General features: G+C 42.6%; 7 protein-coding genes and 2 long non-coding RNA genes across 14 annotated transcripts; 4 read left to right on the forward strand and 5 right to left on the reverse strand.

The window, feature by feature from the left end:
• The first annotated feature begins 15678 nt into the window (after positions 1–15678).
• LOC117462203 (cortexin domain-containing 1 protein) lies at positions 15679–15861 on the forward strand. Its single transcript, XM_034104320.1, has one exon. It carries the CDS (start codon positions 15679–15681, stop codon positions 15859–15861), a length of 183 nt encoding a protein of 60 aa, XP_033960211.1.
• An 11116-nt stretch (positions 15862–26977) lies between these two features.
• LOC139433002 (uncharacterized) lies at positions 26978–29099 on the reverse strand. Its single transcript, XR_011642575.1, has 3 exons — positions 29001–29099; positions 27907–27995; positions 26978–27524 (listed from the first exon to the last, which is right to left on the reverse strand). It is a non-coding gene; the product is annotated as an uncharacterized lncRNA (long non-coding RNA).
• A 51881-nt stretch (positions 29100–80980) lies between these two features.
• On the reverse strand, positions 80981–97373 carry fah (fumarylacetoacetate hydrolase (fumarylacetoacetase)). Its single transcript, XM_034102525.2, has 14 exons — positions 97238–97373; positions 96790–96900; positions 95890–96011; positions 95093–95142; positions 94322–94412; positions 91127–91224; positions 90589–90641; positions 89346–89445; positions 88242–88372; positions 84168–84243; positions 83627–83673; positions 83299–83400; positions 82834–82951; positions 80981–81797 (listed from the first exon to the last, which is right to left on the reverse strand). Exons 1-14 carry the CDS (start codon positions 97316–97318, stop codon positions 81721–81723), a joined length of 1257 nt encoding a protein of 418 aa, XP_033958416.1. The 5' UTR covers positions 97319–97373; the 3' UTR covers positions 80981–81720.
• A 1802-nt stretch (positions 97374–99175) lies between these two features.
• rwdd3 (RWD domain containing 3) lies at positions 99176–113424 on the reverse strand. Of its 3 annotated transcripts, none has more exons than XM_034079664.2 (6): positions 113153–113424; positions 112577–112960; positions 110679–110906; positions 108238–108450; positions 102384–102502; positions 99176–100451 (listed from the first exon to the last, which is right to left on the reverse strand). In XM_034079664.2, exons 2-6 carry the CDS (start codon positions 112592–112594, stop codon positions 100337–100339), a joined length of 693 nt encoding a protein of 230 aa, XP_033935555.1. In that variant the 5' UTR covers positions 112595–112960; positions 113153–113424; the 3' UTR covers positions 99176–100336. The 3 variants fall into 3 exon arrangements, with proteins under 3 accessions (XP_033935555.1, XP_071062154.1, XP_033935546.1); XM_071206053.1 differs by having other exon boundaries at positions 110679–110911; XM_034079655.2 differs by having other exon boundaries at positions 110679–110911; positions 112356–112960.
• A 17736-nt stretch (positions 113425–131160) lies between these two features.
• Positions 131161–133380, reverse strand: LOC139433004 (uncharacterized). The gene is made up of 6 exons (XR_011642576.1): positions 133273–133380; positions 132811–132998; positions 132452–132565; positions 131887–132095; positions 131646–131772; positions 131161–131563 (listed from the first exon to the last, which is right to left on the reverse strand). It is a non-coding gene; the product is annotated as an uncharacterized lncRNA (long non-coding RNA).
• A 2976-nt stretch (positions 133381–136356) lies between these two features.
• Positions 136357–174529, forward strand: plekho2 (pleckstrin homology domain containing, family O member 2). The gene is made up of 7 exons (XM_034106426.2): positions 136357–136590; positions 155005–155154; positions 155923–156045; positions 165020–165124; positions 165471–165569; positions 166752–167060; positions 169801–174529. The coding sequence occupies exons 1-7, from the start codon at positions 136582–136584 to the stop codon at positions 171130–171132; spliced, it is 2127 nt and encodes a 708-aa protein (XP_033962317.1). The 5' UTR covers positions 136357–136581; the 3' UTR covers positions 171133–174529.
• A 610-nt stretch (positions 174530–175139) lies between these two features.
• On the forward strand, positions 175140–212810 carry ankdd1a (ankyrin repeat and death domain containing 1A). Of its 2 annotated transcripts, XM_034104392.2 has the most exons (15): positions 175140–175300; positions 182233–182336; positions 182851–182949; positions 184613–184711; positions 185062–185166; positions 186111–186209; positions 190246–190344; positions 197796–197894; positions 198004–198102; positions 205213–205311; positions 206126–206224; positions 206445–206540; positions 208870–209071; positions 209665–209796; positions 210533–212810. In XM_034104392.2, the coding sequence occupies exons 1-15, from the start codon at positions 175267–175269 to the stop codon at positions 210592–210594; spliced, it is 1527 nt and encodes a 508-aa protein (XP_033960283.1). In that variant the 5' UTR covers positions 175140–175266; the 3' UTR covers positions 210595–212810. The 2 variants fall into 2 exon arrangements, with proteins under 2 accessions (XP_033960283.1, XP_033960301.1); XM_034104410.2 differs by lacking the exons at positions 175140–175300; positions 182233–182336 and having other exon boundaries at positions 182910–182986.
• An 830-nt stretch (positions 212811–213640) lies between these two features.
• znf414 (zinc finger protein 414) lies at positions 213641–222913 on the forward strand. 3 transcript variants are annotated; one of them, XM_034105127.2, is made up of 6 exons: positions 213641–213783; positions 214802–214873; positions 215064–215174; positions 218053–218158; positions 220082–220566; positions 222272–222913. In XM_034105127.2, exons 2-6 carry the CDS (start codon positions 214822–214824, stop codon positions 222427–222429), a joined length of 912 nt encoding a protein of 303 aa, XP_033961018.1. In that variant the 5' UTR covers positions 213641–213783; positions 214802–214821; the 3' UTR covers positions 222430–222913. The 3 variants fall into 3 exon arrangements, with proteins under 3 accessions (XP_033961018.1, XP_033961011.1, XP_071062172.1); XM_034105120.2 differs by lacking the exon at positions 213641–213783 and adding an exon at positions 213790–214716; XM_071206071.1 differs by lacking the exon at positions 213641–213783 and adding an exon at positions 214703–214720.
• Positions 222914–223031: 118 nt separating this feature from the next.
• mtch2 (mitochondrial carrier homolog 2) lies at positions 223032–241690 on the reverse strand. The gene is made up of 13 exons (XM_034105138.2): positions 241562–241690; positions 232860–232944; positions 229843–229949; positions 229511–229537; positions 229359–229415; positions 226142–226199; positions 225989–226040; positions 225839–225898; positions 224988–225081; positions 224637–224684; positions 224493–224560; positions 224337–224412; positions 223032–223756 (listed from the first exon to the last, which is right to left on the reverse strand). The coding sequence occupies exons 1-13, from the start codon at positions 241646–241648 to the stop codon at positions 223670–223672; spliced, it is 906 nt and encodes a 301-aa protein (XP_033961029.1). The 5' UTR covers positions 241649–241690; the 3' UTR covers positions 223032–223669.
• Between the last annotated feature and the right edge of the window lie 8213 nt (positions 241691–249903).

Below are 249903 nucleotides of genomic sequence, written 5' to 3' on the forward strand. Positions count from 1 at the left end.
TTTAGTTTTGTTCCGACTCTTTTGCAGGGTGGGTGTATGTTTAAAACAAATGCAAATAAAATTTGTTTTAAAAATCAAAATCAAAATCAAAATCTTCTTCTTCTTCTTCTTCTTCTTCTTCTTCTTCTTCTTCTTCTTCTTCTTCTTCTTCTTCTTCTTCTTCTTCTTCTTCTTCTTCTTCTTCTTCTTCTTCTTCTTCTTCTGGTGCATGCTGGGAGTTGTTGGAGTGTGACAGAAAGAGAAGAGCGAGACTTTTTTCGTTATATTTTCCGTTTATTTTTGTGTAATGGGTGTTTATTTAATATAGTTTATCGGTGGTGGTTTTGATTTTCTGTACTTTTCGTGCTTTTGGGTGTGGGGTGTGGCTTCTCCTGCCGGTGTCTCGCCGGCCGGCGTCTGACGCCATGGTAAATGGAGAGTTTGCCAAACTCACGAGGAAGCACGGCATTAAAATCGCAGCCGGCTTCCCATGCACTGTGGAGGAGATCGGGCTGGCTGTGGAAGAGAAGGTCGGATGAACAGCGCGGTGGTGATCTTTCTGGATCAGGTGGAGAAGGCGAACCGCGTCATCGAGACGGGCATCGTGGTGAGAGAAATGTTTGTCCAAGTACAGCCGCTGATGCTTCCCGCAACCAAAGTTGTACTGTCTAATGTTCCTCCCTTCATAACTGATGAGTTCCTCAATAGAGAACTGTCCAGACACGGGAAACTTGTTTCTCCCGTAAAAAAGATGCTGTCTGGATGCAAGTCTCAGTTACTGAAACACGTAGTGTCTCACCGCAGACAAGTGTATATGATACTGAACAATCGGAATGCGGAGCTTAACCTCAGTTTTTACGTTAAAGTAGATGATTATGACTATGTGATTTTTGCAACATCATCAGTTCTATTTCGTCCCTACTGACCGCCAGAGGCGGTGCTTTAGCACTGGATATGTCCATCGCGCGCATGCGCAGCTCGAGTACCAATAACAACAAAGTCACCTGTGACCCACGTGACACCGGCTATATCAGCCGGTATTGTCAGAGGATCTGTTCCTTTTCATCTTCTCGCTGCGCGAGGGTACCGTGGCTACGTTTTCGTAGCCTACAGCGTTCAGGTTTGAACGTTTGATCGGAGGGATTTCTCTGCAAACAGCTGGCCGCGTGAAGCTTCGCGACTGACAGTCGGAGCTACGGGTCGTTAGACGCGTCCTCCAGGAGCTGCGCCGGCTGTGCAGAGCCGCGACAGACAGGTTTGTGTCAGCTTGTTGCTAGTGTTATCGGTGTCGGTTATTCTCGTGTCCCGGGTGAGAAGCTTAAAAGGAGACTAAATGGAGTCTCTGAAATTGTTTCAAATTGGTACTTTAATTAAAAATAATGGCACGGTTATGTTCACAAACAGGATGTTGTCCGACAGAAAAAACAGCTGTGTCTCTGGCTCTGGCAGTGAAGAAGAGAGCCCGTCCCCTCAGGTCGTGCTGTTTTATATATATATTCTGCTGACTCCTCCCTGCAGGCCGACTCGTCACATTTCAATATCCGTTGCTACGCATATCAGAGTATAAAAACATTGTACATTCAATATATATCTAAACACGCATTTTCTCTTTCTTAACTCTTTCATGACTTTTCATTTAAACACATTCTAAACGCTGTAATCAATACTCCTAAAAATACAGGAAATACTTCACAGCAGTTTGGTTTCCGGTTGGTCTGAATGTTGTCACATGCTAACCACATCTGTAAACAATAACGTAATCAAATAAACTGTACCTTATCCAACAATAATAATATCTCGACGTCTATAGTTGTAGTGTTGAAATTAGTAGGTTTCGCTGTGCAACATCATATCATATCGCTGCTAAATTCACCTCTATAGTAAATGGTATATTAGCCTCCTGCTAACCGGAGATGAAGGATTTTCAGAATAAAAGCTTAACAAGTTCTTTCAGTATAAAACAGCAATTAAACTGACTGTGTTTAAGGTGCACTATGCTCTCAAAACATTGATTTTAATTTCTAACACTAGTGATGGCTGTGTTTCCACACCCGCTCCCAGCCAAGTTGTCCTGATTACCGTCTTATTGTTTGTGGCTTAGACTTTCTGGTGACGACAGTGTTCCCGCTTCCTCTCCCATAAAGTTGCCCTTATGCTCTTTTGAAAGTTCTGCTTGTGGCGTTGTGCCCGAGCTATCATTAGCATTTGAGTCCCAGCTTTGGCTGCGTCCCTCATTCGATTTAGTATGGAAAGCCAAGAGTGTCATACTTTAAACCCGTTTTTCGTTTAGATGCAGAAAGTAAGGTAAGTACTTTCTATTTTTCTAGAAGCTATTATCTGGTCTTAAAGGGAAATGGAAACACTTTTCAAACTGCTTTCCATGCGACAATATTACCATTAGGAAATGTATTTATCTAGTCTATTTCCAATGTAAACGATCGAGATACGCGAATTTACTTTTTGAAATACGTGCCTAATGACCATGGGCGCTTCCATTGCTCCGGGACTTTTCCAGTGACGTCACTGACTGGCTTCCTGGGCCAAAGCTCAATAACAAACAACATGGCGTGCAATGCACCAGTAGTTTACATTACAAGAAAACGGTCGTCGTCAGGAGTTTATTGTATTGCCCCAGGCTGCACAAATGGATTTTATACAAAGAAGGAAGAAGTACATTTCCATAGGCTGCCACTAAAGGATGAGAAGCTGCTCAAAGTCCAGTCTGGATGCCTGGTTCAATACAAAACATTGGATTTGAAGCCAGGATCTGTTCCCACAATATTCGATTTCTCAACGTATGCAGTCGGGAACACCGACCGTCCCAGCACGTCGGCCGCGCAAGACAATGACAGTGTCAACAAACGTGAAGTTTGAGCCACCAAACGAGTTGCTTCAGCTGCCGAGAGAGAGGTAAATATTGCAGCACTGCCAGATTACTAGCTCACACATGTATTTACTGACACAGTGTGACCTTATTAATTAACGCAATCGCGTCCAAACTAAATGGTAGCTATTATTATGACGCACAATAGAGAATTGGGGGTGTTCTATAGCTCAACTAATTAAACTGGCATACACACGCTCATCTATCGAAAACAGCCCTAAAAAGGCTAGTATTGCTATCAATGGATGGTATTGCAGGACCCAGAGCGGACAGCAGATAACGGAATTGCAGTTGTATTGCTTATAGATTATCAGAACATTTCAAAGGGGACACAGCCCCATTGGATATTAATCTATGGATTAACTACATCATCGTTTTTATCGTTGTAATGCCATTGAAGACCAGTTTAGACCAGACAATGAGGAAGGTAAGCCGTTAGCCTGGCGTATGTTAGTACCTAGCGCCACTTGTTTTGATGTACGTTTTTGTGGATAACCTCGCGAGTTTGTATCTTTCAGTGTTGAGGTGGGCACCGTTAGATTCGGTGTCTCCTTGCGATCATAAACGATGTGTTGGATGTGCGGCTAGGATAAGTAATAAGGGAGCTAGGAGTGATTTTCGGTGCAGTAATAGGTTAGCATTTTCGCTCGGGGCTAATTCAGAGGCTCACTGTTAGCATTGTGTTTTTTTAATTTTTTTATTCCGGATCGTATGCCACTCTATTCGACCGAATCGGTTCATAAGCATAGGCCATGGGATGCCTGGTAACTGTAGATGCTTCCACATCAATGTCATCTCCCGACGAATAGTCAAATTCATCGTTCAAAACGTCGATCTCATTGCAAAATTCCTCCATCGCCGCCATATCTGCTACGTTGTGTTGACTTCTGGTGGAGCGAAAACACAGCCAGTGACGTCACCATTTGGGACTCCCCTAATGGCGGCGGCCTGGTCCCGGAATTCCCCACCCGGCCGGCGGATAATTAATTTTCTTTTGGCGAGTAATATCATATACAATAAATATTACGATCAATATCCATTGTAAAATGAATAAACTACCGGAATATTATAACTGTAATTGGTGTTTCCTTTCCCCTTTAACATTTGTGTTCTGACTTGGTCGCTTGATTGTTAGCAGCAGCCGCTTGGCTAACACCTTGCTGTTGAGCTTAACTATTAACTCAGGGCAGTGCTCCCGCTCCCTGTAGCATAGGGTTTGATTGCAGTAGCGCTAGTTCGTTGTATTACTGCTCCTAGTACTAGACTCCTAGCACTAGGATGATATGCAGAGAACATCTTCACGGCGGGTGCTGTGTGCTCGGCATGTGCGGTTACTACTGTAACCAGACACGGTTCTATGCGGGCTGTTCTCTTTCTTAGAAGCTAATTATCTGGTCTTAACATTGTGTTCTGACTTGGTTGCTTGATTGTTAGCAGCAGCCGCTTGGCTAACACCTTGCATGTACGGTTAAGCTTCATTATTTAACTCAGCCGGTGAGGGCAGTGCTCTCGCTGCTGCTCCCGGTAAACGCATGGTATGGTTGCAGTAGCGCTATATCGTGGTATTTACTGCTCCTAGTACTAGACTCCTAGCACTAGGACGATATGCAGAGAACAATCTTCACTGTGTGTGCCGTGTGCTCTGCATGTATGGCCATTAAGGAGGATTTCATCCTCCCAATATTATATTGTCTAGTGGGCAGCCGTTGGCTGACACTTTTAGGCACCGGCCACAGTTACTATTGTAACTAAGGTTCTAAGCCGTAAGTACTGGCCATAATTACTACTGTAACTACGGTTCCAAGCTGTGTAAGTACTGGCCATAGTTAATACTGTAACTACGGGGTTAAGCCGTAAGTACTGGCCATAGTTACTACTGTAACTACGGTTCCAAGCCGTGCACGTACTGCCATAGGCAATACCGTAACTACGGCTCTATGCCGTGTAAGTACTGGCCATAGTTACTACTGTAACTACGGTTCTAAACCATGTAAGTACTGGCCATAGTTACTACTGTAACTACGGTTCCAAGCCGTGCAAGTACTGGCCAGAGTTACTACTGTAACTACGGCTCTATGCTGTGTAAGTATCCAAGCCGTGCAAGTACTGGCCAGAGTTACGACTGTAACTACGGTTCTAAGCCGTGTAAGTACTGGCCATAGTTACTACTGTAACTACGGTTAGATGCCGTGTGAGCCCTGGCCATGGTTACTGCTGTAACTACGGCTCTGTGCTATTCTATTCTTTAGAAGCTAGTTATCTGGTCTTAAACATGTGTGTTATTTGACTTGATCTCGCTTGATCGTTAGCAGCAGCCGCTCGGCTAACGTCTTGCGTATACTGTTAGCTTCTTTATTTTACCCAGCTAGGTGAAGGCAGTGCTCTCGCTCCCGCTCCCTCTACCGGTAATGCGGATGTAGCTACATCCCTTTTTCTGTTCGGCGAGTAGTAGCACCGCTCTACTCTTCCCGTTCAGCAGGTAGCCGGTGAAGGCTGTGTTCCCGCTCCCGGTTACACTGCATCTGGCGTTCGACTCTAACTTAACCAGTGAAGGCAGTTCTCGCCCCCACTCCTGGTAGACGCCAAACGGCCTCTTTTTTCCGTTAAGCAGGTAGCCGGTGAAGGCTGTGTTCCCGCACCCGCTCCCGGTTACACTGCATCTGGCATTCGTCTCTAACTCAACCAGTGAAGGCAGTTCTCGCCCCCGCTCCTGGTAGACGCCAAACCGCCTTGTTTTTTCTGTTAAGCAGGTAGCTGGTGAAGGCTGTGTTCCCGCACCCGCTCCCGGTTACGCTGCATCTGGCATTCGTCTCTAACTCGACCAGTGAAGGCAGTGTTCTCGCCCCCGCTCCTGGTAGACGCGGAACTGCCTTGTTTCTCCGTTAAGCAGGTAGCCGGTGAAGGCTGTGTTCCCGCACCCGCTCCCGGTTACACTGCATCTGGCATTCGTCTCTAACTCAACCAGTGAAGGCAGTTCTCGCCCCCGCTCCTGGTAGACGCCAAACTGCCTTGTTTTTCTGTTAAGCAGGTAGCTGGTGAAGGCTGTGTTCCCGCACCCGCTTCCGGTTACGCTGCATCTGGCATTCGTCTCTAACTCAACCAGTGAAGGCAGTTCTTGCCCCCGCTCCTGGTAGACGCCAAACTGCCTTGTTTTTCTGTTAAGCAGGTAGCTGGTGAAGGCTGTGTTCCCGCACCCGCTCCCGGTTACGCTGCATCTGGCATTCGTCTCTAACTCAACCAGTGAAGGCAGTTCTTGCCCCCGCTCCTGGTAGACGCCAAACTGCCTTGTTTTTCTGTTAAGCAGGTAGCTGGTGAAGGCTGTGTTCCCGCACCCGCTCCCGGTTACACTGCATCTGGCATTCGTCTCTAACTCAACCAGTGAAGGCAGTTCTTGCCCCCGCTCCTGGTAGACGCCAAACTGCCTTGTTTTTCTGTTAAGCAGGTAGCTGGTGAAGGCTGTGTTCCCGCACCCGCTCCCGGTTACGCTGCATCTGGCATTCGTCTCTAACTCAACCAGTGAAGGCAGTGTTCTCGCCCCCGCTCCTGGTAGACGCTAAACTGCCTTGTTTATTCTGTTAAGCAGGTAGCTGGTGAAGGCTGCGTTCCCGCACCCGCTCCCGGTTACGCTGCATCTGGCATTCGTCTTAATTTAACCAGTGAAGGCAGTGTTCTCGCCCCCGCTCCTGGTAGACGCTAAACTGCCTGGTTCCGTTAAGCAGATAGCTGGTGAAGGCTGTGTTCCCGCACCCGCTCCCGGTTACGCTGCATCTGGCACTCGCCTCTAGCTCAGCTAGTGAAGGCAGTGTTTTCGCCCCCGCTCTTGGTAAACTGCCTTATTTACTAATCCAGCTAGGTGAAGGCAGTGATCTCGCTCCCGCTCCCTCTGCCGTAACGTGGGTGTAATTACATCCCTCTTTCTGTTCGGCGAGTAGCAGCAACGCTCTACTCTTTCCATTAAGCAGGTAGCTGGTGAAGGCGTGTTCCCGCACCCGCTCCCGGCTACGCTGCATCTGGCTACCTACAGAATGGTTCATTCATGTAGCGCCTGTAGGGTTTCTCTTGAGCCCGAGGACGGCCACGACCGCTGCCCCTCCTGCCTCGGCCGCTTCTGGCGGTCAGTGGGGACGAAATTCGAGCATCTGAGGGAGGTTCTCACGGTAAACGCCTGCATGAGCTGTAGCTGCATGCCTCGGGTGCTCAGAGTGGCTCGAATCACTGAGGTGGAACGTCTGGCAGCAGCCAACAGACACCTCTCCTTGTCACGTACTCCTCCAGATCAATTCGGCCGTTCCCGGCGACTTGAGGGAGCGATGGCTTTGTGTGCTCCCCCCAATAGAAGGACTAGAAATAGGCTGTCCTCTAAAGTGGATCGGCTAGCTGCCGATAGGGGCATGATGAAGTCGCCTCTTGGCCCTTCAGCCTGGGCCCGGTGTAGGGGCTGCTAACCCCCCCCCCCCCCCCCTCCTTCGGTTGGCGCCCCTCCTTCGGTTGGCGCCCCTCCTTCGGCTGACGCACCTCCTCCGGTTGACGGAGAGTCCTCCGTCGCGTACCAGTCGAGCCAGGGGAGCTGTTTAGATCAGCTGCCCTCGGAGGCACTGGAGTGTGCCGCCCAAGCTAGGCAGACCAGGCAGCAGCACTCGGGTCCTCGCAGACCTGTGCCCACTCCCAGCAGGCCCAGGGGCCGCTCTAGCAGCCGCACTCAGCCGCTGGATTACAGGGGTGGTCTGCAGAGGTCTTAGCGGCCCACTCAACCGCCTCCCAATGACTTTCGTGCCCCATGTCGCCCGCCTTCCAGGCGGCCTCGTGCCCCAGAGCCTGACCGGAACCCCCCAAGAGGCTCCAGGGTCCGGGGGGCTGGGCTCTGAAATCCCGGGGGTGGTCGGCGGCTGCTTTCCCAGCAGCAGCTCAGTTTCTGGGCAGTCTGTACTTCCGTCCCTTGGGTGGGAAGGGGGGTACGGACCGCAGCTCCGGCGGTGGCCGCTGCTGCTGACAGCAACGCTGCTCCTGAGCAGTCGGCGGTGGCGTGCGATGTGCCGTCTCGGACGCGGGGCGGGCGGGGGTGCGCTGTACAGCGCGGTTCTGCTGCTGTGCCCGGCTTGCGGTGCGGTGGTGTTGCACAGAGTGTGGGTGTGGGTGATTATGTCCAGGAAAATGAGGTGGTGGTTTTGTGTGAAGCAGAAGAAAAGTGGGATGGGAGAAAAAAAGATAAAAAAACAAATACAAATGGTGAAAAAAAACCTGGAATAATCAATGAACCACAAGGTGATTTGGCAAAAGAAAATGTAGGGACAGGTGAAGTCAGTAAAACACAGGAGGAAGATATAGATAGGGAAACACATTTGGACAAAACAAGAGAGGAGAGGAAAACATGGGGTGAGCAGGTGGAGGTTTCTGAAATGGAGGAAGAGGAGGTCGCAACAGAAATGATAAATAAGAAAAAGACTGCTACAAAACGCAGGAGAAGTAAAAAGGATGTATCAACCGTTGCAAAAAGCAGTAAAGTAAAGTGAGGGAAAGAAAGAAAGAGAGCAAGAACAGGCGGATGAGAGTTGGGATGATTGTGTGTCTGACAGCAGTGATGTGCCAGGTTTTTTGAGCAGTAGCCAACAAAAAAAAATGTACTCTGCTGAAATGATAAAAAATTACCTGGTGCAGACCAACCAACATAATGTAATCATAGAAGAATATTTCCCAGATTTGTCAGTTTTTTGTGCCTCAGCAAGACTCCACATGAGCCGGAAAGAGCAGTCTGTCCGGATGAGCTGGAAATATACAGACTAAAAAGAATTGTTACAAAAGTGAGGAAGCAAATGGGCAGCGTTGATTTTAAAAACCTCGATGTCTGTGTTTAATTTATTTGTTTTTATTTTTGCTTTTAACATCTCGCTCGAAATGGATACTTTTAGAGTGGGAAGTTTAAATGTAAATGGAGCCAGAGAGGAAAGAAAGAGGGCTTTAATATTTCAGACTGCAAAAATAAAACATATCGATGTCCTCTTTTTACAAGAGACGCACAGCGACGTTTTTAATGAGACGGACTGGAGAAAGGAGTGGGAGGGGGAAGTCATTTTAAGCCACAACACCTCTCTCAGTGGGGGGGGTGGGCTTCCTCCTCTCCAAGTCTTTTAGTCCTGTCTCTCTGGAGGTCGAGCATTTTATCAATGGGAGGTTGCTTTTAATAAAAGCACGGTTTGACCTTTTTACAGCTGTTTTTGTAAATGTGTATGCTCCAACAAACGGTGCAGAGAGGAAGCTGTTTTTACTCAAAGTTAACGATGTTTTAAACGGTTGTGCCACGGAGGATTTTTTATTCTTGGGTGGGGATTTTAATTGTACAGAAAATGCATCTTTGGATCGCAACCATGCAGAGCCGCATCCAGCTTCTCAGCATGCTCTGAGGCAGCTGGTCCACTCCCACGGCCTGGTGGATGTATGGAGAAGGATGCACGCAGACACCAGGCAGTACACCTGGTCCCACATCAGAGAGAATAGAATCTCATCAGCTAGACTAGATCGTTTTTATTGTTTTAAGCATCATTTTAATATTTTTAAAATGTGCAGCATATCACCTGCTGGTTTTACGGATCACTCTTTGCTTTTATGTAATGTTTTTATTAGAAATGTTTTACCCAGAAGTGCATATTGGCATTTTAACTCGGTTTTAACATTTGATAAACATTTTAAAGAGGGCCTTATTTATTTCTGGAGTGTTTTTAGGCAGAGAAAGGGAGATTTTAGCAGTCTTAGGCAGTGGTGGGACCATGGTAAGACTGAGATAAGATTGCTCTGCCAACAGCACACCCTCAATGTCACACAAGACATCATTAGATCTATGAAAGACCTGGAGAGTGATATCGTGGAACTAGAAACAATAAGTGAAACCACAGGAGATCGAGGATATATTGAAATCCTCAAAGAGAAAAAAATGGCTTTAGCCAACCTGCTGGACGTTAAAGTTCAGGGTGCACTAGTCAGGTCCCGGTTCCTCAACACCAACGAGATGGATGCTCCCACTAGCTTCTTCTTCGGCCTGGAGAAGAAGAATGGGCAGAGGCGAGTGATCCACTCACTGCTGTCAGACACAGGGCAGGAAATAACAGAGCCAAGCCAGATCAGGAGGCGAGCTGTGAGCTTTTATTCCACCCTATACACAAGCGAGTATGAGGAGGGGGAAACTCTGTCCGAGGGGTTCTGCAAAGAACTACCTCAGGTCTCTGAGGAGACCAACTCACAGCTCGAAGGGCCGTTAACGATCCAGGAGCTGCAGACCGCCCTGCAAGGCATGCAGGGACGGCGGGCTCCTGGTATCGATGGCCTCTCCGTAGAGTTTTATAAAGCCTACTGGGACGTCTTGTCACATGACATTTTAGACGTTTTTAATGAAAGTCTGGCCTCTGGCTCGATGCCGATGTCCTGCAGGAGAGCGGTGATCACGCTGCTACCAAAAAAAGGAAACCTGCAGGACATCAAAAACTGGCGCCCTGTGTCTCTGCTGTGTGTGGATTACAAACTTCTGTCCAAGGCTTTGGCCACCAGGCTGGGGAGGGCTGTGGAGCAGGTCATCCACCGGGACCAGACCTACTGTGTGCCCGGCAGGTCCATGGTGGACAATCTCCACCTAATTCGAGATGTTTTGGAGGTCTCCAGCTCATTGGGCATTGATACTGGTCTGATTTCTCTAGATCAGGAAAAGGCTTTCGACCGCGTTGAGCACAGCTTCCTCTGGAAAGTAATGGAGAAGTTTGGGTTCAGCGCTGGTTTCATAGCCAAGATCAAGGTGTTGTACAATAAGATTGAGAGTGTGCTGAAGTTCAACGGTGGGCTGTGTGCTCCGTTTAGAGTGTGTAGAGGGGTCCGACAGTGCTGTGCTCTGTCTGGCATGCTCTATGCACTCTCCCTAGAACCCCTTCTCAACAAAATACGCTCCAAACTGCAAGGGCTGTTTTTACCTGGTTTTATCAGCATATGCGGATGACATCATTGTTTTTATTAGAGACCAAAAAGAGACAGACATTTTAGTTAACATCGTGAGGGATTTTAGTTCAGCATCGGCAGCGAGGGTGAATTGGAAGAAAAGTGAGGCCCTCGCTGTCGGTGAGTGGAGTGGCGGTCTCCCAGAACATGCTATGGAAGAAAGATGGGCTAAAGTACCTGGGTGTGTTCCTGGGTAATAACAGCATAGTCCTGAAGAACTGGGAGGACGTCATAGGAAAGATAGAGGGAAAGCTGTCCAAGTGGAGGTGGCTGCTCCCTCAGATGTCTTTTAAAGGTAGAGTGTTGGTTTTAAACAACCTTGTGGCATCCCAACTGTGGCACCGTCTCACCTGTGTGGACCCTCCCTCAGGCTTACTAGCCCAAATACAAAAGAAGTTGGTGGATTTCTTTTGGGAGGGTCTACACTGGGTGCCACAGGGGGTGCTGTTTTTATCTAGAGAGGAGGGGGGACAGGGCCTTATCCACCTGGCCAGCCGAACAGCCACTTTTAGGATACAGTTTTTACAGAGGTATCTGACTGGCCCGGCTGATTTGGTGTGGAGAGATGTGAGCAGCTGCATTCTCCGACGCGTGAGTAACCTGGGGCTGGATGCTGCTCTGTTTTTAACTGATTTAAACATTTTAAGTGGGCTACCTCCTTTTTATCAGGGTGTTTTTAAATCTTGTGCCCTTTTTAACCATAAGAGGTGTCCAAAGACTGACTCTCTGTACTGGTTGTTGAGGGAGCCTCTCATTCACAGAGCCAGGTTGGACGTCAGCAGCAGCGAAACACCCGGCCTGACGGTGGCGCTGTGCCGATCCAAGACCCTGTGCCTTCAGCAGCTGGTGGATGCAGTGGGGCCGGAGCTGAGCGATGCCCGGGCCTTGGGCTCTCTGCTGGGTCTGCACTCTGTCCGGGTAGCCGAGAGGATCCTGCAACTATGGAGCCAGATCCTCTCCCCTGATGACAAAAGACTTTTAAGGAGCTATGGACAGGGAAGAGCCAAGCCGGACCCAGCAGACCCTTTCCCGGAGATCTACTTGAGCCCAGGGCTCGGAGAACTGACCGGCCCCCCTGCTCAAGGTCGCAAACCAAGGACAAATGACCGGAGGCCCTGTCCTTCAGTGCATTTTTGTTGGTCGTCTTTACAATGTTCATGTATATTGTTTTTTTGTCAGCTTTGTGGATACAAAGCTGACAAAAAAACAATATACATGAACATTGTAAAGACGACCAACAAAAATGCACTGAAGGACAGGGCCTCCACTGTGTGGAGCACCAGACTGGGTGCAGGAAGCGGACCAGGCCCACAGTGGAGGATTTTATACAAACCTCCCATAAAAAAACGTACTGCCGACCTCCAGTGGAGAATTTTACACGGTGCCATCGCCTGTAATTCTTTTATCTCCATTATTAATCCTGCTGTTTTTAACAAGTGTCCATTTTGTGGTTTTAGAGAGACTGTTTTCCATGTTTTTACAGAGTGCAAGAGACTCACGGGTTTCTTCTCTCTTTTAACATTGGTTGTTAGTCTTTTTAGTATAGCTTTTACCGAGAGTGTTTTTATCATGGGGGCTCCATATAAAAAGACGAACAAGGAAAAGTGGCAGCTCCTGAATTACCTCTCTGGCGAAGCAAAAACGGCAATTTATTTAAGTAGGAAAAACAGGGTTGAAAATAGGAAAGGGGAAGAGGCAAAAGCGATCTGGCTGTGCAACATCAGAGCCAGACTCTGGCTGGAGCATCGTTTTTATAAACATATTGGAGACTTGGATGCTTTTAAACAATGTTGGTGTTATAATGATATTGTGTGTTCTGTGGTGAATGAGGATTTGCACTTTGCACAAGTTTTTAAGACATAGGTTTTAATGTACTATTTTAAGTGATTCGTTCATTTTTTTGCTCAATGAAGCACTTTATTGATCGAATGTATAACTGATCATATGTAAATAAAGTGTTTTTGCAAAAGTCAAAAAAGTCTTTTTCTTTCAACATTTATTTGAACAGCAAGTGGAGGCAAAAGTGACTGCACCCAAAACAATAAACCTGCTAGCTAACTAGCCTAAACTCAGTAACAGAATGTGGGCAACACGTTCTTCTCCACAGCCGCGCCACCTCTGAGTCAGACATCACTTCCCCCTTTTCTATCCTACGGGTGCAGCCGTACAGCCCCTCCCCCTGAACCCTGTTGTAACAACATAATACACTTTTTGGGGATGCAGCTTGGGATGTGAGGACATGGCTTAGAAAAGGCGTGTCACCTTCTGTCCTGCCAGTGTTGGCAGGACATGAATTAAAATGTCGAACTCGGACTTCATTTTAAGGACATGTCGGCCAGGGGTGTAGAGCTATATTTGTTTAAGCACCGGATTGGCAAAACAGGAGAGTGTGCACCAGTCTGCCTTGATCTATGTATTCATGTCTGTGACTCTCACAGTATCTGCTGCCCGCAGCTGTTTTATAGAAGGAACACCTCCTTCACTCCATGACCTCTCTGCAGCACCAGGAGGCAGCGGGATGGTTAACTCAGCCTCTGAGAAGAGGAGCGCGCAGCGCCTTTCACGCACCTCCTTTCACGCACCGCCTTTCACGCACCGCTTTCACGCACCGCTTTCACGCACCGCCTTTACGCACCGCTTTCACGCACCGCCTTTCACGCACCGCCTTTCACGCACCGCTTTCACGCACCGCCTTCGCTGTGTTTACCTTCAGAATCATTAGAAAGGCTAAAGAGCGGTCTGGCTGATGTGTTTTAACCACACACACACACCTACACACACCTACACACACACACACACACACACACACACACACACACACACACACACACACACACACACACACACACACACACACACACACACACACACACACACACACACATGATTTAAACGCAGGCTTCTGTTCCTCCATGTTACGTTGTTATTGTTTCACTGAGCGGACCCGCACATTTTTTTCAAACGCTCCCCTTTTTGGTCCATCTGCACGGTTTTGTGGGCTGTGATGATTCGGCTGTACCTTTACTAATGAATATTAAATGTTGTGAGAAAATCTTTCCACCAATAATTCCAATAAGTAATCCAAAATGTATTCACTTCAGGTTTACGAAAGTAACTGTAATCAGATTACTCGTTTTTCAAATGTAACGCGAGCTGAATACAGTTACTTGATTTTTGTATTCTGATTACGTAACACCGTTACATGTATTCCGTTACAACCCAACCCTGGCCACACCCCACTGGGCTGGGCTGGGCCGGAACACTTACAAATGTGGGCCGGTAGGATTTCGGTAAGCAAAAAAAAAAGGGAGTGGCCGGTACACTTACAAATGTGGGCCAGTAGGATTTAGGGGGGGGAAAAAGATTTTTTTTTTATAAACATTTTTTTTTTTTTTTTGGCCCTCCGACCCACACACAGCACCGGCCCACCGGGGAAACTCTGCCTACAGCTCCTAAAGCATAATCAGGCTACAGCCGTTGTGTATTTTATTATGTGAAGTACTAAATGGTCTTAGAAACATCTGGACTCTTTGTTTGTAGATATCTACTAAACTAAAGCAAATAAAGAGAGTAGGCCTGTTATACTGAGTGATATATATTATACACACGGCTCTGCTTTCTGCACGGACCTGTTCTCACTGCTGTTCTCACTGTAAACATCGCGTCGCGATGAAAGCAGTTTCTCAAATAATATCAAGGGGATGCATGCAGAGCTGTCATTGCTGAGATAAGTCTGGCCGTGCGTAACACCTCCACCGTTTCCGGAAATGCATCCGTGGAGGAGCCGTGGAGGAACCATCAGTGTCTCCTCGGTTAGAGCTCCTCCAGAGAGCCTCCTCGATGCTCGGTCCTCGATGTGCATTTCGAGAAATGAGATGTCCTTCAACATGGCGCGCTGAAATCCATTTCCGGGTCACTACCGGAGAGTCGAGGAGTCGAGGAGGGGAAATTAGAGTATTGAGAAGCCTTCCTTGACTTCCATGTGTTCAACCCAAACTGTAGCAGATGTGCCCTCTTTCAACCGGTGCACTCACATCTTGTACGTTTATACTGGTGCACCGATGTGAATCGGGAAATTTTAACATCCCTAGTCTCCATGCTTTAATGTTCAAAAAGCTCTTTATTTTTCTCATACTATCTGTGCTGCAGAAAAATAAAGAGCCCTCTGTCTGAAACCATAGTGATGTCACTATGTTACAGAAGTAAGTGGAGTCCAATGGAGGCATTTCAGGCAGAGGGGGGAACACAGGGATTTTAGCCTTTGCAGACCATTTACATGCACACAAACCTATAGAACACACTGCAGGGAAGGGAAACCCCGAAAATCAGAATAGGGGTCCTTCCAAACTGAACCCACATATCTGCATAACTAGAGCTTTTCCAAAGTCCCCTTCAGACTGTATGTATCATTAAACAACAGCTTGATGTTTTGATATGTTTGTGATTACAAAATAATGATCTTAACACTAAAGTGTAACAGCTGGAAAATGTCCACTCAAGGGTATTATTTATGAGATAAAAACCCTATTTCAACCATGTTCCCTTATCTAAACAGAAGAAGAATATATGTAAAGGGAAATTAAATTGTGAATCTTATTTTTATAAAACATAGTTTAGGTGATTGCAATGAAAAGCCTGAACAGTGATTAAACAAACTTTCACATGAGACACAGTCTGAAAATTGGACATAAATATGTCTAATTTTGGGAGACAGAGATTAACTCAGTTTGTGGTGTTCAAAGTTTTAAATTAACTTTTTTTTTTACAGAAAGCGTGTGCGGGGTCCTCAGGATGGTAGCTGGGTGTGTATGCGGGTGTGAGGACAGCAGCAGCACACACTCATGGAGTTGGAGGGCTCTGAACAGCCAGCCTCAGTGGACGTGGACCAGGGCCTGACTCTGGCCTGCGTGGCCTTCCTCTGCCTGCTGCTGGTGGCCATGATCATCCGCTGTGCCAAGGTCATCATGGACCCCTACAGCGCCATCCCCACCTCCACCTGGGTGGAGCAGCACCTGGAGGACTGACACACTCACACATACCTGCTCCTGTGATCCTCCAGGAAAGGAAGGTTCATAAAGAGTTCTTTTATGAGCCAGTGCTTGTTTACGAAACCCAATAACTCCACACAAATTTGATTCAAGAAACACAAAAACAAACAGGCAACAAGGGAAATAAAAAAAGACGAAGGAAGCCAATAAGAACATGTTTTTCCTGGTACTGATCTTATTTTATACAAATGCACAATCTAAAATGTTTCTTCATAACAAACCTAGAAGAGCCATGTTCAACAGAGTCTACATACTTAAGGAAGGGGTAATTCATAGCACCACAAAGATTTCTGGTGCAGTAATGCTATAAAATAACCTATTTGGTAAAATACATATTTTGACTCGAGTAGAGAAATAGCTAGAATCCAGGCATGAACAATGCACTTTAACATCCTGAAAGTGTTGGAGGGCCAGAAAGGAGAAAGAGAGGGAAGCTGTCACTGATGGAGAAACATGACTATAACTACAGAGTAAAGCACATCAACTTGACTTTGTGTATCTACCTAGAAGATACTCAGGTGGCCCAGAGCCTGCCTAACATGCCTGTCTGAATAACAAACGCAATCATTACTGGCAAGCTTTAATCAGCACATCATTTGGCCTAACTTAGCGTGGTTAAAACCTGACATTTAATATAGAACACATAAAAAAGTTCAGGTAAACTAAAATCACCATACAGAGGAATACAAAAGCGCTTTGAAGAGATGGCCTGTGTGATCAAGCGCCCAATATGCTGTAAAAAATGTACAATAGAGTGGTGCAGGAATGAGTCCCAGAACCCAGAATGACCTCTTCCAGTTCCCTTGTCTCGAAGTCAATGTTTTATTGAACGTGTTTATGGTTATAAGCCTGAAATAAGGTTTGTGGTTAACACAAGCAAGAGATTTTCAAGTTTTGTTCAACCACATAAAATACGTCAGAAATACTCCACTCTTAAATGTCGAAAATGTATATTTGTCATTAAAACGGCGGTTGCTAACAAGTGACTAAATGAGACAAGTAAACGTCATCTCACTGATTTGAGCTGCCTTTAGCTTAGCGGTGGTGATGCCCAGCCTTGTGACCTTGATGTTTGTTTATAGCCTAGCTAGCATTAACTATTTACTTCTGCTGATTGTATTTCCTCTTCAATAATCTCAAAGGGGTTTTAATATGTGGAGATTATCCTGATGAACAGAACCTGCAAGTATCATAAATGTGTGTTGGCCACAGCTTATTTTCTGCAATACACTGAATCCAATGGGGAAATCCGATAGCTTTTTGTTGAGGAAACCCTTGGGATGATAAAAATATATCATCACTGCACCACTCCATTAAGAAAAAAGCATTTGCTATGTTATATCGGAAACTGCTTTTTGCTGTTGGCATGGAGCGATAAGTGTCTTCTACAATTTACAAGGAAAAGACGAAAGAACAATACATCTCTCTCAGCTTTCAAAACCAGGTATTGGTGATCCCCATTAGACATGACGCGTTTAATGAGGTACTTCATTGACTTTATTTGTCAAAATCAATTTGCTAATTATAGGGATTAGTCAGCCTTACTCAAAGTTAGATGTTAAATCTGAAATAGCCACTGTTCCACTAGCCCGTGTAACCTAATACCATCTCTGAATGCTTATCTGTTTTTTCTGACAAAGGGAAATGTTCCCGGTGTTTACGATCTATATTTTGTAATCTTTGCTCATCTGCTAGTAATATTTAATCAATATTCTAGGGCTAATGGGAAATTGTATTTTTACTCCTCTGTTACAGCACCTTAAAGTTCTGTTCTAAATTAGGTCTACAATGTTTACCGTGACTCTGAAACAGTGTTGGCACGTCTGGAGTAAGCCTCTATCTCTGGAGATGTCCTCAGGAGACGGTGGTGGCGAAGTCGATAGGGACTTGGCTTAGCAATTGGAAAGTCACCAGTTCAAGTCCTGGCAAGTCCAAGTGCTACCGAGGTGTCCCTGAGCAAGGCACCGTTCCCTACACAGCTCCCCGGGCGCCGTTCAAAAATGGCAGCCCACTGTTCCTAACACAGGATGGGTTAAATGCAGAGAAACAATTTCCCCACGGGGATTAATAAAGTATATCAAATATCAAATGGTTACTGTATGTTCGCACTGGTGAAGTTGGGCTTGTGCTTGTTTAACATTGTTTACCAAGGAGGGTGTTTTTTGGAATCCTGTTCTCGTGTTTAAAAGTCATTGAGCCACGCTGCTGTTTATTCAAGTGTAATTGCAAAATCACTGCAGTGTCCCTTTAAATCATATAAAGTATAAATACATTGTAGGGGGCCTTTGGCTATTGGTTTTACGAGGAACAGGCAGATGTTTTATGTTTTATAGATCAAATGTTATATTAAATTAGATTTAATTAGAATAGATTAGATAAGACTTTATTGGCATCACACATAGTACTGTGAAATGCAGTTTGATGTTATGACTTCTGCTTAGGATGCATAGGCTGAGTATAGCTAATGAGCATTGACTCTCAATGTACAGCCATTTAAAACATGTTTTTATTTTTGTTAAGATACAACTTAATATGGATAAGGCTCTGTAGCTCCTGACCAGAAGGAGAGAGACTTCAGAACGGTGTCAGAAGCAGCACAATTCTTCTGCTGGACCAGACCCTTTTTTTACAATATGTGTCATGATGTGTTCAATAATGTTGTTTTTACCGCCTCCTTTGTGTGGTTACACGTGTTACACAAAGACTCACCACACAGTCTGCGAGTAAACACACAGTTCCTTGCCCCTGGAAGCATTTGCTGATTTTCTTTCGAATGGACGTGTTGATCAGACAGAGGCAGAGGGACTAACAGAAAATGTAAATAGTAATCTGTCAGGAGAATCACCTGGCTTTTACCAGGAGCGGGAGATGGCGCTCTTATTGGTTCATTCATGTTACGCCCAAAACATGTCTTGATTAATTAGGGGAGGAAATACAACCCTTTTGACCCCTGCTCCTTATTTTGCACGCAAATTATGCACCGCTCTGAATGCACTTGCTACATGCACTTTAGCACGTTTGAATACAGCCCTCTGTTCAGAGTTGTATCTGCTTCGGGTAGTCAAGGTATAAAAGAGCCTGTGATCAGTTTTGCAGCTACAGACGCTGCTAGGCCAATAGGGTGGTGCAGTAATGTGACCTAAAAAGAAAAGATGTAGCATTTTACCACTTCCTGTTCCCTCGTCTCAAAGTCTTATTTATTTATTCTCTCTCACACACAACCTGCCACTAACGTTAAACCTCTTTACTATTCAATTAAACACACACACACACACACACACACACACACACACACACACACACACACACACACACACACACACACACACACACACACACACTTCTCCGCCTCATTCTGTTTTCATTTACTCGTTCGTTATCTGACCAGCTTCAATCTTGTAGGCTTCTCACCTCGTTTCTTGTAGCCCTCGAAAGGGTTTTGGAGGTCGATGCCTCGGTGAACGTGAGTTGTTTGGCTTTCTTGTCCGCAGCAGCAGAAAGCATTTTCGAATGTTTGAATGAATCAAAGTGGGTCGTCACCGTCGATGTTCTCTTATGCTCCAACACACAGTTGCACGGGGTGCAGAATAGTTTCCCCTCACTTTCGTGCAAGACATCGGGGTACTGCTTTGCCCGGTCTTTAGCAGAAATGTTCGTCGGTAAATGAGATGGATTAGATTTTTTCATCTTGGTGTTTTCTCTCTCGTGTGAGCTCCACACGTTCACTCTACGGTGTTGTTTACCTTCTGTGATGCGCGAGCTGATGACGTCGCGTCAACATCATCATCACTTCACGTCAAGAGGAGTTCACTTTTTTTTTTCTCAATTTTGTGTGGAAAAATGCGGGGATTATGCGGCCTTTTGATAAATATGCGGCCTTTTAAAAATCTGCGCCATTTTGCTGATTATGCGGTAAATTCTGCGATCGCAGAATCGCGTTTTTCTGGAGGGTCTAATTAATAGACGAAGGTCTGGTTTGTTCAAACCCTCAAAATAGTAGGACATGCTGTCATAATTACCCAGAGTCTGAAGTGACACCTTTACAATGTTAAAGCTGTAAGATCAATGTAGTGATGTAAAAACTAAAATATTCAAGATAGTGTAGTGGAAAAGAGATAATGTTTTAAAAACATGTTACTAAAACAAAATCTCTTGTTTTGGACTGACAGTAATGATTCAAGAAATAGTAGATAAATACACACATATCAATCTGGGTGCATGTGTTGTGGATGGAACACAACAAATGGTGCTCTTACCTGTGATACCTCCTCCACACATTATAACCAGACTGTATCATTCAAACTATAAGTAACAGTTCTAGCTACTTGACTTTAGACAAAGAATTCAAAAGACAAAATCAACACCATTTATTGAAAGACCAATCTTTATTTTATGGTGCCTCTCCTTTTGTTTGTATTATTAAACCCTGTCAATCTAAAAAAAACTGAGCAACTCAACAGTTCACTTTATATTTCTTATTGTCCAAAGCATCTGTTACACTATTTTTTCCCCTCTCATATTCACAGGATGGATGATTAGAGACTTTGGGGGAGACCTCAGCGTTATGAACGTCCTGTCTGTTGCTTTGGCCAGAGAGGGCTGAGGGTCTTTCCCTGCGAGGAGGACCAGGCCTGAGGGAGGAGGACCAGGCCTGAGGGAGGAGGACCTGCACCAGCTACACCTACAGAACTTAGCCCATGCTGGGCATAGCTGTTACCCCCTGGGGGGTATACTGCGAAGCAGGATTTTCGCTTAGCCGGCTAAATTCAGGGAAAACTCCGGCTTTCCGGTCATCCGAAGCTGGTTCTCTTTTTAGCAGGCTAGATCTCCATGGTAATATATGCTAAGCAGCTAACCTGGTCGGGACCAGGTTAGGTTGCAGGCTAAGAGCTCAACTCAGTGAAAGCACTGCCTGCTGACCAATCAGAGCTCAGTGTGCGGAGTTTAAAGCGATCAAGTCATATTACAGGAGAAAGGAAATACGGAAAAGCTGCCGTTGCAGGAAAGACGGCCGGCAAAAATCACCGACTGTGTGAACGTGAACATTAATAGAATATCACCTCCATCTTCAGAGCAATCTGACTATTATAACATTAGCCTTAAGAAAGCTTACTTAAATATCGGCCACAACATAAGTAACCGGATCAGAGTACATTAAGTACAGTCCGCAGCATATCACTTCATAATGTATCATATATCTCCTTATCTGAGTCAGCTGAGCCGTATCTGGCCGTGCAACACTCACAGTGTCACGTACTGGATGCAGAAGTATTATTTTAAGCAACACATTAAGTTGAGGAAACACTCGAGACAAATGTAATTAAAGTCAGATCGTGTTTTAGACGGGGCAGTGATCATAAACCTGTTAATGTACGCATTCAAACACTTTTTCTTTTGCCAGCTGTATTCACCTTGCAGGTGCAGCTATGTGGCTTTCATCCTGGATAAAGTGTTTAAGTCATGGATGTTTAAAGTTTAACTTCTTCATTTTTGACTAGTATTAAAGTTCACTTTTCATTCAGGAAGTATGACGCTGCGCTGTCAGTGCGCTTCTCCATGTTTGTGATTGGTCGATTGCTCCAAATACCACCCCTTTCATGTGAACGCGCACCTAACTAGATAGGACACGGCTGGCTTGAGCGATCCACTTGATAACCCGCGTCGTAGTACAGTTTAGCGAGAGCGCGTATGTTTTGGATTAGGCCAACCGGCTAACTCAAAACATATCCAGGTTAGGTTGAACCAGCTTCGTAGTACAGGCCCCTGCACAGGCCTAGCCTGTCAATTAACAGATTAACATTTAGTGTAACTTATTTATATGATTTCATTTTTATTTAAAAAAATGGTTCATGCTTGATAACTTTTAGTTCACATTTAAATACATTGTATATGCACTCCTTTTGTCCGTTATTCTTACTGAAAATGTTAAATTACACATTCACATCTGACTGAAGATTGGCCCCATTTATTTGTGACGTTGCAAACTCTGCGGTACAAGGCACAAGTATTGTGAAGCTCATAAAGTGAGGCAAATGCATTTCAAACCGGAGAGATGCGATGTAAGGAATACATATTTATTGTTACACGTCATATGAATGAAATGATTGCCATGATAATACAAAAGAAGAATGGAATGGTGTTTGGCGATTAGGCCCCGGTTTGCAGGATAATCATTCAGGAGGGAAAGAACCGCTCCGATGAAACCCCCAAAACCAGTGAAGTATGAAATACTGAGATGAACTGAGTTTCTTACCTTGTAGGGTGACTGTGGTGATCTGGGGATGAAATAATAGATTAACATATGTATGCGGCAGGAGGCCGGAATCACTGCCGGAGCTTACGGGTCATGCTGAGACTCTGACGGCCGAAATCAGTGCCGGTCTTATCTGAAAACGACCTGAGGGTCGCCTGCCTGGCTAGCAGGGCTTGACTACGCCGCCCGAAGGTCGAGCGTCCTGCCGAAGCAGGGATCTTGTTTTTTTAACAGACACCGAAGTGTATGGTGGCCCAACGTCCACGAGACCGAAGTCTACGGTGGCCCACAGTCCACGAGACCGAAGTCTACGGGGACCCACAGTCCACGAGACCGAAGTCTACGGGGACCCACAGTCCACGAGACCGAAGTCTACGGGGACACGCGGTCCACAACCTGACGTCGCAGGGTATACATTTTACACAGACACATTTGAGCACGGGCCTGGGAATAGATACCTGCGTGCAGGAGAATGTAGCCCGTGACATGTAGATGCAGCATGAGACGAGACATTATTCCCCGTGGGCGGGGGCCCGCGGACTAGGGCATGAATGCAGTTTGAAATCCGATACCATAATGAGACATGTATACGTGTAAACGTGTTATGAACCACCACCAGTTATATGCATAGATACCATAGTTAGGGTCTGAGAGATCTTTGGGAAGCCAGTACGACGCTGATGTCCGTAGAAATTGACGGGGGCCATGACCCTGCACTCTCCCTGGAAGAAACCCCCAAAACCCACGGATGGGGCGGCATCCGTGAAGAACCTCATTGAGTCAGAGGAACGCACGAGGTCATCGTAAAATAAAGTAACTCCATTCCAGTGGGCGAGCAGGAGGGACCAGAAACGTAGGTCTGAGCGGCAGCCTTCGTCTAAGAAAACGCAGTCATGGAGGTTGTCGACCGCTGATGCTGCGTCCAGGAGGCGGGAGATGAACGAGCGCCCCTGGGGTATGACGTGCATGGCGAAGTTGAGGTGTCCGAGAAGGGAGAGCAACTGTTGTTTTGTGATAACTTGTTGCTCGCAGTATGACTTGGTGATGTCCCGGATGTGCTGCAATTTGTCGGAGGGGAGAGACGCCTTCATGTCTATGGAGTCAAGGATGATGCCTAAGCGTGTGCCGGGACCTAACGTTTTCTCTTTGGAGAGAGGGACACCTAACTCCTGAAGCAGTGTTTAAGCTTGGCCAATGAGATCCCTGAGCTGTCCTGTGGCGGATCTATGAGGAGGAAGTCGTCCAGTAGGTGAAGGATGGAGGGGATTCTGACGATGTTCAGCAGGATCCAGCAGAGCGCTTCCGAGAAGGAATTGAAGATGCAGGGGCTGCTTCTGCACCCGAAGGTCTGGCAAACGGCGAAATAGAGTTTGGACTCCCACTTAATACCGAACAAATTCCACTGAGACGGATGAATGGGGATGATTTTTGAAGGCATCGGTAATGTCCGCTTTGGAGAGCCAAGCTCTGTGCCCTGTGAACTTGATCATCTTTATTGCATTATCCACTGAGGCATAGTGAAGGGAGAACTGATCTGGAGGGATGATGCTATTGACGCTGCAGAATGGGCCGGAGCGGGGAGCGGACAGATCGAAAATCAGCCTTTTTTATTTGCGTGTGGCTATTCCGATTTCAACGGAACACTGAGAAGGGGGAGGAGCTAAAAGGACCGATTATATATCCTTTGAGAAGTTCTTTGTCGATTAGCTGGGAAACTATGTTGGGTTCTTTAGCGGCTGACTGTAAGTTTCTTGCTACGAAAGTCACTGTGGGAGATGAGAGGACCCCTACCCTGAAGCCTTGGGAGAGCCCTGACAGGAGATAGTCAACAAACACGGAATCTGGGTGAGTAGATAGCGCAGCTGCTAGCTGAGGGATGTTAATGGGAGTGGAGGGGTGATATTCCAAAATGTTGTTGTTTTTTTTTCTCCACGAGGTTTCTAGCGCAGAGCTACTGTGACGGCCCGTCCACACGGTGGCGGGCGTTAAAGCTTCCAACGCTTCTGCCCATTCACTTTGAATGGGGTGACGTCACTTTTAGCAGAACTGCATTTTGGGAAGCGACGTGGAGCGTTGCTGGCGTTGCTCGCTTCAAAAGTTGAGCAATGTTCAACTTTTGGCGCCTCGGCAGAAGCGTCAGCCAATGAAATCCCGTTTATGCAAATCTGCCAGTCAAACCGCGTGTATGCTGGGAGAGTCAGTCTGACTGATCAAACTTTATAGGCCTGAAAATAATCACACTGTCTCTGAGGTGCAACGTAAAACACAAAACAACACAAAAATTAAGTTCCTGTTAGACTACAAAACTAGTCAGTGTGCAGGTCTTTGTGTTACAATATAAGTGTCTCTTAGTGAATGTCCTGTACTGCTCTTAAATCTCATCATCAGCTTTTCCTTTCCCTCTTGGATGTTCTTCTGGACCCTCAGAGAAAGAGAACATGGTCAGGCCTGTCCTTTCCTAACAGAATATCAAAAAACATATTATTTCAGAACAAGTGTGTTATTTAAGAAAGAGGTGTGTTTGTTTGTTCAGGAGCTATACATAAAATGATTTTTGTATTTGAATGTTTTTTTAAATCCAACAGTGTACTACAAAGATAATCAGATTATGAATAAACCGTTCTAAATTCATCAACATTGAAATAAATGTATTATTAAAATAATATTGAACTGTTATCAAAACTTAGTGCAACTGTAGAAGCTTGCTCTGTGCGGTTGTCTCACTGAAAGAATCACTTTCAACATGTTATTTACAGTCAGTATGCAGCAGAGACAAAGGGTCGCAGTTCTCACTATGTTCAATCATATTTGCCTTAAATACATTGAAATGTGAAAGTTGAACAAAAAAGTTATGTTGCTTGGTAAAATGTAAATGTAACCTTTTGCTAAGAAAGTACACTCAACATCACTGATATGTAGGTGATCTAGTATTCAGTTATGTTTAATGGCATGTGTATCAGTGTATTTGAATCATTACTTTATGCATTCTTCGTAAAGTATGAAAAAGGTGTACCTTGGAATCCGTGCTGAAGTTCTCTGCTGTTAGGAGTCCCCAGGCCTCATTTATAACGCCGTGCGTAGGATTCACGTGGGAAGGTTGCTTACGTAGTAGAAATCCAAAAAATAGGTACAGAAATGTTCCAACATTTTCCGATACACAAAACATTGCGCACCGGCGAGGAAAGTGCGTACGGCACTTCCTACGCCGGTTTCCCTTTATAAATCACAACCGACTCGAAATGCGGTGCAGCTTTTGCGGGCTTCACGTAACGCCCATATTTGCCTATAAATAGTAAAAGAAACGCCCATTCATTCATTCATTCTGACTGACCGCATGAAGAAGAGCAGGAAATGACGACAGAACAGCTAAAAAATATGAAGGGCCGTGTAGGCCAAAATTCAAACTCACCTCACACACACACTACTGAAAACATCTGGCCTTGCACACACACTACTGAAATCCTCTCACATTCACTACTGAACACCTCACACACACACTACTGAAAACATCTGGCCTTGCACACACACTACTGAAATCCTCTCACATTCACTACTGAACACCTCACACACACACTACTGAAAACATCTGGCCTTGCACACACACTACTGAAATCCTCTCACATTCACTACTGAACACCTCACACACACACTACTGAAAATTAAGCCTCACACACACACACTACTGAAATCCTCTCACATTCACTACTGAACACCTCACACACACAATACTGAAAATTAACCTCCCACACACACTCCTGAAAAACATTTTACTGAAAGGTTCTCAGTAGGGAATGTGCATGTGTGTGTGAGGGGATTCTTGCTGTAACGGAAGTCATTCTAATGTAACGGATGTCATTCTAATGTAACGGAAGTCAGTGGTCTCTTTGCTAGCCCCGTTAGCTTCATTAGCTCCAGGCTGCTACTCCGAAGTGTTTGTTGTGTTGATGCCTGGTGGAGTATTCTTCATTGAAATATCGCACTTATCGTATGGCTCTGCGGTTCAAACAGACCGTCCATGAATGCAGTTTATTCGGTAAGTGAAATTCAAGCACTTTATTCCTTACTTGTCTTTTTATTCAGCTAACAAGCGAGACGAAGCTACATCTGTGTTAGCACAGATGTAGCTTCGTCTCGTGATGCTATCCGTAGCATACAAGTTAAAACATAATGGAGAAGTGTAAAACATTAAGAAGGATTATACTGTAAAACGTAAGGCTTCTCGGTGAGGTTGGTAAAATAAGGTCATGCTTGTACATTAGTTAGTTTGCTAGTTAGGTAACTGTATGCATTGTTATTGTTAATTTAAAATAGCTATGCTCGACGATGCAGACAGCTAGCGTCACATTAGTGTTGAAGAGCAGAGTACTGTATGAGATTAACCTCACTATAAGATCTGTGTATTTGAAAAATATGAATCTCACATTTCCAGTTGGTTCCAGAAATAACGTTGACGTAGATATTGCAATATGGTTTGAAACTAGCTATAATAATAATCTACGGTATTTATTGAGTTTTGGGATATTACTTGCATACAAATCTATAAATGCCTTAAGGTTTCTAAAACATACAATATGTGGTAAATTCAACAGTGGACCCAGCAAAGATTCACATTTGTGCACGATTTGTTATTGATTTGTTGCTGTTACTTAATTATACTTTTAATAAATTCAAGTCAAGCTTAGTTACATGTGATGGTAGCTATATGCTCTTACCTGTGTGCCTCCTCCGCAACCAGACTGTATTCAAACTCTTAAGTACCAGTTCTATCTACTTTAAACAATTAAAAAGACAAAATCAACTACATTTATTGATATACCAATCTTTATTTTTGGGGCCTCTTCTTCTTTTTAAATTAAACTTTCAGACATGAGATATTGAAATACAGTAATAGTTTTGTCTATTTAAAAAAGAATGAGCCATTCCTTACAGTTAACTTCATATTTCTTATTGTCTAAAGCATTTATGACACACATTTCCCCCTCATATTCACAGTGTGGATCAATTGAGACAGCGTGCAGAGACTTTGGGAGAAACCTCAGCGTGACGGATGTCCTGTCTGTGGGTTTGGCTGGAGAAGGTGGAGAGGTCTTTCTCTGGGAGGAGGACGTGGCCTGATGGAGGAGGACCAGACCTGATGGAGGAGGACGTGGCCTGATGGAGGAGGACCAGGTCTGATGAAGAAACCACCTAACTGCATCTGTGAGCCCATACTGGGCTCAGCTGTCACAAACAAATGATGGTCCTGTTTGACTTTGTGTTCACAATAAAAGTGTAGTTTCTTAGTGAATGTCCTGTATTGGTCTTTAATCTGAAATCAGCTTTTCATTTTCTTCTTGCCCCTCTGAGAAAACGGTGAGGCAGTTGTGTCCTTCAGGTATGTCCTTTCCTAACAGAAATGACAAGAAACATATGACATTATTGCAGAGCAAGTGTGTTATTTATGAAACGTTTGTTTATTTAGCGGCTGTAGAAATAATGTATTTTTTAAATGTTAATGTGTTTTTTTAATTCATCACTTTGTACTACAAAGATAATCAGATTATGAATGAACAGTCTGCAGTTAATCAACATTAAAATATCTTATTAAATAATATTCAACTGCTCGGTTGTCTCACTGCAAGAACCACTTTTACCACGTCTTTTACAGACAATATGTAGAGACAAATGGTAGCAAAAATAATAATTGCCTTAAATACATTGAAATGTGAAAGCTGATTATAGTTGTTACTTTATCTATTTAAACCAGAACGTTTCTCGATTCTTTGTACCTTTGAGTCGATGCTGAAGTTCACTGATGTTAGGAATAGGTCTGTCTCTCGTGGTCAGCATCCTCTGGTCTGTCTGCATCACCTGGAAACTTTAAACAAAAATATATATATGTAAAGTAACAATGTGTTGGTCACAGTCTTTTTTACATGCAAATGTCATGTGATAATCTTTTTGTTATCCTTAAAGAAAGTGCTGGATATCAAAGCCCTTACTGTATCTTATCAGTTGGATTGTGTATTATTGTATAGTTGTGGTCCTTTTTATTTTAGAAACGTTTTTCATGAGACAGTCAATTTAAATATTTGTCCTATGCCATATTCGCATTCATTTGTAACACACACGTAAGGGTAAAAGACAAACATCTTCAACAAATGTAATGCAATGAATAAGCTTCATTGTCACAGAAGCACACATAACGTCATATCTAATATTTAAACAAATCATTTCCTTGTCCCTAAAGCATTGACTTAGCTATTTTTCGTCCTCAAATGCAGGCATTAAGTTACATGTTCATGTTCTGCTGCCACAATAAGTCGGTTTCTCCAGTGTAATGATAATAAAATGCTAAGTAAGTATTGGTAATAATATTAATAAAAACAACAACGTTTGGGTTCGTTCGTTTAATATGATGAACGTTAACCAGTAAGCTTCAATAATCAACTCCAGCTAGTTTCAAACCATATTGCAATATCTATGTTAACGTTATTTCTGGAACCAACTGGAAATGTGAGATTCATATTTTTCAGATACACAGATCTTATAGTGAGGTTAATCTCATACAGTACTCTGCTCTTCAACACTAATGTGACGCTAGCTGTCTGCATCGTCGAGCATAGCTATTTTAAATTAACAATAACAATGCATACAGTTACCTAACTAGCAAACTAACTAATGTACAAGCATGACCTTATTTTACCAACCTCACCGAGAAGCCTTACGTTTTACAGTATAATCCTTCTTAATGTTTTACACTTCTCCATTATGTTTTAACTTGTATGCTACGGATAGCATCGTTAGCACAGATGTAGCTTCGTCTCGCTTGTTAGCTGAATAAAAAGACAAGTAAGGAATAAAGTGCTTGAATTTCACTTACCGAATAAACTGCATTCATGGACGGTCTGTTTGAACCGCAGAGCCATACGATAAGTGCGATATTTCAATGAAGAATACTCCACCAGGCATCAACACAACAAACACTTCGAAGTAGCAGCCTGGAGCTAATGAAGCTAACGGGGCTAGCAAAGAGACCACTGACTTCCGTTACATTAGAATGACATCCGTTACATTAGAATGACTTCCGTTACAGCAAGAATCCCCTCACACACACATAGGTGAAACACATGCACATTCCCTACTGAGAACCTTTCAGTAAAATGTTTTTCAGGAGTGTGTGTGGGAGGTTAATTTTCAGTATTGTGTGTGTGAGGTGTTCAGTAGTGAATGTGAGAGGATTTCAGTAGTGTGTGTGTGAGGCTTAATTTTCAGGAGTGTGTGTGTGAGGTGTTCAGTAGTGAATGTGAGAGGATTTCAGTAGTGTGTGTGTGAGGCTTAATTTTCAGTAGTGTGTGTGTGAGGTGTTCAGTAGTGAATGTGAGAGTATTTCAGTAGTGTGTGTGCAAGGCCAGATGTGTTCAGTAGTGTGTGTGCAAGGCCAGATGTTTTCAGTAGTGTGTGTGTGAGGTGTTCAGTAGTGAATGTGAGAGGATTTCAGTAGTGTGTGTGTGAGGCTTAATTTTCAGTAGTGTGTGTGTGAGGTGTTCAGTAGTGAATGTGAGAGTATTTCAGTAGTGTGTGTGCAAGGCCAGATGTGTTCAGTAGTGTGTGTGTGAGGCTTAATTTTCAGTAGTGTGTGTGTGAGGTGTTCAGTAGTGAATGTGAGAGGATTTCAATAGTGTGTGTGTGAGGCTTAATTTTCAGTAGTGTGTGTGTGAGGTGTTCAGTAGTGAATGTGAGAGTATTTCAGTAGTGTGTGTGCAAGGCCAGATGTGTTCAGTAGTGTGTGTGAGAGGTGTTCAGTAGTGAACGTGAGAGTATTTCAGTAGTGTGTGTGTGAGGTGTTCAGTAGTGAACGTGAGAGTATTTCAGTAGTGTGTGTGCAAGGCCAGATGTTTTCAGTAGTGTGTGTGTGTGAGGTGAGTTTGAATTTTGGCCTACACGGCCCCTCATAAAAAAAGACATCTCACACCGTGTCAGATTCTGGTTCTTTTGGGGACGTGGAGATAAATCATATTGTTTGGTGGATGCAGTTTGAACAGAGTAGCAGCATGGAGGTCGGATCGTTACCACAATAAATAAATAAATGGGCCGAAAAAGGTTAATGACAAAAAAAATACACATAAGCCTCATCCCAATACCCCTCCTCGACTCCTCTCTTCCCCTCCTCCGAGACTCGACCCGGAAATCGATCAAGACACGCCATTTTGAAGGACGTCCCAATAGCTGAAATGCACACGGAGGAGTCGAGGAGGGGTGAGGGAGGAGGGGTGCGGGAGGAGACGAAAGGGAGGAGACGAAAGGGAGGATACACGCGAGCAGACTACGCGGATGTGTTTTCACCACTCGCGCCCCGCCCCCACCTTCACAGCTGGTCGATTTCAACAGAGGAAAACCGACAACTGGAAGAGGAGTGGAAAAGCGTCACATAAATGTATAAGTGCTCACAGCTCCGTGGGAATTATTATGTGCAATTCATTTCTAAAAGGATTTCACATTACAATAATTATATTTTTATTTAAATGTAGGCTACATTTTACACCAAAACGGAACACAAAAGCAGGACCAACCATCATACATTGAATTCCTTGACTAACAAGAGAAAGATTCATTCATTTAAATAAATATTTAACAACAAATGGGCCGGTTCTAAGTTATTCAGTTAAGCCCGATGAGAGGGGATACAGCTGTGCACATGTCATCATTAACAGACGTCGTTTAAAGTGACGTTTGAGCAGTGGCGAGCCGTGACTTTTATACCTAGGCCCTCTGACCCCCCCTTCCCTCGAAAAAAAAGAAGAGATATTACGTCTCAACGTATACTTCAGCGGAATATCAAAACAGCGGGCCGGGGTGCAAAACGCATCAATGACAGCGACCCTCTACCACACAGAACAACACCATTTATATAAACACCTATCATGACAGGGCACCCACAGCCAAGTAGCAATTACAAATGAATTAAGTCGGCACGGCGGCCCGCATTGAAAATGACTTAGGCTACCTTTGATGATCAAATCACTTAAACACAAAGTCCATCCTCCTGTCCTTCTGGATGAAGCACGTCATTCAGCTGATCCTTTGTCACTCCAGTTTATCATTGTAACTCAATCTTGAAAATGACTCGGTTAATAATTTCGCAACGATGTCATCACTATCACTGAAGTGAGCCATCATGAACGAATTTATGCTAATCATAAATCTATCGATCATAAATCTATCGATTAGATGTATGAATCAAAAAAAGTAGGATAGACATGTGGATATTATCCGGCTGAACACAACGTGCATTTATCTAACAGGTTCGTTTTCCACAGACCTTATTTCGAGCTATTTTCCAAGATCCTATGGAGAAATCCCACTGCTTTCTGTCGAGGGAATCCGAGCGCAGCTTACTTCCGGGTTTTAGGACGCGTCACTGCACCCCTTGCATAGACCTCACAGCGGGCGGAACCTGTCATAAAGTCCGCGAAAATAAAGCCCGCCCATTTAGAGGGAAGATATGATTGGTCAATTGTACTGTCATTTGACATTACTCTCTCGTTGAGTTACTATAGCTGGCCCTCTGTGAATGTAGAGAGGGACCAACAAGCTCTCCCGTCTTCACAGAACTCGCAGAGACCGCATTTAACCCTTCACATTCCAACAGAAACTGAACAGGCAGATTCGAAGGATTTATTTCTTTGGAAATATTATTTTAAATACAATTAAATGAAGTTATTTTGGTAAAATTAATGAAAAATGTAACAACAACAACATATAAAAAATAATAATAATAAATAATTTTTTTTTTTAATGTTTTCAAATATTATTTTTTAGAATATCTTAGGCCCTCACAGAGGGCCTAGAGGGCCTGACGGCTCGCCACTGCGTTTGAGTGAACGAGGACATCCCAATTAATACCTGAGGACTCCTCTGTCCTCGCGTCACCTCCTCCTGTCTCTCGCTCGCATCTTACGGAGGCGGAGCTAAGATGCAAGGAAGGGACGCGAGTGAGGGAAAGGAGGAGTCGAGGAGGGGTATTGGGATGAGGCTATAGCCTTCCTCAGGCTTGTGTTTGTTCCCGGGGACAGGAGACACCCCCTCGATGAGAAACTGTAAAGCCTCATCTCAGGCAGGTAATTCTGTCCTCCTGCTCACCGCATCATTTATGAGAAAACATTTCATAACATTAACACAACATATTCGAGGTGGTTTTAAATAACATCCATCCATCCATCCATCTTCTCCCGCTTATCCGTGGTCGGGTCGCGGGGGCAGCAGTTCCAGCAGAGAGCCCCAAACTTTCTTTTCCCTGGCGACATCAACCAGCTCTGACTGGGGGATCCCAAGGCGCTCCCAGGCCAGCGAAGAGATATAATCCCTCCACCTGGTCCTAGGTCTACCCCTTGGTCTCTTCCCAGCTGGACGTGCCTGGAACACCTCCCTAGGGAGGCGCCCAGGTGGCATCCTAACTAGGTGCCCGAACCACCTCAACTGGCTTCTTTCGACGCGAAGGAGGAGCGGCTCAACTCCGAGTCCCTCCCTGATGACCGAACTTCTCACCTTATCTCTAAGGGAGACACCAGCCACCCGGCGGAGGAAACCCATCTCGGCCGCTTGTATCCGCGATCTCGTTCTTTCGGTCATGACCCATCCTTCATGACCATAGGTGAGGGTAGGAACGAAAATGGCCCGGTAGACAGAGAGCTTTGCCTTCCGGCTCAGCTCCCTTTTCGTCACAACGGTGCGGTAAAGCGACTGCAATACCGCTCCCGCTGCTCCGATTCTCCGGCCCATCTCACGCTCCATTGATCCCTCACTCGAGAACAAGACCCCGAGATACTTGAACTCCTTCACTTGGGGTAAGGACTCATTCCCTACTTGGAGTGGACAGTCCATCGGTTTCCTGCTGAGAACCATGGCCTCAGATTTGGAGGTGCTGATCCTCATCCCAGCCGCTTCACACTCGGTTGCGAACCGATCCAGTGAGTGCTGAAGGTCGCAGACCGATGAAGCCATCAGAACCACATCATCTGCAAAAAGCAGTGGTGCAATCCTTAGTCCACCGAACTGCAGACCCCCCCCCCCACGACTACGCCTCGAAATCCGATCCATGTATATTACAAACAGGATTGGTGACAAAGCGCAGCCCTGGCGGAGGCCAACCCTCACCGGAAATGGGTCCGACTTACTGCCGAGGACCCGGACACAGCTCCCGCTTTGGGAGTACAGAGATTGGATGGCCCTGAGTAGAGACCCCCTCACCCCATACTCCCGCAGCACCTCCCACAGTAACTCCCTGGGAACCCGGTCATACGCCTTCTCCAAGTCTACAAAACACATGTAGACCGGATAAGCGTACTCCCAGGCCCCCTCCAGGATCCTTGCGAGAGTAAAAAGCTGATCCGTCGTTCCACGACCAGGACGGAATCCGCATTGTTCCTCCTCAATCTGAGGTTCGACAATCGGCCTGACCCTCCTTTCGAGTACCTTGGAGTAAACTTTACCGGGGAGGCTGAGTAGTGTGATGCCTCTGTAATTGGCACACACCCTCTGATCCCCCTTTTTGAAAAGGGGGACCACCACCCCGGTCTGCCACTCCTTCGGTACCGTTTCCGACTTCCACGCAACGTTGATGAGACGTGTCAACCATGACAGTCCCTCAACACCCAGAGCCTTCAGCATTTCCGGGCGGATCTCATCCACCCCCGGGGCTTTGCCACTGTGGAGTTGTTTGACGACCTCAGTGACCTCCCCCCGGGAGATTGGCGTTGATCCCCCGTCATACTCCAGCTCTGCCTCTAACATAGAGGGCGGAGTTGTCGGGTTCAGGAGTTCCTCAAAGTGTTCCTTCCAACGTCCCAACACTCCATCAGTTGAGGTCAACAACGTCCCATCCTTACTGTACACAGCTTGGATGGTTCCCTGCTTCCCCCTCCTGAGGTGTCGGACAGTTTTCCAGAACAACTTTGGTGCCGCCCGAAAGTCCTTCTCCATGTCTTCTCCGAACTTCTCCCACACCCGCTGCTTTGCCTCGGCCACGGATGAGGCTGCTGCCCTTCGGGCCTGTCGGTACCTTGCAACTGCTTCGGGAGTCCCCCGGGATAACAAATCCCTGAAGGCCTCCTTCTTCAGTCGGACGGCTTCCCTGACCACCGGTGTCCACCAGGAGGTTCGAGGGTTACCGCCCCTTGAGGCACCTAAGACCTTGAGACCACAGCTCCCCACCGCGGCTTCGGCAATAGAGGCTTTGAACACCGACCACTCTGGTTCAATGTCCCCAACCTCCACAGGAATGCCCGAAAAGCTCCGCCGGAGGTGTGAGTTGAAGGCCTCCTGAACTTGGGCCTCCTCCAGACGTTCCCAGTTCACCCGAACTACACGTTTGGGCTTACCAGGTCTATCCAGAGGCTTCCCCCGCCACTCGACCCAACTCACCACCAGATGGTGATCAGTTGACAACTCCGCCCCTCTCTTTACCCGAGTGTCCAAAACATACGGCCTCAGGTCCGATGATACGATAACGAAATCGATCATGGACCTTCTGCCTAGGGTGCTCTGGTACCACGTACACTTATGAGCATCCTTATGTTCGAACATGGTGTTTGTTATGGCCAATCCATGACTAGCACAGAAGTCCAGTAACAAACCACCACTCCGGTTCAGATCAGGGGGGCCGTTCCTCCCAATCACGCCCCTCCAAGTGTCTCCATCATTGCCCACATGTGCGTTGAAGTCTCCCAGCAAGACTAAGGAGTCCCCTTCAGGAGCCCCATACAGGACTCTTTCCAGGGTCTCCAAGAAGGCCGAATACTCTGAACTGCTGTTGGGTGCATAAGCACACACAACAGTCAGAGTTTTCCCCCCCATAACCCGCAGGCGTAGGGAGGCGACCCTCTCGTCCACTGGGGTAAACTCCAACAACGAAGCACCTAACCGGGGACTTGTGAGTATCCCCACACCCGCCCGGCGCCTCACACCTTGAGCAACTCCGGAGAAGAATAGAGTCCAACCCCTATCCAGAAGTAAGGTTCCAGAGCCGACGCTGTGCGTAAAGGTGAGCCCAACCAGATCCAACTGGTACCGCTCCACCTCCCGCACAAGCTCCGGCTCCTTCCCCCCCAGAGAGGTGACGTTCCACGTCCCCAAAGCCAGCTTCTGCCGCCCGGGTCTGGTCCGTCGAGACCCTCCGCTTTCACTGCCACCCGTCTGGCAGCGCACCCGACCCCATCGATGTTTCCCGTAGGTGGTGGGCCCGCGGGACAGAGAAGCGGAGGTGTTGCCCACGTTGCCTTTTCGGGCTGGGCCCGGCCGGGCTCCGTGGCAAGCCCGGCCACCAGACGCTCGCCGACGAGTCCTCCTTCTGGGCCTGGCTCCAGAAGGGGACCCCGGGCTTCCTCCGGGCCGGGTATCCTCACTTCTTGTTTTTCCTTTCATGAGGTCTTTTGAACCAATCTTAGTCTGGCCCCTTGCCTGAGACCAATTTGCCATGGGAGACCCTACCAGGAACACAAGGTTCCAGACAACACAGCCCCCAGGTTCATCAGGGCACACAAACCTCTCTACCACGGTAAGGTGCTGGTTCTTCAGAATAACATAACATATCCGTATTTATTTATTTCTCCAAGTTATGTATTTGTGAGCACTGAGGAGTCTCAAACAGGTGTTTGTTTAATCATTTTAAGATTGGCTTCAATCAATGTTTAAAATGAATTCTTCATATATGATAAATGAGAGGTAACATTTTATTTATGGTATTATTTCCACATATTTCTCTCCATTCTTCCTTCTGCCAACGGGGTCGCAGTTTCTCGTCTCTCCCGTTGTTGTGCTTAGTGCGTACGCATGGGTTAGAGTTTGCGTGGAGGACCGCACGTTTTCCCGTCATGTTAGTATTTTATAAATCGCAATCATTGCGTAGAAACTGGCGTACGCTATTTTTTGAGCGTATATCCCTTTATAAATGAGGCCCCTGATCTGTCTCTCCTCCTCTGGTCCAGCCTGTCTGGATCACCTTAAGGACACTTTGAACAAACAGATGTAAAGTTACATGCGTGTGTTACAGACACAAACCTGAACATTGAACAAATGCAATGTAATGGATACGCTTAATGTTCACTGAAGTCACAGATAACGTTATATCTAACATTTAAACAAATCATTTCCTTGTCACTAAAGCATTGACTACGCTATTCATCGTCCTTAAATGCAGGCATTAAGTTACATGTTCCGTTCTACAGCCACGATAAGGCTGTTTCTCAAGTGTGATGATAATACAATTAAAAGAGGCATTGGTAATTGTCACATATGCAGACAATGCATACAGAGTTAAGGCTGTTACGATAGTGTTGCGACATGCTTTACGGCATGCGAAGGGCTGCTTTACTTCAGAGTAAGCCCGCGCGTTGTGTTGTTGCTGCCTACTGTAATGTCTTGACTTACTGTACAATAAACCTGAGTTGTGAAAGATACTCGACCCTCGATCATTCTACATGGTGTCAGAAGTGACCGGTGAGTCACAGGAAATAAACAAGACAAAGGAATATAGACGGCGGAATGGCCACGTTTAATCCCCCAGCGAACTTTTCGTTTGATAAGCCGACTGAATGGCCAGAATGGAGGCAACGCTTTGAGCGGTACAAACTCGCTACAAAACTCAACAAAGATGACGGGAGAGTGCAGGTGAGCTGCCTGATTTATGCCATGGGCAACGAGGCAGAATTCAATTCACATATTCAAGTCGTTCACTTTTGCCGAAGAAGATGCCGGCACTAGCACTGACGATACGGACCGTCAGGCAGTCAGAGGAGGTCGCAGCACAAGTGAGTTTGCAGGAAGACACAGTGGAATCAGTACAGGAGGTGAGATTCAAAGAACAGAATAACAAATGGAAACCTCAACAACATCAAGGCAAGTCAAAAGACAGAAAATGGGGGGGAAGTGAAAGGAAATGTGGGAAATCACAGCATAGCAAGGAAGAAGGGTGTCCTGCAGCTAAAGCTACATGCCACAAGTGCAATAAAATACGACATTGGGCCAGAGTGTGCCGAAACAGCACTAGATCAGTGAATGAGGTCACAGGCACTGTACAGGCTGAGCAGACCCATTATTTCTTAGGCTCAGTGTGCAGTGCAGAGGAAAAAGAGCAGTGGACAGTACAGCTCCAGGTGGATTCTACTCCAATGGAATTTAAAATTGACACAGGAGTCTTATGTGAGGATGCATTTCACACACTCACTCCACCCAAAACACTGAAACCAGCTGACATCCCATTCGACAGCCCAGGAGGTGAACTGTTGTGTCTGGGACGCTTTAATGCTACAGTTAGTTACAAGGGAAAGAAGTACCTATTTGAAGCACATGTAGTCCGTGGCCAGAGTGTCAGTAACCTACTCAGCCGGGATCTGTCAGTGGAGATGAACCTGGTGAGGCGTGTTGATGAAGTGAAATGCACTACCAGTGAACACCTTCAAGCCTCTGGTGAGCACGGCACACTACAAACTGAACCTGTTAAAATCCAATGAAAGGATGGGGCTCAACCATATGCAGTGCAGACAGCACGTCGCGTGCCCTTCCCAATGTTACGGATGGTAAAGAGGAACTGCAGAGGATGGAGAAGAACGGTGTCATCGAGAAGGTAACACCGCCAACTGAATGGTGTGCTCCTATGGTGCCCGTTCTAAAGGAAACCACAGGCAAAGCCAGGATCTGTGTGGACCTGGAAAGACTAAATGAGTCAGTAAAAAGAGAGCGCTACATCTTACCCACCTCTGATGAAATAACTGCAAAGCTAAGTGGTGCAACTGTGTTTTCCTCTCTCGACGCTGCAAGTGGGTTCTGGCAAATCCCACTGCACCCAGTCAGCTGTAAATTAACAACCTTTATAACACCGTTTGGCAGGTACTGTTTCAAAAGGTTACCTTTCGGGATTTCCAGTGCGCCTGAGATCTTCCAGCGGAAAGGGCTAGAGACTCTGCAGGGGCTGGAAAGCGTTGAAGTCTTCATGGACGATATCCTGGTCTATGGGACATCGACAGAACAGCACGACGCCAGACTCGAGAAGATACTACAGCGTGTTGAGTCAGCAGGCTTAAAACTTAATAAAGAGAAATGCTCCCTCCGACAAAGCCAGCTACGCTCTCTGGGTCATCTCATCGACCAATCAGGAGTCAGGCCCGACCCTGATAAAGTTGAAGCCATACATCAGCTGGCTCCACCAGGAAACGTCCATGAGCTGAAAAGAGTCCTGGGCATGGTGAACTACCTGGGTAGGTACGTTCCAAACCTTTCCACAAAAGGTCAACCACTGTACGAGCTTCTGAAGAGCAGGAACATCTGGACCTGGGGTCACTCACAGCAGTCAGCTTTTGAGAACATTAAGACAATGCTGACCACAGCACCTGTTCTTGTCTTCTATGATGTGGCTAAAGCCACAGCGGTGTCTGCTGATGCCAGTAGCTATGGCCTGGGGGGGTCCTCCTCCAGCTCCATGAAGAGGAGTGGAAGCCAGTAGCTATGGCCTGGGGGGGGTCCTCCTCCAGCTCCATGAAGCGGAGTGGAAGCCAGGAGCCTACTGTTCGAGGCGTCTCACAGAAGCGGAGACACGCTACGCCCAGATAGAAAAGGAGTGCTTGGCTAGCGTATGGGTCTGTGAGAGGTTTGACAAGTATCGATGTGGCTTGGATCAGTTCAGGCTGGAGACCGACCACAAGCCATTAGTGCCACTGATCAACAAACAAAGCCTAGATAACGTCCCCTTGAGATGTCAGCGTATACTAATGAGGCTAATGAGGTACAAACCTTTAGCAGAGCATGTGCCTGGGAAGTAGGGCTGTGCATCTTCACTGGTCTCACGATTCGATTCGATTACGATTATCCTGTCAACGATTCGATTCAAGTCGATATCCCGATGCATCACGATTCATACCAATGCGTTGCATCCTCAATTTTCTATATTACTGCACATGGCTTATTTTTCATCAATGCATACATGCAGTAAATACATATGAACTCTCTTTTTATTATTTAGAAAGTGCTTCAGAAATCAATAACATAAATGTCTTGACATTAATTTATAAACCAAAATAAATGAATTGTATAGGTCTAGCCTCCCTATATCTGTGTGTGAAGTTGTTCCATCCTCAAAAACAAAAAGCTAATGCTTCTGCAGTCGAGCTGCAGCTTCTAGTCACGGTCTTCTGTTAAGAAAGGACACTGAAGGTCCTGAATGTGGCATCACACACAGGACTTGAGTCTGAACACAGCAGACAACAGGAGTATTTACAACAGCATATACAAACAAAAATACTGCATGTGGGTGCACACTCACATTCTCTGTTTTACTGTTGCATAAATCCCATGAATGCATGAGACTAAGTTAGCTTCATTATATCTCAGTGATTAAGTGAATAATAAAGTTTCTATCGGGTCACTATCAGCCTGTCACTCATTATTTTCAGGGAGGGGGCGGGGCTTGGAGGAACGGAGAGGAGACGGTGATCGCGGAAGCTTTTTTCCTCCTGCCTTCACAAACTGTACACTACATACGTATATATCATCTGAAAATTGCTAGAGGGCATTCATACTTTGCAATCCAAGACTTAATTAAATCCACCAAACACCTGACATGATTGTAACGCGATTATTTTTGAAAAACATAAATCCCTGTGTCTCTGAGCCGCAGCGACACGGAGTGATTCAGAGCGGGTCCTTCTGCTGTTGGTTCTGGACTGGTGGTGTTGTGTTGGTGGATAAAGCAGACTGCTCCGTGTTTGGTGCCGCTGTGCCGCTGTCACGTCTGTTCCCTGATCTCTGCGTCACCGACCGATTTGATATTAAAGTGATAGAAAAAAAAAACGTTATAGTAAAGCCGCGGCCGGAAAATCAGGAAGCAACGTTACTACGCTATAACCGATTATCTTCCGTCACTGCATCGATACCGAATAGTCCACGTCTGCATCGCAATGCATCGTAGAAACAATTATTTTCAACACCCCTACTGGGAAGACCCTTGTTGTCGCCGACACACTGTCCCGAAGCCCATAGACACACACAAAGGAAGAGACTGGCATTCAAGAAGATGTGGCATGCTATGTAGCCACAGTGATACAGGGCATCCCAGCATCTCCAACGAGAATGGAGAATATCAGAAAAGAGACAACAGTGAGCTTCAGGCTGTCATCAAGCTGGTTAGGGCAGGATGGATACAGTAGTAATGTTCAGGGACCACACCAAAGTGAAAAATGAGCTGTCTGAAGCATATGGCTTAGTCATACGAGGAAACAGGTTTGTGGTTCCGGGGTCACTGAGAGCAGACATTTTGCAGAAATACATGAGGGACACCAGGGGCTCTCAAAATGCAGAGAAAGGGTGAATGCATCAGTTTGGTGGCCGGGGCTCTCTGTAGACATTAAGAACTGCCAGGAGCAGAACGGGCTCAACAAAAGGAGCCGCTTATTTCCACACCGCTGCCTGATCGTCCGTGGAAAATAATCGCTCTCGACTACCTTGTGATTTCAGACTACTATTCACGGTATCTGGAAATACTACAACTACCATCTACGACCAGTGCCCTCATCATCCAGAGACTTAAAACGACCTTTGGACCGTTCGGAATTCCTGAAGAGGTTGTGAGTGACAATGGTCCCCAATTCTCCAGTGCAGAATTCCGGGAGCTGGCACAGCGGTTGGACTTCAGACACTGGAAGATCCACTGATAGCCCTTATGTGCTGTAGATCCACTCCCTGTACTACCACAGGAGTCAGTCCAGCAGAACTGCTAATGGGGAGAAAGATCAGAATGACGCTCCCGTCACTCGAGAAAAATCTACGGCCTAAATGGCCTAACAGACAGAAGGAGAAAGCAAAACAAGCCTTTTATTACAACCGACGACATGGTGCCAGACATCTACCAGCTCGACAGCCAGGAGACACAGTCTACACCAGGGGTGCCCAACCTTTTTTGAACCGAGAGCTACTTTTAAAGTTGCCAGTCTGCCGAGATCTACCAGTCCAAATAGAGAGGCGTAGCCATTACTGACAGCCTACTGCCAGGTAAATACACACTACTTGTATAAAACTGACCTTTAATACTCCATAAAATACTGCAGATCCTTTATAATTACCTCTTTCTAATCTACACACATACAAGTATTTAACTGAAGTTACACAGCAGTGTTGTTGATACAGAGTTTATTCACACGTCACATACTACAGTGGGTAATGTTTAAGAAACATTGAACAGTGCTGCCACATATGACACAGGAAAAAAAGAAAAGACTCTGAACCCTTTCTTTGCCATTATATAAAAAAGTGTTGCTACAAAAGTATAAATGAGGCTTACTAATAAGACAACTCAGATCTGAAGCTACACAGGAATCTGCTGCCAAAGTGCAATAAAAAAGACAAAATTAATAGAATCAAACCCTTTTTTTGTTGCATTTTAGTCGAGTATAAAAATAAATGCCTTTTAAAATAGGATGCAAGCAACACTAGTTTCTTAAACTGAATTGATAATAGACTATAATCAATTTAAGTTTGCATTCTTATACCATTTTGTACAATAATTATAATGAATAAGTTCAAACAAATTAAAACTTACAGCTGATTAATAATGGTATCTAACTTGAGTTTTTATTATATAAAAAACCTGTTGAAATGCTTCTGTTATTTTTACTGTCCCCAAAAGCACGTCGGCAGCCTCCAAGAAAGCTTCTTTCACAACTTTGCCGTCTTTTGCTTCTGCCATAATTGCGGTCTTATTTGTGTGCAGACTGTCACTCCTGTTGACACGGAGAACGTCAGCGAAATAGTGCCCACTGTCCACCAGCCACGCCCCCACACATGGGGTCACGCCGGCCAATCACAAAGCTTTGGTGCGTTCAAGTGCATTATTCTGGCACGGGAAGATTATGTTATAGGACATTAACGATAAAACAGAATATTGTTGTTCTATTTTTAGACACATCTCGCGATCGACTGGGAATCTCGCTGCGATCGACCGGTCGATCGCGATCGACTGGTTGGGCACTCCTGGTCTACACCAAGCTCCACAACGAGAATTCCTGGAAGACACTTGCGATCGTCTCAAAAGAGTGTGTTACTCCGAGGTCTTACCTCATTAACACACAAGGAGGTGCAGTGCTGCGGCGGAACCGACTTCATCTCCGGGCAGAACCAACTTCCTGACCTGCACAGCACATCCCACTAACACCAGCAGAGAGTGCTGTGGTGATTTCCCAGCCTGTAAGCGCCAACACACCAGAGACTACTACCCTGAAACCAAGTGAGGTGAAAACACCAGGACGTGTTCAGACCACGTCTGGCCGTGTCAGTAAGCCGGCCACTAGGTCGGACTTGTAGACAGGAGTGTTTTGGGTGTTTCACAATGACCTCTGTGACCTGTTCCCACTCACATAATCAACCTGCTCTTTAAGAGCCTGGCCCTCACCTCACTTCTCTGCCAGAGAATTAAATGCTGTCCGTCGACCCAGAGTGCCTCTCTGCAGCCCAAGCCGAGTTCTTGTTTCTCTTTGCAGCTTTTGTGCAACTTTTTGAGTTTTTGGCCAGGAACGTTTTCCTTCTGTTTGTTTTTGGACCTTTCTGCTACCAGCCAGCTCCCTGTCGACAGTACCTGCCTTGGCCTAGTATTATTTATTAAACACCTTGAACTTTACTTGTGTCTGTCTCTGCTTTGGGGTCCAAGAATCCATAGAAAACAAAATCACCTATGGCCTTTGGGGGGGAGAAAATGAATCGGGAAACACAGGTGGACTCTGAGTCTGCTACATTTTGAGTTCTGTTTATTGTGAATGTTATGTACAAATGTGATATTACTGCTGTAATGTTTAGAAAAGAAAACTTGCATCTTGAATTTTATTTTATAACAGCACTACTGAAGGTATTGGTTACCCATCTTTATTAACATCATCTGTGAAGTTAACCTGTATTCATAGGACACTTTTGGTTAGTCAGTACGACGGAATGAACATTTGCTATCAAAGTTTGACTGTTGTTTACTATTACAGGATGATGCTGTGACTAATCTGTCAAAACTTTTTACAGTTATTTAAAATTAAATAACTTGGAAAAAAGGGGAGATGTCACATATGCATACAATGCATACAGAGTTAAGGCTGTTACGACAGTGTTGTGACATGCTTTACGGCATGCAAAGGACTGCTTTACTTCAGAGTAAGCCCGCAAGTTGTGTTGTTGCTGCCTACTGTAATGTCTTGACTTACTGTATAATAAACCTGAGTCGTGAAAGATACTCGACCCTCGATCATTCTACAGTAATAATATTAAAAACAACAATCTTTGGGTCGTTCGTCGGATAGGCGGTTAGCTGCAATAAATAACTCCAGTTCAACAAACCATATTACAATATCTAAGGGAGCGTTATTTCTGGACCATCTTTAAATGTGACGTTGATATTTGAAAGATAGACACATTTCATTGTGAGGTTGATTTAATATACACTAAGCCTCTCTTCAACAATATGTTGACGTTAGCTAGTCTATTTTATGCTATAGTAGAGCATAACGAATTGAAATGAACCTTAACAATGCATACAGTAACCTAACTAGCAAACTAACTATCTAACGTGCAAGGATGACCTTATTTTACCAACCTCGCACAGAAGCCTTTTGGTATACAGTAGCATCCCACTTAATGTTTTACACTTCGTAACGTTTAACTTGGATGCTACGCATAGCATCGTTAGCACAGATGGAGCTACCGATTGCTCAAATGCTAACCCAACTCTAAACATTCATTAACGTTAGCTTAATAGAGTATATAAAGTACGCAGGGTTGACTTACAGAAGAAACTGCATTCATGGACGGTCTGTTTTAACCGCAGATAAATCCTATATTTGCATCACGAATAGTCCATCGGGAACCAAGATAACAAACACGGCCGAGATCAAGTAGTATTCTCCTCATGAGCTGAGCCCCTGTAGCATCACGGAGCCAATGGAGCTAACGGAGCTAGCAGTGAGACAGAGGAGCTAGGAGCAGCAGTCCCGTTGTCATGAAGGGGGAATCTAACTATATACGGAATATGTTTTTGTGGATCCAGGCTAGAAACATGTTCATTTTCTGATGTTAAGTTGGACATGTTAACATAGCAGGGTTGCCAACTCTCACGCATCTGGCGTGTGACACACGCTTTCACCCTCAATCTCACGCTCTCACGCTGCCCAAACTATTCTCACGCCAAAAACAAGAATATTGATAGAAATCAACACGTAATGAAATAAGACCCCACGGTTTGATGATTGATAGCTGTGTGGGCTGTCTTTCATGTTGACACACAGAACAATGGGGGCTATCAACCCTTATCCACCATGTAAAGTCATTCACAGCTTCTTCCCTCTTCTCTCTGTGAGGAGCAGCAGGTTCAGCTTTCAGAACAAAGTAACAAAAAACTAAGAATACCCAAGACTAGAAACGGTTTTGAAAACTTTTGTCAGGTAGTGATCGTCTTCCCAATAGGACATCTTTGATACTGTCTTCTGGCCAATCAGAATCAAGATAACGGCGTGGTGTTGTTGCAGGAAGTCCCGACGGAGAATACTTTTGCTGTAGTACATCTATACATCGATACAACAATTAAGTGTTGATAGAAATCAACACGTAATGAAATAAGACCCCACGGTTTGATGATTGATAGCTGTGTGGGCTGTCTTTCATGTTGACACACAGAACAATGGGGGCTATCAACCCTTATCCACCATGTAAAGTCATTCACAGCTTCTTCCCTCTTCTCTCTGTGAGGAGCAGCAGGTTCAGCTTTCAGAACAAAGTAACAAAAAACTAAAATGGCATTCATTTGTTTAAATATGTCGTGTAGTAATAGATTTATTTATTTTTCTTCTCAAGAGAGTAGCAGAATGTGTATTTTATGTTAGTATTTCAAAAAATCTCCTGGGGGATAATCCCCCCAGACCCCCCTGCAGGGGTTGGGTTTTCAGCATGTCAACTCTTTCACCTGTGGGGAAATTGCAGGATTGGCTCCAGGTCGCCTTTTTTATTTACTACAAGACAAATGTGCCTTTTTATTTCATACAGTTCAATTTGGATTGAGACAGGGAAATAATCTAAACCTCACAGGTGGCGTTTCACTGTCAAGGGGGAGCGTGTATGTAATTACATTGCAAATACGCTTTTTTAACGCTGATTTGGGTGACTTGTGTAATTCGTGGAGAACCGAAGAGTTTTCGTTTTGGGGTGGGGGGGGGGGGGGAGTCCATCCGTCAGTCCGACTGACGGATAACTTCTCACTTCAAAAAATAAGAAGAAATCTCGACCGCAAAAATAATTAAACAAGTGAGTACCTTTTTTTCCTGGCCAAGGACAGGTTCCTTGAACACAACACGAGCGTAACGTGTCTTCACGTGGTATGTCTCGTCTGAAAGGAGTGCTGACAGAGAGCACCGGAACGCCGCTCCAGCTCTTCAAATATTGCAGTACCCATAAGGAGCCGTACACATGCCGCAGTGTTTGCGTGGCTGTGTCTTTAGTTGTAAGCACAGTGGCGATCTGTTGTTATTAGCATCTGGTTAGCTAGCTATGCTAACGAATTTAAAGAGCTTTTCTACAACCAGGTGGAAGAGAGCTCTCTCCTGAGAGGCTCAAATAACCTCAGCTCAGTGAGGTTAAGGCACACCTTGATATGATCATTATAGTTATTAATGAGACTAAATGAAAAACAGGTATAAAATACTATATGACAGTAACAAAAAAGGTGTTAAAAATAACAAGAATAGAGTTTAAAAGGGGAGTGATTTGTAAAAATATCCAAAAAGAAAAATATGCTTACAGTTCTGTTTCATCTGGGTGTTGAGAGATGTATCCATAGATCTCTTAATGTTGCTCTCAAAGTGTACCAGATTGATGCTTTTAACTTCAATATTTAAAAATAAATCTTCCCGGGGAGCATGCCCACGGACCCCCCTAGAGGAGGTTAGGTCCCCCCCTCACTTAAATCATGTTCACATGGATAGGATACTAAATACATTTGCACACATCTTGTGTCCATATCTTTCTGTTTTTTGGTGGTCACGCCACACCGTGCACATGTATGCATACGTGAGTCATGGTGAGATATCTGGATTAAGAGGTTGCTTTTTCTTTGCACAGCATGAAAGAAAGGCCAAATGAATGGGCTGTGATTTTAGTTTTTTTAAGCAGAGGTTGAGTTCAATCAGTTGTACGACCCTCGGAGGATGTTGTAAAAATTGAAAGGAAAAAGGTTCCCCGCCCCTGCTGTAAATAATAATGAAAACCCTTGATTTTTAACTTAACATCTCTGTCTCCTATTGATCTGAATATATTATAAAGAATAGCCGGTTAATTTAAGCATTATAGCACAGGCCTTTGTAGATGGTATATTACGCTGTTTTTTTCCTGCTTTGAATAGTTCTCTCTTTTTTCACCATACCTGTGTTTGCATCACTGTAACCAAATGAGCACCTGCATGTGTGTATGAGAATGGCCCTGACTCCATGTCAGCCCAGATTTACAAACTCCTGGCAGGACAAGCTCCAGCTCAATTCTCGCACTGAATTTAAAAAAAGTGAGTGAGGGACTGCAATATAAGAGGGAAAGAAAGAGAAACTTTAAAACTGTTCAATTGTTATGATGTGTAAAGACTGATATGTTCTATAATCGTCTGAAACTGTTAAGTCATGATGTGAAACAGAGAACGGTTAACAAAGAAAAAGGGACACTCAAGCTGCTGCTACACTTTATTTTATTTATCTAAAATTAAGCACTTTTAAGATGCACATATTTTCAAAAGCTATTTTATTTATTTTCTCTATTTTATTTGTAAATGCAGCCCGAGAGGAACATTACACATATCCACAGTATTTAATGTTAATTGACAATAAATATTGTTGTTTTTGAATTGTACTTTCTTTATTTGATTGGCAGTCAGTTGTTGATTACATGCAGACGTTGATAAAGCTACAGGTCACTTCAATATATTTCACACTAATTCATGAAGCAAGTTAGACATTTTGATGTTCCGGACCTTTGCATGGGGAGATTTTCTCTAACTGGACCTCGTTGAATTTTAGTTGAAGACCCCTGGTCTATGGGAATTGCTCCCATCTGCATCCATCGCCTACAGTTTGCAGCATTGGGCTTCACCGCACTGACTGTCCCGGAGTTCGCCGTTTGGCTCTGATAGGCCAGAAGTTGGTTTGATTGCATTCGGGCTCGATTGCTTATCCTGTCTGAGTAGCCCGGATGATGTTGCATCGCAATTTTGGACATCGAATTTTAAACACCGACATTTTTGACGTCGAATTTTATACACCGAAATTGTGCATTTGAATTTGTTTCACTTGAATTTTTTTAACTTGAATTTTTACATTTTTATTTCACATATCAAAAATTCAGATACATGATTTTCAAAGTAATTATTTTCAATGCTATAAAATTGAAAATGTGCTAATAAAATTCAAATACTTCTGTCTCTTGTTTGCTTCCATATTACACCAATTGTAAATGTCCGAAGCTTTTATGTGTTATAAAAACAGCGGTTGCTAACTAGAGAATAAACAAAAAACTACTGAACGTCATCATGCCAAACATTAGCAGCCTTTAGCTTAGCGGTGGTGATGCCCAACCATGCCAAGGCTATGTTGTTTGTTTATAGCCTAGCGTTAGCTTTTTCTTTCTGCCGATTGCTTTTGTGTGGTGGTGGTGGCGAAGTCGATAGGGACTTGACTTGGCAACTGGAAGGTCACCTGTTCAAGTCCCGGCAAGACAAAGTGCTACAGAGGTGTCTCTGAGCAAGGCACCGTTCCCCACACTGCTCCCCGGGCGCCGTTCAAAATGGCAGCACACTGCTCCTAACACTAGGATGGGTCAAATGCAGAGAAACAATTTCCCCACGAGGGATTAATAAAAGTCTATCTTAATCATCTTAATCTTACAAATCACAAAGTGGTGTTTATATATGGAGTATCAAGAATGTGTGTTTGCCACAGAGGTTTTTTACTGCAATATATTTTTGTCGAGGGAGCCCTTGGGATGCTAACTTCCGGGTCGACCTACAAAAATGTGTCACTACTGCACCACTCTATAGGAAACTAGCTAGTACATGAATGATGAATGTGAATATGTCAGATGTTTGGATCCTTGAAGTACTTCACATTGAAAAAGACTGGACTGCAGTACAGTGAAGAGGATTGTGAAAACTAAAAGTGCCTGTCTTTTGTGTGCTTTATTAAACATGAATGAAACTGGAAGCCAATCTTATGTTATTTTTGACGAGTAATTGGGTCACACAGAACTTGTATTAAGCACTTACCCCTGGGGAACTTCCTGCCAACCCTCATCAACTTCTGTCTCACTTAATAGGGTAAATGGCACGGAGATGAAATCTTGCTGAGAGTCAAGGGCATATTCTGCACATTCAACCATCCGCAGGGCTTTGAAGGCGGAGTTCAAGGTACAAAGCAGTATATTATGATAATGAGGTTGGTGAGAATATAAAACAGTGATTTAATTTGCCCTGGCTGTTAAATTGTGTCCTGTTTCTCTCTTGCCTTTAACCTTGGCTATGTTGCAGCCTCCTGTCTGCTGCAGCTCTGTTTCTATGAAAAGGTCAGATGCCTCATGTAGAGCATGTTTGTGGGGCACAGGGCACACTTTACAGCATTCAGTATGCATCTGGGGGTGTGAGGGCCTCCTGTTAACATCCGTGGCATTTACATCAACATTCTGCATGAGTGAATACTGATTTATATATATGGTGTGTGTGTGTGTGTGTGTGTGTGTGTGTGTGTGTGTGTGTGTGTGTGTGTGTGTGTGTGTGTGTGTGTGTGTGTGTGTGTGTGTGTGTGTGTGTGTGTGTGTGTGTGTGTGTGTAACAATATTAGAAATAAGAGATTCATTATTCACATTTATGGAAAAAAGAATACTGTTGATACTAACACTCTGAAGAGATTGTGTTACAGTGCAGCATAGGACAGAGTTCACTGAGTGCTTTAATCTTGGCAGCAAGTCTTTTTGTTTTCACCCAAACAGTCACCCCGAGAACCAACCAACACTTGTGACACAAATTGCTGCAGCAGTGTTTGTCAACCTCTTCCCTTCAGGCAGTGCTTACAAATATTTGGGTCAGGACCCTGATGGGGGTTGCCAAAGCTTTTGACAAAGACAGAAAATTGGCAGAAAACGATTTGCATGAACTGAAGGATCAGGATTTAATTAAAGCTCACCTATTATGCTATATTTGAAAAATATATTATAAGATCATATCTATACGAAACCTGTCTCTGAAGTGTTTTGCTCAAAATACGAAACAGATCACCCATTAGGCGCTTTCACACCGGAGTACTTTTCCCCGTACTTTTCCCGTTTAGTTCCGATAGTTCCTGGGATTTTGCGTTTACACCAAAAAGAGAACTTAGTTCATGAGAACTTAGTTCAAGAGAACCTTTATCCCCTTTTTAGCGCCTGCTAGGAAGTGATACTGTCCTGGGGAGAAAAAAGTTCCAATTTCTGATTGGCTGGGCGAATTGCAAACCACGCCCCATAAAACTCAGAAAAGTTTTGTTTAGCCGCCATTGTATTTGCTGGCATTAGCATTATTAGCATTAGCATTAGCCCAGCGCACTAACGGAGAGAGACTAACTTATGGCAACACAAAAAAAAACATGGGAGCGGTGGAGATGAGGAGGTGTCGGCGTTCTGGCGATTTACTCGGAAGGCTTCAGTAGAAGCCAGTCCCCAACTCCGGGGACTTCCGGCCGGGGACCTGGGTGGCAGTATACGCCGTGAAGTGGTTTGCGGCCTGCCAGTAAACCCAAAGCAGAAGAAGAAGAAGTGACGTCAGCGGCTTAATTTGCGTAATCTTCCCTCAGGGAATTTATCCCGGTGTGAACATGATCTGTACTTAGTTCCATGGGGGTACTAATTTCCACTGCAGCGGGTAGCCCCGTTTAAGCGTCCTTAACCGCCCTCAAGCGGCCAGGCCAGTTTTTGGTGGCACTTTTTCCCTCTTTTTCCGGCCCCATAAAATCGTGGTTCTATCAGGCCAGGCCAGGGCTGAACTAGTGACGTCAACACTCTCGACTGCTGATTGGTCAGAGAGAATCGTCACAAGATCGCGCGCGAGATCATCCCTAACATCGCATATATATCTAGAAGCAAGCGTGCAGCATTTTTATAAACAGCATTTTGTAAACGGAGGAGCTACAAAAATGGCAACGTAGAAGAAAAGCACACCGTGGTCGACCAAGGAGGTGACGAAGTTCCTTAATCTCATTGGGGATGATAAAATCCAGCGGGAGCTCGACGGATCAACGCGAAATGATGTCTCTGCACAGATGTCCAAACGCGGATTTTCGAGGACTTTTCTGCAGTGTAGGGAAAAACTCAAAAAGATGAAGAGTGAATATCGCCAAGTAAAGGACAACAATAACACGAGTGGTGCGGGTCGGAAACAATGGAAGTGGTTCGACTTGTTGGACCAGATTTACGGCCATAGACCGGCCAACGTTGGGAGGGAGGGAGGCCTGGACTCTGCAACGGCTTTACTGGAGTCCCTGCAAGGTACGCTCACTTCTAACAAAGAAGTTTATTTTATCCTTACATTAATGTTCGACAACCCATGCTTTTATGGAGCCCCGAAGAGCTACATAGCTAGCTAAGGCAGATAGCCTTAGCTAGAGCTATTGTTTGCACCATATGTGCCATTGTTTACGTTCAGTTTTTCTTTTCTATAGTTGTTGTTGCTATTTAGTATTGTGCTGCAGTAGTTTGTGGAATTAACAAGTCATTTTGCTGTTCTAGATGATTACATTGGGACTCGTGAGGAGGAACATTCCCGAACAGCGGTTGATGGCAGTGTTCCGTCCACATCGTCATTGAATCCAGAACGGACCCCAGCCGAAGAATCGACACCAACTCAACCACCAACACCGAGTGCCATCACGACACCGCAGCGTGTGGTTCTAGGTAAGAAATAGAAATGGCAAAACGACTGGAATTGTGTTTTGTTTTTTTAAACCTTGGATCATCCACCGTCAGTAATTAAAATAAGCTATACCAATTGTGGAAATGCTCTGTTACAAGTAAAGTCTTAGCTAGTAAGCAGCTAGTACAGTTGTGTGTGACATCCTATCATATACATATATTTATATTCATTATCAACAGGCTGGACATAATGTAATTCACTTTCACAATCATTGTAAACATCTAGGGCCAGAACTTTCTTTAGTTAACCTTACTGTTGTTCTGTTTATACATGTTATTCTTATATCCTTGTGTGACCTGTACCTGTCCTGTGTTTTTTCCTTATTGCTAATTATTATCTTATTGTCACCCAGGCAAGAGGAAACGAGGAGGAGAGGATTGGGCCCAGCAGGAACGGCACTTGGACTGGGCCAAAGTGTCTGCTGAGCGGAGATGGGAGTTGGATGCGACCTTGAGAAGGGAGGAGGCCGTCTTGAGAAGAGAAGGGAGGAGGCCGCTCAAGCAGAGACCTTCAACCTAGCCTTCCTGCGCACTCTTGGCGAGGTGCTAGGGGGACGTGGCCGCCGACGTGGCCGCCGACGTGGCCGCCGACGTGGCAGCCGACGTGGCCCGTCTCCTCCGTGATACTTCAAAAAACCTTAATAGTTATTGTACATATTATATCTTTTTTATCTAGTTAATTTTTAAATGCATTTGTACTTCCTTGTTTATTTATTTTCTTTAAAATGTTCATTTTATATTTATTTTTACAATGTATATATATTTATGCTGGCTGCAATACAGTTTTACATTTTTTATTTGTATTGTTTAATGGCATGCCTTTTTGATACAACATTTTTTTTGTATTTTTATACTGCCATCAATAAAGTACTTCTTTGACTTATCTTATCTCTTGTTGATAATGAATGGCACCCAACAGGAAAAAATCACATAATCTTGATTTAGAGAAAATATAAACATACATGAATTTATAAAGCAATAACAAACACCATCAGTTAGGAAAAAGCCCCTTAGTTTTAAGAGATTTAAAGCAAGAAATTGAGTTTTCTAGCTTGAGGTCCTCCTCTAAAACATTATTACATGTTTATTTTGTAATAGTATTAAGAATACATGATAAATACATAATACATGTAGAAATTGCTCAATTGTAATACCCTCGTTCTACTAGACTCAAACAACACATTCCTTATATATTTCAAAGACGAGAGAACAAAAGAAACCTATAACCCATTCAAGCAAGCTTTTAACATGTCTAGAAGAAAGATTGAGGTTATATTTTAATACATTATTTTATGTTGTGGATACTTTAGTTTCCATCCATGTTTACAATTGTCCACACTATTTTACACTTGCATTTATGAATATAGTTTTGCTGTGTTTTACACTTTAGTATTTATAGTTAGCTTTGATATTCGCTTAATTTATTAGAAAGATTTTCTTTTCATGATCTGATATCTCCTCAAATGTTCTTATTATGGGGCAGTACTTACTGGTGCTTGAAATTCAAATATTTACTAAATATTCAATTCAGATAACATTTGTTTAAAACATTTGACAAACACATGTATATGAAAAAAAAAAGATTTATTTATGTTCAATACAATGAATGCAATACAATGCATATTTAGGTATTCAGGTAGCGCATCAAACCCTCTCTGATGTCAGTGCCCTCCTCCTCTGCACCTTGTGCCACTGCTACCCCTGGCTCTGCTGCTGCTGGTGCATTCCACCCATCATCATAGGCCTCTCCATGACTCTCGCAGAGGTTATGCAGAGCACAGCATGTCAGCACCATGGATTTCACAAGTTTCACATCACAGTCATTTCTTTTCATGAGGCAACGCCACCTTCCCTTCAGTCTACCAAATGCGTTTTCAACCACTACCCGTGCGCTGCAAATCTTCTTGTTGTATACCACATGTTCTGCTGTCAGCCGTCCAGTGTCTTGGGAAGGGTTTTAAAAGCCAGCTTTGCAAGGGATAGGCATTGTGTCCCAGGATGTAATAGCCAGCATTCACCCCACCAATGTCCCTGGTGCAAGGTGGAAAGTAGTTGCCACGACTGGCCAACTCCCACAATGAGGACAGCCTCAAAACCCGAGCGTCATGCACTCTCCCAGGCATTCCTGCAAACACATTCCAGAAATGTCCCTTTCCATCTACAGCTCCTTGAAGGATGATGGAGTGCCAGCCTTTCCGGTTGAAATAGTCACAGTGGTATTCCTGTGGTGCCAAGATGGGTATGTGTGATCCATCAATAGCACCTACACACTGAGGGAGCCCCCACCGGTTCTCAGTGTAGGCAGCCATTTCTGCAAACTTCTGCCGGTCTGGTGAACAAATTAGTTCCAGTACTAACAACATCTCTGCATCGGCACAGAAGTCTCGCACACACCGGCACACAGTGGTGTTGCTCACTCCGAAAAGATGTCCAATGCTTCTGTACTCGGTACAAGCTTCCACAGTAGCAAGCTTCCACAGTGCGATGGCCACTCTCTTCTTTAGAGGTATACACTCGCGGAATGGTGTGTCCTGTCTCTCTATCGCTGGCCGCAGTTTGTTGCACAGGTAGGTGTATGTTTCCTCAGACATCCTGAAGTTATCCACCCACTGAGTGTGTGTGAAAGATGGAACAATCACAGACCACCACTCGGTAGCTCGGTCGAGCATCCAAACACATGGTCTGCGGCGACGTAACTTCTGAAATACACAAACAAAAGCATACATATTTTAATACGTAAAAGTGGTAGCTACAATTAATTAAATATTTGAAACACTTTGGTCGTATTGTGAGCCTAAACACATGGCTAGTTAGCAAACGTTAGCTTACCGAGTAGTAAGTCCTGTTGTAGTCTCTGCAGCGTTGTAGGACTTCCAAAACTCTCTCGTCAGCTTCTTCTGCATCTCGTCTTGCTATACGCAGCCTACTTTGAAACATCACTTTCCTGCTTGCTGTGATCACTTTCCTGCTTGCTGTGATCACTTTCCTTCTTGCTGTGATAACAAGCCACACACTAAGAAACAAGTAAACGATCGCTTCCACATCCTCCATTGTTGTGTGTGTTTTGTGAGTTGTGTCGCATTGAAGATGACGCCACTGCAGTTTTACCCAGCGTCGCTCCGCCCAAAAAGCCCGCCAAAAAGCTACACTGCGTTGCTACCCCAGGTCCTAAACTGTAATGGAAATGCGCCACGGCCTCGGACGGCCAGCGAGGCAGCCCGAGGCCTGAGCGAGGACGCTTTGGGACGCTTAAACAGGGCTACCCCGCTGCAGTGGAAATGCGCCATAAGTGCTGGGAACTAAGTGCTGGGAACTAAGTACGGCAAAGTACTTGGTGTGAAAGCGGCTATTGTAGCATGCCTCATACCCCTCTATTTCAGCCCTGTTACTAAAGTGCTGTTTCTGGGTCTGGCCCTTTAAATGTAACCGAGTTGCTGCTAGCCACGCCCCCTTGGAGCTGCTGCTGGTCACGCCCCTTTGGAGCTGTTGCTGGCCACGCCCCTTTGGAGCATCCACATGCAAGCAGTGAGCTCTGTGAAGAGAAGGCTGTCTACCAGCAGAAACTCAGCTGAACGCTGCCGTGATTAAACGCTATATTGTTCCAAACCACATCAAGCATTATTTCTGTAACAGTATGGAGCTCAAACGCTTTCTCTCTCGTGGGTTTACCACAAAGACAGTACAAAAACTTATCTGGCTTGTTTACACATATTCTCTCCAGTACAGCGTTAGCTCTGAGTGTTAGCAATGCTTGCTAATGTAAACACAGACATATTACTTCCAAAAGACGTCACGCATTGTTTGTGATACAGCACATAGTTCTTTACACATGTTCTTTATTCAGTGCTTACCACTAGAACTGTGCCATTATACGTATTATATATATATATAACAACTTTACTCTAAGTGCCTCCTGTAGACATCCTGCTGAATACACAGACACACAGCTGAGGGAGGGGATTCAGCTAGCCAACTGTATATTGGGACGATAGGTTGGGCGGGACGTTGCCAGGAGGTCAATGTAAAGCCAGCCTACATTTTAGTAATGTCGTCAAGTTCTCAGCAAATCTGGATCAGCTCCGTTGTACCCCAGTTTTTAGAGATGTGGGTAAGGAGGAAAAGGTGTACCTCAAGGCTCTGTGCTTGGACCCCTCCTCTTCACCATTTACATGCTCCCACTTGGTCAAATGCGACCATGGTCTCAGCTTTCATTCATATGCTGATGACGCACAGCTCTATCTCTGCACCAAACCGTGCACTCAGCTCCCCCCTCAATCCCTTGTCAACTGCCTACACTACAGGACATACAAAACTGGATGTCATCAAACCTGCTCAAACTAAACAGCAATAAAACAGAGCTCATGATTGTGGCTCCCAAGGCGCAGCTCCGGAAGGTTGGAGACCTGCTCCTCTCCATTGACGGCTGCCCCATCTCTCCGTCCACTGAAGTCACAGCACACCAAGATGGTCGCAGCGTGAGTAAGCGCATCTCGAGCTTGTCTGTTTGTCGCTGTTAAATTAGCTCTTTAAAGCTTATATGTCATTGATCCACATGATCTGAACTCATGAACATTTGAATAAGTACATAGTAAAGCGGCTCATTACGGTCTCTGGATTAGTGTATTTTTTGCATTTGCAACTATGGAGGGAAACATGTCTCTGCAAACTTTGTGGGACGCGGATCAAGACCGATATGCTCACTCACATTGACTAAAAAATGGATCCCATTTAAAGTAGCTTGAGCAGGATACACAATACCCTGTCTAGTTTGGGAGACCAGGTCAATTTATTAGAACAGCGTGTCGGGGCTAATGAGGACAATGTACAGGAGTGTGTCGCTCGAGTCAAGCAGCTTGAGAAAGACAACTCCTTCCTAATGTCTAAAGTTGATGATTTGGAGAACCGGAGCCACCGTTCTAACCTTCGCTTCGTAGGAATCCAGCAGTCCGCTGAAGGCAGTGACATCATCGGCTTCATGTCTCGGCTCATCCCGCAGCTCCTGGGGCCAGATGCCTTCCCTACCTTGCCGATCATTGAGAGGGCACACCGCTCACCGACTGCCAGGCAAAACTCCCGTGCCAGCCCAAATCAGCTGAGTGCACGGTTTGGTGCCATCATGATCGAGCTGCTAAACTTCCAGGACAAAGTGAACATCCTTCGTCTTGCCAGGGAGAAAAAGTTTCTGGAGTACAACGGGAAACACATCAGCATATATTCCGATTTCAGTCCCGAGCCTACCAGAAGACGCCGGAGCTTCGATCCAGTCAACATGAAGTACTTTCTCCTCTACCCGTGCAACCTCTGCGTTGTTGTTGGCACACAACAACGCTTCTCTACCCACAAAGACGCAGAGGCAATCTTCATGTCCACCTCAAACTTTCCTGGGTGACGAACATCCCCAGAGATGAGGCTGCTGCTAATGGTAGCATGTTGATCCACTTCGATGGTGCAGCTAAGTGACTTTCTCCTCGGTTTCCTCTCTTCTCTTGTTTTTTATTTTTCTCATCTTGTCTAAAAACAGAGACCTGTTTATGTGATGTGTCATGACTGCTGAGATGTTGTTGACACTCTCTTTTGTGTTTATTATAACTTAATATAACAGGTGGGCACCCGCCTGGCTCTTTCAGTTGTGTTGTTTGTTTACATTTTGCAGTGACGTTGATGTCACTACTTCTTCTTCTGTGGCACGTTAGAGCCCACTACTATAGCAATACTGCCCTGAGTGGCTGTTATTGTTAAATAATGTTTGTGTTCGTTCGGATGAATTTCTTTGAGCTACGACTTCTTTATCCTCTTCGTAATGCAGACTGAGCTCTGTGTAATTAGTTATTATGTTTAAGTTTACTCATGGTAATGCTCTGGGATTTGGTGTCCAGGGCTGCTGGTCCTTCGTAATGGTTGTTTTGTGTTTTTCTGTCTTTTTCTCTTTGTGTTTGAATGTTGTGTATGTCTGTTTTACATTAATGGTTGAATCTAGCAATCTTTACAATCATGAATCACATGTATGCGTAACAAGTGACAGGAACATTATTTGTTATTATTTCAAGGCTAGATGATAATCTGATAGATGCAGCAGGGGTGGAGGTGTGGCTATTTATGTTTCCTCTGACCTTGTGACTGAGCTAATTGCTACTTCTAGCCTCTACATTTTGAATGCATTTTTCTTAAAATCATTTTTCATGAAAATAAATGCTTAACTATTGGTAGCATCGATAGGCCACCTTCTTCACCTGCAGAGTCTTTTAACCACATAATTGACTAGGGATGTAACGATACCAAAAACTCACGGTACGATGATATCGCGATAACAAGTCCACGGTACGATATTTATCGCGATATTGAATAATAAGGGGAAGAAAAAAAAAATTCAATTTTTTGTACAGCATTTTTAGTAGGATAGCAGTATTTTAAAGTGTCAAAAACAAAGTGACAGACTGGAACAAGAAAACATCCCTATCAACTACATTTCCTGCGGAAATGAAATAATCTTGCTTGGTGATTTCAACAAAAATTGGTTGGATAAATCATCTGATAGAGAGAAAAAACTTTTCAGTAGTCTAAATGTCAAACAGCTCATTAATGAGCAATCTCTGCTTGATTGGATACTGGTGTCACACCCTGACAGAATCTTAAAACTGGTGTCATGTATGATTGCTTCAGCGATCATTCAATTGTTTATTGCATATGGAACAGTAGTGGCCGGCCCATAGGGGCGCTGGGGCGCCGCCCCCCCTCTTCCCACATTAAAAAAATAAAAATAAATGATATAATTGGTATCAGTAAAATGTATAATCTACAATAGAATCTCGTTTACAATTGTGTTACGATGTCTAAAGTTACTGATAAGTCACATGTTTCCTGCCTGGCCTTGCCCGTGTATCATTACCCTCTCTCGTCTGGGCGCTATGCACAGCGCCCAGACGAGAGTGCAGCAAGTGCAGCAGAAGCCAACTGTTGCTATCTTTAAACTATGCCACCGAAAAGTCAAATCTGATGGTCACAGGGCGCCTATGTCAGCGCCCGGTGCAGTCTGTGAGTTGTTTGGACTCGTATCCAAGGAGACAAAACAGGAAGCTGTCATACACTCTGGAAGCTATCATTAGCAGCTAATATGAAAACTCAGTTTTTGACATAAAAATGTAATTATGGATTATCAATGGAGGTGTAACGGTTCACAGAATTCACGGTTTGGTACGTGCCTCGGTTTGGGGGTCACGGTTCGGTACGGGTTCGGTACAACAAGAAAAAGCAAAAAAAAAGTCGCAAATGCATAATTCCAGGTTTGTTGTTATTTATTTTTGAACAGTAGTGCAAGTTTCAGTTTAAAAATAAGGAACTCTAACATTTTGAATAATTAACTGTATTACACTGTTAAAAACAAACCACAAACAGTAGGCTTACCACACACACTCAGATGTTATCTCCGGTTCAATCTGGCTTCAGGCCTAATCACTCCACAATAATACAGTGTTATGGTTTAACTCGTACCTTCACAATAGAAAGCAATGTGTGGTTGTTAATGGAAAACAGTCTGACCTGTTGATCCAACAAAAGGGTGTACCCCAAGGATCAACTCTGGGCCCACTTCTGTTTTCTATTTACATAAATGATTTATCTTCTTGTCTCATTAATTGTCGTACTCACCTTTATGCTGATGACACTATCATATATACATCAAAATCTGACTTTTCACAAATTCAGATCTCTCTTCAATCGGATTTTAATATCCTGCAGGACTTGCTATCAAACTACTGCTCAACAAAACAAAATCTTATAATATGGTCCAAAGACCATAGTATTAAGATTTTTTTTTACCAAAGTACCAGGCAGAAGCTCAAATTTAAACCTAATGTAGTAATAAAATGTAAGGATGGCACTTCTCTGCATAAAGTTGATAGCTTTAAATATCTTGGTGTATGGCTAGACTCTGAACTTTCATTTAAACTACGTATAAAGCATTTAATACAAAAAGTCAATTACGGAATCGGTGTCTTACACCGCTCTCGCAATTATTTTACGCTCAGTATCCGAAAGAGAATTGCTTCTCAACTTATTCTTCCGATTATGGACTATTGTGATGTTGTCTACCAAAATGCACATACATCAGATATTGCTCCACTCAATATAGCCTACAATAGACTATGTAGATTTGTTCTTGGTTGTCCTTTTCGTACACATCACTGCACAATGTATAACCAACTTAAATGGCCTTCATTAAATGTAAGAAGACCAGTGTTGGGCAAGTTACTTCCAAAATGTAATATATTACATATTACTTATTACTCTCTTTTGAAAGTAATAAATTACATTACAAAATTACTGTCTCTGAAATGTAATGAGTTACACTACTTTAGTTACTTTTCTAGTTACTTTCACCAAAATAACCGCAAAAGAATGGCTAGGTATTTTAAATGCTAAAATGTAGTTTAGTGCAGCTCATTATACATCCAATGAAGGGCAATGTGGTATAGCATAACAACTGTGGAGGCCCTTAAGGCTACTAACAACTTGTATTACACGGGTTAGTTGAATACTCGATTCTGATTGTAAATTCTTAACATGTGACACGTTGTTAATATAGCAGTACAGACCACTATCAAGGACTATAATGAAGGTTGCTAAGGAGGATCAAGAAAGAGAAAGGAAAAGAGGTTAAAAGACGGAGCGCTGGACGTCAGATAAATCACCAGAAGAAGGCAGAGAGGAAGTGAATAATAACAGGACACTGAATGGTCTCTGTATTTTGTTTAGTACAGGCCCGGTTCCAGAACAAAATGACTCAGGGTGTAGTAGGTTTACATGAGCAATAGTGGCCGGCAACAGCAATGAAAAATAGCATTGATGGTCCCCAATGAACAGATTATGGCATTTGTTATGTTTTGAAACCAAGCAAGTGAGAACATTTCAAGTGAGTTAAAAGTGCAATCCTGAAATATTTCATATAGTCCAAAGTGGACTATGGCAAAGAAAAGCACGAAAGCTTCAAAACTGTACTGATAAAACAAATGAGAACATATTGTAAATCAAGGCAAATATTATTTGAACCAGCTCATGGTTTGAAATGGCAAACATTGAAAAGCAAAAGTATTATTAAAACCATGTAGCCTACTAAATCATCACTTTGGTCCCATCATATACTCTGGGAAGAGAATGTTTACTGTCCTTGAAAACTGGTATCACATCATCATGTGAGGTTGACTTTGTGACCTGGAGATCATTTCAGCTGCAACATTAGCTTGTTGATAAGCTTGGGATATGGGATCTTTTTGTAGCCATTCGTGGTGAAGGCATTTGTGCTATTGTATGCATTATTTTTGACCCAACATTTCTACAGGCATGGCAGAATATGGCACTATTTTTCACATATTCTAGCACTCTATTTGTATACCACGAGCTGCAAAATGACCACCTAACCCCACTGTACAGGCGGGTACTTGTTTAGATATACCTGGGCAGGCTCTGTTTTGCCGTGGTATCCTGGCTGGCACCTGCGGGCCGCAGAGGGGCGGCGTAGTTTCGGGCAACGAAGAGTGCTGCTCTGGGGTTGAGGGCGGCGAGTCAGGCGGGAGTAAACTAGTGTCCACAACGGAGGGTAACGTGATGTCCCCATCCGACCTGTTGCTACGGTCTGCAGTAGATGCAGTGTTGCTGGCGTTTAGTGATGGTTGCTTTAACCATTTTCGTATAAATGATTATCCACAGATGTGTGTCACTGCTGTGGAAGCACTTTGGAAATGATGTACGCGCAGCGGAGCAGGTCACGCGCACCTGACACAATTTGTTGTTAGTATTTTTCGCTCCGTTCTCTTTTTTGAATAGAGGGTGCATACATTTCAACTGCCCCGAAGATCCCGGCGCGAAGCCTGAAGAGTAAACACCAGGTTTACTAATCTACCCGCACAATTTGTCTGGTGTCGGAATGTCTCGCTATGTTAGTACATTGTTAAAAAACAAAACACCATTTAATTTCGGGTTAAAATGTGTTGTAACTGCGTTACTGAGCATTGTAACGGGTAATATATTACCCACATTTCATTAGTAATGCGTTACATTACTTCGTTACAGCAAAAAGTAATATATTACTGTAACTCCGTTACTTTTGTAACGCGTTACACCCAACACTGAAGAAGACACAAGCATTGGCTTCAGCTGATATTTAAATGCATTTATCTTAACTATCCCCCTTATTTAAAGCAGTATTTTGTGACCTACTCGCCAAATCATCAAGTTAGACATTCTGTTCAGATTTATTTATCTGTCCCCTCTGCAAAACAATCTATTGGCAGAAGAGCGTTCATGTTCAAAGCCCCAACAGACTGGAATACTTGACCTGCTGCTATTAGATCTCTTGCATCATTGGGTATGTTTAAACATGCATTATCATCTCACTTTCAACTGGTCTGCACTTGTTATTGATGAAACTGATATTGATGAAACTGATCTGCTCGACTGTCTCTCAAATTGTAATGATTGTATGTATTACTTGAATTTTACTTAGACTGTACGTGGTTTGTCTTGTTTGTCATGTTTTTCTTTTTCTTTTTTTGCTTATGTATGTCTGTAAGTTGTTACTATTGTCGGGACCCCTTGAAAACGAGATGGTGCATCTCAAGGGGTTTATCCCAATAAATACAATTTCTATAAAAGTCTGCAACCTGGGAGTTATCCTGGACACTACACTTCTTCCAGGAGTATGGGATTAGTTTTGTATCATAAAGAGAAAGCAACACTTTCTCAGAATAAAGCAAAACTATGAGTTTAAAAGAGAAAAAAAACTGAGTCAAGCAAAATAAAATACATTTAAAAAATAAAACTATAAGTTGCAAACAAATCATTTGTGTAATCATGTAAACTATAAGTCTTTGTTCTTTGTTTTAACATAGGTTTTTGTTTGCAGTTCTTGTTTCTTCTTTCTCAATGATCAGACTTTTGCTCTCGCTGCAGCTCTCTCTTTTGCGCTCCTTCACTTTTTGTTTGAGATTCTGACACAAACCTCCCAGGTGGGCGGAACTTTCAGCGGTGCGTCCCCATTGGCTACTCAGTTTTCCAGTGACAGCCCAGTCCTCCAGCGATTGTACAGTGCAGCCAGCTGTGGTGCGGTAGGTGAGCGTGGATAGAACACCACCAGAAGAACCAGCATTTCAATTATTATAATACTACAAGTGAAAATATATGTAAGTATTGATCATTTGTGTTGTTTGTGCTGTACTGTACGGTCTGTTTCTTTATTGTGTTAAAGGAATGGTATGCTCATGACACTCATTTTTAAATAATTATCATCCGATAAAACAGACCAGTCTCTGCCAGTCTTTCTTTTTTTTTTTTCAATCCGATGACATTATCAGTGATTTTAAACTGATTATATACCGAAATAACATCAACACTGTGGGCGCCGCCATTTTCCGGACGTGACGTAAACCATGCGTTTGGTTTTCGAGGACACGTTGATCTCCATGTTATTTACTGTAGTTTCTCTCTTCAAATATGCCTCACTGTATCGCGAAATATTGCCACAATTCTGATAGGAACAATCCACGGAATGCTTAGTTCCATCTGTTGCCAAAAGGTAAGCGTAAGAAGTACATTCAGAGGCAGTGGCTAGCGAAATGTGGCCGGCCCGAACCGAAAGATTCACAGGCTCATGTATGCAGCGAACATTTCAAATTTCCGGACGACTACTCTGAGAGTATGATAAAACATAACATGGGATTTATGGAACAACCATTACTTAATGGAGATGCAGTACCATCGGTCTTTCTGGTGTAATCACCGACCAGGACACCAGTTCAGCCAGTTGAGAAATCGCCCTCTGCAAGTGTGAAGCGACGGAGGAGCAGAAGTAGTGCTCGGAGTAAGAATAAGGTATGTTATAGCGCATTTCCATTGCAGCGGCTAGTCCCGTTTTAACGTCCTTTAGCGTCCAGGCCAGGACAGTTTTTGGTGGCCTTTCCATATAGCGTAGTACCGACTAGTGTGTATTTTCCCCCAGTTTTTTCCGGCCCCATAAAATCGTGATTCTATGGCCAGGGACAACGAAGCTGAGTATGCTAAACTAGAGAGGGAATCGCTAGCAAGGGTGGTACTACATGCATACATATAGTATCTTATATCATCTTCCTATTATACACACATGCATTTCCAAACATCTGGACTACCTATGTTGCAAATGTATTATCTCTTCAATTTACACACGGCATCTATTGCACGTCTGTCCGTCCTGGGAGAGGGATCCCTCCTCTGTTGCTCTCCCTGAGGTTTCTCCCATGTTCCCTTTAAACTGGGGGTTTTCTTCGGAAGTTTTTCCTTGTACGATGTGAGGGTCTACGGACAGAGGGTGTCGTATTGTCATACTGATAAAACATCAAAACTTCTTCCTCTGCTGACGAGTCCGAACTCAAATATTCAGCCATGTTTCCGTGTGTTGACAAAGTGAACGCATGGATGACGTCACGACCATCACGTGACTACTGAAAATGGCAAAAATGGCGGCGGCCAGACGGAATATAAAGGTTTTGATAAAAAAGAGCTATAAAATCATTATTTACCGGGGAATATCGCTGATTTCTTCAGGGTATGGTTTAAACATGTTTCACTAAATACTGAAGTTTTGATTAATTATCTAATGAGTGGACCATTCCTTTAAGTGAGAAGTAATGAAAAGCTGTGCTATGAAAGTTAGCTTTTGCTAACTTTAGATCCATAACAATGCAAGCTAGTAGCCCAATAGCAGGGACAGTTAGCTACAAAGCTAGCAGTGAGTGAGCGTTCAGACACCGGCACACACACTCAAACGGACTTGTGTGCCTGACTCAACCAACAGGCTTTCATGATTCTGTTTAGATATGCAGGTCTCCCTTGAAAAAGAGATCTATGATCTCAATGGGACCAATCTGGTTAAATAAAGGTTTGAAATGAAATGAAATGAAATAAGCCATGATAGCTTATTTTATTAACATGCTCATTTGATGTGAAAATCAATGGAGGCTGAGTTAACTACTTCTCTTTGTAGGAAAACCTACCATCCATGACCGCCCCTGAGCTGTATTTTATTTGTTAACTTCATATTTTTTATTTCCTAAAACATTTATGTTCCTCTCATATTAACAGTGTGGATCATTGAGACAGCGTGGCATCCAGAGTCTTATCCCGTTTCCCACTTCCTCTGTATGGAAAGCCCAATGTGCCACTATTCGCCCGTTTATTTCGCCCGTTTTTTTAATATGATAATGAGCCCCACCTTCTGTTTTGCATAGCCAGTAAGTTTAAAGTGTATGCAACCAATCAGGGAAGAGTTAAACCAGTCTAAAGCAATCTGTTGATGAAAAGTTCCTGTAACCTACCCCATTGTGAGATTTATATAGGTAGGTAGGTAGGTAGGTAGGTAGATAGATAGATAGATAGATAGATAGATAGATAGATAGATAAAGAATAAAGAATAATCATAATAATTAAATCTAAATTAAACATTTACAGTAAATAATATACAGTATAAACATATCTACAGTCACAACTTCATTATTGTTAATCATACTTTCTGTTATGTAGTTTATTAATGTTCCTGTGCTTTCAGTTTCCATCCAGTAATATAATCACAATGCTATTTTGAAGGTGTGTTAAAAAATATATATGTAATGCAACTTGCTGCACGTACTGCTACACCTACTATTGGGGAATCTGATGTATGTTGTAATGTTTGTGCAGGAGCCGCTTCATCCAAAACAGTACTCCGGTTAGAGAGATGACACCTGACGGGAAATACAGTCTCAATTGGTACACACTGTGAATATGAGAGGGGGAAAATGTGTAATAAATGCTTTTTAGACAATAAGAAATATAAAGTTAACTCAACTAAAGTTGCTCAGTATTTTTTTATTGTAAATACTATTACTGCATAACTAATATCTCACATCTGAAGGTTTAAAGAAAAGGCACCTTAACATAAAGATTGGTCTTTCAATACATTTAGTTAATTTTGTTTTTTGAATTGTTTATCTAAAATCAAGTAGCTATAACTGGTACTTATCGTTTTAAGATACAGTCCGGTTATAATGCTGCTTGAAGGAGGCACACACGTAAGAGCACTAATTAGCTTGAATTAAATGTATTTAACGTATAATTAAGTGACTGCAAAAGACAAATAACTAATGTCATGCAAGAATATTAATCTTTGCTTGATTCCAGTATTGAATTATTACATTACATATACTGATTTATATATACAGTCCATGGTAAAAACCATACATATATCTAGGAGCCAAGTGCAGTACAGAGACAGGGAGGCAGATATCCAGGTCCAAACAAAAAGCGAGCAGACGAGGTAGTAGGACAAAAGTAAAATTAACGAACACTGACAAGGGGACACAAGGAACAGGAGCAGAGGCACCTGCAGCCTTGGCTGCTGTGCTCTCAGTGTTTTGTCTCCCTGTTCCTGCCTGTTGGCGTCAGCTGATAGAGGTGTTATTGTGCTTTATCTTGTTATGCACAATGTTGATTATTCTCTCAGAACTAGCTAAATACATGGGTCTGGGGTAGAGATCTTCAGCACATTTCTTGTGAATTCTCCGGCCGACGCACCAAATAAACCATCAGTGTTGCCATCAAAGTTCCTCTCCTCGTGTCTCTCTGAGTCTCCATTGATCCAGAAGTTTCCATCACACTTTTCAAATACCTATTTTTAATTTGAATTAATCATTGTACTTTTCAAAGTGCAGTATCAAAACCTCAGACCCAGAGTTAGCTCCATATGTGTTCTGTTTATGGACATTTGATTAGCTCAAATTGATCTGTCATTAGCATGATATAGTCTACCTTTGCACAAGGCACATAGTGGACCATAGTGGCACATTGGGCTTTCCATACATCTGAGGGGACAGCACGGAGGGGGGGGGGGGCCGAAAGACCTGCACCATCTTCATCCACGCTGGGCGTTCCTGTTATCACTGGCTCAGTGTCATTTCATTTGACCTAATGTCTTTACATGTACATTTAATAGATGTTATTATTATCCACCTTTTAGTTTTATGTGCTTTTATTTAAAACATTCTTTGAGACTTCATCTTCTGGTTCAAATTTCAATAAATGTAATTTGTATAATCACTCTTTTGTCTTTATTCTACATGAAAATGTTAGAGATTCCATTCAAATCTGTTGATTATTCAGATCTTCCTCAGGAATAGTATGTTGAATCTTTAATGCTAAATGTATATCATTTTCTCACAGGATATAGAATAAGACAACACAGTTTGTATCCATTGTGCATGAATGCTTCAGCTCTTCAGACCAACATAGTAAGATGTGAGCATGTTCCTAATTGTGTTGGTATGCAGCCTCGGTCTGCTCTGTTTAATAAAGCAAATCTGCCACTTTCATATTGTAGAATTTGTTAAATTAAAGCAGTCTTTAATTGTTTATCCTAAACATAGCAATATATGCTTTTGAAATGTAACATGTGTCACACTCCTAGGTTTATCTCACAGTTTTAGTGTTGTCTGTCTGGTTATGTGTTTTGTAAGTCTGTTCATTCTGTGTTTTGTCTTCCTCCTTGTGTTTTGTCTGGTGCTCCTCCCTGTCGTTAGTTTCCCTGGTGTGTCTGATTGTCTCATTGTGTTCAACTGTTGCCCTTGTGTTTCTCCCTCCCCTGCCCAGCTGTGTCTTATCCTGTGATTACCCTTCTGTGTATTTAGTCTTCCCCTGTGTTCCATGTCGGTTCATTGTTTCCCCTCCATGTTATTCCACGGTCTGTGTTCTATTTCGTATGAGGCTTCGCCCTCTAAGGCTATCGCTATTGGGTAATCCCACTGCACGTGTGCAGCACTGACAGACTTAATCCACGCCCACCTATGACGTGGGCCCCACCTCCGGCCTCATTTCCGTATAAACAGGAAGAAGGCCCGTCCAACTGCTCCCATTCTTCTTCAGCACTCCGTTGCAGAAGCACTGTACAGGCACAAGCTCTTTTCAGAGCTGTTTACTAGAAAGCAAACATTTCCCCCTGGCCCCATTCTCCCTCTCCTCCGGACGGGGGAGACAGGGCGGGGCTCGGGGTTAGCCGACATATGAATTACGACCGGCTGTGGCTGGCTCGCTCCAGGGAGGAAGCGGCTTTACACAGACGATACAGGTGAGTCCTGCCGGGGATTGGAGCACGGAAACGCGGCTCTCAATCCCCAGGGGTCGTGCACTCATTGTGTCCGTCTCCCTCTGGCCCACAGACAGCGGAGAGCGAACGCTCTCGCGGCTGCGGCCGGGGATGATTGGCCAAGCCCTTGATTATTGGATCCGAGTGGCGGGCAGCAGTTAGGCGACTCCTTCCCCTCCATTCACGGATCACTATGTGGTTCCCCCGGCCCCATCCTCCCTCTCCTCCGGACGGGGGAGACAGGGCGGGGCCCGGTGTCAGCCCGGCAGCCGAGCCTATAGGTTCGGCTGCCGGGCTGACACTAACCGCCATCTCGGCTCTGCCGTATAGGCGGTATTCTCCAGGAACTCCCGGAGATCATCGGAAAGGCAGCCGCCTAAGGAGATCTCCCCGTTCACCCGGTTCAGGAGAGCTCTCCTCCGGATGACATAAGCGGCTGCCTCATAGCCTGTCGGTTATTAGGCAACAGGGCTCGTGGCACAAACCGGCTGTCTTTAAAACCTGGCGGTTGATTAGACAGCACGGGCTTGTTTCCTATGTCACAGATATGCCTCCACACACCTTTCATTCCTCAAGCGGGTTTGAGCGTGAACACGCCTCAATGTCCGGTTTACGAGCCTTCTCCTAAACGGCGACATGATGAGAGCCGCTGTGCAATACAGCGTGTGGAGGTGCAAGAGCCAGCTGTAACCTGTCAGTCAGCAGGCAGCAGGGCTCGTGGCGCAAGCCAGCTGTATTTAACCTGGTGGTTATTAGACAGCAGGGCTTGACGTTTAAACCTGATGCTCCTAACCTATCGGTTGGCGGCAGCAGGGCTCGTGGCGCAGGCCAGCTGTATTTAACCAGGCGGTTATTAGACAGCAGGGCTTGACGTTTAAACCTGATGCTCCTAACCTGTCGGTTAGCAGGCAGCACGTTTTTTTTCCTCTGTCCCAGATGGGCCTACTACACATGGTCGTAATAGAGAAACGCAGTGACGCGTCCTAAAACCCGGAAGTAAGTTAGCATTTTTAGCACTTCCGGTTCCTTCGTCAAAAAAGCAATGTATTTTCTCCATAGGGTTTTGGAAAATAGCTCGAAATAAGGTCTGTGGTTGACACAAATTTAAGAGATAAATCACGTTTTGTTCTACGACAGTAGATACATCAGCAGTGACCCCACTGGTGATTTGTGAAGAGTTTACGTGTCTGAAAAACGATGGTTGTTACCGAGTGGCTGAATAGGACTACAGAAATGGTCGAGTCCGTTGTACGTCATTACGCCTACACACGTAAACACTCCCGCTAAGTTTGTTTTCCCCTGTGTTCTGCTTGAAAGCAAGTACCTGCCTATCTTTAGTAGCCTATCTGTAGTCTCTTTAGTATCTGTATATCTATATCTTACCATTAGAATCTCTATTTTTGAAATGGTCATTTTTAACACCGTAGTTTTATAAATTATAGAACAATTAATTGCCAGTGTTTTCCAATTTTACTCGGCAGTTCGTTTCATTGGCTAACGTTAGCTAAAGCTAGCGCTACTAGTTAGCTACGCAATGGTTTGTTGCTTTGCTCCGGGTTGCAGCCACAGGTCTTCGCATGAAACGTGCTCGTTCTATCGTTTCCCGGCCAATGTTTTCCAAAGGAGAGTCTGGATTCGTGCCATGAGGTAAGCTGACGTTACATTGTTGTCCATGTCACGGTGAAATGTAAATGATGGGTAGTGTATCGCCGTTTTAGAGATGGCACTGCTGAAAAGACCGCAAAATAAGTAAAGATAATGAATACATCCTATTAAAACCTGTGTGGCTTATATGATAAGTCTAATTAGTACAAGCAGCATAACGTTTCACCATGTAACTAAAGATTGTAGTCAGGGAAATCAGTTTGACATATTGAACTAATAACAAATCACCTCTGGCTGGCAGAGAACTCTCTGCTCCATAGCTTCTCTTGGACGTAACATCACATGTACATTTTACATTTATATTCAATTTAATATTCCATCCCTAACATACTTTTGTATATATAATAACTTATATTTTGTTTTTCTTGTTATGCTGCTGCAACACAAACATTTCCCCAATTGGGATCAATACAGTAATATCTTAATTAATTAAGAAATATAACTATTATAATTAGTGTAGCAGCTGACACCTATTTTCAATATGGATTAATCTACCTTTATTTCTTTAGTTCAATTTTGATCTATAAAAATGTCAAAATAGTGAAAATGTTCACGAGACAAAGTGCAAGGTTATATCTTTAGATGTTATGTTTTAGCCTATGTACTGTATGTCTTAATGCTCTTATTTGTGACGATGTGACTTCCATGAAACTAATATTTTATATCTTCCCAACAGACGAGCTGACAGGAAGCCTAACCCCCTAAACGCACCAGGAGCGTCTGCGCTGCGCCGTGTTACGGCTGCGCCGCGTTACGGCTGCGCCGCGGCGGTCGTAAGGATCGCGGCCACTCTAGTCAATGGGTGCTATTCCACCACACGCGCCGCGTTACGTCTCAGACGCGTCCCAGAAGCGGCTCGGCGCAGCGCTTCTCTAAAATTAGGATGAATCCTATTTTTGCCGCGGCGCAGCCGTAAGGTCGGACAGGCAGCCCCCCCCTCGCAGGAAGTGGAAAGGTGAGCATCCGGGCCAGGCCCATCCCGCGTATATACTAATTTAGCAGACCCCCCTCCTTCATCACAACACCTCCACTACGATACGCACAATGGACGACGAGGAGTTCATAATGGAAGTGGAGAAACACACCATTGTATACGATGTAACCAATGCTTTTTACAAGGACAACATCAGAAAGGACAAGGCCTGGTTTTTAGTCGCTGCAGTTTGTGGAGTGGAAGGTAACAACTACATATTAATGTTTTAAAGTTAATTAAGAACTGCGAGGCTGCACACACGACGCTCCGCTTCCGCAACGTTTTGAAACGCGCCTGGTGTGTTAGGTCGCAGGAGGAGGTCGCAGCGTGGCGCAGCCGCAACGTAACGCAGCGCAGACGCTCCTGGTGCGTTTAGGGGGTAACACTCTAACAACCACAACATTGCAAAGGCGAGTAAATGTAAATTAAAAACGATTCACAATTTCTTCTTCTTTCTTGCAGTGAGGTGAAGCTGACCTTGCACTTGGTGCCAGTAAGGATGCTCCTCACGCAGGCTGAATGTTTCTCTTCCTTACTGACACAGAAGCCCTTGACTTGCAATGCTTCACTAATTGTCATTTCCCTGGCTCCGTAGGGACACTTTACCTCCAGCACAGCGGGAGACCCTTCCAGACCATCTGGAGATGCCCCCAACACTCCTGATTGGGAGAGCCACAAACCTGACTCATGGACCTGCATCTGGGTTGCAGTGGTGAATGCCCTGACGCCCTCACATTCATTCATAGTCCCCCACTGTACAGACAAAACACCACCAAGGGCCTGTTGTTGCCCTAGCACCCTGGCAATAAGGGAAGCAGTCACACGCTTTGACCTCAGGACAGCTCCAACGTTGCTGGCAGTCAACCTTCCTTTCCTGAACAAATGCCAGTTTGGGTTGGTTCGCTGACCAGTGTAGCCACCTGAATTGCCCTCTGTTGCTCCTCAGACAATGCCATGCTTGCCACAATTGCCTCAGGTCCCTGATGCCCAACAGATTTGAGAATTTTAGGAACAGTAAGTGTTTCCAAGCTGTAGTGTTCCTCTTCTGGCTCGGGGGAGAGAAGCCAAGACATTCCTGAGAACCTGCCCCCGAGTCTGTCCCTCAGCCAGTCACGATCTTCGGAGGTGGGCTCTCTTGTCAGCGGGTTGAATGAGTTATTGGTTGGAGGAAATAGCTCCTCCACTGAATGCGTACGTTTAGCTGCCTTTGGCTTCTTCCACTGACAGGGGGTGTCAGTGCAGCTGAAAGTGTGGATGGCAAAGATGGCTAATGCAGCCGCATGACTGCATTTCCATTCTCCACATGGGCATTCACATTTTGTGGAGAGAATTCCCTCTTCTCCTGTAGATACCTGTGGTGGTGGGATTGTTTTATTATTTAAAATATATTTACATTTATAATGCCTTCCCAATTATAGCCTACTGTATGTTTATTTCATGGATATTTCTGTGTTTTCTGGTGTGTAAAATGTGTAATCTTGGGGCCTCTTCTCTTTAACGTCTACATGCTACCATTGGCTCAGATAATGAAGAACAACAAAATAAGTTAGCATAGCTATGCAGATGACACACACATTTACCTAACCATTTCACCAGGAGACTATGCTCCATTTCAAACACTGAGTAAGTGCATTGAACAAATCAATGACTGGATGTGTCAGAACTTTCTCCAATTAAACAAAGATAAAACTGAGGTAATGGTTTTTGGAGCCAAGGTGGAACGTATAAAAGTTAGCGCTGAGCCTCAGTCTGCAATGTTCAAACCAACAGATAAAGCCAGAAATCTAGGTGTTGTCATGGACTCTGACCTGAGTTTCAACAGTCACATTAAAACAGTTACTAAATCAGCCTATCACCTAAAGAACATATCTAGGATTAAAAGACTAATGTCACAGCAGGATTTGGAAAAACTTGTCCCGTTATCTTCAGTAGACTGGACTACTGCAATGGTGTCTTCACAGGTCTCACTAAAACATCTATTAGGAAGCTGCAGTCCTCACTAACACTAAGAAAGTGGATCACATCACTCCTGTTCTGAAGTCTTTACACTGGCTTCCTGTGTGTCAAAGAATAGATTTCAAAATACTGCTGCTGGTTTATAAAGCACTGAATGGTTTAGGCCCAAAATACATTTCTGACCTCCTGCTAAATGATTAACCATCCCGATCTCTCCGGTCTTCAGGGACTGGTCAGCTTTCTGTCCCCAGAGTCAGAACTAAACATGGTAAAGCAGCATTCAGTTATTATGCTCCAAACATCTGGAACAAACTCCCAGAAACCTGCAGGTCCGCTGCAACGCTGACTACTTTTAAATCCAGCAAGAAGACTTTTCTTTTTGCCGCTGCTTTTAATTGAACTATTCACATCTTAAACTGCACTGTAACTTTTATCCATGTATTTTTTCTTTTAATGTTTATTTTATTAGCTTTGCTTTTTAATGACTGATTTTAAATGCCATTTCTTAATGTCTTTCATTTTTTGTAAAGCACTTTGAATTGCCATGTGTTGAAAAGTGCTATATAAATAAACTTGCCTTGCCTAATAAAGATTTCATGTGACACATAAAATGGATTTGTTGATGGGAATTAATGTGAATAAATTAACTCTAGGTTAACGGTACTCTTGCTATAACTACCCACCGACACTCTATAAACCTTGTCCCTCATGCTAGCCCTGACAACACCGGTAAGCACACCTTCATCTAGGCTGCCCGTGTCCTGACTTGTAGTGGTTCTCTCCTCTATCTCCATTCTTCTTGTCATCTTTGTAAAACGATATCAGACTGGTAATTGACACAGCCATGACATCTAGTTAAATTCAAATTAAAAGCTTTGTTAAAATATGCAAGCACGCGGAAGTCAAAGTCAGCTTTATTGTAAACAAATTCTACATGTGTTATACATCCAGAAATATCGTTTCCCACAGTGTGACATGTAGCCTATACATAAAACAAAAAGGGCCTAGATAAACGGGGTATACAGTTTAAAATGTTAATATATTTAAAGTGTTCAAAGTGCAGTTTCAGTGCAAGTCAGTTGAAACGATCTTAAGTTGGCGTGACGTTGAAGTCGTGCGACGCTGCTGTACTGGCTTGTAGTTCGTTTATAGCATAACGTTAGCATTTCGCTTTTGGCGACTAGATTTGTGATTCAAAAATTATAAAAGTAGGAGAGACATGTGGAGATTATCCGGCTGAACAAAACGTGATCCTTCTCTTAAATGTGTGTCAACCACAGACCTTATTTCGAAATTGCATTGCGTTTTTGACGAAGGAACCGGAAGAAGTTTACATCCGGGTTTTAGGACGCGTCACTGCGGTTCTCTATGAGCCCAGGGCTGTTATTACGCACTGTGTGAATAGCACTGCACACACCTCCGCTCATTCCTCAGCAGGGTTGAGCGTGAACGCGCCTCAATGTCCAGTTTACGAGCCTTCTCCTAAACAGAGACAGGATGAGAGCTGCTGGGAGATGCAGCGTGTGGAGGCCCCCTCGCAGCTTTTCGGTCCGGGCCCCTCTTGGGTTGCTTCACGGGCAACGGCGGCGAGGGCTCTGACGTGGCTCGTCACCATGACAACCACAGCACATCCAGAGCATGTTGCGCGCTCTCAGAATATTACTCAGAAGGGCGACGCGTGTGTTCGATGGACAGATGGATAATAATAATAAGCAGCAAGGCCCCCCGGGTAAGCCGGCTGCCCCTAACCTGTCGGTTATAGGCAGCATGGCTCGCTGCATAGGCTGTCTTTAAAACCTATTGGTTTTTAGGCAGCTCGGTTTTTCTCCTCTGTCTCAAACCTACCTCCTACACACGGTAATGAGCCCACGAGTGCCATTATTACAGTGAGGACAGCACTGCACACAGCTCCGCTCATCCCTTAGGGGTGTTGAGCGTGAACGCACCTCGGTGTCCAGTTTAACACTGTAAGCAATTACTGTTATTTTTCAGCCGGTTTTCTGCACTAATCTACTGGCAGCCCCCTAACCAGAATGTTCTGTGAATTATTTAATTTTTTACAGTAATAAACTGAAATTGTTCAACAGTATGAATACTGTATAATTTCAGTGTATTGCTGTATTGCTCTGCTGCCGGTATTTTACTGTTAATGAGAAAGGCTGTAAAATCATTTCACAGTATGACTGTGGTATGGCAGTGAAGTGCAGGTGTCTGTGAAGAGACTGCCGGCGCTTTACTGTTGTTTGACAGGAAAATGTGTTACAGTGGACATAATGAGAGGCTGTGTGAAGTGCAGCGTCTGGAGGGCTCTGGCGTGGCTCGTCACCATGACAACCACAGCATATCCAGAGCAGGTTGGCGCGCTGAGTGGCGGCGCGTGTGTTCAATGGACAGATGGAATATAATATGCAGCAAGGCTCCCCGGTTAAGCCGGCTGCCAATAGCCTATTGGTTACTTGGCAGCATGGCTCGCTGCCTAAGCCGGCTGGGTTTTTTTAACTTAAATAAAACAGCAGGGCGTACTATTCAATCCGTCTACCTTTAAACTTTTTGGGTTTAGGCAGCACGGATTTTTCCTCTGTCTCAGACGTACCTCCTACCCACGGTCGTAATAAGCCCACGGAGGGCCATTATTACGCCTCGTGTGGACAGCACTGCACACACCTCCGCTCATCCCTTAGTGATGTTGAGCATGAATGCGCAGTTTACGAGTCTTCTCCTAAACGGCGACATAATGAGAGCCTGTGTGAAATGCAGCGTGTGGAGGGCTCTGGCGTGGTTTGCCACCAACCACGGGCACATCCAGACAATGTACACCTGGCGCTATCAGAGTACTTCGGGATACAGGGAACCCTGTCATCCCGGGAACAGTGTTTCGCGCTCCGTGCAGAGCGGCAGGAACTCTGGTTAAAAGGAAGCTTTTTTCCAGGGTTCCTCATGGGGAAGAAAATCAGGGTTTTTTACTCCCGGTATTTTCTGGTCCCCACTTCTGGGGTCATTTGGGTGGATTTGACCTATCTCTGGCCCCCGTTGCTCGATTTTGCTGATTGACATCTCTTTCTAACCGTCAGAGCCAATGGAATCGAGGGGAACTCCCACATACTCCTTATTTGGTAATGTGTGTGTGTGAAACTGACGCATAGCCAAAACCGGAAGCTGCGATAACTCTGGTGGCAGCTAACTTTTACTCTCCGATTTTTACATAAAAATTGAATTATGGATTATCCATCCATCCATCCATCTTCTCCCGCTTATCCGTGGTCGGGTCGCGGGGGTAGCAGTTCCAGCAGAGAGCCCCAAACTTTCTTTTCCCTGGCGACATCAACCAGCTCTGACTGGGGGATCCCAAGGCGCTCCCAGGCCAGCGAAGAGATATAATCCCTCCACCTGGTCCTAGGTCTACCCCTTGGTCTCTTCCCAGCTGGACGTGCCTGGAACACCTCCCTAGGGAGGCGCCCAGGTGGCATCCTAACTAGGTGCCCGAACCACCTCAACTGGCTTCTTTCGACGCGAAGGAGGAGCGGCTCAACTCCGAGTCCCTCCTTGATGACCGAACTTCTCACCTTATCCCTAAGGGAGACACCAGCCACCCGGCGGAGGAAACCCATCTCGGCCGCTTGTATCCGCGATCTCGTTCTTTCGGTCATGACCCATCCTTCATGACCATAGGTGAGGGTAGGAACGAAAATGGCCCGGTAGACAGAGAGCTTTGCCTTCTGGCTCAGCTCCCTTTTCGTCACAACGGTGCGGTAAAGCGACTGCAGTACCGCTCCCGCTGCTCCGATTCTCCGGCCCATCTCACGCTCCATTGTTCCCTCACTCGAGAACAAGACCCCGAGATACTTGAACTCCTTCACTTGGGGTAAGGACTCATTCCCTACTTGGAGTGGACAGTCCATCGGTTTCCTGCTGAGAACCATGGCCTCAGATTTGGAGGTGCTGATCCTCATCCCAGCCGCTTCACACTCGGTTGCGAACCGATCCAGTGAGTGCTGAAGGTCGCAGACCGATGAAGCCATTAGAACCACATCATCTGCAAAAAGCAGTGGTGCAATCCTTAGTCCACCGAACTGCAGACCCCCTCCCCCACGACTACGCCTCGAAATCCGATCCATGTATATTACAAACAGGATTGGTGACAAAGCGCAGCCCTGGCGGAGGCCAACCCTCACCGGAAATGGGTCCGACTTACTGCCGAGGACCCGGACACAGCTCTCGCTTTGGGAGTACAGAGATTGGATGGCCCTGAGTAGAGACCCCCTCACCCCATACTCCCGCAGCACCTCCCACAGTAACTCCCTGGGAACTCGGTCATACGCCTTCTCCAAGTCTACAAAACACATGTAGACCGGATAAGCGTACTCCCAGGCCCCCTCCAGGATCCTTGCGAGAGTAAAAAGCTGATCCGTCGTTCCACGACCAGGACGGAATCCGCATTGTTCCTCCTCAATCTGAGGTTCGACAATCGGCCTGACCCTCCTTTCGAGTACCTTGGAGTAAACTTTCCCGGGGAGGCTGAGTAGTGTGATGCCTCTGTAATTGGCACACACCCTCTGATCCCCCTTTTTAAAAAGGGGAACCACCACCCCGGTCTGCCACTCCTTCGGTACTGTTTCCGACTTCCACGCAACGTTGATGAGACGTGTCAACCATGACAGTCCCTCAACACCCAGAGCCTTCAGCATTTCCGGGCGGATCTCATCCACCCACGGGGCTTTGCCACTGTGGAGTTGTTTGACGACCTCAGTGACCTCCCCCCGGGAGATTGGTGTTGATCCCCCGTCATACTCCAGCTCTGCCTCTAACATAGAGGGCGGAGTTGTCGGGTTCAGGAGTTCCTCAAAGTGTTCCTTCCAACGCCCTAACACTCCATCAGTTGAGGTCAACAACGTCCCATCCTTACTGTACACAGCTTCCCCCTCCTGAGGTGTCGGACAGTTTTCCAGAACAACTTTGGTGCCGCCCGAAAGTCCTTCTCCATGTCTTCTCCAAACTTCTCCCACACCCGCTGCTTTGCCTCGGCCACGGATGAGGCTGCTGCCCTTCGGGCCTGTCGGTACCTTGCAACTGCCTCGGGAGTCCCCCGGGATAACAAATCACTGAAGGCCTCCTTCTTCAGTTGGACGGCTTCCCTGACCACCGGTGTCCACCAGGAGGTTCGAGGGTTACCGCCCCTTGAGGCACCTAGGACCTTGAGACCACAGCTCCCCGCCGCGGCTTCGGCAATAGAGGCTTTGAACACCGACCACTCTGGTTCAATGTCCCCAACCTCCACAGGAATGCCCGAAAAGCTCCGCCGGAGGTGTGAGTTGAAGGCCTCCTGAACTTGGGCCTCCTCCAGACGTTCCCAGTTCAGCCGAACTACACGTTTGGGCTTACCAGGTCTGTCCAGAGGCTTCCCCCGCCACTCGACCCAACTCACCACCAGATGGTGATCAGTTGACAACTCTGCCCCTCTCTTTACCCGAGTGTCCAAAACATACGGCCTCAGGTCCGATGATACGATAACGAAATCGATCATGGACCTTCTGCCTAGGGTGCTCTGGTACCACGTACACTTATGAGCATCCTTATGTTCGAACATGGTGTTTGTTATGGCCAATCCATGACTAGCACAGAAGTCCAGTAACAAACCACCACTCCGGTTCAGATCAGGGGGGCCGTTCCTCCCAATCACGCCCCTCCAAGTGTCTCCATCATTGCCCACATGTGCGTTGAAGTCTCCCAGCAAGATTAAAGAGTCCCCTTCAGGAGCCCCATACAGGACTCTTTCCAGGGTCTCCAAGAAGGCCGTATACTCTGAACTGCTGTTGGTGCATAAGCACACACAACAGTCAGAGTTTTCCCCCCCATAACCCGCAGGCGTAGGGAGGTGACCCTCTCGTCCACTGGGGTAAACTCCAACAACGAAGCACCTAACCGGGGACTTGTGAGTATCCCCACACCCGCCCGGCGCCTCACACCTTGAGCAACTCCGGAGAAGAATAGAGTCCAACCCCTATCCAGAAGTAAGGTTCCAAAGCCGACGCTATGCGTAGAGGTGAGCCCAACCAGATCCAACTGGTACCGCTCCACCTCCCGCACAAGCTCCGGCTCCTTCCCCCCCAGAGAGGTGACGTTCCACGTCCCCAAAGCCAGCTTCTGTCGCCCGGGTCTGGTCCGTCGAGACCCTCCGCTTTCACTGCCACCCTTCTGGCAGCGCACCCGACCCCATCGTTGTTTCCCGTAGGTGGTGGGCCCGCGGGACGGAGAAGCGGAGGTGTTGCCCACGTTGCCTTTTCGGGCTGGGCCCGGCCGGCCTCCGTGGCAAGCCCGGCCACCAGACGCTCGCCGACGAGTCCTCCTTCTGGGCCTGGCTCCAGAAAGGGACCCCGGGCTTCCTCTGGGCCGGGTATCCTCACTTCTTGGTTTTTCTTTCATGAGGTCTTTTGAACCAATCTTAGTCTGGCCCCTTGCCTGAGACCAATTTGCCATGGGAGACCCTACCAGGAACACAAGGTTCCAGACAACACAGCCCCCAGGTTCATCAGGGCACACAAACCTCTCTACCACGGTAAGGTGCTGGTAAGGTGCTGGTTCTTCTTATGGATTATAAATAAAAAAAACTTATTCCACAGAAACATTATCAACCTATGGATTAACCCATTCAGCCGCGTTTTTTCTTGTTTTAATGCCATTGAACCAGTCTTTTGATCAGATTGACAGCTACGGTGAGACGATCTCCCGTAAAAGCTACGTAAAGTGTTGTAATGTCTGTGTTTGCTTCCCCTGTCGCGAGTTCGGATCACTCAGTGATGCTATATATACCTAAATAATCTGTGGAATCTCAGCTTTAATCGGATATCTTGTATGTGCAGCTGCGATAAGTAATAAGGGTATATTTTATCTTGAGTTCTGTGCCAAAGTGCATGAGCATTTTTCGCTCAGGGGTCATTTAGATGCTTCTTATGAGACTTGTGTTTTGTTTTGGTAAAAAATGTTTGTATCGTCAGTTAGCTGAGATTCTTCCCGTTAATCTGGTATAACACATTAATAGGTTCTTAAATATTAAGATCCCCTGAGACAGTGTTGTGAAAATAAAAAGCCCCCGCCGAGGGGGGCTTTGGGGCTTAACAGGTTGCCCTGGGGCCTCATTTATAAACGGTGCGTATGCTCAAAAGATGGCGTACGCCAGTTTCGAAGCAATATTTGCGATTTATAAAAAACAAACTTGATGGGAAAATGTGCAGTCCTCCACGCAAACTCTGACCCATGCAAAAACGGGAGAGACGAGAAACTGCGACACCAATGTGACTTTGGAAAATTGCACAATATAAATGTATTTTAGTATACCTAAACAATGGAATTATGATCAGTAGAAATGGCCATGACTTGGGACCTTTAATTGACTCCACTCCGCAGGGATCACCCGAAACTTTCTTACAGTTTCTCATCTCCTGTCCCCGGCACAAACTTTGTTCAGACCACTTATTTATTTATGCTGACGATCCGACCTTCATGCTGCTACTCTGGTTCAAACTGCATCCACCAAACAATGTGATTTGTCTCCACCTTCCCAAAAGAACCAAAATCTGACACGATGTGAAATGTATTTTTTAGCTGTTCTGTCGTCATTTCCTGCGATCTTCTTCATGCAGTCAAAATGAATATTAATACGGGGCGTTTCTTTGACTATTTATAGGCAAATATGGGCGTTACGTGAAACCGGCAAAAAGCTGCGCCGCATTTTGAGTTGATTGTGATTTATAAAGGGAAACCGGCGTAGGACGTACGTTTTATATATCGTAAAATGTCTGTGCATATTTATTTGTTTTGTCCTACGTAAGCAACCTTCCCATGTGAATCTTACGCAAGGCTTTATTAATGAGGCCCCTGAGCCTACATTACTTATAGTGAAAACCACCCCTTGAATGATGGGATGGTAGACTAAAAGCTTTAGGAATCCAAACTATAACATATAATTAGTACCCTGTATCAAGTTTGATGCAAAACAAGTGACATTTGACTTTTTTAGAGAGATTTAGAAGAAAAAAACCACTTCTAGGGTCATTTGGGTGGATTTGCCATATCTCTGGCCCCCCTTGGTCGATTTTGATGATTGACACCTCTTTTGAACCGTTAGAGCCAATGGAATCGAGGGGAAGTTCCTAAAATCCATCAAAACATTACCATTGGTGAATGCATGCCAGCACGCCCAAAACCGGAAGCTGGGTTGTAGCTCTCACAAGCATGCATATGAAATCTCCGTTTTTTAGGGTTTAGGGTTAAAATATCCAAAAATAAAAATCTGTTTACAGTTCTGTTTCATATGGGTGTTCAGTTCTGTTTCATATGGGTGTTCAGTTCTGTTTCATATGGGTGTTGAGAGATGTATCCATAGATCTCTTAATGTTGCCCTCAAAGTGCACCAGATTGATGCTTTTAACTTCAATATTTAAAAAAAAAATCTTCCCGGGGGAGCAGGCCCCGGACCCCCTTAGAGGAGGTTAGGGCCCCCCCCCCCCAACTTAAATCATGGATAGGATACTAAATACATTTGCACACATCTTGTGTCCATATATTTCTGTTTTGGTGGTCATGCCACACCAGCACGTGCATGCATACGTGAGTCATGGTGAGATATCTGGATTAAGAGGTTGCTTTTTCTTTGCACAGCATGAAAGAAAGGCCAAATGAATGGGCTGTGATTTTAGTTTTTTAAGCAGAGGTCAATAATTTGTACGGCCCTCTCTGAGGATGTTGTAAAAATGTAAAGGAAAAAGGTTCCACACCCCTGCTGTAAATAATAATAAAAACCCTTGATTTATAACTTAACATCTCTGTCTCCTATTGATCTGAGTATATTATAAAGAATAGCCAGGTAATTGAAGCATTATAGCACCGGCCTTTGTCAGATGGTATATTACGCTGGTTTTTTTCTGCTTTGAATAGTTCTCTCTTTTTTCACCATACGTGTGATTGCATCACTGGTTATGAGCAGAAATAGCATTAGCCCGTTTTCGCTAAGGGCTCATTTCTTGTGAGACTTGTGTTTTGTTTCCGTAAAAATGGTTCGTATCGTCAGTTAGCTGAGTTTCTTCCCGTTAGGTGGGTATGACACATTCATAGTTTGTTAAATGTTAAGAAGCACTGAGACACTGTTCCGTGGTTGAAAGAGAGAGGGTTTTATTTTTGGACACTTTGTGAGTCTCCTGACACACACATATAGAAAAGACACACAAAAAGTGCATTTTGCATAATAGGTGACCTTTAAAGTCAGTTTAGAAAACTAAATGAAATGAACATGATTTATTTCTACAGACACCTTTTTCTCTTTAAAAGGGGCTGAAGAAATTATAAATACAGTTTACATTCTGGGACTATTTTAAAGAGGACATATTCTGCTAATATTAGGGTTCCTATCAGCATGTAGTGTCTCTACATGTCTCCATGCTCTAATGTTCAAAAAGCTCTTTATTGTTCTCATAATGCCTGTGCTGCAGCACCTCTTTTCACCCTCTGTCTGAAACCAGAGCCCAGTCTGCTCTGATTAGTTAGCTGACCTGCTCTGTTGTGATTGGTCAACCGCTTAGAGAGCCCCTTAGCCTATCACGTGCAATGTGTTGAAACGCTAGCCAATAGAGGCTCAAGTGTTACATAATGATGTCACTATGTTGCTGAAGTAAACAAATGAGTGGAGGGAACACAGGGAATAATCCAAAGATGTTGCCCCATTGACTGTTTACCAGTGTGTGTGTGTGTGTGTGTGTGTGTGTGTGTGTGTGTGTGTGTGTGTGTGTGTGTGTGTGTGTGTGTGTGTGTGTGTGTGTGTGTGTGTGTGTGTGTGTGTGTGTGTGTGTGTGTGTGGAAATGCTAAAGGATCCTCTCTTAAGTAACAGGAAGTGTGTTTCAGTGCTGCAGGGCGGGGAGGATGGTCCCCGCGCAGGGTCCGAAGCCCACCCTGTATCCATCTCCCTGACAGTAACCTAGACAGAGGAAAACATGGGACATTAGTATAATTGTAAACAAATTATTATGGACACGTCGAGACAGTTAAATCCCATCATTAGGGCTGGTCTGAAACCTGTTTACATGTCATTTTGTTTACAGTCAAACACAACTTTACATCCAATTCATTGTTAATATTTTCATTTTTAAAAGAAAGAAAAAAGGCCCTTCAGCAGTTTTACATCACTTTGCAAGCATCTTAGCGGGGGGGGGTGTTTGATTGATGACTGGGGCACGGAGATGGAATACACTCGCAACACCAGGAACTGTGCTTTGCGTTAAAAAGGACAGAACATGTTTTGTTTGTGAGCTTTAGAAAAAAAAACACAATTTACCAGAAAGTTAGTATTTTGGGGAATAAAATATCTTATTTGAAGATTAGAAAAGTAACAAGAAGGAGACGACAGGGATGGTAAATTACATGCTCAACAAAAAAAATGCACTTCTTGCAGAATACAAGTAAATGCTGACTTGTAAAAAAGGTGATTGCAGAGGACTGCTGTAAATGCAGAAACCTTAAAGGCTGTGGAAGCTTGACATTATCAGCTGAGAGCTGAATATATTTTCATTACAGCTGGAGGTGATGAAATGATTTATAATAATAACATAAGAAAGATAACCTGCATTACAAAAAAAGATTGGAGAAAAACACAGAAAAAAATGATCCGTGATCATGTCATAGAATTTGAAAAATTAAGACATTTATAAGTCAGAGATGATGAATTTGAGTTTAATTCAGCATTAAGCTGGACCACATGGGACTACAAGTCAGGCTGACTCTTCCTCTTCCTCAATGCAAATATATGAAAAGCATTGGGCTAGACAGGTTTTACTATTACTACAATTGTTTTATTTTTTACTACAAAATGTTATTCATATATTGTATTCAACACCAAAATGACCAATGTCTTATCAATAATGAAATAAATTATGGTATTTTTGTTGTTTTCCTTATTGATAATAACGTTTTTAAATGATAACCACCACTTATCTGTGCTGAAGGCTGAGTCTGACCTTTGATGGTGACTTGATCTCCATCCCTCAGGAAAGTTCTGGTTTCTCCTCCCCCCAGATCAATGTTCTTAGTGCCCCTCCAGGACAGCTCCAGCATGGAGCCAAAGCTCTCTGGATCCTGATGGAACACAGAACACACAGAATGAGCTCTGTATGCTAAAGGCACATGTACAACACAAGGCTGAGAGGCATCTGGGGCAATAACACATCATCCAACACAAGTCGGGTTTGAAAAACAGCTCATTTATTCTTTGTGCCACCTGATCAAAACTATATGTTGGCATATTCAATACAAGAGGTCAGTAAGAGGTTAAAAGACTGAAACGACAATACATTAAATCAATTGGATAACTTGTGCAAACTTCAGAATAAGACAAAGTATGCGTTTGAGGGTAAACTAGAGATCCCTAAAAAGATACACCGTTTAAAGAGAATCCATCCTATCTAGTGTTAAGGTGCACTCACAGGTCCACTGATGGTCCCCGAGGCCAGCAGGTCCCCTGGTCTCACGTTGCACCCGTTCACTGTGTGATGGGTGAGCTGCTGCTTCATGGTCCAGTACATGTACTAGAGACAGAGAGGAAATGTGAGCAAAGAGAGGCAGAGCGTGAGAACAAACGTTTAGCTAAAACTGCAGCAGGTATTTGAAAGCTGTTGAAAGGTGTTGTAACTTATTAACCAGGGGTTATTGCAGTGATACAGAATTGGCAAGCTAGGCATGGCCCCATTTTACCCAGTCCTGAAAATATTAGTTTGGGACTTTAGCAGAGATTGTTGTTATGGATCCTCTTACCTTAAAGTTTGTCTTGCAGATGGTTGCTGCATCTGCCATGTCCTGTCCTACAAGAGCAAACTTATTTTAAAGGAGACATCCACTTTATCACATATAACAGAAGTTTTGACACCCCATTCTGGGTTATATTTTCTGGGACACCTCTCCATTAATGCGTGTTTGTGCATCTCCAGCCTAATGAGTATAGGTCCTTTGCATGTGTGTATTTCAGGTGTTCTGTAAGTACAGTAATAATCGAGTGAAAGCTGAATTTCCCCTCGTGGGATTAATAAAGTATGTCTTAGATTTAGAGCAAAAGTGACATTAGGACTTGACACGGTATAGTTTTATTTAGCCATGGCAGAAAGTACCTTGGTACATTTACATCTTGAGGTACTTTTCTTCTACCTCATATTGTACTTTATCTCCAGCCAAAAAGTGACATTTCCTTACAATGAAAGTACATGTCTACCGACCAGTGACAGGTCCGAGGAAAGAAGTCACGAAGACCAAAATGCAAAGCTCCAGACATTAGAAGACTGAAACGCTCCGTGTACTGTACCTTTAAGTGACACAGACAGGTTAATGTTGAAGGTGAAGGGGTCCGGGTGCTGCAGGTAAGGGAGGGGCTCTGGATCCTGCAGAGAGAGGAGCAACAGGGAGAAAGTAGAAAAAGTGAGGAGGGGGAGGCTTCATTATGGTATGGTCAGTTCCTTTAAAATCAGGTTTTTATGACAGTATGTAAAGCAGTGATCTGTCTACCTGTCTGTGAAGATGACTGAGGAAACCATGGTTTTAATATACGCCAAAAACAAAATTATGTTATTCTCTTTTTTTTTTTTTTTAAACTTAAATTTATTATTGAAACTATTTTGCTCCAAATTCTCCACCTTTCTCCTCGACGTGTTAAGGCCCTGACACCAGTGGTGACTAGTCATTAGGGGCAGGTACCCACCTAGTGTGGGGGGGGGGGGTACACTGTGTGTGTGGACCTCTGTGTCACCTGTCAGCACAACTTACATGATGCTGTTTAGACAATATAATAATTAAAAAATCGCGGTGCCGGCCGTCAGCGAACCGATCCAGCCTTTCTGCGCGACTGTCACTCAAATGCGGGACATAGTCTCAATTTGTGGGATAAATAATAAAATGCTGTGTGCACACCTGGTCGTCACCACACACACCAAATCAAGTTGCATAAATGCTTGAGCTACATTTTTATTATAATTACTGTAAAATCTGCCCATTATGTTTTTATGTTCTCAGAAATAATATATGATCTTTATAGGTATAAAAAAAAACAAGAGCATAAATTAAAAACAGGTATGAAATACTATATGACAGTAAAACAAGAATACAGTTTAAAAGGAGTGATTTGTAAAATATCCATAAAGAAATAGAACATCTGTTTACAGTTCTGTTGAGAGGTATCCATAGATCTCTTGATTTTGCTCTCAAAGTGCACCAGATTGATGCATTTAATTTCAATATTAAAAAAAAAATCTTCCCGGGGAAGCATGCCCCCGGACCCGACCCCCCTAGACTAGAGGATGTTAGGTCCACCCCCCACTTGTAAAAAACACAATTAAAGATGTTTGGAGTTTTAATGTAGTTGCTGATTTGAAACCGTTGTTACATACAGTTACGGCATTTCCCGTTTCTGCCGGAGAGAGGGGAGGCCGTCCCAAAGCTTGCCGCTGTATTTACTTCCTCCATCTGACAGGAGGGAGCCTCGTTGAGCTGCGAGTGTCACTCCACGGAGTTCACTCAGTCATGGAGGGGGAGTGTGTAGGGGTAGGGCGTAGGGCGTGGTTTGGGATTGGGCCGTGCAGTGACGCGTCCTAAAACCCGGAAGTAAGCTATTCACGGGTTCCCTCGACAAAAAAGCAATGAGATTTCTCCATGGGATTTTAGAAAATAGCTCGAAATGAGGTCTGTGGAAAACGTTTTTGTTCTGCCGGATAATATCCACATGTCTACCCTACTTTTATAATTTTCGAATCATAAATCTATCAATTAAATGCATGAATCGACTTTTGAAACTAGAGGAAGATAAGGAGGACTTCTACAAAAAAGTAATAGAGATTTTTGTCCAGAATGATAGGCAAATGGATTTAATCTTCAAGTCAAGGTAAGACCACAATTTTATTGAAAATAAAGAGAGAACAATCCAATATTTAAATGATAAAATTACATTTGTTGGGTATCCTTTTGTTGAACTGTCTGTTTAAAATTAATCGAAGCATCAGACTAAAAAAGCTTTTGAAAATAATAGATTTATTTTGCCGACAGTCTCCCGATGTGGAATCGGGAGCGGAAGGTGTCGGCACGGCCGAAAAGACACGACGGTGCTGGACACACCAATCTGAGTAGGGCGACAGGACGCTCTTCGACGGCCGAAATCGGCCCGGTGTATCCGGGCCTTTAGAGATCACAGAAATGTAAACTTTGAATGAGCAGCAATATTTTCTGAAACCGTATAAGCTTATAAAGTCCAGGGGTTTATAATAAATAAATCATGCCTACTAGTGTGCTGACTCAGCAGAAATAACATTATATTAAAAAAAGAAGTTGATGTACAGTACAGGGGCATAGGCCTACATATTTGAAAGCATTACAGAATTCCTGAAAGCCGTTGCACATTATTTTTATATTTTGAATTGAAACCTAGAGCCTGAATTTTTTGTTTTTCCTTGAAATAAATAAAGTCTTTGACACCATAAATTGTCCAAAGGCATATATAAGGAGAGTCAACCCCAGTGTTGAAACACACCGACTCCCTTGCCTTGATGTCACCTTTCTACACCATGGCTGACACAATGCCCCAGCTTTAATAAAAGAAAGCCCCAATATCTGATGTTGGTCCAGAGAGGTGCCGGTACTCAGTAAAATGCCGGTACTCAGCCGCCGGCAGCATCTCATGACGCATGTCGGGGCCTCACGATCCTTCTGACTTTTTGGGTTTTAAGCAGGAGGTGTCAGAAAAGTTATCTGCAGCGATAGACTAGAGCAGAAAAGACTTCACATAATGTTAGCATTTTCAAAAATGTTAGCGTGGCTTAATAATAGTGCGAAAAGACAGAGGTTGTCGCCGGACAAGGATTCCCTCTCTCCTTTCCTGCTGAAAGATAGTGAGTGTACTCAGGGACGAGGAGTCATTTAACCAGCCGCCAGTATAGTCAGGTTTTACTTTCTTTTATATCCATAAAGAAAAAGTAAATCTGTTTGTTTCATATGGATGTTGAGAGGTATCCATATATCTCTTCATTTTGCTCTCAAAGTGCATGATGCATTTAACTTCATTTTAACTTCAATATTTAAAAGAAAATCTTCCCGGGGGAGCATGCCCCCAGACCCCCCTAGAGGGTGTCAGGTCCACTCCCCACTTGTAAAAATAGCACTTTACCACTGCACCCCCTCTAATCTCAGATGCACCCGGAGTCATTTTGTACAGCGAGCCTTTCTAAAATATACAGTAAAGAGACAAACCCACCAGCATTAGGATATATTATGACTTTGAGCCAAATACTTGTTTTTGGGCTGTATAAATAAATGTACTTGAAACAGTTGCTGATTTAGAGTACTGGCACCTTTTTTATTCCAATTCAATCACTGGTTTAGACCCCCCCACGTTTACCATGTGGAGAGTCTGTGAATCGGTCTATCCACTCGCCGCACTTTGTAGAGCGCTGTGTCAGTGCTTCATTATCAAATCCATTCCACTTGCTTATTGTGAGAATGCCCAAATCAATGAAACTCCGTACCATGTTTTCACTGTTACTTTGTACCAAGGCAGATTCTCAGAGCCGTACACATGAGCTGTATACACATGCGCTGTATACACATGCGCTGTATACACATGCGCTGTATACACATGCGCTGTATACACATGCTGCGTTTTTTGCGTAGCTGTGTTTTTAGTTGTAAGCCCGGTGGCGATCTGTTCACCTGTCATATCATACAATAAACTAAGCCACCGAAAATAATAGGATACAGCATTAAAAGTTATTCTGGGTCTTTGTGTGTCATTCAAGCTCGGCTGTGTGTGTGGCACGACGAGCGCATTTTGTGTGAGCGAGTGAGAGAGAGAGTGAACGAGAGAGCGCAAACATACATAAGGAGTTGTTTCTACAACAAGGAGGAAGAGAGCTCTCTCCTGTCAGACACATCTTATAACGTCAGCTCAGGGCGGTAAAGGACTGTGAGTGTTTACTTAGATCGTTGACTTTAGTCCAAGTTATCTTATGGAAACAAGTATTTCCAAGGCACACATTTCATTATGTAAAACAAGAGAATAACAGGTATGAAATTATTCCAACTCATACTTAGGACAGTAAAACAAAAATACAGTTTAAAAAGAGTGATTTGTAAAATATGCATAAAGAAAAAGTAAGTCTGTTTTAAACAGTACTGTTTCACATGGGTGTTGTTGAGAGATGTATCCATAGATGTAGTCCCTAATGTTGCTCTCGAAGTGCACCAGATAGATGCATTTAACTTCCTGGAGCATTCCCCCGGACCCCCCTAGAGGAGGTGAGGTCCACCACCTGCCCACACCCCCGTCAAAATGTCCCACCCACATTGAGGATGCTTCCTACGCCCATTATCAGAGCAGTTACAGGACCGCGGTGCTGACCTGGATGGCATTGGGCTCTGCGAAGGGTAACAGCGCCTCCATGGGGATGATCCAGGGGGAAATGGTTGTTCCAAAGTTCTTCCCCAGGAAAGGACCGAGAGGAACATACTCCCACGCCTGGATGTCCCTGGCTGAGAATAAACATGAATATAACTGCAGGATAGAACACACATTCATGTGTGGATCTGCAGCCTCAGGAGAACTGATACATCTAACGGGATTACATAATCAGGATACAGTCAAAGGTAACTGTATTCCCTGTGTAATCCTGTATTGGAAATGATGGATTACTAGCAGGATAACAGTGTTATTAAAACCTAAAAAGATTGTCTAGTGTTTGTTGTAAAAGGATCAGATGTTATCTCTTCTCTGTAAACTGTACTGTTCTGTAGGACAATACTTTAAGTGTGAATCTATACGCCTACTGCCTGAATCTGCTTTATGGTTTTCACTTTCTTTGTTCTGTTTTTAATTCAGTAGGTGAACCTGTATGTTCATAAAAAAATGTATATATTTTGATAGCTAAATAAGTAAGAATACATTTTTGTATGTGAAATTAGTCATTGTAACTCTCCTAACCATGCATATTGGAGAAGCAATTTCAAGTAAGGATTTATCTGATTATATTAATATTTTCTTGCAATGCCAGTTTAAATACTGATGGCTACATTATGCTGGGAGTGAAGGGGTGGGGGGGTATTAGAGACAATGACAGTCAGAGAGTGCCAGCCTCTCTCCAGATCTGAATCAATAATACATACACCTACTAATATTTTGATGAGGACTGCCATTATATCTAAAATCATTTCCATCAGACTATATCTGCAGTGGCAGCCCCATGTATAATGAAGATCTGCATTAAGGAACAAGTGTGCTTCTAAGTGAAACGTCACTGCTGATTACAGTGTTGGTTTGGATGCGTATAAGCAGCTCCATCACTGATTTAGAACTATCTGACAAACTTTCTCACGAATCTCAGCTTTACATCATCATGTTCAATGACTGTAAAGCCTATCATTATCACAAAGGGCGGCCTTGATGTGTCAGGGAACCATAGCAACAAGCACACACGGAGGATGTTTGATTTGTTGTGCAGAGGCTCACCGCTCCAGTCGTTCATGAGCACCATGCCGAAGATGTGTTCATGGGCTTTCTCGATGGGGATTGGCTCCCCCAGCTGATTCCCTCCTCCAACAAAGAAGGCCTATCAGAGTAAGGAAGAAATATAATGGCAATGAAATACTGACTTTGTGTTAAAGGTCCCATGTCATGCTTTTCTGGTTATTACCCGTCCCTTGTGTGTTATGAAGGTTTTTCTGCATGTAAACGGTCTGCAGAGTCACAAACCCTCAAAGTACACCCTGTAGCGAGTAAAACTCTAACACAGAAAAGACCTGTCTGTGCTGCCCCTGAACGCCTCGTTGGACATTTCTCTTTTTCCATTGTTTTCTTTCTGGGTACAGTGACGTGCCCATACCCAAATGGACCCATCGACCAAATAGACCAATCCCTGGAGCCGATTTCTCCTCCCTGAGACGGCGGGACGCGGCGAGGCTGTGAGTCGGTGTGTGAGCACACACAAACTCCCAGCCAGGCTGTGTGTGTGTGTGTGTGTGTGTGTGTGTGTGTGTGTGTGTGTGTGTGTGTGTGTGTGTGTGTGTGTGTGTGTGTGTGTGTGTGTGTGTGTGTGTGTGTGTGTGTGTGTGTGTGTGTGTGTGTGTGTGTGTGTGTGTGTGTGTGTGTGTGTGTTCGGGCTGGGTTTCGCTGTGTCTCGCAGACGGCCACTGGGCTCATAGGGAGGGGGGGCAGGAGCTCCAACAAGCCGTGTAGGACAGAGAGTGAATACACATACTATACAGAGATGCTGTTTGAGAAACCAATGTGATTTTGGAAAATGTCACAGTATGAATCTATTCTAGTAGACCTCAACAATGGAATTATGATCAGTAGAAATGGCCATGACATGGGACCTTTAAAATCACAAAAGCTGACAAAAGGCTAGAGAGAAGGGAAACCTTGGTTTATCCTAGGGCTGCTCGATTATGGCAAAAATCATAATCACGATTATTTTGGTCGATAATTGATATCACAATTATTAAAAGCGATTATCCATTTACTGACTTAAAAAAAATGTGAACACTATGTTTTTAACAGTTGATTACCCTGAACTTTAAGTATAATTAAATTGAAAACCAATACAAAAAATTAAATTAAAAAGAATAATCGTTTTATTTCGATGACATTGTTTTCGTAATCGTTGCAAGCAAAAATCGTAATCGAGATTAAAATACGATTAATTGCACAGCCCTAGCTTATCCCCAGGGAATTTGGATTTTGAAGTACTCACCATCTCCAGCTCGATGTCCAGCTGCTTAGAAGGGCCAAACACTGGAGGCTTTGCTGAGAGGAAAAGGAAACATGCAGTAAGATGTGCAGCTCTGTGTGTATGTCGCTCAGGGCAAACCATTCCATCTATGGGCCAAGGCTGCATTCATTGAAAAAGCAATACAAAGTATGTTCTGTTTGAGACACATTTGTATAGTTTAAATCCATAATAATGTAAACAAAGATGAAATATAGAAGGTGAAATACATGAAATAACAACATAATTTTCACAGGAAAGGAGCGACCAGTGGAGTCACAGGCAGCGAATAAAGAGGGACCACAAAGAGTGGAGGACAGAGAAATAAAACCCTGCGTATGAACATGGTTGGCAGTCGAATTTTAAAAGGATAAAAAAAGTGTGAAGAAAAATAAACCGTGCAGTACTCTTCTAGGGTTTGCAAAGATGTAATAACAAGTCTTAAACTTGTATCTGTAACATGCTCATCTCTGGTGATTTGTTGAGTGGACTCTGTGTTTTCTGTCAGCTGTGAGGATCTTACTCTGGTCCGGCCTCATCTGGCCTGAGGGCCGGCGGATGGGGGTCCGAGAAACGACCACTGAGGAGGCCCTGCCGTGGTACCCCACCGGGAGCCTCAGCCTGCAGACCCAGGATCAGTATTAGCATGACAGGAGCACAGGGAAATACAGCACAGGCAGCGAATGGGCCACTGGGCCTAGATCAGATAACGTAAAATACATATATATATATATATATATATTACCAATGTCTGCTTTTCTTTTTTTATCATTGCATGCCTTTTCTACCTGCTTTTTCTGTTACACTGTACATTTCCCTGCTGTGGGACTAATAAAGGAATTCTGATTCTGTTTAGATATATATTAAGATATATTTGTATTGATCCAAATTTGAAATATTATTTTGTCACAGCAGCATGTAGCCAAAGAATGGCACATTAATTAAAAATGTAATTAAACTAATAAAAACAGTAAATATCTATATATCAACAGTGAAAAATGTATACTAATAAAGTATCTCAATTAAATGCACAATATTAATACACAGGTGGAAGCCAGTGTAACTGTGATAGGCCAGCCTAAAACTAACTAAATGTATTCAGAATATACTATTAACATTATAAGCGAGCTAAGTCAGTACAGTATTACATTCACATTTATTCACTCGGCGTGAGAGGACGCTGGCGCTGACTGTTCGCCGCTTCTGTCCGAAAATCTCGTCTTTTTTTGTGTTAATCTAAGAGTTTCTAACCCTTTTCTTACACCCGATTGCCACTTTTGACGGACGCTCTGGTTTCTACCCTGCTACACCTGCCATTGTAGCCCACCTGCTAACGCTGCTCCATCCATCAAATAACCAGCCCCATTCTTCGTCCTGCCCGCTCCTGCTGGCCTGGTCCCCCCATCTGCTGTAAAGGACAGCCCGTGACCAGTGTTGGGGCCCCTCAATGCAGTGCGCAATGCCTCAATGAGCTCAATGTGGGCGGAACTTCACAGATGACGCGTTGCATCCCGTTTCCCGGGTAGCAGTTATCTTCCCTCCCTTCAATCTAACCCTTCCCTTCCCGCCATCCTAACCACTCCCTACCTTTTTACCTAATCCTAATCTTCCTTCCTCCCATACCCCAAAACCTCTCCTACTGTAAGAAATTAAGATCAATGTTGATATGACATCATTTAAATACATACAAGCATCTCCCCCAACCTCCACCGCTTCTCCCCCCCCCCCCCCCCCCATCTCCCTTGACCTCCTGACTCCTCCTCCCCAGCGCCGCCTCTCCCAGTTCAACCTGGTTACCCCACTCCATCTGATCGGTTCCTCAAATCCCACAACCTGCTCCCTTGACCCTCTACCCCCTCCTCTCCTGAAGTCCTGCCTCCCCGTCCTCTGCCCCTAACCCTTTTTTCAACTCCTCGCTGTCCCATGGAACCGTCCCCTCTGCCTTCAAAACTGCTGCCGTTACTCCAATCCTCAAACCCGGTCTTGATCCCTCCTCCCTCACTGATTACCGCCCCATCTCCAACCTACCATTCCTCTCAAAAACTTGCATTGTAGCCAAACAAATTCACTGCCATCTCCAAACCAACCAGCTTTACAAACCCCTTCAGTCTGGATTTCGTCCTCACCACAGTACAGAAACTGCACTCGTCAAAGTCCTCAACGACCTCCTCACCTCTGCTGACACTGGTTCCCTCAATATGCTCATCCTCCTCGACCTGAGTGCAGCCTTCGATGGCTCCAGTCCTACCTCACTGAAAGATCCCACTTCATCTCCCTCCCCAACCACTCCTCTGCCACAGCCTCAGTCACCCAAGGCGTTCCTCAAGGATCAGTACTTGCCCCCTCCTCTTCATCATTTACATCGTCCCCCTCGGTCAGATACTCCGCCACTTCAACCTGGACTTCCACTGGTCTGCTGAGAACTCCTCCTAATCGGCTCCAAATCCTCCCTCAGCAAGGTCACCAACATAACACTCACCATCGATGGCACCATTGTTTCCCCCTCCAATCAGGCACGCCACCTTGGCGTGATCTTTGACCCCACCCTCTCCCTCGAACCTCAAATCGGCCAAACAGTCAAAACCTCATTTTTCCACCTCCGCAATATTGCAAAAAATCCTACCCTCTCTCACCCGCCCCGCAGCCGAACGACTAATCCATGCCTTCATTTCCTCCCGCCTCGACTACTGCAACTCACTTCTTTACGGCATCAGCACATACATCCCTCAACAGACTCCAACGGGTTCAACATGCAGCTGCACGTCTCCTCACGCATACCAAATCATGGCATCACATCACCCCAGTCCTCAAAGACTTCCACTGGCTTCCTGTCTCCCATCGCATCCACTACAAAGTTCTGGTCCTCACCTACAAAGCACTCCACCATCTGGCCCCCCCTTATCTCACACACCTTCTCACTCCTTTTCAACCCCCACGGCCCCTCAGATCCACCGCAGCCGGACTCCTATCCATTCCCACATCCACACTCTGCAGCTTTGGGGACAGAGCCTTCTGAGTGGCAGCTCCTAGGCTCTGGAACTCCCTCCCCCAAGATCTCCGTGACTCTGAGTCCCTCACAGTCTTTCAGTGCCGCCTCAAAACACATCTTTTCAACTCTGTCTACCCATAAGCCCCCCCCCCCTCTCAATCAACTTCCTCTTGACTGCCTTTTTTTTGTTTATTTTACTATATTTACTTGTTTGCCTGTCCTTGTTTGTCTACCCTCCCTCATACTGTAAAGCGTCTTTGAGTTGTGAAAAGCGCTATATAAATAACATGCATTATTATTACTACATTTGAATGCACAAGGTACAGTGTGAGAACTATACACATATGAGGGAATTAGGGTTTTTGAAAGGGGAAATTAAATATTGAACATGAAGGGGATTTCACTGAGCAGCTTTGTCTTTTTGAAAGAAGTATTTATGTTACAATTAGAGCATGTATAGAGGATGTTGGGTCCGTTGTAAAACAGTTCTCTTAAACTATATTCAAAATGAGCATGTTTAGATGTCCCAATACTACCCAGGTGATCTCTGGGAAATGAAGTGCAGAAGTGCTGGCGGGTTTAAACTTAAAGTTCTGGGGTGCTTTTTAATTAAAGTAACCTTGAAACCTCCCTCCATATCAAACCGTCTGCAGAGATTGATGAACAGTTTGCGGTCACTTCCTGCCCCTAGTGGAAGCATCAAGGCCTGGTTTGATGAGTGTGTAGTACCAGTTTGGCATCAGAGCATTCTCCTTCCCCCGGAACATGGTGCCCACGTTGGTGGCGTGGTCCCTGGAGGAGTAGAAGTCGGTGTAATCTCCTGTAAAAACAGACCAGATGAGGAACAGGCTGGAAGAGTCTCATCTGCTGGATGTACTTCAGCACCAACTGGACCGAATGAACCAAGGCACCAGTGGTAGAGATGTAATACGATGCTAAACAGCGCCCCCTGGTGCTGATGGGCCCCGACTACATTCCACTATGGGAATGCTATTGCCAGTATTTATTTCTTCTTAGCAAATAAAGCAAATTACCTTTATTGTGCCTTTCTTTATGACCCAAAGAATAGAAAATGTTGGTGTTAGTTATCAAACATACATTTACAGTTAGTAATTACTGACATTTCTGTGTTTTTAACCAACACAATTAGTGTCATTTTTGCTCGGGACTATTTTTGCACATGAATCTTTAAAGTTTAAGCACATGAGAACATTTTAAGGCTCGTTATGTGTACATATAAATGTGGGTATTCTGTTTCTATTCACGAAAGAATTAAAAAAATGTGAGTAAAACCTACTGATGAAATCTTAATAACTAGGTGCCGTACACACCCCCATTCAGCGAGAAACAGCTGACACTTTTATGAAGTAAAGTTCATCAGATAGGTCAGATTTCTGCACAGGGTACAGAATCAGAGCTGACTGCTATGGCTAACAGTCACAAAGCCACTTGTTCTTTAGTGGCATTCTGAGAGGATGTTCCCTGGAAGGAGAGACTCACCGATGTCTGCAGGAAGGTGCATGGTCGCTGCACTCTGATGGACCAACGCTCTGCAGAGATAAACACAGAAACACATTTGTATAGAAATGTATGATGGAATAAGCCGTCTCGAGAAAGGCCAAATAACCAGCCAGCACGTGAAAGAGGAGAAGCTTTGTGTAGAAGATTAGGGTCCAACTGTACAAGATATTATTTTCGCAAATAGGTTTTGAAGGGCTTTTCCTCAGATGTTATATTTATATTTTCTAATGGTTTGTTTAACATGTACGGAAGAAGATTAGGGCCAGAAGTGAAATCTTTTGAGTTCTGAGAATAAAAAGCTGGAACTGTTCTTAGGATTCGGACTTCAAGTCAGAATTTTGACTTGTTTCTCAGAAATCTGTATAATTTCACAAATCCTACTTTAATTTCAGAACTGAAGAAAAAGCTGATGTAAGAACAGTAACATTTTGAGGGTTCGAGACACCGGTTACAGGTTAAAGGAGAAGAAAAATGTAGGGATATCAAAAAAACTAACAATTACATTACATGTCACTTAGCTGAGGCTTTCATCCAAAGCAACTTAAGAACGTTTGAATACCGCAGACAGGCTAAATCGATTTAACAGGATTACGTAATCAGGATACAAAAAAAGGTAACTGTATTCCCTTACAGTTACATATAAAAAAAGGCGTAATCAGATTACCGTTACATTTCTAAAAGATTATTTTGATAATCACATAGGGTTAATGTTTGCATTTTTTCTAGTAACTGTAACAGAATCCATTTTTAAAGTCCCCCTCCCACTCCTGACCGACCTGCTGCGGAGGCTGACATCATCCCTCAGAGCGCTCTCATTGGCTGACAGCAGCCCCTGCACCGTGCTCCTGGCCTCCCTCCAGGACTCACAGCCCAGAGCCATGAAGGCGTTCAGAGTGGGCTGCAGACACAGAAAAACATTCAATATGACACATGATGATGGGATAGATTCAAAGTATGCTTCTGAATGTAACCTTCCAGTTGTCCTCGGCTCACATTCGGCCTGCTCCTAATGTAATTCGGTTGGACTAAGGGGTTATAGATTGATGATTTCTTACTACATTATTTGCAAGAAAAAGTAATGATTACTACTTTAATTGAATGATGTGTTTAATTTAAGTCAATAGGATCTGGTGTCCTCAAATTTGAAATGTTTACAAACTGTGACATCAATAAATGTGTCCTTGATCTCTCAACTATAAGAAAAATAATTCAATTGTGATGCCTCATCGGCCCAAAAATAAGGTTTTATTTGTCTGTAAATGATATGGATTGACCATAAATGCCAAAAAAGGAAAGTAAAACTTGGTAAAAAGTTTGGATGAAGTTGAATTAAAAGGTTTTTTTTATATGCATTTAAAACAGTCGAACCAGGACAACAGTTCCACAGTTGATGGGAAGACAACACAAAGATTATCAGTGATAACAGACAAATAAAATAATGATCATTAAATATTATTACACTAACCCCTTTACTCAACCCAAACACTTCTCAAATCATCACTGTAGTTTCTGTAAAGTGGCAGGAACATAATAATGTTGTATACAGGACTGAGTGGACCTGCAATTTAAATGTCATACTGTAGTAAGATAATACTATTTCCCTGCCATTAGAGTACATTAATTGATTAATTGATTAAAGGGTCAACTCTCTGATAACCCCTAGAGGTCAAAGGTACCTGGTCAAAGACGTCCTGATGTTGGGACAGCAGCGGCCCTCGGAACATGGACATGATCACACTGAGGTCCAGTATCTGGTCTCCAATGGCAACACCGACGCGGCGTTTGGGCTGGGGAAATAAAACACCTTGACATGAATACAGGTCATCACAGAACTACAATCAATAAATGTATTTGTTTAAACATGTTTTCAATGTTTCAGCAAGGTAACCTGCATCACTTGAAGTATATCGGTTTTCCTGGGCTTATAGCTCAAAAACTCTTTTTTTTGCATTTAAAGTATATAATACTCTATATATATATTGGTTATTAATTTTGTAATGGATTTGGTCTTTGGGGATTTCTTGATGAGAGTGGCAAAGGTTCCTCGATGACCGTCTTTCCCCTGTATGAAGTACTACATGACACACATCTGTGTAAAGCAGGTAGAAAGAAGACTGCACTTACATTATTATCGGTGGAGAATATTCCATAGGGAAGGTTGTGGAAGGAGAAGTCGGACGATGGATCCACTTTAATGAACGACATCTTCTCTGTGTTCTTCTCTGTGTTCCTGAGTTACAGAATGAGCTGAGCAGAGAGCTGCCAGATGTGGGACTTTGTACAGTCCCGCCTCACTTTGCACCGACCAATCACACGCGGCCTTCAGCATCCACCCCAACCCAGACCCCGGCTAGTTAATGCAAACCAGCCTGTGGAATGACTCAGCGAAAAGCACTTGATACTGATCAGCCTCCTCTGTTTTTAGAGCAGATTCTTAAATGCCTAGCAGCTGTTTATCAATTAAAAACACTTTTCAAAAAACATTGCAACTTAAGTGGAAGATTGAACTGAGCAATAGTTTCAGAAAATAACAAAATGTAAAAACAGAGGGTTTGGGTTTCATATGATAGGTATAACATGAAAGAAAAATAAGGATTTAAAGACTCCTTAAAGATATTAAATGAAAATAGGAAAGAGTTAAGACATCAAATAATAATAACAGAATAAATCAATTGAAAGTAAATGGGATTGAAAGCTTTTCATTTTGTAAAACTATTCCAAACAACGTGTGGTTAAAATCAAGAGTTACTCGAGTATAAACTGACTGGTCTAATGGAGAAAAGCTTTTTCTTTAAGGTTCAAATGTACTGAGAGAACCTTGCCTGAAATTGTGAGCGATGCCGTTGTTTAAATATTGTTTTGTGTTGGTGTTGTGACTGCATGATGGTGGTAATTGAGTTGCTCTGTTAGAATGGTCTTTCTTCAGGATTTACAACGTCTTTACAACTGCACAAACGGCAGATCACATGTCTACTTCTGCCTCTGACGCTGAACAATTATTTGTATGAAGACTTGGTTTCTGACATGGGCCCTACAAAACTGCTACAGGTTATCAGAATGTCAATCATTAGGTTTTAATGTGCAATATCTTGTGCATCAAGATATTTCAAGAGAGAATTGCATTAGATCTAATTATGATTCCCCCCCATACACTAGTTAATTGTTACAGAAATATTATTAATATCGTGTCCTATAATTTGTCCAATTGCTTTTTTGTAGAGGGAGCCATTGCTATGCTAACTTCATGGTCGGCCTACATCATCACTGCACCACACCACTTTATTAGCATGGTATATTAGAATGCTAATTTGTTCAACAGGTGACGTATTTGGTCACAACAGTGCAACATCAGTCCTATTTGATTAACTTACACTAATAATTGAAAATATTGCCAATATTAGCAAATATATGTGAATTTTTAGGTGGTTTGTGTCAATGGGAAAACAGATAGAAAACACGGGTTTTATAAGTACAAATATGTCACATTTGCCACAAAACAGTCCTGTAGTCAGTGAGAGCAGAAAACGGCAGGTGGATGGTTTCTGTTCAGAAAAATTGTCGAGTGAAAGTATACATTTTCAGTTTTTACGACTGTCAGAAAATGCACCAGGAGACCAAGCATTGCAACTATGGAAACCTCAGAGTCCGCTTGACCCTGGCCTCTCACCTTCCATTAAACTACATTATATACAACTATAATCCTAATACTCAGCAAAATATTAAAATAATAAAGCCCCTAAAACTCGATTTTGACAAAAGGTCTCGTTATATGTAAAATATGAGCTAATTATTTCATCAAGGCACACACGTGCAACGTTTGACAAGGGCCAAACATATTTCTATTGAGAAACATTCAACCATACCACAAATAAATTCTCCAATTATTGCAAAATACAGTCTTGGTATATTTCAAATAATGTATAGAAATGCGTGAAATGACTGACCGTAATCCTCCAGTGTCCATATGGACCGCATCTGGCTCGGCTGTTTGACCACATTCCTCCGTTGATGCATTTTAAGCTAAATAAAGCCTTTTTTAAATAAAAGACACAATATAAAATATATTTTCTGCAGTATGTTTACTGTATCATCCTGTCTGTCAAATACATGCACTGTACCATGTGACAATATTTTTCCCTAAAGAAAGCACATTAAACTTCACTGCAGTCCATGTAAAGAGAAATACTTACAGGTATTATTTTAGGCTTCCTACAAAGAACAACGAAGGATTGATTTTAGCAGTGTTGTTGGGACACAGATCACTGATTAGTTCACTAAAAATAGTAATAGCACATAGTAAAAATACTCCTGCAAAGTCTTGTAGAAGTACAAATGGCATCAAAATATACCTGGTGTAACAAAAATGACTCATTATGTAGAACAGAGCATTTCCGAATAATATGAAATTTTTGTGTTTTATGAAATGATGTTGTAGCTGGTAAAGGTGGAGCTAATTTTAACCTTTTGAAATGTTACTGCTGGGAGGATTAATCTATAATAATTTTATATCATAATTTATTTTTTTGTATTCTAAATTTGCAAAGTAACTAAAAGGTATCAACAACATTTACTGAGAAAAAAGTAAAATATATGCCTCCCAATTGTATTGGAGTAGAAATATAAAGTAGAATAACATTTAAATACCCAAGTACCTTAGTATTGTACTCAAGTAGAGTACTTGAGTTACATTGATAGTTATCATTCAACAATTTATATGTTATTATACAAATTGTACATATTGATTACTTTAAATTTTAGTCATATGTAACAAAGTATTTTTACAATGTGGTTTTATACTTTCACGAAAATAATAAAATATCTTCCACCTTTTTCCACCACTGCTAAAATCTAATTCCATACTTTCCATACTGTGCAGGAAGCCTAAGCTACTGTAAAATAGGAACAAAATGACCTCCATGAAAATATATTTTGCAAGGTGTTTCTTGGCAACTCTAGATACAGGTCAGAGTGTGAGGAGTTGTCTAAGTTCACCTTTAGATCTGCTGTCATGTCTTCACAGCATCACAAAACCAATCAGCAGTAATCAAACCATGTTTGGTATTGGGGGGGGGGGCTTCAAATGTATTGAATATTCTGTCCAGTCAGCTCTTCCTGTGCTTCATGTTTCTAGAGTCAGGTTGCTGTTCCTGCTTTCTCAGTCGGAATCTTTTCAAAGATATTTTTTCCAGTTTAGGATCCATCACCGTGGTAACCTGTGTGCCGTCAGCCACTTAAAGATGGCAGTATCTGCTGGTAGATCTCCGTCATGTTGAGTTCCTGGAAGGCTGCGCTCAGCTCTGGTAACGACTTGTAGCTCTTCACCACGAAGCCCTGCAGCCTAACAGAGAGGTGGAGAGGAACACTATATGAGGAGAATTGTGTAGTCAGACCAAGTACATGCCACAGGAATACTTTAGAAGATAACCAAAATACATTTATAAAAAGATGTAACATATAATTACTGGTTATATATTTTTTTTTTATGGGGATTACTAGCAAGATTACAATAATTGTTACACTACATTTTGAAGTAAGGATACATGTATATTACAAAGCACATGCTTACACATTACAAGTCTAAAGGCACATAGTGAAACCAGTCTTGAATGCTTCTTTTACTCTATTTTAAAATACAGTAAGTGGACACATTTAAACAAGAATACTGCGTATGGTTTTATTAAAGCATTAAATAAAGCTAAATGAATTAGCTTTATGGTTTTCACTTTTTGGTCGACATTTATTTTCTCTTGTATTGAATTTGATATATATATACATCATATATATATATATCTAATCAAAAGTAATCAGATAACATTACTTTTGTATAGTTATACTTAGATTAGTTTAATGATGACATGTTGTACAGGTAACTAGTAATTGTAGAGGAATACATTTTTAATCTCACACTGCCATGATTTCTTTCTACAGCAGTGATTGTACGGTGGCCCTGAAGTGAAAGTCAAAACAGCATTTCAGAAAACACCACAGCATTTCAACTTATACGGAGAGGGTATTCCTTTAGGGAGAACACTTGTTGTTTGTGATTGGACAGAGCCAGCCAGAGAAGCACTGCTGTGATTGGTTGTTTTTGCTGCCAGTCAAGAAATGGCGCTTCATGATTGGTCAACACCCGACAGCGCAACATGTCCGAAACATCAGCCGTTAGCTGTTAGCTGTTAGCACTCACAGCTCTGTTCAGAAACTAGACAAAAGTTAAGCATGTACAAACCACAGACTGTCATAGTGAATACAGTCGCTGCTTTATTTCTGTCTGTATCATGTTGTTGTGAGAGTGGACGGAGCAGCTACAGGTTAGTTTATCCTGATCGATCCGATCTCAATTCAGAAAACACGCATTTCAAAAGGTTTTTCGCCTGCCGTCTTGTCTGCACACTTGTCACAGCATTCTTTCATGGTTTTTACTAACCGGTATCAGTATGTTGTTACAATTAAATCACGGTAAAATATGTTCATTTTGTTGTAGATGGTATCTACCATAGTATTTGCATGGTTATAAGCCCCGCCCCCTCTCCAGCACATCTTGTTTGAATGACAGGAGTAAACACAGCTGACAGCCGTGGTGAAACCTGAAACTCGAGCTATGCGAATATTCGGGGCTTATATCCATGTAAATACTATGGTAGACTACAACAAAATGAATATATTTTACCGTGATTTAATAGTAATACACGTTTCAAAATGATGCCGAAGTAACAACATACTGATACCGGTTAGTAAAAACCATGAAAGAATGCTGTGACAAGTCTGCAGACAGACGGCAGGCGAAAAACCTTTTAAAAAAGGCGTGTTTTCTGAATGGAGATCGGATCGATCAGGATAAACTAACCTGTAGCTGCTCCGTCCACTCTCACAACAACGGCCTATACAGACAGAAATAAAGCACTGACTGTATTCTCCATGACACAGACAGTCTGTGGTTTGTACTTGTTTAACTTTTGTCTAGTTTCTGAATAGATATGAGGAGCTCTGAGTGCTAACAGCTAGCGGCTGATGTTTCGGGACATGTTGCGCTGTCGGGTGCTGACCAATCACGAGGAGTCATTTCTTGACTGGCAGCAAAAACAACCAATCACAGCAGTGCTTCTCTGGCTGGCTCTGTCCAATCACAAACAACAAGTGTTCTCCCTAAAGGAATACCCTCTCCGTATAAGTTGAAATGCTGTAGTGTTTTCTGAAATGCTGTAGTGTTTTCTGAAACGCTGTTTTGACTTGCACTTCAGGGCCACCGTAGTTTGTCAGTGATACATACCCATGTCCAGCAGAGGGAGACGAAGGGCTTTCAATGAGGACCTTCATCATCCTCTCTTTGCACTTCCTGCCTGAAGAATCCACATCCACCTTCACCGTCTTCAACAGGCGACAAAACTCCTGAACAGAAATCAGAATAAACCAGAACAAAAAACCTACAACATTAATTTAACTCAAGTAACTGTAGCAGTAGAAACCAACGTTACAAGTTATTTAAATAAGGGTTATAACCATAGACTATATATTTAAACCTTTATGAAATGGCTCCTTCAGTTTTGGCTGCTATCACTAATACAGGACAATAGTGTTAATGTTATAAAGACGTTGTTGCTTTTTATTGTCTGTTTATTGTTATTTTATTGCACACAGAAAATAGCTTTTAGTTACAAAATGTTTAAGTTATCTTTCTCTTTTAGACATTGTTTTTTATAAATATTAAAACATTATTGCATTTTTTTACGCGGCCTCTGACTAATTCTCTAATTGTATTTTCATCGACAGTATCTCCTGATGTAAGAAGTGCAGAGGTTAAAAGTTGCGGTATTCTAGATACTAAAATAAATATTGTTCTCCTTTGTCGAGCAAAAGAGGAAGTCATGTGACGTTTTTACAGAGTAACAGAGTAACAGAGGGGGAGGCTGGGAGGCTGGAGGGAGGCTGGAGGCTGGGAGGCTGGGACGCTGGAGGCTGGAGGCTGGGAGGCTGGGAGGCTGGAGGGGTGACAGAAGAGGCTTCTCAATACTCAAATTTCCCCTCCTCGACTCCTCGACTCCTCGGTCCTCCGGTAGTGACCCGGAAATGAATTTCAGCGCGCCATTTTGAAGGACGTCTCATTTCTCTAAATGCACTTCGAGGACCGAGCATCGAGGAGGCTCTCTGGAGGAGCTATAACCGAGGATACACTGATGGTTCCTCCACGGCTCCTCAGCGGATGCATTTCCGGGAACGGTGGAGGCGTGACGCACGGCCGGACTTATCTCAGCCAATGACAGCTCTGCATGCATCCTCTGGATATTATTTTAGAACCTGCTCTCATCGCAACGCGATGTTTACAGAGAGAACAGCTGTGAGGTCCGTGCAGAAAGCAGAGCAGTGTGTATAATATGTATCACTCAGTATAACAGGCCTACTCTCTTTATTTGCTGTAGTTTAGTAGATATCTACAAACAAAGAGTCGATATTTTTCTAAGACCATTTAGTGCTTCACATAATAAAATACACAACGGCTGTAGCCTGATTATGCTTTAGGAGCTGTAGGTGTGTGTGGTACAGTGCGTGTTGTACAGTGTAGGTGTGTGTTGTACAGTGTGTAGGTGTGTGTGGTACAGTGTGTAGGTGTGTGTTGTACAGTGTGTAGGTGTGTGTGTGGTACAGTGTGTAGGTGTGTGTTGTACAGTGCGCAGATGCGGCGGACAGACGGGTCTCAGTTGGTTTGGAGTCCTCTGCTTACTTTTAATACTTGTAAATACAACTTTTGGCCCGTAATTTCAATTCCCCATTTCAGCGACCAGAGAGAGGGGGAGGGGGGGATATATCCAGTCTCTGATTGTGTTACGTTATTATGAGAGTGCTCTCATACTTTAAATTTCATATATTTATATAAATATATTTGTGTGTGTGTGTCCGCATCTGTAGCCTGGTATTGTCTCATTATACCGCACTCTCAATGAATTAAAAGTACATATGTGGGGGAACAATGTTCAGCTGATGTAACGGAGATTATAAAATATGACAAAACACTCGACAGCTGATGCAGCTGTTGCCACGTAATAATGAACGGACGTCGCTTTAATATGACCGCTCAGAGGAGAGGAGTTCTCATTTCTTTAAACGCCTGCTGCTTCCCCTCCTCTCTCCTCGGTTCCCCTCCTCGGTCCTCCGCTCGCATCTCCTGTGGGCGGGACTAAGTCTCGAGGAGGGGAGTCGAGGAGGGGAAATTTAAGAATTGAGAAGCCTCTAGAGTGTCTGATTCTACACCAGAGAGCGCTGTTTAGATCAGTGCTGCGAAATACAGGGGAATAGTGTAAATATTTTAAATAATAGATATCACTTTTAAAGCTGATTATTTACATAAAGGCAATTACCTTTCCTGTTACCAGTTTTTAATTTAACAAATGTGCTTATTTGCATACATTTCCAGAGCAGAAATGGGACAATTGGATGAAGCCAATTTTAAAATGATCTTTTCCTTTAATAAACATAATGGAGTCGAACGTGTTTTAGTAATAAAATGTAATATAAATCTGGCAGTGAATGATATATGACAGATACTTCTATAGAAAGTGCTATTGAAATGGAGATGACCGTTGGTGTATGATTGTCATTGCCATGAAGCTTCCCCAGTTGGACACACACATTAAGACAAATATGTTAGGCTTTCTATTATTAAATATGTGCTTCTGAAGTGGAGATTTATAGTAGATGGTATGAGAAGAATTTTGAGAAAGATATGTATTGTAAAATGATTTACATTTTGCATGACACCACATTACTACTTCACCATAAGGGAACACCATTTACTTAAATATTTCACCATGAAACTTTATGATTGATACCTTCAATTATGATTATTTTGTATTACGAATGTTACTGAAATGTTATGTTTAAATATTAAAATGAGACATGATCTAATGTTAACCTCTGGTGAATTTAGGAAACTCAGACATTGTTGGTAAAACACCTAAATATGTTTATGTGAGACCACATTACTCCTGTTCTGGCTGCCTTACGCGCTCCCTATAGAACACAGGATAGAATTTAAAATTCTTCTTCTCGCCTACAAAGCCCTTAATGGGCAGGCGCCATCTTACCTTAAAGAACTCATTATACCCTACTGGCCTACTAGGGCATTGCGTTCCAAGAATGCAGGGTTGTTGGTTGTTCCTAGAGTCTCTAAAAGTACAATGGGAGCCAGAGCCATTTCTTATCAAGCTCCACATTTGTGGAATCAGCTTCCAGTTTGGGTTCGGGCGGCAGACAGCCTATCCGTTTTTAAGAGTGCGCTTAAGACCTTCCTTTTTGATAAAGCTTATAGTTGATAAAATAATCTAATAAGAGTGCATTGACGTAGACACCTTGTGCCTTTTCACCTATACATCTTAGTTCTTACTCTTTTTCCTTACACTTTTTAGGAGCAATGCGCTCATGGTATAGATGTGGCGCATACATCTTAGTTCCTACTCGTTTCCCTCACCCTATCCTAAGGGAGTGCATGTACGTAGACACGTTGTGCCTCTCCACCTCTGTTCCTTACTTGCTACCCCTTTCCCTCAACCTATCTTAACCAGTTAAGCCCCGAGCCTGTTTTTCAGATCTCAGGCTCGAAAATGACATTCCCAGAACAAATGACCATAACTTCACTTCTAAAAAGGGGTAAATTAATAATCTTTTTTTTCAAAGCAATGATAAACCTGTGAGTTGGATGTAGAAGAGTCAGAATCAATATAGTTTATTTTTATTTTAAAGAAAATTCCGATAGTAAAAAAATGTGCATTAGCATTTTTTCGCTCAGGGCTCATTTAGACGCTTCTTGTTGTGAAACTTGTGTTTTGTTTCGGTAAAAATGGTTCATATCGCCAGTAAGCTTAGTTTCTTCCCGTTAAGTGAGTATGACACATTCATAGTTTATTAATTTTTTTTCTTTAGCCCCGGACAATTGTCCCTCAATAATATAATACATTAACCGTGCTTTACCTGAACCTCATCATGACACTAGAGAGGACGGCAGGATTGTAATTTCCCGTGTTCAGTGAATGCAACAGAGGCAAGACACCAGACGAACCAGAGAGTTGCATGGAAATAAACGTGTCTTATTGGCTGACAGGTGCCTATCCTGTGACAATGTTTAAACTGTCAGTCGGACTCTGAGTTTTTGAAGATGGACATAAGAACAATTTTTCTTAAAAAAGACGACGATGTGAGGCTCACACAACAACCCTAGAGCCACCACTTGCGCCAGGTAAACAAGGTATGTAAATGTCAGTAAACTTGCGAACATGCAAGCAAAGCATAAATTACAGCTACGTTGTTGACGTTACTTTGAGTCGCGCAGATAAGCTAAACCGTTAGCAAGTAGCTATAGCTAGCCAGAGATATTAAATTAACACTTTGTCATACAATATAAAGGTTATGTTTTTTAGCGTTAGCTGGTGATTTAAAAAAATCCTCTGGAAAATGTTGACTTACTGTCGACATGAAGCTAGAAGCTACCTTACATTACACAGTCACAGGGGAGTGATTTGTAAAATATCCATAAAGAAAAAGAAAATCTGTTTACAGTTCTGTTTCATATGGGTGTTGAGAGATGTTTCCATAGATCTCTTCATTTTGCTCTCAAATTGCACCAGATTGATGCTTTTAACTTCAATATTTAAAAAAAAAAATCTTCCCGGGGGAGCATGCCCCCGTACCCCCCATAGGAGGTGAGGACCCACCCCTAGAGGAGATTAGGTCCGCCCCCCAATTATTAAATAAAATAGCACTTTACCCCTGCTTACACCTATATGCCGTGAGCTGATTATTGAGCCTTCATTGTAACAGTCACGGGTGTACCGTCTATGTGCGTGTGGGGAGTGTTGCATTCCACTGTAGCGCCCGGTACCTCAATGTACCTTAATGAACTGTGGGCTAAGCCCAGAATATTTCCAGGTCCAGGTCCCCTGCCTGAGACACAGTTTCGTGAAAAAAAAAAAAGCCTGTTAAGCCCTGTAGCCCCCGTCGGTGGGGGCTATGGGGCTTACTTCTTCCTTCTGTCTGTCTGTACCTGTGTACTCTCATGTTCCGAATAACCCAGCTTCCCCCAAATTTCTTTTTGGTGCCTCTCTACGCCGGGATCCTGAGTCGAGGCTGATCCTGTTGCTGCGGTCCTGTGTCCTGGATCCTGCACCCTGAGTCCTGGATCCGGAGTCCTGGATCCTGAGTCCTGGATGCTTAGTCCTGAGTCCTAGATCCTGTGTCCTGGATCCTCTATCCTGAGTTCTGGATTTGAGTCCTGGACTTCAATCATCAATCAATGTTTATTTATATAGCCCAATATCACAAATGTTACATCTGTCTCAGTGGACTTCACAGTTTGTACAGAATATCAGTATGACAATACGACACCCTCTGTCCTTAGACCCTCTGTCCTCAGACCCTCTGTCCTTAGACCCTCACATCGTACAAGGAAAAACTTCCAAAAAAGGAAAAACCCCAACGACTTCGAGTCGCGGCTGAACCTGTCACTGTGGTCCTGCCTGACTCATCATACTACTTCCCTGATGGCTCCCACAGGATTGCTGACATCCTCATGTATTCATCTTCTTATTCTAGACAAATGCATTTCCAAACATTTGGACTACCTATGTTGTAAATGTATTATCTTTTCAATTTACACACGGCATCTATTGCACGTCTGTCCGTCCTGGGAGAGGGATCCCTCCTCTGTTGCTCTCCCTGAGGTTTCTCCCATGTTCCCTTTAAACTGGGTTTTCTCCGGAAGTTTTTCTTTGTACGATGTGAGGGTCTAAGGACAGAGGGTCTAAGGACAGAGGGTCTAAGGACAGAGGGTCTGAGGACAGAGGGTCTGAGGACAGAGGGTCTGAGGACAGAGGGTGTCGTATTGTCATACTGATATTATGTACACACTGTGAAGACCACTGAGACAAATGTAACATTTGTGATATTGGGATATATAAATAAACATTGATTGATTGATATATTTACTTTTTCTTCCTTCTTTCCAGTAGTCTTAAAGAAGACCTGTAATTAGAGCAACATATCCTAATCTATAGCCTGTACCTCAGGGTATTCACCGTGTTGTCTTAGTGAACCTGCTGTATATGTTAACATGCATGTCATCATGTCTGCTGGCGTACCTTGATGCTGGGCCTGGCTCCCAGCAGGATCACCAGTATGCAGCATCCCAGGAACAGCCTCCCAGTGAGCTGCAGCTGCAGGCTCCAGCGCTGCAGCTGCCCCACGTACCGGGTCCGGGAGCGGATGTGGTCCAACGACAGCACCGCCGTCCACTTCTCCTCCTCCTCTTCCTCTTTCACCTCCTCACACATCTCTGTCACCTCCACACACTCCTGATTCCAACACAGATCCAATCAAAATGAAATTAGTTTTCTTTTAAAACTGGAGTTGCTCCCGATGGCATGGCCAACGGTGTGTGAATGTGTGTGAATGTTAGGTCCTAGAGCAAGTGGTACTGCTCTGTATGAATGGGTGAATGACATGTAGTATGTAAAGCGCTTTGAGGGGTCGTAAAGACTGGATAAAGCGCTATATAAGTACAGTCCATTTACCATTTAAAGGTCTCCTATCATGCAAAATGCACTTTTTTACGTCTTATATACATAAACATGTGTCCCCGGTGTGTAAGGTAACCCAACAAAACGGGGGTACAACAGATTTGCTGCCGATATGATGTAATATCTGAAATTTGGGCTGGCTTTATCAGAAACATTGCTATCAGAAACAATGCCCGACTGTTTTGGACGTAAAATCGTCTTTGTTTACATTAGCAAACATCGCTAACACTCAGAGCTAACCTGTACTGGAGAGAGAATGGCCCTTTCTCATTTCTCCAATTCCCTTCCTCGACTCCTATCCTTCGAGACTTAGTCCCGAGATGCGAGATGCGAGCGGAGGACTGAGGAGGGGAGCCGAGGAGGGGAAGCAGCAGGCGGTTAGAGAAATGAGAACTCCTCTCCTCTGAGCGGTCATTTTGTCTGATGGACAGATGTGTTCATGATGACTTATATATTTACTTTGATTCATTCACAGTGCGGTGTAATGAGACAATAACAGGCTGCAGATGCGGACATATACACACACACATATGTATAAGTATGAGAGCACTCTCATAACAACGTAACACAATCAGAGACTGGATATGGAGAATTGAAATTACGGGCCAAAAGTTGTATTTACAAGTATTAAGAGTAAGCAGAGGACACCAAACCAACTGAGACCCGTCTGTCCGCCGCATCTACGCACTGTACAACACGCACACTGTACAACACACACACACCTACAGCTCCTAAAGCAAAATCAGGCTACAGCCGTTGTGTATTTCATGAACACATGTGTCCATCAGACAGAGGGCTGCTGTGCCTCCTGTCATCATTAATGGACGTCTCTTTAATATGACCGCTCAGAGGAGAGGAGTTCTCATTTCTCTAACCGCCTGCTGCTTCCCCTCCTCTCTCCTCGGCTCCCCTCGGCTCCCCTCCTCAGTCATCCACTCGCATCTCCTGTGGACGGGACTAAGTCTCGAGGATAGGAGTCGAGGATAGAAGTCGAGGAGGGGAAATTAGAGTATTGAGAAACCTCTCAAGTCTGTCCGCCGCATCTACGCACTGTACAACACACACACCTACAGCTCCTAAAGCATATCATCAGGCTACAGCCTCTATCGACTCTTTGTTTGTAGATATCTACTAAACTAAAGCAAAAAGAGTAGGCCTGTTCTACTAAGTGATATATATTGTACACACTGCTCTGCTTTCTGCACGGACCTCACAGCTGTTCTCTCTGTAAACATCGTGTCGGGATGAAAGCAGTTAATCAAATAATATCCAGGGGATGCATGCAGAGCTGTCATTGGCTGAGATAAGTCCGGCCGTGCGTCACGACTCTTTGAAATATCACTGTTGTCGGAAATGCATCCACGAAGGAGCCGTGGAGGAACGTGGAGGACCCATCAGTGTCTCCTCGGTTAGAGCTCCTCCAGAGAGCCTCCTCGACGCTCGATCCTCGATGTGCATTTAGAGAAATGAGATGTCCTTCAACATGGCGCGCTGAAATTCATTTCCGGGTCACTACCGGAGAGTCGAGGAGTCGAGGAGGGGAAATCTTTGAAATGAGAAAGGGCCTATGTGTAAAGAAGCAGGAATTAAAAAAGAAACTCACCTTGTAGTAAACCTGCGAGAGAGAAAGCCTTTGAGCTGTTTCAGAAATAATCCTTGATGTGGTTTGGAACATGATATGCCGTTTAATCAGGGCAGCATTTAGCTGAGTTTCTGCTGGTAGAATTATTATTATTTTTATTTTTTTTTAAATTACATTTGTTTCAAAGCTACGGACCAAGAATCAGCACTTTAGTAACAGGCCTGAAATAGAGGGGTATGAGGCATGGCTAGAATGGGTGATCTGTTTGGTATTTTGAGCAAAACACTTCATAGAAATGTTTTTTACATATTTGTATATATCTGAGACCTATAGGTCAGGCATATACTATAGTATATGCCTGAAAATAGTATATTAGGAGACCTCTAATGTGATATGCTCATTAGACAGGAAGTATGTTTACCTGCAGCCGCTCCACCAGCCGGTGCACCATGGGCTCTGGAGGCAGAGCTGCAGCCTGACCCAGCAGCTTCTGTCTGATGTCCTGACACTGAGTCCTGGAGAGACTGCTGGAGGAGACCGAGATGGCAGGGGGGCACAGAGGGTAGGGGGGGTGCAGGTGGAACAACAGACTCACGTCCAGCCTCCTTTCTCCTCCAACGCTGCTGTTGATCTGCACCATGAGTCCATCCTGAGCTGGGAGCCAATCAGAGACGTGTTCAAGCACTGCTACAGCACCAACAGATGTTCTGTGTGAGGGTTTTAATTCTGAGGATATAATATCAGACCGCTTTGAAAGTTATCTTTGAAGGGTCAAACCCCATATCTCAGCGGTAACAATAATGTAGAAGCTGATAAACAATAAACCTTAAAAATAACATGACAAATCTTATACTTGAAGTTGGCATATTACACAAACATATTCTAGATGTTCTAAGTCCTTCCGAAAAAATTAATTCAGATTTAAATCCCTGATCTAATGTACGATAGAGGGTCTTGAGCATGTTTCTCTTCAGTGATGGTGATGCGATGTTAAATGTCTGTTTCCTTCTTCCATGTCTTAAATATGTGTCCTTGTTGATGTTGCAAATTGAGCTGCTGTGATGATGGAAAAATGCCAGACTCAATCTGAAAATAAAGTATTATCGTATCCTATCGTAAAATCGATACAAATAATGACAACTCTAATGACAAACAAACAAAAGGTACAATATTATATTTTAATTAATTTGTACATGTAGCCCCCGATAAACTGGATTGATTTTTTTAGATGTTTATTTATATATTAAAATAAATATATATATTTATCTATTTCCTTTTCCTATTTCATTTGATTGACATTTATATTTGTTCCCACTATAATTCTGAATGTTCAAAAATGTGCAATAGAGACAAAAAAAAATAAGTAAAAAAGAATGCAGATAAAACCGACTGAAACGGTCTTTGGTACTCTTTCACTATTAAACGTATTAAAGAAGTTTATTAACAGAAAACAACTTTATTTGAATCATTATTAACATATGGCCTATTTGGAAGTGTTTGCATAGAAGTTTGTGGACACTTTAACTAAATGTTCCTGTCTCTTGATGCCAGTGGTGTTAAGTAACTAAGTACATTTAATCAAGTTCTGTTCTTAATTACAATTTTGAGGTAATTGTACTTTACTTAATTATGTCCTTTTAGCTATTTTGTTCTTCTAATCCACTACAGTTCAGAGGTAAATGGTGTACTTCGACTCCACTACATGTATTTAATACCTTTAGTTACTTGACAGATGTGGATGAATGACGTGAAATCTAATCAAGTGTTGAATCAGACTTTAGTTCCACCTGGAGTAAATCCACCAGCTACCCTGCAGTCTACAAAGTCATTCAGACTAGCTGCACCTTCACCAGCTTTGAGAACACTTTCATGATCAATCATTATAAAACATATCATATATATTATTCTGAAATGGACCAATCTGCACAACGACTACTTTTACTTTTGGTACTTTAACTATATTTTGATGATAACACTTTTCTACTTTTACACTCGTGTACTTCAGAGTATAATATCTGAGTACTTCCCCGCCCCCTCTCCCCAGGCCTCGTGGTGTTTTCAGAGGCTGGAGGTGTCTCCAGTGCCAGGCTGCTCTCACCATCCTGCTGCCGGACTCTGAGCTCTCCCTCCCCGCAGTAGATGGAGGACAGCACGGAGACTTCCTCTAGAGCAGCTTCAGACATCATCTACATATTAACACCATGCTGAGAGCGTCTGCACTTTAACCAGCGATACTTTCTTTAAACACGGTATTTACAGTCAAACTTCACACAAGTATCAGTGATAAGTTGACAAGCAGGTCCGCTTCTCCGACCTTACCGTCCGGGTCGTTCCCATGGATGTATAATAAGAACTGGATAGTACAGCGTGGGAGGCGGGGCCTCATTCATTCCTATAGTTGCTGGCAGTAGGCTTGTTTGAGACGCGTTGCGGCTCGCCTCGAAAGTAGACGAGAATAGCCGATCGCAGCCGGAAGTCTCAAAAAGCTCGCCTGAAGTCGGACAGCTCGGAGTCTTCTTCTTCTTCTTCTTCTTCTTCGGCCCAATCCCAAACCACTCCCTCGACCCTACCCCTCCGTGATGGAGTGAACTCCGTCTGTAGCCACACTAACGAGGCTCCCTCCTGTCAGATGGAGGGAGTAAATACAGCAGCAAGCTTTGGGACGGCCTCCCCTCTCTCCGGCAGAAACAGGAAGTGCCGTAACTGTATGGAACAACGGTTTCAAATCAGCATCTCTTAGACAAAAAGTTTAATTTAATAACTGAAATAAAACTCCAAACATCTTTCATTGAGTTTCAAAGCTCTTTTAGTTTTAAACCTGATGTTTATAAGCTTCTTAGTTTTTGCAACGGTCTGTAAATATACACAACTTTATAATAAAATGCACACATTTACCTTTTTCTAGACTAAACACAGGTATGATCCTAAGTTAAAAACATATGAGGTCATCATGAGGTTGTTAACATCGCAATTTATCTGTGGATGTTTGCTGGAACTACTTGTAAACAGCGTGTTTCCTGACGGACACACACAGCGTGACTCCGGTCAGGTAGAGACCGGTCTCAAGTCAGCACCGCTGCAGACTCGCTGTTTGAGGGCTTGATAGCCCACTCCCCCTCCACACTCGTTGCTCGCGCAAACGGAGGGGTAGGGGGTAGGGTGTAGGGGGCCGTTTGGGAATGGGCCTTCTTCTTCTTCTTCTTCTTCTTCTTCTTCTTCTTCTTCTTCTTCTTCTTCTTCTTCTTCTTCTTCTTCTCGGTTTTTTGGCGGATTGCAAACAACTTTAAGGTGCATACCGCCACCTCCGGAGTCGGCTTGACTCGGTTTGCATTTATAAAGAATGCACATGTGTTTAATCGTTCATGTCAGATATGTACTAAGTACATACATTTGTTCCTGCTCAAGATTAGATTCAACTTTATTGTTATTGCACATATTACAGGTACTGAGACAACGAAATGCAGTTTAGCTTTTAACCAGGTGCAACAAGCAGTACAGTGAAAAGTAATGTACACAATCTACAGAATAAAATATAGAACTAATTGAATGATGAATAAACAGTGGGGTATGAATACACTAGATATCAGCCTGTGAGCAGTATGAACAGTGTATGAAATATGCTAATATATATAAAGTATGAATACGGTAAGCAATGCAAGTATAGTATAACATATATAGGCTAGATATTAATTTCATGATGAAAAATGGGAATGGATGTGGCGAGGTAAAACTGACACAAAACAACAACAAACTTTTGCCGAGCCAATTGGAGAGTTTCATCAGCAGCACGGGGTACAAACCACCAATGAGCGCTCAGCTCGAGATACCAGCGAGCCGTCTCCATGGATGTATAATAAGAACTGGGCTGCAGTCGGATAGTTTAAAAATCAGCTCCTAAGTTCTAACCCTATCGTCTATTCCTTGACCTCTGAGTGAAACGTCACAGGGTTAAGGGATAGTGGATAGGAGAATTCAAAAGGACTTAGGAGAAGAGACTGCGGTACTTTAGAGAATCCGAATGCACTTTCACTATCCGATGTGTTTATGATGCGCCAGCGGACGTCATTGTGTGCGTCTGCTGCAGTGGGGAAACTATGGAAACCACAGTTTTCTATTCAGCGGACTACAACATGGATGTTTAATAAGAACGACGGACTCATCGAGAGACTCTGCACCGTGCTCTGATGCTGCTGCTTTGCTTTATGAACGTGGACAACAGAGAAACATATTCTTCATGACCAAAGTTGGAATTGAAATAAAAAAGGAAAGTGAAACTTATGCTCATCACCCTCTCCCTCCGGTCCACATTAATACTAATGATCCCGTTAGTCCTTAACATCTATCACTGTGTTTTTCACCATTCAAACATCTTTTAAAAGTTGAACAAACCCCACACAGCTCAGTGAAATGTTGACTTTATTTGATAATTTCAGTGAAAACTTCTCTTTTTGATTATAATACTGATTAACGGTCAAAACAAAGCACTTTGGCAACTTACCACCTATGTTTTAAAATGCTTAATAAGCACCGAAACTTTCATGATATAATTTCTCGGTCATAATCGGTTGTTTCCGTGAACGGCCGACTGTTGAGTGACGGCAAAAGCTGCGGCTGCAAGGCATTGTGGGGCAGCATTTTCGCTTCTCCTGTCGGTTAGGGAGGTCCAGTGGTTCCTAAGCTAAAGGAGGTTATAAAGGAAGTTTGAAACCTCCTTTCCTATCATTCTCATCATTCTAGAGAATTCGAACGGCACTTATCATGGCTGCCACTGAGGGACTTCCGGGTCATTTCACTCCTTTAGGAAGGTTCCTAAGCTAAATGGACTATTCGACTTCAGCCCAGGTCTCGCTTGTCTCAAACTGTCACTACCCGATCCGTCACCCTGCCCGATCGGTACTGCGCATGTGCTAGATCAGGGGTGGGGAACCTTTTTCCTCTCAAGGGCCATTTCAATGTTTTCAACATCCTCCGAGGGCCGTACAAATTATTACCTCAAAAATCACAGCCCATTAATTTGGCCTTTCTTTCATGCTGTGCAAAGAAAAAGCAACCTCTTAGTCCAGATATCTTGCCATGACTCGCGTATGCATGCACGTGCACGGTTGTGGCATGACCACCAAACAGAAATATATGGACACAAGATGTGTGCAAATGTATTTAGTTTCCTATCCATGTAAACATGATTTAAGTGTGGGGGGGGGGGGGGGACCTAACCTCCTCTAGGGGGGTCCGGGGGGGCATGCTCCGGGAAGTTGAAAGCATCAATCTGGTGCACTTTGAGAGCAAAATGAAGAGATCTATGGATACATCTCTCAACACCCAGATGAAACAGAACTGTAAGCAGATTTACTTTTTCTTTATGAATATTTTCCAAATCACTCCTTTTAAACTGTATTCTTGTTTATTAATAACAACTTGTTTTTACTGTCATATAGTATTTTATACCTGGTTTTATACCTGGTTTTATTTTAAAGATGTGCCTTTACCTCACTGGTTGGAGAAAAAGCTTCTCATATTCGTTAGCATAGCTAGCTAACCAGATGCTAATAACAACACAGTTATTGACTATATGCTCAGTATTACAGATGAACAGATCGCCAATGGGCCTTCAACTAAAGACACAGCCACGCAGAAACTGCGGCATGTGTACGGCTCCTTATGGGTGCTGCAATTTTTTAAAGTCCCGGAGCGGCGTTCTGGTGCTCTCCGTCAGAACTGCACCCCTGTCAGACGAGACATATAACACGTGATGACACGTTAGGCTCGTGTTGTGTTCAAGGACCATGACCTTTGCCAGGAAAAACAAGCATTCGCTTGTTTAATTATTTTGCGGTCTAGATTTCTTAATTTTTTTTCTTTTTTGCGTGTGTTTATAAATTACCTCGAGGGCCATACCAAATGGTCTCGCGGGCCGTATACGGCCCGGGGGCCGGAGGTTCCCCACCCCTGTGCTAGATGGTCCGCCATATTGGACAACTCCAGACGGCAACCCAGGAAGGACACTTGACACAGTGGCTTTTGGCAAAGCTGAAAAATAAAACGAGAGAGAGATGAGTTATTGTTATTACAACGTGACTTCACTATTATTTAACAAATCTTTGTATTGGGTTCTTTTATTTGGGGTTAAGTACATTGTCAGAATAAGTGAGAAATTAATTTAACTTCTGTTAGACATATATATGTCATACGTTTTTGCACACATTCACAGTAAATATGTATTCAGTATGATAGCTGTCTAACAGAAGTTAAATCCATTTCTCACTTATTCTGACAATGTACTTAACCCCAAATAAAAGAACCCAATAAAAAGAGTTGATGAAATGAGAAAGGGCCCCGGCATAACATGGGACAGTAAAGTGGGAGGTGCTTACACCTGTCTGTCTGAATTGACTGCCGATGTCCGCACCGCTGTGCAGGAGACGTGGAGGGAGGGAGAGCTACGGAACTTCACAGTCTAATCTCCCGACCTGATATTTTAATTTTGTATTCAATCAATATATTTTGGGAAAGGGAAAATGTGCACAAACAGCAGTAGATTCATTTATTCTATTGCCGTGTTTTTTAGTGTGATGAATGTGTTTGTATTTGTTGCACACCGGGACAGAGTTGCACTCTGAACCTCGTTATACTCTGTTTAATGACAATAAAAGGCTTTAACTTTATAAAAAAAATTAAAAAGGGGGAAAAAGGGCACTTTCTCTGGAGGAAGAAAAAGGGCAGGGGCTCAAGCCCACTTTGATGTCTATGTGTGCACGTGCCTGCTCTCATCTATAGAGTGGTGAAGTCCCTCCCCTTCCGATGGACCTCCATTGGACCTTATTTCGGAAAAATTATGTATTGAAGTCAATGGCGAGAGAAAAGTTATCTTTCGATCCTGTTTGAATTGTGCCACGAATACACATTTGTTTGTCAATTTAAAAGATAATTTTGCAAGTAAACAAAAAAAAAATGTTTTGCCGTAAAACTTTGAAGTAACACTTGTTTGTGTGAAACCGCTCAATGAACTACATCTCTGGTCTCGCACAACAACACAGTCACCAAGTTGGCCGTCACTACTGTCTTGCCAAACTATCACTATCACCACAATGAAACCAGGGCTGCTAACATTTGAGTTCAGCTTGGAGTGAGATTTTTTTTTTGGTGAACCGAAAAAAGAAACGTTCATGTGTACAGTGTTACAAATGTATTGAACATGTACAAACTAGGGTTTCCCATTAATGTACCGGGCGCTACAGTGGATTACGCACATACACAGTGTACCCGCGACTCTTACAATGAAGGCTCGATAATCAGCTCACAGCATATAAAATGGCATATAGGTGTAAGCAGAGGTAAAGTGCTATTTTATAAGTGGGGAGGGGTCCTCACCTCCGGGGGGTCCGGGGGCATGCTCCCCCGGGAAGGTTTTTGTTTTAAATATTGAAGTTAAATGCATCAACCTGGTGCATTTTGAGAGCAAAATGAATTTATGGTAAACAGATTTTCTTTTTCTTTATGGATATTTTACAAATCACTCACCTTTTAAACTGTATTCTTGTTTTACTGTCACATAGTATTTCATAACTGTTTTTCATTTATTCTCATAAATGGTGACCAAAACGTTTGAGACCCACTGAGATAACAAGACTAAAGTTAACTATCTAAACAGAGTCCCTTACCTCACTGAGCTGTAGTTATCAGTCTGACAGGACAGAGCTCTCCCTCTCCTTGTTTTAGAAACAGCTTATAATATCCGTTAAGCTAACCAGATGCTAACAACAACAATGCAAATAGTGAATTAGGTAGAAATATACTGTATAATAGTAAAGTTATTTAAGATGATGCCATATTTATTGAAGATTTTACATTATAAATATTCCCCAATATTATTCAAAAGCATATTCTTCCAAACTCCTTGCTGTAGTATGACACACAGGAGACTATTGATGTGTGTAGTGAGTTTGGTAGTAATAAGCTGTATAATAGTGATTGAATATTATTGTATTCTCTTTTTTCGAAGTTGCACTTTGCAGACAGTCCCTGAGCACTTGTTTCTTCTCCAGCTGCAGATAGAGACCAATGTAATGTGTCCAGCTCGGAGGACGGGGCGTATTGGCTTTTTATTTTTTTGATCAAAATGTGATTGTAGTTCGCTGTCAACCTTTCCACGGTACTTAGGAGACGTCATTTGTGTCTGAATAACGTTTTGTTCATGAGTTATTGATCCGTGAAATCAGAATCTCCCAATATCGTTCCAACTTTACTGAACTAAGCCAGAAGACCGTCTCATTTCGTAGACCGCTCGGTTTGCTGTTCCTTCACTTTATTTGTATATTTATATAGGCCTACATTTATTTTTGACGAAAACTTTGCGTGAGGAAAGGCAAGTGTGGCGTCAGTGTGTGAGATATGGGTTAATTGCGTGACTCTCACGCTCAATGCGTGAGTGTTGGCAGCCCTGATGAAACACGTTCTGAAGAATGTCACTATCACCACAATGAAACACGTCCAGAAGAATGTCATGCAAAGCTGCCTGCCTTCCTTTGATTCTCTCTGAACTGCCTGATCTTTTTAATGTTCAATGTTAACCATTTGTGCAGATAGCATGAAGTAGAAAAGATTGCCGATGCTAATGTAGCGTTAGCGTTAGCATCTCTCCCCCGGGAGCATCTGGGCTTAAACGGTGTATTATAGAATGATCACACCCATGGGCGTAATTTCCACTGGGGACAGGGGGGACATGTCCCCCCCACTTTTCAAAATCCCGTTTGTGTCCCCCCCACTTTTCAAATGTGTTTATTATTTTATTTTTACGCATGCGGTCATCGTCACGTCTGTGTGTGTGTGGCACGAGCGCATTTTGTGCGAGTGCGAGAGAGAGACAGAGACATTAAACGATTCTATTTATGGATATTTTACAAATCACCCTTTTAAACTTATTCTTTTTTTTACTGTCATATAGTATTTTATAACTTCTTAGATGACCAAATATGTAGATATGCTGACAGTTATTTTACAGTTATTTTACTCTTATTTTTACTCATCTCCTATTTCATAGTCTTTTATTATTATTATTATCATTTTTTTTTAAAAATCCTTGATTTTTGATTTTATTAATCTGTGTGAATCTTTGCTATCCTGTTTTTTCACGCTTACCCTGTTGCTGCTTTGTACAACTGAATTTCCCCTCGGGGATTAATAAAGGTTCATCTTATCTTATCTTATACCTGTTTTTCATTTATTCTCTTATTTTTGTATAACTATAATGATCATATAAACGTGTGCCTCGGAAATAATTGTTTACATTAATGGTGACCAAAACGTTTGAGACCCACTGAGATAACACTGAGAGAGTCCTTTAGCTCACTGAGTCTCTCAGTCTGACAGGAGAGGACTCTCCTCCACCATGTTGTTGAAAAAACTCCTTATATCCGTTACTGTAGCTCGCTAGCACCAGAAGCTAACAAAAACGATCTCCGGTACCGGTGCGCTCCCTCTCGCTCGCGCACGCACTCAAAATGGCTCGTTTCACACACACACCGAGCTTTAATGAAACAGAGACCCAGACGTAATAGTACTGTATCATATTATTATATTATTACTGTATCATATTATTTTCGAATCAATAATCTTAAAAATTATGATTTATTTTTTATTTTAATTTTGTTCTCCTCCTGGTCTCTCGCGCTCCCCCTGTCATGCCTCTGCGCCCCCCCACTTTGGGAACCACTGCTCTAGATGATAGCAAAGGATGTTTCAAACTTCCTTTATAACCTCCTTTAGCTTAAGAACCACTGGACCTCCCTTTACGAAAGGAGAGGAGAAAATACTGTGAAGTTTTTTGCTTAAAATATCAAACAGATCACCCATTGTAGCCATGCCTCATACAGCTCATACCCCTCTTGTGCAGCCCTGTTAAGGCCCGGACACACCGGGTCGATTTTCGGCGTCGATCGATGTCTGGCCGTCGATGAGCGTCCTGTCTCCCTACTCAGATGGGTGTGTCCTGCACCTTCGTGTCTTTTCGGCCGTGCCGACACTTTTAGCCGCATGCTGTCGGCTAAAGGCCATCGGCAAAAGAAATCACTCTAATTGGCTGTTCAGCTTAGCGAATCAGTGCATGAGAAGCAAAACGGAAGTGAGGGACCCAAACAAATGATTAAGAAGGCATTTCTGAGATTTCATTTAACTCCAGCTCCCGACACAGGTTCGGGAAAGCCCCATGAGCTTCTTGCTGTAGAGTGAAAATGGAACACACACGCTATTTGTTGTCACGCAGTCTGTTCTTCTTCTCTCAGTGTATCACGCAGTCTGTCTTCCGGTTGTTGCCTCTTTTGAATGACGAATACACACTACCGCCGCCTGCTGGCAAGGAGAGTTATTGCCACTCACGCAGGCGCAGTGCGTACGTGCTACTTGGCCGTCGGCTGAGGTCTTTGCGGTCTGTTCCAGTGTGACTCTTGGCCAAGACCCAGGAGACGTGACGCGACACAACAATCGGGTTCTTTGGTGTCAGTTTGGTGTGTCTGGGCCTTTAGAGAAACGCCGATTTTGGGTCCTTAGCTTGAAAAAAATTAAAAGAGGAGGCGGAGCCAAAGCCTGATCAGATTTCTACCAGAGATAAAGTTAAATTCGGCTGTAATAAAACGCCAGCCTGTTCTAAACCTCATCAAGGATTATTTCTGAAACAGTATGGAGCTCAAATGCTTTGTCTCTTGCGGGTTTATCACAAGATGAGTTCCTTTTTTTATTTCCTGCTTTTTAAACACATGTGCTCTACAGTACAGTGTTAGCGAGGCTTGCTAATGTAAACAAAGACAAGATTACGTCCAAAACACGTCAGGCATTGTTTCTGATAGCAACTTTCTGTGGGTCCACCGCCAATTTGACGTCATATCGGAAGCAAATCTGTACCCCCGTTTTTAAAAGATTTGGGTACGGAGGAAAAGAGAAAGGGTTTTATTTTCTGACGCTGCCTGAGTTCCCTCACACACTGGGGACACATATTTATTTAAGACATCAAAAAGTGCATTTTGCATGATAGGTCCCCTTTAAGTACAGTACTTGAGTAAATGTACTTAGTTACTTTACACCACTGACTTTAACCTGCCCTCACTCTAAAATACAGGCTACATTGTATCAAAACAATAGGACATGTTTGCTTGCAACAGTTTAGAGGGGGTATAAAATATATTGTATTGCGTTTGAAGAGGGACATATACATTTATTTTTCTTGCTTTCTTTTTTTATCGGTCAAACGGATCTTTAACATGTATCAATTAGGGAGGCGTGTGGTGCAGTGGGTTGTGCGTTGGTGTTCGGATCAGGGGGTCACAGGTTCAAAACCCACTGCAGTCAGCATGTCGTTGTGTCCTTGGGCAAGACACTTCACCCCACATTGCTCCTGTGGGGATTGCCCACAGTATTGAGTATGTCAGTCGCTTTGGACAAAAAGCGTCCAACAAGTGACATGTAATGTAATCAATTGAATCCCAAATACTAAAAAAATAAATAAAATGAAATAAAACAATAAAATGTGTAAAGAAGTGACATACTGTATGTGCGTTACTTCTTATAGTATGTTACAATGCTTTCTGTGAAGTTTGCCAATAACATTGGTGCTCCACTACTAGTCCTGGTTACAATTATGATAGTATAATGTTAATATTTAAAATATCTCTTTAATGTAACTATTTCCACTATTTTCTATTTCTGGTGGTGAGTAAGGAAGTCCATTTTAGAACTACTTTATTTCAGAATTTTCATTTCTAATCTCTGGTTACAGTTAGTTTCCATGCATTATTATTTTTCCTCAAATAATCCTGTTTGAAAGCCTACTTTTTTACATTCTTGGACAAGCAATACATACAAGTGAGATTTATGAAAACAGGATCACTTTTACATCTAAAAAAACCCATTAAGGTAAGGCGGTGAGGAGGTCTAACTTTTGAGTTTTGCTAAAATAAATCTTCCCCAAGACAATGCTAAAGTGACCTGCAGGAGATCTGCATCCCTCGAGATCCAACCTCTCCTTTTCTCTGTCTCTCCTCCTCTTTCTGTGTTTGTTTCATTCCCCTACATGTGAATTATGTGTCTCAGTCCTACCTTTTGTGTCTTTGTGTTCTCTTTCCAGCTTGTTATATCTCTCACACGCTCCGCCCTCTACTGGACTCTATGGGTGCTCCCCTCGATCCTATCTATGCACGCATTCTTTCACTGAGACTCATACCTGTAGCCGGCCCCCTGGGCATAAGAGGCGACCTCGTCCGCTCACTGCTATCCCTTTCTCTTTCAGCTAAGCAGTTATTAGAGTAACGGTACGTCCACACAGCCGCGTTAAAAAAATCTTGGAGGTGGGCGTATCTGAAGCTTGGGGATTTTTTGCGACCAACAACCAATCACATGAATCTCCCGCCCCCGACATACAAAGCGATAGCAATGTTAAATTAAGTAAACTGGATATAAAATCCCCAAACAAGCGAAAACCTACCAGTTTCACCCACTGTCTCTGCCACCTCCCTCCATGCCTGGTTCCTCCGGTTTGTATCCCGTTACGTTATTAACGACTGGTCATAAAGAACCGGGTGATTTGCTACCGCAATAACTAATTTCTCCTCCATTTTCAGGAATATAGAAAATGAACTGCGGTCTGGCTCTCCCAGCTTGCACGCGGTTTGATTGGCTAGCGCTTGTACTGTCAGATTTGCATAAACGTGATTTGATTGGCTGACGCTTCCACCTCAGCTTCAAAAGTTGAACATTGCTCAACTTTTGAATCCTGAAAATCCTGGAAATCTTCGCTTTGCTTCCCCACAATGCAGTTCGGCGAAAAGCGAGGCAAAATGACGTCATCCCATTCAAAGTCAATGGGCAGAAGCGTTGGAAGATTTTTTTAACGCTGCTGTGTGGACGGGCCGTAACTGAGCAAGAGATAACAAGATAGAAAAGAACAAGGAAAAGGAAAAGTTTTTCTTCGGACAATCGAATATGGACTCACCTGTGTCCTTAATGTCCGGATTCTATCGGAAGTGATGATCCCCATACTCGGTGTATCGAGTGTCTGGGGTCTGACCACGCGGCGGCTAACCTGCCTCCATCGGCAGTCTGCTATTGTCGGCTATTGACCCAATCCAGCCGCCTGCACAGAGTGGCGGTGTTTGAGGGGTGTTACGTCTCGCCAGTGGAGGACCCAGAGCTTGACGTGGTGGAGATGGAGGACCTCGTGCAGGGAGTGCCCTTCGTCTTCGCCATCCCAGCAGCCCGGACGGGTCCGGGCATCGGAGAGGAGGACAACGATGATGACACCTCGTCGTCCGGGATTTCTGCTGACCGCCTGGAAGGCCATCAGCAGAGGTCGGCTCGTCAGGACTTCTCGGCGGTGATGGCTAGGGCGGCGGAGTGTGCAGGCTTGCCACTTCCCCCACAGATACCTCCGAGGCCGGTGAGCCGCCTGCGTCAGGGCTTCTACGGCGCGGGCCGTCCAGCACAGCCGGCCTTCGTTGCACCCCCCCTGCTGGACATCTGGCGGTGTGTGGAAGCCACGTGGCGGCAGCCACGGAAATCTAAGGCTACGGTGGCTACTTGGGCAGGAATCCACAAGGTGGAGGGCCACTCAGACACGGAGTGTCCCGGGGCCCTTCTCACTTTGGTTAAATGGATTCCTTGTGTCCCTCACTTGCGTCGTTTCCCTGCGACTAGTCCCTCCCACCAGGGAAGCATGGAGAGATGCAAGGAAACCACGAGAAGCAGGGAAATTAGTTTTAAGAGCAATGGGACGTCCTTTCCTCCGGAGCGTCACGTGAAGCGATGTCCGTTTGTGATGACGCTGCACAGCTGATCGTCTGACAGCAGCTCTGTCCCTGTTATTTCAACACACACACCCGCCTCTGTTAGTACACATTTACTGACACAAACATTTGTATCATCTGTTGTAGACCCGAATACATTAAATAAAATAAGAACTAATTCTCAAAAAAGATAAACGCCATTCTTAAAATATAAACGAAGAAAGCGATCATGAAAATGTTTCCAATAAATGAAGAAAATGATTTTTGACCACTGTTGTTCAGATATATCACATATGTAACTAAATGAAACGTTAATTGAAACAAAACACGGTAAACTGAGGAGTGACTCCCGTGAGGTTCATGTATTTTCTTCACTCCCCTGGGAAACTGCTCTCATGTCAAGAACATAGGTCAAGAAGCATCAGATCAGTGCATGCACTGCATCGTCCAATCAGTGAGCGATACACAGTAAGGGGGCGGGGCGAGTGTCTGCGGATTTCATCGAAGGATGGTCTGTAGTGGAGCAGATAAGTGTGATTTTTTGGCAGAATCGTTCAAATGGTGATACAAGCATGACATTTGGTAGGAACGTTCCTTTAGGATCACTCTGCAAGAAAAAAGTGCTAGCCACGTGTATTTTCAACATGGCGGCCATTTTTTCCAAGATGGCCGCCAGGGTATGAAAAAAACAACTTTTAACCATAGAAATCGCCAGAGATGTCGGATTTATTTCATCTTGGTGTCGATTTATAGGTTTTTGACCTTGCTAGAGCTGATTCCTGAGTGTATTGATCGATTTCTTGAACCAATAAATCAATTTTAGGACTTGTGTAACAATAAAGAAGTCAAATGACAACTATTGTGCAGGCTTCGAATACAAGTCAATTGGTTCTCGTTATAGACGGGGAAGGTTAGAATTGCCCCTCCAAAGGACTGCTAATGCCGGGGTGGCAAAGAGGATGAGCTCTCTTTGCCTACTAAATGCCCCAAATGGCAAGCGAAACAAAGCCTCTGGCAGTCAAGCTCCAACCCTAGCCTTCTCGTGGCGGGGGTGTTTCCACAAATAGTGGTGGTGCGAAAGGCGAGTCTCTGGTGCCTGAAAACCAGACAGCTCTGGGCAGATGAAGCTCATTAGCCAGGTAGGCAATTCATCTAAGAGATGGAAAACTCCGAAATAAAACCACTTGCGACCGAAATGCAGCCACAAGGATATATAGGACCCAGACATCACAGTGTAACCAGCGATGATGGTGGACACCAGCCAATATCAACTAAACACAGAAAAAAAAGAGAGTGTATGTCATGCAATACCAGGGCACACTGGTGGCATACACTGCTGTGCAACTCAGCATGGGGTTCAATGTCAGCTAAACCGTGGGTTTAGTATCCCAAATGCTATCTAATGAACCCCTCAGATGTTAGATAGCCGCACCTGAACCGACAGGATGTGCCAGCGCGGGAGAGCTGAGCCAAGGATAACGGGGGTTTTACATGTAGTTATCCGGATGGTGTACAGATCGCACGGAATTTAAATGACATTGGATGAACGATCGGGCTAGGTGTAGGGCAAGTGCATGAACCTAGCTGTATCCCATACATCAATTTGCACTAACGCAAGGTGGTAAAAGGATGAACCCTCGACCTTGCCATTCTTAGTCACAAATTATGGATACTCAAGAAAAATCAAAACCACAAACACACTGGACGAAATGTTGCCTCTGTCAGAATGATACAGAGGAAAAGTTAATGTCACCACTAAGTTCATTCCAAAGGGAACAGGACTATGCTGGTTATACCAACATTGCAAACAATGTGCCATTGTTTCATGCCATCAATGATATGCCGATTCCACTTAATCCAGCCAGACTAGATGAAGGTGGTGGTATAAAAGAAACACTGATGCGAAACAGAGCAAAATATCACCAAAGCTGTAGATTGTTGTTCAATAACACAACGCTACAAAGGACACAGAAGAGAGCGACTGCAAGTACTTCTACGTGCAGAGAAAAGAACCGCAGTAAGAGGCAAAGAACATCAGATCCACCAAAAGCGTCATCAGTATGCTTTTTGTGTGAAGAAGAGGCCGAAACATCAACTTTACGACAAGCAATGACAATGCAATTGAATGAAAGACTCAATGAGTGTGCCAGGACTCTGATGATGGAAAGCTCCTCGCAAAGCTCAGTGCCGGCGATGCTGTTGCGCTGGAGTTGAAATATCATCCTGCTTGCCTTGTAGCTGTATACAATCGAGAACGAGCCCATCATAATTTGATTATGCAAGAGCAGAGCTGCAAAAAGCCAGGTAAAGAGTTATACCCCATTGCTTTTTCAGAACTTATCATCTACATCACTGACACCAGAGCTGCCACCGAGGGAACAGATCCAGTTATATTCAGGCTGGCAGATTTAGCTACACTGTACAAGCAGAGATTAGAGCAACTCGGTGTGGACTCTCCGGACGTGAACTCAACAAGGTTAAAGGAACAGTTACTCTCGCGTATTCCAGAGCTTGAAGCGCATCAGAAAGGACGCGATGTCCTGATAGCATTCAAAAATGACATAGGCTCAATTCTTGCTGATGCTAGTAAATATGGTGAAGCTATACACTTAGCTAAAGCTGCTGATATCATACGTAAAGAGATGCTTAATCACAAGACCAAATTCAACAATCAGTTCAAGGAAGGAGCTGGTGAAGAATCCATTCCTCCCTCACTTCTACAGTTTGTGTGTAATATCGAACACGGTGTCGATATTAAGTCACATCTGAAACATGGTGTAGTAAAATCAGACTTAGCTATTGCACAACTGTTGCAGTATAACTGCTACACAAAGTACAGAGATGGATCAGCAATCCACCGGCATTCCAAAGACCGTGAGACACCATTTGCTGTATACATTGGGATGATAGTGTTCGCCAAGACAAGAAAACGACAACTTATTGACAAGCTACTGGTGGTTCCTCGGTTATAGCTCCTCCATTATCGCTCCTCCCTCCTCGGGCCAAAATAAGGCCATTGGGACGCTACTCAAGATGGCGTAGACAAATCAACTTCCGGTGAGACCGAGACCGACGAGCGAGGAAATGAAAAATAAGAGAAGTGAGAAGGGCCCCCGGTGCGCCCCCGCTGGAGGATAGCCTAGCGGCCCATCTGCTTCCGCAGACAGCCGGGTGGGCAGAGGGGAGAAGGCCCCTGCCCCCGCTGTCGCGTGACCGCGAGAGGCTTGTATATCTGGATAAGTTATTCAAGTATTTTGCTGCGCTTCTGCTCCGGCCCCCGCTCCGGCTCCGCGAAGGGTACCGGGTGGGGAGCTCCGTCCTCCAGGAGTGGACTGACGATGGGAGGAAGCGTCCCCCGGCGGAGAGAGGTGATTTCTCCGGCCAGGACACAAGGGCGAATTCCGCCTCCTCCCTTTTTGACCCATTGGTTACAAAATCTTCTTTTCAATATAAAAAAGATCAAATGTATTCCAGTTTTGAGTGTCTCTTCATTCCACACAAAAGGAAAGAGTCCGCAGACAGCCGGGTGGGCAGAGGGGAGAAGGCGTGACCGCGAAGGGCTTGTATATCTGGATAAGATATTCAAGTATTTTGCTGCGCTTCCGCTCCGGCCCCCGCTGCCGCAGCGAAGAGGTACCGGGTAGCTCCCTACCCGGTCTCTACTCCATCCTCCAGGAGTGGACTGACGGTAGGAGGAAGTGTCCCGGCGGAGAGCGCGCTCCCACGAGAGAGCGCTGCAGCGCGTTCAAGGACCTCAGAGTACCACAGCTTTATTGCTGGGGCCCCACAGTTGATTGCACATCCCCTAACACAGTGTTATGGGAATGGGAAACGCAGCTGCGTGTTAACGGACTGGATAAACAGGACGCTGAGACTGAGTTATTTACTCTAGTTTTGCAGCATCCCTCCTCCGTTCACAGGCATAAGAGAGGCAAAGCTATCATCCCGAGGGAGAGGTTCAGGCCTTGGTGCAAAAACAGGCAGTGTCTGCTGTGTGCACGCAAGACAGAGGGCCATTATTCCTTGTACTTTCTGGTTCCCAAAAAGACAGGCGGATGCAGGCCCATTCTGGATTCACAGTCTGAATCTTCACATTGCACGCAGAGAATTCCAGAGGTTAACTATAAAACAGTTACTGGGACTGGTGCAGCTGTTGAGATTGCTCAGAAACAGAGAAAGTATTTACGTTTTGCCTGGAGAAAGCTATAGGGGGCGCTGGTCTCTAACAGAGACACGGCACAGCGACCTCCAGAGCTGCGGGCAGTAGTATTAATTCCAAACCCTTAATCCAGGGAAAACATGTAATGATCAGGAGCGACAATGGCACCACAGTGGCAGCGGGGAAATTGTGGTTATGGGCTGCAGAGGTGGTGTTATCTCTGAGAGCCCTCTACATTCAGGGTCTGGAGAACAGGGGGGCCGACCTCGTGCTGAGGGGCGGACCCCTGCCAGGCGAGTGGGCGCTTCACCCGGAGGTGGTGAAGCAGATCTGTTCCCCAGCCGGCGCAACACCCACTGCGCACTATGGTGTTCCATGGCTCTGAGCGATGACCCGCCTTTGGGGGTAGACGCGTTGCCAGAGAAGCTGCTTCACGCCTTTCCACCGTTGCGTCTCATTCTCCCTCTCCTGGGGAGAGTGAGGCGGGAACGTCTGTCAGTCATCCTGGTAGCGCCGGATCGCGTGGGGGCGCCGTGGTACTCAGAGATGACACAGATTAAGGTGGGCCAGCCCTGGGCGCTCCCCCAAGTTGGGGGGCGATCTCTCAAGAGGCAGGTGCAATCGGGGCTTTACCCTCTCTGGACCACCCTCTCCAGGCTTGGCTCCTGAGAGGGACAGGCTGAGCTTTGTTAGTTCCAGGTTTAATATGTGCAATAAGTTCATTTCAATACGTTTTGCTATAAACATTGAACCAGTCCGGCCCTCGACTAGTACCCATTTTTAAATGTTGGCCCACTGTGTATTTGAGTTTGACACCCCTGGTCTAAGCCATGAAAAAGAAGAAGCTATGGGCTGGTTGTGAAAAACCCTTTGTCTGATTGGACCATTTAACTACCCTTAAAGGTGGGGTAGGTAATTTTGGAGAAACCAGCTCGAGTGCGCTAGAATTTGAAAATACACAGCCGGAACAAATCTGCCACTTCCTCACAGAGCCCCTCCTCCAACACACACGAACGCGCACATGACCAATGAGGGCACGAGATAAGTTTGTGCACAGATGGAAGGCTGACAGGCAGGTGGGCCTCCAGTTACTAGGCTTGTTTGAGACAAGCAAGACCTGCGCAGTTGCGATCAACGTCTTGCTAGTGCGTTGCATGATGGTTAGTCATTTTGTCCGACTTGCTCTGGAGGCTCGCCCACATGAGACTTTGAAATCTCACGGGACAAAGAGCGCTCATTGGTGGTTTTTACCACGTGCTGCTGATGAAACTCTCCAATTGGCTGGCAAAAGTTTGTTGTTGTTTTGTGTCAGTTTTACGTCGCCACATCCATTCCCATTTTTCATCATTGTTCCACAATGTTTATCATCGTGAAATTAATATCTATATATTTTATACTATACTGTTTACCGTTTTCATACTTTATATATCTTAGCATATTCATACACACTGTTCATACTGCTCTCAGGCTGATATCTAGTGTATTCATACCCCACTGTTTATTCATCATTCAATTCATTCTATATGTTATTCTGTAGATTGTGTACATTACTTTCCACTTCACTGCTTGTTGCACCTGGTTAGAAGCTAAACTGCATTTCGTTGTCTCAGTACCTGTAATATGTGCAATAACAATGAAGTTTCTCTTTAAGTTAAACCAAATCATTAAAATAAAATCTAATGTAATGATTTGGTTTAACCTTATTTATTGAATACATCATTTAAAATGGCAAGATTAAATCAAATTACATCCATGTTGTACACATCATAAAGCTTAAAGTGGCAGCTAAAGAATTAACACAGCAGCAGGTCTGTTCAATTCATGCTCATGAAGCTTCATGTGTGCGGATCTGAAGGGACTGATCATTTGTAGCCTGTCCACCTATCAGTTTTGCAAACATTAAGAGGGAGGAGCATTTCTAATGATGGAACCCAGTCACTGGTGTGGTTCATCATCATGACTGAATTAACAAACCTATATAAAGCAATGGAGATCACCTTTGTCTACAGTGGGTAATATTGGAATTTCCGCCATTGCAAACCCAGCCAGTCAAGCCGACTCCGAGTCCGAGCTGTCCGACTTAAGACGAGCTTTTTGACACCTCCCCCGGCTGCGGTCGGCTACTCTCGTCTACTTTCGAGGCGAGCCGCAATGTGTCTCAAACAAGCCTACTTTCATGGGAGCCTGCCTGCAGACCTCCACTCTCAGGACAGTTCCGGTGCAGACCTCCACTCTCAGGACACCTCCACCATAGACATATAAAGAGTAGACGCCGCATCGACCGCTGCTGCCTATTGGCGCTGACGAGCCGTGGGGCCGCCATCTTGGACCGGTCACCCGCTCCACTCAGTGTAATCTGTCTGGCAGGCGCAATGAAGTGTCAGCGCATTTTATCAATCATAACTCGCTGAATACAAAACTGATTTTCACGGGGGGGGGGGTTCTGCAAACGTCATATATGTAGGCATGATACCGGACACATGATTCGGCGTATTTTAATATTCATAGTAGGCTTAACAGCAATAGAATATTCTGGTATTTGATAGCCTATGTTATGTATGATAGGTATTTTGCAAAAGACACACGATATATAATATATACACACACACACATAAAAAAACACTAATGGTCTATATATGATAGAGAAGCATATTGTGTAGGCCTATACTCAGCTATTTTAATAAGTTGAAAAATGAAGAAACAATAATACATTATACATAGACAGAAGTTATATATCAGTAAAAATGAATATCTATGTCATAAAAAATGAAAATGTACTTCTACATCTATATAAAAAATGTAAATGTTCAAGTTAAACACAAGAACATGACACCACCCCGCCCAAACCATATTTACACAAAGTTGCTCATGACACCCGAATGCCCCGTGCATGCGGCTCCTCCAAAGCATGACTGAGAACCTCTTTCTCATATCTTTGTCTTTGGGAAACCATCAAAATAAAAATGGGAAATTTGAGAGTCAACACAAAAACATTTTAAGAAGGAGGTCAAGCTTATTTTCTTCCTTCTTCTTCCTAGATAGATTAGATTTTAGATTTAGATTAGGACCCTTTGTGTTTCAGGTGACAAAGACTTAGTCAGGTAATATGCAATGGGAGCCTTCCAATGTCCGTGTAGGCCAACCACCATGAACACAAGAGCCTCAGTAGCAGCATCGGTCTCATTGTTTCCATCACCCATGTCTACAAAAGCAGACATTGACTGGTTATGTGGATTATATTGCACATGTTTTCTGATGGCCATGTCATCCAACATGAGTGAAACACATCCATATTTAGCCTGGTCGTCCTGGCATCTTCTCTCCAGCATATCCAGCATCATCTTGTTCAGGCCAGGCTTTCCATCCACCGAACACAGCCACCTGTAAAAAAATTGAGAAGTAGCTATTTAACGTACTTGCAACCGTAATTTCCAAAAATGAAATTGAACAACATTAAGACTACCTTTTTGTTGTAGTCTCTCTGAGGTATTTGTATGCCTTTGGACCATGTAGATGGAGTGTGAGGGCACATTCTCTGTGGTCCTTGGAGTACTCATGGCCCTGCTTTGCCTTCAAGTCTATTTGAAGATCTGAAATTGTATGAGAAAAAATTAATAAGTCCCCTTCATATAATAACAAAGGAGTTTAATAAAGAGTGTAAGAGTAAGATGTACATGAATTTCAAAGTGCTAATTTCATCTTACCTGAGTAGAAATTAAGCCTCTTTGAGTTCTTCATTAATGAGGTTCTTTTCCCTCAAATCCCCCAAAAGAGTCCTCACTGTGGTCTCTGCCCTCTTTTCTCTAGCCATGGCATTCTTCCTCTCTCGCTCGAGACTCTCCACTCTTGCTAAAGCTTCATTGAGTCTGGCCTTAAGAGCAGTAGGAGAAGCAGGCAAGACATAGCTATGATCCTAGAAAGAGGGATGAACATGGTTTGAGTGATGTTTCACTTCACACACACATCACTTTGACACAACTAGAGTATGGCCCACATTATTTCTTATAGTCATCACCTGTCAAAGCCACTGCCAGCATCATGCGTGTGTGTGTGTGTGTGTGTGTGTGTGTGTGTGTGTGTGTGTGTGTGTGTGTGTGTGTGTGTGTGTGTGTGTGTGTGTGTGTGTGCCAGGAATGCATGTTCAACATGTCTTCAATTGTGTGTGTATGTGTTTATTTGTGAGTGTGTTTAATATGAGTGGCAGCAAACAAGAGAGATTTTACTTTGTCTAGGACCATTATGAATGATGTTGAAAATAGAAATACTCACATCATTAGGCTGAGGTTGTGAGTGTGAGGTTGAAGCTTCTGGGTCGTCCTGAGGGGCCACAGACAGGCTCTCTTCAGCTTTTCTGGAAGTAGACGTAGTCCTGCCCTTTTCTGGCTAAAATGAAAAAGCAGAATACCACACACACACACACACACACACACACACACACACACACACACACACACACACACACACACACACACACACACACACACACACACACACACACACACACACACACACACACACACACACACACACACACACACACACACACACACACACGTCACCCTGCCCTGTTATTGATAATAGAATATTTACATTTATGAATGCTAATAACCTTATGATGATACACCTACTCTTTGGAGGTGAACCGGGAAGCTGAAGATGGAGGGAATAACACCATCTCTGAGTCGGACAATCTGTCCTGTCAAACTCGTCCTGCTTAAAATGCTCACTGCAAATCACGGATGACTCGCTTGCAGTGAACCCTTCCCTCCTCAAAGCAACTTCCCACTTCTTTCTCATATCTTTGTCTTTGGGAAACCTTCAAAATAAAAACGGGAGATTTGAGTCAACACAAAAACATTTTAAGAAGGAGGTCAAGCTTATTTTCTTCCTTCTTCTTCCTAGATAGATTAGATTAGATTTTACTTTATTCATCCCACAACGGGGAAATTCACTTGTTACAGCAGCGATTTATAAAGTCTCAGTTGGCCATGAACATAATGTTTGCTGGCTACGATTTCGCTGGCGGACATCAATACAGTACAATAATATTATATTTACAAAATACAACCAATTATAATGTTGAATCTTACTTGTGAAAAGTAATCCCCCGACCCCTGTTCGCAATCGTCCGCCGATTTGCACAGCAATATGCTGCTCTGGCATCTTGAAACCTCTGCTGTCTATGGGTAGAATGTCTGTACAATATGGGTAGGATGACCGGTCCAAGATGGCGGCCGTATTTCTTGCGCCCCAGCAGCCAATGCGGCGTCTACTCTTTATATGTCTATGACCTCCACTGTCAGTACAGGAAGTGACGATTCTGACGCGTTTTTTTCCCGCCCACCGAAGGACTCGTTTGATGGAAGTTTTCAAATCACAATGGAGACTCATTACGGAGGTGATGATTCCGACCACCGTGCACTACCAGGGACATTGCCTGGTCTCGGGTGTCCCCCCACGGCCTGTGTCCAGCCCCCCCCCCCCCCCCACCATATATTAACGGATTTTGACAATTTTTGTTGCATTTTTCTCCTCTCACTGATCGAATGGCAAACGCGACCCACTGTCGGAGGGCCTCCGCGCCGGCCGATATGAATCGTGACCAAGACGCACCGTCCAGGCGTCCCACGGGTCCCGCAGCGGGGTGGAGGTTCCCAGCTGGAACCTCCCCACCTCCGCCGCGGTGCACCCGGCAAACACGGTTGTTTCTCGAACCTTCCACTGTTGTCTAGCGGGTGTAACTAAAATACAAGATGTCGTATTTATAATATATATAAATAAATAAATATATCTATATAGATATATAGATAATAAGTGCCAGTGGTATTTTATGTTGTATTAGCGTGCATTTCCTGTTCGGAAAGTGGTGCTGTACTGAGAGTAAACAATACAAGGTGTCCCTATTTTTATATATATCTATATATACTTTATGTATATAATAAGTGTCAGTACGATTTTATTTTTGTATTTGCGTGCATTTCCTGTTCGGAAAGTGGCGCTGCGGCTGTACTGATAGTAACTACAATACAAGGTGTCCGTATATATATATATATATAGATATATACATATGTATATAATAAGTGTCACAATCCGTCACGATCCAATTTTATTTTGTATTTGCGTGCATTCCTGTTTGGAAAGTAGCACTGTACTGATAGTGGTGATTTTATTTTGGAATTCTTAGCGTGCACTTCCTGTACTGACAGTGGAGGTGTCCTGAGAGTGGAGGTCTGCACCGGAACTGTCCTGAGAGTGGAGGTCTGCAGGCAGACCCCTCTCGTTACTTTAGCCGGGCCGGCTCAGATGATTGGTCGTGCTTTTTACAGTACTACGGCTTCCACAGATGACATTTTTTTATGGATTTGTTGTCAAAGCACTTCAGATATTCATTGCTATCGGGATGTTAAGAGCATTCCATGGAATATAACAACAAGTGTATCTCGAGCCGGTTTCTCAAACTTACCCCACCTTTAAGCAAAATATGATCTTTACCCATTTTATTAAACATTACATTATCGATATTCAATTTGTATAAATGAAAATTACCAAGAAAATACCATAACAAGACAACCACGTTTTTTTTGTATTACATTTAAGGCATATTATATGGAAATGTTAGTGATATTTTATTAAGACAGGGTGAATCATTAACCTTAAACCCTTACAAGCTTTATGGACATCTTGTGAGGTGCGAAAATGATGTTCAGTGTGATTGGGGAATCCAAAGTACAGATGGGCAAGGCCAATATTACTTAAAGTGCATGTGATCCAGTAGAATATGTAATAAGAGTATGTCCTCATTAAAAACTGCTTATTCGAGTCCGTCAGGCGACATTTATTTTATTTTGCTAAAGTAGAGTATTATCACTATGAAGTGAAAATGCTCTTATTGCTTAGGAATTTGGACAACGTTGTATATGTAAGTGTCCCAGTTGTTAGACAGGAGGGAAACAATGTACTGCTGTGGAGGCATCAGCAAAACATGTTTTAGCCAACTAAGCAAAGCAAAAAAAATGCTAACGCTAGATTTAGAACATTTGCACTTCTTTATCTTGACAGCCTTTTCTGATGGAGACTCAAGCCGTTATAAGTTATAGACTTTGTCCTCACAAAGGCGTAAAAGGAAGCTGAAAAGCTGTGTAAAAGCATCTAGTCAAATCAAAACCCTGCAAACACTTCCATCTAAACTTTGGTGAATGATAGCAAAGTTTTATCCAGAGTAAGATTTTTAGCCTGTTTTTGTTTCATTATTGCACTAATAAATACAACATCAATACAGTTGTGGATATTCACATAGCATTTTACTCATGTACAGTACTGTTATACTTCCAATCCACTACATTTTAAAAGCCAATATTGTACATATATAACTACATTCATTTCACCACTTTACTATTTAGATTTATATTAGTAGCTAATACAAAATACAAATGCTCAAGATGATCAGAGGTGCAGTACTCAGATATCGTACTTCAGTAAAAGTAGAAGTACCAGAGTAGGAATACTCTGTTACAAGTAAAAGTCCTGCATTCAAAATGTTACTCAAATAAAAGTACACAAGTAGGCTATTAGCAACAAAATATGACTTACTTGGTATAAGTAGCGACAGTAAAAGTAGTCATTGTGCAGAATGGTCCATTTCAGAATAATATATATGATATGTTTTATAATGATTGATCATGAAAGTGTTCTCAAAGCTGGAAAGGTGCAGCTAGTTTGAATGACTTTGTATACTGCAGGGTAGCTTGTGGATTTACTCCAGGTGGAACTAAAGTCTGATTCAACACTTGATTATATTTCACATCATTCATCCAGATCTGTAAAGTAACTAAAGGTATTAAGTACATGTAGTGGTGTAAACGTACTTGATTTACCTCTTATTGTAATGGGTTTCTACCCATTACAATAAGAGGTAAATCAAGTATAATAGATTGTTTTGCTACTTTGTACTTCTGTACAAAGTAGCAAAACAATCTATTAAGTAAATTACTATTATCTTAAAATGTTACATAAGTACAGTAGCCTACTTGAGTAAATGTACTCAGTTACTTTACACCACTGCAGAAAGTCAACATTAGCAGGATGACCCAGCCGCCCAGATGATGCACGCGCTGCTCATCGCGTTGCTCCTCCTCGAGCTTTCGATTGAAGAGCGTAAAGGGACTTTAACCGGAAACCAAACTTTTTCTTCGAACTTTTTTTTCCTCTGAAGCAAAAGAGGAAAAAGGCACGAGAGTGATAAACGGCACGGTTCCTTATTTCCTTCATTTACGTATGCTGTTGGAGATGTGTCAGCTGCCGACCTACAGGGGAGAAGTAAAGCGTTTGTGGCGAGGATAAGGGCGACGTCGAGTGATTTTAGGCTGCTCCCCTCACATAACGGATTGTGGTTCTTTATCATGGAAGATGTGAGTACTCCCTTCACTCCCACCGTGTGGGCTGGCAGCCCTTTTACCGCCTTTGCAACGCAGTTTTGTCGTGTTGAGATATTTAAGTGAGACTTCAGTTGGCATTAATGTGATGTTATAAAACTGTAGAACAATAACGTTACTGAAAGGGCGCGACCGACTTATTAAAGCAGCCAGGGCCCATATAAAAGTTGTGTACTCGAACCGCTATTTTCTGAATATGTTAAAAGTACTTCTAAGAAACAGTTATGTTAAGATAGATTCCAGTCTGTCTGCTGCCGAAAACTTAAGTCAACAGTATTTGGCACAAAGCACCTGCCCACCTGTCAATCTGTTTCCTCTACTTGTTGGTCAGAGCCCATAAGAAACACTACTGTAGAGCACCGAACTCCCTTTAAAAGTGTTACATTTTATTTTTTCGCTATATGTGGGTGTTAACATATAACTTTCAAAGCATAACATCAGTCCTTGTCTGAGTCAGATTGCTCCTGCGGTGAATTCGGCATCATTACAATATCCATTTAGCACATGGTGTGAATTGTATTTCAAGATAACTGTTCATTTCGGCAGGGGAGGTTTTAGGGAATTACAAATGGTCAACAAATGAAATATAGCTGTTGGATTGTATCTTTGCCGAATTTTCTGTGATAGCGGTATGTGTCAGAACAAATGTTAACAAACGATTAATAACGTGTCTTGTTTTCACAATAATAAAGTTACATTTTATTTTCCATATCTATGAACGAGGTTTGGCGGGCCGCTGTCAACAGGGTAAAAGAACATCTTTAACTTTGCTCACATGGCAGACCTTTGTTACTTGATTGATTTGTAGGATCTAATTATATTCATTTATTAATGTAATCCTCAAACTGAATTAATCAACTACATACTGTTTATTACCTCAATGCAAATGTGGCATTTTGAGGAAGCAAAGCTTGTTAGAAAAAGGAAGTCAAGTATATCACCTACTCTAAGTAAGGAACTTGCAAACAAGCATGCGTACACCGCCCTTTCCAGTGTAGCATTGCTCAAAACGGCCTTCCCTTCTCCATCTAGAATCTGATCATTAAATGCAGCTTTTCTTGAACTTTCCTTTTTTTCCTAGAATCACTCTCCAGTTCAGACTATTAAGTCTATAAACCATGAAACAGCCTCAACCCACATTTAGACATACAACAAATACCTTCCCCCTTATTATCACATGCATCTTCCACTATAAACTGTGTGTTGGCATGTGGTGAATACAGTGAGACTATTACAACTGTGACTTCATCAAAGTTAAATGTTGAAGTCAAACTAAGTAGTGCTTTAGCTACAAATAGAGCATGTTTAAACAGTTTCAACCAGGGATAGACATTAAAAAATGCACCGGTCATATTTCCAGATTCGTAATTGATTTGCCAGAATCTCTTCTGAAACAGGAACAACAGAAGCATGAGCTCACTGTCATGGGTTGGGGTGTGATGACTTATAAAGGTTGCATCTTTCATTACTTCTTGCATTGAATCAGTCCAGTTTTTAGTGGATGGCTTTGTGTCTGACTTCTGCAGCAGATGGTGCCGGGACTCCTGCATTGCAATACCTTTTTAATTAACCTTTGCTTTTTAATCAACCTGTGTCAGCCTTTAGATAAAAATAATCACTTTATGACATTTTAAATATTAAATAAACATCATTATCATTTTATATTGTGACATCTGAAGTCTTGGATTTAGATCTAAGACTCTTCAATCATAAAAAACAGATTAGTTTGTTTGACAAAGTTATGTAAAAGGTTTTTTATTATATGGCAATATTAGTGATATTTTATTAAGACAGGGTGAATCATTAACCTTAAACCCTTACAAGCTTTATGGACATCTTGTGAGGTGCGAAAATGATGTTCAGTGTGATTGGGGAATCCAAAGTACAGATGGGCAAGGCCAATATTACTTAAAGTGCATGTGATCCAGTAGAATATGTAATAAGAGTATGTCCTCATTAAAAACTGCTTATTCGAGTCCGTCAGGCGACATTTATTTTATTTTGCTAAAGTAGAGTATTATCACTATGAAGTGAAAATGCTCTTATTGCTTAGGAATTTGGACAACGTTGTATATGTAAGTGTCCCAGTTGAGACAGGAGGGAAACAAAGTACTGCTGCAGAGGCATCAGCAAAACATGTTTTAGCCAACTAAGCAAAGCAAAAAAAATGCTAACACTAGATTTAGAACATTTGCACTTCTTTATCTTGACAGCCTTTTCTGATGGAGACTCAAGCCGTTATAACCATCTCTGCTCGCCCTAAAGCCAGCACACTCCATTTAAAATGTATGACTTGAACCGAGAACACTGGAGTTGCAAACTAACTATCCAATCAGTGTGTTGCCTTTGGCCGGAGCATAGATAACTGCTTAGTTTTCCGATAAGAAACATAGACTGTCCGGCAGCAAAATAAAGTGGTAAAATATTTGAAATATAATGTAAACTTTTGCTGCTGCAGTACAATGCTTACTTTCTCTTCAGTAACTCCTTTCTGTTTTCCAAACTGGGGTTATGCCGAACACCACCTACTGTAGAAAATACACTTACTATGGATAAGTATCTCAACCACTCTTCAACACTTTCAAAAATATTCATTTAAATTGCCTACAGTAAATAAATGTGGGCTTGCTGACATTTACCGGAGTAAGACGACAAGAAAAACAATGTACCGTGGTAATACTAGAAACATGTGTTTAGGAGCTGTAGTGTATCGTTTTTTATGTACTAAAGCTGAACTGAAACTAGTGCTTGGTGTTTACGACTCACACTCACAACACCCACCACTTGGCTGGCTGCCATCTGTTCCTTTATATTTTGTTCCTCTTCGCTCTACTTCACATTCTGCCTTATCTTATTCATCTATCACCCCAAAAACCGCTGTTGTCCTTGCCGGTCTCAGCGCTGTGACTCATCCTTTCATCGCCTTCCCACTGACCTAGAGTGCAGAGTGTGACGTGTCTGCCTGACCCATTCAGAAAGGAGGAAACAGACTGCCACATTATGTGTCAGGCACAAAACAATTAACCCTCTCTCATCGTCGTCCTGCCATCCAGGCCTCTGCAACACAGTGGATGTGTGTGTGCATGATCTTATTGGGGCACCGCGGACCATTTCTGGGAAAGGGCCTTTTTTGAAAAAGAGTATAATGAATGCATGTGTATGTTCTTGAAATGTTGTGACAGAAAGTCCTCAAAAGATGGAAAAATGCTCTTTTGGAAGGCATTTCGCTCGTTGGTACTAACTGAAAATGGGATTGAAGAAGAAGATATACTTTATTAACCCCTTACAGGGACATTTCTTTCCCCACTCTGTTGTGTTTACACACATTACACACACAGGGGAGGATATACATGCACAAACACAGAGGATATACATGCACACACACAACCACCTGCAGATAGGCAGGGCCGGCCCGTAGCACTGGCGCTATGGATGTTCGCCTAGGGCGCCAGATCTGTGGAGGAGGCGCTGCGCTGGCAGCTCTGGGAGGGGAAAAACATTTTTGACCGTTGGGGCTCATCCTAATTTTCGGCCTTGATGTAACAATATTCATAGTTAAGTGAATGTAACACCCTTTTCACCCCGGTTACACGTTTCATTTGCCCTGTGCGATGGGCGCTGTAAGTGATGAAAATGGGGGATGTTGGCTTATCAGGCACCCGCAGCTCACAGCCAACGTGCGAGGGAGAAAGGGAGAGAGGGAGGGAGGGAGGGAGGGCGCACTGGTACCGGCGCTGTTGTTATTAGCATATGGTGCTAGCTGCGCTAACGGATATTAGAAGAAGATGTTTCTACATTTCAAAATATCGTTTAAAACTGGAGAGATACAAAAATATGAATAAATAAATAAATGTTAACTAGGTAAAATAAGATATGAATCAACAACAAAAATAAAATAAGTTACATTTATTTGTTATTGGCTATGTTCACATACTTATTTGATTATTAAAACCAATCTTTTTCATATGGGTGTTTAGAGTTGTACCCCCAGATCGAGTCTCTAATTCTGCTCAAAGTGCACCAGATTGAAGCATTTCAAACATTTCTTCCCGGGGCGGCATACCCCCGGACCCCCCTAGAGCAGGGGAGATTCCCAGTCGATCGCGAGATGTGTCTAAAAATAGAACAACAATATTCAGTTTTATCATTAATGTCCTATAACATAATCTTCCTGTGCCAGAATAATGCACTTGAACGCATCAAAGCTTTGTGATTGGCCGGCGTGACCCCATGTGTCGGGGCGTGACTTGTGGGCAGTGGACACTATTTCGCTGACGTTGTCCGTGTCAACAGGAGTGACAGTCCACACACACACAAGACCGCAATGGCAGAAGCAAAAAAGCCCCAAATATATAATTTTCACTCCGAGTGGGAGGATGATTATTTTTGTATCTATTCCAATTCAAAGTCCATCTATCTCATTTGCAATGCGAGCGTGGCTTTATCGAAGAAGGGTAATTTAGGAGCGGCATTTCAAAACAGTGCACAAACGCTACGAGACGGAATTCCCTCCTAATTCTGCCCTACGCTCCAAAAGGGGAGGGGCCTGAAAGGACAGCTAGATGCACAGCAGTCCATTTCCACCAGGCCCAACAACAAGAGCAAGGCTGCTGCCATAGCATCTTATCATGTCTGTCACGTTCTTGAGAAACACATGAAGTCTTTCAAAGACGGCGAAGTTGTGAAAGAAGCATTCCTGGAGGCTGCCGACGCGCTTTTGGGGGACAGTAAAAATAACAGTAGCATTTCAACAGGTTTTTGATATCATAAAAACTCAAGTTAGATATTGTTATTAATCAGCTGTAAGTTTTAGTTTGTTTGAACTTATTAATTATAATTATTGTACAAAATGGTATAAGAATGCAAACATTAAGATCTGTTCTGTTTAAATTGATTATAGTCTATTATCAATTCAGGTTAAGAAACTAGTGTTGCTTGCATCCTATTTTAAAGGCATTTATTTTTATACTCTACTAAAATGCAACACAAAAAAAGGGTTTGATTCTATTAATGTTGTCTTTTTTATTGCACTTTGGCAGCAGATTCCTGAGTAGCTTCAGATCTCAGTTGTCTTATTAGTAAGCCTAATTTATACTTTTGTAGCAACACTATTTTTATATAATGGCAAAGAAAGGGTTCAGAGTCTTTCCTTTTTTGTCATATGTGGCAGCACTGTTCAATGTTTCTTGAAAACATTACGCACTGTAGTGTGACGTGTGAATACACTCCAACTCTGTATCAACAACACTGTTGTGTAACTTCAGTTAAATACTTGTATGTGTGTAGATTAGAAAGAGGTCAGATAAAGGATCTGCAGTATTTTAAGAAGTATTAATCGTACAAAGGTCAGTGTTATACAAGTAGAAGTGTGTATTTACCTGGTAGTAGGCTGTCAGTAATGGCTACGCCTCTCTATTTGGACTGGTAGATCTCGGCAGACTGGCTACTTTAAAAGTAGCTCTCGGTTCAAAAAAGGTTGGGCACCCCTGCCCTAGAGGATGTGACGTCCATCCCCTATTCTATTGTGTATTCCTTGGATACTCTATTGATCTTTATCTTTCTATTGCACGATTCTCTGGCTCCGCTCTCAATTCCAAATATTTTATAATTCACTGCTGAACTTTCGATGCGCAACCAATGAGGAGACAGCTACAGTATATGTAGCGGAGCACATGGGCGCAGGAAGGGGGGTGCTGAGGGCGCTGCAGCACCCCCTAGCGGCAGGCAGGGGGTGCAGAGCTCCCCTGTCTGAATTATTATTTGACAGTTATTGCTGCTCCCGCTGTGCATAATCTGTGTAATATGTAGCCAATAAATTCCACATTGTTGGTAAAATAATATTTTGGCCTGCCCCGGATGTTGTTTCTGTAGCACCGGACAATTCTACCTCAATAATATAATACATTAACCGTGCTTTACGTGAACCTCATCATGACACTAGAGAGGACGGCAGGACTGTAATTTCCCGTGTTCAGTGAATGCAACAGAGGCAAGACACCAGACCAATCATGCCCCTTTCACACCAGCGCCTTTTCAGCTCCGGCTCGGAGCTAGAGCCTGAAAAGCGCCGGGTTTTCCAGTTCACACCGGAGCTGCGCCGGCTCTTAGCTCCGGAATCCGCTTCATTTCCAGCTCCAAAAAATTGTCGGTCCAGAGGCAAGAGCTTTGGAGCTAAGAGGTGACGTCGCTTACGTCTCTCTTACGTCGAGGCGTGCAGGAAACTAAACCCACCTCCCATGGGTCGACTGTTATGCCTGCCTACAAGCAGTAGTGCCTATAAACACACTTTATAAAGTCAGGCAACACTAACCAGGCTTCGTGTGATTCTGTTTATTTGTGCCTTACTTTGACCATCCGTTCGCTGTTATCGATCATTGTGGAGAGAGGCAGACGTGTTGTTTTGTATTATTGCAGCTATCGGATGCAAGTAGTCAGTTTAGCTTCGGTTGCTATTAGGGATGCACGATAATTATCGGTCCGATATTAGGAATTATGACGTCATCCCGATAAACCGATAACAGTATTAATAGCCCCGATAATATACAATATTTTTTTTGGGTAAAAAAAAAGAAAAAAATCCTGCGGTGTGGGTGGATTGGGACGAGGGGCGCTTGTTTTTCACTCGGCTCCTCCCATTTTGCCAGTACTGTGGTGTTAGTGGTTTAGGAAGAGGGGAGTTCTTCACAAATCCAGCGCTCCCTAATACTTCGAACCTGATCAGTCACCTGAAACATCGCCATCGCTACGATGGTGTGTTAAAAGCGTACGAAGACAATAATACAATACAGTGTGTGTGTGTGTGTGTCTGCGCGCGCGCGTTGGAGCTATGTGCAACTCAAGGCATATGCTCGAACCGGAGCAGCCTGGACGCTGCAATCATGTTGCTGAGTGTGCTGACTTCTCCTACAATGTCCCGCTGTCTGCTTCCTGCATCAAGTCAAGTGCTCGGCGCAGTTGTGTGGATAGAGCGCTCCTCTGTTTTCATTTAAACAGCTCCTTATATCCGTTAGCGCAGCTAGCTAGCACCAGATGCTAACAACAACAATGCACTAAGGTCTCTCTCTTGCTCGCTCGGACCACACGTACACACACCCTCCCGGTCCTCCAGATGGCCAGTCGGTGCCTGCCGGTGAGCGTGGAAGTGTGGTCTGCCACAAGCGGGCGGCAGGAGCGGGGCTGTCAGCATCAGCTTGTAGATGGTATTTTAAACTCGATGCGCTCTGAGGGGGGCCGAGGAAAAAAAATACACATGCGTTAATCGCGTTAAAATAATTAGTGGCGTAATTTTAATTTTTATTATCGGTTATCGGTATCGGTATCGGTCTTGAGAAGCAGGAAGTTATCGGTATCGGTATCGGTTTCAAAAAACCAATATCGTGCATCCCTAGTTGCTATGCTAACATCACCCGTTTTATACCAGAGAAACTTTCATAACAGCGTTGTGATACCAAACAGTGTCAATTCAGACTGACACACATTCACTTAGGCTAAGGGGAACTGGGGATATGCATCAGCTGCTTGTGTGAGTCAGACAGTGAATACTTTAGAGCGGCCGCTGCAGTGTGAGCTAACCGGGAGCTAACGGGAGAATAAACTCCTGTGGAGGAGCAGCCAATACTGCAGCGGTCGGTAAATGCTGCAGAAACACATTAATAAACAATGAACCACGGCACTCTGGAGAAAAGTATAAGGTTGGAGAAGTCGTTATTCAATTTATTCTGGCTTCGTGTGATTAAAAGCAACACGATCATCGACCCGACGCAGTTGTTGTTGTTGTTGTGAGCTGCCGTAATGGCTGCCGTTGTGGGGCAAATCAGCGATGTAAACGGTGACGTCATGACGCAGCAAGGGCAGCTCTGGGGCGCCAGTGGGCGGTGTGCACAGAGCGGGAGCTGAAAAGGGAAACCGGAGCTGAACCAGAAAAGCTCCCACTCGGAGCTAGAAACTGAAAAGCGCTGGTGTGAAAGCCGCATCAGAGAGTTGCATGGAAATAAAAGTGTGTGTGTGTGTGTGTGTGTGTGTGTGTGTGTGTGTGTGTGTGTGTGTGTGTGTGTGTGTGTGTGTGTGTGTGTGTGTGTGTGTGTGTGTGTGTGTGTGTGTGTGTGTGTGTGTGTGTGTGTGTGTGTGTGTGTGTGTGTGTGTGTGTGTGTGTGTGTGTGTGTGTGTGTGTGTGTGTGTGTGTGTGTGTGTGTGTGTGTGTGTGTGTGTGTGTGTGTGTGTGTGTGTGTGTGTGTGTGTGTGTGTGTGTGTGTGTGTGTGTGTGTGTGTGTGTGTGTGTGTGTGTGTGTGTGTGTGTGTGTGTGTGTGTGTGTGTGTGTGTGTGGACATAGCGCATTTAGTGTGTGTGAGAGAGAGAGGGAGGGACCGGTGCCAGCAGCAGGGACCGTGTTGTTAGCATCTGGTTAGCTAGCTGCACTAACGGACATACGGAGCTGTTGGTTCCACGACAAGCTGGAGGAGAGCTCTCTCCTCTCAGACTGAGAGGCTCAGGTGAGCTAAAGGACTCTCTGAGTGTTTAGATAGTTCACTTTAGTCTAAGTTATCTCAATGGGTGTCAAACGGTTTGGTCACAAATTATTCAAAAGATTATTTCCGCGGCACACCTTCATATGATCATTATCGTTATAAAACAAATAAGAGAATAAAGGAAAAACAGGTATGAAATACTATATGGCAGTAAAACAAGAATACAGTTTGAAAGGGGAGTGATTTGTCAAATATCCATAAAGAAAAAGTAAATCTAAATTGACAGTTCTGTTTCATCTGGGTGTTGAGAGATGTATCCATAGATCTCTTAATGAGCTTCCCCCCGGACCCCCCTAGAGGAGGTGAGGTCCGCTCCCCACTTGTAAAAATAGCACTTTACCCCTGCCTATATGCCGTGAGCTGATTATCGAGCCTTCATTGTAACAGTCGCGGGTGTACTGTGTTTGCGTGTGGGGAGTGCTTTTGTGCGTGCTCTATAGTGCTCACTGGAGTCCAGCACCTCAGCACCCCCACTCAAAATACCTTCCCGCGCCTCTGGCGGAGCAAGCTAGCAGGGAACGTTACCTTCATTTCATTTCAAACCTTTATTTACTCAGGTGTATCCCATTGAGGACATTGATCTCTTTTTCAAGGGAGACCTGCTCAAGGTTCCACATGAAACATAAAAACATAAACAGAACAACAAAAAGGACATCATACAGCATCATTACAGGGATTACAATTTCCAATAACTTTCCACATGAACAGGTACCAATAGCTTCCGATTGAGTAGCATCCAAACGAGCTTTAAAAACATTTAGTGGCACCAGATTGTTCAGTTTCCATTTAATTTGCAGACTGTTCCAAGACAGAGGAGCTGCGCATCTAAAAGCTGTCTTCCCTAAGACAGTCCTAGCCGTTGGCACATTTAATAAAACCACAGCATTCGATCTCAGGCAGTAGCCACTTACAATTCTCCGTGAGATCAGGGAGCAGATATAAGATGGAAGTTTCCCTAACATGGCTTTGTATATAAAAATGTACCAGTGACTGAGCCTCCGTACAGTTAGTGAAAGCAAACCAGCCCTTGCATACAGGGTACAGTGATGGGTTAATGCTTTACAGTTTGTCACAAATCTCAGAGCACTGTGATACGCAGCATCTAACTTGACCAGGCAATGGGCAGGTGCATTCATATAGACCAGATCCCCAGAGTCCAGCACAGGTCAAAGGTCACAGAGCCTTTTCCTGGCCTCAAGCGAGAAACAGGACGTGTTCCTGTAGAAGAAACCTAGCCTAACCCTCAGCTTTTTAAGCAGGTTATTGACATGAAGTTTAAAAGTAAGACAATCATCAAGCCAGATACCAAGGTATTTGTAACAGGTAACCACTTCAATGTGTATTCCTTGCGTAGTTACAATATCTAAAATAGTCTCTGGTGTCTTTTTAGTTTTTGAAAAGAGCATTACCTTGGTTGTATCACCTTGGAAACTTAAATAACTATTTTCCCTCCAAGGCTCTGTGCCCAACCTCAAAGTGAGCAAAGAGCAAATAGGATATCATGTGAATGCATCTTAAGAGTGTCTGTCCCCATCTTTCAAAATCCCCGATATTTTCACATGTTTTACCACATCTATGGTCATGTTGTAGAAAGGGGCTGAGGCTTTTGAGGCTGGGTAGAGTCCAACGGTATCTCTGTTTATCCAGGCTGCACCACACTGTGGGTCATTTGTTACATATCTGCTAACACACAGGCATACAAATGTGACGGGTCAAAACAAAAACAGAAGTTCTGCACGGGAATGGTAACGTCAAAAGAAAGCTTATGTTGTTGTCTGTGAGCCAGTATTTAAATGTACTTTGGTGATTGCCTTTTGTTTCAGGATCAGGTATTGCCTTCTCTTTTTAGTTTGTGTTGAATTTATTTAGCAGTCTCTACAAAAAGGGAGATTAATCAACAGTGAAAATAAACCATTTATTTACATATTTACATATTTTTTTATTTTATTTACATTTATACGTTTAAAAGCATTTGCACCATACATGAGAGTAACAAATGCGTCACTTCCGGGTAAAAAGTACAGCTCCGCCCACTTTTTGGGGAAAACAACACTGTCATTTGAACGGCGGTCAATACAAATTCTGAAGTTTTTGCCAATCCGATCAGAAATGTAAGAAAACCGTGGATTTTTGTATCTTCAAAGAGCCCGATTACAATGGCCAGTCAGGCAAACAATTACATTAAGCCATTGGAAATGGACGATCGGCTCGATATATGGTTAAATATAGCCGTTTTTAAGACTTAACTGTGATAGGAAAAACGTGATGAAGAGTGAGGGTGTGGGTGAGTATAGATGTTAACACATGGCCATGACAGCATTATAAAAATAGATTTCCTCTGATTCAGTCTTGCATCACCGTCACATGAGCAAACATATTGAAAAACATATTGAAAAGTGATTGTTACTTTCACTGTTGGTCAAGATAGATCCAATGATTATAGGTCAGTTTTTTGGCAAGTAATTATGATTCTGATTCTATACTGCAAATTAGGTATGCACCAATACCACTTTTTTTAATACTTATACTAATACCTGTGATTTAAGTATGTTCTGGTAACAAGAACTTTTTGATACCAGTGTTTATCTATAAGCTGTGTGCCTCAATGTGTCGAAGTGAGTATTTTTTTACGCAAAAGCTATACAAGTATTGCCTTAACATGGCTTTCCCAACATAAATTGTAACAAATAAATACATAGCTATTAATGTACTGAACTGGGTTCGGATATCAGATGACCGAATTTAAATGACAGCCAATAGTCAAACAGTATCCTTGCTTATCGAATGCAAACGTGAAGGCTTTCTCTAGTTGATATAGGCTCAATAACCCTATTTCACCTGACCTCCTGTTGTGATAGATTAACAGAAATGTATTGAAATAAAAATCATGAAGATAATTACGTTAAAAATATACAAGTAGAAAGATATCCAGTCTCCATAATAGAGGAAACGCAGTGGAGGGTTGTTTTTCATTTGACTGTATGTTACATGACAGTAAAATACAGAACACAACTTAAATGTAAGTTGGTGGCTTCTGGGCCCACCTGTGGTCTGTGCTGTGAAATGTAGATCTGAAGCCGTATTGTCTCATCTTAAACAGTATCGTTTTTAGCATGTTATAATGCACATATTGTGTAAAGTGACTGACGTGCTTAGAAATCCCAATGCAACACTGAGTAAGCCTGTATGTCTTTCTGATAGTTGGGTGTGGACACTTCCATCAACCCTGCAGTCATATGTGGTACACTCCAATCATTTATTGCAATACCTTTGGCTGTAACAACATTGGCTGCAACGGCACAAAACAGGAAGTATATCCTCAAGAGGGAGTCTAAAATATTTGATTTGAGTCATTTGAAATGAAAACTTTTAGGTAGCTTAGTCAAGCAGAGGTAGTGATGTCAGTGATTTGCCAGTAACATTTAAGGCACATTATACCAGCAGAACAACACATTTGTTCAGCTCCACTGTCTTCCCTCAGCTGTGAGGGGTTAGCGGTGGTAAAGAGTGAGCTCCAGTGAGGCTTGTGGTGACTTCAAGCTGGGCAGGTCAGCCTAAAACATTATGAATGCCAGATGCTCCCTGACCTAAAAAAATCAGAAAACACATGTCTGCTAAGGTGTGCCTCTTCCACGAAACCCTGCACTCTGTTTTCTCTTCCTCTTTGAAGACCCAGCATGAGATACCTTAACTGTAGCTTTTAAAATGGCTTTACCACTTGTTCTGTGTTTTATTTCTCTCTGGTAGATGACATTTGAATGTTCACCACAACACCGCAGAGAGGACAGCTAATAGATTGTGCAAACGTGTGTGTGGACAGTTTTGGGTCAAAGTTTTGGTCAGGTCCATGCTTCAGTGCAGAGCAGACTTCCTGTGTTAGACCAACATATGATCTGATATCTCAGCACAGAGCTATGGTAGTCACCTGAGTTCTGGGTAATGGAAACCTCTCACTGTTGCATGAGTTGATCAACGCCCAATGCACTGAAGTGATCCACCAAGCCCCATCCATTTCTGTCCATGTTCATCCATGTCAGATGCATGTGTCTGAGGGCTGTTTCCTGAACTGAACAGTGAGACTGCTATGTCTTTATGTAGTTGTAGTTGCACTACAGTATATCACGCTGTATTAAGGCGGTTTGACAAAGTAGCCTTTTTATTTATGGCCCTTCTCACTCTCCGTCTGGCACCTCTCTCCTCCCTGCTTGGCGTTCCCTTTTTTGCAGCTGCACTGCTGTTTACCAAGTCCAAACACTTGCAGTTAAGTGAGAGTGGAAAAACATGTTGATGACCTCCAACCTAATCCCAAAAAATTAAAATGGTATCCTGTGGAAGTTCCCCCAACAGAAACAAAGGCTGTGAATTTTGCAGACACCTGCACTTCAGTCAGTGTTTTAGTCCAAATGAGAAAGGAGTTTTGGGGGTTCCTCAACAGTCAACAAGTCTATATATATATATATGCAGAAACTAGTCTGTGTTTCTCCGAGGTTGGCAGTCACAGTGTTGTATGCCTGTGACTGGCAGTGTTAAATGTAGGCCTTGCAAAAATCTGAATGCTGAACTGATACTGATTAGCATTGAAAGAAGTCTCACAGAAATATATAACCTAACCAAGTAGTTGTGTTTTGAAAATCCACCGTTTTACAATGTAAACATCATTTTTAAAACTGCAAGCGTTACGTTAAAACTACTATGCTAGGAAACGTTCCTGTAGGTTGTATTATTGTTGAAAATTACTTATTTGGTCGTATGGGTCGGAGGACTTGTTGCCTTCAATTGATCAGATCTACAGTATAAGGTCTTCCCTTGGAGGGGTCATTCTTACTTTTTCGTTGGGGTAGATGGGGTAGGTAATTCTCTTCAGAAACACTTGTTGTTATATTCCATGGAATGCTCTTAACTAGGGCTGGGCGATTTGGCCTAAAAATAAAATCTCGATTTTTTTTCTAACTAATGGACAATTTTCGATTTAAACCTCGATTTTTTCAGTTTTTTCAGTTTTTTTCTAAACAAACCAGACCAGGGCAAAATTTAAATACATATTTTCTTTATTAACACAATACAAAGTAGTCTAGGCCTATGTGAACAAATCAGTTGTTCAAGAATAAAAAAAATTAAATAAAAACAGCACCACGGCACTTGGCTGTCATTAATGTGCAAAGATTTTTTTTAAATCAAACTGGAAAAAAAAATCTCTTTTAGGCCATCCCTGAAAAAACTTGTAAAATGAAATACAACAAATAATAAATAATGATAATAAAAAAATACCCTCAAACAAAATAACATCCCTTTAACTTTCTAGGGAGTTGTCTTTCTACAGACCTTACACAGAACAGTTGTTTGTTCTATGTATGACCGCTTGTACCCGAACCACTTCCATACAACTGAAGTAGCACCTTTTTTAGGAATGAGTTCTTCATCTGTGTTCGTGGACATTTTTATGGTACGTCTGTCGGTGAAGCGGTGAATGTGATTGTAGTAGGCTATGTGACTACCCGATCTGCAGCTCTGCACATGCGCACAGTGTTATAAATTAAAATCAATGTTTTTGATGGCATAAAGTACCTTAAACATACTGTCAGTTTAAATGCTGTTTTATACTGAAAAACCAGAAGTTCTCGTGCGCAGTTGTTAAGCTTTTATTCTGAAAATCCTTCATCTCCGGTTAGCATTTAGCATGTGGCTAATATACCATTTACTATAGAGGTGAATTTAGTAGCGATATGACATGGAGTGTTGCACACCGAAACCTACTGATTTCAACACTACAACTACTGTATAGACGTCGAGATATTATTATTGCTGAATATTAAATGAAGGCGTGCTACCCACAGACGTGGGTAGCATGAGACAACAACCGGAACTACCAGAAATGAAACCAGCCGTGACGTTTTTCCTGTCTTGAGTATTGATTACAGCGTTCAAAACCATATTAAATGAAAAGTCATGAAAGAGATGAGGAGGAGAAAAGGCGTGTTTAGTTATATATAGGGATGCACGATATTGGTTTTTTGAAACCGATACCGATACCGATAATTTCCTGCTTCTCAAGACCGATACCGATAATAAAAATTAAAATTACGCCACTAATTATTTTAACGCGATTAAAGCATGTGTATTTTTTTTCCACGGCCGCCCCGTAGCTTCAGAGCGCATCGAGTTTAAAATACCATCTACAAGCTGATGCTGACAGCCCTGCTCCTGCCGCCCGCTTGTGGCAGACCACACTTCCACGCTCACCGGCAGGCACCGACTGGCCATCTGGAGGACCGGGAGGGTGTGTGTACGTGTGGTCCGAGCGAGCAAGAGAGAGACCTTAGTGCATTGTTGTTGTTAGCATCTGGTGCTAGCTAGCTGCGCTAACGGATATAAGGAGCTGTTTAAATGAAAACAGAGGAGCGCTCTATCCACACAACTGCGCCGAGCACTTGACTTTATGCAGGAAGCAGACAGCGGGACATTGTAGGAGAAGTCAGCACACTCGGCAACATGATTGCAGCGTCCAGGCTGCTCCGGTTAGAGCATATGCCTTAAGTTGCACATAGCTCCAACGCGCGCGCACACACACACACACACACACACACACACACACACACACACACACACACACACACACACACACACACACACACACACACACACACACACACACACACACACACACACACACACACACACACACACACACACACACACACACACACACACACACACACACTGTATTGTATTATTGTCTTCGTACGCTTTTAACACACCATCGTAGCGATGGCAATGTTTCAGGTGACTGATCAGGTTCGAAGTATTAGGGAGCGCTGGATTTGTGAAGAACTCCCCTCTTCCTAAACCACTAACACCACAGTACTGGCAAAACGGGAGGAGCCGAGTGAAAAACAAGCGTCCCTCATCCCAATCCACCCACACCGCAGTATTTTTTTCTTTTTTTTTACCCAAAAAAAATATTGTATATTATCGGGGCTATTAATACTGTTATCGGTTTATCGGGATGACGTCATAATTCCTAATATCGGACCGATAATTATCGGGCCGATAATTATCGTGCATCCCTAGTTATATATGTAATGTACAATGTCTGAGTCCTCTGTTATGCTCAACAACGAACAACGAACACAGCATAACAACAGCAGATCGGGCAGAGCTGCAGATCGGGTAGTCACAGGCAATGTGGCTGAGTTTTGAGCGCGTTCTGGAAAGTGAGAGAGTAAGCTACTACGGAGTCCCTTAAAGCAAAACAAATCTGCGGAGTCTAGAAATGTTTTAAAATCGCGATTTTTCGGTTCAGCCATTTCACAAACCGTAGGAAAGTAAAAATGCAAATTAATCGTGAAAACCGAAAAAATCGCCCAGCCCTACTCTTAACATCCCGATAGCAATGAATATATGAAATGCTTTGACAAAAAATACATTAAAAAAATTCATCTGTGGAAGCCGTAGTGCTGTAAAAAGCACGACCAATCATCTTAGCCGGCAAAATAACTGGATGGCTTACCTGCCTGTCAGCCTTCCATCTGGGCACAAACTCATCTCGTGCCCTCATTGGTCATGTTCGTGTGTTGGAGGAGGGGCTCTGTGAGGAAGTCTGAAGGAAGGTGCAGATTTTTTTCGGCTGCGTACTTTCAAATTCTAGCGCACTCGATAGCAGCTGCTCCCGTGGTGTTGCTCGCATAGTTAGCTTTTTTCTTTTAACGTGTGTTAATACATCAAATAGAAGCTTATTGTCATTTTTATTTATTGTCTACTAGTAAAGTTGAAATCTTTTGTAACAGTTGACATTTCTCTAAAGATGTTCTAAGTGTCTTCCATTTTGAAATGATGTTGCATATACTGGCAAACATTAGCAGTTCCATTTTCGTAATGAATGTTGATGTTTCAGTTCCTTATATATTGTTTAGAGTTTCATTATCCATCACAACAGTGACTGTGTTTCGTGTTGCCTAGCAGCTGCTGTCTTCATTCTGTGCCCTGATACTGCCCTTTCTGGCTGCTTTGTAACCGGAAGTGAAAGACTATCACCTAACCACCCATCTGTGCACAAATAGTGATGTGAAAACATGTACTATGAAAGGCTAATGTTAGAAAGGTGATAGTGTCTAAAGCTAAATGTGTGTGTGTTTTCAGAAAAGAGGGCAGAAATGAAAATGCCTGATAGTTAGAAAGAGCTGCTGCTCTTTACAAGCCTCAGTTCTCTAACACCAAACTGCTTTAGCAGAACTTGTTCTTCCTCCCCGCTTCATAACCACATTTTTCTTAGTCTTATTAAGAAAAACCCCACCATGTCTCACACTATAGAACTACAAGTGGTTAGAAGCAGTATTTAGAACATCTACTCAGAATTTAGGAAATGGTTGGTCTCTGCCTTGACCATTGGAGCTGATATAATTAGACACAGTGTTGAAACAGGAAGAAGTCTCTACAAATGAAAAGCTGATGTCTTACTAATAAATCATTAACTGAGTCACACACATACGTCCACTCATCACACCAGACACTGCTGTCATCATAAAGTACATTATAACAGTGACGATATCTATATCTATAATATGCTAAGTTATGGCGCATTTCGACTGCAGCGCGGAGCACGGTTTAAGTGTGCCGTGCCAAACCCGGCCCGTTTTTTGTTGCGTTTCCACTAGGGGTACCTTTTCACAGTTTTTATGGCCCTCCAAAATCGTGGTTCTTTCTGGGCCAACAACCGGGCTGAATATGCTACACTAGTGACGTGAGTGGCTACAACTACAACACAATGAACATATTTGACCGTGATTTAATTGTAATACACGTTTCAAAATGATGCCGAAGTAACAACATACTGATACCGGTTAGTACAAACCATGAATTAATGCTTTGACAAGTCTGCAGACAGACAGCAGGCGGAAAAACTTTTAAAATGCGTGTTTTCTGAATGGAGATCGGCTAAGCAAACGTTGTATATGCTCTGACCGTCCACACACTCACAACAACGGCCTATATAGACATAAATAAACCAGCGACTGTATTCGCCATGACACAGACAGTCTGGTTTGTACTTGTTTAACTTTTGTCTAGTTTCTGAACAGATATGAGGAGCTGTGAGCTCTGAGCGCTAACAGCTAACGGCTGATGTTTGGTTTTGTGGTTCTCATTGAAGATGACGTCACGGCTCCGCCTACACTGCGTTACTATAGTTACTACCCCAGCTAATAAACTGTAATGGAAACGCAGCATAAAGTGAGCCTGGCCTACCAAGGCCTAACTATACCGTACTAAGCCGTGTGAGGCCCTGCAGTGGAAAAGCGCCATTAGTTCATATTCCTAAATAGATTTTGGGGGCTCTATATGGGGGCCAAAAGAAAAATGATTTCCCTGAGGCACTCTTACTATCGAAAAGTACAATTTAGTAAAATAAATATCCTTTAATAAATCTTACTGTATAACATCATAAATATATTTCAGTTCTACTTTTTAATTTGTTTATCTCACTTACAGAAAAAGAAAGACAGCATGAATCATCAAAAACTCTCATGACATTGAAACACAAATTAAACAAACCTGACATTTTAGGAAAGGGACTATGCAACAGTTACCACACAATTTGTTCATACAATATTGTATTTTTGAAATAGTTTTCTATCACAACACTATGTTGTATTTTAGCATTAAAGTAAAAACATTGGACTACACTTAAATATCTTTTTATTTATCACAATATATCGTCATTGCAATATTCAACAACGTTAACATATAGTTTACTCATATAGTATAGCGCCTATAGCTAACCATACAGATAAGACTAGAGTCCTTTCCTATACAGACATAATGTTATTCTGTATCCTGTCCTAAATGTGTTCTCCTTCCTCCATCATGCAGAGTGCAAAAGAGGAGCCAGCCCGGAGAAAAGAGCCCAAGTTCCTGGGTAAGGAAGGCTGGGTGAAGAAGGCCCCCGGCAGACTGTTGGCCAGCTACAAGGAGCGCTACGTCCATGTGGAGAAGACGGAGATCGTGGTGTATGAAAATGAGGTACACCACTGTTATGTCTCCTACTCATTCCACTTTTTCACTAAATTGCACCATTTTACAGTACAGAGTTATATAACTGTCATATTCAGAGCATTTTATAGTATATATTTCATTATGAACATACTTAACATGCAATCAAATCAGCTTACAAGCACTTTTATTTATAGTTTAGTGCATCATAATGAATTGAAATTCCATGGTCATTATGAAAATATTATAAGATTTTCATAATGACCATGGAATTTCAATTCATTACAACCTGTTATACTATAAGTGTTAATTTTTTGCTTTAAGTCAAATGAAAAAAAGGTATTATTAACTGTTAACGGTCAGTGAGGGATCACCAATTCTGAAGTAATATGAGACATTACGTTATGAGGCAATGTAAAATGCTTTGTAATATGTTATGATTGTTGAAATAGAGCCTTTTGGGTAATTGTGTGCTTACAACTATAATTAAACAGCTAATGTATTACAGACAAGGGCATCCTAGAATATGTTACATCACACTCTGTTCTGCATTCACATATCACAGAAAGCTCTCAAAGATAATACAGTCAGTTATTCAGAATAAAAACCTACATCACATATTCTATCTCATTATCATGAATCTATATTGGTCACCAGGACAACAGTAGTCGTGAGCAGGTTGTTTGTTTTTTTGCGATATTTGTTGATATAAAAAAAATAAAAAATGATGTCGCCTTATTTGTCTTCTATTTGAAATGACAGATTTGCAGATGATTGACTGGTAAATGTGTGTTGCAGGATCTGAAGAACTGCTTAGAGAGGCTTGACCTGGAGAACTATGATAAATGTCACGAATTAAAGAGTCCCTTCAAGAAGAAGCACAGACTGATACTGATCCGCTCCTCCAAGCCCGGAAATAAGGTGAGCTGAGAGAGCCTTGTGTGGAAAATAGAGCTCTGTGTATACAGTAGGACAGGGGTTGGCAACAGGCGGACCGCGGTCCGGATCCGGACCCAGACGCCGACCTATACGGACCCGGAGCTATAATCAATACATTAATAGGGGATTTTTCGGCGCCTCCCGCTTTTTTAACGCTGATTTTGGGTGACTTGTGTAATTCGTGGAGAACCGAAGAGTTTTCGTTTTGGGGGTGGGGGGTGGGGAGTCCGTCCGTCAGTCCGAATGACGGACAACTTCTCACTTCAAAAAAGAAGAAGAAATCTAGACCGCAAAAATAATTAAACAAGTGAGTACCTGTTTTTCCTGGCCAGGGACAGGTTCCTTGAACACAACACGAGCGTAACGTGTCATCACGTGGTATGTCTCATCTGAAAGAAGTGCTGACAGAGAGCACCGGAACGCCGCTCCAGCCCTTCAAATATTGCAGTGCCCATAAGGAGCCGTATATGCCACAGTGTTTATGTGGCTGGGTCTTTAGTTGTAAGCACTGTGGCGATCTGTTGTTATTAGCATCTGGTTAGCTAGCTATGCTAACGAATTTAAAGAGCTTTTCTACAACCAGGTGGAAGAGAGCTCTCTCCTGAGAGGCTCAAATAATCTCAGCTCAAGGCACACCTTGATATGATCATTATATAGTCATTAATGAGACTAAATGAAAAACAGGTATAAAATACTATATGACGGTAACAAAAAAGTTGTTCAAAATAACAAGAATGGAGTTTAAAAGGGGAGTGATTTGTAAAATATCCAAAAGAAAAATCTGCTTACAGTTCTGTTTCATATGGGTGTTGAAAGATGTATCCATAGATCTCTTCATGTTGCTCTCAAAGTGCACTAGATTGATGCTTTTAACTTCAATATTTAATATTCCCGGGGGAGCATGCCCCCGGACCCCCTAGAGGAGGTTAGGGTCCCCCCCCCCCCCCCCACTTAAATCATGTTCACATGGATAGGATACTAAATACATTTGCACACATCTTGTGTCCATATCTTTCTGTTTTGGTGGTCATGCCACACCGTGCACGTGCATGCATACGTGAGTCATGGTGAGATATCTGGATTAAGAGGTTGCTTTTTCTTTGCACAGCATGAAAGAAAGGCCAAATGAATGGGCTGTGATTTTAGTTTTTTTAAGCAGAGGTTGAGTTCAATCATTTGTACGACCCTCGGAGGATGTTGTAAATATTGAAAGGAAAAAGGTTCCCCACCCCTGCTGTAAATAATAATAAAAACCCTTGATTTATAACTTAACATCTCTGTCTCCTATTGATCTGAGTATATTATAAAGAATAGCCAGTTAATTGAAGCATTATAGCACAGGCCTTTGTCAGATGGTATATTACGCTGTTTTTTTCTGCTTCGAATAGTTCTCTCTTTTTTCACCATACCTGTGTTTGCATCACTGTAACCAATGAGCACCTGCATGTGTGTATGAGAATGGCCCTGACACCATTTCAGCCCAGATTTACAAACTCCTGGCAGGACAAGCTCCAGCTCAATTCTTACACTGAATTAAAACAAAGTGAGTGAGGGACTGCAATATAAGAGGGAAAGTAAGAGAAACTTTAAAACTGTTCAATTGTTATGATGTGTAAAGACTGATGTTGTTCTATAATCGTCTGAAACTGTTAAGTTATGATGTGAAACGGTTAACAAAGAAAAAGATAAACTCAAGCTGCTGCTACACTTGATTGTATTTATCTAAAATTAAGCACTTTTAAGATGCACATATTTTCAAAAGCTATTTTATTTATTTTCTCTATTTTATTTTTAAATGCAGCCAGAGAGGAACATTACACATATCCACAGTATTTACTGTATATCTGTAGAGTTCAATGTTAATAGACAATACATATTGTTGTTTTTGAATTGTACTTTCTTTATTTGATTGGCAGTCAGTTGTTGATTACATGCAGACGTTGATACAGCTACAGGTCACTTCAATATATATCACACTAATTCATGAAGCAACTTAGACATTTTGGTGTTCCGGACCTTTGCATTGGGACATTTTCTCTAACTTGACCTCGTTGAATTTTAGTTGAATACCCCTGCAGTAGGCCATGGTAAGAGTGCTGAGTGACATACGGACATCCAGCAGGTCACCCTTGAAAAAGAGATCAATGATCTCAATGGGATTCACCTGCATAAATAAAGGTTTGAAATTAAATGAAAATGACAGAAGCTCCAACTGTCAGGTTTACAAGAAACTAAACTAACATAAGGAAGAAAGGAACTGAGAGTGATAAACACTCTCCATGGTCATTATGAAAATATTATAAGATTTTCATAATGACCATGTGTTTTGGTCCAGGACCAAAACACATGCTGCGTTTGTCATGCCCTATTTTAAGTTTTAAAACACCACAAAATGATTTAGCTAAAGCGCAACTTCCTGTAAGATCTGGTTGCCTTTAACACACCCTCTACTAACCCTGACAGTTGTGGTAACAGGATGTGTACAAAAACTGACTTCTGCAAACAGAAGTTGGAAATGATGAAGTTTAGTCACAAGCTTGTTGTGATGAGATTCACTGTCCGTCAATTCAACACAGTGTAAGAAAATGACTCCTGGCAGGAAGTAAAAGCACTTCTAGTAAAAGCAGAAAACATTTGACTAGGCTTCAACTTTAAAGGTGCACTAATACATATGTTATGTTAACAGTGGATCAAATTGGAGCTGTGATGTGGCTCATATTAACAAACAGAAAAATATAATTTGACTCTGCAATTCTCCTCAGTTCTACAAATTGTTACTATTGTTGATACTGTTTTGTCCCATTAGTCTTTGTTTTATCAAAAATAAAAGTCAGATACACCCACCATTCATTACCTACCCAACACACATGTCAACAAGCTGGTGGACATAGTGGAGCATTAAGCAGCTACATTTATTTCTCTAAGGAGTTGGAGGAGACCAAAAAAGAGTTAAAAGAAAAGGAGTATTGATCAAAAACTAGAAAGAGTGCGGTCTCCTTCTCCTATCACAAAAAAGAAGAAGAATCACACTTAAGTGTTCCTCCTAACTCCATTTCAGACACAATGACGGAAAATATAACAAGAAAAAAAGGGATTTGTTCATCTCGTATCGTACCTAATTGAAGTGGAACATGATTTATCGAGGTATGGAAGTAATTCAGAATCAGACCAATTTTTCTTTATGGGTGGATGCTTTTGAGGCCACAACAATTTCAAAAATATTGCCTGCAACAGACAAGGTATCAAAGCAAATCCTCCAAAAAACCTCTGGTAATACTGAGGCAGGAGTTGATCTACATTTGGCCGTCAAATGTAGGGAGGAGTCATCAATCCATGACAGTATAAAACAGTCAATACAATAGGTGTTTTTCATAGGTGTTCATAAGTCTTTAGATGTGTACTTGAGATAGCCAGTCCTTAAAGTGTGCAGTTTCTTTGAAGCACAGTTTCAATGAAGCAGTGGGTTGTGAGATGTTGCCACTTCCTCTTTGAGGTCAGCTTTCAGTTTTGCGTGCTGGCTCTAACAGAGACACCTCTCAGTCTAAGATTGGAGCCACACGAGAACGGTAACGTAAACGAACCGAATTCGATATCAAAAAAGTCTTCCGTCCACACGCAATAGGCACCAGAAACGTGTCCATTCACATGAGACCACTCGAAAGCGCTGGAGATGCTGTAGTACATATGCCGGGCCTGTAAGTGGCACTGTACTTCTGCCACAAAATACACCAAAAGCAGCGAGGAAGACTTCCTGCGCATGGTTGCCATGGTTGCCCTTCTGTTATTCTCCGCGGTGGACGCTCTGGCTCTTTTTCTCCCTCCCCGATGCAAGCGTGTGCTCCTGCTGTAAATCTCTCCGGTAGTCCACCAGCAGATGAAAAACACCCACCTCTCCGCCTCTTGCAAGGGACGAGGGAACCATGCGGCAGAGTTTCCGTTAGATTTTTTTTTTCCGCCTGTCAACATGTCCGTTAAAATTTCAATCTTCTAGACAAAATTAGAAAAGTACCGGTCAGAGGTGTTCTTTGTTATTTATTGAGCTTTAAAACAAATTAATAACGACTCTATATAATAATAATAAATGGAGCCTCTCTTTTCCTCCCCATCTTCTGACAGCCCAGCAGCTGATCTCTGAGCAGGAGAGGTGGGGAGAGGCGGGGCTATTGCGTCATCGTTATCAGGAAATGATCGTATAGGGCGTAGACACGGAGCCGTTTGGCCCCCCAGAGCGTTTCGTCCGCAGATCTACCCACCTTGGGACCCGTTTTCGTTATCATTTCCTGCGTTTCCATGTCGGCCTCGTGTGGCCGAACCGTCTTCATCAGTGGTTCTCAACCTTTTTACACCAAGTACCACCTGAGAAAATAGTTGGCTCTCCGAGTACCACCCTATGACCAATGTTAAAATACAGTCTATGCACAGTTCATGCAGGACTCGGAGGCAAATGTATTGATAATAACATTATTTATTGTCTCTCTCTCTCTCTACAAGTGAGAATATAAAGAACAAAATAATAACTTATTCTCACACAACAAATGTCAACTGTACACACATGTCATTTCCTGGACCCATACCAACATTTGAATGTAGGCCTCCTGCAACCACCTACATTGTAACAGAAAATGTCCTATTGGGAATTCAGTTTCACAATAATAATGAAGCCTCCAGGAGCAGATGAGCTCATCTTCAGTCTGCTGATGTTTTCTATTGCCATTTCTGTGGGGGCAAAGTAAAAATGAAAAGAAAAAAGATAACAATTAAGGACAAGTGTGTGCTTTTTCAGCTTTTCACCTCGGTCACAGCCTTCTCTCCATTCTCTGCGCAAATGCCTTCTTCCTGAGTCACTTCTCTCCTCCATCACAGCGGCTGTGCATATCACTTTTGTGTTACTGGCGGAGCCTGCGCTTGTGCTCGGTTGATGACTGTCCTCCTCCTCATTCACTTTCGCTGGTAATATTCTCCAATGTACCCCTCTTCCGAATACCTCCCGTTTTGAGCCACGTTTTTAACATCATTCAGCTTTCTTCTTTCTTTAGCTTGCTTACAACGTTTGCTAATCGTTCGCGGGTGTATGGTCGTCATTAGCAACGCCAGAAATAAATAAAAAACATGTTTTCGTTTCTAAATCTAAAAACAACAATAGCCTATTAGAAATTATTTAAACCACAGTCTCAATTATCTCAAGCTTATTTTCATTCGTTGTAGTATTTTGATAGTATGATTTATTTATTAATTAATGTTATTCAATCAAGCCTCAAACTGATGGCACTTGTCCCTTCAGCCTGTTTTAAATTGAAGTTGTCTGAGGTCCTTACCACCAGCTGCTCTTGCAGTAATAAGTAGTGTACCTTACTGTCCCAAATGTGCACAATGTAGTGACTGCTTTTCGTCTTTTGTTTACTTAGTTGTGTTTTCTGTATTTTACATGTCTGTGTTATGTGTAAAGGTTAAATCAAATCAAAAATAAATACAAATATATATTTTTTTAAATATTTGTTATGTCAGATTTCTCCGCGTACCACTAGCGGGAGCTGGCGTACCACCAGTGGTACACGTACCACAGGTTGAGAACCACTGGTCTACATGATGGAGAACTGTAGCGGATACAACTGTTACCGTTCTCGTGTGGCTGCAGCATACGTAAGGTGTGAGCCTCTAACTTGTACACACTGCTGCCCACACACAGTAATGTAGAAATGTTTCCATCTGCTGAGATGATGAAGTACTCCACTATCAAGATCCATACATTCAGAATAAGATTTAGGTTACAGATTAAACATTAATATCTTTGATATGAAGACAATATTTCCGTAATAAAGTAATAGAATGAACATCGGACTAACATTTGCTAGATGGCCATGAGCATTAATGATTTATGACCTCTAGTTGCTGCTATTACTTCTCTATGTGTTGTCCCAGATTGTCTTGGCAGCCTTATGAAAGCCGAGAATAAACCAAGAGTTTTAATTTTACCTACATTTTCTGAACAAAGGGAAGTAAAAAAAAAAGGGAAATGTTGTTACAAAAGATTGTTTTGCGAGATGAATTCCCTTTATCTACCGTTTTAAAACAATTGTGTGTTTGTGAAACCTGGAGTTCCTGAATTGGTTGGTAGTGTGAAGTCTGTTGTGGTGGTTCTGTGTGAATGGAGTGAGTGGTCGGACCAGGATGTGAGCAGCTTCTTGGCGGCCCCCCGGTGTCTCCGGGGCAACCTCAGCTCTGCATGGCTGAATCAAGCCAAACAGACTTTCTTAAAGCACCGCACTGTGTCTCCCAACCAATCACCTGAGGCTGCTTTTCAACAGTCACCCTCTTCCACTCCCCCCTTAGAACCATGTATGTCTTTAGGGGGAGATAGTAGGTCAACAGTATAGGCCACATAGGTGTTATATACATCATTTGAGAACCGGAAAATGAATATCAGAAGCTGTTCAGTACTGTGTGTCAAGTGTTTTCTGGGACATACATCTCTAATTAACATTAGGTTATGGTTAGACCTTTGGTGAAATGTCAACATTTAGTCTAAGAGCAGCTAAAACATGATGATTCAAGTATATAGTGACCATCCCCAAGCTTTAATACAGTATGTCTCATAAATTGCTGGAGCAATTTTTGGGTTGATTACCATTTGCTTCACAGGTTATATGCAAAGGAGACTTGGAAAGCCCGTGGTTGTAGAGTTTCCTAACGCTGTCATTATCATACATTATACACAATATTATTTTTATACACTGAGGTTAGTTATTTTAATTGAGTTTGTTTAAAAAAATGATCTCACTACAATAAAGTGTCTACTGTGAAGACTTGCATCATAAAACATGAAAGGGTCTCAGCTTTCCAATCGTACCCTAGTTAAGCAATTCCCAAACCCAAAATAAAATGCACCGTTTTTAGAATAGGTGAAAACGGCATATTAGTACTGCATGGAAACAAAAATAACGGCAGAACTTTTGCATATTACATGGGATAAGCATAGAGTGGGCCTGTCTGTAAAGGGGAGACCTGTGGGTTCCCCTTTCAGATATCTTGAGGTGAGAGGCAGACCCGGCGCCAGAACAAATCTAAAGGGAGGGCATATGATTTTCATGAGAGGGCACACAAAACCGTCATGTGCTGCGGGCCTGCGGCACAATATATATCAAACAGCAAGGCCAACAGCATTGCGTAAAGACGCACACTTAAATACATACACTAATAAAGGGCAACATAGAAACCACCTTTGAAGCATTGTGTGCGTGGCAGCACACACACTGGTAAATCACGAGCAAGGCACACTGGTTACGGATGGCAGCTTCCTCATCGCTGCACTCGGAGAGAAGTAGGAGAGACGGAGACGATAAACTGTTTAGCCCGCCTTGGGCATGGTTTATGTTCCTATGCACTGCACGCGGACATGCTGTGGAGTGAACCGAGTCACCTCTGAGAGGGAGTCGGTTGACAGCTAAAAAAGCTATAATATCAACGACAGCTGACGTAATAACGGTTCTGTGCAGCTGATCTGCACCAAAGTACTCATTTCCTTATTTTTGTCCTCGTGTATCTGTCTCTCTCTCTCTCTCTCTCTCTCTCTCTCTCACTCTCTCTCACTCTCTCACTCTCTCTCTCTCTCTCTCTCTCCACAAACTCTCACATGAAATGTGTTCTTTTGATGCGGCATGCCTGAGCAGTCCTCATCAGTCTGTAATGCGTGTTTCCAGTCGCAAAAACCTTTGACAGTAAAAGCCGCATCAGATGAAGACGTATTGACTTTAAACTGTCTACAGCGGAAACAAAAGGCTGCGTCTGCTTTGAACGAATATTCAAGCCGGTCTGTTGTTGTACCATGCAGCGGCAAAAGTGCACTTCTTTCCTGAAAACAATCCCCCTGGTAACGATCCAGTTTCACCTGCTTGAGGAGGAGGAGGAGGAGGAGGAGGAGGAGGAGGAGGAGGAGGAGGAGGAGGAGGAGGAGGAGGAGGAGGAGGAGGAGGAGGAGGAGGAGGAGGAGGAGGAGGAGGAGGAGGAGGAGGAGGAGGAGGAGACGACGCAGGTGGTGACGACGCAGGTGGTGATGGTAGGAGCTGTGCCTCGGAGGACAGCGTTGGTGGCGGCCGCCTTGATGAGTCAAGGCTCGCTAACTCAGCCCGGGGTTTGCCGAGGTCCAGCTCGTGACATTAAGGCGCGCTGCTGCTGCGGCAGGTGCAGGTCGCCAGCAGCTGCAGTTCTTTCATCGCTATTTCGTTTTAATCAATCCTTAGACCTTTTAAGACCATTTCTGATGTCCATTTTGTAATTCAAACAGAAATGGGAGTCTACAGAATACACAATAAACAAATCCAGAATAGGCGGCAGAGTGTGACGCTGTGATTGGTCTAAATGTGGACAAATCACAACAGACACATGAATTTATTTGACGTATCCTGCGATTTTTTTTTTTAGTTACTATCTGACATCACATACATCGTAGCATAAAAGGTCACCGTTTATTTATAATTAAAAAAATTAAATATATATATTTTTTAATTTTTATCAAATCAAATCAAGTTTTATTTATATAGCACATTTATAAGCGATTTTTGGTGGAGCCAAAGTGCTGTACATATAATAAAAATAGCCTACAGTAGAGACACTTTACAGCAAATACAATAGCACAGATTGTTCAGAGTATCAGTGTGAGAAAAACGACACCCTCTGTCCTTAGACCCTCTGTCCTTAGACCCTCACATCGTACAAGGAAAAACTTCCGGAGAAAAACCCACAGTTTAGAGGGAAAAGATTATAAATAATAAAAAACTTGTTTATTGGGGAATATTGCAGGAATGTCAAATGGGAGGGCCTGGCCCTCTCTGGCCCTCCCACGGCGCCGGGCATGGTGAGAGGTCAACGTACCTTTGAGAAAATGGGCATTATTAACCTTATTTTTCCATGTATTTTCTGTATTGACAGCTGACATGTCTGTGCTCTGTGTGCCTGACAGGTCCATGATGTGAAGTTCCAGGCTCAGAATGCAGAGGACAAGGAGGCCTGGATTAAAGCTTTGCTCGATGGCATTAATCGAGCAAAGAACAAAATCTTTGATGAGGTAAACACTTCTTAAGGCGAGACACTACAGACAAAAATATGTATTTATTTATTATATGATTATTATATGTATTTGTGTATACAGTGTAGGCTATCTTGCTTCCATATCTTCTTTCAAACATGTAGTGCAAACACACACTAAGTTGTTTGTTGTACTTCACTGTGTCTAATTGTGTTTGTAGATTCAACCTGCATTTTACAAATACCTCCCTTGCATATTTAAAGCTCAAAAGGATTCAGTAGTGCAGGTCTCCCTTGAAAAAGAGATCTATGATCTCAATGGGACCAATCTGGTTAAATAAAGGTTTGAAATGAGTAGTGAATGACTGGGCTTCATGTTTTCACAGGTGACGGTTGATGAAAGCATTAATTTAGAGCATGTTACTCGAACAAGGCCCAAAGGCAACCGTAACCGACGGCCACCGACCAGGATACACATGAAAGAGGTTTGTGTGTGTGTGTGAATGTGAGAATCCATTCATGTGTGTGTGAAATAAGACACTGTGTGGTCAGCTCTGATGCTACCGTAAGTAAGTCCAGATTTGACTCTGTGTTGAGTTTCTTGTTTTTCTTGTGCTTAAAGGTGGGGTAGGTAATTCACTTCAGAAACACTTGTTATATTCCATGGAATGCTCTTAACATCCCGATAGCAATGAATACATTAAATGCTTTGACAATAAACACATACAAAAATGTCATCTGTGGAAGCCGTAGCGCTGTAAAAAGCACGACCAATCATCTTAGCCGGCCCGGCTAAAGTAACTGGATGGCCTACCTGCCTGTCAGCCTTCCATCTGGGCACAAACTTATCTCGTGCCCTCATTGGTCATGTGCGCGTTTGTGTGTGTTGGAGGAGGGGCTCTGTGAGGAAGTCTGAAGGAAGGGGAAGATTTTTTTCGGTTACGTACTTTCAAATTCTAGCGCACTCGAGCTGGTTTCTCCATTCTTACCTCCCCTACCTTTTAGTGGGTTTCTAATAGTATTTACTGTTTCTCTCTAGGTGTATAAAGTATACTACATATTATATTTAGCATATCTGAATATATATATATATATATATATATATAAAGTCTATTTTTATATTTCCAGTAAAGTTTTATTTTGTCCTGATATGTAAAGTGGGGCACGACAATAAAGTGTCTACTGTGAAGACTTACATCATAAAACATGAAAGGGTCTCAGCTTTCCAATCGTACCCAAGTTAAGCAATTCCCAAACCCTAACCCAAAATAAAATGAACCGTTTTTAGAATAGGTGAAAACGGCATATTAGTACTGCATGGAAACAAAAATAACGGCAGAACTTTTGCACACAATTGCATGGGATAAGCATAGAGTGGGCCTGTCTGTAATTTGATGTAGGTCTGAACAATTATGTTTCAATTATTATTATATCCATTGCTTATTAACAGAAATATTGTTATTTGTATGTCCTTTTTAACTCGTATTGCCTATGCTTTGCTCTTTTGTATCTTTCTTATCTGCTGACAATGGAAGTTGACACAATTATAATGCCTTCTCTTGTATTAGAAACCAGCACTTCTTTTGTATAACAGCTTTTATTTTTTTTAATTAAGGTTTATTGTTTTGGTATATCTTTTTAAGCTAAATGTATGTTTGCCTCTCTAGGTAGCTGATGTGTCGTCTGATGGTATCCTGCGGTTGGACCTGGATCTTGAGAATGCCTGGATGCCTAATGGCACCCAGCACTCCAGTGTGGATGGCACTGAAACCCCGAGAGAGGCCATCAAAGCCTCGACTCCTCCGTCCAATGCTGGTGAAAATGCAGAGAAAAGAGAGGATCCTGAGGATGAGGCTCAGACTGAGGTCAGTCCCCAGAAAAAGGTCATCAAACCTCCCATGCCCCCTACCAAAGAGGCTAAACCTAACCCAACGCCTGAGGATGAGCCAGATAAGCAGGAAGGCTCAGAGAAAAAGGTATGTTTATTGCTAAATGCCCTCATCATACAATACTGTTCATATAAAATAGTCTGTAAATAGAGGTTAAATGTCCCTCATTGGAAAAAGTGCAATTTCATGTCTTTAATAATTATAAAGCAGGTCTAAGTGCAATTTAAAACAAGTCTCATAATGCTAAATCCACAGAGTAATGCGAAAGCCACCATTTTCAGAAACTGCGCCTTTAAACAAACTTTCAGGACAACTGTAGGATTTTGATGTCGGATTAAAAAGTCGCTATCTTTAGGCATAGGCCTAAAGATAGCGACTTTTTAATCCGATGACAATTGCTCGACCTGTTGCATATACCAAAAGGGTTTTCTCGCTTCCTGGTTTACTTCCTGGTCATGCAGCCTGCTGAATATGCTCATTTGTGTTTCTTCTAATAGCAATTTCTTTAAGACTAAAAAACTCACAGATTTGAAATAGATTTTTCTCTGTTGAAGGAGAGTTTATCAGATATCAAAACTTTGTGTATCAGGATTGTTTCTTAGAACTAGAGCCGGGACTCGATTAAAAAAATTAATCTAATTAATTAGAGGCTTTGTAATTAATTAATCGAAATTAATCGCATTTTTAATCAAATATACATATTTGACCTGAGAGCAGTGAGAAGCAATTTTCACATGGATTTTACTCCAAGTGGTCTACAGTCCAAGTGCATGACATTAAGGATTTTGGGAGATGGCCCTGTGCCATCTAAACTAATTTACAGATGGCCCTGAGCCCAATAGAGATTGCCCTGAAAAATGCACGCGGACGAAATGATGCACGAAGGGTTTGGGGGGCCTCCGTCCCCCTAGAAAATTTAGATTTTTGCAGGTCTTAGATGCTGTCTGGTGCATTCTCTAGACTGAATTATAAGATGAACCACCACAATATTATATTGTACAATTTCAATTTTATTCTTCATTTCACTTGTTTGTTTGTTCTTGTTTGTGTTTGCTCGCTTGCATGCCCTGCATAGCTATAAGAAATACTTAAGTTGTTGGTCAAAACATTTTCCATCTGATGAAGGCAAATGCCTTCCCAGATGGAAAAAAGTAGAAAACATTACATTCAGTTATAACTGCCAAAACAAACATTATTTACACTATTATGGCCCCTGTTAAAAATGTTTGTAATGTTAACTACTGTAAGTTGGTCGAACGAATGCCTCCTCATCCGGAGTCGAGAGGAGCCGAGCGCATCCGCGAAGCACACGTCAGAGTTCCCGTTAGCTGGCAAATCTAAATATCTTCGGTCAAAATAATTTCCCTTTAGAGCAATACCGCTTCAGTTGCGCCACTTATGTGACAGACAAGAAGAGTATGTGACAGACAAGAATAGTCAACTCTAATGTCCAACACTTAATGTGGAGAAAGAGATGTCCTGTATGGGTTGATTGTGCGTTGATCTGTTGGTAATGCCTCGGGGTTCCGGTGGGCATGTAAACAAATGCATAACGCTGCGCTATACTTTGTGGCCTCATCCAGTTGCATAGCGACACTTATTGTGTAGTTATCTTTTATTAAGCAGGTAGTCATATCATTAGCTAGCACTAGCTGGATCTGATCGATATGGACATAAACGCGAGTGAAGTCTAATCTGACGGGAGAGAGAGATCAGCTGCTGCTGACGAGTTGACACGCAGCTCTGCATTATCACATGCAGCGGTGAGCGGAACAAAACACACACTTCAGGTTAGAATATCACACATAGCTATTTTAATTACCTCTCAAACTACCTAAACGAGTTATAGATATGTTTAGTTTTACTGTCGGGTCACTCATTACTGGATCCGCGAGCTGCATGATACTGGCATAATAAATTGCCCGATCTGGCAACCAGCAGGTGAGGCTTCATTGCCCGAGCTAAATACTAGATGGCCCCGGGCCATCGGGCAGTCCTTAATGTCGAGCCCAATCCAGTGAGCCAGGGAGTTGGTTATTTTCTCAGACGTGGACTTACTTATCCTGGCCCTGAAACCAGTCATCTGGTTGAGTGTGGGTTGGGTCAGGGTGTGGTTCCTTGCACTCGGAGTCGGGCTAACGTCCACGCTAGCTGCTACATGCTTTGCATTTGGGTGATACTTTAGGCTTGATGTGCTGCGGTGATATGCAAATTATTTTTTGCATCATTTGCACACAACCGTGCTCTTGTCGACGCTTCCATCCGTCCGTTTTTTAAAACAAAATTTCCCATCCACGGGGGCCGACCAAAGCGGTCTCATCAGCTTGTTCGTTCATGTTTGACTATTGTTCACCGTGGTTTGTTGTTGTTTGAAGTCCCATGCTGAAGTCATGAACGTTAGTTGGTGCTCCAGTATAATCGGTACGCCTGAAACTCATCCAGTGATAAACGTTCCGCTGTGCAAAAATAAGTGCGATTAAAATGCGTTAATTTTTTTAACGCGTTAATTTTTGTGTAATTAATTAATCTTAATTAACGCGTTAAAGTCCCGGCCCTACTTAGAACATTTCAATAGAAAGACAAAAAGATCATCATGATCATCGTTGCTGATTTTATGCTGCAATACCGCAAGTGGCCACTGTACAATAGTAGATGAAAGACTATTCTATACTACATCAATAAAACACCTAGAATGCAGATACAGAAAGGCCAGAAAGAGAGGGGGCTTAAAGAGACGGGCACTAAAATTGAGTGTTTCAGACAGAGGGTGAACATATAAAACCCACAAAATAAAAGTATATTATTTGTCCCCTTTAATGTCTTTTAGGTCCTGAAGCCACCCATGCCTCCATCTAAAGAAGCCAAGCCCACAGCCTCACCTGAAGACACAGAGGAGGGGAAAGCTGAGCAGATGTCTGAAAAGACTCCTGATGCCAGGAAGAAGACAGTTCCACCACCAACCCCTCCCAACAAACCCGGCTCCTGCAGCTCCATTAGCAACCTAACAGAGGCCTCACAGTCCCACCCTCCTACCCCTCCATCAAAAGAGAAGAAACCTTCTGTAGAGCCAGACCAAGAGGTGGAAGGCACAACAGATGAGGATGAGGAGAATGAAGAAAGTGATAAGAAGGAGGCGGCAGGAACAGCTGTGGAAACTGACCTCCCCATTTCTAAAGAAGCTCCACCTAAACCTGGGAGTCCCAGCGCAGACGGGCAGGTATTTGAAGAAGAATCAGGGGAGACAATAAGTAATGGCATTAAAGTATCTGAAAATGACCCACACATTCCCAAAGAGCAACTCAGAATGAAATCCAGCCCTCCTCCTACACCCAAGAAGAAGCCTGCTCAGCCGAACTCGCAACAGGCAGACGACAAGACAACTGTAACCCAGGCAAAAGAGGGACAGGACCCTGCTGCTTCACTGCAAACAGATACCGCTGCCAGTTCACCTGCAGCAGTAGAGGCTCCACCCAAGATTGAGGTCCACTCAGTCGTCGTCTCTTTGAATACTCCGCTCTCTGGTGGCCTCAGCCTGAGTCCGCTGCTCTGTCACCTGCCTGGGGAGAAGAAGAAGAAGAAGGCGGAGGAGAAGTCTGTGGACAGCGGTCAGCACTCTGACGATGACAGCGAAGGCTCTGGCAACGAAGACACACTGGCAGCTTCCACCGCCGCGTTGAGAGGAAGCAACCCTGGGCTGGATGTGTTGGACGCCAGCGAGGACGAGATTCAGGTTCCCGTCACTTTGAAGCCAACAAAAGCACCACCCAAGCCTCAGGTCAAGCCTAAGTTCTTTCCCTGTCGGCACTCCGAGCCCCCTCCTCCGTCTCTTTCACCCTCGACCAAGGCCAGGTCCGCCTCCATTGGAGATCTGCTGTCTGACTCGTCAGTCTGTGTTCAGGCACACACAGCTGTGGCACGAGGCAACGCGGCTACTGGTGATGATTTCATGAAACTTGAGACTGAAGTGGCGCTGGAGATGGAAAAGACACAGCATCTCCTGAGCAGAGTGTCCAAGGCTAAGGGGGGAGCAGACGGGGATGGAGTGCCAGAGGATCTTCTGGCCAAGGCCATGGAGAAGCTGAAGAAGGCTGACCGCGTCCTGAGAGAGGTCCATAAACTGAAAGTTGCAAAGGACTCAAGAAACAGGAACAGCTGGTAAATGTCGGCCAGAGCAGGTTGACTGGGACCTTTTTCGAATCGACCATTCGCTAATCCTCTCTTCTGAACAGTGGTTGTCCAATCATAGTTTAGCAATCTGCAATAGGCACGGCAAGCCTGTTAAGCTTTGGATTTCTACACAAACGGTACGGTTTGCAAGGGGCTGACGTAAAAAGAAATATTGGATATAAAAAGTTTTTTTCTTTTCCTTTCCAAAACTGAAAACGTGAGCGGAAATGTAAGGAATAGATAACATGGTGTATTTGCCCGCTGTAATGTAAGCTGCAATTATTGGCCTTTTTGTGTCTCAATTTGGATACTTCTATAAACACTTCGACTGTGTATACTGTACATACATGCATTGTGCATGAATCTTGGGAGACTTTTCCAAAAGCTCTTAAGAGACTCGCTACCTTTCATTCTTGTTCAATGCTTAACCACGTTCAGAGATTTTTGCCAAGCAAGGATTTCAATCTAGGCACGTCCACCTTTTGGTCCTTATGAGCACTCAATCCAGGTACTAATAGTGCACTGCGTTTGACCATAGTTGTCAGTGTGAACGCTCTCAAATGAAGAATTGTAGACACAACAGATGCGTAGCTAACTAGCTTACGCTGCTACCTATAGTCGCAAATTAGCATTACTTCCAAGGTCTTTCAAGTAGCTTAGCATAACTAGCTCCCTTAGTTTGTGAGTTAAAAAAGCAAGCTCAGTTTACATCTAGCACTTCCACTTTTTACTGTTATCCCTGTCTTGGATGCTATTAGAGGTTAGCTAACCGTTATGAATGTTGCTCTCTAGCGACCCAAGCCAACAAGCTATGGTTTCGTTTGACAAGCTATAAAGCCTTGTTCCTTGTAATGTAAAAAACATCCATGCTGTGTTTTTGATCAACTTTTTGAGCTAGTAGTTGGGTGTTCAGCTAGCTGAGCAAATCTGTGACAGTGTCATTTCAGTGGGCAAAATCAACATTTGTTGGCAATTAAATGCGAAGGTGCTTTTGTCGTAATCTGAGTTAGGGTTTAGCGAACAGTCAATTGATTGACTTTCATTTTGCAGCAGCACATGCAACTCTTCGCTCATAATTAACTATGTGCAATTATTTCAAGTTTAACTCTCTCTGCAGCTGCAGGTAATGCTTAACATTCTACTGTGTATTTTTGTTGTTGTATATGAAATATCAAATAACATTTTCAAGAACAATTACTTGAAAGTTAATCAGAGAATTAATAATATAATAACAAAACAGTACTTTCATTGAAAAGAACATGAAAGAAAAGTACTAAAAAAAGTGTTAATAATAATCAGGGGTGGTTCTATGGGGGGCAGGGGGGCCAGTGCCCCCCTAACACTGACTTTGGACCCCCCTGTGGCCCCCCTGAAAAAGAAAAGAAAAAAGTTTATGATTAAACGATTTCTTGGCTGACGGAATAGGCGTAACTAACGCTATTTGTCTTTCTAGTCAGACCCATTAGAGCAGGGGTGTCCAACACGTCGATCGCGAGCTACCGGTAGCTCGCAAGCCCTCAATAAGTAGCTCGCCAAGCAAATCCAAAAAGTAAAAAATACACACAAAAAAGGAAATGTAATCAAAATAATCTACCCTATGCATAAACGAGACCTCAATCTTTGCGAACTCTATCTACTTACCACAACTCTATATCTATCTAACACCCCTCCTCCCCCCACAATGGATATTGACCAATCACGTTCTTGCAACAGTTTAAAAGGGATTAGTAAAATATGCATAAATAAAAAGAAAGAAAGCTAACTAGGTAAGATAAGAAAAATCAAGTTTAAATGATTTGTTATTGGTTGTGATCATATTCTAAAGATGTTTGGAGTATTGAAAAGTATACAGCTCCCTTTCATATGAGTGTTGAGAGCTGTATCCATAAATTCATTTTGTGCTCAAAGTGCTCCAGATTGATGCATTTAACTTCAACATTTAAAAAAAAAAATTCCCGGGGGTGCATGACCCCGGACCCCCCTAGAGGAGGTGAGGTCCACCCCAAAATAAAGCGGGTTCAAATAATTAAATTGCATACATTTTCTTTTAGTAAACACTGAAAACGGGTCCCACAGACCCAAACAGCACACAGAGTATTATGTTAAAATATGTTAAATATATACACTGCAAAAAACAATTACTTCATACTGTCTTTGTCTTTTTCGTCCCGCATTTATTGTGCCTAGGGATGCATATCGTTGACTTTTTTACGATACCGATACCACTGAACGATACTGATACTCAACAATACATATCGTGATACTTTGAAAATGTATCATCCCACAATTACTCCCATGAAGCGCTTTACGATATAGTTAACATGTCAAATGAATATTAAATTCAGTTGTGGGACTTCTTGGACCTTTGAGTACTGAACAAACAATGAAAGATGCATACAAAATATGAAGAAAAACGATTATGGAATATCTTTTACTACACCCGCCATCAGGTGTGCCGCGTGAATAGCACATCTTGTCAATGCAAAAAGACCGTTATAATTAATGTTAAACCTGAGATTCGACTAGAGAACAAATAAATAATAGAATAAAGGTCATGAGATCTCGGCATTGCACAAACAAACAAATCTCATCTTTAAAATCAACATTTGCCTTCACTGGTGAGAGAAAACAAATCCCATCACAGTTCATTTGTGGGACTTGTACCTTTCTAGTATTGAACAAACAATGAAAAATACATAAAATATGAAGAAAAACGATTTAATTTTTTTTCAAGTATCGAAACCAGATCTGATTTCGGTACGGTATACCGTAGCCACCAGTAACCGGTATTTCGGTAATACCGGATACCGGTATGCATCCCTAATTGTGCCCTCCTCAGAAAATAACTGGCTCCAGCCTGGCCCCCCCCCAGTCAAATTGGTCTAGAACCGCCATAATCAATTACAGTTTATTCTTTGTGGAATCAAGAGGCTTTCACTCCTTTCTTCAGATATTTTTGTTGGCAGTTTTGATGATGGAATAATATATTGTACATACGTTATACTCCATAAAGCATGCTGTCTATTGTTGATGAGGAAAGATGTATTCCTCAGGAGGAATGAGATGCTCAGGAGTTTTCTGAAAGTCCACTTTTCAGACTTTTCATGGGATTGAAGCAAAAGGAACAACTGATACTCAACATAGAAGGATTCCAGTTTGTTTGTATACTGATATTGTACATAGCACAGAACAAAGAGCTTGTAGCAGCACTTTTGGCTCATACTAACCCTTTTACAGTTTAATTTGACATTCAGATGTGATTGTATGAGTGGAATGTACTCTGTGATGTTCCACGCAAATTTGCGAGGATGTTTTCTAACATTAGATATCATTTTGTACTCTTTGATAAAAGTTGCTTTGGCCCAAATAAAAAAGGGAAATGATCTGTTTATGTTGTGTGCTTTTTAATTCAGTTGTAGCTCTAGAAAGCATAAGAAATATGTATTAAAGAAATGTAAAAAATATATTTTCTTTTGGAAAAAACCCTGCTAAAGGTTTCCAATGTAATGCTATTCAGTTTAATAAAAACACGTTTTTAAATAGTATTGTATTAGTTAACATTTTTTGCAACAATGCAGGTAAATGCGTAAGAAGTAAACTAAATACATGTAAAATACGTAGAATAGGATGAGCTGAAAACAGAATGTCAAAGGAATTTCTGTACAAAGATAAAACACTGCTTACTGTAGTAATACATAATTAAATATGTGAAATCCACTTCCATACTCGGATGTTAAAACCATACAGTCTATGGTTAAAACATTAAAACAATTATTTGTCGTTTAACTCTTCTTATTTGGCTTGACAGAAGTTACTCGTTTTATTTAGAATGTCTTGGCCGGAAGTCATATTTTCACAGTTTTACCGAGTGTTGCTTGACAGAACTGATGTAGTCACTAGGTTTCTCAATACTCTAATTTCCCCTCCTCGACTCCAATCTTCGAGACTTAGTCCCGCCCACAGGATATGCGAGCGGAGGACTGAGGAGAGAGGAGGGGAAATTAGAGTATTGAGAAACCTCTACTGGGTCCAGCCTCCTCTCTGCTGGTAAAGATACTACAGCTGTACAATGAGAGGAGGGGTGATAGCCCAGAGTCATAGGAGGTGTCTTTAAAACAGCTCAAAGATGGAGGACGACCTGGTGTCGGAGGATGATATCTGTGAGTATGACACATGAAGGAGCAGCGGGGTTCTGAGGCGGGAGCGAGCTGTCATCTGTCGGCAGCAGGATGTCGGTGTGGAGCAGAGCAGGCAGAGAGTTTACTACACTGTCTGTGTTTTACACCATACATTATTTAGTTAAAAATTACGGTGGACGCTAAATGTAACTTTGCAGCCGATACAACTATGAGACGTTTTAACCACATGTTCTGTTACCTTCATAGCCTACAGACCCGTTGTCTAACTTAATATCTCAACAATCTCATGATATGTTCTTCCTGTAATATTAGCCTACAGCGGGCTCGGTGTGCGAGATTAAATGTTTTTTTTTAATTAACTGGTTTACAGCAGGCAGATGTAGGGGGCGTACGAAATGTGTATTTCGATCGCTTCTTCTCTCGTTTACATACATATTTTTGATATATTTGGCTCGATAGGAACACTTTGATGCACATTCAGTACGTGAGGTTGTGGTTACGATGGCGATATTCGGACGCGTACAGCGAGGACTACAAAAAGACAAACGAGGTGACTGGGACCCTGCTGAAAAAATAGCATATACCAGCAGAACCAGCATATGTTGTGTTTTGGTCACTTATGCAGTGGCGTTTTTATATGTACAAAAGTGGTGGGGCACAAAAAACGTAGATATATATATATATATATATATATATGGCTGGTGAGACTCTTCAGGTTTACAAATATTATATTTTGACCTAAATCAAAATATAATATTATTTTCAAAAGCTTTTTTTGTATGATGCTTCAATTAATTTTAAACAGACAGTTCAACGGAAGGATACCCAAAAAATGTAATTTTATCATTTAAATATTGAATTGTTCTCTCTTAGTAAGATCCCATTTTCAATACAATTGCAGTCTTACCTTGACTTGAAGATGAAGTCCATTTGCCTATCCTTCTGGACAAAAATCTCTATTACTTTTTGTAAAAGTCCTCCTTATCTTCTTGTAGTTTCAAAAGTCTATCATAAATCTAATCTAATCAATAGATTTATGATTCGAAAATTATAAAAGTAGGGTAGACATGTGGATATTATCCGGCTGAACAAAACGTGCATTTATCTAACAGCTACGTATCCCACAGAACTTATTTGGAGCTGTTTTCTAAAATCCTATGGAGAAATCTCATTGCTTTTTTGTCGAGGGAAGCCCATGGATGTGGGGAAGCCATGCGCAGTTTACTTCCGGGTTTTAGGACGCTCACTGCAGGGCTGAAGTCGAATAGTCCATTTAGCTTAGGAACCTTCCTAAAGGAGTGAAATGACCTGGAAGTCCCTCAGTGGCAGCCATGATAAGTGCCGTTCGAATTCTCTAGAATGATGAGAATGAAAGGAAAGGAGGTTTCAAACTTCCTTTATAACCTCCTTTAGCTTAGGAACCACTGGACCTCCCTAACCGACAGGAGAAGCGAAAATGCTGCCCCACAATGCCTTGCAGCCGCAGCATTTGCCGTCACTCAACAGTAGGCCGTTCACGGAAACAACCGATTATGACCGAGAAATGATATCATGAAAGTTACGGTGCTTATTAAGCTTTTTAAAACATAGGTGGTAAGTTGCCAAAGTGCTTTGTTTTGAACGTTCATCAGTATTATAATCAAAAAGAGAAATATGAACGTTAGTTTTCACTGAAATGATCAAATAAAGTCAACATTTCACAGTCTTCACTGAGCTGTGTGGGGTTTGTTCAACTTTTAAAAGATGTTTGAATGGTGATATACACAGAGATAGATGTTAAGGACTAACGTTTATAATAAATACATTTGTATTGATTTTAAGATATTTAGTTCATACAATCATACGTATTGGGATCATTTGTATTAATGTGGACCGGAGGGAGAGGGTGACGAGCATAAGTTTCACTTTCCTTTTTTATTTCAATTCCAACTTTGGTCATGAAGAATATGTTTCTCTGTTGTCCACGTTCATAAAGCATAAAGCAGCAGCATCAGAGCACAGTGCAGAGTCTCTAGATGAGTTCACAGTAGTCCCTCGTTCTTATTGAACATCCATGTTGTAGTCCGCTGTATAGAGAACTGTGGTTTCCATAGTTTCCCCACAGCAGCAGACGCACACAATGACGTTTATTAAATAACCATAGCTTGCTCAATTTTCAACCAATTTTCAAACGGTTTGGTTTTTTATAAACATCAAAGATGTAGTTATGATACTGCATACTTATAATCATGGACTTTCATATAAAAATAACATTAATCAGATAAAGCAATAGCTATACGCACACACACAAGGTATTTATATTAAATATTTGCCGGTGTATATATTTCCATTTATTTTATTATATTGTTAATATTTAAAATAAATTATAAAATTAAAATACATTTATATTTTATATATAAAAATCGGTCTCATGTTACCACTCTGTAAGCCAAGAGTTGTTAATTTAGCAATGCCTTAGCTTGAAGAACAGGGACACAACTAATGACAATAGCATATGTTGGTATATTATTTAGATATTCACACCTTTTATCAGAAGAACCAAACCAACATAAAATGTGCTCACAGACAGGCCAGTTCTGTCTCATTTATCACAATTATTTTTGACATGAGATCTTCATATCATCCTAGTTTTGTATTTAGTTTCTAGATTTGTAAACAAATCCAGAACCTTTGAAATATGTTATTGAAAAAAGACCAAGAATAATATAAACTGTACCATGTGTCCTTTTGTGTCCTTCTGTAGTCCATTTGTGGTTTGTCTTGTCTCACCCCGGCTGATATATCACAACATCCACTGTTTAAATTGTTCCCTATATTGCCCCTATGCCCCTGTAAGGTGTCCTTGGGTGTTATGAAAGGCGGCCCCCCAAAATAAATGTATTATTATTATTAAGAAGAACAACTTGGTGTGGTGTAGGAAGCAGGAGCAGGTGGGGAGAGATGGGGCTTCAAGGTTATTTGTTTTAAATGTGTATTGGAGATAAGGACCAGCTGCACACAGTAAAATACAGTATAACACAAAACCAATAAGACACACGGTGACACATGGCACACCAACAATCAATCATCGTCCAGCCTCAGCTTTGGTATTCTTTCACAACCATGTTATGGGTTTATTAGACTGAGCAAACATAAACATATGTGGGTAACATAGTGCTGCGTCTCATGGAACATGAAGATTTAATAAATACATAGTAGGTGGTGGCGATATACAGTATGCTCCCAGTGATAGCGATTCGCCATTAAACATCCGTAGGCTGCACAAAAGTCCGGCATAGTCAGGTAATTCTGTAAACAAAGCCAACACATTCATAATGCAAGATGTTTTTAACAAGCCAAACCACTTGGAAGAAATCATGTGTAACTTAAGTTATGTTGAAAAGAAAGAGCAGTGCTGCCTCTCCCACTGGTGTAAAGTTGCTGGGTGAACTTTGTAATACTAGGTCTCACTCACAGCCTCTTGTTATTAGCCAGCTAATAAATACAACCACATACACAAAGAAAAGCTGCAATTTCAACATTTCCAAGCATCCTGTATCATAGCCATGCTAATACTGTTTATAATAAACCAAACCGTTTGTAAATCAGTCAAGATTTCAGCGAGTTAAGAGTATTTTTGTGCAGATCACTCACCTTACCACAGCTACCATAACGCGAATCAGAGTAACTGTTGACTGTAGCAAGATGGTGGCCGGTCAGCTACGCTGGAAAATCTCCCATGAGCCATCTAGTGTTTATATATATCTATGGTGGGGATGGCAGCACTATGCCCCAATGGTCATTATTTTTTTGCCACACACATTAAATAGGACATACTCTGAGCATGCGCAGTGTAGTTTTTACAGTCACCATTGACTTAAACAGGGAGAGGGAGGGGCAGGATCGGGTTTTTGTCCCACATGGCTCGAAACAGCTCAATAGGCACACACTGTAGACACTAATTAGAAGAACACAGACTAAAACGGCAATGTACAGACGAATCAGATGATTAAACATGATCTTAAAATATATTTTATATATTTTTTAATTTATTTTTTGCATTTTTTTGTAATCATTATTTTTAATATTTTCTGCTGTGCCCCACCTGCCCCTAATGACCAGTCGCCACTGCACTTATGTATGCTGGTATGCTGTTCACCAGCATAGACCAGCATATATAATGGCACATTTCCACTGCAGCGGGGTAGCCCCGTTTAAGCGTCCTCGCTCAGGCCTCGGGCTGCTTCGGGCTGCCTCGCTGGCCATCCGAGGCCGTGGCGCATTCCCATTACAGTTTAGGACCTGGGGTAGCAACGCAGTGTAGGCGGGGCGATCGGCTTCACATTTTGAGTTGTTCCGTCGAGCTCCCGCTGGATTTTATCATCCCCAATGAGATGTAGGAACGTCGTCCTCGGTCGACCACGGTGTGCTTTTCTTTGACGTTGCCATTTTTGTAGCTCCTCCGTTTACAAAAATGCTGTGTATAAAAATGCTGCAAGCTTGCTTCTAGATATATATGCGACGCTAGGGATGATCTCGCGCGCGATCTGGTGACGATTCTCTCTGACCAATCAGCAGGCGAGAGTGTTGACATCACTAGTTCAGCCCTGGCCTGGCCTGATAGAATCACGATTTTATGGGGCCGGAAAAAGAGGGAAAAAGTAACCACTAGCCGGTGCTAGGCTATATGGAAAGGCCACCAAAAACTGGCCTGGCCGCTTGAGGACGATTAAGGACGCTTCAACAGGGCTACCCGCTGCAGTGGAAATGCGCCATAAGTGACCAAAACACAACATATGCTGGTCAACACCATGCTGGTCTATGCTGGTTTTTCAGCAGGGTTGCAGGATGATAAACTAGGATATCTGATCTTGGTGGGTCTTAATGAGGCTTGATACAGACCTCAGTCACTATTAGGCCTACTAAGCAAATGCCTACTATAATATATGTATATGATATGGCTTAAAGTGTAGGCTACATACATTCGCTCACATAATAAATGATGGTCGGGTCGCATTTTTATGGAACTTTTTAACAATGGTAATGTAGCAAATTCAGCTGTGGTGATCTAATATGTCGTATTCAGGGACGTGCACAGGTACGGGCTAATGTTGCCCGGGCAACGGCCCGTTAGGCCTTTTTGGCTGACGTGCCCTCTGGAGAGAGCGAGAGTTTGTTTTTCTTTTTTCTGTTGTGACCGAATCAACATGATAAACCCACGATTTTGAGTTGTCTCATGGCGGTTAGGGTATAAAACCAGGGGACTTTACTCACTCTTGATACCGTCGGTTATTTACAAAAATACACCTAAATATAGCCTACTTGTTGTTGTTGTGCTTCTGTCTTTCTGTGTTTTTCATCTGTAAACTCCCTCAACGAGGCCGCACGCTCTCTTTTCTTGATCGCCCTCTCACGGGAGACCACTTCAATGTCCTGCTTCATTGTAGGATTTCTGCCATGTCTCTACCACTTTAGTTTGACCATCTCTGTTACTAAGTATTGGAATACTAAATAAATAAGCAATTAGATACCTTACCGTTACTGGCTGCGCTCATAAAGAATGATAAGAATAAGAATAATGCATATTGAACTGGTTTAATTAATTAGTGAGTTTATTTAAGGTAATTAGTTAGAGGCCCTATTTTATCAGTATGTCTGGACTGCACAGCAGTTACAATGGTCAAACTACATTAGAACAGAATTGTCCCCATTTTGTCTTTTAATAGTTACAAACATTAGATATTTTTGATGAGATTTGGACCGCAAAACAAATGTCCCCGATTTTCATTTTTAAAATCAAGTTACCGAATCCAATTAGTCGCCTTAGCTTATTTTGTTATGAGATGTGAATTACTGTTTAATTTAGTTGATGTAATAATCGTTTGGTTTCTTTTACATTAAAAACAAGTTACAATTTTCAAAAGGTCTTGTGTTTTTTATCGGGGGGAGGCCCTTTTTCCAGTTTAGAGCCCCTAGAAATGTCTGTGCACGTCCCTGGTCGTATTGATCCGCGGCACACTCATAATGGCAGGGCTCGAGTGATTTTTGCTGTTGGGAGTCGGGTTTGAGACCAGCATGAACCTTTTTGTTCTTTTCATGTCGATGGACACTGAATATTATGTTTGAATAGAGGATTCCTAATAGTGTTTCCCCAGTGCTTGTGTGTATTGGTATGCTGGTCTATGCTGGTCTATGCTGGTCACCAGCATAGACCAGCATACAAGTGACCAAAACACAACATATATGCTGGTTTTGCTGGTCAACACCATGCTGGTCTATGCTGGTTTTTTCTTGTCAGGGCAAGCAGCATTTTAAAGTCTAAATATCCCTGCACATGCAGCAATGACATTTCTGCTGCTATCTTTGCAAAACGAGTTAAGACTCAGTCACATCTTATCTGGATGAGTGCTGCAGAATACCGTTTTTACCTGGGCGGATCACAGTTTACCCTGGGCAGATCACAGTTTACCCTGGGCAGATCCCAGTTTACCCTGGGCGCATCCCAGTTTACCCCAGCTGAAGACTTCTCCACGCTGCTCTCAAACTGAGTAAACAAGTGAGCTTGTAGTCTTCATTAATGTTAGCGTGTGTGCTTAGCTGTAAACACAGTTACTCGATCACTGGGCTGTAAGTCGACAATTTGTTTAGTTGAGGACAACCATAGTCTTTATATCTTAGAATAATGATCATGGGCCTGTCATAGACTAATGTTGTTTTAAGTATGTGTGTGTATGAACACTGCGTGGAGGGTTTTGGGAAGTCATCCACTGGATGTATAGTGCTAAATTCAACAGTGTGTCTAATATATACACAGCACAATGGTCCAGCATGCAGCAGGGGGACTGTCCGTGAACATCATCCAGATCCAGTGCTCCTGGACAGTATATTGTATCGTATTAAAGCATCAGAAGTCACCCTACAGTATGTTGTTGCTTTCCTGACATCGCTCCTTCCTCATCTCTCATTGCTGACAGTGCTGTGTTCAGAGAAGGAGTTCCATGATGCTGCACGCAGGAACGACACAGGGACAATGCAGGAACTCATCAAGAAGGGCGTTAACGTCAAGGCCACAAACAACGTGAGTCTGCTGAAGGAAAGCCCTTTATGTGGTTTCATGCCTTACTTATAAAATAACATTTAAATAAAATACTGTAGTTAGGCAAAAGTACTTAGAAGTTCTCATTCTGCACCTCCCACTTAAGAATAATATGTATTAGGCTATATTATTGGATTGTAATTATTGATAAATGAATATTATATATAGACTATAAGCTGTAAAATAAATATGTATATCATTTTTATATCTGAGATGTAGTGTAGTAAAAGTATAAAGTAAAATGCAAATATTCGGGTGAATGACAAGTAGTGCAAAATGAAAGAGTAGTACTTTAAATGTAGTTAGTCAAAACCACTAGTTAGTGATGTTAGTGGCTACTTACCACCTTACTAAGGTGGTAAGTAGAATTTCATTGCATTTTTTAACAGTATTTTAGTGTGTTTGTTGGATGCAGGAGTTCTCTGCCATGTTTCTCCATAGATATACTGTATGTATATGTATATGTATATGTATATATATATCTCTGTATTGACAGATTGACCGTAAGGCCCTGCACTGGGCAGCCGGAGCAGGGAGCGAACAGGCTCTGCGGATGCTTCTGGAACACGACACTGAAGTGAACGAGAGGGACTCGGTGTGTGAATACGGCTGGAATCACGTCCTAATGAGAAGTTACACTGAATTCATTCATTCATAACAAATAACAATATATCCCCGAAGAATGATTGCCGTTTTAGTTTGTTAATAAAAGTTTTTACTAGGGCTGTCAAGTTAACGCGTTAATAACGCGTTAACGCAAAAAAAAATTAACGCCACTAATTATTTTAACGCGTTGTGTGTGTGTGTGTGTGTGTGTGTGTGTGTGTGTGTGTGTGTGTGTGTGTGTGTGTGTGTGTGTGTGTGTGTGTGTGTGTGTGTGTGTGTGTGTGTGTGTGTGTGTGTGTGTGTGTGTGTGTGTGTGTGTGTGTGTGTGTGTGTGTGTGTGTGTGTGTGTGTGTGTGTGTGTGTGTGTGTGGCCCGAGCGAGCGAGAGAGAGACCTTACGTGCATTACCGTACCGAAGTGTGAACGCGGCTATTGTTGTTGTTAGCATCTGGTGCTAGCTAGCTGCGCTAACGGATATAAGGAGCTGTTTCAATGAAAACAGAGGAGCGAGCTATTCACACAACTGCGCCGAGCACTTTACTTGATGCAGGAAGCCAGACAGCGGGACATAGTACGAGAAGTCAGCACACTCATGATTGCAGCAACATGATTGCAGCGTCCAGGCAGCTCCCGTTCGAGCATATGCCTTGAGTTGCACATAGCTCCAACGATCACACACACACACACACACACACACACACACACACACACACACACACACACACACACACACACACACACACACACACACACACACACACACACACACACACACACACACACACACACACCATTTGTATTGTATGAGAGAGGTTCCAGGTTGTTGTGTTTAATATTCATGAGAATATTTGTCATTGTTCAAATGATAATAAACATTAGCATAAAGCATATTTGTCCACTCATATGTTGATAAGAGTATTAAAAACTTGAAAAATATTCCTCTAAGGTACATTTAGAACAGATAAAAAATGTGCGATTAATCGCGATTAACTATGGACAATCATGCGATTAATCGCGATTAAATATTTTATAAGAAACAAATTGTAAAAGACGTGTCTGTACAGAAATACAAAACCATATGTTGATCATCTTAAGATTCTCTGTAATGCCTTCACTCCCTTGTCATTCTAACAGAACATGTTCAGTGACAATAGTGCCAAAACTATATACAACATGTATTGAAATTGATTATTTGAGCTTATACATGATTGGCTGCTTCTTTACCATTTTCACCCACAAAATGTATGTCTTATTATTACACACAAAGGAATTGAATAGATGGAAATAGAGTTATTTAGGAACAGCCACATCAATCCCGTAGCAAACGGGACAGTGTGTGACGCCAGCTGCTGTGTTCTCTCAGTAGAACCCAACAACTACAAAACTAAATAATGTTCACACTTTATTTAAACTCACATACTTGTTCCACTTAGTAAAGGGTTATGAGCATGTGCAAATGGATGCACAATAAGAATGTAGGAACTCCACTTTTGACATGTTCAGGGCACTTACTCATTAATAAACCTTTTTAATACAAGGCAACACATCCACCACACATTAGGACAGAGACAGACCATGACCAGAAGAGAGTACACTAGTTTCTACACCTGTACCATCAGAGCTCTGCTGACAGTTCTGAATGTGTTTCCATAGTTTGGCATGACCGCTCTGCTCCTGGCCTCCTGGTTTGGTCACCTTAAGGTCCTGCAGATCCTGGTGTCCTGTGGAGCAAAGCTCAACAGTGAGAACAAAGTGAGAGCTGCTTCATTTCATCAACTCCACACCAGAACTATGAGATGTGATATCTACCCGTCTATATCTGTGTGTGTGTGTGTGTGTGTGTGTGTGTGTGTGTGTGTGTGTGTGTGTGTGTGTGTGTGTGTGTGTGTGTGTGTGTGTGTGTGTGTGTGTGTGTGTGTGTGTGTGTGTGTGTGTGTGTGTGTGTGTGTGTGTGTGTGTGTGTGTGTGTGTGTGTGTGTGTGTGTGTGTGTGTGTGTGTGTGTGTGTGTGTGTGTGTGTGTGTGTGTGTGTGTGTGTGTGTGTGTGTGTGTGTGTGTGTGTGTGTGTGTGTGTGTGTGTGTGTGTGTGTGTGTGTGTGTTAGGATGGTCTCAGTATGCTGCACTGTGCTGCCCGGCGAGGCCACATCAAAGTGTTGGAGTTCATCATGGAGGACCTGGAGGACATCCGGCTGGACCGAGTTGACAAGGTGAATCCTCCTAACCTGACGCAATTTTAAAGAGGCCCTATTCTGCTTTGGGGTGTTCGCTCTCCTGTAGTGTGTTCTATATCTTTTGGTGCATGTAAATGGTTTGTAAAGGTTAAATCCCTGTGCTCCATCACTATATAACACTTGCGCTTCTATAAGCTAGCGCTCCAACGCATTGCATGTGATACGCTAAGGGCCGGGACGTCTCCAAGCGGTTGACCAATCACAACAGAACAAACCAGCTAACCAATCAGCAGGCTAGGCTCTCTGATTTTCTGAAACAGGAAATATTAAATGTCTCCGTCCCATCTTTCTTTCTATTTACTGTGAGTAATAGTTTGTTGTCAGAATATCAGCAACAAATGAAGGTGAGTGGAACATAACCCTTATATTTAAAGGGGACCTATCATGCAAATTGCACCTTTTGTACGCCTTTTTATACATGAATATGTGTCCCCGGTGTGTCAGGGAACTCACCAAGTGTCAGAAAACAGAACCCTCTCTCTTTTCCTCCGTACCCAAATCTCTAAAAACGGGGCTGCAACGGATCTGATACAGATTTGAAAATAGCCTGACGTCAGTGACGAGGAGCTCCGCCTATATGGCCAACTCTCCACCAATCAGGGGATTGAGAGGTTGCCGTGGCATGGTAACAGCATGGTAACAGCATGGTAACATGACGCTCGTAACTGGGCCCCTCCTTTGCAGGGGGGCGTGGTCAGCTGCAGCTCATGCAAAGACAGGGTGGAGGAGAGCAAAATAGAGCGAAATGAGGCATGGCTAAAATGCATGATCCGTTTGATATTTTGAAAAAGAAAACTTATAAATATACCTTTTTATATAGGTATGGCCCTACAATACATTATTCAAATATAGCATGATAGGTCTCCTTTAAACACTATGTGTATACACTATATGTGTTGATAATGTCTGTCTCTCATCAGTCAGGGAAGACTACGCTTCACCTGGCAGCTGAACATGGACAATTTGAGGTGGTGGAGTTTCTGATTGGAATGGGCTGCACACAAGGTCTGAAGGACAAGGTATAGTCACACACACACACACACACACACACACACACACACACACACACACACACACACACACACACACACACACACACACACACACACACACACACACACACACACGCATCAAGTCAGTAATTATAGCAAGCCTGTCACCATAACTACTTTCATTGTCCCATAAGTAATTACGATATTATTATATATATTATTGTCATTTTTAAACTATTTAATGCAAATGTTATAATGATCAAATAAAAGCATAGTAATGCAATGTTCCCTTTACAGAGAGCAGCACAGACATTGAACTTGGGATGTCAAAAACACATTGAAGTATCCAAAATAGTAAATATGAATAAAATGAGTCCACACAACCAAACAGTAAATGAAATGGCTCTCGGTATATGTCAGGGAAACACTGCTGTTAATGTAAGTGCAATAGAGATGCACACAAATAATCTTGGTCATGTCCATATTTGATGGAAAAGTGGAGAAGGTAATTTATTTGTTGTCTAATTGTACTTAAGCAAAGGCTAACACTGTTCAATCGTTAAGAGATCCAATATTTATTTGTTGCGTTTCCAAAACCGCACCTCAGCTAATCTAAAGTGAGCTGGAGTGCATCCATCATTCATGATTTAAAGGCTTCTGTAAACAGACCGCATACAGCAGGATGTGTTCTGACGTCATATCCTGTGTATACTGCCAGCTTCATGTTTGCTCCAGCAGCTTTAAGTATCCCAATGCCAGTCTTCACTGAGGAGCTGAGTGAGAGAAATGCCACGGTCACTAGTGACGTGTACTGTGTAGCACATACAAATGCCACCAGTTTTTTTTTTATCTAATGTCTAATTTATGTAGCCAATATTTATAAAAAAAAGTCATGCTACTTTTTACTGTGATATCATGAAAAGTGTCTTTCAAAATAAAATGTGAAAGGCCCTATTCTGCTTTTCAGGGTTTCCCTTTCCTCTAGTGTGTTACGTTTTTTCCTGTGCATGTAAATAGTCTGCAAAGGCCTGAAACAGGACTCCTTTGTTTACTTCAGGTACATAGTAACACTCGCCGTTCTAATTGCTAGCACATGGTACGTGATAGGCTAAGGGACGGGACATCTCTAAGCAGTTGACCAATCACAACAGAGATGGCCAGCTAACCAATCAGATCAGACTGGGCTCTGGTTTCAGACAGAGGGTGAAAAGAGGTGCTGCAGCACAGGCAGTATGAGAACAATGAAGAGCGAGAGAGAGTATGTCCTCTTTAAATCTACCGGCGGGTGTGTCCAAACCGTATGGGATTAGTTTTGTATCTTAAAGATAAAGCAACACTTTCTCAGAATAAAGCAAAACTATGAATTCAAAAGAAAAAAAACTGAGTCTAGCAAAATAAAATAAATTTCAAAACTATAAGTTGCAAACAAATCATTTGTGTAATCATGTAAACTATAAGTCTTTTTTCTTTGTTTTAACAGGTTTTTGTTTGCAGTTCTTGTTTCTTCTTTCTCAATGATCAGACTTTTGCTCTCGGTGCAGCTGCATTTTTTTGTTTTCGATTCTGACACAAACGTCCCAGGTGGGCGGGACTTTCAGGGGTGCGTCCTCATTGACTACTCAGTTTTTGAGTGACAGCCCACTACACCACAGATCATACAGTGCAACTCATGCAGCAAACTCCGGAGTCCACTCGGCCCCGTGAGTGTCAGTGTCTCCTGAGGAGTCTTCATGAACATATCGGACTCATTTTATGGATTGCTGTGCATTACACTTGTGTTGTGTAGTTTATACTTTATTCCAACTTTAAATATTTTAATACCTGAACACACTGCTGCTGTTAAATCATTTCCCAATTTGGGATTGATAAAGTGTCCGTCTACTTATTTTATAGATTAAAAAAAGGAAATCTATGTATTTTCAAGCTAAAGGTGATACACAATATAAACTGTATACTATTATTTTTTCAAAGACATGTTACATTTATTTCAAAAGCATACATTGCTATGTTTAGGACAAACAATTAAAGACTGCTTTAATTCTGCAATATAAAAGTGGCAGATTTGCTTTATGAAACAGAGCAGACCTAGGCTGCATACCAACACAATTAGGAACATGCTCACATCTCACTATGTTGGTCTGAAGAGCTGAAGCATTCACACACAATGTGTTGTCTCGTTCTGTATCCTGTGAGAAAATGATACACATTTAGCATTAAAAACTCGACATACTATTCCTAGCCTGAGGAAGATCTGAATAATCAACAGATGTGAATGGAATCTCTAACATTTTCATGTAGAATAAACACAAAAGAGTGATTATACAAATTACATTTATTGAAATTTGAACCAGAAGAAGAAGTCTCAAAGAATGTTTTAAATAAAAGGACATAAAACAAAAAGGTGGATAATAATAACATCTATTAAATGTAAAGACATTTGGTCAAATGAAATGACACTGAGCCAGTGATAACAGCAACGCCCAGCGTGGATGAAGCTGGTGCAGGGGCCTCATTTATAACGCCGTGCGTAGGATTCACGTCGGAAGGTTGCTTACGTAGTCAGGCACACGAGTCCGTTTGAGTGTGTGCGACGGTGTCTGAACACTCACTCACTGCTAGCTATGTAGCTAACTGTTAGGCTACTTAGCTTGCATTGTTATGGATCTAAAGCAGGGGTGTCAAACTCAATTTCATCGCGGGCCACATTTGCATAAAGGTTGCACTCAAAGGGCCGGTTGTAACTATATAATATATATATAAAATAATGTATTACATTACATTATCGCCTCTGAATTGGATTAGTAGGATAGGATAATAACTTAGTAATTAACTACGTCTGAAAGCAGAAGTCCAGGGCAAATAATGGCAAGTCTCTTCAGTGTGCGTGTCACAAAACGTGATGCATTGTGGGACATGTAGTTTATGGGCAACCTGCTTCTGTAAAGTGGCATGTAACCGTATAATAAACATATTATATTCTTTGCAAGCTCTTGCGGGGCCACATAAAATGAAGTCGCGGGCCGGATTTGGCCCCCGGGCCTTGAGTTTGAGACCCCTGATCTAAAGGTAGCAAATGCTAACTTTCATAGCACAGCTTTACTTCTCACTTAACACAATAAAGAAACAGACCGTATAGTACAGCACAAACAACACAAATGATCAATACTTGCATATATTTTCACTTATAGTAGGCCTATTATAATAACTGAAATGCTGGTTCTTCTGGGGTTGTTCTATCCACGCACCGCAGCTGCCTGCACTGTTCAATCGCTGGAGGACTGGGCTGTCACTCAAAAACTTGGTAGCCAATGGGGACGCACCCCTGAAAGTCCCGCCCTCCTGGGAGGTTTGTGTCAGAATCTCAAACAAAAAATGAAGGAGCGTAAATGAGAGAGCTGCAGCGAGAGCAAAAGTCTGATCATTGAGAAAGAAGAAACAAGAACTGCAAACAAAAACCTATGTTAAAACAAAGAAAAAAAGACATAGTTTACATGATTACACAAATGATTTGTTTGCAACTTATAGTTTTATTTTTGAAATTTATTTTATTTTGCTTGACTCAGTTTTTCTTCTTTTAAACTCATAGATTTGCTTTATTCTGAGAAAGTGTTGCTTTATCTTTATGATACAAAACTAATCCCATAAAACCCCACTTTCTGTGAAAAATAATGTGTGTGTTGGACCGATACTCTTTACTGACAGATATTCTGACCTTTGCAAACATTGAGAACCTCTTGATTTAATCCTACAGTTTAGTGATTCTCACCAGGTGTTAAAACTGTAAAAACTGTTGTAGCTCAGCAGAAGAAGAAAAAATGATGATTTGGTAAGTTATTGTTAAAAAATCCAGCTTTTGCGGTAGTAGTATGAATGCAAACATGACTGAAACTTAAAAGAAAAGAACAAACGGCTGAGTTGGTGTGTATAGAAACGGTTTACTTCACTTTTTTGGTTTCTACTACAAAGCAGTAATCAGCCCTCTGGATGTGTGATGGTGTTTACACTGTGTGTGAAGAGGAAGTGGAATGGCTCTCTGCTGTAATGTGTTATGTCTGGACTACAGGAAGAGAACACTGCCATGCACCTCGCAGCACGGAGCGGGCACACACACATCCTGCAGAAGATGGTGGAGATGGGGGTGGACGTGGACGAGAGGAACAAAGTGAGTGGAGCGGCCTCACTTGTGTGATTGGGAGATGTCTGATTTTTTTCAACCTTAGTTTTTAATTTGACAGAGTTTATAAAATATCGTCAGCTTGTGTTGTTAGTAAACAGCAGAGGTGAAAGAAGTACTCAGATATTTTTATACTTTATACTTACTTACTTACAGTAACATGAAATACAATCAAAAGTCAACACAAACATCAGCGAAACAGGTTAACTGACATCTTCATACTGTCTAATTATTCTTTCTTGTTGGATGTTGCTCATCCTCTCCATTTAAAACAAATACTTTTTGTATATTTTCTGGTAAAAGTAGAAATACTACAGTATAAAAAATACTCTGTTACAGGCATGGGCGTCGCAGCCATTATATGAGGGTGGGACAAGTCCCCCCCCACTTTTTCAAATGATTAGTTTCGACCCCCCCACTTCTACCATGTGGAAAGTCCGTGAATCGGTCTCTCCACTCGCCGCACTCTGTAGAGCGCTGTGTCAGTGCTTCACTATCAAATCCATTCCACTTGCTGATTGAGAGAATGCCCAAATCAATGAAACTCCGTACCATGTTTTCACTGCTGCTTTGCACCAAGGCAGATTCTCACATAGCGCGCGCATGTTCAAGGAGCTCAGACCTGTTGTATGAAGCGATGCCGGTAGCGGAGGTAAGGCACACACACCAAGTGTTCAGGACATTGTTAATACAGCGAAAATCAAAGCTGACGATCTCTTGGTTTGATATGTTTTCTCCCCCAGACAACATGGACATAGGAACATTTTAAAGAAGAGGAAAGTAAGTCTTCAGCTGGTAGCAGTTCATCAGTTAACAGTGATGGCGGCGTGGCGTCTCACTTCTGGAGAGGAGTTTCGTCTTTATGTCATGATGGAGATACACATAGTGAATAGTTTGGATGAGAAAAGGCATCGAAATGCCAGGTTACTAGTGTAAGCATTGGGTTGAGAGGTCATGTGTTGTGAGCATGTCTGTCCTGGTGTGGTGAAGGAGAGCGTGGTGTGACTGTACAATAATAAACGGAGGCGGTATCTGGGACGCTCCAAAAAGTACTAAGTTCCTGAGTTTTTGTTACACAGAAGTATCTTTGAAGCCTTAACACCTCGGACGTTACACTAGTATTTATCATGTAAACAGGGAACATGAATAACCCCATCTCTCTGTGCTCATGGAAACACCATGATGTCCTGTAGAGACGCAGTCAGTGTGTTTTACTGGAGCCTCAGTTCGATAAGAGATTATTTTCTGAGTTCTTTAACTTCGTACTCTCTCTCAAAATGGTAATGTGCATTATGTTTTGATTATACTTCTTATCATTCAGAAGCTTTTTGTGTGTGTTTATGTTTTACTGAGTGCTTATAGGCCATTTCCATCCCAGTATTCAGTTAACTGTTTATTTTCTGTGCACATTACATAGACAGCTAATATTCTACCTACTGCTTGGGGCTTTGAGTCTTCAACATGTCCAATGTCACAGACTGGGACTTACTTTAGAGTCAGTTGTATTTACATTCAGTATGACTTGTTATGATTCAATGTGAAAGAGTATACTGCTCAATACATAATGATCACTCCACCACCTCTCTTGACACCTAGGCGCTTGAGAGAGAGTCAGAGGCAGAACACAGGGACAGTGGAGAGAGGTGTGCTGAGGTGAGTGATGAAAGGGAAATGACAGTTTAGAGTAAATTGTGATGTGAACTCTCATCCCAGAGTGTTAAGGAAATCAGTGGGATATTGAACAGGAAGCATTTCAGTCAAGGGGCATCATATGACCAATATAGACTGAAGAGCAACATTTATTTGAACATTTAAGTCAATGATACCATTCCTAGGTGAACTTAACATCGGTATGGAGTCAGATCAGTCTCTAAATGACTGTCCACAACAATATCTCTCAATGCACTCACAAATATTTATTGTTGTATATAAATGTACAAAAAATGGGCATTTAAACTGCTTTTTATTAATTCAAAGACAGCTCTGAATTAATATGTTTCACATATGTTTGTTTCCTTTCTTTACTACTGGATGAAATTACAAAATGTACCCATCATTTTCCTCATGCTACTATAGCCACATAAAAGTATCAAACCACCTGTTAAAATGCACCAGAATACAGGAAATGTATTTGTTTTTTTTGTCCCCCCTACATTAAGGATGCTTCCTACGCCCATGGTTACAGGTAAAAGTCCTGCATACAAAATCTTACTTGAGTCAGTACAAAAGTATTGGCATCAAAATATACTTAAAGTACCAAAAGTTCTTATTGTGAGTAATATTTTCCATCTTCTCCACCCTCTTGGACCCCCCTAAGCCCCTTCCCCCTCCTACCTTCTGTCAAGCGACATTGTTAACCACTTTGAAAAAAAGGTTGATGGTACTCACCTCTACTCACCGCTGGGTCACCAGACCCTCCTTTCACCCACACACTAACCTCCTTTTCCCCTCTCTCTCCAAGTGAGGTTCTCACCCTCATTACCTCTGCCCGCCCTACCACCTGTCCTCTGGACCCTATCCCTTCAAACCTCCTTCAGACTATCGCTCCTGATATTCTACCGTTTCTCACCCATTTCATCAACACTTCTCTAACTTCTGGTCACTTTCCAAACAGTCTCAAGGAGGCAAGAGTAAACCCTCTCCTGAAGAAACCCACTCTCAACCCGTCTGATGTTATAAACTACAGGCCTGTCTCTCTCCTCCCGTTCCTGTCTAAAACACTTGAACGCGCTGTCTTTAGACAACTCTCCTGCTATCTCCATCAGAACAACCTTCTGGATCCGCACCAGTCTGGTTTCAAGGCAGGTCACTCCACAGAAACTGCCCTCCTTGCTGTCACTGAGGAACTGCACACTGCTAAAGCAGCCTCCCTCTCCTCTGTCATCATCCTGTTGGACCTGTCTGCTGCATTCGACACGGTGAACCATCAGATCCTCCTTCACACTCTCCAAGAACTTGGAGTTTCAGGCTCTGCACTTTCCCTCCTCACCTCATACCTCAAAGACCGCACCTACAGGGTTACTTGGAGAGGGTCCGAGTCCGACCCTTGTCAATTAACTACAGGGGTCCCTCAGGGCTCTGTTCTTTGTCCCCTCCTCTTCTACTTGTACACAAACTCGCTCGGATCATTCATTAGCCCGCATGGTTTTTCATACCACTGCTACGCTGACGACACCCAATGAATCCTGTCCTTTCCCCGCTCAGAGACGCAGGTCGTCGCGCGCATCTCTGCTTGTCTAGCTGACATCTCTCAGTGGATGTCTGCTCACCACCTCAAGCACAACCTTGATAAGACTGAACTGCTTTTCCTTCCGGGAAAAGATTGTCCCACTCTTGACCTAACAATCAACATCGGCACCTCTGTTGTTTCCCCGACTCAGACTGCAAGGAATCTGGGAGTGACCCTAGATAACAACCTGTCCTTCACTGCAAACATCGCTGCTACAACCCGCTGCTGCAGATACACGCTTTACAACATCAGGAGGATGCGTCCCCAGCTGACCCAGAAAGCCACGCAGGTTCTGGTCCAGGCTCTCGTCACCTCACGCCTAGACTACTGCAACTCCCTCCTGGCTGGTCTACCTGCATGTGCCATCCGACCTCTGCAGCTCATCCAGAATGCAGCGGCTCGTCTGGTCTTCAACCTTCCTGAATTCTCCCACACCACGCCGCTCCTCCGCTCCCTCCACTGGCTTCCGATAACTGTTAGAATCCACTTCAAGACACTGGTACTTGCGTACCATGCTGCGAATGGATCTGGCCCTTCCTACATCCAGGACATGGTTAAACTGTACACCCCAGCACGTGCACTACGCTCTGCATCAGCCAAACGACTCGCTGCACCCTCGAGGGGGACCCAAGTTCCCATCAGCAGAAACACGTGGGTTTGCTATCCTGGCTCCAAGATGGTGGAATGAGCTCCCATTGACATCAGGACGGCAGATAGCTTACACACCTTCCGGCGCAGACTGAAAACTCATCTCTTTCGACTCCACTTCAAGTGATAGAACTATTAACAAAGCACTTATATACTAATAAAGGGCTGGCTTACCTAAAGCCAGTTGAGTAGCATTTGAAATGTTTTTGCTCTATGAAGCCTGATGTACTTATATGATTCTGTTTTCTTCAAGTTTGTATTTTGTTGGTCGAACGCACTTATTGTAAGTCGCTTTGAATAAAAGCGTCAGCTAAATGCAATGTAATGTAATAGCCCAGGCATCCTCAAAGTCCGGACTCCGCCCACCAACAGTCTGCGAATCAGAGGCACAGTAGGGCGGGTCTTCGCGGAATGCCGGTGGGAAAAATGTGTGTCTCGTCTCTTTCAACCTGTCTGAGTCAGAGCGAGAGTTAACAGCTCATCTAGTTGCATCTGTACTGTAGCTAGTAGCCTATAGTTTCACCTACCGGGGTGGCAACTGACACCCTAAAAATAGGCCTTGCCACCCCAGCTGCCACCCCAGTTGGCAGCTTTGTTTTGAAAGAAAAGTTGTGGCTCGGACATTTATGAGAGAAAGTCTCTAATGTCCGAGTGCAAGTGAATGCAGCACAAGATGCACGTCATGTAACCCCTCCCCTGGTCCTGGCGCGAGCGTGGAAATATTATTGGCGGCGATTTCATTTGAACGGGACGGTGCAAAGCGAGAAGCATTCAGACCCAAGCACTGAAGGAATGAGGTATTTGCGGCTGTACTCAGCATTGAACCAAAACGCACTAAAGCTTTGATCTTAATACGTTTGTGAGGCGTTTTGCTGAACAAAATGGCAATCGCCGCATTCAGCTATAATAGACATGTCAACTTGATGCTCTGCTCATGGATGAGCATAACAAAACTGTTACGATGATGACCGTACGTGTGTAAATATATTTTTTTCTTTGAGGGGTCTGCCCCCAAAAAACTGTTTTAAGTCCTGAGAAAGTCAAATAAGACGGTGTGTAAAACTACACTGCCCAGCCAAACAAAAGTAACCACTTTGATTGAACTAGGTTAGTAGGTAAGGACATTCCACTGGATAATAACTGCAGTATAAAAGAATGCATGACTGAAGTGATGGAGACCATGTTGAAGGCAAACACAAAGAGGAAATAACAGGTCAAATCAAGCAAACCCCCTCTCAGATTCCACAGCAACCAGAAGAACATAAACACTGGCTGGTGATTTGATTCATCAGCTTTGTGATGGAATAAAAAATGCACAGTGCTTTTCCTTAGCTGTGGATGAGTCCACTGACACCGCTGACAATGCTCAGTTGCTGGTGTTTGTGAGTTTTTATGATGAGGCAAAGGGGGAGTTTGTTGAAGATGTGTTGGGCCTGACGAACCTCAGTGGACACACAAGGGGGCAAGACATTTATAAAGCAATAATGGGAATGCTGAATGAAAGAGGGTGCAGCTGCCTTTATTCATAACTGCAGCTCTTACACTGCGACTCTGAGGGATCAAGCACAGACACAATAACAATGAAAACGGCTGCATACAGATTATTTTTTGTTTTTGCAACCTCGTGTTAAGAATCTTGTTGCAATTGTTTAAAGGTTTAAATGACCGAAATAAATGGACCTTGATTGAAAAAACTAACTGGACCTTTAAGATTTGTATTTGAGTACCCCTGCAATAGCCCATATAATAATAATTTCTATGAATTGACTGAATAAACTGTCTTTTGATATAAATAAAGAAAACTTAAGAGCTGCAAAGGGTTTCACTTCATGAATCATGCAGGAATACTACACTGTGGTTTACCTCACAGCTGTAAGTACTCTGCTGATGATCTGTGGTCCAGGCACTACTGGTGGGCACACAAAGGTTACTATAGTTTAGAATCTTTAAAAACAACTTTTAAAAACATATAATATTGCAGCAATATATGGCAGTCCATACAGGAAGAGAAACACTTTGACACGCTCAAACAACCGCTTCACTCGTGCCGATTTGTTTGAACTTTTATTGCAGGAACAAGCAAAAATACAGTACATCCAAATACCAATAACCTTGAATATGATGACGAATGAAATTGATGGTTAAGGACTTTACAGTAGAAAATTGTAGTAGAAACTTGCAGTCAACAGAAAGTTTCCGTCCCGCCTACACTGAGCAGGTAACCACTTACTCCGCCCAAACTCCAGTGCACGCTCACCACCAATACACAAAAAATAACACATTATAAATAAAAACACATACCGGTACACCTTAAATTTGGCTCCTATACGGTATAACATTAATGAAATATTTCTCCAAATACCTCCTGGTCAGAGACGACTTGACTTTAGTAAAGAATTTCAACAAATTGGAGATAATTGACATCATTTGTGTCAATATCTTTACGGATTCATAGAAGATTAAGACAACAAACATCTGATATAAAGAATAAACTCCCAGCTATACTCAATACAAGATGCTGTCTTTAGTAAACACACAGGAGGAGGATTGGTATGACTGTTTTGTATTGAGGCTTCATGCTAAGTAAGAGAATTATATCAATTTGACTAAAACCTTATCTGCTACAAAAATATTAAAATGCATAACAATTTGAATGGTACCTGTCAGACCTCTACTTAGGCTGATGCTGCTTTTACATGCTCCTTGGACAGTCCAATGTCCTGATTTTGAAAATCTTCTTTGGACTTTGCTGTGTTTGTGAGTCTTGTAATGTTGAGAGTTTTTTTTATTATTTTGCTCAGAACGTTATACAACACGTCGATTTCTGCTTTTCGAAATTGTTGTTCCTTCCCAATGTGAATACTTCCAGTCGGGGACATTTGACACCACATGAATGCAGCACAAATTCCCTATCTTAACATTTTAACAACATATTGACTCAAAACATAATTACTGTGTATGCCCCGTGTTTTGAAAAGGCTCCAAAAATGTCATGACTTCATTTTCCTTTGCTACACCCTTTCACGTAGTTTCATGAAAATACTGCCTGTAGTTTTCCATTAACCTGCTGACAGTTTGCTTTCACTGAAAACACTGAAACATTGACTTTATTTAAAAGTATTATGTCAACGAATTTCACAAAACTATATTAGGTTAGTTAAAAGCAATACTATTAAGTTGAATCTTTTATTTAAACTTAATATTATTGCATTCACCTAACCTAATACATTTATGTGAAATCTGTTGACATAATAATAAAGGTCAACGTTTCAGTTTTTCCAGTGTTGTTAGTCCACATTGTCAGCTGTGTTCTCACTGGATCCCGCTTCATGTTTTATTTTTTCTCTGATCATATCACTGGAATGGCAAACTGACCTTGTGTTTGGCTCACTGCTTGCACATAAAAGGCTCTTTCAAGTTGTCGCTTATCTCTGGTAGCCTTCCATAAGTGGTTGTCATGATTTGTTGACATTCAATAAAATAATTAAACAATTGACTGACTTCACAACAGCTGCAGTCAGTGTGGAGCGCTGTGCACTGACACGCTCCCTCTCTGTTCCAGGAAGGCCTCACAGCCCTGCACCTGGCCTCTGACGGCGCTCACTGTGAGTGTGTCCGGCTGCTGCTGGAGGCCGGCTGCGAGGCCAACGCTCTGACTAATGTACGCTCTGTCCACTCAATGGCATATATCATTTGCAATAAACACATCATATTGTGACTTTTTCAAATCTTCCCACAGTCTAAAACTATCTTCCTTTTCCTGCCTGCAGAAGAACATGACTGCCCTTCATTACGCGGCTCAGCATGGCTCTGACAGAGAAGCCCGTCTGCTGCTGGCGGCAGGGACCCACAGAGACGCTGTGGACAGTGTAAGGATGCAACACATTTATTAGATTGTATGATGGAGTAGATGTAGATTTTCTATCCTACTCTGCTTTATCTGAGTTCTGATCTTATAATTATATGTATTAATGTCTCTTTTATTTTGCATTTATTTTATCTTTGTACATTTTTTTTTATTGAATTATTTCGAAAATTCTTATTTTCTCTTGAATTGACTTTTTCTTATGTCATGAAATGAACCCTATGTATTTGATGTCATAATTTCTAGAATCAGAAACAGGTTTATTGCCAAGTGCGTTTAAACACATGTAACACAAATTGTCAGAAAAAGACCAAGGAATAGGACAACTAAAACATATTTTAAAAAAATATTATAAATATTTACACACATTTTAAATAAACAAAAAAACATATCATATAATGTGAAATATAAAATAAACACCTTTATGTGCAGTATTGTAAAAGAGCTGTGTTTACACATTTACAAGATGAGTTCATAGGATGTGTGCATTAATGTAACATGTGAGTGTACAATAATATAAGATACAAATGCTGTCATATAAATGGCAACGAGCATTGATATACAGAAGGTGAAGAGCCGAGGCGACCATGTTTCTGAGCCGTCAATAAATGTGACTAAATCACATTTTCTAATCTTTACGTACTGTAAGCCCTGGTATAGGCTGTTGAGGGTGTCACTCAGGAATCCCCCGTCTCTCTGCCAATCATGGAGCTGCACGGGATGCTGACTGAGGTGCGGGCCTGTGGTTGGGTGAGCAGACGGGGGAGGGCGGGAAGTGTGACGTGTACAATGTGTTATATAGGTGCTGTGTTAGAAGTCAGTGTCAGTGTGTGTGAGGTTGAGCCTCAAGCTATACCCATCCGTAATCATCTGTGTAGAAGTCAGTTATTAAAGCCTAGTAACTTGAAGCTTGCCTCTCGACTCCTTCCTGTGAACGTTACATTGGTGTCAGAAGTGACTTTTCGAACGGAGGACGTCTATCCTGACGGGAGTTCGTAACTGCGTCACGAGCTAGCCGGTAAGCTAGCGGAGATGGAAAAGTTCAGCAAGATGGGAGTGAAGCAAGAAAATAGTGATGGAGAGGAAGATGGAGCATGCGGGTGGTCGAAGGACATGAGTGGAGAGTTCAGGAGTGCACAGGAGGCGAGAGAGCGCCTGAGAGAGTCGACGGTGAAGATGGCTAGAGACGCGGGAATGTCGCCATCTTCAGCGCCATTTCCAAGCGGGATGTAAACAACAATGGCGGCGCCCAGCAACCAGTAGCAGCCGCCGCGTCCGTGAAGACACCCAAATACTCGGGTAAGGCAGACTGGGAGGCTTTCCATGCCCAATTTGAACTGCTTGCACATGCCGGGGGGTGGTCAATAGAGACTAAAGCACTACAGCTAGCTTTGTGCCTCACAGACGAGGCTCTTTCATGTCTGCTACTACTTAGCCCGGAGGACCGACTCACCTATGAAGCGTTAGCGGGGGCTTTGAAGAGGCGGTTTGGACAGTGTTTCCCACCAGAGCTGCTCCGGAACGAGTTGAGTAACCGCTGTATAGAGTTTGGAGAGACGCTGCGTGCGCTGGCTAACGACGTAGAGAGCATGACGCGGCGGGCGTATGGGCACATGCCACCCGGAGTGCAGAGTGAGCTGGCACGTGACCAATTCGTCAGGGCTCTTCGCCCTGCGGACTTGAGGGTCGAGGTACAGCTGCAGCATCCACAGTCCTTGCAGGCGGCCTTGGAGATGGCTGTGGAGAGAGAGAAGGTGTGGAGTGGAGCTGCTAGGAGCAACGGAGGGCCGGCAGCACCGGCTGCAGGGAGGAGGAGAAGCCTGCATGGGTTACCGAGATGACTGAATTGATAAGGGCTGTTTCTCTGCAGCCAACAAGCAGACCAAGTACCAGGGTCTGCTGGGGGTGTGGTCAGCCAGGACATTTGGCCAGGGACTGCCCCAAGACACACCGGACCCAGGGAAACGACGGGGGGCCCGCATAAAGGAGAAGATGCGGAACCAAGCCCGAGGACTCCTCAACCAAACCACAGCTGTAATGTCACCAACTCAGACATCCGAGGAAGGAGCCAGACAGCACAGCCGGGGGAGCCAGACTCTACGGCTTCCTGAAGAAGATGACAGCACATGCGGGGAGCATGTCGTCGCGGTGGGCTGTGCTGGTGGTGGGGAGTCCTGCTATGTCCCGGTCGACGTGGAAGGGGTGCCCTGCACTGCACTGGTGGACACAGGCTCTACAGTAACCCTGGTGAGAGCAGATGTGTTGCCCAGTGGAACTATGTTTGAGCCGACAGCGGTGCGTCTACGCACAGTCACAGGAGAGCTGGCGCCTATGAAAGGAAGAGGCATGCTGACTGTGGCGGTGGGGGGAGTTGAAGTGCAGCACCTCGTGTGGATAGCGGATGTACAGGACCCGTGTATTCTGGGTTTGGACTTTTTGAAGGCGGCTGGCTGCCTCCTGAATCTTCAAGCAGGCACAGTGAGTTTCCAGGGGGGGCCGGTGATTACTATGACCCGTATCCACGACCCTGCTGAGCCTGCAGGGAGACCCTCTACACCCACCGTGAGTACCCTAGGAACGGAAGAAAACCCTCCCCCCTTTTCCGTATCCCCGGTGACGGCCGCTCAGGACAATTCCCCATCGGTCACCCCCGGACTGTGCCACCAGATAACAGCCCCCCCTCAGGTACCCCAGGCGGAGGTGGAAGAGGCTCAGTCTGCAGTATTGGAGGTGTGGAGGAAGAACTGTGGCGGCCTGAATCCCGAGCAGCAGGAGCAATTGGGGCAGATTCTGCTAGAGTTCCAGGGCAGTTTCGCCATGAAGGAGGAGGAGGTGGGCAGAACGCACCTGGTAGAACACGAGATCGATACCGGGGACTCGCGTCCCATCAAGTGTCGCCCGCGGCGACTCCCCCTTGCTCGTCGGCAGGCTTGCGACGAGGCAGTGCAGAGCATGCTACAGGCAGACATCATCGAGCCCTCCGACAGCCCGTGGGCAGCACCTGTAGTCATGGTCCCGAAGAAGACAGGTGGCTGGCGGCTGTGCTCAGACTACAGACCGGTGAACGGGGTCACCAAGAAGGACTCATACCCCCTTCCCCGCATCGATGAGTCCCTGGACCTGGTCGCAGGGTCGTCGTGGTTCTCTTCCTTGGATCTCCGCAGCGGGTATTACCAAGTTCCTCTGGCACCAGAGGCCAGACCAAAAACGGCTTTCTGCACCGGCCGGGGACTATGGCAGTTCAAGGTCCTCAGTTTTGGGCTGTGTAATGCCCCGGCCACCTTTGTGCGGTTGATGGACAGGGTGCTGTCTGGGATTCCCCGCCAGCAGTGTTTGGTCTACCTGGACGACATCCTGGTGCATGGCAGCTCGTTTGAGGCGGCCCTGGGATCTCTAAGAGTGGTGCTGGAGAGGATCAGAGCCGCTGGTTTGAAGCTACATCCAGACAAGTGTCATTTCCTGCAGAGAGAGGTCACTTTCCTGGGCCACAAAGTGGGGGGTGAGGGCATCGGCACCCTACAAGAGAAAGTGCAGGCGGTCGCAGGCTGGCCAAATCCTCGCAACCAGAAACAGCTGAAGAGTTTCCTGGGCCTGGCCTCGTACTACAGAAAGTTTGTACGGGGTTTTGCTTGCACTGCCGCACCCCTGTTCCAGCTGCTGCAGAAGGACAGAGCTTTCCTGTGGTCTGAGCAATGTCAAGCAGCGTTTGACAGCCTTCGGCGTGCCTTGAGTGAAGCCCCGGTTCTCGCCCCAGCCAACCCCGGGCTGCCGTTCACCCTGGACACAGACGCTAGCGGCGTTGGGGTGGGCGGAGTGCTCTCCCAGACTACAACAGAGGGGGAGCGGGTGGTGGCATACTTCAGCCGGGCGTTCAACAAAGCAGAGCGACGATACTGCGTCACCCGCAGGGAACTTTTGGCAGTGGTGCTGTCCATCAGGCACTTTAAGTACTACCTATGTGGGCAGGCGTTCATGGTGAGGACGGATCACTCTGCATTACAGTGGCTCATGACGTTCAAAGAGCCAGAAGGGCAGGTCGCCAGGTGGCTAGAAGAGCTCCAAGCTTTCGACTTCAGGGTGGAGCACCGGGCTGGGGTGCGGCACACCAATGCAGACGCTCTCTCCTGCCGCCCGTGTGCCGCCGGCGGATGCCACTACTGCGAGAAGAGAGAGACTCGGGAAAAGGAGCTGCTGGAGGAGGACATCGTCTGTGCGGCAGCGCGGAAAGTGGAAGAGGTTATCTGCCGGGAGCTCCAGACAGTGGACGTGGCCGAGTGGAAGCAACAGCAGGAGCTGGACGCCGTTCTACAGCCTGTACTGCAGTGGGTTGAGTCGCAGCATCGGCCACCGTGGGAGGAAGTGGCAGTGCTCTCCAAAGCAACCAAGGGGCTGTGGTCTCAGTTTGAGGCTCTACGTCTGTGTCAGGGCGTACTACAGCGGGCGTGGAAGGAGCCAGCAACGGGGGAGAAGAGGTGGCAAGTGGTGGTCCCGAGGGGTCTGCAAGAGGTCGTACTCAAGGCCATGCATGGAACGGCAGGCTCTGGGCACTTTGGCGTCACTAAGACTCTCCGGCGCCTTCGTCAGGGCTGCTACTGGGGGCAGTGTCGGAGGGATGTCGAAGACTTTTGTCGCCGCTGTGATTTGTGTATGGCGCGGAAGGGCCCACCTGGTCGTTCCCATGCTCCGCTACAACAGTTTTCCGTGGGGGCTCCGATGGAGAGAGTAGCGGTTGATGTGGTGGGGCCTCTACCCTTGTCAAACAGGGGGAACCGCTACGTTCTCACGGCCATAGACTATTTCACAAAGTGGCCAGAGGCGTATGCTCTCCCTGACCAAGAAGCAGAGACAGTCGCAGATGCTTTGGTGGCCGGCATGTTCAGCCGTTTTGGAGTGCCGGAGACCCTGCACAGTGATCAGGGGAGAAATTTCGAGTCCCGGGTGTTCGCCTCCATGTGCTCACAGCTGGGCATGCACAAAACACGCACCTCCCCCTTGCGACCTCAGAGCGACGGACTAGTCGAGAGATTTCACCGCACCATGGGACAGCAGCTGGCCATCCTCACGTCTCAGCATCAGCGCGACTGGGACGAGCATCTGCCCCTCGTGCTCATGGCATGTCGTTCTGCAGTTCAGGAGTCCTCAGCCTGTTCTCCTGCCCTCCTCATGTTGGGGAGAGAGCTTCGAACCCCTGCTGTTTTGGCGTTTGGTCAGCCACCGGATTCCCTGGACACGCCTCCAGGGCCTGAGTACGCCAGGAGACTTCAGGACCGCCTTGATTCCGCTCACGCTTTTGCCCGCGATCAGCAGAAAAGTGCTGGGGTGAGACAGAAGCGGAACTACGACACCAGGACAAGAGGGCAGCATTTCAGGGCCGGGGAGTTGGTTTGGGTCTACAGCCCACAACGGAAGAAAGGGCGGTGCCCAAAACTGGACAGTCAGTGGGTTGGTCCCTGCAGAGTACTGGAGAGGGTGGGGGAAGTGGTCTACAGGGTGCAGCTTCCCCCAAAGGGGAGAAAAGTGGTGCTCCACAGAGACAGGTTGGCTCCGTACAGAGGAGTCGCTTCTCCACAGGCTGAACCCCAAGGAACATCGGGGCCCACAGCCGTTCCCTCGACACCCCCACTCAGGTCCCCCGGCGAACAGAGTAGCAGTCCCCCATCAGGGACTGAGTGTCCCCTCATTGTTTCGCCGCCTGGGCCAGAACCGGCCACCCCTGTCCTCCTGACCCCAGTTCCCCTGCCGAGAAGGCAGGTACGACCCCCGGGTCGTTTCAGAGACTTTGTTTGGTAGTAAAGTAGAGTGAGACCCCTCGGTTCCTGTAGAGGGCAAGAATGCGCCCTGGTCTCATTGGAAGGGATGGTAGTCCACCCAGACCTTCCTAGTCAATGTACGGGAGTAATTATAGTGTTTGTGCTGAATTTTTTTTGTTGTTCCTCGTGGGCGAGGAATTTTGTAGTGGGGGTGTAGTGTAGCGACCCTGGTATAGGCTGTTGAGGGTGTCACTCAGGAATCCCCCGTCTCTCTGCCAATCATGGAGCTGCACGGGATGCTGACTGAGGTGCGGGCCTGTGGTTGGGTGAGCAGACGGGGGAGGGCGGGAAGTGTGACGTGTACAATGTGTTATATAGGTGCTGTGTTAGAAGTCAGTGTCAGTGTGTGTGAGGTTGAGCCTCAAGCTATACCCATCCGTAATCATCTGTGTAGAAGTCAGTTATTAAAGCCTAGTAACTTGAAGCTTGCCTCTCGACTCCTTCCTGTGAACGTTACAGTACTTTGTAAAGCTTTACAAATGCTTGGATGTAAAGTAGTAGTGTCATATATCTTCTATATACATGTTAGAGTGATATTACATATATATTACATACACACAAGCACTCACATGTCTGTCTGTATGACTGTGCCATGTGACGTGCTTCTCTGTTCAGTGGGGGGGAGAACATGCAGCAACCACTAGCATCACCGGCAGGGTTATTACCCCCAGTGGCCGTATCACCATCACACTGTGGCAGAGAGCATTGCATTCTGCTACCCGGGGGGGGCCCCCTTTATATAAACATCTCTCCCCCTCAGATTCCACTGGGGGACACTAGATGGATGAACATAAAGCTACACAGACAAACTGCACCACCATCGCCTAATTTGCTACAACAACATCTAACCCTATCATTAAAAAATGATAATGGCAATGCTTTATTTATTATAATATATATATATATATATTTAAGTGTACTCTTTTAGATATTTAAAATTATTAAATAAAAATGATTTGGCTAAAAGGATATTCCAGATATTCAAGGTATTCTTATTGTGTTCAGCCGGTGTATTGTTGACTTTCGAAACGCAAAACAGTTCTAGAGTGAGATGGAGAATTTGAGTCGATAATATCAAAAGACAAAATATATTTTTTGCTTCTAAGGTTCCCATATGTCTAAAGAATAATGACTAAATAGGGAAACATGTATATTGGCAAGAGTACTTGACATAAAATCACCTATTCTGACACCAAAAACTTGGTTGCAGGCCATGGTGGGTCCTCTGTGTTGACATGTTTATTATCAGGATCAAACTGTGTATGCATATCCATTTAAAGGATCTTTCTTTGTGTTTGGAACAGCAACACAACACAGCTCTGCACCTCGCTGTGTTCCACCACCATGCAGAGGTTCTGCGGCTGCTCATAGGCGCTGACTGTGACCTGGACCTCGCTGACCGTGTGGGTACACACTGCTGACTCTGACCCGTGCATGTTAAAGGGAGGGTCTGGATATTATGAGGGAGGTTGTATGAAGTTAACAGATTTCATGGGAAGTGGAGCAGGGTGAACCCAAACGCTGGAGACAGGAAGTTAAACAGAAAATACCCAAAGTGTTGGGGATCCAGGCAGGTCAAGACGAACAGAACTTCCACATGGCATACAAGGATCACAGAAAACCAGGATTTTAATAAAAGCTGAAACTAATGATTGCATAAAGTGCAGGTTTACAGGAGGTCAGGTGATCGCAGGGCGGATGGGGAACAGGTGAAACGAATAGGTCCAACACGGACAATCGAACAGCCGTTAAAACACAGGTGATAAAAACAGACATATTACTCATAGAAATGTTTTCCAAATAAAACAGGTAAAATAAAATAAATAGGATCTTCACACTGATCCATAGTCAGTGTTTGATGGATATTAGCACGCCCTTGGTTTGGAGAAACACACAGGAGTTAGTGCATGGAAGCTAAGCTCTGTACTGCTGTACACGGGGGGCAGCAACATGTATTTTAACACCTAATTCAAAATCAATATCATATAAGTGTAGCTTTATTTGCACTGCTTTACCCAGCTGTCAGGGTGTGCCAGCTACCATTCACTGTAGGCAATACAGTGACTGTGGATAAGTACCTCAACAACAACAACAACAACCCCTTTTCCGTATGTGTGAGATCCATGAGTGCACATTCACAAAGACATGGAGCTAGTTCTCAGAGCGACATGGAGGCTACAGTGCAGCACTCTCTGATATCTGTGGTGTGCTCCTCAGAGACAGCAGACTGCGCTGCACATCGCAGCAGAGCACGGCTGGCAGGACCTGGCTGAAATGATGCTCATCTCTGGAGTTGACCTCAATCTGACTGACAAGGTACCTCACAGCACAATACTCCCCCCCCAGTCAGTGCTGTACTCCAGCAGAATTGTTTTCCATGTCATCAAATCATAACTGTTTTTATATGAAAATAAGAATAGAACTGGTTAACCTTTGTTCTGTGGGTCATTTCTCTTTTGTATTATTACTTTGACTTGACTTTGACATACTAACCGGTATACATGTATAACTATAATGCTATCTATAATATTTCCAGCAGGGGAAGACCTGTCTGGAGGTGGCCGCCAGAGGAAACCACGTCATCCTGGTCGACATGATCATCAAAGCTGACCGCTTTTATAAATGGGAGAAGGTGAGTGTCCTCACACCATCTGGAATAACTTGATTAAATAACATGACGAAATCGTCTCGATCCAATATCCAAATACTTTCTCTTCTAGAAACTGATATTGTTCGGTTTGTTAAATAATCTAACATGTGACACTGCTACAGTATAGGGCGTTGCTTTTGATGCATGATTGACAGGTCCTGCAAAAATGTTTTACAGGAGATACATTTGACTTTGTTATTTGTATTTTTCTCCAGAAAAAATACATGGAACTAAGTTAAAAAGTCACTAATGTGCAGAATGCTGAAGTACACATAGGAAACTGAGCTTCTCCACGAGACTCTCATTCAGTGGAGCTCAAAGCTCTAGTTTTTCTAAACTTTGTATGAATATTCATATTGGCAGTGACATGAGATTTGTTACCATTCAAGAAGCATCATCCGGTTCTGAAAAGTAAAGGCCATAAACCACTGGTGGCAATAATCTGATTTTATAGAAGTCTATGAGGAAATGACTCGAATTCTCACTTGATGTATTACCTTAGTAAAGATTGAATCATGTTTTTATTGTCTCAATCTGTGGTTTGAAGAATTCTTCTGTTTAGCTTGTTATAAAGACAATAAAGCAGCTATGTTGTGATCGACAGGTCCCACTGTGTTGTCGGCTTAGGATAATTATTTATACTTTTACCAGTGTTCTTTGGTTCATTTAAACATGTTGGTTGCATAAATATTTTTGTATTTAGCGTTGTACAAAGCTACAATGTAATGTCTGGTTCCAAAAAACCTTTTAATTTGTATTTGACACGGTGAATCATCAGATCCTCCTTCACACTCTCCAAGAACTTGGAGTTTCAGGCTCTGCACTTTCCCTCATCACCTCATACCTCAAAGACCGTACCTACAGGGTTACTTGGAGGGGGTCGGAGTCTGACCCTTGTCAATTCACTACAGGGGTCCCTCAGGGCTCTGTTCTCGATCCCCTCCTCTTCTCCTTGTACACAAACTCGCTCGGATCTGTCATTAGCCCGCATGGTTTTTCATACCACTGCTACGCTGACGACACCCAATTAATTCTGTCCTTTCCCCGCTCAGAGACCCAGGTCGCCGCACGCATCTCTGTTTGTTTAGCTGACATCTCTCAGTGGATGTCCGCTCATCATCTCAAGCTCAACCTTGACAAGACTGAACTGCTTTTCCTTCCGGGAAAAGATTGTCCCACTCTTGTCCCACCTAACAATCAACATCGGCACCTCTGTTGTTTCCCCGACTCAGACTGCAAGGAATCTGGGAGTGACCCTAGATAACAACCTGTCCTTCACTGCAAACATCGCTGCTACAACCCGCTGCTGCAGATACACGCTTTACAACATCAGGAGGATGCGTCCCCAGCTGACCCAGAAAGCCACGCAGGTTCTGGTCCAGGCTCTCGTCATCTCACGCCTACTGCAACTCCCTCCTGGCTGGTCTACCTGCATGTGCCATCCGACCTCTGCAGCTCATCCAGAATGCAGCGGCTCGTCTGGTCTTCAACCTTCCTAAATTCTCCCACACCACCCACTCCGCTCCTCCGCTCCCTCCACTGGCTTCCGGTAACTGCTAGAATCCACTTCAAGACAATGGTACTTGCGTACCATGCTGCGAATGGATCTGGCCCTTCCTACATCCAGGACTTGGTTAAACTGTACACCCCAGCACGTGCACTCCGCTCTGCATCAACCAAACGGCTCGCTGCACCCTTGCTGCGAAGGGGACCCAAGTTCCCATCAGCAAAAACACGTAGGTTTGCTATCCTGGCTCCAAGATGGTGGAATGAGCTCCCCATTGACATCAGGACAGCAGAAAGCTTACACACCTTCCGGCGCAGACTGAAAACTCATCTCTTTCGACTCCACTTCGAGCAATAGAACTATTAACAAAGCACTTATATACTAATAAAGGGCTGGCTTATCTAAAGCCAGTTGAGTAGCACTTGACATTTTGTTGCTCTATGAAACCTGATGTACTTATATGATTCTGTTTTCTTCAAGTTTGTATTTTGTTGGTCGAACGCACTTATTGTAAGTCGCTTTGGATAAAAGCATCAGCTAAATGCAATGTAATGTAATAAATAATGTAATATATTCTGAAATACATCCAACATTGTCCTGCTGTAGGATACCTCTGTAGGCTTCTCTGATGTGTATGAAGGTTCAGGCCCCACCAAAGCAACAACAAATGTTGATTTTTTTCATAGCCTTCATTTTGTTTGCATCCTATAGCAGTAATCCGGCCATCTTGAAAAGACAGAGTGAGCTTTGCTTTTTTTAATGGTACAGTAAACCACATCTGTACACTTTGTCTGAAATCCTCAGGATCAGATGGGCAGGGAGTTGGACTCCTGGGTGGGGCGGCCCCTGAGCTTTAAGCAGGACCACCAGCAGGAGACTCAGCACCTCCGCTCGGTCCTGTGGAGCCTGGCCACCAAGCACCTGTGCCGGGGGGAGTGGAAAATCCTGGCCCAGCACTGGGACTTCAGCGAGGCTCATATACGGGCTGTAGAACAACAGTGGACAGGTGGACTGCTGAAAGATATTAAAACACACGTTAGATACAAGGAATACACAACTCTTTTTGGGCCAGTTTAGCCTTTATTAGAGAGATACATTTGAGGAGGACATAGAAGCGTACTCAAACTTGCATCTTGGGTTTAGTTTTCTTTTTTAAATCTTGAAGATGTATTTGTAGCTGCAAAAATCATAAAGAAATCAAACATAAAAGTATAACTCACAAATGAACTGCTAGGGCACCAGTAGGCAAATCTTACGCAGGGAAAATGAGAAGTCCAGGCAAGAGCATCCTTTTGTGCATTTATTTCTGATGATCCAATATCATACAGTACTCTACAGTTATAAATCTTGCCCAGTCTCTCCTCGTGGTTTCCTACCTCCACCTGTCTCCAATTGGGCACCATGTTACCAGGTGCCCAAAACCACCTTCAAAATAAAAGCGTAGAGAATTACTTTAATTAACTCAATTAATTTCACTGAATAATAATACATTCACTTTAAACCAAAAAAGCGAAAAAATAAATGTTTGACTATTAAATAATATACATTTAAATATTGCTCAGTATTGATATGTGTTCTGATTCTGTATCGAACTTGTAGGTATGAAAAGCTTCAAAGAGCACGGCCACAGGATGCTGTTAGTCTGGCTCCACGGCGTGGTGATGGCGGGGGAGAACCCGGTCAAAGGTCTCTACGAGGGGCTGGTGGAGATCTCACGGACAGACCTCGCAGGTCAGATCCTCAAACTGCACTGTGGCTTCTATTATTGTGAAATCAGCTCCCCTTGGACAAGAATCCAAGGGGGGATTCTTGTATCCGCAATCTTTTTCTTTCGGTCATGAAAAGAGCCCTGCATGTTTTTCTATATGCTGCTTAGTCTGTGAGATGTGTGATGTGAGGTGTCGTCCATGCTGTTTCTCTAAAGTGAACCATCCAGTAAGCCAAAGATGACTCTATGACACACTTTTAATGACAGAACCCTCATTTGCATAATGCAGTGGAGATATGTAAAATAATTTATTTATCAAAGAAAACTGAAACAAATATATTTGTATTAAGTAATGATCACATACATTTTATAACACATTGAACGTTATGAAAAGTTAAATAATAAAGTTTAATTAATAAGCCAACTAAAAAACTATTTCAAATGATATCACAGTTTACCAATCCATTTTTGCTTAAATGTATTACTAATATATATTTGTATTTATTTATTTAAGTGCATTTAATGACAGATGTATATATTAATCAAGTCATTTATATATTTGTATTTACTTAGCAGGTTCCGTCCTCTATACACATGTTCCAAAATGCTAATACCATTTCAGATTTTTTTTATTTGTTCAATTGACTGTATGATATAAAGACTAAAGATTCTTAGTAAAAAATAAGTAAAGTTGTTTTAACTTGTCCAATTCCTTGGGTGTGAAGGTGTATAATTTCTTATTGTTTTTCTAATATCCAGAGTCCATCCGGCAGAAGGCGAACGCAGAGAGCTGCTCCCTCAAACTGTGCTCTGCTATGTGATCCACGCTGAGGGGCTGTGGGGGGGACAGAGCTCTGAGGAACTGTCAATGCTCCAACTGAGCCCATGAGTAGGTTTGTATTATCCATGACCTGTTTACATTATTCACATACTCAATATACTGTGATTGTTCAGAATTTTATAAAAAGATGGTTTGAAACCTATGAAATATCTGTTTATAATGTAAAATAAAAAATGTCAAGGGCTTGAACAACATTTCCTGTGAGCTGGAACGTGTTGAAATATGTACAACCAATAATTTGAAATTACAAGAAAATGTTTATAAAAAAACATGACTCCAATCAACCACATCATTGCGATCTTGGCGGGACCACGCCCCCCCCCCAAACCATTAGTCTGATTGACTTGACATTTGACACACATATCCAGCTCAATTTTCTCTACAAAGAAGCCTAAAGAATCACTCAAGTCAGCTTGACTACATTTCCCGCCAGAACATTTTTGACGAAAAGCGTTTACATTTTATACGCATGCAAGAAAGAGGCGTGGCACAACATGAATCCAACTATAATTCACAAATGTATTTGTCCAATTAAGCTGTTGAAAAATCTCCCCAAGTGCTTCCCAAAAATTAGAGGCCACTTGACTTCGAGTATGCAAATATGTAAAGGTTGTTTGCACACTCACAAAAAAAACTGAATTTGCATGCAGTAAATGCTGTATCTGTACACTAAGGGCTGTGACGTCTAAAAGCAGCTGAAGACTCACCCATGTAGACTTAACTGTGTTTAATTGCTCCGCGGTTACTGTCTGTTTTATTAAGATTGTATTGTTACAAACTTTATAATGTTTGCTCTGCTATAAAAATGAATGAAATGACACCAGCCACACACTGCGGCAGCTCCCACAGACAGTAACCACTCTGCAGACAGCGTGGTACACAGCAGCTTTATTATGGTTCTTGTTGGTGACAGGTTCACTGCTGTGGTTCCACAGTCTGTCTGAGTGTGAGCCACGGCTTCAGGCTCTGATCTGGTCTTTGTGGCCTTAAAGAAAAAACTTTAGGTTCATTTCTGAAAGGACTGCTTTGTCAGAACTAACAACATGAGCAGTCCACCTCAGTGTAATCCTCAGTTTTACCCAGTTGTCCAAAGCACAATGTCCATCTCCACCTGAAGCCCTGCTTTAGGGGTCACAAGATGAACTTCAGGTTTTCAAAAGATGATTTACAGGACAGTAAAGCAGAACACTACTCAGATTGATATCGTTATTTTATTTCTTTTTTCTTTTGAATAACTGGATTATTTTACTCCTTACTGAATCGGAAAAATATTCAGTATTTAATGGTTTTTAACAATTTACTAGATAACCGAGTTTAACTTGGCAAGACTTTACTGGTGTGTTACATTGGAAAATAAATCCAGTTTGTAAAAAACCGAGCTTGAGGAATTGAAAAGACGGGTTGGATTTCCTACACACAGTCGCACATTTTTGACACTCAATATGTCTGGATCCAGATGAATAAGGTTAAAGGTGCATAAATATAATTGTTTGCATGAATATAATACAAATCTCTCTCTGAAGTAATACAATCAGTTTTTGTAATGATTTGTATGATACATATAATGTTTTTCACTACAGTATTGTAGTGTTCAAATGAACTGCTGAATTTCAACATGAATGCACATTTTTAAATGATTATTATTACTGGTTTAATCAAACAGAGAGTGTTTAAAGAGTTGTTGCTGTCAAGCAACTGCATTTTCAATTATTTGTGTAGGTGGGTTATGAATATAAATTCTGTTTGCATGATTCACTTTATAAAAAGCCAGACTTTATAAGAACCCCTCATGAGATTAGCACTTATTGTATAATGATCAATGCAATACCTAGATTTGCTCAGCAGCAATGTAGATATATATTTTCTATAAATAATGTATAAACTCTCAATGTTAGTCTCAATGTACATGATATGTGGGGGCGTGTAGCGCAGTGTGTGCGCCGAGCCTTGGTGATGGGTTCAGGGGGTCACAGGTTCAAACCCCACTGCAGTCAGCATGTCGTTGTGTCCCTGAGACACTTCACCCCAAAGTGCTCCTGTGGGGATTGTCCACAGTATTGAGTATGTAATTCGCTTTCGATAAAAGTGAAAGTGCTCCTGTGGGGATTGTCCACAGTATTGAGCATGTAATTCGCTTTGGATAAAAGTGACATGTCATGTTCATAAGACTAATAAAAACTCCACTGTGAAAACAAATTCCATGCTGCAATGTTTACCTACAAAGTGTTCTCTAAACTCCCACGGCACCCAGAATACTAATTAACAATATTACAATATTTACATTCACATCAATCTTACACATTTGCAATTGTTAAATGATCAGGGCCTATGAGCTTTTAAAGTAAACAATACATTTATTATGTGTTTCTTAATATTTGTATTGCCTTGCTCAATATTTGAAAGAGAACGCACGTGCACATTTTTATTTATTTTAAAAGATGTTTGAATGGTGATAGATGTTAAGGACTAACGTTTATAATAAATACATCTGTATTGATTTTAAGATATTTTTATAGTTCATACGTATTGGGATCGAGCATAGTTTCACTTTCCTTTTTTATTTCAATTCCAACTTTGGTCATGAAGAATCTGTTTCTCTGTTGTCCACGTTCATAAAGCAAAGCAGCAGCATCAGAGCACGGAGCAGAGTCTCTAGATGAGTTCACAGCAGTCCCTCGTTCTTATTAAACATCCATGTTGTAGTCCGCTGTATAGAAAACTGTGGTTTCCATAGTTTCCCCACAACAGCAGACGCACACAATGACGTCCGCTGGCGCATCATAAACACGTCGGATAGTGAAAGTGCATTCGGATTCTCTAAAGTACCGGGCTGAAGTCGAATAGTCCATTTAGCTTAGGAACCTTCCTAAAGGAGTGAAATGACCCGGAAGTCCCTCAGTGGCAGCCATGATAAGTGCCGTTCGAATTCTCTAGAATGATGAGAATGATAGGAAAGGAGGTTTCAAACTTCCTTTATAACCTCCTTTAGCTTAGGAACCACTGGACCTCCTTAACTGACAGGAGAAGCGAAAATGCTGCCCCACAATGCCTTGCAGCCGCAGCATTTGCCGTCACTCAACAGTCGGCCGTTCACGGAAAAAAACGATTATGACGGAGAAATTATATCATGAAAGTTACGGTGCTTATTAAGCTTTTTAAAACATAGGTGGTAAGTTGCCAAAGTGCTTTGTTTTGAACGTTCATCAGTATTATAATCAAAGAGAGAAATATGAACGTTAGTTTTTACTGAAATGATCAAATAAAGTCAACATTTCAGTCTTCACTGAGCTGTGTGGGGTTTGTTCAACTTTTAAAAGATGTTTGAATGGTGATATACACAGTGATAGATGTTAAGGACTAACGTTTATAATAAATACATCTGTATTGATTTTAAGATCTTTAGTTCATACAATCATACGTATTGGGATCATTTGTATTAATGTGAACCGGAGGGAGAGGGTGACGAGCATAAGTTTCACTTTCCTTTTTTATTTCAATTCCAACTTTGGTCATGAAGAATATGTTTCACTGTTGTCCCCGTTCATAAAGCAAAGCAGCAGCATCAGAGCACGGTGCAGAGTCTCTATATAAGTTTACAGTAGTCCCTCGTTCTTATTAAACATCCATGTTGTAGTCCGCTGTATAGAAAACTGTTTCCATAGTTTCCCCACAGCAGCAGACGCACACAATGACGTCCGCTGGCGCATCAAAAACACGTCGGATAGTGAAAGTGCATTCGGATTCTCTAAAGTACCGCAGTCTCTTCTCCTAAGTCCTTTTTAATTCTCCTATCCACTATCCCTTAACCCCGTGACGTTTCACTCAGCGGTCAAGGAATAGACGATAGGGTTAGAATTTAGGAGCTGATTTTTAAACTATCCGACTGCAGCCCCGCAGTCTCTTCTCCTAAATCCTTTTGAATTCTCCTGTCCACTACTCCTTAACCCCGTGACGCTTCACTCAGAGGTCAAGGAATAGACGATAGGGTTAGAATTTAGGAGCTGATTTTTGGATTATCCGACCGCAACCTTCGATTTCAGCCAAGGTCCAATGGAGGTCCCCGGAAGGGGAGGGACTTCGCCTCAGAAACAAACGGAAAATCGTGTGTGTGTGTCCCGTGTTTATTTAGCATTGTATCCTGGTTCTTGTAGTCCGTTTTCTACCTTCCTCTGTTGTTGTCTCTGCAGAGCTGCACTGCTCCGCCAATATGATGTATTCGGGCAGCTCAGTCTTACAACCACCTGAATCTATAATGGGAGGTTTGTAATTCAACTCAAACACTAAACAATATGCAAACTTGCTATGTGCTGTCCCATTGTGCTTAGCGGCGCTAGCTAACTAAGTTAGCATGCAAGCTAGCTCGCAGCTTGAGTTCTGTCCCTAATTTCCTGACGTCACAACTAGATACTAAATTCACGGAATGTTTGAAGAGTTATTTTTCTTTTTCAGGAAACAAGATGATACCGTGTCCGCTACACGGCTGTAAGCGGGTGTACACAGACCCGGCCGCTCTGGAGAGCCACATCAGGGACCATGAGATCGCAGCGCAGTCTCTGCCGGGTGAGGAGGCTCAGGGTGGGCGTGAGGAGACCGCTCTCTGAGTGGGTCATGGCGGGTCAGCCTATGGTCAGCACTCAGCGGGTTATCAACCATAGATTGGTTCTTTTAATTTAAGTCAATAGCATAATAACTTATTGCAGATAAATTACTCCAAAAGTAGTGGTGTAAAATACATTTACTCAAGTACTGTACGATTTTGGGGTACTTTATTTGAGTATTTCTACTTGTTGCTACTGTGTATCAAAAAACAGCTGTACTACAATTCTGAGGTAAATGTTGTACTTGTACTTCACTAAATGTATTTAATACCTTCAGTTACTTTACAGATGTGGATGGATGATGTGAAATATAATCAAGTGTTAAATCAGACTTTAGTTCCAGCTGGAGTAAATCCACAAGCTACCCTGCAGTCTACAAAGTCATTCAGACTAGCTGCACCTTTACCAGCTTTGAGAACACTTTCATGATCAATCATTATAAAACATATCATATATATTATTCTGAAATGGACCAATCTGTAGAATGAGTACTTCTAATTTTGGTACTTTAAGTATATTTAGATGGCAATACAATACTACATACATGCCAACCTTTCCAAATCCAAAAGAGGTAGGTTTGCGCGTGGCAAATGTGCATGCCCAAATTAGGTAATCAGAAGAAATGGAACCACAGTAATTACATGTATAAACCATGTATTTAACATATATTGCATCATTTTATGCATTTTTCAGAAAAAGTGGTAATTTGGTAAACAGTGACGACATGTTTGGTCTGTAAAATGTGCAAAAGTAAAAGAATGGGAGATAAATATCCCAAAGTCTCCACATTTTATTATATTTTTTAATGTGTTTCTGGTCCTCTTTCAGTGGAATTTTCTACTGCAACATTCCCCACCCTATACACAACGTACCCGCAACTGTTACAATGAAGGCTCGATAATCAGCATCACGGCATATAGGTGTAAGCAGGGGTCAAGTGCTATTTTTGTAGGTGGTGTGTGGACCTCACTTTTTTTTTTTTGGCATGCTCCCCCGGGAAGATTTTTAAATATTGAAGTTAAAGCATCAATATGGTGCACTTTGAGAGCAACATGAATAGATCTATGGACACATCTCTCAACACCCATATGAAACAGAACTGTAAACAGATTTACTTTTTCTTTATGGATATTTTACAAATCATTCTTTTAAACTTTATTCTTGTTTTACGGTCATATAGTATTTCATACCTGTTTAATTTATTCTCTTATTTTTTATAACTATAATGATCATATAAACGTGTGCCTCGGAAATAATTGTTTACATTAATGGTGACCCAAACGTTTGAGACCCACTGAGATAACAATGAGAGTGCTTTAGCACTCTCTTCACTGAGTCTCTCAGTCTGACAGGAGAGGACTCTCATCCACTTTGTTGTTGAAACAACTCCTTATATCCGTTAGCGTAGCTCGCTAGCACCAGAAGCTAACAACAACGATCTCCGGTACCAGTGCGCTCTCTCTCTCGCTCGCGCGCGCACACAAAATGGCTCGTTCCACACACACACGCACGCACGCACGCACACACACACACACACACACACACAGAGAGCTGAGCTTTAATGAAACACAGAGCTGAGCTTTAATGAAACACAGAGACCCAGACGTAATAGTACTGTACTGCATCATATTATTTTCGAATCAATAATTTTTCAAAATATGATTGATTTTATTTTTTAATAACCATTGTTCCTACTGGTCTCTCGCGCCCCCCCTGTCATGCCCCCCACTTTGAGAATCACTGATTTAAACAGTCCTTCGCGCCACTCGATGACGTAGTATACTTGAAATAGTTGCTCTGCAGCAGTTTTACTTGCGATTGAGAAACGGCTCCTGTAGGTGAAGGATGCTTCAGGAAAAGACCAAACACTGGATGTCTTTCAGTTGCCAACATGTGTTTTCAAGACACTGATATTAACGGGGAAACCCTGCAGGACTCAAATGCCATGGCCGTGTCTCTTTTCTGAGATTCCCCTCCTCGACTCCTATCCTTGAGACTTAGTCCCGCCCACAGGAGATGCGAGCCGAGGAGGGGAACCGAGGAGAGAGGAGGGGAAGCAGCAGGCGGTTAGAGAAAGGAGAACTCCTCTCCTCTGAGCGGTCATTTTAAAGAGACGTCCATTAATGATGACAGGAGGCACAGCAGCCCTCTGTCTGATGGACAGATGTGTTCATGACCACTTCTATATTTACTTTGATTCATTCACCGTGCGGTATCATGAGACAATAACAGGCTACAGATGCGGACATATACACACACACACATATATATATATATATATATGTATATAAATATATACAATGAGGAAGATAAATTACGGGCCAAAAGTTTTATTTACAAGTATTAAAAGTATAAGCAGAGGACACCAAACCAACTGAGACCTGTCTGTCCGCTGCATCTACACACACACTGTACCACACACACCTACACAACACACACGCACATACAGCTCCTAAAGCATCATCAGGCTACAGCCGTTGTGCATTTTATTATGTGAACCAAAAAATGGTCTTAGAAAAATATGGACTCTTTGTTTGTAGATATCTACTAAACTAAAGCAAATACAGAGAGTAGGCCTGTTATACTGAGTGATATATATTATACACACTGCTCTGCTTTCTGCAGGACCTCACAGCTGTTCTCTCTGTAAACATTGCGTCGCATAATAAAGATAACACTTCCTTAAACAAGTAGTTATATTGGTTCAAACAAGATGGTACAACCATTCCGGCTGTACTTTTTAGTTTTATTCAGTTTTTGGTTGGAGATGAGAATGGAAGGTCTGCATGGCTGCATAGTGAGAGAACCTACATCATGTTCTCACTGTGTCCTACCCTCAGGAAAGGTGATGCTGTGCTCCACGGTGGGGTGCAGTGGTTCCTTCCCCAACATGCAGAAGCTGATTGAACACATGAGGCATCACCACAAACCCAACATATTCTTTGTGTGAGTCTGACTGGCCATGCTCTCTCAGCTGACATACTGTGCATTAGTAGAAATGTTTCATCCTGTGTATTCAGAAGGAAAACATAGGGAGGGGAGGATACAGGATTTTATCGCAAATCACAATAAAAAATACTTAAGTTGATCGTGGAGAAATTCCATTATCAGGATTATTGTAAACACCTTGCAAGTGACTTGATAATCATGGTAATAAAGGGTCAAATAGAGCATGATTAAAAATACTGGAATAATAAGAAAGAACAAACTCAAATAATTCCCTTGATTTGAATAATTTATTTATGATTAATGGTTACCCTATTTAAGTTATTGTTAACTAAAACGGATAGATAAATACTTTATTGATCCCAATTTGGGAAATTATTTAAGACGTTAACTAACAAAGGTGTTTTCTATCTATGATGCAATACAAATACTTGTTTCTTAAATAAATCAAACGTAAAGTAATTCCAGTTGGATTTATAGCCGTTTCACAAGCTTGGGCATATGTTTGAAGATTCTCAAGATAACGTGAGTTGAGATTATTTTGTGGAGGATAATCATGACCTGGGGCCTCATTTATAACGCCGTGCGTAGGATTCACGTGGGAAGGTTGCTTGCGTAGTAGAAATCCAAAAAATAGGTACATAAATGTTCCGACATTTTCCGATTCACCAAAACATTACGCACCGGCGAGGAAAGTGCGTACGGCACTTCCTACGCCGGTTTCCCTTTATAAATCACAATCGACTCGAAATGCGGTGCAGCTTTTGCGGGCTTCATGTAACGCCCAGATTCGCCTATAAATAGTCAAAGAAACGCCCATTCATTCATTCATTCTGACTGACTGCATGAAGAAGAGCAGGAAATGAGGACAGAACAGCTAAAAAAGACGTCTCACACCGTGTCAGGTTCTGGTTCTTTTGGGAGGTGGAGATAAAACATATTGTTTGGTGGATGCAGTTTGAACAGAGTAGCAGCATGGAGGTCGGATCGTCACCAAAATAAATAAATAAGTGGTCCGAAAAAGGTTAATGACAAAAAAAATACACATAGCCTTCCTCAGGCAGTGTGTTTGTACCGGGGACAGGAGACACCCCCTTGATGAGAAACTGTAAGAAGTGAACGGGGAATCCCCCCGGTGTGGAGTCATGACGACTGGATCTGAATTATGTTTTTGGTGGTTTGTGTCCCAGCTGTCGATCAGCTGTGCGCAGCGTCTCCACTGCAGCCTGTGCATATATCAGCTGTACAATTTACCACACATGGTGTTCTTAGCTTCCATACCTCCTGTGTTTTACGAGCGACTTATCAAGTCTTAGCAAACGGCATAAAACCCGATTAAACGTGATAGTATATAAAACCATGCTCGTATCTACAACCTATAGAAATGCAACACGGCGTCAGTTTAGACGTAATTCTGTCCTCCTGCTTACCGCATCATTTATGAGAAAACATTAACACAACATATTCGAGGTGGTTTTTAATAACATATCCGTATTTATTATGTGTGTGTGTGCACTGAGGAGTCGCAAACAGGCGTTTGTTTAATCATTTTAAGATTGGCTTTAATCAATGTTTGAAAATGAATTCTTCATATATGATAAATGAGAGGTAAAATTTTATTTATGGTATTTTTTCCACATATTTCTCTCCATTCTTCCTTCTGCCAACGGGGTGGCAGTTTCTCGTCTCTCCCGTTGTTGTGCTTAGTGCGTACGCATGGGTTAGAGTTTGCGTGGATGACCGCACGTTTTCCCGTCAAGTTAGTATTTTATAAATCGCAAACATTGCATAGAAACTGGCGTACGCCATTTTTTGAGCGTATATCCCTTTATAAATGAGGCCCCTGATACCTTACCTCTGTCCCACCCAACGCCTGAATGTGTTGCATTGTGTGTCAGCTGCTAACATCTTCTTTCTGTGAAGGTGTGAGAGTTGTCGCACAAAGTTGCGTTCCTACCGTGGCCTCCTGACCCACCTGCACACCTGCTCCAAAGTGATGCGGGGGAAAGCCAAGCCCACTGAGCCAAACATGGCCCCAATGGAGGTGGGCGCAGCATCTGCCCCCTCTCAGATCCTGAACCCAGACCCCTCCTTCCCAGCTGCGGTGAAGCCGGGGCCCGATGGCCCCCCTCTCCTCGGCCCCCCCTTCATGTCTAACCTGGAGTCCGCCCCCCCCCACCCTGCTCCTCCAAAGCTCATAGAGGCAGCTCCACAGCCCCCCATCAGGAGTGACGCCTCTGATCTGACTCCGTCCTTACACTTTGGGGCCCCACCATTGACTCCCACCCAGAGGCAGCACCCGACACAGACCAGGTTCCCTGAGGACGTCCACTCCGCTCCAGCATCAGCTCCAGGATCAGCTCCTCGCTCTCCTCCTGGGCCCTCGGCTGTGTGGAGGAAGAATCAAGGTGAGCATAACCTGGCAGATGTGGCTCCACCTTAACTTTCAAATCGCCTTAAAGTGCAAAAAGTGTTCAACATCATTGAAGGCCAGTTCATACTTTCTGAGTGTGTGTGTCTGCCAGGTTCCACTGTGGCAATTATTCATCCAAATTGTTATGTAGTTGTATACATTTGGGGGCATACATAAAAAACCTACAATGCAGGATGAGGCCCAAATGTATTTCTTATGTATTTAGTATAGTATTGTAAAGAATCTGGAGTTTCTGAAATAAAGGTACAATAGATTTTGTTACCTTTCAGACTGAACACTTGACAAATGTTGTCCTACCTGTAGCCGCGAATAAGAAAATAATATGTATTGTTTTAACGGGAGGTTGTGTAAGCAGTCTTCTGTGGAACACAAAGGCAGCCATATGGCCAGTGGTGTTTTTATATGTACTAAAGTGGTGGGGCACAAAAAACTTAGATGTCTATATATAAGCTTCTGCAGTGAGGTTCATGGCTGGTGAGGCTCTGGCACTGACTCTTCAGGTTTACACATATTATATTTTTACCTAAATCAAAATATAATATTATTTTCAAAAGCTTTTTTTGTCTGATGCTTCAATTAATTTTAAACAGACAGTTCAACAGAAGGATACCCAAAAAATGTAATTTTATCATTTAAATATTGAATTGTTCTCTCTTAGTAAGATCCCATTTTCAATACAATTGCAGTCTTACCTTGACTTGAAGATTAAGTCCATTTGCCTATCCTTCTGGACAAAAATCTCTATTACTTTTTTGTAAAAGTCCTCCTTATCATCTTGTAGTTTCAAAAGGCTATCATAAATCTGATCTAATCAATAGATTTATGATTCGAAAATTATAAAAGTAGGGTAGACATGTGGATATTAACCGGCTGAACAAAACGTTCATTTATCTAACAGGTTTGTTTCCCACAGACCTTATTTGGAGCTATTTTCTAAAATCCTATGGAGAAATATCATTGCTTTTTTGTCGAGGGAAGCCATGCGCAGCTTACTTCCGGGTTTTAGGACGCTCACTGCAGCTCTCGTCTCCTCTTCACACACCACACTTTTCGCGGCACACATATTTACAGCCAATCAGCTCTGAATGATGTGAGATGACGTATGGTGGGGATGGCAGCACTTTGCCCCTATGGTCATTATCTTTTTGCCACACACATTAAATAGGAAAATACTCTGAGCATGCGCAGTGTAGTTTTTACAGTCACCATTGACTTAAACAGGGAGAGGGAGGGGCAGGATCGGATTTTGTCCCAGATGGCTCGAAACAGCTCAATAGGCACACACTGTAGACACTAATTAGAAGAGCACAGACTAAAACAGCAATGTACAGACGAATCAGATGATTAAACATGATCTTAAAATATATTTTTTGCATTTTTTTGTAATCATTATTTGTAATTATTAGTGTCTGCTGACACCAGGTGGGGCTGTGCCCCACCTGCCCCTAATGACCAGTCGCCACTGCATATGGCGTTATACTCCTGGCACAGGCAGACATTCAGTTGTAAATGGAACAGCATGCACATCTTTGGAGAGTACGTGTGAGATCAAAAGCTGCAGACTCACTCAGGCTGACATCAACTTCCTCTGTAAAGACAGCAGTGCAGAAGAAATACAATTTTTTTGTTGTTGTATTTTTCATTTTGTCAAGACATAAATTTGTCGTTCCTTTTGTCAGGGTCCTGCAACAGCCGCATCCTGTGGGAGCACACCAAAGGGCGCTACACGTGTGTGCAGTGTGGCCACATGGTGATCAGCCGTAAAGAGATGACTCAGCACATCTCCACTAAACACAGCAGGAACAAAGCTGCACAAGACACTGCCACCAACACGTAGAGAGGAGGCAACATGTCTCTTGTTCTCCTCAGGAACTAAAGTACATTACCCTTTTTATTCTGCGTTGAAAGCCTGCAGCAGTGATTCATGAACTGAGTATATATTTCATTGCTTGCCATAAAGCACTTTTATTGCCTTTTTGCTTCCAGGAAACCATACAACTTTTCACCAAATGTCAGACTGCTGCCACATGTCCTTTGTGTCCTCCTGCTCATCTTTGAAGACTTTTCAGCTAAATGCAGTTCATTACTAATCTCCCAATTGTTGAAAAATAAAGAGCTTTTAGAACATTAAGCATGGAGACATGTCACCGTAGAGGCAGAATATGGCCCCTTTAATAATTTGACTTCAGTCATTGATGTTTGCAGGAGGCCATTCTCGAGACAGATGGAGAATAAAAACTGCAAGAGACTATTTACGAACCTTCAATTGATATTGTATCAAAATTATTATTATCTGTTTATAAAAACATTCTAGCCCTTGATTTTTTTTGTACCCCTTAATTTCCCTAACTTTATAAGGACCTGTGATAGATGTGTGTGTGTGCGATTCATGTGTTTCCCAGTGATTGTCCATGAAATACCTAATAAGAAAAGACAGGGTAAAAAAGCAGTTTTTATTGGGGTCAGAATTAGTTGATACAAGCACTCAGGCTCCCTCTGTACATCCAAAACATGCTCCTGAACATCCAGCCCCTCCCCTGTATACTAGCATCACGCCGCCAAGCAGCCCTATGACCATGAACACATCGAGACAAACCACATGACAAGGGTCCCACTCATCATCAACATGTCAATAATTACGTTACCACATGCAGACTGTAGTGCTGTTTTCAACAAACAAGTCCCATCACATAGATGAAGGGGGGGGCATTTACATTAATCTATACTTAAAAAAACATGGGAAAGGGCCGGGGGGGCTCTTACACATTGGTCTGTCAACACTATTCAGACACATGAGCCATGCCATGTGGGTTTTCAAAACAAAATGAATGCTCCATTATTTTACAGCCCTGCAGTTTCAATCTATTCATTTATGTTACCAAACAAAGCCTGCTGAAAATTAACTGGAAATTAAAGTGTTTTTATTTCACATGATGGCCGGTTGTCAAGAAAATAACCCTCATGGTAAACAAGTGCATACAAAAAAAAGATTAAGTGCCAACCCCCAGATCAGGCAATGATGATTTGTTTTTAGCTTTATTATCACAACTATGTTCAGCTCAGTTTCTTGAGGCTTTTTAAAAAAATCTCTGCTGGTCCACTGCGTACATCTTTCCTGCCGGGAGCTTCCGGAAAAATAAACTGTTGCCTCTGCTCATGTTGCCCTGGAAACAAGAGAAGATTAGAAGTGTCTGGTGTGTACAATGGTGAAAACGGTTGATCTTTTCAAGGAAACATTTAGTAACGAGAAGGTCATAAGTGATGTCATCCTGCAGCTACATGAACTCATATTAGAACTAATGACGAAATGACTTATAAAAAAAAGTACTTATAAAACTAAATATACTTGTTACTGTCCAACATTTGTTATGAATAATGACAACCAGGTAGAAAATGGGACATGTTTCATGAGAATATAATTACTGAAACATTTAACGAGATGACAAAAAAATGTGTACAGAAAAATTGTAAACATTAGATGGAGCTAGTACAAGTAACAAGTGCAGTACTCGAGTACATTTACTTAACTGTCCACCACCGTTCATGATTTAAAAAAAACAACCAGGTAGAAACAGGACAAAAAAGCAGCGCCTTGTAATAGCGATATATAATTACTTAAAAAGTAATGGGGGAAACAAAAAATGTAAAAAACACGTTTTCACTCTGATGAATCCCAGGATTTGTGTGCATTATATTGAGTTGAATATAGTATATAATATAATATAGTAAATATGATGTGTGTACCTCTCTGCTGAGATGCCTCCAGCAGTCCACCCAGGTGGGGTATACTGAGGCGTAGGGGGGCAGACCTCCAGCCAGCCTGTGGAAACACAGTTCATTAAAGTCTGTAGGATCAAACTCTCCTCAGGATTTAAAGCAGAGGATAACCGGAGCACTCACCCGCAGTTATTAACAGCCATGAGGTTTGACACCAGGACAAAAGGGTACGTGAGCATACTGGCGAAGAACTGGAAGAGAAGAGCAGAGCAGCATGAAGAAACTACACACTGCAGGCTGACAGGCGGCCATGGTGGTTAAACTCACCCCCGTCACTGCCTGGGAGCAGTTCTTGATTTCTCCTGTGTGACTCATCTGTAAAGAGAAACACATCAGCAGTGAGTTATCTGTGAGCCCGAGTGGAGACAATTTACGCCAGCTTCAGGCAAACAACACTTAGCCTGATAAGTTGTTGCAGGCGACTAAATTAAATGGACCGTTATTTGGATAATTATTTCAGTAGGATTGAGAATTGTTGAAACATTGCGATGGTGAGAGTACACACCATAACAGTAGTCAATCTCCATTACAGGGTAAATCCTGCTTGATAGGTACCCACACCCCCCTTTACAGAACACAGAAGCAATGACTGAGTCCTGAGTGTGAGAGAACGCGTACCGAGTCGTCGATGGCATACGTGTTGATGGCGTGGGCTAGCAGGTTACAGATCCACAGAGACAGGACGTCACAGAGCAGGCGGGGTATCAAACCACTGGAGGAACACAGCAGGATAAGATTCAAGGTTCAAAGTACAGCTACAGTGAATAAATGGCAATGAAAATCTTATGAAAATCTCTCCAACAATGCAAAAAAAAAGCAAAATAGTCCATATACATGTAATATAATATGATATATACAAGAACAGAATGTGAACTGTTTGCGGTGATAACTGCTTCGATAAATAAGTAGATTGCAAGATGACAAACAGATTAATGTTTATGGAGGCACTTTACAGAAATCAGGTGTTCAGCAATCTTATGGCCTGTGGGGTAAAACTGCCCATAGGCCATAAGACTGCTAAACAGCTGAGCTCTGTTGAGTGCCTCCATATGACTCATTAACACATCAGCAATATTTGAACAATAATCATCATGCTGGATATAACATTATACTACTGAGAGAGAAGAGATAAAAAATACAAGTCTTCCTTTCTCCAGGCTGTGTAACTATGTAACTGTGTAACTATGTAACTGTGTAACTATGTGGGACAAAAACGTCCTGTTTGTAATGTTTTAATGATGATTACAAGTATTCATTTCACTGTCCATTCTACAGCTGATATTACAGTTTATCATTTTTTGGGATTGATCAACATATTTTCACACCCCACTTAAAGCTCAAAGTTTCTGTCCCTTTCTCGCTAAGAGTTGCTACGCTTGGACTCCTTGCTAGAAATGTTCATGCTTTCGCAGAAAGTCTATGACCAGAGGAGTATAAGGAGAAAAAGAAAGACAAGGAGTGAGACTTACGCAAAGAATCCTAGCATGCCTTCTTCTCTGTAGATTGTGACGATGGAGTCAAACACCCCACTGAGGATAGAAGATATATTTATTTGTTTAAGTTTTTAATAAATGTTAAAGTAATTTCATTGACGTGTGTGTCTATCATGAAAACATTACCTGTATTTTGTTTCCCTCCCAATAAACTGGACCATACATCGCAAAGTAATCACTGAAAAACAATTGGAGGGAAGCAGAGTTGACATAATGTCTCACCGCACACAAATCAAACAAACGTATGCTGTATCACAAGCCATAAAGACGTCCTCTTACCATGAAAAGGATGTGTGACTATGGTGGCGCAGGACCGAGCCACCATCTCTTTGGTTGTCTGAGGAAAATAAGGAAAAAATAATTAACTCATATAATCACATAAAACATTTACGTAAACCTTATCAGAATATTGTCAATAGGTGCTTTCACTACTACTACTTTTCCCACAAAGGTTCATCAGAACTTAGTTCATGAGAACTCTTTAGTTCTCATGAATAAGTACAGATCGCGTTCATACCGGAATAAGTCCCTGGGGAAGGATTAGGCAAATTAAGCCGCTGACGTCACTTCTTCTTCTTCTTCTGCTGCCTTGGGTTTACTGGCAGGCCGCAAACAACTTCACGGCGTATACTGCCACCCGGAGTCCCCGGCCGGAAGTCCCCGGAGTTGGGGACTGGCTTCAGTAGAAGCTGCTGGGACTAGTGTTAATTTTGTTGACTATGACGAAATATGTTCGTCAATGACCTTTTTTTCCATGACGAAAACGAGACGATGACGAGACGGCACCGACGGCAGTAAACAATAACTAACGAAATCATCATGCAATATCGTTGACGAAAAGTGACGAGACGAAAATGTAGTTTACTAAATAAAAACTATGCCAAAATGTCTTTACTTTAGTTGACGAAAAATGAGGAGACGAAATATTATCAAAGATAACGTTACATTTCTGATCAGTCAGTTTTTCTCCCAGCAGTTCCATTTCCGGTGCTGCGGCAGGGCAGCAGCTGTGTGTGCTGCGCGCGGCGATAGATTTGAATTACACCAGGCAGCGGCACACTGAACTATCAGGAAGACTCGGGTCTCACTCGTGGGCTAACTCGTGGTCTAACTCGTGGTCTAACTAACCTTATTTAACAGAAAATAAAATGGCAACAACAGGGCTTGGGAGCAGTGGTCGCACTCGCGTTAACCGAATACCCCCCGTCAGCGCGAGTGATTGATAAATTGTGCACTCGACGGGTAATAATGGATTATGACGGAAATGTTACGATCCTGTCCGTCAAAATGACTGACAACGAAAAAGTCTAAAGCCACCACTGCTTGGGAGAAAGAAACGATGTGATATTTGGGCCCATTTTCGCTACAATGAGGCGGAGAAAAAAAGCGAATGCATTGTTTCATCAGAAGGGAAGCAATGTGGCCATAACACAGCTGGTACAAACACCACACACCTGAGCAGATACTCTCTGCAAAGCTTCTTAATCATTCAACCTGTGTTTTTCATCAGATAAGGACAAGATATAATCTTATTGTGAAATAAATTTGACTAAAATGACAAATTATTGGTTTTGGCTAGACTAGTTTGACTGAAATGTTCTATATAATCTGATGACTAAAAAAGACTCAACTGTTTTCATTGACAAAAGTCAATGAAAACTGTTGAGTCTTTTTTAGTAGACTAAAATAATTAGTTTTCTTTGACTAAAATAAGACTAAAATGCTCAGACTTTTAGTCGACTAAAACTTGACTAAATAAAAACAGGATGAAGGTGACTAAATATGACTAAAACTAAAAAGGAAATTTAACACAGGACTAAGACTAAAACTAAATAAAAAAATAGCTGACGAAATTAACACTAGCTGGGACTCGCCAGAACGCAGACACCTCCTCATCTCCATCGCTCCCATGTTTTCTTTTGTGTTTCCATAAGTTATTCTCTGTGTTTGTGCACTGGGCTAATGCTAATAATGCTAATGCAAGGATAATAAAATGGCGGCTTCACAAAACTTTTTGGGTGTTTTGCAAACCTTTGTCTCCCACGAAAGTCCCTGCTCTCTAGCAGTGACGGGGGTAAAAAGGTACTCCTGAACTAATTTTAGTTCCGGATGTTTTTGGTGTGAACGCAACATTTCGGAACTATATCGGAACTAAAGTGGGAAAAGTACTGTGGTGTGAAAGCGCCTAATGAGCTTTATGTTGATATTATTTCATAGTTAAACATTTATTTTCTTGCCGTTTTTGTTAATAGTACACACATTATTATTTAGTTTAAGTATTATAATTCATTTAAGTTGTGTTTATGCTTTTATTTTGAAGGCAGCTTTGGGCCTGGGTGATGAGGCATTAGAGACAGGTTGGGGTGGGACTGGCGCAAAGAGAACACATTTCTTTTTACCAGGAAGAGACACAAGGAGGCCACAGGAAACAATAAGGGCAAGATGGGTCAAACTGTTGTTCATTGTACTCATTTGGATCATTGGAATAAAAAGGCACAACATGATTTGCTTGCCTCGACATTAAAACAGTTCGCTGTGTAAAATTAGCTGAATAGCAGCTTTATTTTGAGTTCATTTTCAGTTTTGTTCTTTATGATCGAGCCGCTATGTTATCATGAGACGTATCTTTGAGACTTCCTTCCAGACAAATGTTTAGTTTGCTCCTCCGCAATGGGAATCGCACAACCATGGCTAGCAGTGGGGAGAGCTCAAAAAAACTCAAAAGTTTGCAATTTGAAATTCTTTAATAAATATTTTACACAAATTGGAAAAAAGGTTATCAATATACAACATTATTTTTTACAATATTAAAGTAGTGGTGGTGGTAATAATGTAGAAAAGTTCATTATGTTGTGCTTTAATTTATGTTTTTACTGAATCTGGTTGATGCCAACAATTCATTTTTTGCAAAGACGTATGAAAACTAAAGTGATTTTAATGGAACATCACTATTTAAAGCTTATAATTTGATTGTTTTTCCTGATAGGAGCATGTGTGAAACATTATGCGTGCAATAACCGTCAAAAATATGAAAATCTCACAATAATGTATTTTATTACAGTTCTTTGGCTATGACAAATGGTCTGGAGTCATTTGGGAAATTGTTTTGAAGCAAGCATGCCATTCAAACCTGCTAGCGGGTTGTGTGTTTAGGGGGCTAAACTAAAGTATTACAGATTTAATAACACGCATGCTTGCAGGAATTTTATAGCACAAACTAAGACAATTAAAAATGAGTGTTGCAATACGGCTGCTATACGTTTTACAAACCACCAGATGTCACTGTTTTTGGCACTTTGAGAAACCCTGAGTTTTTCTAACCTTTTGCCCGACTATATGGCAAAAAAAAAAAAAAAGTGAGAGTTGTAGGAGGACTTTGCCCGGCTTTAATACACTCTGATAGGCTGTCATTATTTGAACAGTGTTATAGATTAAACAGACAGAGTATGGCATTCTGTCAGTCCCACAGTATAAGTGCAGTGTGTGAGAGTGGTACCTCATTAACAACATGCTGCAGGGAGCCCTCGGCAGCTTTCTGCTGACCTCCCAGAACCTGGAGAACAGAACAAACCTCAGAACCATCCACATCACATCACATCACAGTATGTTGTAATGGCACAAACAATGAATCAGACTAAAAAGTCTTACCTGAAGTGTGCCTTCTTCCTGACATTTCTGTAAGAAACTAGAGGTTAATATGATACAACTGAAGGATTCATAAGGATCTGAATAAATACTTTACATTAAGAAATGAGTTTAACCTTCTTGAATAACATTAAATGAAATCCATTTATCAGGCATCAGTAATCACTCAGGATGTTCAGATATCAGTTTGCTGCATATAAATCCTGATTTAAATTAGATGAGCGGTTAACATCAACCTACACACATCGAGTCTTATCAGTTTATAAATGATGCAACTTACTTCTATCTGAAGAACCAGCTAAATGTGTGCTACAGTACGATGTATTCAGTCCTACCTGCAGTACTCTGCTGTGCACTATGGTTCCGATGGAGCCAGCACAGAGCCTGGGACCGAGCCCTTTGAACAGTCCTGCTTTCCCATCAATCTTGATTATGTGTTTTGCTGAAAGTCAGAAAATACACAAAAGTTGGAAAATTACCTTCTCAAAACAGTAGACCACAAATACATAGTTACAGATTTGAGAAAGGATTCATATAATATTAGTTATCTATATGACCCATGGTTTGTACGTGAGAATTTGTCGCTGTAAGGTAGGCAGCAGTCAAATACAAATAAACACATTTTTCCGAGTGGGACTGGTTCTTTGGAGTATTTTTAGAGGTAGTTTGACAAAATAAATAAAAAAACAAAGCTGTATTCGTCAGATCTCCACAGCAACAAGCTGTTGGGTCCTGCAGCATCTGAACCAAACCACCAGACTCAGGGACAGTTTCATCCAACAGACCATAAGTCTGTTCAATTCCTGAGCTCTGTGAAGTGTCACCACTTACGCATATTAATAATATGCTGGTTATTTGTGTATCCGTTTGTCCCTCATATCCACTGATTTATATATTGTTACTAGAGATGTCCCGATCCGATCACGTGATCGGGGATCGGAGCCGATCACGTGATTTTCAAAAGATCGGAAGAAAAAAAATCGGGGATCGGGATATTTTTATTTTTTTTATAAAATATTTGTATTATTTTATTTAATGTTACAAAACAAAAATGACCATGTTCACGTCTTAAAGTCATCCTGAGGACTTAGTTTTGGTTTAAAAGTACACAACATCATGTATGTGTTGCTTTCTTTGGGCTTGTTTTCATAGACCTGGTTGCTTATTTCTCTCAAATCTGGCAACAGAGTGGGTGCTAATAGTAGCTAACGAGAGTCTACGTTCAGCTGGTGACTCGGGAGTCGGGACAGAGAAAATGTCAAGAGTTTGGAAGTATTATAAAATTGAAAGCGAAGGCAGTGTAACAGCCAGATGCAATGTTTGCAAGGCGGAGGTTCCGCGTGGTGGAAAGAACAGAGCTACGTTCAACACGACCAATCTACCTGAGAAACAAACACCAACAACAACACGACGAGTACACAGCGGCCACTCAGGTAACAACACTGAAACAACCGACACTTTCAGAGACTTTTAAAAAGGAAAGAGAAACTGCCCCAGAACAGTGAAAAGGCCAAAAAATAACAGCCAAGATAGCTGAATTCATCGCGTTGGATGCCCAACGCGATGAATTCTGTTACCTTTTTTTTCTCTTAATGCATTGCATAAAGATCGGGAAAAATCGGTATCGGCAGATTATCAAAATCAAATGATCGGAAGCAAAAAAAGGTGATCGGGACATCCCTAATTGTTACAGTTAACAGTATGTATTATACCGTACCATTTATATGTACACACTTTTTATTACATACATAGAAAGTAAGACTGCAAACGATATTTATCGAGTATATGACAAATAAAACGTTTAAACCTTTGAACTTTAAGACGGTTTCAGCAGATGATGTTTAACTCAATAAGCCACTTGAGGACACGAGTAACATTGATTTTAAAACATTTATATTAAAATCCCCTTTACTAATGCATTTGCTTAAATAAATCAGCCAACAAAAGGCAAAGAAGAAGTACACTGTTATCAAGTGTTCTATGGAGGATAAAATGCACTCGACCTCAGGGGATGATGCATTTCTGCAAGAAACATTAGCTGAATAGCACTTTGTTTCCTTGTATGAACAATCACAGGGCACCTTAATGGAAATTGAAACACAGGGGAATAGTGTGCTCTCATCAGAGTTGGGTGTAACGCGTTACTGTAATAATATTACTTTTGTCGGTAACGGAGTAGTGTAACGCGCTACTTTTATAATTCAGTAATCACACTACAGTTACTAACATTGCCCCGACACGCGTTACTTACTAAAATGAGTCATAATCACACTGACAGACAAGAGGGGTTTCCACCGCAGGTTTATATGTACGTAATCTGCGCGCGCGTCCACATCTCCACGTGCAGTGCTGCATAAACATGGCTGAGTCAGCGATAACATTCGAGGGGTCGAGGTATGCCCATTATTTTGAGTTCGTCCGAAGAATAGACAGGAATGTGACGGTGAGGTGCAAACTGTGTCCATGCCAGAAGCTGTTATCCACTGCTGTAAACACCACGTCAAACCTCAACAAACACCTGTAAAGAACACATGCTAACGTGAAGCTACCGCACACGCCATTTGTTGTTTGTTTATATCACGTAGTCTGTTCTTCTTCTGTCTTCCGGTTGTTGCCTGTTTTGAATGACGAATACACACTACCGCCGCCTGCTGGTAAGGAGAGTTATTGCCACGCAGTTCGTACGTGCTTGGCTGAAGTCTTTGCGGTGTCTGGTTCCAGTGCAACACATGGCCAAGACGCAGGAGAACACGCCGACGCAACAGCGTGAGCAGAGATAGACTGCGCAAAATACAGATAGCTGGAGACAGAGGACAGCCACGGTCAGATAGCAGGAGACAGAGGACAGCCACGGTCAGATAGCAGGAGACAGAGGACAGCCACGGTCAGATAGGAAAACATTCAGGATCTGGATCAGTCTTATGCGACAATGGAAACTGAACTAAAGAGAACATTTGAAACTTCAGCAGTCTGCGTGATCTGCCTGTAGGGAGGGGCGGGCCGCCCCTGCGAGTAAAGTAACGAAGTAGTGTAATATATTACTTTTTTTTTTAAAGTACATAGCAGCCAATACAGATGCACCTTAATGTTTATTTTATTTTGTATTTATTTGAGTGAATAAAAAAAAAGAAAAAAGTGTGATAATTTTTTATGCTGTACCCAAAACGTACCGAACCAAACCGTGACCTAAAAACCGAGGTACGTACCGAACCGAAATATTTGTGAACCTAGTGTGAAGTACGCAACATTTCAAGAACTATCGGAACTATAGTGGGAAAATACTCTGGTGTGAAAGTGCCTAATGTTATAAAGGATACAGTTGTAAGCAGGGCTTAATGTGAAAGACACTCACCGTAAGCAAACAGTCCAGGCAGCTGGTAGACTTGTCTGCCAAACAGGTTCCTGCCCAGGGTTGGAGCGAGTGGCTCATGTCCTACCTAACGACAGTGATAAGAGAGTGATAAGCAATATGCACTGGAACGGCCCGTCCACACAGCGGCGTGCGTTGAAGCTTCCAACGCTTCTGCCCATTCACTTTGAATGGGGTGACGTCACTTTTAGCCGATCTGCATCGTGGGAAGCGACACGGAGTGTCGCTGGCATGGCTCGCTGCAAAAGTTGAGCAATGTTCAACTTTTGACGCCTCGGCAGACGCGTCAGCCAATCGAATCATATGCCAGTACAAGCTCTAGCCAATCAAACTGCTGCTTGTGTGTCAGGGGCGGGAGATTCATGGGATTGGTTGTTGGTCGAGTGTCAGACACGCCCGCCTGCAAGCGTCAACGCACGCCGCTGTGTGGACGGGCCGTAACTGTATGCACTTTATGTCTTAGCAACTGTGGCTCCCCCACACTTCCTGGTGTTTTGATACATTGTAGTCAAGTTGTTGACATTTTGCTTCAGTGGAATTTGTTTATTCTACAAACTGTCCTAACATTTTTCTGGCCACTACTTCATTTTGTCAACCGTAAACCGTCAATGAGTTGCCTCACTGGTCAAAGCCAGTGGTCTGAAGTAACTAAGTGCATTTATTCAAGTATTGTACTTAAGTATAATTGGACTGTCTTGTACTTTACTTGAGTATTTTCATTTTCTGCTACTTTGTACTTCTACTTCAATACATTTTATAGGGAAATATTGTACTTTTTGCACTACATTTATTTGGCACGTGTAGTTACTTTTACATAACGTGTTTGTGTAATATATATTTACTACTAATTTACTCACTACTTCCCAAAATGTGCTCCATATTTAAGAAGTTAAAAACTCTTAGAAATATTATTATAGAATATTATTCTGATTTTATTATTAGAAAATACATATAACAGGCATTCTGCACTCTGAGTACTTTCACTTTTGACACTTTATACATTTAGCTGATAATACTTCTGTACTTTTACTTAAGTAACATTTCAAACTCAGGACTTTTACTTTAGTGTATGCTTAGACTGTGGCATTACTACTTTTACTTAAGTATATACGGTGGCCCTGAAGTGCAAGTCAAAACAACATTTCAGAAAACACTACAGCAGAAAACACCACAACATTTCAGAAAACACAAGGACATTTCAGAAAACACCTCAGCATTACACAAAACGCTACAGCATTTCACAAAACGCTTCAACATTTCAACTTTTACGGAAAGAAAGTTGTAAAGGAATACCTTAACGGCCCGTCTACACTACAGCGCCGAAAGCTCCAATCTGACGTCACGTAGCCTCGCTTTTTCGCCGAACTGAATTGTGGGTAGCAGAGCGGTCCGTCTCAGGCGTCTCCGGCGACAGAAGTTGAACAATGTTCAACTTCTGACGCTGGAGACGCCGGAGTAGCCAGCGCCAGCCAATCAAATCCCGTTTCCCAAAATCTGATAGCTGAAGCCGTAGCCAATCAAACCGCGTCTAAGCTGGGAGAGATATCCCGCCGTTCATTTCTATATTTCAAAAAAAGTCGGAGGAGAAACTAACTATCGCCGTAGAAAATCACCCGGTTTTGTATGACCAGACCCTCTTCACCTACCGGGATACAAACCGGAGGAACCAGGCATGGAGGGAGGTGGCAGAGACAGTGGGTGAAACTGGTAGGTTTTCGCCTGTTTGGGGAGTTTATATATATATTGCTCCCATACAATCCCCGGGGTTTTTTGCTTTGTATGTCGGGGGCGGGAGATTCATGTGATTGGTTGTTGGCCGTGTTGCTTGAATAAAATCCCCAAGCTCCAGACACGCCCAGCTCCAAGCTATTTTTGAAGCTGTAGTGTGGACGCTCCGTTAGGGAGAACATTTCTTGTTTGTGATTGGACAGAGCCAGAGAAGCACTGCTGTGATTGGTTGTTTTTGCTGCCAGTCAAGAAATGAGGCTTCGTGATTGGTCAACACCCGACAGCGCAACATGTCCCAAAACATCAGCCGTTAGCACACAGCTCCTCATATCTGTTCAGAAACTGGACAAAAGTTAAACATGTACAAACCACAGATTGTCTATGTCATGGAGAATACAGTTGCTGCTTTATTTCTCTCTGTATCATGTTGTTGTGAGTGTGGACGGAGCAGCTACAGGTTAGTTTATCCTGCTCGATCCGATCTCAATTCAGGTTTTTTTCCTGCACACTTGTCAGAGCATTAATTCATGGTTTTTACTAACTGGTATCAGTATGTTGTTACTTCGGCATCATTTTGAAATGTGTATTACAATTAAATCCCGGTAAAATATGTTCATTTTGTTGTAGTTGGTATCTACCATAGTATTTTCATGGATATAAGCCCCGCCCCCTCCAGCGCATCTTGTTTGAATGACAGGATTGAACCAAGCGGCAAACTCTGGGGAAGAGCTGGGACGCCAATACGGAAGTGCCACACTCTGCAGTTCATCTAGTGGCCAGTAGGAGTAGGCTGCAGAAGGGAGCAATTTCCATAGACCCCCATGTTAAAATGCCCAACTTTACAGCAGAAATAAACATGTTTACATCGTGGTTCAAAAGACCATATTCTCTGTATAGTTAGATCCCCCCTTCATGACTACTCTGTGGGGGGTGAATTTTTTCTCAACTCATCTGTTTAATTAATATTAAGCCTTAAAACTTTTGCATAAATTAGGGCGTGGTCACTTTGATGGACATGTACGTGCCTCACTGTCAGCTAACAGCAACTTGTCCACTCTGCTAGGCTACAACCATAGAGGCTACAACGTTAATTAGTTGTAGTTACTGTACTTGACCCTTTAGCCGTGTTCGTGGTGATTGTGCCTTTTAGGGAATATTGTTACAAATACCAGACAATTAAAATGTTGTGCCGTGCACTTGATTGTACTAACAGAACTTCCAAGAAGTCTAAAATTATAATATTATACATGTTAACCCCGTTTGCAGGTGTTTGTGTGCTTGGTAGCTTAGCTTGCTACTTATTAGCCAGCTAAGGACGTAACACATTTTAGTTTATGATTCAGCCTTGGGTAAGACTTTTATAGTCGATGGCTATGACGCCCATAATGCTAAACGGGAGCAAATGTTAATAGGGGACCCAATTATCCCAGTGGTGGCCGCCGGAGCTAACGGAGCCGCAGGGGCCTAGCTCCAGCCGGCGTCCCGGAGCTAGCCCACTGCGGCTCCGTTTAGGTCCGGGCAGTGGAGTCCGTCTTTTCTCAACGTGTGAATGACAAGCATTAAGAATAACAAAATATAGCTAATTCTCTTGCACATTGTCTCATTTGATTAAGAATGTAACGTTTACAGTGCATGAAATTAAGGATTTTGGGAGATGGCCCTGTGGGTCATCTAAGCTAATTTACAGATGGCCCTGAGCCCAATAGAGATTGCGGACTAAAATTGCAATAAAAATGCGCGCGGACGAAATGACGCACGAAGGGTTTGGGGGGCCTCCCCCTAGAACATTTTGATTTTTGCAGGTCTTAGATGCTGTCTGGTGCATTCTCTAGACTGAATTATAAGATGAACACCACAATATTATATTGTACAATTTCAATTTTATTCTTCATTTCACTTGCTTGTCTGTTCTTGTTTGTGTTTGCTGGCTTACATGCCCTGCATAGCTATTTAGAAACACTTAAGTTGTTGGTCAAGACACTTTCCATCTGATGAAGGCAAATGCCTTCCCAGATGTAAAAAAAGTAGAAAACATTACATTCAGTTATAACTGCCAAAACAAACATTATTTACACTATTATGGCACCTGTTAAAAATGTTTGTAATGTTATCTACTGTAAGTTGGTCGAACGAATGCCTCCTCATCCGGAAGCTGACCGAGCAGACTCGAGCAGCAGTCGAGAGGAGGCGAGCGCATCCGTGAAGCACACACAATGGCGACGTCAGAGTTCCCGTTAGCCGGCAAATCTAAATCTCTTCGGTCAAAATAATTTCCCTTTAGCGCTTCAGTTGCGCCACTTATGTGACAGACAAGAAGAGTATATGACAGACAAGAATAGTCCATTCTAATGTCTAACACTGGAGAAAGAGATGTCCTGTATGGGTTGATCTGTTGGTAATGCCTCGGGGTTCCGGTGGGCATGTAAACAAATGCATAATGCTGCGCTATACTTTGTGGCCTCACCCAGTTGCATAGCGACACTTATTGTTTAGGTGTCTTTTAATAAGCAGGTAGTCCTATCATTAGCTAGAACTAGCTGGATCTGGTCGATATGGACATAAACGCGAGTGAAGTCTAATCTGACGGGAGAGAGAGATCAGCTGCTGCTGACGAGTTGACACGCAGCTCTGCATTATCACATGCAGCGGTGAGCGCACAAAACACACACTTCCCGTTGGAATATCACACGTAGATATTTGAATTACCTCAAACTACCTAAACTAGTTATAGATATGTTTAGTTTTACTGTCGATCCGCGATCCGCATGATACTGGCATAATAGATTGCCCGATCAGGCAACCAGCAGGTGAGGCTTCATTGCCCGAGCTAAATACTAGATGGCCCCGGGCCATCGGGCAGTCCTTAATGTCGAGCCCTGCGTTTATATAGGGGAACTACACCGTTAGCAGTAACTTGGTATGCATGTATTTCATGTTAGCTTAGCTTCTTAGCCTGAGCTAGCTCTGTTTACTTCCAGTTCGGAGGCAGCCGGTCCCGCCTCGGCTCCGCCTCTTTGCCCTTATTTGGAGCAGGCGGGATTAGACTTTGACGTCCGACTCCGCCTACTAAGGGCTTCACGGCAACTCTGCAGAATCCTATGGGTGACGTCACAGTAGGGGTGGGCGATATGACGATATATATCGTCGTGACGATATTAGGTCTCCACGATAGGACGATATCTCTGAAAAAGCATATCGTGATAAAAAATAAAAATAAATAAATAAATAGCGGGAGGGGAAGAGGCTCTCCGTGCACGGCGCAGGGGGCTATGACAGCGGACGGAGAGCCTCTTCCCCTCCCGCTCCCCTAGCCTTACCTACTGATTTTAATTTCACCATATATCAAGCCCGATCGATTTCACAATGTCAGCGCACCTCTGCTTTCGTTCATTCCGAGTTGTTTGACACACTCCCAAAGTCCCCACCCCCTTTCTTTGCTGCGAGGAAAAATACACTGTTGGCAGTCTGCACACACAGCAATAATGGACGGAGAGTCAGATTCTGATGTAGAAGAATTAGATTTAGTCCCCAAAAAGAACTCTACGTCTGTGGTATGGAAATATTTTGGATATAACACAGACACGGAGCAAACAAATGCAATTTGCAAAATGTGCAAAAAAGGAAATTTCAAAGCGACAGATGGCAACACGTCGGGCTTACGAGACCACCTCAAACGCAAGCACCAGAAAGAGCATGCAGAGACTGAGTGCAAGGTCCCCCGCGTGTGAATGCACAATCTACCGCAGCGACTGCACCAAAACAAACTACCATAGGGCAGGCATTTCATAAAGGGGCTCCTTATGAAAAGACTAGCAAACGGTGGAAAGACATAACTGACGCGGTGGCGTTTTATGTTTTTCCCTTCAGTTATGCTAAAGTATTTTATTACACTTCAAGTCTACTCTAAAGTTTACATTTTAATTGTTTGGCACTGACTTTTCCTCATTGATGTTTTATGTTTTACTTAGTTATGTTTTACCCTCCTTTTCATGTTTATTGATGTTCACTGCTCACTTGTTCATTCAGGGGTTCATTTCTGAAATAAAACCAGCTTGAAATGCTATTTTGGTCTGTTACTCCTTTTTGTTTTAGTTTGTTACCTTGTAGGTGCTTGTACTGTTAAGTAACTTGAAAAATAACCATAATAACCGACATGAAAAAATATCGTGATATATATCGTCTATCGTGATACTGCTTGAAAATATCGTGATAACATATTTTTCAATATCGCCCACCCCTACGTCACAGACACTACGTCCATTTATATATACAGTCTATGGATTGAACACAACTGACAGCCGTGGTGAAACTCCAGCGATTACGGCTCATCCACACAGCGGCGTGCGTTGAAAGCTTCACCATTCACTTTGAATGGGGTGACGTCACTTTTCGCAAAACTGCATTGTGGGAAGCGAAGCGGAGCTTTGCTGGCGTGGCTCGCTGCAAAAGTTGAGCAATGTTCAACTTTTGATGCCTCGGCAGAAGCGTCAGCCAATCGAATCATATGCCAGTACCAGCTCTAGCCAATCAAACCGCTGCTTGTGTGTCAGGGGCGGGAGATTCATGTGATTGGTTGTTGGTCGAGTTTCAGACACGCCCGCCGGCAAGCTTCAACGCACGCTGCTGTGTGGACGGGCCGTTAGAGCGATACGAATATTCGGGGCTCATCTCCATGTAAATACTGTGGTAGACTACAACAAAATTAACATTTTACCGTGATTTAAATTGTAATATACGTTTCAAAATGATGCCCAAGTATAGAGATGTCCCGATCGGGGATCAGGATTTAAAAAAAAAAAATGTTTATAAAATATTTTAATTATTTTATTTAATGTTACAAAACAAAAATGACCATGTTCACGTCTTAAAGTCATCCTGAGGACTTAGATTTGGTTTAAAATTACACAACATCATGTATGTGTTGCTTCTTTTGGGCTTGTTTTCAGACCTGGTTGCTTATTTCTCTCAAATCTGGCAACAGAGTGGGCGCAGTGTCTAATAGTAGCAGTAAGCTAACGAGAGGCTACGTTCAGCTGGTGACTCGGGAGTCGGGACAGAGAAAATGTTAGGAGTTTGGAAGTATTATAAAATTGAAAGCGAAGGCAGTGTAACAGCCAGATGCAATGTTTGCAAGGCGGAGGTTCTGCGTGGTGGAAAGAACAGAGCTACGTTCAACACGACCAATCTAATACGCTACCTGAGAAACACACACCAACAACAACACGACGAGTACACAGCGGCCACTCCGGTAACGGCACTGAAACAACAGACACTTTTAAAAAGGAAAGAGAAACTGCCCCAGAACAGTGAAAAGGCCAAAAAAATAACAGCCAAGATAGCTGGATTCATCGCGTTAGATGACCAGCCGTTATCTGTTACCTTTTTTTTCTCTTAATGCATTGCATAAAGATCGGATCGGGAAAAATCGGTATCGGCAGATTGTCAAAATCTAATTATCGGAATCGGATCGGGAGCAAAAAAAGGTGATCGGGACATCCCTACCGAAGTATCAACATACTGATACCGGTTAGTAAAAATCATGAATTAATTAAGAGTGCAGACAAGACGGCAGGCGAAAAACCTTTTGAAATGCGTGTTTTCTGAATGTGTATCGGATCGATCAGGATAAACTAATCTGGTTCCGTCCACACTCACAACAACATGATACAGACAGAAATAAAGCAGCGACTGTATTTTCCATAACACAGACGTGTTTAGTTCATGTTGAACTTTGGTCCAGTTTCTGAACAGATATGAAGAATTGTGAGCTCTGTGTGCTAACAGTCGGGTGCTGACCAATCACGAAGCGTCATTTCTTGACTGGCAGCAAAACAACCGATCACAGCAGTACTTCTCTAGCGGCCTCTGTCCAATCACAAACAAGAAGTGTTTTCCCTAAAGGAATACCCTTTCTGTAAAAGTTGAAATGTTTTGTGAAATGCTGTGGTATTTTCTGAAATGCTGTAGTGTTTTGTGAAATGCTGAAGTGTTTTGTGAAATGCTGTAGTTGTTTTGTGAAATGCTGAAGTGTTTTGTGAAATGCTGTGGTGTTTTGTGAAATGTTGTGGTGTTTTGTGAAATGCTGTGGTGTTTTCTGAAATGTTGTGGTGTTTTGTGAAATGCTGTGGCGTTTTCTGAAATTTTGTTTTGACTTGCAATTCAAGGCCACCGTAAGTAGAGGACCGGAGTACTTCTTTCATCACTGGTCAAAGCTGACTTAGTAACAGCTATTGTTAGCTTACTGTCTTTTCATTGGGCTAAATGACACCGGGCTGTAGATAACAGTACTGTTGCAAATGAGTTATTAAAATTGCACGACGATAGTGAGCCAACAGCCCCTGTGGTGTAAAACTAACTGTACGGACAAATAAGGGCATTGTACTGTGAAACAAAGCCACTGTTTCTGAATGGAAACTATGAAGGCACTTCGGGGAATTGTATTCATACAACACAGAGGTTCGAGGTTAGCTAGCAAAGCAGAGCTGCTCGGCTGACAGCTAGTTAGCTGTTATTCCTAGCTATGTCAACCAGGTTAGAAATAACAGCATGTGTGCGTGAGAATGCACACATACTGTTATTTTAATGGGAAATTAAGTGTTCAAGTAAATTATGCATACACCAAAACACAACTAACTTCCGCCTACACAGAGTATTTGGAAACAGAAGGTCATAGGGACAACAGACGGAGCATAATGTAGTTGATGTTGTCAGAGGAATATTTGCTGCTATATGTATTAGCTGAATCAAATAGTCCATAATAATGATTGACGAACGAGCATTTATATTAATTTACTGACAGGCGAGGCTAATTAAACTGCGCTATTGTAAATGGAGTTTGACAGGTCCCTCCTCAGGCTACTAGCTAACGTTGTTTACAAATGCGAGCCAAAAGTGTCAAAAGCAGCTCCTAAAGCAGAAACATCTCCCAGCGTCTGCACCGACCCCTCCCCTCTTACCTGGATCAGGACTTTAATGTACATCAAAGGGTGGGAGAGGACGGTGAGCCCTGATCCCAGCAATACTTGGCCACACGTGTCCGCCATTTTTGGAGAGATAGGAAGCCCTTCACGTTCGTCTTCTTGCGTCAGAGGAAGCGATCCCGCCTTATTTATTACGGTACCGCCATCTAGTGTTCTTCCATGGCTCAGCATCAGACCCTGTCCATAAATTAAATCACTCTGCTTTCTCCACTGGACAGCCGTGGTGGAAAAATATTTGAGATGCGTTACTTGAGTAAAAGTACCAATACTTTGGTAAAATACTTCATTACAAGTAAAAGTATTGTATTCGAAATCGTACGTAAGTGAAAGTAAACATGTAGTATCAGCAGGGGTTAAATTGGGATTTTATATGTGGGGGGGGGGGCTCTGTGTGGAGGGGGGGGGGCAATTAGACCAGGGGTGCCCACACTTTTTCAGTTTGAGAACTACTTTTAAAATGACCAAGCCCATATGATCTACCTACAGGATGATGATGATGATCTACCCAATCTGTGTCGCGAGCGAGTCACATAAACGCATAATAGTGCGTTGCATTTGCGCTTCAGATGAGGAGTTGAGGCCCCCTCATAACTGCATGAACCCATATGGCACAATACAACTCAGACTGGCTTACCTGTACGCAGACCCGGCCCCCTGGATTTGGGCCCGCTGTTTTAATCAGGGCTGAATACAACATTTTAATTGTTTTATTATTATGTTTATTGTTGTTATTTGTAGGGCTTTGTCTTTATATTTATTTTTGTTTTAAACTATGTTGAAAGATTAGTTTAATATAATTTATTTATTTTTGCTATGAAATTCTGAATGAAAGGCTGCGCGCGAGACTGGTTTTTCGCTGGGTTGAGTCGTGTGGGTTTTTGAGTGAGATGCGGCACAGCAGCCTGTCAGTTTACTCTTGCTAGGTTAGTTTGGCTATTATCATTTATATTTATCTGCAACAATGGATATCAGGAAGTGGTTCATGAAAGGAATATGGCAACTCAGAGCCAGATGCAGGCACATTAGAAGAAATCAGTTACATTACCAACGAGGGAGGCTGGCCATCAATAATATTTTGAAGAGAAATTGACTCAAGCCGGCTCTCTCACAAATTCCTGCTCTGTGCGCAAGCAGACCGTCTCTCTCTCTCTCTCTGCCACAAAACCAACCAATGGATTTATAATAAGACCATCAACAACCTTATGGCAACCAAAACCCCTCTGTTTCCGTAACAACAATTCACGAGCACCTCCCCCTGCTGAAAAAAACAGCATTGACTAGCTGTTAAACCCCGAGCCTGTTTTTCAGGTTTCAGGCTCGAAAATGACATGCCCAGAACAAATGACTGTAACTTCACTTCTAAAAGGTTTATATGAATAATCTTTGTTATCAAAGCAAGGTTACATCTGTGAGTTGGATGTAGAAGTGTCAGAATCAATATAGATGTTTCTGTGTCAGAGTTAATTCAGATGGAACATAGCAAGAAAATGTAAATTCCTGTCTCCACCTAAAGAAAACCCATTACTTATAGTGAAGACCAACCTTGAATGATGGGTTAGTAGCCTAAAAGCTTTAGGAATCCAAATTATAACATATAATAAGTACCCTGTATCAAGATTGAGGCAAAACAAGTGACATTTGACCTTTTTAGAGAGGTTTATGAAAATAAAGTCCAGGCGGAATAAGCTTTGGGCACATTTGGGCCCATTTGGGCCGATCAGTGCCATTTGACATTTTTCAGATACCAGACTATAAAAATCATTGTATTACATTGAATAATCACTATAGGTATTCATTCCATTAAAAAAAAAAAATTAAAAAAATGTAAATAAAAAAAAAGATTCTTAAAAAAATATTAAAAATATTTGTGTGAGTGTGTATAAAAAAAATCAGGGTCCCCGTCGGCGGGGACCTTCGGGCTTAACTTAACTATCTCCATAAGTAATCTGAATGTCAGTTTGTGATTTTGAGGCTATTTCAGTGAAACAAGGCTGTTTTTAACATTTGACAGATTTATGCTTGATTCTCTCCAAAACTGTCATTCAGATGACTTTTGGAGAGAATTAAGCATAAATCTGTCAAATGTCGAAAACAGCCTTGTTTCAATGAAATAACCTCAAAATCACAAATTGACATTCAGATGACTTTTGGAGAGAATTAAGCATAAATCTGTCAAATGTCGAAAACAGCCTTGTTTCAATGAAATAACCTCAAAATCACAAATTGACATTCAGATGACTTTTATGCTTAACTATCTCCATAAGTAATCTGAATGTCAGTTTGTGATTTTGAGGCTATTTCAGTGAAACAAGGCTGTTTTTAACATTTGACAGATTTATGCTTGATTCTCTCCAAAACTGACATTCAGATGACTTTTGGAGAGAATTAAGCATAAATCTGTCAAATGTCGAAAACAGCCTTGTTTCAATGAAATAACCTCAAAATCACAAATTGACATTCAGATGACTTTTTGGAGAGAATTAAGCATAAATCTGTCAAATATCCAAAACAGCCTTGTTTCAATGAAATAACCTCAAAATCACAAATTGACATTCAGATGACTTTTTGGAGAGAATTAGGCATAAATCTGTCAAATGTCCAAAACAGCCTTGTTTCAATGAAATAACCTCAAAATCACAAACTGCCATTCAGATGACATTTATGCTTAACTATCTCCATAAGTAATCTGAATGTCAGTTTGTGATTTTGAGGCTATTTCAGTGAAACAAGGATGTTTTTAACATTTGACAGATTTATGCTTGATTCTCTCCAAAACTGTCATTCAGATGACTTTTGGAGAGAATTAAGCATAAATCTGTCAAATGTCGAAAACAGCCTTGTTTCAATGAAATAACCTCAAAATCACAAATTGACATTCAGATGACTTTTGGAGAGAATTAAGCATAAATCTGTCAAATGTCGAAAACAGCCTTGTTTCAATGAAATAACCTCAAAATCACAAATTGACATTCAGATGACTTTTTGGAGAGAATTAAGCATAAATCTGTCAAATATCCAAAACAGCCTTGTTTCAATGAAATAACCTCAAAATCACAAATTGACATTCAGATGACTTTTGGAGAGAATTAAGCATAAATCTGTCAAATGTCGAAAACAGCCTTGTTTCAATGAAATAACCTCAAAATCACAAATTGACATTCAGATGACTTTTGGAGAGAATTAAGCATAAATCTGTCAAATGTCGAAAACAGCCTTGTTTCAATGAAATAACCTCAAAATCACAAATTGACATTCAGATGACTTTTGGAGAGAATTAAGCATAAATCTGTCAAATGTCGAAAACAGCCTTGTTTCAATGAAATAACCTCAAAATCACAAATTGACATTCAGATGACTTTTGGAGAGAATTAAGCATAAATCTGTCAAATGTCGAAAACAGCCTTGTTTCAATGAAATAACCTCAAAATCACAAATTGACATTCAGATGACTTTTGGAGAGAATTAAGCATAAATCTGTCAAATGTCGAAAACAGCCTTGTTTCAATGAAATAACCTCAAAATCACAAATTGACATTCAGATGACTTTTGGAGAGAATTAAGCATAAATCTGTCAAATATCCAAAACAGCCTTGTTTCAATGAAATAACCTCAAAATCACAAATTGACATTCAGATGACTTTTTGGAGAGAATTAGGCATAAATCTGTCAAATGTCCAAAACAGCCTTGTTTCAATGAAATAACCTCAAAATCACAAACTGCCATTCAGATGACATTTATGCTTAACTATCTCCATAAGTAATCTGAATGTCAGTTTGTGATTTTGAGGCTATTTCAGTGAAACAAGGCTGTTTTTAACATTTGACAGATTTATGCTTGATTCTCTCCAAAACTGACATTCAGATGACTTTTTGGAGAGAATTAAGCATAAATCTGTCAAATGTCGAAAACAGCCTTGTTTCAATGAAATAACCTCAAAATCACAAATTGACATTCAGATGACTTTTATGCTTAACTATCTCCATAAGTAATCTGAATGTCAGTTTGTGATTTTGAGGCTATTTCAGTGAAACAAGGCTGTTTTTAACATTTGACAGATTTATGCTTGATTCTCTCCAAAACTGTCATTCAGATGACTTTTGGAGAGAATTAAGCATAAATCTGTCAAATATCCAAAACAGCCTTGTTTCAATGAAATAACCTCAAAATCACAAATTGACATTCAGATGACTTTTGGAGAGAATTAAGCATAAATCTGTCAAATGTCGAAAACAGCCTTGTTTCAATGAAATAACCTCAAAATCACAAATTGACATTCAGATGACTTTTATGCTTAACTATCTCCATAAGTAATCTGAATGTCAGTTTGTGATTTTGAGGCTATTTCAGTGAAACAAGGCTGTTTTTAACATTTGACAGATTTATGCTTGATTCTCTCCAAAACTGTCATTCAGATGACTTTTGGAGAGAATTAAGCATAAATCTGTCAAATATCCAAAACAGCCTTGTTTCAATGAAATAACCTCAAAATCACAAATTGACATTCAGATGACTTTTGGAGAGAATTAAGCATAAATCTGTCAAATGTCGAAAACAGCCTTGTTTCAATGAAATAACCTCAAAATCACAAATTGACATTCAGATGACTTTTTGGAGAGAATTAAGCATAAATCTGTCAAATATCCAAAACAGCCTTGTTTCAATGAAATAACCTCAAAATCACAAATTGACATTCAGATGACTTTTGGAGAGAATTAAGCATAAATCTGTCAAATGTCGAAAACAGCCTTGTTTCAATGAAATAACCTCAAAATCACAAATTGACATTCAGATGACTTTTTGGAGAGAATTAAGCATAAATCTGTCAAATGTCGAAAACAGCCTTGTTTCAATGAAATAACCTCAAAATCACAAATTGACATTCAGATGACTTTTATGCTTAACTATCTCCATAAGTAATCTGACTGTCAGTTTGTGATTTTGAGGCTATTTCAGTGAAACAAGGCTGTTTTTAACATTTGACAGATTTATGCTTGATTCTCTCCAAAACTGTAATTCAGATGACTTTTGGAGAGAATTAAGCATAAATCTGTCAAATGTCGAAAACAGCCTTGTTTCAATGAAATAACCTCAAAATCACAAATTGACATTCAGATGACTTTTGGAGAGAATTAGCATAAATCTGTCAAATGTCCAAAACAGCCTTGTTTCAATGAAATAACCTCAAAATCACAAACTGCCATTCAGATGACATTTATGCTTAACTATCTCCATAAGTAATCTGAATGTCAGTTTGTGATTTTGAGGCTATTTCAGTGAAACAAGGCTGTTTTTAACATTTGACAGATTTATGCTTGATTCTCTCCAAAACTGTCATTCAGATGACTTTTGGAGAGAATTAAGCATAAATCTGTCAAATGTCGAAAACAGCCTTGTTTCAATGAAATAACCTCAAAATCACAAATTGACATTCAGATGACTTTTTGGAGAGAATTAAGCATAAATCTGTCAAATGTCGAAAACAGCCTTGTTTCAATGAAATAACCTCAAAATCACAAATTGACATTCAGATGACTTTTATGCTTAACTATCTCCATAAGTAATCTGAATGTCAGTTTGTGATTTTGAGGCTATTTCAGTGAAACAAGGCTGTTTTTAACATTTGACAGATTTATGCTTGATTCTCTCCAAAACTGACATTCAGATGACTTTTTGGAGAGAATTAAGCATAAATCTGTCAAATGTCGAAAACAGCCTTGTTTCAATGAAATAACCTCAAAATCACAAATTGACATTCAGATGACTTTTGGAGAGAATTAAGCATAAATCTGTGCACATATCCGAAAACAGCCTTGTTTCAAATGAAATAACCTCAAAATCACAAATTGACATTCAGATGGACTTTTGGAGAGAATTAAGCATAAATCTGTCAAATGTCGAAACAGCCTCGTTTCAATGTGAAATACCCTCAAAAATCACAAATTGACATTCAGATGACTTTATGCGAGCGAATCCCTAATGATCTGAATGTCAGTTGTGATTTTTGAGGCTATGTCAGTGAAACAGCCGGTTTTAACATTGACATTAACCTGCAATGATTCTCTCCAAATTGACATTCAGATGACTTTTGGAGAGAATTAAGCATAATCTGTCAAATGTCCGAAAACAGCCTTGTTTCAATGAAATAACCTCAAAATCACAAATTGACATTCAGATGACTTTTTGGAGAGAATTAAGCATAAATCTGTCAAATTATCCAAAACACCTTGTTTCAATGAAATAACCTCAAAATCAACAAATTGACATTCAGATGACTTTTGGAGAGAATTAAGCATAAAATCTGTCAAATGTCGAAAACAGCCTTGTTTCAATGAAATAACCTCAAAATCACAAACTGCCATTCAGATGACATTTATGCTTAACTATCTCCATAAGTAATCTGAATGTCAGTTTGTGATTTTGAGGCTATTTCAGTGAAACAAGGCTGTTTTTAACATTTGACAGATTTATGCTTGATTCTCTCCAAAACTGTCATTCAGATGACTTTTGGAGAGAATTAAGCATAAATCTGTCAAATATCCAAAACAGCCTTGTTTCAATGAAATAACCTCAAAATCACAAATTGACATTCAGATGACTTTTGGAGAGAATTAAGCATAAATCTGTCAAATGTCGAAAACAGCCTTGTTTCAATGAAATAACCTCAAAATCACAAATTGACATTCAGATGACTTTTTGGAGAGAATTAAGCATAAATCTGTCAAATGTCGAAAACAGCCTTGTTTCAATGAAATAACCTCAAAATCACAAATTGACATTCAGATGACTTTTATGCTTAACTATCTCCATAAGTAATCTGAATGTCAGTTTGTGATTTTGAGGCTATTTCAGTGAAACAAGGCTGTTTTTAACATTTGACAGATTTATGCTTGATTCTCTCCAAAACTGTCATTCAGATGACTTTTGGAGAGAATTAAGCATAAATCTGTCAAATATCCAAAACAGCCTTGTTTCAATGAAATAACCTCAAAATCACAAATTGACATTCAGATGACTTTTGGAGAGAATTAAGCATAAATCTGTCAAATGTCGAAAACAGCCTTGTTTCAATGAAATAACCTCAAAATCACAAATTGACATTCAGATGACTTTTGGAGAGAATTAAGCATAAATCTGTCAAATATCCAAAACAGCCTTGTTTCAATGAAATAACCTCAAAATCACAAATTGACATTCAGATGACTTTTTGGAGAGAATTAAGCATAAATCTGTCAAATATCCAAAACAGCCTTGTTTCAATGAAATAACCTCAAAATCACAAATTGACATTCAGATGACTTTTGGAGAGAATTAAGCATAAATCTGTCAAATGTCGAAAACAGCCTTGTTTCAATGAAATAACCTCAAAATCACAAATTGACATTCAGATGACTTTTGGAGAGAATTAAGCATAAATCTGTCAAATATCCAAAACAGCCTTGTTTCAATGAAATAACCTCAAAATCACAAATTGACATTCAGATGACTTTTGGAGAGAATTAAGCATAAATCTGTCAAATGTCGAAAACAGCCTTGTTTCAATGAAATAACCTCAAAATCACAAATTGACATTCAGATGACTTTTTGGAGAGAATTAAGCATAAATCTGTCAAATGTCGAAAACAGCCTTGTTTCAATGAAATAACCTCAAAATCACAAATTGACATTCAGATGACTTTTATGCTTAACTATCTCCATAAGTAATCTGAATGTCAGTTTGTGATTTTGAGGCTATTTCAGTGAAACAAGGCTGTTTTTAACATTTGACAGATTTATGCTTGATTCTCTCCAAAACTGTCATTCAGATGACTTTTGGAGAGAATTAAGCATAAATCTGTCAAATGTCGAAAACAGCCTTGTTTCAATGAAATAACCTCAAAATCACAAATTGACATTCAGATGACTTTTGGAGAGAATTAAGCATAAATCTGTCAAATATCCAAAACAGCCTTGTTTCAATGAAATAACCTCAAAATCACAAATTGACATTCAGATGACTTTTTGGAGAGAATTAAGCATAAATCTGTCAAATGTCCAAAACAGCCTTGTTTCAATGAAATAACCTCAAAATCACAAACTGCCATTCAGATGACATTTATGCTTAACTATCTCCATAAGTAATCTGAATGTCAGTTTGTGATTTTGAGGCTATTTCAGTGAAACAAGGCTGTTTTTAACATTTGACAGATTTATGCTTGATTCTCTCCAAAACTGTCATTCAGATGACTTTTGGAGAGAATTAAGCATAAATCTGTCAAATGTCGAAAACAGCCTTGTTTCAATGAAATAACCTCAAAATCACAAATTGACATTCAGATGA

The sequence above is a fragment of the Pseudochaenichthys georgianus genome, chromosome 3, assembly GCF_902827115.2.
Source record: "Pseudochaenichthys georgianus chromosome 3, fPseGeo1.2, whole genome shotgun sequence".
Lineage (NCBI taxonomy): Eukaryota > Metazoa > Chordata > Actinopteri > Perciformes > Channichthyidae > Pseudochaenichthys > Pseudochaenichthys georgianus.

Excerpts from the sequence above, each read along its gene's own strand:
- LOC117462203 (XM_034104320.1), top strand. The coding sequence starts at position 15,679 with ATGGAGTTGGAGGGCTCTGAACAGCCAGCCTCAGTGGACGTGGACCAG.
- fah (XM_034102525.2), bottom strand. The coding sequence starts at position 97,318 with ATGTCGTTCATTAAAGTGGATCCATCGTCCGACTTCTCCTTCCACAAC. Across the intron at positions 89,446-90,588 it reads TGGACATCGAGCTGGAGATG|GCCTTCTTTGTTGGAGGAGG; the intron begins GTGAGTACTTCA and ends TTACTCTGATAG. Across the intron at positions 83,401-83,626 it reads TCTGCAAGACAAACTTTAAG|TACATGTACTGGACCATGAA; the intron begins GTAAGAGGATCC and ends CTCTGTCTCTAG.
- rwdd3 (XM_034079655.2), bottom strand. The coding sequence starts at position 112,443 with ATGATGTCTGAAGCTGCTCTAGAGGAAGTCTCCGTGCTGTCCTCCATC. Across the intron at positions 108,451-110,678 it reads GGCTGGTGGAGCGGCTGCAG|GAGTGTGTGGAGGTGACAGA; the intron begins GTAAACATACTT and ends TGTTGGAATCAG. Across the intron at positions 100,452-102,383 it reads TCTCCCTCTGCTGGACATGG|GCTGCAGGGCTTCGTGGTGA; the intron begins GTATGTATCACT and ends CCTCTCTGTTAG.
- plekho2 (XM_034106426.2), top strand. Across the intron at positions 165,125-165,470 it reads AGAACAAAATCTTTGATGAG|GTGACGGTTGATGAAAGCAT; the intron begins GTAAACACTTCT and ends ATGTTTTCACAG. Across the intron at positions 167,061-169,800 it reads AGGAAGGCTCAGAGAAAAAG|GTCCTGAAGCCACCCATGCC; the intron begins GTATGTTTATTG and ends AATGTCTTTTAG.
- ankdd1a (XM_034104392.2), top strand. The coding sequence starts at position 175,267 with ATGGAGGACGACCTGGTGTCGGAGGATGATATCT. Across the intron at positions 185,167-186,110 it reads GGCTGGACCGAGTTGACAAG|TCAGGGAAGACTACGCTTCA; the intron begins GTGAATCCTCCT and ends GTCTCTCATCAG. Across the intron at positions 197,895-198,003 it reads AGGCCAACGCTCTGACTAAT|AAGAACATGACTGCCCTTCA; the intron begins GTACGCTCTGTC and ends TCCTGCCTGCAG.
- znf414 (XM_034105120.2), top strand. The coding sequence starts at position 214,665 with ATGGAGGTCCCCGGAAGGGGAGGGACTTCGCCTCAGAAACAAACGGAA. Across the intron at positions 215,175-218,052 it reads CGCAGCGCAGTCTCTGCCGG|GAAAGGTGATGCTGTGCTCC; the intron begins GTGAGGAGGCTC and ends TCCTACCCTCAG. Across the intron at positions 220,567-222,271 it reads TGTGTGGAGGAAGAATCAAG|GGTCCTGCAACAGCCGCATC; the intron begins GTGAGCATAACC and ends TCCTTTTGTCAG.
- mtch2 (XM_034105138.2), bottom strand. The coding sequence starts at position 241,648 with ATGGCGGACACGTGTGGCCAAGTATTGCTGGGATCAGGGCTCACCGTC. Across the intron at positions 229,538-229,842 it reads TGCACAGCAGAGTACTGCAG|AAATGTCAGGAAGAAGGCAC; the intron begins GTAGGACTGAAT and ends AGTTTCTTACAG. Across the intron at positions 224,561-224,636 it reads GCTCCCAGGCAGTGACGGGG|TTCTTCGCCAGTATGCTCAC; the intron begins GTGAGTTTAACC and ends CTTCTCTTCCAG.